The 288,358-nt window shown below is 41.8% G+C and overlaps 5 protein-coding genes and 3 long non-coding RNA genes across 30 annotated transcripts; 1 reads left to right on the top strand and 7 right to left on the bottom strand.

The window, feature by feature from the left end:
• Positions 1-40,997: 40,997 nt before the first annotated feature.
• Positions 40,998-72,891, bottom strand: LOC129636669 (uncharacterized). The gene is made up of 4 exons (XR_008707070.1): positions 72,661-72,891; positions 70,165-70,438; positions 60,585-61,130; positions 40,998-41,413 (listed from the first exon to the last, which is right to left on the bottom strand). It is a non-coding gene; the product is annotated as an uncharacterized LOC129636669 (long non-coding RNA).
• A 28,564-nt stretch (positions 72,892-101,455) lies between these two features.
• LOC129636636 (uncharacterized) lies at positions 101,456-106,982 on the bottom strand. Its single transcript, XR_008707047.1, has 5 exons — positions 106,743-106,982; positions 106,458-106,513; positions 105,555-105,702; positions 103,798-103,916; positions 101,456-103,209 (listed from the first exon to the last, which is right to left on the bottom strand). It is a non-coding gene; the product is annotated as an uncharacterized LOC129636636 (long non-coding RNA).
• A 146-nt stretch (positions 106,983-107,128) lies between these two features.
• Positions 107,129-124,802, bottom strand: LOC129636543 (uncharacterized). 5 transcript variants are annotated; one of them, XR_008706990.1, is made up of 5 exons: positions 124,138-124,802; positions 112,894-113,245; positions 112,389-112,549; positions 111,693-111,985; positions 107,129-107,307 (listed from the first exon to the last, which is right to left on the bottom strand). It is a non-coding gene; the product is annotated as an uncharacterized LOC129636543 (long non-coding RNA). The 5 variants fall into 5 exon arrangements; XR_008706991.1 differs by lacking the exon at positions 107,129-107,307 and adding an exon at positions 112,231-112,277 and having other exon boundaries at positions 111,593-111,985; positions 124,138-124,800; XR_008706993.1 differs by lacking the exon at positions 107,129-107,307 and adding an exon at positions 112,231-112,277 and having other exon boundaries at positions 111,593-111,951; positions 124,138-124,800.
• A 6,580-nt stretch (positions 124,803-131,382) lies between these two features.
• On the bottom strand, positions 131,383-137,018 carry LOC129637124 (proline-rich protein HaeIII subfamily 1-like). The gene is made up of 3 exons (XM_055561095.1): positions 136,818-137,018; positions 135,901-136,458; positions 131,383-131,613 (listed from the first exon to the last, which is right to left on the bottom strand). Exons 1-3 carry the CDS (start codon positions 137,016-137,018, stop codon positions 131,482-131,484), a joined length of 891 nt encoding a protein of 296 aa, XP_055417070.1. The 3' UTR covers positions 131,383-131,481.
• ADRA2A (adrenoceptor alpha 2A) lies at positions 133,870-135,906 on the bottom strand. The gene has a single exon (XM_055559953.1). It carries the CDS (start codon positions 135,465-135,467, stop codon positions 134,061-134,063), a length of 1,407 nt encoding a protein of 468 aa, XP_055415928.1. The 5' UTR covers positions 135,468-135,906; the 3' UTR covers positions 133,870-134,060.
• An 18,712-nt stretch (positions 137,019-155,730) lies between the features above and the next one.
• On the bottom strand, positions 155,731-243,790 carry SHOC2 (SHOC2 leucine rich repeat scaffold protein). Of its 6 annotated transcripts, none has more exons than XM_055560149.1 (9): positions 243,657-243,790; positions 209,574-210,498; positions 181,796-181,933; positions 168,738-168,868; positions 165,589-165,777; positions 162,359-162,481; positions 159,978-160,115; positions 159,327-159,444; positions 155,731-157,855 (listed from the first exon to the last, which is right to left on the bottom strand). In XM_055560149.1, the coding sequence occupies exons 2-9, from the start codon at positions 210,274-210,276 to the stop codon at positions 157,647-157,649; spliced, it is 1,749 nt and encodes a 582-aa protein (XP_055416124.1). In that variant the 5' UTR covers positions 210,277-210,498; positions 243,657-243,790; the 3' UTR covers positions 155,731-157,646. The 6 variants fall into 6 exon arrangements, with proteins under 6 accessions (XP_055416124.1, XP_055416123.1, XP_055416126.1 ...); XM_055560148.1 differs by having other exon boundaries at positions 243,569-243,713; XM_055560151.1 differs by lacking the exon at positions 243,657-243,790 and adding an exon at positions 243,004-243,132.
• On the top strand, positions 242,036-259,995 carry BBIP1 (BBSome interacting protein 1). Of its 14 annotated transcripts, none has more exons than XM_055560162.1 (5): positions 242,229-242,372; positions 243,319-243,416; positions 253,705-253,784; positions 255,257-255,329; positions 258,789-259,338. In XM_055560162.1, exons 4-5 carry the CDS (start codon positions 255,284-255,286, stop codon positions 258,950-258,952), a joined length of 210 nt encoding a protein of 69 aa, XP_055416137.1. In that variant the 5' UTR covers positions 242,229-242,372; positions 243,319-243,416; positions 253,705-253,784; positions 255,257-255,283; the 3' UTR covers positions 258,953-259,338. The 14 variants fall into 14 exon arrangements, with proteins under 14 accessions (XP_055416131.1, XP_055416137.1, XP_055416130.1 ...); XM_055560166.1 differs by lacking the exon at positions 253,705-253,784 and adding an exon at positions 254,656-254,760 and having other exon boundaries at positions 242,335-242,372; XM_055560160.1 differs by lacking the exon at positions 242,229-242,372 and adding an exon at positions 242,527-242,670.
• A 1-nt stretch (position 259,996) lies between these two features.
• PDCD4 (programmed cell death 4) lies at positions 259,997-286,676 on the bottom strand. The gene is made up of 12 exons (XM_055560152.1): positions 286,537-286,676; positions 282,069-282,175; positions 275,078-275,380; positions 273,413-273,507; positions 272,266-272,379; positions 270,464-270,685; positions 268,801-268,898; positions 267,728-267,842; positions 265,079-265,186; positions 264,746-264,856; positions 263,791-263,930; positions 259,997-260,717 (listed from the first exon to the last, which is right to left on the bottom strand). Exons 2-12 carry the CDS (start codon positions 282,109-282,111, stop codon positions 260,657-260,659), a joined length of 1,410 nt encoding a protein of 469 aa, XP_055416127.1. The 5' UTR covers positions 282,112-282,175; positions 286,537-286,676; the 3' UTR covers positions 259,997-260,656.
• Between the last annotated feature and the right edge of the window lie 1,682 nt (positions 286,677-288,358).

Below are 288,358 nucleotides of genomic sequence, written 5' to 3'. Positions count from 1 at the left end.
AAAAATGAAGAAGAATAAGAGTGAATGAACTATCTGGGGATTCATACGTATCCTACTGCTGAGCATCAACTTAAAACTGTGGAACTTTCACAACCTCGTCCCTTTCTAACAATCACTTTACTTGACAAATGATACTGTCTCTAAACACAAAATCCCCAAATCATCAAGGTAGGAAGAAACCCAATGGGTCATCCCCATTTTCCCATGCCTTGGCAAAGGGATGGCTTGCTCCATGGCACACAAGTTCCGGACCCAGGCTCTGAGGCCTCTGGGGTTTGCACTGGCCTCTCAGGGCAGTGGCAGTTTATCTGGAATTCTGACACAGCCTCCAGGAAAGAACAGCATTCAGATTCCCTTCGACTGATTTTTTTTTTCCCAAGCATAGACAGTGGTTAGGTTTAAAAGCCACCAAACAAACAGAATGGTGAAAACTAAGAAGCTGCAAGCAGGAAATGATAGCAAAACCCATGCCTAGGGTCTGACCCATGCAAGCTTCAACTTCCAGCCAATTGTTAGTTGTAAATCTGAATGGAGTTTTTTCCAGATTTTTTTCAGGGGATCATGGAGTTTAGTTTTTCTATCAGAGCACTCGCTAAAGGGATTTTTGGCTAAGCCTGGCTCTCCCCTTTCTTCCCTGGAATAGGAGGCAGCCAACTTTCTCTCACCTTCAGTCTTAAGTGTAACTTGAGTGGTTCACTTGTTCATTCTGGGTGCCTTTCAAGGGCCTGCAATTACTGTGTGTTTGGAGGCCACAGCTGACACTGCTCTACCATGCCAGCCCTGCTCATGTCAGGAAGGGATCACTTGCCATACAGCCTGTCCACCTGCAGTGATTCCTGCTGGGGTCAGGCTTTTTCTTCTGCCTCACATTTCTTTGCAGGCTTCCCCTCCCAGGAAGCACAGGGCCCGAAGTAAACACTCAGCTTCAGCATCACCAGCTTCCTAGTGCTGCAGCTGTTGATTCTTCCAAGCCCTGGACTCCAGAATTGTTTTTGTACATCTGGGATACCTATGGCTTCCTCTGCCTTAGCCAACTCTTTGGGACCTGACTTCATCCATTCCCATTTGTCCAGTGCTGTGCCATCTGCCAGGCAGGTCAGACTCCTGAGCAAGGCCTTGGGTTGTACCTGAGGGAACCTGGACTTTAATATCAGGTAAGTTTGGGTTCCACTCACAGCCACCCCATTACTAGCTGAACTCCACTTTCTGCAGCAGCAAAATACAGAGTTCCATAAAGTTAAAAAACAGCAAAAAAAATATTTTATCATTTTGCAGATTGAATGACATATGACATAATGTATATTGACATTATGTATATTCACCTGGACTTCCAGGCTTAATGGACATCCTATAGTAATGATAATACCAGTCCCGTGGGACTCCCTTGAGGATTAAAAGGCTTAATATGTGCAAAGGGTCTGAATTCCTGCCAGACCCTTATAAAAGACTGAATAAATATTTTTCCTCTCCCACTTTTGCTCAAACTGGTCCTTTTCCCACTTATACTATTCTAATACGTCACAACTGCTTATTACGTGCCCCCAGCCCCATGCTGGATGGTCTTAATTATAGTACTCTCCACCTTTCTACGCAGCTGTCGATCAGAAACAACCACTTGCTCGGAAGGGAACAAAACCAGGACTGGCTGTTGTTATTTTCACCTGGGTTTTTGGAGTCCCATGGAGCTTAAAATTTTTACAGAAGTGTATCTTGGCAGCTGCAGCTGTCTCATGCTAAAATTAAGAAGTCAAGATGTTTATTTCACAGAATCCAAAATTTCTGGCAATAACCTGTACCTTGTCTATTAGGAGAAATGAGTGGGTCTGTATATGACTTAGAGCCTCTGCAGAGGTTTGGTTTAGATGAAAAGGTCCATTTTTCCAAGCTCAAGAATTTATCAGCATTACTACATCTGCAAACCTGTCATTTATGTATGCTGTACATTACTTTGGGAAGAAAATTTTAAAAGTCTGTAACTAGAATTTGCCTTTTACTTGATCGTGGCTATGGGCTGAGTTAATGTGACAAAGGGGGTTACTGGAAACAACCTTTTACAAAGGTACGGTAATAATTGCTTTTCAGGGGAAGTAACTAAATACACTCCAATCTTGTTAAAAAGTACACATCTGATAAGTATACATGTGATTTCGATGGAAGAACAGTTCAAACTTACTTAGGTTTTTAAACAGCAGATACAATCTAGTTCAGCCTCTCCCCCAACCCCAAATAAGAAGCTTATAGATTGCTTCAGTGTCTTGTATCCCAGACAAGATGCATCTACACCTGTAAATAAGCTGTCTATATGAGCATGTGCCACCCACACCGTTCCATTTTAAACCTCTACTTTTCTCTGCCTGGGAACAAAATAAGCCACCAGGTGATGGCTCCTAAGCACAAGGATGGGAACTGGCACTTATTTCATAAGTATCAATAAGCCCATAGGAAACTGCCTTCCAGAGAAGACTCAGGAAACCCTTCTCCTACCATCCTATGAGTCTAGCCATTCTAGGCACAGGGAAGACACAGCAAAATAGCAAAGGCCACTCAATATTGCCCCCAGACTCACCCCAATAAATTCTTACCTCTCATCATTTGGCAACCTTGACTGGCTCCTGGTGTTTGGCTGAAGGCAGAGGCAGAGAGATTTTGATGGGCTTAAGCAAACTCTCCTGGGAATTCAAATTCTCTAGAAAGTAACTACAAGACCCAATGGCTAGCCAGAAATAGAGGCTGGAACACTCCCTCATTTGTGGTTCCCATAGCTAGGTCACACCAAGCTCGCTCCGCTTGCCACACGATAGGCCGGCAAATCTGAGATGAGGTGTTGAGACAAGGAAGGGACTTTATTCAGGGAGCCGACTGACTGAGAAGATGACAGACGAGCGCCTCAAAATAACCATCTTGTCAAGGCCTGGATGCCAGGTTCTTCTACGGATCAGAAATGGGGGGAGGTGAGGAAACAAAGTAAAAAGACCATTTAATTCTTGCAAATGTCTCCTGGAGCGGCAAGCCTCAGGCAGGGGGGTGTATTAGTTTCACTTCCTTAACAGCTCTTCACAGGCAGGCAGGGTCAGGCTAGCTCCCTGAGGCAGGCCATTAGGTATGTCCAGAATAACAAAGGCAGCAAGATAAGGATTAAAGACACATAAGCAAATCCAGTATGAACTCAAAATTAACCCTTCCTGGTTACAACTATGGGGCTTCCCTCATAGCTCAGTTGGGAAAGAATCCGCCTGCAATGCAGGAGACCCTGGTTCGATTTCTGGGTTGGGAAGATCCGCTGGAGAAGGGATACAACTATGGGTTACAACTATAGTCATGGATGCCCAAGCATGTACTGGATTCCTTGATAGGAGAAAATTCATTTATATGAGAGGAAACCCGTCAGCCACCTTCCCCCTCCAGCAGGGCTCCCCACCGGGCAGCATCTCTGGCCTGAAGCATGAGATCTAACTTCCTTTTGAGCCCCAAACGTGATGCAGGGCAGGCCAAGGGGAACCACAAAACCTGCGCTTCTGGGCATTCCTAGAAGGACAGCTTTGACAGTGAGAGAAAGCTTATTAGGATGCCTGTGATGAAATTTAACACCTTTGTTAAGAGGTGGTGGCATCCGACTCTTTCAACCCCATGCACTGCTGCCCACCAGGCTACTCAGTCCATGGGGATTTCCCAGGCAAGAATACTGGAGTGGGTTGCCATTTCCTTCTCCACAGGATCTTCCCAACCCAGCGATTGAACCTGTGTCTCTTGCATTGCAGGTGGATTCTTTACCACGTGAACCACCATGGACACCTTTCTTACCTTTGGGGAATTAAGTGGTAAAGTGCCAAAAAGGAGCTTGCCTTCTTTCCACTAGGCTCTCCCAGACCAGCTACAGCGTGCTCCAACTGCTCTGTCTTTTACACTAGTTTTCAGGTTAACTTAAATTCTGATTCCACACCTCTCTGGACCCAAAATCCCAGGAGTAATAAAGATTAAGACTACAGGTTAACACTTCTCAAGGCCAATACCAGTTGAAGGTATTCGTACCTTCCTCACCCCTTCAGGGGCAGGCTCAGTGCTAAATGTAAAGATTAGAGAATTACCATTCAATTAGAAGCTATACTAATTGGTAAAGCCAGCTGATTCACCCAGATACAACTAGCTGGGTTAACAAAGGTACCTAACAAAAGAAAACTTTGCCAAGTTTGAAGTCTAAATAATGTAATGAGATTTAAAATAAAAGGAAAAATATCAGCCTGGGAGTGGGGTGATATGTACAGCTTCATCATAGTTTCCCTCTTTCTGGGAGACTGAGGTAACCCATGGCAGAACCAAACCACTGAGATGGTAATTACAAAAAGACAATATGAAAAAGTTTAATTTGAGAACACTTTGGGCAAAACAGTCTGCAAAGCTTTCTTAATGGACTGTTTGATTCTAACAAGGATTCAGTGATGTGCAGGTTTATCCTCTTCAACACATGAAAAGCTGAGACTTATGGAGGTTAGTATTAATCACTCAGTTGTGTCTGACTCTTTGCAACCCCATGGACTGTAGCCCACCAGGCTTCTCTGTCCATGGAATTCTCCAGGCAAGAATACTGGAGTGGGTAGCTATTTCCTTCTCCAGGGCATCTTATCCAGCTACTAAATAATGAAGCTGGGATTTGAACACAAATACATTTGAATCCAGAGTCAAAGCTCCCAACTAATATATTCAACAAGACATAGGCTGTCACATCCTCCTGGGGCCGTGGCATTTAGGAGGGATCCAGTCAAAATCCCAACCTCCTTTTAACAGTGAGTACCATGTGCCTGCCATGTTCCAAGCACTGCCTTGGGTGTTCTACATCCATCATCACTGAATCTTTACAGTAGCGCTTTGATGTGGACCATCCCTCCATTTTACATACAGATAACGGGCTTAGAGAGGTTAAGTGTCCCATGTCACCCTGTTAGGAAGAAGCAAAACCAAGCCATGTTTCATTCCAAAGTCTGTAACTTTCACCTCCAGACCTATACCTCCGTATCAGGAGTTTCCATTTACAAATTTGGAAAAAACGAGATGCGTGGAATTATTAGAGTCCATGGAGAATCATGACTAACTTCCCTCATAAATTTCCAGAATGATCTCTTGATATCCCGAAAACCAAGCAACCAGTTCCAACACTCAACACAGTCCATCAAGCTGGAATTTTGTAAGGGAATACTGGTGACAAATGTTTCTCAAGTTACAACAATTAAAAAAAAAAAAACCAATTCCGCTTAGTAGCATCACAGATCATGGAAGCTTTTATGTGAGTCTGGGCCTCCCTCCAGCTCTTCCTAGGGTTTCTGCTTGGATTCCTTCACTTATGAATTGTTAGCTTTTAGAACAGGGTTAGTGGAGCTCTGCAGAGAGCTGTGATATCATGGGCCAGTTGTCTTAGCAACTAATGGATATGTGGCCTCCCCACTTCCCTCTACCATCCAAAGCAGGATGGGTTTTAAACCCTTTTCTGGTTCCCACCTTTGCTAGCACAGGATATTCTCAGGACCCAAACTTGAGTCCCAAGTGGATACCCTGCAAAGACTTTGGCAAGTTTTCTAAGAATTTCTTCTCCTCCTCTCCCAGGCTGGCTTCATCTGCCTGCTGGAGAAGTATCAGCAGCTCTCACCACAGCCTTGGGCTGTCATCTCAGAGCACAGCTTCATGATGAAGTTGAATCTAGCCCACTTTCCATCCTGGGCACTTGCCACTATCAAATATTCAAGTGGAACTAATGAATGCCTTTTACTTCCCTTGAACATAAAGAGTCTTGAAGAAATCGAACCCCAAGAGCCTGCCAACTTCAGGGAATTAGTCTGGTCTTTGAGAAAATGTATTTGCCACTCCCACCCCCTCAAAATAGTTCTGTTTCCCATGCCCACCTAAAAGGATAATAATATCTTCACCATTACTATGCCAGCAAGAAAAATGTTTCTTTCCCCAGGAGGCAGAAACACATTTTCTGACTGAGCCTAGGAGACCAAAATGTTAAAATTTGAATTCACTTTCTTTATAATGTCTTTAAAATATCTGGGACCTGCCCCTGAGTTCCGTGCAGTCAGCAGTTTCTCCAATAAGCTCGTTTATTTTTCATACTGACTAGAAATAGAGCTTGATTTTCCCCAGTCGCATTTCTGTCTGCTCCTGGAAACTTCCAGAGAAAAGACCTTGATATCTAGGAAAAGAGCAGCTTGGAAGAGAAGTATGGAAGGGCCGGCCACTGAACAGAGCCCACAGTGGTTTCCAGAGGAAGGCAGCTCTGGAGAGCGCACCTCAGTGATTTTCCTCCATTTCCTCTCCTGCAGTTCTCCAGATAGACAATGTCCCTGAGAGGACTTTGGGGCGAGAGCTCTGAGTCTCTGCTGTAACGTTTCATCACACCATTTCACAGCTATAAGAGGAAGAAAACCCAGCTGGTGCATATGATACTGACACGCTTTCTACAGTCAGCAGCAGGGGAATCTGCGAATGCGGAGAACAAAAAGGGGAGCCATACCAAGGCTCTAATCAAAGCTCTGAAATTATCAGTGTCCTGAATCAAAAAACATTCTCAAGGACGAGCCCAACCATTCGCCATATTCCCTGACCTGAGTCCCAAACCACACACCCAGAACTATGGGTTTGCCTTCTCTCAAATTCTGGAGTGTTCTGAAAGGATAAGGATGCAGCCTACTTGAAGATCAGAATTCAACCTACTAGTCAGTCTGTCCTCTTAGCATCAAAGAGTCCAAACAGGATAATAAAGTATGAAGTGCTCTCAAATTTTAAAAAGGGTGGCAGTCGCTGCAACTGGACCAGGGCACTGGAGCTGTCCCTGGTGCTGCCTCCAATGGCTATAAGAGCCTGGGGCACCCAGTCTTGCCTTTTGATCTGCCCACGGCATCTGCCCATGTCCAGCTCCTTATCACTGTCCTTCTAGCTATACAGTCCCAATTTATACCTTTACAACCACACCCATTCTGAATCTCTGCATGTTCTGCAACACTCCCCAACCTCACTGGACTTAACTCCACCACCTACTGATTGAGATCTTCAGCCAAAAACCCAGCCCACCACCACCTCAGATCACTGAACACAAACATATTTGAACTTCATCGCAAAAGCAACATGGGTGACTGAAGAATTTTAAGTAGAGGAATAATGCCAACACATTTGATGTTTGGGAAGGTCATTCTGACCTCAGTGCAAGGAATGGAAGAGGAAATGGGAAATTAGTTATAGGCTGGTGCATTAACCTAGACAAAATATAATAGACAAGATAAGGAAAGTGACAGAGGAGTTAGAGAGAAGATTGTGGTTTCAAGAAATATTTAGGCATTAAGATAAGCAAGATGTGGCTGAAGAAGATGCAGTCTATGTGGAGAAAAAAGAAGCCAATGTCAAAGATAACCCCAAAGTTTCCGATTGGACAATAGGTGGGATGGTGCTACCAAATATGGAGTTGAAAGCACGAGAGAAGACACAAATTTGAAGGAAAAAAATGTAAATTCAATTTTCTATGTGTAGAGTTTAGGGAATTTGTGCCATATACATCCGGAAATGCTAAGTGAACAGCTGACTGCAGATCTGGAACTCAAGAGACACATCTGAACTTAACATAGAGATGTTGGAATTATCAGATACAGGTGGTGATCAAAGGCATGTGACTAAGTATGAATGATCCAAGTCAAAAGAGATCCAAGGAAATGACTCCAGTGAACTCAATACTCACTTCTTTGGAGTATGGATTTTCAAATTGGTGAATAAGCAGTGAGGAGTCAGATAGAAGGGGGCACACTGAGGGATGTGTGTCAGGAAAACAAGAAGAAGGGAGTGTTTCCTTGAAGAATGGTCCACAGTGTCGTAGAAGACAGAGACCACATAAAATTAGACTTGCAAAGTGTCTACAGAATTTAATGACAAAGATCTTAGGCAACCTCCAACTGGCTAGCCTTTCACTGCAGACAGGGTGAGACTGAGGCCAATTTAAAGTGGGTTGAAGAGAAACTGGAAAGTGAGAGATTGGCAGAGTACATGGATATAACTCTTTCAAGTTTGGCTGTGCAGGGAAGGAAACACCAGAAGGGTGGGCTGAGGACACTGTGAAGACTTTTGTCGTTAAGGTGAAAAAACTTACATATATTTAAATGCTGGCTGCATTGAGCCAATTGAAAAGGAGAAGTTAAAGATGAAAAAAGAGATAACTGGTAGATAAAGATTCCTGAGGAACTAAGGGGAGGGAATATGGGATCCAAGACACCAGCATTCCTCTCCTGGATGGAGGGGAGAGCTACAAGAGGTCAGAACCCACAGATGTGTGAGGAAGTGAGTCAGATGAGTGGCTGACAGTTAGGAGTTCCTGCCAAACCTGCATCAGATGCCAACAGTGCACACTTTCTCCCCACCACTTCGTCATCCAAGAGGAGAAATAAATTTGTTCTATCAGGAAAACTGGAACATATTGGTGAGTGTTAGGAGGAGGCAGATTTTGATTTAAGAGAAGAAGAAATCTGCTAACGACTGGAGCTGTCCAGTGACAGAATGGAACCCGTGGTGAGCTGTCTATCAGAGGCCATGTTCAAGTAGAGAACCCAATGCCATACCTTCCTGGCCAATCTCAGTGAGTCCTGTACTGCAAAGAAGCTTGAGCGAGATAGTGTCTAATGACCCTTTCAGCTATAAACTGCTCCTGCTTTCAAGGCAGTCCCTGACTCCTTCCCAGGAGTCCTTGAATTGGCTACTGTTCTTGCCTACGAGGGGTCATGGGGGTTCTTAGACCACCGGTGCTAGAGATGTCATTTGCAGAGGGGCCCATAGTGGGCATTCAGGAGACAAATTTGCCCACTAATAAATAACTTCGTATCATGTCATTTTACTGTTGGAAGTTTATTCTGTGGAGCCTTGCTTACCCTCAAGAACTCCCTGTGCAAATACAGAGATTCTTAGGAGGGTTTCCATTTTACAGTGACATCGGCCAACGTCTGGAAGCAGACCTCCATGAGAACGGGCAGTCTGCTGTCGTGACCGAGAGCTGCTCTAGCATCTTACTTCCAGGTTTGCACCCAGCTCCATCAGTGTCAACTAGTTGCCTGTTGGTGAGTCACTTAACCTTTCTCTACCCTGTTGTGGAGGATCACAAATCTAATACTTAGAAAAGCACCCAGCACATAGTAATTTCTCAATAAACATTTATTAAATGTATGAATGAGGCAATAATGCCAGAAGCCTGGGACAGAATAGTCATGGTTGGTGAGAGGATGCTAAAGAAATAGTATTTACTTCATTATCTTCCATCAAATGTTATCATTTGACATTTGCCCAAATATCAGCCTTTTAGAAGATATTCTTTCAATGGTATAATTATCAGCTGACCATGAAGCACAAATGTGTTTGTCTTTCCAATGAAAAAATGCTCTGAGCTATAAAGCTTGACTGAGAAAGCAGGTTCAGGTTACTCTTCATTATGCTCTAGAGGGATCATTTCAGCCCAGCTAAGGATGCTCTACTGATTTCCCACCCAAATCATGCTGGTGACGGACAGTTATTCGGTACTTACCATGAGCCAGGAAGCTTAATTGCATATGTTGGCTGTAATCCTCACAAAACCCTGCAGGACAGATGTTAGTCCCACTTAATAGATTAAAAAAAAAAAAAAAAGGAAAGAAAACCTTGGTTTAGGGAAGTTTTAGCAGCTTTTCCAAGGTCACACAGGTAGTAATTAACAGGATCAGGATTCAAAGTCAGGTCTGTCTGACCACCAAGCCCACGTTTGCTATTATGCCCCATTTTTTCTCCCTTAAAGACTCTAGCAGATGGTAAGTTTCTTGCAGGCCAGCGGGGTGATTCCTGAGTTTCCCCTGCACTGCCTGATCCTGTTACATAGGAAGGGCTTAGTAAATGGGTATTCAATTAAAATCTAATTACTTGGTAATTTCCATATTGTTAGTCACTGTTACTATGTCTTGTGCCTTACCTAACTTCCAACAAACAACAATCTACTAATAAACTTGAGTCCCAAAGCCTCTTCACTTCTCTTTTGCCCATGAGAGACCCTTAGGGGATTTCCCTTAGAAACAGACCCTGGACAGCCCAGAGCCCATAGGAAGTCCTTCTACTGCCTGGCCTTTAACCTCATAGAGGAACTACACTTCCCATGCTCTGTAGTAACCAGCACTGGAAATTCACTTACTATTCAACCCAAATGAAATCAAGGAAAACCAGGACTGAAGGCATGCAGAACAAAGACCAAGCCTCTAGGGTGGCTGAGTCAGGAAGGCATCTTAGACTTTGGGCTGAGACCAGCACATTCTGTGCTCTTTATCACCCAGTCTTCTCTGCACCTTGCCTCTACGCCTCCCAGCAGGAAGCTTTCCAACCTGGCCCCTACACATCCAGTTCTTCCTCTGTGGTGTGACAGAGCACTGGCTTCTCTGGCATGCCTCTTCCCACCACTTTGTCAATTCCTTTTCATGCTGCAAAGGTCACAACCAGAAATCCCTTCCTGACTGTTCCATCCCTCTATACCTTTGTCTCTTCATTTCTAATGCAAAGCGTAGCTTAGACATAGCCATGTGTAGCCTCTTATCCGTCACTGATGCTTCCTGCTGATGCTCCAAGTCCCAACAAGTAGACTGAACATCCTTTACAAGTAAGAACGATGCATCCTATTCCCTGCCCCCTGCTGGTGACCAGGTCAAAGACACAGGATATCTCCCAGCCAAGTTTCTCACGCTGCAATATTCAGCATGCACCACCCTGGAGGGCCTGGGAAGTGCCCTTCCCATCAAACCCAAGAGTCATCCCCATCCCATCGGCTTTCCTCAATTATCTCTAACCAGATTATCCTTCTCCCACAGAACACAGAATCCTCCAAGGAGGCCCAGATGGATGCTGGCCCCAGGTCTTCAACTAATTGCTCTCATCCTCTTCCGATACAAGTAAAGAATTATCCCTTCCAAAGCAGTATAGTTCTGGAAAAACATTAATGGTGACTCATGCCAGGGTTGGGGGTGGGAGCAGAGAGGAATGGGAGAAAGAAAAGAGAGAGGGTGCAGGCTGCTTATGGAGCCACAGAATGAGGCACATTAACCAATTTTGCCAATTATGCAGCTGAAGCAATTAAATAGTATCACAGTGATAGGAGGAAGTGTAAACAGAACCCACAACATTGTCCTGTGGGCCAGAAGAAGACCAAACTTGGCTGCCGTGGTGGAAAGTCACTGCCTTCATGGCTCCAGCTTCACTTTCTCCTTTTACATCTGGTCATAGAACTCTCCCCTCAGGAAACCTCTCCTCTGCATCTGGGCTTGGGCTCGCCTCTAGGTGAGGGGGACATTGTACCTAGGTCTGGGGAGTGTGCCTTCCCCCAGCCTCAGTGGGTAGCAGAGCTGATTAGAATCAAGCTTGAAAATGGAAACATCAACACTGAAAGAACTATCAGATTGTGAATGTGGAAGGTACTTGCTTGGGACTGCCAGTAGCCACCTCTCCTTCCAGATGGAGAAGCTTGCCTGAAAATAAAGGCAATCAGCGAAGGAGGGCAGTATTAAGAGGTGGAGAAAATGTGGAGCTTTGATACCTCATTTGAGCCCTAGATCTGACCATGCCTTAGCACCTGGACAGAAATCTCCTCTATCCCCCGGTTAGATATGGGTTTCTAGATGTTTCATTCTATTGTTTGAGTGAAACAGACACCCAGCCAATATAGCCACTGAGACTAGAGGCCATGTTCTGTGGAGAAAAGCTGCCAGTCACCAGAGAGAGATCTATAAAACAGCATCACCTCCACATTTTACTGAAGCAATTCAGCAGGACTTTCAGCCTCCTGCACTGGAGAAGCAACCTATCGCACTGTACTTAAACCAACAACAGAGAACCCTTAAGTATAAGGCATGGATAATACTGGTGGGAGTCATCTCAGTTTTCCCCTAAAATCTCATCTAATCTATGCTTCAGGGGGCAGGAAGCACAGTTCTAATTTGACCAGAGGCTTATCACCAGCTCCTGTGCACTCTAGCCCTGAACCTGAACAGCTTCTGAAAGACCCCCACTTAACCCCCAGCTCAGCTTTTCCAGTGTCCTGCCCAGACACTGACTGCCACATGAGAATGCCCACGACTGCCTTCCAAAAATGAGGAGTGGGGTACAGAGCCAGAGATGGCATCAAGTCACTCTCTTGATGGCCTCCCGATGCATCACTCAGCTCTCATTTCCCTGGAAAGAATGCCAGTGAGGCAACCACAGCTCCCTGGAGGACGAGAAGCAACTTCTTAATTAAAGGAAAGATCTAAACCTTCAAAGTGATTTATGCAGAGACCTAACGCCCCCAGTGGTGGACACTCACACAGACCCTCGTCCTAGCAGAGGATTTCAGGGCAGACCTGGCATCAATGCAGAACTGCTCCAGCCCCCTAAACTGCCTTACACACCCTGCATTAGAAGATCCTCAAAAACTGGACATAGAGTACGATTCATGCGTTGACGCCACCGATACACGGTGGCAGTAGAAAGCAGATGCCACATGAGAGTTCATGTGAAGTCAGACAATAAAGGAGCAAGAGACTGACAAAAAAACAAGCCATTTTTCTCTGGGAGCTGACCCTTGGAGCTCACCCTGGCATTTCTAACTCTCTTTCACAATCACAAACCAGAGCCAAGATGTTGTTGTTCAGCTGCTAAGTCGTGTCCAACTCTGCGACACCATGGACTGTAGCCCACCAGGCTTTTCTGTCCATGAGGTTTTTCAGGCAAGAATCCTGGAGTGGACTGCCTTTCCTTCTCCAGGGGATCTTCCCCACCCAAGGATCAAACCCATGTCAACCCATGTCTCCTGCATTAGCAGGCAGATTCCTTACTACTGAGCCACCAAGGAAGCCCAAGATAGACGTTCCCAATCCTGGATACACACTAGAATCACCAGAGTGGTACTAAAATTCTGTGATGCCTGAACCCCAGCTCCACCAAAACAAGCCAGCATTTTCAGAGAAATCATTTTCAGAGGAATTTTCAGGCATGATTGAGAAGCACTGAGCCAAGAGAGCACCATTTTCCCATCCACTTCTTGTCACTTCCAGGATGCCCTCAGCACATGTGGTCCAGAGGAACCAAAGATGACATGAGGGTCCCCCTTCCTCAGTCCTCTCTCCGCTTCCTGGAGCACACAGGCTCCCATTTGGTGTTAAGCAGGACTTCACCTAGACTGAGGACCCCAAAAACTGGAAGCAAAAGCCAGTAGGAAAAAGAAAACAGTAGAAGCCAGCTGGGTGACACCTTCTCCAGATCCTGCCTCAGCACGGTGACCATTGAATGGCGATCTTAGAAGCAGGGATGGGCAGATATACTGACGGAGTGGAGAGTGGGCTTAGTGCTCAGTCACCCCACCTCAGGTAGACTGGATGGGGGTGCACCAGTCGGACTTCCTCCCCCGGGACTGGAACACAGCTCCCATGGCCGGTCTCAGTTGGTGTTTAAAGGGCAAAAATATGCTGATGTGTGTGTAGAGAGAATGAAGCTGCTGGGAGAGATAAGAGGGGAGCAGACATGGTGAAAAGCAGAATAAAGCAGGGTAAGGCAAGTCGCTCCAGCTCTTGTGCCTTTCAGCCTCTTGCTGTAGGCTGTGTAGAAGCCCAGCAGCCACCCCTGCCTTGGGCTCCAAGAAAACCCCCGCAATGGTGAGCAAGGTAACTCTCCTGACTGAACATACACCCCCCACTTCCCTGCCCTCCTCACCATGGAGCCGTGCCCACAGTGGAAAGAAAGAATCTGGCCCCAAGGTCCAGATAAGAGCTTTCCCATGAGAGGCTTGGGCACATTGCTTAACTTGCCTATGCCTCAGTTTTCACATCTATAAAATGGGAATGTGATGAACAGTAAAGGAGTTAATACAGATCACAGTCTCACATGGTGCCTGACATGTTAACTCTTAAACACATTCCCATAAAAGTCATATTTTGCTTCTCTCTAGAATCAAGTGCTGCTTCCTTCCAGTCCCAGGAAGGAAAACATACTGCCCAGTGACCCAGTGGACAAGCATGCTGGCCCCCCCCAGGAGCCCACGGTGGTGCTTTATGGTGGGTGACTCTGCAGTGTTCACACTGCCAGCAGCTCAGAGGTCTCAGCGTGGAGGGTGGACTTGTGTAGGTCATGACTCTGGTGCTCAGGAGCCTTGCCTCCTTGTTGGGAAAATCAGGTATGCACAAGAAAAGAAAAGAAAAAACAAGTTCCCAGGGACACCGTAGGTGGTTAGTGGCGACACAGGGGTTGGTAGAGAACAGTCACTGACCAGACAGCCTGGTCGTGGAGGCCTCACAGAGGAGCTGCGACGTGCATCACCACGCGATGCCAGGCCTGGCAAGGTAGCCATGGTGCTCTCCACCACACTCCACACCATGCCTCCTGGGAAAAACCATAAGCGCATTTTCCATAAAAGAGGAGAGTGAAAAACCTGGCTTAAAACTCAACATTCAAAAAACTAAGATCATGGCATCTGGTCCCAACACTTCATGGCAAATAATAGATGGGGAAACAATGGAAACAGCGACAGACTTTATTTCCTTGGGCTCCAAAATCATTGTGAACGGTGAATGCAGACCTGGCATGCTGCAGTCCACGAGGTTGCAAAGAGCCGGGCATGACTTGTTTTAGTTGCTAAGTCGTGTCCAACTCTTTGTGACCCCATGGACTGTAGCCTGTCCTCTGTCCATGGGATTTCCCAGGCAAGAATACTGGAATGGGTTGCCATTTCCTTCAGGTTTCTAATGATCCCATTTCCCCCTGAGGCTCATCAGATCTTATTTTTAGATGAGGAGGTTTGGGTTTGCTGTTAACCAGAAACCACAGTCCCTTTTGCAGCTAGAGTTGGAGCAGACCCGGCCACACCCATGCACCAGACCCCGGGCCACCTGAAGACATTCCCATAGCTGCTGGCTTCCTGTGTCTCTACCTAGGGACACAGTCTGCCTTGAGACCTTGCTCAGCCAGGCTCAGGGAAGCTGCAAGGGCCAGGGAGTCAACATCCCAGGGGCAGCTGTTAACCAGTGAAGGACAGGAGTTTGTGACAAATATCCTCTTTCTCTCTCCCCGCAGTGTAAACGGCAAGACCAAGTCTAAGGCGTATTCCACACAGTCTCTCAGCATCTCCAACAGGAATGAGCCCCAGCAGCCCACTGCAGCTCCTGCTTAATGGCTCACCCCTTGTTGGGTCTCTTCCATCTCCCTAGCTCACTTCCCCAGATCCTTCATGGTGGCTTCTGAGATTACCTCCCAGATGAACTGCTGGCACCAAATCCTCATCTCAGGGTCTGCTTTCAGAGGAAACCCGACCTGAGCCCAGAGTGTGGCGGACCCTCATGAAAAGGAGGGGCGTGGGCCACTGAGAAGACATCTCCCAGCCTGCCCTCAGCCTGTTCAACCTGGCACAGTCTGGAACGCTTGCTCCTGCCTCCTCCTGGGTGGTTTCTCATCCTGTTTGTTCCTGCCTCTACTAACCAACACCATTTGGTGCTGCTCAATAGGTCTCTGCTTCTGCAAGTGAATTAGCAATATCGCTTGGATGTTTTCCTAATAAGCATCTTTAGGGGGCTGTTTACGGTGCTCAGCAGCTACATTTGAACCTAAAGAGCTATCAGACATAGAGAAGGTAGCTGAAGCCCTGGACGGGCCCCTCCTACTAGCCCCACTCAGTGACTCATCAGGGTGAAAGTGGGGCCCAAGTCAGACACTTACGTGGATTAAATCTCCTTGCAGGTAAATAAACCAGACAACTCCCATGCTTAGCATGTCAGCTGGGTGTTGGCGAACAGGAGCACGGCTTTAGCCTGGCTGGTGCAACAGCACAGCTCCCTAATGAACGGAGCCCCCTCAACTCAGGCCACCTGGATGGGGAAGGTCAGGATATTGGCTCGAGGGAGATGACACAGGTGACAACATCATGGGGCTGCACGTGACCCTTCAGCCGGACTCTGTTGGTTGATTTCAGTCTTGCATCCATAAATGTCATCCTCCTTTGAAGACTGGAATGAGATGGACACAGAAGAAGTCATGTGGAGATCAAAAATAAGCTGCCCTTCCTGCCTCCCAGATATACTGAGGGCTGGATCACTCTGCCGTGTTCAGTGGCAGGATCATTGAACAGATGTATTCTGGCTCCCAGGATAAGAAAAGAGGAGGACATTGTCAATCTAGGGGTGCAGTGTTCGCAGGTGACCCAGCGACTCAGCCTGAGAAACTGGGTCTGTCTCCTTCCTCAGGTTGCATCAGAGTCTGTGCAGAAGAAGGTTGAAACTAGGAGGGTTCAAGGTGGGCAGTAAGGACACCCCCAATTCATGCCAGGCTCTCCAGCCCTGTCACACTTACAAGGAAGTTGAGAAGGAGGAGAGAAGGAAGAAAAGGGGGAAGAGAGAGGCAGCTGAGGAGACAGGAGAGCTCAAGCCTCCCAAAGGACAGAATCCACCGGGAGCAGACCTACCAACACGAATCCCTTCACTCAGCACTTACGGCTGCTAGGTGCACATCTCTGAGCCAGGTGCTGGGAAGACGGGGTAGGCGTAGCCCTTCAGGAATTTCCCTCCAAGAGGAAAAGAAAATTTTGAGAAAAAATGCCCATGAATGGCAGAGGAGTGTCACCTAAATGAAATCAGAGGGGACTTGAACAAGTGAAGTAGGAAGCATCTCACCCAGCTAGTTTCCCAGAGTCTCAGGGTAAGGTCGCTGAGAACGAGGAATGAACAGGAAGCAGCAGCCAGAAGGAGGCTGGGCGACAGGGACCTGCCAGGCAGAGCTAACAGCACATACAAAGGCCTCAGGGCAGAAAGCCCAGCTTCTCTGGAGAAGCTGAGGAGAAAATGCAAGTAAGAGGCTGGTGGAGAGAGTGTGGAGAGGCAGAGAGAGACGGAGATGGGAGTGACTGGCTAAACTGCAGACAGATCAACCGAAGAGGGAATTGGTGAGTGGACATTTTATCTGGAAAACTTAGGATGCCACAGAGAGAGAGACCCAAGATGGGGACCACGCATGAGACGTTAGAGGGTGTGGAAGACAGAGCGAGAAGGAAGGAAAAGAAATGAGAGAGACACTGTATCCAAAGACACGACAGTAGGAAATTCTCCAGGATTAAAGAGTTTCCTCAGATTGAAAAATCATGAGTCATGAGCAGGATAAATTTAAGTAGGTTCAGAATTGCTAACCCAATACCCCTGTGAGAAACAAATTTCCCAATTAGAATATCATGTTTGTGTGCAATTCTTTTTTGCCTTTTCTCTAAACTGAAGTAGACACAATATTTCCTAGGTAACTTCTGTCAGCTCAGACCCTCCAGTGTGATTGTGTGAATCATTTTAAATACAGTTAGATTCATTTGTTCCAGGCCATATTCCTACTCTCGCCTCAACACACACACACACACACACACACACACACGTTGATTTCTTTTCATTTATGTACAATAAAATATATTCTTTGTAGACTATAGCTCTGTGATTTTGATCACTGTCGTGTACCCACACAGAAAACATCAACATGTGATTTAGGGATTCTAATAATGGTCCCCACTTTACACAGGACAAAAGGAAAAGTAACCTTGCCTGAGGTCATCCAACCAGTTCACAAAGGGCTGTGCTTTCACCTGGGTGGTTCCTGGCTCCAGAACAGCAGCTAAAAACCCCTATGCCATCCCGTCTTAGATGTCCACACCCAGCCCAAGTCTACATAAACCTCTGATTACCATCTACTCAGTCACCCAGATGTGCATCTGCTTGAATCCTCAGTCACTGTCCTGACTGGGGCATGTGAAAAGCCTGACCTAACTTTCTGAGGAAAAAAAAAAAAAAAGAGTCAGGAGGACAAAAATAACACCCCTTTCCAAACTGTGGAATCAGTTGGGATTGGGTAGAAAGAAGAGGGAAGATGTAAACCTCAAGCTCAAGACTGACTGAGGGTTATTTAATCCTCCAGCCTGTGACCCTTTGACGGCACCGTCACTTATCCATCTCTACATTCGTGGTATTTAGCACATGGCAGGTGTTTAATCAACACTTGTCGGAAGAATGTGTGTATGAGTGAATAAAAGATCATAAATTTAAATGTCAAGAGGTACCAGAGAAGACTTAGGAGCCACAGGAGATGTTCCTCTTGCAATCGACATTCTGTATCCTTTCCATCAGAAGAGAAGCCTTACTCTCCCAATCTTACTAACAACATCTCCACACCTGCATTGCAGCAGAGGCCATAGATATGCCAGAGCTATCAGCTAAATTATGAGTAATGACATACAGCTCAGTGTCTCTCTGTAGCCCTGGAAGTCAGGTGGGACTGTGAGGTGACACAAGGCAATATGAAGCAAAGCCATGGATGGATAATGGGTACAAGATGGACGGATGGACAGACGGACCAAAAGACTGCACTAAATTTAAGTTCAGAGCTACACTTACATATACTCCTTGAGGACAGAAGTTATTGTCCTCCTTCATAGCCATGAATTAGGCAGTGCCTAATGCATTGCCTCGCACACAATAGTTTCTCAAGAAATACCTGTTGGGTAAAAGAGGAATGAAAAGAAAGTATCTGACAAGCAGTCTCCCTGTGCCAAATGCTATAAAGTACAGGCATTCAGAGTTTATCCAGATACTTATCTAAGTTTGGGCTTCCCTGGTGGCTCAGACGGTAAAGAATCTGCCTGCAGTGCAGGAGACCTGGGTTCGATCCCTGGGATGGGAAGATCCCCTGGAGAAGAGAATGGCTACCCTCTCTAGTATTCTTGCCTGGAGAATCCCATGGACAGAGGAGCCTGGCAGGCTACACTTCATGGGGTCATAAGGAGTTGGACATGACTGAGTGATTCACCCTAAGTTTGACTCCTGTGTCACAGCTTCTCTGCCAGATTTTACTAGTAATGAGGAAAATTAGAAGACCAGCTCCTTCTGGGCTGATTTTTGTTCACACAGCCTACATAAGTTGAGAATGCCTGGAAGTTAACCAGGCTTTCTAAAGACCCAGTAGGAGAGCTCAGAACAGACAGGACAGGACTCTCGCAAGGGTCCCTGAGATAATTTGCTTGAAGACCATTAACTGTCTTCACTTTGCCCACAGAATCTGAAGGCAATGACGTTCAGAGGCACAGCATTCCTTACCCCACAGTCAGGAAAGAAAACGTTGCTAATGACATCCAGGGAGACCCTCAACAAAGGAAGCTGGCCTGAGAGAGCGTGGAGAGGCAAGCAGCCAACAGTCTGTGGTGGCATATGTTCTGGCATGACCATAGGAAACAGAGAATCACATATTTAATGTACATCACTTTGCTTTTGTCATGTTGGGTTCTGGGGACAGGTGAAGAGCACGTTCCTCGTCCCACCTTGCAGCCCAGCTTTCTAGTCAATCATTGCCTATTCAGGATCATGCTTGCTGAGCAAACAAGAGCATCACACTGTCCTTGAAATCAGTGTGAATATGCTGGACTTAATAATAACTGGAGTGTTGCTTGGTCCCCTGGGCACTCCCTGAAGAGATCATGCCAAGGAAAGACTCTGCTCCTTGGGGCTAAGAATTTATAAGAAAAGACTGCATTTTATACATCGTAAAATTATTCCTGCAGAAGCGAGCTTTTCTCTCTGGGACACACAAGACCACAACAAAGAGCCCAGCTTTGAGGCAGGTTCTTCACAGAGATAGTGTGTAAATGCTGAGCCTCAGAATCTGCAAATTAGGATTTGAGGCACCCTGCCTGTCATGGTGGGGTAGGGCTTTGTCAGCAAAACCCAGTGTCAAGTTTTGTCCAAACCCTTCAGGTGCACACCCACAAATCACTGATGCCAACTCTGCGGGGACTGTTCACTCCAAAGCCTGGAATTGTCCGGAGAAGTCTCCATCCCATCACTCAATTCTCCAGTCTGCCACCAGAGGAAACTTTGCATCCCTGGCCCCTCAAAAAGACAAGTGCCTCTCAGAACAGTGGACAGCTTTGGGGCTCAAGGAACCCTGAGCAGGTTCACGAGTACTAAACTCACCGCCACACACGCAAAGGGCCAGGAAGCCTGACTTGAAATGTACCGAGGTCTGGTCCCGTCACTGTTCATCCGCTCCTCTGGGCAGATGGCCTGACAGTGTAGTTAGGTTGTGCGGGTCCCTCTCTGTCTCCTCAGTGCCATTCTCCACCAGGAACTGCATCACCAGGCTTGCTGGGGCCTTCCAATGTGCTCCCCCGATGGAGGCACTGCCAGATTAGCCTTCCCCTCCCACTCCCTGCCTTGGGCCACACTGTGGGCAGGAATGCCTCCCTCCACACTCCAGCCACTGCCATGCAGCCACGCCTCCACCCTCAGCTCTCTTCTGGTTTCAAGAAGACCGCCCTCTCCCCCTGATATTTCAAGCCCAGTGATGGAGGCAGCTTCCTGCTCCTGACTGACTCTGGGTACCTCAGCATCCCTTGTTGATTTTCAGAACCCCACCCTTTGCTCTATAAGTCTCCCCTCATCAAACCATCCAAGAGGAATTCTGTTTCCTAGCAGGGCTCTGGCAGGTAAAGACATGCAATGGAAAGGGTGTTGATCTTGGATTAAGGAACCTGGGTTCGAGATGCTGCTCTGCTTCTGACTAGCCGTGTGACCTTGACCAAATGCTTCATCTCTGAACTGCAGCTCCCGACCACATCATCAGAGTAAGAAGCTGGGTCTGTGCAGGGAAGACGTCCCTTTTCTTCACACCAGCACCAGCATTCCCTGGGGCTTCCCTCCAGGATCCTGGAGCTCTGAAGAGCAAGCCAGACATACCAGTCACTAGTTCCTGTAGTGACTTTGATACTTGATATATACAAATTACATGGTCTTCTCTGGAGAATGAACAAAATGATTAGGATAGCAATTTGCTTAAAAGAGGTTGTCTGGGCTTCTCTGAAATCAAGATTGTCAGGAGAAATATCAACAATCTCAGATATGCAGATGATACCACCCTAATGGCAGAAAATGAAAAGGAACTAAAGAACCTCTTGATGAGAGTGAAAGAGGAGAGTGAAAAAGCTGGCTTGAAACTCAACATTAAAAAAAAACTAAGATCCTGGCATCTGGTCCCAGCATCTCAAAGCAAATAGAAGGGGAAAAAATGGAAGCAGTGACAGATTTTATTTTCTTCGTCTCCAAAATCACTATGGGCAGTGACTGCAGCCACGAAATTAAAAGATGCTTGCTCCTTGGAAGGAAAGCTGTGACAAACCTAGACAGCATATTAAAAAACAGAGGCATCACTTTGTCAACAAAGGTCCGTAGAATCGCAGCTGTGGTTTTTCCACTAGTCATGTATGGATGTAAGAGTTGGACCATAAAGAGAGTGAGCGCTAAAGAACTGATGCTTTTGAACACAGAAGACTCTTGAGAGTCCCTTGGACTATGAGATCAAACCAGTCAATCCTAAAGGAAATCAGTCCTGAATTTTCATTGAAAGGACTGATGCAGAAGCGGAAGCTCCAATACATTGGCCACCTGATATGAAGAACTGACTCACTGGAAAAGACCCTGATGCTGAGAAAAACTAAAGGCAGGAGGAGAAGGGGATAACAGAGGACAAGATGGTTGCATGGTATCACTGACTCAAAGGACATGAGTTTGAGCAAGCTCTGGGAGATGGTGAAGGACAGGGAAGCCTGGTGTGCTGCAGTCCATGGGGTCACAAAGAGACGGACACGACTGAGAGACTGAACAATAACAATGGTTTAGACATAAGGGTTGGAACACAAAGAAGGCTGCCCACCAAAGAATTGATGCTTTCAAACTGTGGTGCTGGAGAAGACTCTTGAGAGTCCCTTGGACTGCAAGGAGATCAGACCCATCAATCCTAAAGGAAGTCAACCCCTAAAGGCAGCTCCCTCCTCCCTTAGTACAGCAGCGCGGTACCGGCAGTGCGTGCCCTTCCTGACAGCTTGTCTGTGTATGTGTCTCCCCAGGAGGGACAGCAAGCCTAAGTATTCATTGGAAGGACTAATGCTGAAACTGAAGCTCCAATACTTTGGCCACTTGATGGGAAGAGCCAACTCATTGGAAAAGACCCTGATGCTGGGAAAGATTGAGGGCAGGAGGAGAAGGGGACAGCAGAGCATGAGATGGTTAGATAGCATCACTGACTCCATGGACATGAATTTGAGCAAACTCCAGGAGATAGTGGGCTGCAGTCCATGGGTTTGTGAAAAGTCAGACATGACGGAGTGACTGAACAACAATATTGGGGTTCTCAAGGCACTCAGGAAGGGAAGCCAGGTACTGATTGTACTAGACACTGGCCCTTCCTGACACGAGGAGGCTGACCTTTCTTCTGTAGCCTCATGTAGTCTGCCAGGTGTGTGGGCTGCAGGAGCCCAGGGGAATGCTTGGCTCTTTGCAGGTAGGCACCCATTCCTCCAAGGGCAAGTCTCAGGAAGGGCACAGCAGTGCCCCCTCGTGGCCAACACTCACAGCCATGATGAGTTCCAGGGGGGACCTGTGTGGGGTGCCAGCAGCCTCCCCCACCTGACCTCCTGCCTCTACAGCCCCTCACCACACCCCAGGTGCCGCCCCTGGGAAGATCACCACTTCACTTGGTCCTCGCAGCCTCCTCCTGATGCCAGCAGGGCAAGAGCTTTTGACATTTACATTTCACAAGTAATAGACAAGTGCATTCAAGGAAAACGAGTCCCAGAGGCATTTCCCAAAGTTGCACAGCTCACGACCAAAATCCAGGCCTTGGTGTCTTTTACAGAACCCGATATTTGATTTATGTAGATGATTAAACTAAATTACTGGCTTGAAGGACTTTGTGTCTGGAACGAGGCCAATTTTGGCATGTTTTTAATTCAGGATTAGAAGCATGTCCCCTGGCTGATCTCCATAATGTCATAGGCTTACCGGGAAATAAAGACAGCTCTCTGTGAACTTTGGCTTCTTATCTGTACTTTCCCACGTGCTTCGGTGAATGTTGTCTCACACAGGTGGGGCCATTTGGGCCAAGGTCACACAACTACTCAGCTCCCCAAGTCAGCGCTGGAGCCCCCATGTCTCTCGATTCTAAGTCTGGTACTGTCTTTGCCTCTTCACAATCCTTCAGTCAGTCAACAAACGTGCTGAGTCAGCAAGGGCCAGGCCTGCGCCCGAACAGCGGCAAACGAGGCCCAGCTCCTGCCCGTAGGAATGTTGAGAGTCTGGGGCAAAAATGGCTGTATGGACAATAGAGGTCCAGGGGATGGCTGTGAGGAAGGGATGTGCTAGGAGCATAGGAGGAGCCCCCCTGTCTTCCTTGGAGGCACCGCACAGAGGAGCAGGGGAAGAGCCGAGACTCGAACGACCTGAAGATGACCTGGATCCAGCAGGCAGGGCACTGCCGGAGGAAGCAGCATACTGGGCCCAGCGGGAGCTACGTGGGCCAAGGTGTAAGCAGGTCTGGCCAGGTTGTTCAACGGGGCAGGAGCCTCAGGAGCAAGGATACGACAGACTGACCGGGACACCAGGACAGGTCAACAGGAGGGTCTCCCTGAGTCCATATGGAGACAGAGATTTACAGGGGAGAGGACCACCATGACATTTGGGAGTCATCCAAGAGTTTCAAAGGGAGCCACACAGTAGGTGATTCTTGGCAAGCCCTGTGTGACGGTTACTGCACCTGGGAGCGTGGTGTCTGATGACTTTCAAGAGCCTCTCTCCAGGAAGGATGAAAAGCACCACCAACAATAACAGTACTCACTGCTGCAGCTGCCTAGCTCACCTGGCGCCAGAAGGAGCCCTGCTGGTGTTCAGAGAATACAGTCAGCATTTTATTACAGCATCTGGTGGACTCATCTCACTCTGACATGAGATGCAAATGTGCTTTTAAAAAAAAAAAAATGCTTAGCAAAAAAACAGAAGCGGCCCACCCTCAGGTCCAGCCAGGCACAGCTCCTGAAAGAAGCTGCTCTGAGTCTCGGGGGGCGAACTCATCCCTGTGGGTGTCCTGCACCCTGGCGGGCACCCACCCCCACTCATGTCTGGTGCTGTTGAATGTTTCCTGAGTTCTGGGTCTGGCCTCCTCAGCCAGCCTGGGGCTTCCAGGGCCAGAGACCACAGCTGCACCTTCACAAAACCTCGGTCCACAGCACACATGTGAAGGATGTGAAATAAATGAACGTGGATAAAGGCAGCTCCCTCCTCCCTTAGTACAGCAGCGCGGTACCGGCAGTGCGTGCCCTTCCTGACAGCTTGTCTGTGTATGTGTCTCCCCAGGAGGGACAGCAATTGACTCCCTGGCATCTTACCTTCCCCGTGATCAATTTCTCCTGGCATTTGTCAGACTCCCGTACCTCCGCTGCGGCCCTCTGAGGGCGGGTTCTGTTCATGGAATCTCAGCACAGCCCATCTGAAGGGAGGTGCCTTTCTTACCACCACTTTTCAGAGCAGAAACATCAAGACAAGGGAAACCAGAGAGAAGAGAGGCTAGGCTGCAGCAGAGACCCAAGAACACTGGCGCAGGGTTCCAAGTGACAGGTGTTTCCAGAGGGTCACAGAAGCTGGCCCAGGAAGGGGCCACAGTTACAGCTTCCTACCTGGTGTCTCTCTGTTGATTAAAAAGCTGTGGCTTTCTCCCCTACCCCTGACAGAGCCCAGTTCCACGTCAGGGAGTCAGATCCATGGATCCTGAACGTTTTTTCACCTCCAAGAGTCTCCTGTCCTCTGCCAATAGCCAAGAAAGGGCTTATTAAGCCATAAACTCTTAGTAGCTGAGATCTCAGAAATAAATTAATTTAGCAGATACTCCTGATAATCTGGCCCTGGGAAAGCAGAACCAACAATAAGCCCTGCAGGAAGGGTGAGACTCCAGTTGAATAGAAAGATCACAAGAAGGGGGAGATATTCAACTCCCCATGTCTAAGCCCTGTCCTGCACCAAATACATAACACACACGGTCTATTTTCACTGCGGTCTTCAGGAGAGCAGGTGCTATTATCCGCACTGACAGATGAGGTACCAGCAGCACAACAAAGCCAACGTACTCGGTCAAGGTCACATTGCTAGGCTAGGGCAGGTCTGGACTTGATCCCTGCTACTGAGCAGAGAGTCCTATGAGGAGACTGTTTAAAAACAGATCTCCCGGTCTCCCGTTAGAGACCCTGATGCATCCATGTGGGAAGAAAAGTCCAGGAATCTGCATATTTAACCAGCACCTCAAAGTGACTCCAGGGCTTTGGATGTCAGGTGGGGGTTTATAACATGAGCTTTTGAAAGACACTTGAGTTAGAAACCTAGCTCTGTGACCTTGAACAAGTCACTTAAGCTACCTAAGCCCCAGCTTCTCCATCTGTAGGTGATGGTATGCACACCACACGGGCTTGTGGTGAGATTTACAGGGAATAATGCAGGAAAGTGCCTGGCATGGGCTCACCTCCAACATTTCAGGGGCCTGGGGCAACAGCACAAGCAGGGGCACCCCGGCCTGCGGCTCACTGCCCTTCACTTCTCACCCGAGTTCTATTCTGCACCCTTAGGATCTTGTCCTGTCGAGTGCAGACAACTCAGGACATAATCAAAGCTTTGTCCACACTCACTGAAAACAGCGCTCCCCACCCCTACACCCTGTGGACCTAGGGCTGTACAAACTAGGAGCATGGTCTGACCCAGGGAATGCGGATTCAGGGAAGATGACTACCCAAGTGGGCAGGAAATTCTAGGCCTCCTGGTACTCGAGGGGATGAAGGCTTCTGATGGGCATGTTCCACTGGTCCACAGACACCTCACCTCCTGAGGAAGGCACGGCGGGGGGCCAGCCAGGCAGGGCCCTCCAAAGTCAGGGCCCAGGGAAGGGGCCCTGGTAGCCTAGGTCCAAAGACAGGGGGTCAAGTGCATAGACGGAGAAGGCGATGGCACCCCACTCCAGTGCTCTTGCCTGGAAAACCCCACGGATGGAGGAGCCTGGGAGGCTGCAGTCCATGGGGTCGCGAAGAGTTGGACATGACTGAGCGACTTCACTTTCACTTTTCACTTTCATGCATTGGAGAAGGCAATGGCAACCCACTCCAGTGTTCTTGCCTGGAGAATCCCAGGGACGGGGGAACATGATGGGCTGCTGTCTATGGCGTCGCACAGAGTCGGACACGACCGGAGCGGCTTAGCAGCAGCAGCAGCAAGTGCACAGAGTTGACAATACTATGTTACACCCTTGAAAGTTGCTAAGAGAATAGATCTTTAAAGTTCTCACTTAAAAAAAGAAATAGTAATTATGTGGTGTGCTGGAGGTGTCAGCTAAGCTAAGGTGCTAATATTATTGCAGTATGCGTGTGTGCTCAGTGGCTCAGTCACGTGTGACTCTTTGCAACTCTATGGACTGTAGCCCGCCAGGCTCCTCTGTCCATGGGATTAGCCAGGCAAGAGTACTGGAGTGGGTTGTCATTGCCTCCTCCAGGGGATCTTCCTGACCCTTGTACACCTGTATCAAATTAATGCATGGTACACTTTAAACTTATACAATATTACATGTCAATTATATCTCAGTAAAATGGGGTGGGGGGACCATCCTACTTGGCAGAGGGTTAACACATTCCAAGGGCCCCAGAGACACATTGCTACTGCCAGCCCTGACTGTGGCCTTGGTCTTGGTGCCACCATTGTTGAGCTCACGCTTTTTGATGCCCCAAATTGGAAGCCACAGGCAGAGGCCCATGACATCACCCACAGTCACCCAGGGCTGGTCATGGGGGAATCCAGAGAAGCTAATGCCTGTTCTCCAAGGCAGCTGCAGAAAGAACACACATAGAGACCGCCTGGTCCACGTGGCTCTCAGAATACTTGAGCGCATTTCCTCACGTGCACTCTTATCAACAGGCCTGAGGGGAGGAGTTGACAATAGCAGGGAAACGATCCCCAGTTTATGGATGAGAAACCGAGAAATGAGAGAACTCTCACTCATTTATTATAGTGTTTATCGCTTTCTGTCTGTTAAGGTTTGGAGCTGCATGGGTCTGAGTTCAAATTCTGCCTCTGGCACTAGGACCTGGGGCAGCTGTTCACTTCTTCTAGCCTCAGCTTCCTCATCTGTGAGATGGGGAAATACATGCTCTAAGTATTATAGACATTGAAGGCAATAATATACGAAAATCAATTAACACAGAATCTAGCAAATTCTGAGAGCTCAGGAAGTGTCACCTGTTATTATTTACCCTATATTATTTACCTTATTAGGCTTCCCTGGTGGCTCAGTGGTAAAGAATCCACCTGCTAATGCAGGAGATGCAGGTTTGATCCCTGAGTCAGGAAGATCCCCTGGAAGAGGAAATGGCAACCCACTCCAATATTCTTGCCTGGAAAACCCCATGGACAGAGGAACCTGGCACCTTATAGTCCATGAAGAGTAGGACACGACTTAGCAACTGAAAACCACAACATTTACCTTATTGGGGAACATGGTTTATCTGTCTGAGTAGGCTGCAAAGCCCTGCAAAGGGGCCAAGATCCATATTCCATTTCAGATTCCTCTTCCCTTGACAGCTGAGCGCAATGTTTGGGACATACCAACCAACTGATAAATGTTGGCAGAATAAGTAAAATAATTTAAAATGAATGAGAAGGGGAGAAGAGAATGATCCACAAAATCCACAATACCTTGATCCAAGCAAAGTCCAAGCAGCTTAGGAGCCTGGTGAGAGGGAGGCAAAAATGCGCCCTTCACCCAGAGCACTAATTGCTTCCAAGACAGACATACTGTATGCCAGGCCCAACTCAGGCTCCAGCAAGGCTGGAGAGATGGTGGGAGAAGGTTTCAGAAGGATCTGGGAACACAGCTAACATTAAATGACTTATTTTAAAAAAAAAAAAACCACGAAGCTAAACTGGAACCATATAGTGGGATCACATGATAATATAAAAGTTGAACATGCATATGTATATATTTATTTAGTTTCCTTGGACAGTCTGACAAACCCCTTGGGACCTGCTTTATGACAGGAAAGCTATTTTCAGACCAATATGTTAAGAAACCAAGTCTCTACTCAGGACCTTAACGTGCACCCCTGGGGCTCAGTGGACTGGGTGGGTCTTCCCCTTGGCTCCTCCAAAGTGATCTGGGCACAGACCCCTTTGCCTCATTCAGAGCAACGCTAGGATTCTAAGCCAAGAAAAAGTTCCCAGAAAAGAGATGGGTCATGAAGGATGAGAGCCAGAAAACTAGAGGAAACATCAAGTGTTTGAAGGAATCTGGAGAATGAAGTGATTTTGTTTTCACAACAAATTAATTTAGGCAGCACACGCTTTCATTCTCTTTCAAGCCTACTTTGGAAAAATATCCATATTAGCCCTGGAAAAGAGCAATCAGGACAAGGCTCAAGTGATTCTAATGAGATCCACATTTCCAGGGCATTTTCCAGATCTGAAGCAAGGCCGAGCAAATGTGAGATGTCAGAACTGAAAGCTTAGGGGAAAGAGACAGGAGAAGTCCCACCAAATCAAAGAGGGCCTTGTCCTAACTCACTCAAGTGCCCCCAAGGGATCGTCTTCAATGTGAGCCTGCTGGGACTTACTATGGATCTACACCTCCCCAGTCCACTTGTAGAGCACCCCCTACTCTGAGCATCTATTGCAATCACCAACAATAAAAGCCATCTGAAGTTCCTGATTGTGACCCACATCAGGTATATAATGTCTTCTAGGAGGCACCTGTCTCTCTGTTAACAAGAAGTGGGGTACACGAGTAGGCCTTCTGCCTTTGGTAGGCTGCAGACCTTCAAACCTGGCACTAATCCTTTCTATCGGGACACCCCTGTCTGTCAGCCCTTCCCATGCACAGAGCAATACCCCCCCGAGCAACCCCATCCATGAGCTCGGTTCTGTACTTCTCCTCCAATCAAGTTTCTGAATCCTTCCCAAAAAACATATGAAGGTGCAGTGCGGGAAAGCAGTAGAACCTGAAGGAAGGATGGAAGAAGAGAAAGGAGGGGAGGGAAGAAAGAAGAAGGAGCAGAACATTTCTTGAGCATCCTTCAAACTGCTCCCTGAAGCAGTCCATTTTATGCCCTGTTTTGTAGACCAGGAAGTTAAAGGCCAGAGAGTTTAAGTAACTTTTAAGATCACACAGCTGATTAGTGCAAGAGCTAAGAGTTTTATTCATGACTTCCTGGCTCCAAAGTCCCATCCTATATGTTTTCCTGAATATTAAAATCATCAAACCATACAGAGTGATTCCACACTCGCACATGCTAACTGTCACACTTACTCCCAGCTGGACCCAAACTGAGGACCCAGTGTCGCAACGAGTGACAAGAAGTTCCAAACTGCTTGTTACTTCACCCTGAACCTTCCAGTGCATCTGAAAAAGACCAAAACTTCCCAGAAAAATTCATTTTCCCCTCCTCATTCAGTAATTCCAGGAAAAAGGAGGCCACAAGTAGTCTTGATACATACCCCAGGGTTTGGATTTAATAAAAGTAGTCAAAGTCCCAACCTCTTCAAGGTCTAATTAAACCTCTGCAGCCCTATATATATCTAGACAAAACTCTAATTCTAAAATACACAGGTTCATAGCAGCACTGTTCACCATAGCCAAGACACGAAAGCAACCTAAGTGTCCATCAACAGATGAATGGATAAAATGTGGCACATATATACAATGGGATACTACCCAGCCGTTAAAAAGAATAATGCCATTTGCAACAACATGGGTGGACCTAGAGATTATCATACTAAGCAAAGTCATAAAGAGAAAGACAATAGCATATGATATCACTTACATGCAGAATCTAAAATATGGCACAAATGAACCTATCTACAAAACAGAAACAGACTCACAGACACAGAAACAGACCTGTGGTCGCCAAGGGAAGGAGGACGAGGAGGAGTGGATCGGGGGTCTGGGATTAGCAGATATAAACTATTGCATACGGAACAGAGAAACAACAGGGTTCTACTGTAGCGCACAGAGAACTATATTCAATATCCTACGATAACCCATAATGGAAAATATAATAATATATATACACACATAACTGCTATTACTTCTGTATAGCAGAAACTAACACAACACTATGCATCAACTATATGTCCATTAAAAAAAAAACTCTGGGACCATAACTGCCACCCCACGTTACTCTAATATATGAATGTGTGTAGATAAATATTCATGTGCATTTTGTTTCATTTTATCTGTATCATATACACGCACATTTTGTTTTAACATCTATCTGTATCATATATATGTTTGTGGGTATTGATATACATATAAAACAAAATACACATGAAGATCTCATTGGGATGTCTCTGTCTGGCTGACACCTTGAGTGTTTTTATCTGCAACTGGACTAAGTCAACACCACGCTATATAAAGCTTCCTTCCAAGGAAAATAACATAACAAGAGGGGCTGGAAGACGGATGGAAGAAAGCTGCTTCATCATCACATAGAAGAATGTGCATTCTTGATCCTTCCTTTCCCTTCTTGATCCTTCCTTTCCCTTCTGGGTGTGCCCAGGAAGTTCTATCGATGTTTAAATCAAGACAAGGTACTCCTGGGTTTTCCCTCAGAAACACTTTCATCCTGGCTCACTTTCTGAGCACAAAACACCCAGAGCCTGGGCAGGAAAAGGCACAGACACCAAGTGACATGGGGTCTCGGTTGGTGTCTCTGCGCCTCCCATGGGGGACCTGGGACTCATGAACTCGGGCATAGTGCCTCTAACTGTGACTCCCACTTGTTTTCATCATTGAAAAACAAATCATCTGTGATGTTCCAGGCCCCTGAGAGGCACACACATACAAATGTGGCGTCCCTACAGTAAGACTCCTGTGTTATGACTTTAGCATGAACTGAAGAGCCATCATAAAAAACACTGGGTTGGAAGAAGCACAAGCTGGAATCAAGATTGCCGGGAGAAATATCAATAACCTCAGATATGCAGATGACACCACCCTTATGGCAGAAAGCGAAGAACTAAAAAGCCTCTTGATGAAAGTGAAAGAGGAGAGTGAAAAAAGTTGGCTTAAAGCTCAACATTCAGAAAACTAAGATCATGGCATCTGGTCCCATCACTTCATGGGAAATAGATGGGGAAACAGTGGAAACAGAGGCTGACTTTATTTTTTGGGCTCCAAAATCACTGCAGATGGTGACTGAAGCCATGAAATTAAAAGACGCAAAAAAAAAAAGAAAAAGAAAAGACGCTTACTTCTTGGAAGGAAAGTTATGACCAACCTAGACAGCATATTCAAAAGCAGAGACATTACTTTGCCAACAAAGATCCATCTAGTCAAGGCTATGGTTTTTCCCGTGGTCATGTATGGATGTGAGAGTTGGACTGTGAAGAAAGCTGAGTGCCTAGGAATTGATGCTTTTGAACTGTGTGTTGGAGAAGACTCTTGCAAGTCCCTTGGACTGCAGGGAGATCCAACCAGTGCATTCTGAAGGAGATCAGCCCCAGGATTTCTTTGGAAGGAATGATGCTAAAGCTGAAACTCCAGTACTTTGGCCACCTCATGTGAAGAGATGACTCATTGGAAAAGACCCTGATGCTGGGAGGGATTGGGACAGGAGGAGAAGGGGACGACAGAGGATGAGATGGCTGGATGGCATTACCGACTCGATGGACATGAGTTTGAGTAAACTCCGGGAGTTGGTGATGGACAGGGAGGCCTGGCGTGCTGCGATTCATGGGGTCACAAAGAGTTGGACATGACTGAGCAACTGAACTGAACTAAACTGAAGAGCCATCATTAAGACAGGTAGAGCAAGGTGACTTTATAGACCTCTGATAATCTTGGGACTTCTTTCCCAGGATGTTCATTTTTAATTCAGAGTATTTGAATACAATGCTCTGTATTGCTTGAGTATGTCACTTTCTCTGTAATAAAAACCTCCCTCCCCATCACTCACTTTTCTAGTGTGGATTCAAAGCCAACCAATTCACCTCCTTGGAGGCTCCCCTCTGCTCATCTCTACATCCCCTTGCACACTCACAACCACCTGGTAACTTAAAGAAATACATATGTGGAAGGACGACTGGAAAGAGCCAATATGAAAAAGCAGGTGTGTGGCGGGTGTATCTAATACAGAAGGGATGGAATGGTTTACCAGCAGTCCCCAGCCTTTTGGGGACCAGTGACTGTTTTCATGGAAGACAGTTCTTCCACAAACTGAGGGACACTTTCGGGATGAGTCCAGCACATCACATTTATTGTGTTGTTGTTGATCAGTTGTTTAGTTGTGTTTTACACTTTGCGACCCCAGAATGCCAGGCTTCCCTGTCCTTCACTATCTCCCTGGGTTTGCTCAAACTCATGTCCATTGAGTCAGTGATGCCATCCAACCATCTCATCCTCTGTCACCCCCTTCTCCTCCTGCCCTCAATCTTTCCCAGCATCAGGGTCTTTTCTACTTTATTTCTATTATTATTACATCAGCTCCACCTCAGATCGCCAGGTATTAGATCCCAGAGTTTGAGGACCCCTGTTTTACATCACTCTGATAAAGAGGAATCTGAGAAGTGACAGAGGTAGGAAGACGACCCTCACCCCAGGCTGGTGATGGGTGGGGATAAAAGACTGGAAAAGTCAACAGGAGCCGAGGTGGAAAGAGGAGAATTCAAGGACTGTTTGATCTAAGGCTGGCTGGATATAAGAGGGTGCAAGCCAAAGACTTTGTTCTTAAGCCTCTGCCACTCTCTAGGTGAGCCCAGAAGGCAGCAAAGAGCTGACCTGGGAGACCATCCAGATGGACACTAGATAATGCAGGACTAAACTCACAGTGTCTCCAGATTTAAATATTGCCCGTCTGAAACATTCTCAACCTCCAATCGAGTTGTATAGCAAATGGACGGTCTTGGTATTCCCACTGTATGATGGCCTCTGAGATGGCCAAGATGCCCTCTGGGGGAGCATAAAGAAAGGCTCTAGGCTCAGAGTACAGCCTTGCTCACCTTGACCTCCTGCCAAACATGAGACTTCCTTAGACTTGGCAACTTTCTTGTCCTACATGAAAGGACATGGCTGCAGGATTCTCCCTCAAAACTGGACTCCTCAGCCTAAAGGGAAACCACAGGTTGTATGTGTATATGTGTTTCCTCTAATCTAGACTCTGGCAAAACAGTGAGACTGCTAAGAGAGTGAATTCCTGAGAGAATAAGGCAGGAAAAAGGAACAGACCGATCTTTCAGAGGGAGCAGCCACAGTGGGAGAGCTGTTCTCCCTACTTTTTACCCTCAAGCAATGGCGTCTGCATGAGAAATCAGGTCTGTTAGGCAGGGCGCAAGGGAGCCTACTTCTCTCTCCAGCCTGAAAACTTCTAAGCAGCTCTGGAAGGATGCCTCTCAGAGAAGGTGCACATCCAACTGAGCCAAATAAAGAGAGAACTGCAGAGCAGACAGCCCCCACCGTCAACAACATGCTGCTTTTCTTCTTGAGGGGCTCCAAGGAGAGACAACCAACATGAAAATGAACCTTGTAATTTTCTAGAGCCACCGAAATGGATGACAGGTGTGAATAATGAGCCATTAGGATGAGTAGGAAAGGCCAGGACAGTTCATTCAACAGAGAAAGAGATAAAATGAAGGTGCCTCTTTCAAAGGGACATGAGCAAGAAATAGCTTCTAGTTCCCATGAGAGTAAGAGGTGGAGAGTGACATCTTTTTCTAGTCCCTACTAGACTCCCAAACATATGCTTGGATATACAGTAAGAACCATGTCAAAGTTCATATCCTTTACCCAGAAATACTATACCAAGGATTTCTCTAAAGGAGATCAGTAAACTAAAGCAAAAAAAGGATATTATATGGAAAAAACAAAAATGAAAAAACATTAACTATAGTATTATCCAGAATGGCCCCAAACTGGAAATAACCTGTCAAACCAGTCAGAAGTGAGTTAGTCATAGCGGTTTGTATTTGCATTATAGCCTATCATCCAGCCATCAAAATGACAGTTACAAAGATTGCATAAAGCATGAAATCATGTTTGTGATGTAATTTAAGGTCAAAAATGGTTTCTGTATATTTGAGTACTTACTACAGCTTCACCCTCTTACACAATTTGCATGCATTACCTCTTTTCATCCTCAAAGAACCTATGGGTGGGGAGAGGTCTATTACTGTCCTCCTTGTAGTGATGAGAAAATTGAGACAAAGTTGCTTAGTAATTTTCCCAAATTCACAGTAACGCCAGGATTCAAACATAGGGTGACTGACACTGAAGCCATTTCTCCTCATTCAACATGCCATAAAAGCCCTAGACCTCAAGGATAATAAGCAAAGGTTATTTTGCATATTAATATACATGAAATAGCCTAAAATATATATTTATATTTCTATATTTATTAAAATATGAGAAATAACAGATGGAACAAATAGAAAACAAATAGCAATGTAGTAGATTTAAACCCAGTCATATCAATAATAGCAGCAAGTGTAAATAGTAATGTACTATTACATATAAATTAAATGTAAATAGTCTAAACAGTCCAATTATAAGATTGTCAAACTGGATTAAAAAAGGAAGACCTAACTATAAACTGCAAAATTCATTTTATTTTTTTGAGGAACTCATTTTAAAAGGAAAGGCCTGCATAATCTAAAAGTAAGGATGGCCCCCAAAAAAAGGTTTATTTCTACATATTAACAACAAACAATGAGAAATTGAAATTTTTAAATAGCATTACAACAGCATTAAAGAAAAAAGAATTCTGGAATAAACTTAACAAAATATTTGAAATATCTGTATGCTGAGAACTATAAGATTTACTAAGATAAAGAAGCCTGAATTACATGGATTAGAAGATCAATACTGTTAGATGTCCTTTCTCAACAAATTAACCTGTGGGTGAAAAGTTATGGCAGTCAAAATGGGATTTTGTTTAGAAATTGGCAAGCTAATTCCATATGGAAATGCAAGGACTTAGAATAGCCCAAACAATTTTGAAAAAGAATAAAGTTGGGGGACACACATTAACAGATTTCAAGACTTACTGTGGAGCCACAGAAAGCAGAAATTGGTAAATGCATAAGAATAAGTATATAGATGAATAAAGGAAGGAGAATCAACTGATTCTTAACAAAGATTCCACAAGAAAGGAATTCAGTAGAGAAAGAAGAGTCTTTTCAACAAATGGTGTTTGAACAGTTGGATATCAATAAGCAGACAGACAGAAAAAATGAGACATTCCCAACTCTTATCTCATACCATATATATAGATGATACAAGAGCTAAAACAACAACATTTCTTGAAGAAAGCAAGACAAAATTTTATGACTTTGGATTACTCAAGACTGTAGATAGGACAAAAAAGCATGAACCATGAAAGAAAAACATGATAAACTGGACTTCACCAAAATTAAAAACCTCTGTTTTCAAAAGACTTATGAAAATTAAAAGAATAGAAACATACTGGGTGAAAATGCTTGAAAACCACATATCTGACCCCCCTCCAAAAAATGAATATGGAATGTATAAAAAATTCAAAAGAAAAAAAGCAGTAAAAATGGCCATATAATGTAAAAAGTTTGCAAAAATTGTTTATAAATAGTCAATAAGCACATGAAAAAATGTTCATATCACTCACTTATAATCAAAATTGGAAGGATTGACCATACCAATCGTTAACAAGAGTGTGGAGCAAATGGAATTCTCATATACTGCTAGTGGAGATGCAAAATGATACAACCACTTTAGAAAATAATATGGCAATTTCTTATAATGTTTAACATATACTTTACTATACTACCCAGAAATCACGGTACTAATTATTTACCCAAGAGAAATAAAAGTCCATTCAGAAACCATTCAGGTTTTAGAATATCATGACAGTGGACTACAAGTCAGCCACTTAAAAAGAGAAGTACTGATAACAACAGGGATGAGTCTCCAAAGCCAGACATGAAAACTTCCATTCCGTATGATCCATGTACATCACATTCCACAAAAGATAAAACAATAAGAACAGAAAACAAATCCATGGTTATTGGGCTCGGAATGTGGACAGGGGACTGACTGCCAAAAGGACACAGGAAACTCCAGGAAAATAATAAAAAATGTTCTATATCTTTATTGTTTTGCTGGCTACACGATTGTACATATTTGTCAAAACTCACATTCACAAGGGTGAATTTTGCTATATGTAAATTATGCCTCACTAAACCTACATATAAAAGAAGTGATGGGATTTGTCAGGCATATTAAATATAAATACCACTTTACTTAAGAGCAAATAAAGATGAGAAGCCTTTCTCTTTTTTTGCTTGGCTTGGAGCTCCGTTGAACCTCTTGAATTATTAGCCTCTGGGCCAAACACTGACCACTGGGGAAAGCAGTCTGCTGCCTGCAGAAACCTCTCTGCTCTGCCCTCCTTAAAGAGGCTCAGAATACCTTTTTGTTGTTGTTGTTGTTAAATGCCACTTACTAATCTACTGAGGAGTGCATTAACAGTAAATAAATCACAGTCATGTAGACTGAATGTTTCTTGAAACAGAGACCAACATTTAAAAGGAAGAAAAGGAAACACTTTAAAGCCTGTGTGATAACCAACCATGAAATTATAATACCAGAGAACAATCAGATTGGTCCACAGACCCGTCCTCACCCTGGCTCTCTTAGCTCACCTGGGATGAGCAGTGACCCACCATCAACAGCTTTTTGTTGAGGGATGATGACATTGGTAATGATGATGAGAGTTTCAGCAGTATCACAGTGCCAGGTGTACGCTAAGCACTCAGTAAACTTTCATTCTGAATTTGTTACATATTCTCATTCAGACCACCCTTCACAGGCTTGTCTTAGCTTTGGAGTAAGCACATTAATTATCCTACTTTACAGAGAAGGGCAATAAAACACAAAGACGTCAGGTAACTTGCTCAAGATCACACCGCTCTTAAGTAATAGAGTTGTTACAATTGTTCATTTTATGTGTCAAACTGACTGGACCACAGTCAAGCCCTGAAATTTGGCCAAACATCAGCTGGATGCATCTGTGAGGGAGTTCCTGAGTGAGAGTAACACCTGAGTCATAGACTGAGTGAAGCAGACCGTCCTCTTAATGTGGGTGACCTCAGCCTATCACTGAAGACCTGGATAGAAGAAAGGTGGATAAGAGAAAACTCCTCCTTCCTTCCGGATTGACCTGGGACACTTGGTCTTTTCCAGCTTTTGGACTCAGACTGAAACCCTGGCTCTTCTTGGGTCTCAATCCTATTGGCCTTCATTGGAACTTAAACCATTGGCTCTCCTAGATCTCTAGCTTGCTGACTACAGATCTCAAGAGTCTTTGTCTCCAAAATTATGGGAGTCAACTCCCATAATTTAGATATATATTATGTCCCAAGACCAACAGAGATGAGAGGAAGCAGGGAAGCAGGGGAAAGGAAGGAGGAGGAGAGAGATAACCTATTGGATCTGATTCTCTGGAGAACTCTGACTCTTACAGCTGGGCCTTCAACCATCTATCTCTGACTGCAAAGCAAGAACTCTTAACAGTGCTGCAATTCTTGAGATACCTTATGTCAACGAAAAATCAACTTGTTTTCATGAAAGTTGAACATCTTCTCCAAGTTCTAGGATGTCTAGAGTTTTTTGTTCTTGTTGTTATTTTACATCCATCTTTTACTTGCCACAGCTTCTGAAATTCTAAAACAGGAAACACTTTTACCATACATGGCTGTCCTAAATCTCATGTTCAGATTCAGTTTCTCACTCACTTATAATAATTTCCAAGTTCTCCCTAAGCACCGAGTCCTGATAAAATGAGGGCCTCCAGTTTAATTTGAACTTTTTGTCCAAAGCAATCACATAATAGGGAATCAAACACGGAGGCAGGAGGCAAGGTGGCTAAGGGGTAAGATTAAGAACTAGGACAACGTAGAATTAAGGGAGAGCTAGAAAAACAACTTTATTCAGCCACCTCTAAGCTCTGTAATGTATAATTATACCCACAATCTCCATCTTTACCATCAAGATTTACATGGAGGCATGAGAAGAATAGGGAAAATGGCCAGGGCCTTCCCTGGTGGTTCAGTGGTTAAGAATCCACCTGCTAATGCAGGGAACATGGGTTCAATCCCTGGGTCTGGAAAAAAGTCCACATGCCATAGGGCAGCTAAGCCTGTAAGCCATGACTATTGAGCCCAGGCACCCTAGAGACCATGCTCTGTAACAAGAGAAGCCACTACAATGAGAAGTTTGTTCACCATAACTAGAGAAAGCCAACGTGCAGCAATGAAGACCCAGAACAGCCAAAAATTAAATAAATTATTTTTTTTAATGAATCATGTTTTTAAAAAAAGAAAGAAAGAAAAATGCCCAGGCAATGAACCAAGAAGAAATTCCATTTTACCACCGGGATCTCTGATACAATGAGAGAAACCAACGTGAAGTGCTTTCATCTCAGCCAGATCCTCCCAGAGTGGCTCCTCCAGCCTTCAGTGGTGGGGAGCTATTACCCATGAATATATCTAGTCTTCTAAGGTAGCCTATTTCTGGTCTCTCCCACTCCTTAGGTTAGATGCTTATGCTCTACTGGATAATGTGGTACCTTCTTTAAAATACCTCAAAATAGTGATGGAATTTGCAGTGCACTTAACAGTCCTCATTTTTGTATGATCTTATTGTCTCTGTTCTATGGCCTGGCCACGTGACTAGCCAAAGAACTGTGAGCAGAAATGATGCGCCATTTCCAGGCCAGACCACTTTTTGCTGTGTAGGATGTTCCCTCTGCTGGAAAATCATAGTGTTGAGGATGGGCTGTTCCATCAGCCTGAATCTCAAAAAGAAGAGACAAGAAGCCAAGTTCCCCAAAGATGTGCAATGGACCTGTACTGTAAGTTGTTACAGCCACTAAGATTTTGGGGTTGTTTATTATTGCAGTGAAACAGAGACTATCTTAAATGAAACAAGTTGTTAAAACTACCTCTTTGGGGCCTTAAAAGGTATATTCAAATTAGATGAGTTAGTCTTTGCTGACCCTTCTGAACCATTCATGAATTGTAGGGCTTGATTCACATCTCTCATCAGGCTTGGTATTGCTAGTCTGAAATACCCTAGCCCTTAAAGTCTACCCTGATTAATTTCCTCCACCACCATCACCACCTAGTCGGCTCATGCATACACTCCCACCCACGTACACATGAGGACTCACACTCACTCATACACATTCCCACATATATACATCTTTCTCCATTTAATGGTGCCGCTTGTTATGGACCCGGCAATCTGGAACCTTCCTTGTTACATTAGTTGGAAGTGACTTTACAGAGCTGCAGAAAGGATTCAACCTAAAAGGAGTGTCCAGAGAGAGTGGCCTCTTCCATTTCACGGCTGTGTGACTGAAGATGGGAAAACACAGCAGATGGAGCTCAGACCGCTGAGTCAGATAAAGACAAATTACAGGAAGAATGAAATGAGCCCTGGAGTCAGGGACAGAAAAGGGAATAATACTGTGGAGACTTGAACAAAATCCTAATCAGGAAAATCACTGGATACTCCCAAACCGGGCAGCCCCTCAGAGTCCCCAGCTAACACTTGGGAAAATGTAGTTGCCCAAGCCTCATCCTGATTGTTCTGCATCTGGATCTCTAGGGACAGAAACAGGGAACATCACAGTTTTACAATCCTGAGGGGCATTCTGATGATGAACCAGGTTGGTGACTCGTTGTAGGTGTGTGTTTGTGTGTGTGTGTAATAAATCATTTTAGTCATGTCTGACTCTTTGTGATTCTATGGACTATAGCCCACCAGGCGCCTCTGTCCATGGGATTCTCCAGGCAAGAATACTGGAGTGGGTAGGCATTTCCAGAGGATCTTCCTGACCCAGGGACCAAACCTATATCTCTTCATCTTCTGCATTGGCAGGCATGTTCTTTTACCACTAGTGCTACCTGGGAAGCCCCAGGGGAGCTATACAGCCCCTTCTACTTGCGAAATCCCTTGGTCTCTATGTAGAGCCAGGCATATAAGAAGTCAGTGTCCCCAGATGTGAAAACAGGTGCTAGTTTGTGCTCAGGTGAATCCTTGTCCATGTTCATCTTTCCAAGCCAGGGATCAAACCCAGATCTCCCGCATTGCAGCTGGATTCTTTACCATCTGAGCCACCAGGGAAGCCCAAGAATACTGGAATGGGTAGCCTATCCCTTAGCAGGTCTTCCCCACCCAGGAATTGAACCGGGGTCTCCGGCATTGCAGGCGGATTCTTTACCAGCTGAGCTACTAGGGAAGCCCTTTGTCCATTAGGTGTACTAGGGAAGCCCTTTGTCCATTAGGTGAACTAATGAGAGGCTTTGATAAATGTAATTGATAAGACATTTGGAGAAAGTATTTTTTTTAATAGCTGTGTTGAGGTCCAGGTTAGAATGAAGGAGAACTTGCTAGAGTTTCGATATTCCTGGACTGTGAAGATAAGTCTGCCAGAAACTAACCTAGGCTTCATGCGGTCAGTAACCTGCGTTCTATCCACTGGCCACATTCTCTAGTCCAGGAAGCACTGGCTTCACGTGTATATGACCGGTCGCCTCACAGAGGCACTCAATCCCAGAAGAGACCCATACTTAGTGTATGCTCTACAGTTACTTTCTTAAAGTTATTAGTAATTTTATTGCTGAATATGGGGGTTTTTTTCAGTGAAGTCTTGAACTGAACTGAACTACGTGACAGTGAAGGATGCTAACGAGCAGAAAAGGTGTATACCAGGCAGCAATACAGGCTGAAGGCAGTCCAGGATGTCATGGGACCCTGTGGGGGAAGCCAGGGCTGGGACTGAGCCAAGGTAGGTGGCGGCAAAGGCAGTAACAGCAGCTGTACGAGCCCCAGCAATAGGAGGCCCCTCGCCGGTCATTCCTCAGAGCTCAGCCCCGTGACATCTGCATAAACATGAACTCTCTGTCCTGAACGCCAGGATAGGAACTGCTGGTGCTCAGGCAATAAACTGTCAGTAAATTATCACAAAATAAAAATGTGCACATGGACATTGCAATAAAGCCTATCCATGAGTTATTGGGAGTCTTCAAAGAATCCAGTTTTAAAAACTGTTGCAACATTTACAACATTGCAAAGCAAATAGCCACAGACTTAAAAATAGAAATTTAATGTTAAGGTTGTCACATTCCATGGAAAAGAACATTTTCATAAGAAACTTTAAAATAACCAATTTTAAAAGAAGGATAGTTTTAAAATTAATGCATCCTGTATGAAGAAAGACAACAGATGACCTAAAAAAGCATTTTGAAAAGTGAAATTGTTAGTCGCTCTGTCGTGTCCAAGTCTTTGAGAACCCCATGAACTGTAGCCCGCCAGGCTCCTCTGTCCATAGAATTCTCCAGACAAGAATAGTGGAGTGGGTAGCCATCCCCTTCTCCAGGGGATCTTCACAACCCAGGAATTGAACCCTGGTCTCCTGCATAGCAGGCAGATTCTTCACCCTCTGAGCCACCAGGGGAGCATTTTGAAATATACATACACAAATTGTGAAGCCACTTTCAGTTGCTCCTGGAATCTTTGCAAGCTACAGGAAATGTCAGAGAAAACATTAAAATGCCATTCTGAAAATTTACATTTAAAATTAAATTCAACTTTATACAAAACGAATTTGTATGGAGAGTTAGATCTTTTTAGAGAACCTGTTAGGCCAGAAACATTGGCTCTAGATATACTGTCTATATATCAAAATGATTCTTTAGAAATTTATCCTAATGCTATTATAGCCAATAAGATACTCTTAGCTGCCAGTAACAGTTACATCAGTAGAAAGATCCTTCTCAAAATTTAAAATTATCCAAAATTATTTGTGATCTTGCACATGCAAACAGCAACTCATGCTGCTGTGAATTATATCAATCGAAAATGAAATTGTGAAAAGTATAAATTTTCATAAATCTGATAAATAGATTCCCAGAAAAGAGAGCCAGAAAAATGTTATGGTCAATCAGGATATCACAGTTTGATAAAGTATTATTTTTTTAACTGTAGTATATAAAATTATGGCAACAAACCTTTTTTTAACTATAATTTTTGGTACTCATGTATCACAACTTACACCATTATGCTTTACAATAAAATATTTTTAAAGGAAAAGGTTTATGTTTAAACCCCTTTAACTATACTTAAAAAAAAAAAAAAAAAAAACAAAGGGCCCACATTTTCATTTTGTATTTAGCCAATCATGTCACCACCCTCCTTGAAGGGTAACTATTCTGAGACTTTGCTGGAAACTTCAAGATGTGCCCAAGATCCGCATCTTGCCAAAGGTTTTCACAGTGATTTCATCAAGTACAAGAGAGTACAGTGCATCCTGTAATGCAAAAACCAGGAACATTACAGCAGTTACGTTCTCAGGGTCTACATCCCTAGGCATTCTAGGGCATCCTTGACGTTGGGTTCTCTTTTTACAATAAGGCCCCCATCTTCTGAAACAGAAGGAGCTGTATTTCAAATTTTCACCAATGATTCATGAGTCCAGCACCTTTAAATAAAAACAGGGCTGAGAGGGAAGAAAGCATCACACTTCTTTGAATTTGGGCCAGTGTTTCCAAATGCAAAGTACTCAACAGCCAATTTCCCCTGGCTTCATAGATAAACAACAAGATGACCTTTTATGTCAGAAAGGAATAGTGAAATTTCCATTTCCTTGTGGAATGTTGGGTTTGAAACCAAGTTTTTCTTTGTTTCTTCTCAAGATAACAATCCACAAAAAATGCCCCCAACAAATGCAAATTATGGGATTCCTGTAGCCAAATCAGATGTTCAAGCAAATGATCTTGCCTCTTTTCTAAACAAAATATTACAATTACTTCCTTAGGAATGTATCCCTGCAGAAACGGAAGTTACCCCTTTCTCTATAATGTTGTGTCCTGGGGCTCCTGAGAAATGTTGCTCTATCCAGCAACTGATATTGTGAAAGCAGGGGATTCCCGCACTCTCTTTACAGACAGTTCAGAACAAACTGAGGCCATATCCCTGAATCTTTTCTGGGAAGGGAGGGACAGGGAATAAAATTTTCCCAGTGGAGAAAAATGAAGCCATTGTCCATACTCCACATATCTTTTGATCCATTCTCTCTTCTTTCCTTATTCCCACAGTTTCTTAAAATTATGGTTCTCAGGCCATACCAGTCTGGGGCTAAACCAAGACGGCCGTAAGAGTCATGTTCCCACCCTCCTTAAAAAAAAAAAAGCAGAATCTGCTGCCTCCACCAAGTCTAACTTTCAGGGGCTTCTGGTTATTCTTTTTTTACAGGATTTCTTTAAATAACAACTCTTCAGGGTGGACTTAAAATAGATTTTGAGTTACAAATTTGGGGTTTACATGCAACCTTCCAAGACTAGGTCAAGTAACATGCAATGAGGTCCACACATGATTCTTTTTTTTTTTTTTTTAAAGGAACTCTTTTTTTTTTTTTTTTTTTTTTAATACTTTTTTGGCCGCATATCAGGGCATGTGGGATGTTAGTTCCCTGACCAGGGATTGAACCTCTGCCCCTTGCATTGGAAGCACAGTCTCAACCACTGGGCCACCAGGGAAGTCCCCACACATGATTCTTTTGCTTTTAATCTCTCACAAAATTTTTTGTTTCACAATAAAATGTTGAGAGAACACTTTTTTAAAACTCTGTTGGGTTCTGTTAAATTTACTTTTAAAAAGCCTTGATATAAGAGCTCTTTGTCAGAGTTCAAAATGTGAGGGCGCTCTCTGCCAAACCATCTAATATTAGAGAAAGAGAACATGATCTCAACCTTGAGGATATGAGAAGGAATGAATAAAAGTAGATTAAGTGACCATGTGCCTTTCTCTGATGCTTGACACCCATCCCATCTCCATTGGCATTATCAATATCAACCTTCATTGCAAGCCCACTGGACCAAAAAGCTTTGTGTTCCTGCCAGCATCAGCACGTTAGCAAAGAATCAGGCAGGGTTGGAGGTACAATGTCCATCTGTGAAACTGCCAGAGGTTAGTGGGCTCTAGATTGATAACAAGCACTGCCGTGACCATGCAAATTCATACAGCCAGACACCATCACGGTGCTTGGCCCAGAACAGCCATAGATATGTATTCATTGGCTGAATGAGTAAGTGGCCTTTATCTAGTGAAAGGTATCACAAACATGGACGAATTCCATCCAAAATCTGGACTGGAAAAGCAACAGATGAGTGGGTCAGACAAGGGCTATGTCAACTCCAAGGAAAGAGAGAGCTCAGAAGATGCTTTAGGAGGAGGGAGAGGCTAACAACTTCACCCAGAGGTAATTCCAGGGAGACTTTCATCTGTTCCCTTGTCACACTGAGAGAAGGGATGAAGATGACACCTATAAGATTGCAGTGCAGATGATTTCAAAGTGGCAGGACTTGATAGATACCAAACAAACAGCTCTGCTGGTGGAGTTACCCTGAGCAATGTAACTCCCTATTCACTTCCAGTGCCTAAGTGGGGAACTGCCTATACCTCCCAAGGTTTAAAAACCACAACAAAATCACTATGAAACTGCCTCCACTGTGAAGAGCTGGGAAATGTACACTGCATAGGAAACTGTCTTCAGAACCAGCATTCCTGCTGACTCATTGATGGTAAAAAGAGGAGGACAAAAAAAGGGTTTTCCCTCCCATCTCCAGCTGAGCAAAGTTGGCTGCACATGAAGTCCAAGCAGCACCAATAGCTGGGTTGGTGATGGTGGTTCAGTAAGACCCTTGAATGGCTGGATGATGAACCTTCTGCACCGACTCTGTTGAGGACTGGCTCCTTGTTCAAGCCAGAAAATTACTCTGTCCATGAATTATATGTTCTCTTTTATTTTTTCCCTTTTTGCTTTAGTAACTCTTGAATCATTATGAATAATTTAAAAATTATAGGCAGTTGTCACGTTATATACTAGTAAGCAAACAATCCATTCAATAAAAATATCTCCAGTAGAAGCCATACTGCCAACGTTATCTTTGCCATATTAAATGCACTCACCACACCAAACAGGACCTTTCCATGTGCTCAGTCGTATCTGACTCATTGCAACCTCATGGACTGTTGCCCGCTGGGCACCTCTGTCCATGGGATTTCCCAGGCAAGAATACTGGAGAGGGTTGCCATTTCCTACTCGAAGGGATCTTCCCAACCCAGGAATCAAACCCATGTCTCTTGCATGTCCTACATTGGCAGGCGGATTCTTTACCACTAATGCCACCTGAGAGATACGTAAAAATATTCACACATCAGCCCTTCCTCCACAAGCATGCATGTATACACAAACACTCTGCATGATTCACTTTATGCCTCATTTCATTTGTTTGTTTACAATAACCAAGATGATTTGGGGAAACTGAAAAAAATTTGGAACTGGACCATTCTTACTTGCTCCTATAATAACACAGCCCACTCAAACTGAAATTCAAAAGGAGATCCTTCCCTTAAGAGAAGAATCGTGGGCTTGCTCTTTTAAATAGAGTTTAGGAAACAGCTACTTTGAAGTCTTTTTTCCTAGTCATCTGACTTCTAATGTCTACTTCCTTTCTGCCCAGAGTTGCCATTTTTAAAGGTAACAGGGGAAGTAAGGTAGAGATTGATAAACCCTATATTGCATGGGGGAAAAAAACTATTTCAATCTCTTCCAGTGAAATTTTACCTGCTTGACTAACTGCTGGCTGCCACTTATATGTATTTAGTGTTGTGTTGAATTCTGAAAGAGATGGGAATACCAGACCCCCTGATCTGCCTCTTGAGAAATTTGTATGCAGGTCAGGAAGCAACAGTTAGAACTGGACATGGAACAACAGACTGGTTCCAAGGAGAAGGAGTACGTCAAGGCTGTATATTGTCACCCTGTTTATTTAACTTATATGCAGAGTACATCATGAGAAACGCTGGGCTGGAAGAAGCACAAGCTGGAATCAAGATTGCCAGGAGAAATATCAATAACCTCAGATATGCAGATGACACCACCCTTATGGCAGAAAGTGAAGAGGAACTAAAAAGCCTCTTGATGAAAGTGAAAGTGGAGAGTGAAAAAGTTGGCTTAAAGCTCAACATTCAGAAAACGAAGATCATGGCATCCGGTCCCACCACTTCATGGGAAATAGATGGGGAAACAGTGTCAGACTTTATTTTTCTGGGCTCCAAAATCACTGCAGATGGTGACTGCAGCCATGAAATTAAAAGACGCTTCCTCCTTGGAAGGAAAGTTATGACCAACCTAGATAGCATATTCAAAAGCAGAGACATTACTTCGCCAACAAAGGTTTGTCTAGTCAAGGCTATGGTTTTTCCCGTGGTCATGTATGGATGTGAGAGTTGGACTGTGAAGAAGGCTGAGCGCTGAAGAATTGATGCTTTGGAACTGTGGTGTTGGAGAAGACTCTTGAGAGTTCCTTGGACTGCAAGGAGATCCAACCAGTCCATCCTAATGGAGATCAGCCCTGGGATTTCTTTGGAAGGAATGATGCTAAAGCTGAAACTCCAGTACTTTGGCCACCTCATGCGAAGAGTTGACTCATTGGAAAAGACTCTGATGCTGGGAGGGATTGGGGGCAAGAGGAGAAGGGGACAACAGAGGATGAGATGGCTGGATGGCATCACTGACTCGATGGACATGAGTCTGGGTGAACTCCGGGAGTTGGTGATAGACAGGGACGCCTGGCATGCTGCGATTCATGGGGTCGCAAAGAGTCGGACACGACTGAGTAACTGAACTGAACTGAGTGTTGTGTTTTCTCCACCTTCATGAAAATATACAGAAGCTGAGCCTCTGTAGAGACATAAAAGCATAGGATTTTGAAATGATAAGAAACTAAGGGATGGAATGGGGAGGGAGGAGGGAGGAGGGTTCAGGATGGGGAACACATGTAAACCTGTGGCGGATTCATTTTGATATTTGGCAAATCTAATACAGTTATGTAAAGTTTAAAAATAAAATAAAATTAAAAAAAAATAATAATAAAAAAATAAAAAATAAAAAAATAGAAAAAAAAAAAAAAGAAATAAATTATTATAGGCACAAAAAAAAAAAAAAAAAAAAAAAAAAAAAAAGAAACTAAGGGATCTTCTAAGGCTGACTATTCACTCTACTAAAATAATTAGCTGTGGAGTCCCTTAAAAGGACAAGCTCCTGTGTGCCTTTAAAATGGAATTGAATTACAAAAAATAAATTCACATAGATACACTCGCTTCTATATTCCAGGAATATGTTCACTATACATAGTAAAGTGTTAATGTTATTCACTCAGTTGTGTCCAACTCTTTGCAACCCCGTGGATTATAGCCCTCCAGGCTCCTGTCCATGGAATTCTCCAGGCAAGAATACTAGAATGGGTAGCCATTCCCTTCTCCAGGGGATCTTCCCAACCTAGGAATTGAGCCCAGGTCTCCTGCATTGCAGGTGGATTCTTTACCATCTGAACCACAAATTAAAAGGGGACCTGTAACATTATTTGGTTTATCTGGTGAAAGCTATAATGCAAAAGGGCAAAATGAAGGTTCTGTGATCATCTTACCTCTGAGAAAAAAGTGGTGGTTACAGCTATCAGGCCTGCTCCCACCCCAAGGCCTTCCCGTTGTTCCTCCTTCTACTTAGAACACAGCTTTTCACAGATTATGGATGCCTGAATCCCTGCTTCATCCAGGTCTCTATTCAAATGTTCTTAGAGAAAGTTTCCCCCTGGTTATTCCAGCTAAAGTAGTGCCCCCCCCCCACTCCAATGCTGCCTTAATTCTCTTCATCAGGCCGATCCCTACCTGGCTTATTAGATCCTTTCATAATCAGCTGCCCCTGACTAAAGCATAAGCTCCATGAAGAGAGGGTTGTTGTTGGTTTTTTATGGTTTTTGTTTTTTTTTTTTTCAGTTTTGTTCACTAGTGATATTTCCAGCAGCATCTAGAACTGTGCTTGGCACACATACATTAATAAATATTGCAGAAGTGAATGAAGGAACAGCCAAGCGAAGGAGTACTTGGAATACCTCAAGCATTTCTCACGTGGCCGGGTGCCTGTCACTATTGCAAACATGACGTTCCTACCCCGTGAGGGAGCGCTCTGCTTTGACAGTTCTTTCCAAATGACAGTGGGTATGAAACACGTTTTGTAATTCCTCTGACCTCTGACCTCTATTCTTTTTTTTTTTCTTTTTTGGAGTATTAATGCTTTACAATGATACATTAGTTTCTGCTGTACAATGATTAGATGATTGATTATCTTTTCTCCCTATTTCCTCAGCTACTCAAAAAAAAAAAAAAAAAAAAGCCTGCTAGGTACCAGACAATATATATGAACAAAGAGGGAATGACTGAATAGTATAGTGAGAGACAGGATGAGCCTGAGTGTCAAAGAGGGAAATGTGAGCCAATCAGGGGACATGTTCTGAAGGACAGATGAGGGTAGCCAGACAAGCATGGAGAAACAGGCATCCTAGAAGGAGGAAACAAAAGACACACGTATCAGAACAGCAGAAATGAAAGGAAAGGAGCTAGCTAAAAGGCAAAGAAGAAGAACAGATGAAATTTGAGTTCTTGCTTTGGGTGAATGAAAAGCCTTTTGTAAAGGTCCAGCTCCTAATTGCCTAGAACCCAAACACAGACTGTTCTGTAATGATCCTTACTGGTCTCATGGGTAGCAGCCACCACAGTCTGTCCTGATCACAGCTGCGGGCAGACCCCACGAAAGGCAGGACAGCTGGTGTCCCAGGCTATGTGTGGGACAGAAACTGTTGCCTGAGCAGGCAGTTCTGCAAACTGTCAGATAAAGCCAAGCCTCACCTGGCTAGACTTTCACAACCAGGAATTTGATGATAACCTTGGTAGAGATCATCTGCCTGATTTCATTTTCTGGTCTGTGAACAAAGAGAGGCAAGAAATGATACACATAGTTGTTCAGGTCCTCAAGTTCCCTGTAGCTCACCTTAGCCCCAAATACATCCAGTTCACAGTTTTACACCTGATTTTATGAAGAAACCCTATAGGCAACTACAGAAAACCTAGCCTGTATCGGACATGATACCCAGTGCTCTTGGGTTATGATCTCAATAGACCTGATAACAGCCCAGTGAGGTCACAACACTCATTCCCTTACGGATGAGCAAATGGAGGATTTGAAGAGGTATCATGGCTTTCCCTAGAGCCATTAACTACTGAGTAAAGAAGCTGAGAGCCTCAAGGCTAAATCTGTCTGACATCTAAGTCTAGCGGCCATGCTCTACCCCCTTACATCCAGCTACCTGGTCAGCAAGGTACTCATAAAGCCAGAGGTATTTATTTGGCAGGATGCAAAGTCAGGACACGATTTGAGAGAACGGATGACAGGGCAGTGGCGAGGAAGGACACTGCACTTGTCCTCGTGGAGCCCCAGGGCCCCAGTGTTCTACTTCCCACAGCCCGGTGTCCCTTTTGCCAGCGCCTCATCAGGGCCAGGGCCAAGTCCCAGGATCTGACTCTGTCCCTGGATCTGGTCTTCAGTCCAAGCACACAGCATCCAATTAACACAGCATCCTAAGGAGTTTTTAATGAGGTATAAAGGTTTTAATAAAGGTTTTAAGACAAAAGATGTGAAACAAAGCATATACAAAATCTAGACACCATAGGGTTGCTTTTTTCTTTTTAACATTTTCTGCTTCTTCCATAGGTCTTAAATATATGAGAATAAAGAAATACACCTTGATAGAGTAACTAGCTATATAGCTCCTTTTCCTCTGAACAACTAGGTAACTGGGAAGATATACAAACAATGGTTTCCAAATATGGAACAACAGTCATTGCAAAGCTCTAATCTTGGGGGGGGGGGGAGAAAATAAGAGCAGCCCTGTTTTCGCCCTAGTTCTTGACCAGAGGAACTTTACAGACTGTAGACGGAGGAGAATCTCAAGCAGGTGGACAGTCTTGCTGCACTGTGGATACAGACACTTGGGTCTGAGTGTGCTGGGACAGCTGGACTTCGTGGAGGCAAAATTCCAGAGAAGAGAGAACTGGGCAGAGAAAGAGCTTCAGGAAACTCTTTAATGCACAAGTATGAAGGTGTGCATTAACAGGGCGAAACTCCACAGAACCAGGGACAAAATGACCAGGGATCTGTAAGCTGAACACTTGGACAGCTGAAAAGACTGAAAGAAATGTAAGTCCTAACCAGCCAGGGCAGTGACTCATCACTGATCAGCACTCAGTAGAGAGTCCAGAGGACCATGTCCTCACAGTGGGGCTATACCAGATCTAGAATAAAGGCTTCTATGGTATTGCCCTAACAGAGCTGAAAACAAGCCCTGAAAGAGGGAGGCTGTTTCCCAAGCAACTTAACTCCCTGCCAGAACACAGCCTCATTAAAGGACACTCATTAAGGGAAACAAAACAAAACAACAACACTCTTATGGGCTGAACTGTATCCCCCCAAATTCATAGGCTGAAGCACTAACCCCTCTCCATGTGACTATATTTGGAGATAAGGCCTCTTAAGAGGTAATTAAGCTTTAAATGAGGTCATAAGCCCTAATCCAATATGACAAGTGTCTTCATAAGAAAAGGAAGAGATCTCATGGAAGCAGGCACACAAAAGGAAGGCCATTGTGACTGTACTGGAAAAAATCAATCACATGAAACATCCAGAAATAGTGGGTAAGATTTTTTTAAACATCTATTATAAACATGCTAAAGAATAAAGAAAGGCTTCCCAGGCAGTTCAGTGGGTAAAGAATCCACCTGAAATGAAGGAGTCATAGGAGACGTGAGTTCAATCCCTGGGTCGGGAAGATCCCCTGGAGAAGGAAATAACCCACTCCAGTATTCTTGCCTGGAGAATCCCACGGACAGAGGAGCCTGGTGGGCTAGAGTCCATAGGGTCACAAAGAGTCAAAAACTACTGAAGTGAGTGAGTTACATAAAGAATTACATGACTATAATGCAGATATAAAAAACATGAAAAAAGAACTGAATGAAACTTCTAGACATGAAATACAGACCAAAGTGAAAATTTTACTTAATGTAGTTGTATTAGCCAGGGTTCTCCAAAGAAACAGAGACAATCTGAGATAGGAATTACTTTAAGGAACTGCCTTGCATAATTATGGGATTCCCTGATAGCTCAGTTGGTAAAGAATCTATCTGCAATGCAGGAGACCCCAATTCAATTCCTAGGTTGGGAAGATTCGCTGGAGAAGGGATAGGCTACCTACCCCAGTATTCTTGGGCTTCCCTTGGGGCTCAGCTGACAAAGAATCCGACTGCAGTGCAGGAGACCTGGGTTTGATCCCTGGATCGGGAGGATCTCCTGGAGAAGTGAAAGGATACCCATCCCAGTATTCTGGCCTGGAGAATTCCATGGACTGTATAGTCCATGGGGTCGCAAAGAGTCGGACACAACGAGCAACTTTCAACTAATTTGCATAATTATGGAGGCTGGAAAACCCAAGATCTGCAAGGTGGGCTGGCATCCTAGAGACCCAGGGAAGAGTCAGTGTTGCAGTTCAAGTTTAAAGCCATCTCCTATGAGGCTTCCTTCTTGCTCAGGGGAGGTCAGTCTTTGTTCTGTTAAGTCTTTCAACTGATGGGATGAGGCTCCCCCATATCATAAAGGGCAATCTGCTTTCCTCAAACTCAAGAATGATGTCTTTAATCAAGAACACATAATCCTAAATGCCTTTGTACTAAATAAGAAAGCTTCAAATTACACAAAACTTCAAATAACAACCCAAAAGGAAAAATGGACAAGTCTAAAATTAGAGATAATAAAATCCTTCTTATTAATTAAAGTAGCAAAATAAAAATCAATTAAGTACATAGAAGATTTGAACAACACTTTGCAACAACTTAACCTGATAGACATTTGTAGACACCACACTCAAAAACAATAAAATACACATTGCTCTCAAGTGCTCATGGAAATGTCACTGTGATATGTAATCTGGGCCATAAAATAAATTTCAATAAGTTTGAAAGGACTGAAACATGTCAAGTATGTTTTCTGACCACCTTGAAGTTCAGTTAGTCATAAACAAGAGAAAATACGGTAAATCTTCAAATATTTAGAAAATAAGCAAACAGACTTGTAAATAACCGATGGGCCAAAGAAGACATTACCAAGGAAACTAGAAAATATTTGGAACAGGATGAAAGGGAAAAACCAGTGTATCAAAAGCTGTGTCATACAGCAAAGCAGTCCTTGGAGGGAAATGTATAAGTTTAAAGATGTATATGAGTAAAGAAAAACAATCTAAAATAAAGGGCCTAAATTTACATGTTAAAAGCTAGAAAAAAGCAAATATAAGTCTAAAATAAGTAGAAGTAATGAGATAATGAACAAAAATTAATGAAACAGAGCTGACCAAAAAAAAAAATGGAGAATAGCAACAGAACAAAAAGTAAGTTTTTTGAAAAAAAAAAGAGTTAAAAAAAAAAAAACAAAAAAGAATACCACAAAATGTTAACATTTCTTTTTCTTGGATATTTAGATTATAGTCATTTGATTGTATTCTTTATATTTCATATCGTCTAAATTTTTAAATGAACACCAGTTACAGTCATCATCAGAACATCAACTCTATTTTTAAAATGACCATTTCTGTGTTTATTTCAGAAGAATTTCAAAGCCTTGCTCTGAACTGTCTTTCAGAATTGTCTTTCCTAAAGACAGAATTGTCTTTCCTAAAATCTGTTGACCAGGTAAAGTAACTCAGAGAGGGGACACCTCCTACCCAAGTTTACCGCTTTAGGACAGAGGTCCCCACTCCACTCCTGACAGCTCCAGTCCTGGAATAAACACTCCTGTTTCTGTCCACTACACCCTGTCATGTCCCAGAGAGTGTGATATACCATGAATCCTTGGAACCCACCAGCACTTCAAAGTAGAACTGACCCCCTTCTCTGCGTTTCCCTCTCCTGCTCTCTCACTCTCCAAATAAAGTCTGACCCCTTGTCTTCCTCACCTAGACAGGCCCCTCCCCTCTCCCTCTCATCCTCCCCGCTGCAGGTCAGACCTACCGTTCTCTCTCTCTGCCCCAGAACAGCTGTTACTTCCATGTGGTAGGAGGAAGTAATATGTGACATGTCCCACTGTATTCTGCAGCACATCTTCTCAGTATCAAATGTGATACTAGACCTGATTCCCATTTGGCAACTTGTGTGTATGTCCAGTTGGTCAGAATCCTGAGAAAAGGGGAGGCCTTGCCTAACCTCCTGTCCAATATACTACTGAATTCATAACCTGCTCCCCCAAGATGACACATGCTTTTTCCTGATTGAATTGTACATGTGTGACAAATGAAGCTAATTTATGACACAATCTCTAGAAAAACTGGGTTTATCTAGATACTGTGATGCCAAAGACATAAAGCCTGAGTATTACAGTTGGTAAATCTGTTTTTCACAGGGGCACAGGTTAACAAGTCTAAAATTACTTATATGCTAAGACTGAACAATAGATAAATACATTACACATAATGAAAATCATATTTTTCACTATAAAAGAAAAAAGACACAAACAAGGGAGGGGAAGTCTAAAGTGAACCCTGCTGGATTCGAGTCACAGAAATCAGTAGAAACTCATGATTTATTCAAACACATATACAAATGAATACAGAAACAAATGTCGATATGGAATATTACATATGTGTATATGTGTATACTGTATATATCATTTTTCTAGCTCTGTACACTCAGAAAACCTAGAATCAATGATATCCCAGTGGCAATGAGCACAGCTAATACCCAGATCTTGGGTTTTTAAATATCATTTTCCAATAAAAGGAAGTGACTGATTCTAAGTCTGGGGACTGAAGCATCTCATAGTTCTAGGAGGTAAGAGACTGCTTAAAAAAGAAAAATATATAAGCCAGTAACAGAAAGACAAATACTGCACAATTCCACTTATAAGATGCAAGTAAAATAGTCAAATTCATAGGCTCAAAGAGTGAAATGGCAGTTGCTAGAGGCTTGGGGCAGAGGAAACAGTTACTAGTCATTGGGCAAAAAGTCTCAGTCAAACAAGATGAATTAGCTCTAGAGATCTGCTAGACAATATTGTACCTATAGTCAACAATAATCTATTACAGAAAAACTCCAGTTTTAAAAAGCAAGGAACAAGAGAAACAGAAAAAAAAACACACTATTAGCACACTACAGCAACAGCGCTGCAGGCAATATCCTTTGGCTGCTGATTAGTCACTAAGCAGTTTCAACTCTTGCAACCCCATGGACTGTGTAGCCCACCAGGCTCCTCTGCCCATGGGATTTCAAATTGATCGGTAAAATTTTAAGGAGAAACAGGATATTTGCATAGCCTCAAAGTGTAACTACTGAAATATTTACTACCTACTGTGGAACTTTGCATATGTCCACAAATTCTTTGATACACATCCCTCTAGAAGGTGGAGTTTACTTTCCCTCAGCTTGAGTGATGGCTGGACTTAGTGGCTCACCTCTAATGGACAGAGTACTGAAAGGGGAAAAAAGGCAATTTTACAGTTGTAAAAGCCTGGCAGACACTGCTTTTACTAACTGAACAAAGTTAATAACACCAACATTTGGTCATACTGACATCATATAACCCATGATATGAGGTAGTGAATTATCATCTGAGATATTCTTCCCCAATATCCATAACCTTAGTCTAATTATGAGAAAATAGACAAAACCAAATTGAATGCTTATAAAACCAGCTTGAACATCAAAAAAAAAAATTTTTTTTAAGCCAAATTGAAGAACACTCTACAAAATATCCCAACAGCATTCATCAAGGGTGTCAAGGTCACGAAAGACAAGGAAATCCCACCCCCCCCAAAAAAAACTGTCACAGGCTAGAGGAGACTAGAGAGATAAGACAGAGTAAGGCGGTATCTTGGACTGAATTCAGAAACAAGAGAAAAGGATACTCATGGAAAAACTTGAGATATGAAAAAAAGCCTACAGTATAGTATATAGTACTGCACCAACATTAATTTTTTAGTTGTAAAAATGTACCATGGTTACATAAGAGTTACCATTAGAGGAAGCAGAGGGAAAAGTATGTGAGATCTCTCTGTACTATCTTCACAATTTTTCTTATAAATCTAGAGTTACTGCAAAAGGGAAAAGGGGGTAAATACGGCCTCAGTCAGCAAAGCCAAAAGTTCAGCTTTGAAAGATTAATAAAACGGATGAACTCCTAGGACAACGGGTCAATAAAAGGGAAATGCAATGAATAATGAAACAAATCAAAAGAAGATCTCTACATAGAACACAACAATGCATTGTGAAATAGGTAAAGAAAATTCAAATAAATGGAGGGATATATCATGTTTGTGAGCTGAAAAAGTTGATGTCAAAAAGATATCAAATTCCAAATTGATCTACCAGTTGTGAGGACTCTCACTCAAAATTTCAGTAGGTTTTGCTTTGGAAATGGAAAAGTGATTCTAAAATCAATACAGAAATGTGCAGAGAAAGGGAAAAGTCTTGAAGAATAACAACAAAGGACTTATGTTACCCAAAGTTAAAGCTTCGGTTATTAAAACGGTGTGCGACTGGCATAGAGACAAACTGGCAAATGACACAGAGGATAGTCCAGGGACATAAACACACAGAGACACAGTCCTCGGGGCCATAATGAAAGTGAACGTGCAGCGCAGAAGGGAAGGCCACTGTTCTAAACTATGGGTGCTGACTCGATTGAATATCCATGTGGGGAAATATATAAGTCTTGATTCCTATCACATACTACCCACAAACATCAGTTTCAGATGAACTGTTGGCATAAATGCTGAAGCTAAAAACATAAGACTTTTATAAGAAAATACAGAGAATATGTTTATTACACTGGCCTAGACAAACATGTCTTAAATAGATCACAAAAAGCTCTAGCCAGAAAGTAAAAAAAATCGATAAATCATGCTACATTAAAATTGAGAACATCCACTCATCAAAGACATCATTAGATTTTTTTAAAGCCACGGATATATGTATTTGCAATGCATTTTCTAACAAAAGACTCATCCAAAACATATAAAGAAACCCTATAATCATTAAGTAGAAGACAGCCCAATAAAATAGGCCAAAGACTTGAAAAGGTGTTTCACAAAACAGAATATCCAGATTAGCTAAAGTAGATGAAAAGGTGATTGGGTTCATTTAGTCATCATGGAAAAGCAAAGTTAAACAGTTACAATAAAAAAAAAAAAGTTACAATCAGATACCACCATGCCCCCACTAGAATTGACTTGAGTTCAGTCGCTCAGTTGTGTCCGACTCTTTGCGACCCCATGAATCGCAGCACGCCAGGCCTCCCTGTCCATCACCAACTCCTGAAGTTCACTCAAACTCATGTCCATCGAGTCAGTGATGCCATCCAGCCATCTCATCCTCTGTCATCCCCTTCTCCTCCTGCCCCCAATCCCTCCCAGCATCAGAGTCTTTTCCAATAGTCATAATGAAAAAGGCAAGTCATGCAAAATGTAGGAGAAGATGTAAATCAACTGAGACTTTTATACACTGCTGCTGGTAAGGGTATAAATTAGTATAACTATGTTGAAAAACCATTTAGCAGTAGCTGCTAAAAGGGAACATGTGCATTCCTACAATCCAGCAATTTTACTAATAACATACTCAGCAGATATGTACACATATGTTCACCTAAACACACGTACAAAGATATTCACAGCATCATTACTAGTAATACCCCAAAATTGAAATAACCTGGATGTCCATCAATAGTAAGATGAGTCTTCATAAAAATACAATTGTATGATATGGAGTCAAATAAATCAGAGACACACAAATATATAATTTGAAGTTCAAAATCAGGTAAAACTGATCTACGGAATAAGTCAGGATAGTGGGTATTCTGTGTCAGGAGGGTGACTGGGGGGAGACATATTAACTGGAAGAGAGCATGAGGGTGGCATGCTGATAATGTTCTATGTTTTGATCTGGAGCTGATTCAACAAGTGTGTTCAGTTTGTGAATACATATCATGTGATACACTTATGACTTGTGCATCTTTCTAAATGTATGTTATAGTCATTAATAAGGTTTACTGAGAGACAAAAGGTTATATCTATGCCCCTAGAAGGCATGTTATTATATATATGTTAACAGAGAGATATGATCCCTGTCCAACACACATTTTATTGACCAAATGGCATCCAAGAGACTGAATATGGAACCAGGCAGTGGAAACAAACTGGGAGGAAATAAAGATCCCCAATCAGCCGGGATGAAAATCTCTAATTTGTACAACTCCTTTTGGTGAGCAGCCTCAGTTGTCCCACCTTTTCCATTTCTCTCTCTTTTTCCATCTCTAGTTCTTTCCTGTGGGTATAGGGTTGGATAGAGACAGCGCACATTAGACTCACTCCATCCTGAACTGTGTTTCCTAGCCACCTCACCAAGTCAGGATGCCAAATCTAACAAGAAGCTTTCTGGGAAAGCAGTGCCAGGAAGACTGCCTCTAAAGACCAGAGAAAAACAGAGGCAGATGACCCATGTGTCCGCCAAAGCCCTTTGTGAGATAAACAAATAGGAAGACATTGGGAAAACATGTTCTTTTTGTCAGTAAGAAACTTGAGGCCCTGTCCTTCACCCTGCTATCAATCAAAGTATCTCAGTGATTTCATCTCCAAATAAATATCGCTCTGATGACACTTGTGTCTTGCCTCTGAACCATAAAGTCAAGATTTAAGAACAATGTGGTGCAGGAAGCTTGGGGATTCATTAGGATCATCTGAATGTGTCCTTAGAGCACCAACTAAGCTCTGATTTAATGCCAAGTTCTTTCTAATGAGGGAATGTGCAGAACCACATGACTGGCCTGTAGAAACTGGCCTTGAGTTGACCCTCTGTGACTCCCTTCGACCATCTGTCTTTAAAGTGTCCCCTCCATCGTCTGACCTCCTGTGGCACTTGGTGAGTCAGAATGTTCCAGGAATGGAACTACTTCCTGAGTGACCACTATGCTGCTGACCATTTTGAATCCTCATTTGGCATTTGTTGATGTAACTTCCTGGTCATGGCCACTCTGGGTATTTTTCCAGACCATGTTCAGGGTCAACTTCCCTGCAATGCCCTTCCAAGCATCCCTTCCCCCACCCTGTACCTCCCCACAACACCTGTGCCCCCTGGACACAGTTCTATCACTGCTCACATGATGGCATCCCTCCTTTAGTGGCTTTCTCCCCTACTAGACTTTGACCTTTACAAGGGTGGGGACAGTAACTTATACATCATGTTATCCACAGCTCCCTGCACAGTACTTAGCATCTTTATTGCTCTGATAACACATGTAATACAAGGCAATATAAAATTCACATCTTAGAGAAATACAGAATGTAGACAACGAAACTTCCCCCAGAATCTTTCTGTCACAAGATAACCACTGCATATTTTGTCCACAGTGTATCAAAACAACAAATTATTAATAATTATATTTTTTCCAGAAGATGAAATCATTGCATACATGCTGTTTTGCAAATTGCTTTTACTACTAAGTAGTGTAAGACAGGAGCACACTTCCTTGATGAAGCACATGGCTCTACCTCACTGATTTTAACAGCTGCATAGTATTCCATCATAGAGAAGTCCTATAATTTACTTACAGTCCTCTTTGGAAGGACTTTTACATTATATCCCATTTTCCTTGTTATACAAACAATAAGACTTTAAACTTTTTTGTGCATCTCTCTTTGTGTTCATGCTATGCTAAGTGCTAAGTCACTTCAGTCATGTCCGACTCTGTGTGACCCCATAGATGGCAGCCCACCAGGCTCCCCGGTCCCTGGGATTCTCCAGGCAGGACCACTGGAGTGGGTTGCCATTTCCTTCTCCAATGCATGAAAGAGAAAAGTGGAAATGAAGTCGCTCAGTCGTGTCCGACTCTTTGCGACCCCATGGACTGCAGCCCACCAGGCTCCTCCATCCATGGGATTTTCCAGGCAAGAGTACTGGAGTGGGGTGTCAACTGCTAGTGACTCTATAACATCCATCTGAAGACTAGCGGGGGGTCCTCTTTCTGCCCCCTTCTGATGTCTATGTCAGAAGCTTTCTCTATCTCCTTTATACTTAAATAAAACTTTATTACACAAAAGTTCTGAGCAATCAAGCCTCGTCTCTGGCCCCTGATTGAATTCTTCTCCTCCAGGGGCCAAGAATCCCGGCGTCTTTTCATTCAACAACAACCTTTCAGATCCTTACAGTTTTCATTTCCTTCTGCAGAGACCTGGTGTGGTGTCTGCAGCCAACAGTGCCCAGAAATGATTGCTGACTGACCAAACAATGGAAGTCAATAAAAGAAATGGTCCTAAAAATATAATTTCTGTTCCATTGCTAATGCGGCTTTAGGAAACTGGCCCCTTGTGTTGGATATGATCCCTTAATACAAGCATACACGTGAAAAACTCCTCCCCATTAGGCTAAAGACAAAGATGAGGTCTTAATTTAATTTGTTCATTCAGCAAATATTCCAAGCCTACCCTAAGCTAGAAGCAGGGGATGGAATTGCCAGCAGTAATTTCTATAAAAAGTTGATGACTCCAGCAGAAATACTGAGCATCATTTACTAGCTAATTTCCCTTTATGCCTCGTTTGCCAGGAAGTTCAACACTCAGTGCTGATAAGAACTCTCTCTGGCTTCAGATTTCTGCTATATGGAATTGCCCTTTTTAGTTTTCACTGCATTGCTTTACTACATTTTTTAACCCATATTTCTATCATTCTACAGAAACTGAATTCAAATTCATATCAAGGGTCATAATAACTAATTGCTTTATAAAGAATTTACATGTGTCATTTAATTTAATCCCCAATTTTCAAAAGTTGCTATGAAGGTCGGACAGAGATCATCACTGTCATCTCAAATTTTCAGTAAACTGAGGATCAGGAAGATTAAGCAACTCACCCAAGACATTGCAGCCAGGAAAACACAGCTTTGAGAACCTAACTAGGGTCTCATAATTTTGTAACTGAAAAAACAAAAATGAACTTATACATTGAGTCATATAAATGCCTGAATCCTTCTTTCCCCTTTATAGGTAAGTACACTCACCTTCTCTCACCTGGGCATCCAGTCCTCTAAATAATCAAGAATTTCTTAGCAGAGAGGCAGAGGGAGCAGAAAGTTGCCTTAGTTTCTAACGAGATAAACACTGCCCTGCCCGCCCACCACAGCCACACATCACAGTCTTCAACTGTGATTTCTCACTTTGCACCGTAACACAGCTATTTCTCTATCTCCTATGGCTCCTTCTAATTATTCCAGAATCTTCCAGAAATGTTAAATCACATGACAGAAGGAGTGAAGAGGGAGGTTGAGGGAGGGGTTATGTAGGAAGGATGGGACTGGGGGTGAGGGTGGAGAGAGAAAGTAAAAGAAAATGTGACTGATGTCCCAATGTCCACACTAAAGCCCTTCCTTTTCTTCTTTGCTTTGCTATTTTGATGGAGTGGGAGGAGGATGGTTTTTACGCTGTGGCAAAACAAATAGAACTTTGAGCTAACATTTCACAATTTATGTAGCGATTTCCTGTCATTTTGAAAATCTACTAGAGTGGCAACGGTTAAAATTTTTTCCTCCCAGGAGAGTTTAAGAAGCATACACCTGTCACCCTCCCTGCATCGTGTATTTATGACCCAGATCCTGGGCATTTCACAGGCTGGTTTCTATTGATCTTCCCTACCAGCCTCTCTGAATACTTGACTCAGGGCTTTTCCCTGCTCACCCCTGGTATCGTTCATCTATTTCCCTGGAGCTTGCTTACCTGACTCTCCAGTGACTTTTGGAACCGCCGATCATTCTCTAGATGAGACCTTCAGGCGCATTGTCTTCATCTGCTCCCCAGCTGATGATAATCCCTGGTACCACAGTGCCCTGTGACCACTGCCTGCTGCCCCAGCTCTGTAGACACTGGTACCCAATGGTGGTGGTGAATTTTATGTGTCAGCTTCTCTCTCATTCTCTCTCGTCCACTTTGAAGGGGTTTCAGACCACCTGTTATTCAGAGTCCAAGCTGGCGGAACAAGTGCTTGAACTTTTGTGAATCTTGCATTGCAGCTGAAATAGTAACGTTCTTTAGTAGGGATGCTCAGAGTCGAGAAAAACTTGTGCTAGCAGTTGGTGAAATTTCCAAACTGTATCTCTCTGGGACAGACCTGTGCTCTGAGTACCAGTCTCACACATCACCTGCCTTCTCGACAACTCCACCTGGATGACCAAGAGCAGCTTCAGCATCACAGGTGCAAAAGTGAACCAGCCTTCTTCTCCATCTTCCACCGTCTTCAGTTCCCCATCTCAGGAAATGGCATTTCTGTGCATTCAAAGAAAGGCTGGAGTCATTCTGACACCTCCTTCTCCCTCAGTCGTGGATTTTACCTGCTGGATATTTCTCCAACTTATTCACCCCTCTCCCACCTCACTGCTGTCACGCCTTTCACATCACCATGATCTCATGACTCAGATACTCTTGCGGCCTCCTGGCTGGTCTTCCTCCTCCTCACTCCTGACTCTCTTCCATTAGCTTCAATAATACAGTGAGCTTTTCAAAAACACAAACCATTGCATAGACACTCCGATGGCTTCCTACTGCTTTTAGAATTAAGTGCACAGATTTGGCTTTGCCTTACAAAGGCCCACATAGGTCGGACTCCTGCAAATCTCTCCAATACCATCTATGCCTTCATTCGTTCAAATGCACTGTGCATTTCCTGCCCCAGAGACTTTGCACGTGCTGCTTGACCATATCTGCCTGGAACGCTCGGCTCCTGTTCCACTTCACTCAGTCAACTCTTTATTTGTCAGGTCTCAGCTTAAATGGCACTTACTCCAAGAAACCTTCCTGACCCTCTATAACAAGCTGTCACAGCATCTTGTATCTTTTCATTGTATTTATTAAAATGTAATTAATCATTCTTGTCATTATTTATTAAGTGCCTATCTCTCCTCCCTCACCCTAATTCCCAAACTGTAAGGTCAGTGAGGGCAGAGACTACAGGTGCTCCCCTACATTCTACACATGCAACCATGAACAAGACAGATGCAGAGTAAATGCTCAGTAAAGGTCTTGGGGAGGACAGATGGGAAATGAAACAGGAAGAACAGGAGGGAAGGACAATTTGGTTCTTTTCTGAACCAATTTCTCCTTTATCTTTGGAATGCAGGAAATAAGAGTTTCCTAAGTGACTTGAAGGAAAGCTGTTTTTGAAGAAGTATATGCATTGGCATATATATTTTTTCTTTCTTCCTCATTAATAAGGAAATCCAAAAAAATCCAAGCTTAGGCTTACACCTAAAATTTGATTAAAGTGGGACCATTTAAACGAAAACCATCAATTAATAAAAGGCCGTGTACAGAAAACTTGCCTCACTCTGGCAAAACCACCACTTTCCTGCATTCCAAACAACGGGAATAAGCAAAGCACCGAAGAAATTCCTGGTGTCTATTTCACTTTTCGTGTGATAATCTTCTTTTAAGAACCTTTTCTTCCCTCTTTCCAAAAATTGCACAGGTCTTTCAGGGATATTAAAAATGTTCCAAATCTCTGGCAGCATCAGTGCAGTTCTACAATTCATTGCTGTCAACTGAAAATGAGAAATGTCCAAACCCAGCTGCCAAGCCAGAGAGTCAGTGCAGCGGGGTTCACGCCAGTCCACTGTCTCCTGAGCTCAGGGCTGCTGAAGGTAATGAGACCGCATGACAAACGTCCAGACGCATCCATTCCACAACCAGCATCCAAGCCACAGCTATCGCCTGGACAGATCCAACACCAATACCAAGCTGTGACCCAAGCTACCTTTATAACTACCTTTATGTACCCACAGCGTGGCTACTTCTAACTGCTGAGATTCAAAGAAGGATATAAAAGACAGTTGGGGGCAAGCCTGGTGCCCACCTGGAAGGTCATTTGAGTAACATCATTGTTTGGTTTCTACAACACCTCCTGCATATTATCAAGGACACAGAAAGTCTTGTACCTCATTTGGCTTCTCTGTAGCCATTGCCCACAGAGGACTCCTTTTCTGCAGGCATTTCTCAAAGAATTGTCTTGAGCTGTAGCTGCATAGAAGAAAACTGCCCTTATGTTTTCCATCCAAGTATAGGCCAAAGAATTGACGCTTTTGAACTGTGGTGTTGGAGAAAACTCTTGAGAGTCCCTTGGACTGCAAGGAATCAAACCAGTCCATCCTAAAGGAGATCAGTCCCGGGTGTTCACTGGAAGGACTGATATTAAAGCTGAAACTCCAATACTTTGGCCACCTGATGCGAAGAGCTGACTCACTGGAAAAGACCCTGATGCTGGGAAAGATGAGGACAGGAGGAGTAGGGGATGACAGAGGATGAGATGGTTGGACAGCATCACCAACTCAATGGACATGAGTTTGGGTGGATTCCGGGAGTTGGTGATGGACAGGGAGGCCTGGTGTGCTGTGGTTCATGGGGTCGCAAAGAGTCAGACACGATTGAGTGACTGAACTGAACTGAACTGATAGACCATCAGCATTAGAATCATGGGGTGGAGGGAACTTGTGAAAATGTAGATTTCCCAGCCCCATTCTGAACCTCTGAGGAAATTAAAATAAATCCACTGATGGAGAGTAACAGGGACCAAGAGTGTAAGAGCCAGGGATGTGGGAGAGGGGAGAGGCAGAGTGCTCAAGGCAAAGGAAAGAACACAGGAGATTCTACATGTGGACATGCTTCCGAGACTAGAAGGGGGCCTGTGTAATGGGAGGTGGGTGAGAAGGAGACCAGAAATGATGGGGAGGGAAGGCACGGGCTGGCCAAGGTCGAGTATCATGGGTAGTGTTTGTTTTGCCAAGATTGCTCTGATGCTGAGTGAACCTCTGAAGGGCAAGAGAACTCAGAAGACCATGCAGATTTGTATGAGGTTGGTAAAAGTAGAAAGAGAGAGATGGACAAATCCCAGGTATGAGGCAGAACTGACACAGCCCAGTGGGCTGACGTTAAGGGTAAGAGGGAGAGAATCTGGGCCCACAGCCAGAAGGTTTGCAGCGTCCAAGCAGGAAGGTGGCAACTTCAGCTCATATGGGCAAGACTGGGAAAAGACGTGGGCAGCAAGACATCCCCATGAACCTGTTTAATGAGCTGTCTTACCTGGAAGGTAGAGATAATTCCACCAGCATAAATAGCTTTTGTAATGATTAGAGATAATATACACAAGGTTCTTTAACAATAGGAACTCAATTAATAAAAATATTTTCTATTTTTTAATCAAGCATCAGAAGATTTGGTGGTACACTGGACACATTTAGGCTAATATTTCTTCCTTTTTTCTTTCTAAAAACACCGTATCTTGAAGCTAAACTGAACGATGCCCACCACTCAAGTCCAACCTCAGAGATGTTGCATACAGGTCATCTCTGCCTCCACCTAACTCCAGTGCCCAATATCTGACACCACACACTTGGTTCACTTTGCCCCACTTTATTGGAAGGAAACATCCAGAGCCATAAGAATTCTGTTCCAAAGACGTGTGTGTGGAGGAAGCTTGTCAACGGTCAATGTCACATGCCAATGGCTTTTCCAACTCTCCGGTCTCACCTCTACATGTCTCAAGCCCACAAGTCTTCTCCAGGTTTCCCAGTTCAGAGCCAACAACCACAATTTCGCCTCTCCTGAGACGTAAAGGTGCTGCAAAGAAAATTAACCTCACACTTCAAAGGGGAGCAGAGGAGACCCCCGCCCCTGGTGACGAGAGGAAGTGAGTACTCACTGGGAAATCCCTGAAGTCCATTTTAAATGATTTAATGTGACGAGGAAGAACACAGCCCTGTTCGCACCAGAAGAACCTGCATGGGCTCTAAGGAATTAAGTGATCCTGAAAATGTTTGCTGGAGGAACAAGAAGAGTCACGGGGGAGCAAGCAAAATGTCACCCAGAGTAAACTGTTCCCTGACATCAGGTGACAGCTCAGCCCCTGTGCCTTTCATCAGGTTTCAGGAAGGCAGGCTTGACATCAAAATCCTCTGGCTGCCAGAAGAGGAGGAAAGTAATGACTGCGACTACAGGGACAAGTAAGGCCAGAAAAAGAAAACTGCCCAATAACTCCAAAGCACCTAGAAAGTGTCATGACTGGGGACAGAGACTGGGAGTTTATCACATCAGCCTTAGTAAAGGAAGAGTCAAGTTATCTGTTCCAGGACCACAAGCTGCTGCTGCTGCTGCTGCTAAGGCGTTTCGGTCGTGTCCGACTCTGTGCGATCCCATAGACGGCAGCCCACCAGACTCCTCTGTCCCTGGGATTCTCCAGGCAAGAACACTGGAGTGGGTTGCCATTCCCTTCCCCAATGCATGCAAGTGAAAAGTGAAAGTGCAGTCGCTCAGTCGTGTCCGACTCTTAGTGCCCCCATGGACTGTAGCCTACCAGGCTGCTCCATCCATGGGGGTTTTCCACGCAAGAGTACTGCAGTGGGATGCCATTGCCTTCTCCAGGGACCACAAGCAGAGGGAAGTAAAGCCTTTGGGACACTCAGGAGCTGGAGAGTTCAGTCCAGAGGAGGGAGCAGTACTCAACAAGGGACCAAGCCATTTGCCCTCCTGCCGTAACAACCAGAAACAGACAGAGAGGTGACCAAGGGCAAGAGCAGGCTGGCTGAGAGGGTGCTGAAGTGGCTACCAGCCCCTCCTCATCTCTCCTAACAGAGTGGACGTCCCAGCTCTCCAGGTGGATTGCCTGCATGCCAGTCTCTCTAATCAAGAAGAAGGCAATCTCCAGAGGCTCAAAAATATGTTCAGCATCACTTGTTCATCCAACTCTTTTCAACCCCATGGACTGCAGCATGCCAGACTTCCTTGTCCTTCGCTATCTCCCAGAGTTTGCTCAAACTCAGCATCACTGGGACTGGGACAGATGTCATTACACAGCTGTAGTCACTGGTCAAAGGCGTGTGAGACCATTCCATTGTCCTCTCACCAAAGCTTCTGCCACAGAGCATTTAACCCAGGTCCTGGGGACAATGTTGCATCACCAGCATCATGCTAAACAGAAGGGTGTCAACCCATTTATAAATTATCTTCCAGCCCCAAGTCATTCAAACATTCAATAAGCTTGAATATCCCGTCAGGACTGCAGCTGAGGGGGGAGAGCAACACCCAGCAGAGTAACTGTAGAGACACGCCTTTCCATTGGGCAGCTGCTAGCCGAGGAGGATGACTCGTGTCTGGTCCAGTGAAGTCTAAGAGGCAGGGGTGGAGGAGCTTTTCAGTTTAATTTTGGAGACGCAGCAGGATGTAATCAGTTTACGAGTTAAACAGAGACATCTGCCTGGTTCTACCTGAGACCTCCCAGCTTGCTGTGCTTAGCCCAGAGTGCTTTTTAATAACACAGTAGGATCAAGATTGAGAAATGTACATAAACACCAAAAGATGGAGAGCAGAGCTGCTCCCTTTCTATCACCCTCCCCTCATCCACAGATTCCCCACCTCCCAGAACAGATACCCTGCTCTCTCCAACAGGTGAGAACTCTCACTAAATGTTATGGCACTCAGAGGGGCATCACTAACTCAATGCACATGAGTTTGAGCAAACTTCAGAGACAGTGAAGGACAGGGAAGCCTGGTGTGCTGCAGTTCATGGGGTCGCAGAGAGTCAGACACGACTGAGCAACTGGAGGGGCAAGAGGGGCAGCTTTCAGAAAAAGAAAATAATGTCCTTCAAGATGGGGCTCTTCCCTGTACTGCCCCTAGTTACAGATCCCCAGTATTGCTGCCATTGGTGGATACCAAGGGCCTGGAAGAAGCATCCAATTGGCCATTCAATGGGCATTTATTGAGCACATGCTCTGGGCCAGGCCCTTGGCTAGATGCTAAGGAGACAAAACATGATAGATACACAAGCGACATGCAAGTGAGAAGAGAGAACAAAAACGAACCAGCACGCACATGAGCAAGGTTACATGGAGAAAAAGTTAGGACTCCAGGGGAGACAGAGATGAAAGAGACGGTCACTGGAGCCTGAGTGCTTGCTTGAAATCAGGGAGGACTGCTCAGAGGACAGAAAACCTGGGGCAAAACCTGGAGGCCATGGAGAAGGCAGCTCGCAGCAAAGGGAGCAGAAAACATTTCACAGGCACCCAGTGGGCACTGCCATGGAGCCGTTCCCAGGCGTGCAAGGTAAAGAGAGACAATTGACAGATGTAAGGAATTATGCACAAAGCAGTTCCGCCTCATCCACGGGTCTGGCAGTGTGCATCAGGTACATGCACATTTGCATATAAGATGTCCCATGTTCCTTCCATGGCTGGAGCGCCCAACTGGCTTTATTTAGCAATTCCAAGGCAGATCCAGGGCACATAAATAAATGGCCAGATCACAGGTCAAAGGCCACAGAAAACCTCCTGCACTGACATCAGGGTTTCCTGCTCTTCATTCTGAAGGTAGCATCACGTGTTTTATGAGGGAACCCTCTTGGACACCACAGGGAGCACGGCACCCTTCCCTCCAAAAGATCTGGAGCAGAGACAGAGCTCCCTTTCATTTTACAGTGAGCTTGGGGCTGGATTGATGCTGGGTCATTGCGCCCCATTAAAGTTGCCATGGTTACACCAGGCCTGTGGTACCTGGACTTTTGATGTGCTGGATGCAGGGGCAATAGCTGCTCTGCTTCTCCTATAATTTGCCAGGGGAGTGGCAGAGAGGCTCAAGGTAGAAATGCTAGATGGGACCCCAGGGTATGGAGAGACTACAGGTGAGTAGGGCACATCCCTTATCACTGAAAAAGTAAGACCCTTCCCTAAATCCACTAGCCTGTGAGCGGCCAGGAGGGCAGGGACCCAGGCTGCTAAATTGTGGTCTCCTCCAGCATGTAAAACAGACCTGGCACAAAACAAACTCAATCAACGTGACTGATTCATTTTGTGACACAGAAAAATATTTGCGAAAGCATTCAAACGAAGAATCCACCTTGGGCTCCACCTTCTATAGAAGCCAAGGGGGTAATGAGGAAGTTGCAAGGGAAACTATGTGCCTCCCATTGCAAACTGGAGATGAAAGAGAGTGAAGCTTCTCCAGATAAAAGGAAGGCTCTGAGCATGTGGGCAGGGAAGCAAGTCAGTGTCAGCCCTCCAAGTGGCAGACATTAAGATAGTGTTAGATGCACAAGAGGCTTTTTTTTGTGGGGGGTGCGGGGAATGGCTGTAAAGGATAAGAGGAGAGGAAGCAGGAGAGGGAGAGGACAGCTTTCAGAGCACGATGCAGACCTAACAACCAGGAGATGAGGCAGGGCAAAGCCTTGGCCAGGCTAGTGGAGAGGCTCCAAAAAAAGGCTGTCTATTAGAAGGGTCCCATGCTGAGGAGGAGTGGCCAACTCCAGTGATCCCACAGCATGCAGTCATGAGCTGGATGGACCCAGGGGAGATGTGGTCTCACCATGAATATGGTGTGGAATCCAAAGTGAGACAGCTGTCTGCCCCCTGCAAGGACATCTGAGCCTCCATGACTACCCAGGATGAGGGGATATTTGAGATGGGTCAGGAGTCTGGAACCAGTATAGCTGGAGGTGTGGGGAATGTCTTCAGGCCACAAAAGGAAGATGAGGAGGTGACTGGGAGGCTGTGCCTCTCCAGGCTGGTTGCCTACCCAGTGTCTGCTCTGCCCTTACTGCTTAAACCCAGAAACACCTCAGACTCCTTTGCAGCTAGAAGTGGCCATGTGACCCAATTCTGGCTGGTGAGATGGAGGCAGAAATCTACTGGAGGTTGACAAAAAGGGACCAGCTCAACTGGCATGTCTGTGACGGATGCTCTCCTTCCTCCTCCTGGAACAGAAGACCTGAGGCCCGCAGGGGAACAGTCCTCTTATTACCACAAGGTGATAAGCCTGAGGATGAAAACCACAGGCTTGAAATGGCAGAGCACAAAGACAGAGGAAGTCTGGAAAACTGACACCAAGATGGAGCTGCTGCATGTGAGAAGCTCACTTTCAGAATTCTTGTTAAGAGAGAAAAATAAACTCCCATGCAGTTTAGGCATAAGAGTCAAGCCAGCACTCCATGCAGCCAAGCCAGAGTCATGAATAATCCAGAGAAGATTCAGATGGAGGGTAAGCAATGGAACTCTTTGTGTTTAGACAAGACATTCAGTAAAATTCCTTCCGCAGTGTGGTTGGATAGTCTTGGGTGATGGGGGTTTCTGAAGGGAAATGGGTGTGACAAAGCTGCTTTTTTTTTTTTTTTTTAACTTTTTATTTGGTATTGGAGTATAACCAGTTGGGAGCTTCCCAGGTGTCTCAGTGGTAAACAATCCACGGAAATGTAGAAGATGCAGGTTCAATCCCTGAGTCAGGAAGATGCCCTGGAGAAGGAAGTGGCAATACACTCCAGTATTCTTGCCCGGGAAATATAGACAGAGGAGCCTGGCAGGCTAGAGTCCATGGAGTCACAAAGAGTCAGACATGGCTTAGCGTCTAAACAATAACAATAGCCCATTAACAATGTTGTGGCAGTTTCAGGTGAACAGGGAAGGGATTCAGCCACACATATCCAGGGATCATTCTCCTCCAAACTCCCCTCCCATCCAGGCTGCCACATAACATTGAGCAGAGTTCCCTGTGCTATAAAGTAGGTCTTTGTTGGTTATTCATTTTAAACCTGCTCTGTTTTTAAAGCACACATTAAAAAAAAAAAATTTGTTTTTAAAGGGCAAGAGAAGAGGTTGTCCCAAAGAACCAACGACCTGCTCTGTAAATGAACGACTTCCAAAGCATGCCCTCAGTTTGCAATCTAAGTGCAGAAACGAAGCACAGAAACTTGACCATAACCTACACGTTAATCTTAACATTGTATGATTTCGTCCCCAGGCCACTCTTGTGCCCACACCCATCACACATGAGGATGGACATTAGTAACACTCTCAGGACTCTTTCCCCTTTGGGCCCAAGGAAGGTTTGGCATCCTCCCTGCCCTCAGGCAGCCCCTGCCACTCTGCTGAGGTTGGCCCTTGAAGTGAGATCTATTTACCTGGCTGGAAGTCATCTGCAAACTTGAGGATTTTAGGCCACAAAACAAAGTTGAAAGATATCATATCTCAGACTTATGACAAATTTCCCCTAGGGACCTCTGGAATAGCCTTTCAGATATCAGTGGACATGAAACAGGTGCCCAAAGCCACCCACTCACTCTGTCCAACATTAGAAAGTGGTCCATGTGACTCAGCCCTTCACCTGGTCGCAGCAGCAACTCCTACTTCTGAAACTCTGGGAGAAGAACTACCCAAAACCGCCACCCTGACAAACGCTGCACATTCGCGGTGATGGAAGAGAGATTTCCAGGCCACACTTCACTTGTCAGCACGTCAATTTCAGAATGTCAGCAGAAACGTTCGCTTACCATCACTGCTCTGAGGGTCAAGCGCTAGCAATCTGATCCGTCCTCCATGTTCTTTGAAGGCACGGCTCATGGTCCAGAAAATTAATTAAGGCCTCCAAAGGATAAAGAAAATTCTGATCTTTCCAAAATGAAACCAACTGCCCTCTGCTCTCCTCACATCCCCAGGAGGCTTACATGGAGTCAACCTTCTCATCAAAGAGCAAGTTCCACATCCTTTTCCAGTTGCCATAACAGGAAGAAGCTCCCCACGGACCATTTCAGTTGTTTCTTCAGTCTGGAGAAAATAGATTTGATTAACAATCATGTAATTACATTTCCAATTCAATGACAATTATCATTGGATGGGGTGACCTTGGAGCTTCAAAGGTGAAGTCCAAATGACAGTGAAGAGTTTGGTAAAAGGCACGTCACTGGTGATGGAGGGAGGGCACGTCACTGGTGATGGAGGGAGGCTTCATGAGCATCACAGTCACCGTCTGCTTGTATGATGGAGTCCTATCCTTTGGCAGACTTTTTTTTTTCCTTTTTATGGGGTCGGGGAGGGCAGGGTAGATAAAAGACAGAATATTTATTTGGAAAACAATAGTTTCAAAATTATCTCCTGCATTCAGAATCTACGGGCCAGAATATACACCCTAAGCAAACAAGTGTTGTTCTTTTAGTCACTCAGTTGTGTGCATGTAGCCTGCCAGGCTCCTCTGTCCATGGAATTTCCCATGCAAGAATACTGGGTTGCTATTTCCTTGTCTAGGGGATCTTTCCGCCCAGGGATCAGACCCCTGTCTCCACACTGGCAGGCATATTCTTCACCACTGAGCCACCTGGGAAGCCCAAGCAAACAAGTGAGGTCTTGATTAATTGCTCACTTATGAAATAAAACTTTTAATTAACTGACTAGGTGGAGTAGTACATCTCCCACACTTTCATGATAAGAATCCCTTAGAGTGCTAGAGATTAATTCCATTAATTAACACGCTGGGCCTGAGATGGGCCAGTAATTTTAAATTTTTAATTTTACAAATTCCTCTAGATGATTTTAATGATCAAAGAAATTTGGGGAGCACTGAAGAAACGTGCTTTTCTGCTTCCTTTGCAGATTTTAAGACTTGAACACCTGGTCCCAGAATGACCCAGTCTAGTTCTAGGAAAGGAAAGTAAGTCTTCCAAACATTTGGTTTGGTGTTTCCTAGAATACACTGCTTCTCATTTCCATTTCTGGCCCACTTTTTCTAGATCAGGTCTTTTTTGGAGGGTCCATCTTCCTTGAGTTGATGCATAGCAATCCAATCACATTTAATTAAATCATCTTTGCTTGCTTTTGTCTTGTTCCCTTTTCCCCTGAAACTTGTGTTAAGAAGTTAGGGTGCTTTGCATAGATTCAATATTCTCGCTTTTCCACCTTACATCTCCTACTGATGACCCCATGTGGACCAGCCCAGATCTCACTGTTTTCTTCAAAGGGTCCCATTCCCTTTGACCTTCCAGTCAAGATAATGTCTCCTTCATCCAAGGTCATTATCTTAGAAATGTAGTAGATGAAGAAGTGAAAGTTGCTCAGTCATGTCTGACTCTGTAACCTCATGGTCCATGGAATTCTCCAGGCCAGAATACTGCAGTGGGTAGCCTTTCCCTTCTCCAGGGGATCTTCCCAACACAGGGATCGAACCCAGGTCTCCCACATTGCAGGCCGATTCTTTACCAGCTGAGCCACCAGGGAAGCCCAGATGAAGAAAAGGGATGGAGAAAATCATGGAGGATGTTTCACCCTCTTGTCTGAGTTCACCTTGGCCTTGAGCCCCAGCTTCACGATGGGAGGGTCAGGGAGCTTCTCTTTAGGTACAAAGGCACTGATGAGGCAGGAGGCCATGAAGCTCGTGGCCAGGCTCCAGGCAGGTCTTGCGCTCACCCTGCATGTCGCTGGAGGTCACATCCAAGCACAGAAATAGCCGGCTGTGTAGTCCATGCTTGTGTCCTCCATGCCGATGCTTGCCCATCACCATGTCTGACTGGAGCTCAAGGTGTAGGCTGCACCTGTAGGCCGCACAAGGACCAGCAAGCCCTCGGGATGCAGCTGGTGGAGGCTCCAGGAAGAGCTCCGGCTCACTGAGCATCTCCTCAACATGGCCTCAAGGTCCCTGCCCACGCATACAATGCTCACCCCCAACTCCCAGGAGCTGGACAGCAGCCTGGTGGCATCCACGCTTCTGCCCGTGGCCCCCAAAGACACTGGGACACTGCCTGATAGGCCACCGGATGCTGCTTGCTGCCCAGAGAGGACCAGCTACCTCGGAGCACTGTCCCAATGACTCTGCTGGGTGCACAGCTCCCATCCCCCTGGGAACTGCTGTCCAGAGACTCCCTCGGGGCTGCCTGGCCTCAGGACATGGCCTGGTCCCTGGAGAGATGTGCAGGTTCTGGCCACAGCCTCTCAGGTCACCATCAGGCCCGCAGCAGCCCCGAGCAGGGCCTACAGACTTTGCCTAAAAACAAACTTACCTCTAGTAAGTTGAACAGATGAAATTAGGAAGAGAGAGGCAAACAGAAGCTGGTCCCATAGAAAAGGGGCTTAAAAGCAGGCGGCACATAAGGCAGATTGCTGTGTTCTGCTCTCTCCTCACCATCTCCCACTCCTCCTGCCAATGCCCAGATGGCTAAGATAGCCATCACCAAGCACGGGAAGCCTCAATTCCAGCTGGAACTCCCAGCTCCCTCCTCAGGACTTAATATCCTAGCCATTTGCCTCAGCTGCTTGGTTCCAGCACTAACTGCCCATCACTGACTTAATTACCTCCTTCACAACTTGAACTAGGCTGTTTCACCTGTGCTGTTATCTAGTGGGGAATCCTTCCTGTGTGTTAACCTGGCAAAGCAACGGCCCCAGTTACTCAAACTCTAATCTAGGTGAAATCTGTGCTTGCTGTTTAGTCGCTAAGTCGTGTCCAATTCTGCTACCCCATGGACTGTAGCCACCAGTCTCCTTTGCCCTTGGGATTTTTCCAGGCAATACTGGAGTAGGTTGCCATCTCCTTCTCCAGGGGATCTTCCCTGACCCAGGAATCAAACCTGCTTCTCCTGTTTGGCAGGAGGATTCTTTACCACTGAGCCACCAGAGAAGCCCAAAAGCTTCTGTCAGTTCAGTTCAGTCGCTCAGTCATATCCGACTCCTTGCGACCCCATGAATCGCAGCACTCCAGGCCTCCCTGTCCATCACCAACTCCCGGAGTTCACCCAAACTCATGTGCATCGAGGTGGTGATGCCATCTAGCCATCTCATCCTCTGTCATCCCCTTCTCCTCCTGCCCCCAATCCCTCCCAGCATCAGGGACTTTTCCAATGAGTCAACTCTTCGCATGAGGTGGTCAAAGTACTGGAGTTTCAGCTTCAGCATCAGTCCTTCCAAAGAACACCCAGGACTGATCCCCTTTAGAATGGACTGGTTGGATCTCCCTGCAGTCCAAGGGACTTGCAAGAGTCTTCTCCGACACCACAGTTCAAAAGCATCAATTCTTCGGCACTCAGCTTTCTTCACAGTCCAACTCTCACATCCATACATGACCACTGGAAAAACCATAGCCTTGACTAGATGGACCTTTGTTGGCAAAGTAATATCTCTGCTTTTTAATATGCTATCTGCTGCTGCTGCTGCTAAGTCGCTTCAGTCGTGTCCAACCCTGTGTGACCCCAAAGACGGCAGCCCACCAGGCTCCCCTGTCCCTGGGATTCTCCAGGCAAGAACACTGGAGTGGGTTGCCATTTCCTTCTCCAATGCGTGAAGTGAAAAGTGAAAGTGAAGTTGCTCAGTTGTGTCTGACTCCTAGCGACACCATGGACTGCAGCCTACCAGGCTCCTCCGTCCATGGGATTTTCCAGGCAAAAGTACTGAAGCAGGGTGCCATTGCCTTCTCCGTTAATATGCTATCTAGGTTGGTCATAAGTTTCCTTCCAAGGAGTAAGCATCTTTTAATTTCATGGCTGCAGTCACCATCTGCAGTGATTTTGGAGCCCAAAAAAATAAAGTCTGACACTGTTTCCACTGTTTCCCCATCTATTTCCCATGAAGTGATGGAACCAGATGCTGCCATGATCTTAGTTTTCTGAATGTTGAGCTTTAAGCCAACTTTTTCACTCTCCTCTTTCATCAAGAGGCTGTTTAGTTCTTCTTCACTTTCTGCCATAAGGATGGTGTCATCTGCGTATCTGAGGTTATTGATATTTCTCCCCGCAATCTTGATTCCAGCTTGTGCTTCTTCTAGCCCAGTGTGTCTCATGATATACTCTGCATATAAGTTAAATAAGCAGGATAACAATATACAGCCTTGACGTACTCCTTTTCCTGTTGTTCCATGTCCAGTTCTAACTGTTGCTTCCTGACGGGCATATAGGTTTCTCAAGAGGCAGGTCAGGTGGTCTGGTATTCCCATCTCTTTCAGAATTTTCCACAGTTTATTGTGATCCACACAGTCAAAGGCTTTGGCATGGGTGAATTTAATTCAGATGACCATTATATCTACTACTGTGGGCAGGAATCCCTTAGAAGAAATGGAGTAGCCATCATGGTCAACAAAAGAGTTCAAAATGCAGTACTTGGATGCAATCTCAAAAATGACAGAATGATCTCTGTTCATTTCCATGGCAAACCATTCAATATCATGGATATCCAAGCCTATGCCCCAACCAATAACACTGAAGAAGCTGAAGTTAAACGGTTCTATGAAGACCTACAAGATCTTTTAGGACTAACACCAAAAAAAGATGTCCTTTTCATTATAGGGGACTGGAGTGCAAAAGTAGGAAGTCAAGAAACACCTGGAATAACAGGCAAATTTGGCCTTGGAGTACAGAATGAAGCAGAGCAAAGGCTAATAAGAGTTTTGCCAAGAGAACGCACTGGTCATAGCAAACACCCTCTTCCAACAACACAAGAGAAGACTCTACACATGGACCTCACCAGATGGTAAACACTGAAATCAGATTGATTATATTCTTTGCAGCCAAAGATGGAAAAGCTCTATACAGTCAGCAAAAACAAGACTGGGAGCTGACTGTGGCTCAGATCATGAACTTCTTATCGCCAAATCCAGACTTAAATTGAAGAAAGTGGGGAAAACCACTAGATCATTCAGGTATGACCTAAATCAAATCCCTTATGATTATACAGTGGAAGTGAGAAATAAATTTAAGCAACTAGATCTGATAGACAGAATGCCTGATGAACTATGGATGGAGGTTCGTGACGTCGTATAGGAGACAGGGATCAAGACCATCCCCATGGAAAAGAAATGCAAAAAAGCAAAGTGGCTGTCTGAGGAGGCCTTACAAATAGCTGTGAAAAGAAGAGAAACAAAAAGCAAAGGAGAAAAGGAAAGATATAAGCATCTAAATGCAGAGTTCCAAAGAATAGCAAGAAGAGATAAGAAAGCCTTCCTCAGCAATCAATGCAAAGAAATAGAGGAAAATAACAGAATGGGAAAGACTAGAGATCTCTTCAAGAAAATTAGAGATACCAAGGGAACATTTCATGCAAAGATGGGCTCAATGAAGGACAGAAATGGTAGGGACCTAACAGAAGCAGAAGCTATTAAGAAGAGGTGGCAAGAATACACAGAAGAACTGTACAAAAAAGATCTTCACAACCCAGATAATCACGATGATGTGATCACTCACCTAGAGACAGACATCATGGAATGTGAAGTCAAATGGGCCTTAGAAAGCATCACTACGAACAAAGTTAGTGGAAGTGATGGAATTCCAGTTAAGCTATATCAAATCCTGGAAGATGATGCTGTGAAAGTGCTGCACTCAATATGTCAGCAAATTTGGAAAACTCAGCAGTGGACACTGGAATGGAAAAGGTCAGCTTTCATTCCAATCCCAAAGAAAGGCAATGCCAAAGAATGTTCAAACTACCACACAATTGCACTCATATCACACGCTAGTAAAGTAATGCTTAAAATCCTCCAAGCCAGACTTCAGCAATACATGAACCGTGAACTTCCAGATGTTCAAGCTGGTTTTAGGAAAGGCAGAGGAACCAGAGATCAAATTGCCAACATCTGCTGAATTATCAAAAAAGCAAAAGAATTCCAGAAAAACATCTATTTCTGCTTTATTGACTATGCCAAAGCCTTTGACTATGTAGATCACAATAAACTGTGGAAAAGCTTCTGTAGATATGATTAAAATCTGTAATCAGTTGACTTTAAGTAAGGGAGATTATTCCAGATGATCTGGGTAGATCAATTCAATCAGTTGAAATACTTGAGAGCAGAGCTGAGGTTTCCCAGAAGCAGAAGGAATTCACTCTGCAGGAGCAGGTTCAGCCCAGCCCACCCTCCCTGACCACCCACCTATGGATTTCAAACTCACCTAGCCAGAGCCACACTTATGTGAGCCCCTTGCAGCGAATCTCAATACTGATTTCCTACTGCCTCTGTTTATTTGGTTGAACCCTGACTGATAAATATGATACATCTAATTAAGAATGTTTTCTTTTAACCCACTCACTTTCTTTTGCTAAAAGAATTTTATTTTGTACACAACATATATATGCCTACCATAAGTAAAAAACCAGGGCCACCTGCCAAAATGGAAAGAAACCATAAAGATAAATACAATAAAAACAAAAGCAATGCCATGGAATTCCAGCTGGATGCTATCGCCTGCCAAAGGCTCTAAGCGTGAGGCCCATCCTGCTAGCATCAGAAAGAAGATGAGAGAGTGATGATTTGGTGCTGGGATGTGCCTACCTCAAGGACAAAGTCTCAGAAAGATGCCGATCAGACAGACTCAGAAGGGAATACACTTCTGACCACGTGCTTCCTGTCATTTAATCCTACATCTGTGTACATCCCATCTCTCTTGTGCAGTCAGAAGTCTCCATCCAGCACTGCGGATATACACTGCCGGTTGTGGAAGGGCGACCTGGGAGCACACAGATCTTCCTGGTGATCACAGAGTGTCCACAGCAACTGGTCTTGGTTTAACTGCAGGGAGTTGCCAACCCCAACCACGGGACAGTGGACTCAAACCACCTGCCTCATCTTTCCTATGCACCTGAAGAACAGAGACCCATAGGAGTCTCCCTAGTGACCTATTAGGGTGGCAAGTTCATGTACCTCCCCCACTTCCTAAGGAACTCTCTCTGCACCTGACTGCTTTGCCAGGGTTCTTTGGGACACACTCACTGTGTACAGTAGTCAGATTCACAGCACACAGCAGAGCTCTTTTCCAATCCCCCACCTGTGTCACTGGATTCCTTCATGTTTGACGACTGACTCTAGTTGCTTACCAGTAACCTATAGGAAGCCAAGCCAATGAAAAGACACAAGAGATGCTCCTGAGTCCGGGACAGTGATATATTTGGTCAGGCCTGAAATAGGCCAAATAATGGAAAGAAACTGGAGTTAGGTTCAAATTCCAGTTCTGGACCTCCCAGTGGAGAGATCTTGAATCAAATTACACAAATTCTCTGACCCTTAGTCTCTTCATCTACAGAATGGACCAGATAATAAAATTGTGGTTGATACCTGATATTTTGTCTTCTTTGGATTAAAGGGCCCCGATTTTCTTTGGGAACACCGTCCCTTCTCAGTCTCAGTCCATATGCTATGGATGGGGTAAACTTAACTCCTCCCCCTAAAGTACCTGGTATACACACATGATCCAGCTCCAGCCACTCAATCTAGTCTACCTCCCTGGTTCAGGTTTACAAACTGGAGCACACAACCAAAGGTAGTCCACTCAGAGTGACTGCTGGAGCCACACAGCCAAAGCACCTTCTTTCTTCTACTTGGCTTTCTAGGCTGGGAAGATATAAGGAAGATATAAGCCACTGGTGGCCATTCACCTCATGGAGAATTTCTGCTGAGAACAAAGTCAATATAAAGGAAGGCAAAGCAGTATGAGGAGGAGGAGGTCCAATCATATTATTTGAGCACCTGGATCCAGCCAGACCTAAAGGTATCCAGATTTATTGCAAAAAAAAATTTTTTTTAGCATCATTAGGGCAATAAAATTAGGTTAAAGAGAGCTGAGTTGAGTTACTCTCACTTGCATCCTGACTAGGCAACTACCCCTCCTAAGAGGATATGAAGATCACATCAGATGCTATAAAATCACTGAGCACAACTTGATGCACAATAAGCATTCGATAAACACTAGCTGTGGTTTTGTAGGGTCTCAGTGGAAATAAGGCACCTAAAGTACTTCTCTAATTGCTCACATTTATTCGGTAATGATGATTGTTGTTTCTCCATAGTAACCTCCTTAAGCACCAGTTCATTCAACGAGCAGCCCTACCAGCCAGCAGGCTCACAGGAGCATACTGCTGAAGCCCCATATTTTAGGCTCCAGAGATAAAAAGTTAGTAAGCCAAAACACAATTATTGTAAGTGACAAAGCTCACTGTAGACACCACTCAGCTCTGTGTGACTTGGTGGACCTCGGCAGAGCTGCTGCAAATGGGAAAGTCATTTTGCTGCTGATTAAATCTAGACAAGCTCTGAAAAGTAACCATGGAACTCCTGAAGAAGCTAAACTTTTTCAAAAGGAAAAAAAGGGGGGCCAAGGAAAAATTCATCTTGTTTCTAAAATCTAGATTTAGACACTGCCAAGAGTTATGCATGACACACAACCCCACTACATCTTGATGACATCTTGAGGACAAGAAAGATTTAATAATTACTCTTTTTTTTTAAAAGGTTGATGTACTTAACCATTCTTCCAAAAATACCAGTTAAGCAGGGAGAGGGAGGAGCAGAAGGAAAGTGACAAAAATGCATCAACTGGCCCACATCATTTCACAACAGCAGCAGTCAGGAGCAGCAGCCAGTCTCCCAGCGGTGGGACTGCCATCTTTAGACCCAACCACCATGGGCAGGTTTCACCAGTAGCTGCAGATAAGTCCCATGCTTTAAAATACAAGAAAATCTGATAAGAGAAAACATTATGGAATGAATGTTGCTGGATAAAATCTTTTCAAATAATTTTTTGAAGGCTTCTGAATTCTTCCAAGGTCTATGTTATCGGCAGGCGATTAGTGACCTTGACTTCATCTTGGGGGGATAAAGGGAGGAGAGAGGTAAGAAATTAGTACTATTGAGTAGCTACCATATAAGTTCTCTCCTCTGATCTTCACCCCCATCTCATAAGATATGTAGATAGTAGCCCCACTGTAAAGATCTTGAGTTCTAAATAGCAAAGCAATTCAGGTCACAATGCCTGAAGCTAAGCAATTAGAAATAACAAGGACAGTCTTTGTCAGACTCCAAAATTTGTACACCTGCCCTATGGACCCCCTTTTCTTTCCCATTCTCCCAATTACTTTCTCTCTTCTTTTATTCCTTTTCTATAAGAACTGGAGCTTAGAGAGAATATGAAGCAGGTCTATTTACTGTCCAAAAAAATATTCGAGGAAGGACACAGGAACGCAGGAAAGAAAGTTGGGGGGGCTTCCCTGGTAGTCTAGTAGCTAAGACTCTGCACTCCCAATGCTGGAGTCCTGGTCTCAAACCTCAGTCAGAAACTAGATCCCACATGCCACAGCTAAAGATCCTGCATGCTTCAACAAAGATTGAAGATCCTGGCACAGCCAAATAAACAAAAACAAATAAATATAAAAAAGAAGGAAAGTTGGTCTACCAAGCCATTGGTCCACAAAAGGAGCCCCAAACCTGGGTATATCAGCACTATCTGAATGACCTTCCTCTGTTTTTGTCATTGAACTCTTTGACGTTCACGAGGAGTCTATGATGATTAGAACTTTCCAATCAAGCAAAATCTAAAAAACAGGAGAATGAGCTTGAAGGTACCATAATAATTGCTAATGTTTTTCTTATCTAAATGCTTACTATCTGCTTCTTTTTTAACCATTTCATTTACGTTAACTCAGAGAACCTTCATAGCAATGCTATGCTGCTGCTGCTGCTGCTACTGCTAAGTCGCTTTAGTCGTGTCTGACTCTGTGCGACCCCAGAGACAGCAGCCCACCAGGCTCCTCCGTCCCTGGGATTCTCCAGGCAAGAACACTGGAGTGGGTTGCCATTTCCTTCTCCAATGCATGAAAGTGAAAAGTGAAAGTGAAGTCACTCAGTCGTGTCCGACTCTTAGTGACCCCATGGACTGCAGCCCACCAGGCTCCTCCGTCCATGGGATTTTCCAGGCAATGCTATGAGGTAAGTGCTATTAACACCTCCACATTACAGATGAGTAACAAGGCCCAAAGAGGTGAAGCCATGTGACCAGGGTTGCCCAGCTGATAAATGGTCCAAACCAAAGCAGCTGGCTCTGGAGCTCATGTGGAAATCCACCATTTGAGTCCTCAGTGGGTAAGTGTGTCTCATAAACTATGTTCATCCTAGACTTTAGGGGCATCTGGACTAGAAGACTTCATCTGAAGAAACAAGGAGTCCAGGAAAGGAGAAGAGATATAGAGTTTCCCACAACCCCTCCAAACAGAATAAACCAGTGTCAGGATGGAGAAGGGGCTTCCCCTACACCCACCCTTTAAAACATCCCCTTTGCCCACTCCCCAGTGATTCATGTGAATTTTGGCAATGGAATGTAAAATTAAAGAGCCATTATCATGAAAACTGCTGGAGCCCTGGACAGACTCAGACACTACCAAAGGCAGCACCTGGATGCAGGCATCATCCTCCACCTCCTGGGTGTTGTTCAGCTGAGCATAGACGGCAGACAGCAGGGGCAGCCAGAAAATGGGAGGCAGAGCCGCCACTCTTGGCATCCCCTAAGATGGGAAAACCAGAGTGGCAGAGGTGGAAAGATGCCTTGGGTTACCAAGAGGCAAGCAGACATGTTAGGAGTCTTTTGGGCGGGGGGAGAGAGGGGGTGGCTGGCATCTCTATGGAAAAAATGAGATAGAGACACAGAAATCCTTCTTTGTGGCTATCATCAAGACCCTGCTGCTGCTGCTGCTGCTGCTAAGTCACTTCAGTTGTGTCCGACTCTGTGCGACCCCATAGACGGCAGCCCACCAGGCTCCCCCGTCCCTGGGATTCTCCAGGCAAGAACACTGGAGTGGGGTATAATCCAGAAAGAACAGCCATCTTTACCCAGAAAAAAATTCACAACAAATCAAAATCACACAGGCACATATGCACATGTACAAGCACACGGGTTTGGTATGTGAGTATGTGAATACGCATACATGTACTCATGTTTCATTTATCATTTTAACAAGCACGTACATTTTCTTCCTCCCTGAGTCACTGAGTTGTTTGAAAAAATAGACAAGAAACTCAACTCTTGGGATTTCTTCAGATTTCTGAACAGAGAGCTTCTTAGAAGAGTCATTCAGGAGAGAAACACTTGGAGCAAGCCTCTGGGACAGACTCATAAAATGCATCTTGCCTGTTTCCAAGATCCTGCAGCATCTACCCCCGCCCCCATTCCTATCACTCTCTTCCTCACCACCACACATGCTGCTCCTTCATCCTCAGGGGTACCTGCTTCAGCTCCCCAGGAAAGTGTTAGTCACTCACACTGTCAGACTCTGTGGCCCACAGTCTGTAAGCTGCCAAGCTCCTATGTCCTTGGAATTCTCCAGGCAAGAATACTGGAGTGGGTTTCCATTTCCTTCTCCAGAGGATCTTCCCAACCCACAGACTGAACCCAGGTCTCCTGCATTGCAGGCAAGTTCTTTGCCAACTGAACCACCAGGGATGCCCTGAGTGAACCACCAGGGAAGTCCCAGTGCAGTTCAGTTCAGTTCAGTCGCTCGTCGTGTCCGACTCTTTGTGACCCCATGAATCGCAGCACACCAGTCTTCCCTGTCCATCACCAACTCCCGGAGTTTACTCAAACTCATGTCCATCGAGTTGGTGATGCCATCCAGCCATCTCATTCTCTGTCATTCCCTTCTCCTCCTGCCCCCAATCCCTCCCAGCATCAGGGCCTTTTCCAATGAGTCAACTCTTCGCATGAGGTGGCCAAAGTATTGGAGTTTCAGCTTTAACATCAGACCTTCCAATGAACACCCAGGACTGGTCTCCTTTAGGATGGACTGGTTGGATCTCCTTGCAGTCCAAGGGACTCTCAAGAGTCTTCTCCAACACCACAGTCCAAAAGCATCAATTCTTTGGTATTCAGCTTTCTTCACAGTCCAACTCTCACATCCATACATGACCATTGGAAAAACAGCCTTGACTAGATGGACCTTTGTTGGCAAAGTAATGTCTCTGCTTTTGAATATGCTGTCTAGGTTGGCCATAACTTTCCTTCCAAGGAGTAAGCATCTTTTAATTCCATGGCTGCAGTCACCATCTGCAGTGATTTTGGAGCCCCCAAAAATACAGTCAGTCACCGTTTCCATTGTTTCCCCATCTATTTCCCATGAAGTGATGGGACCAGATGCCATGATCTTCGTTTTCTGAATGTTGAGCTTTAAGCCAACTTTTTCACTCTCCTCTTTCACTTTCATCAAGAGGCTTTTTAGTTCCTCTTCACTTTCTGCCATAAGGGTGGTGTCATCTGCATATCTGAGGTTATTGATATTTTTCCTGGCAATCTTGATTCCAGCTTGTGCTTCTTCCAGCCCAGCGTTTCTCATGATGTACTCTGCATATAAGTTAAATAAGCAGGGTGACAATATATAGCCTTGATGTATTCCTTTTCCTATTTGGAACCAGTCTGTTGTTCTATGTCCAGTTCTAACTGTTGCTTCCTGACCTGCATATAGGTTTCTCAAGAGGCAGGTCAGGTGGTCTGGTATTCCCATCTCTCAGAATTTTCCACAGTTCATTGTGATCCACACAGTCAAAGGCTTTGGCATAGTCAATAAAGCAGAAATAGATGTTTTTCTGGAACTCTCTTGCTTTTTCCATGATCCAGCAGATGTTGGCAATTTGATCTCTGGTTCCTCTGCCTTTTCTAAAACCAGCTTGAACATCTGGAAGTTCACAGTTCACGTACTGCTGAAGCCTGGCTTGGAGAATTTTGAGTATTACTTTACTAACATGTGAGATGAGTACAAATGTGCAGTAGTTTGAGCATTCTTTGGCATTGCCTTTCTTTGGGATTAGAATGAAAACTGACCTTTTCCAGTCCTGTGTCCACTGCTGAGTTTTCCAAATTTGCTGGCATATTGAGTGCAGCATTTTCACAGCATCATCTTTCAGATTTTAAATAGCTCAACAAGCTACTTGTACATCCCTTTGGCTAAGACTGGCTTATTTACTTATATCACCCCCATCCTAGTGCCCAGGAACAGAGATGAAGCCCCAAATCTTTACTCAACATGTGGAGGGTGAGATTTGAGAAGCAGACCCCTGATATCAGCTATCTCTGTGTCATGCAGTCCTCTTGCCTGCCTCACCCTTGAGAGCACAGTCTCCAATTCTGGAAGGATCTGTGGAGATGGCATGAGCTGGAAACCAAACCAAGTCACAGAAGCAGTGTTGAAAGGCACTAGGAAGGTCTCTTGTACCTTCGTTCATTCAGCAAATGTTAATTGAGCACTTAGAGAATGCCAGGTAATTCTTAAAACCCGGTGGAAGGTGAAGCAATGAGATTAGTTTACTTCCACAGTGGTCAATCTCTTCTTTTATTGTCCACGTTTAAATCATTAGAAGTTTCATTCATGCAATGAATCAAAATCTTCCCCCTGATAACTTGTATCTTTTGATTTGGATATTAGCTTAAACTGCATTTAATTAAACCATAGGAATTTAGTGTAAAAAATTAGGGAAAATATATAGGTGAACATACAATCTTAGGTCAGGAGAGATTTTTCTAAATTTGACATAAAAGGAAAAATTGAATGAAAATGTTGATGGATTAAAAATTAAATAAAAATTTATGGATTTGGCAATATAAAAATTAGAAATATGCATATACTAACTTAAAGGCAAGAAGCAAAATGAAAAGAAATATTTGCAACCTGGATAACAGATAAAGAGCTAACAGTCAACATTAAAAATGTTTACAGTCAATAAACAAAGAATAATACTGATGGAGAAAAATGGGCAAAAGACACAAATAGGCAATTCACAAAAAGAGATTTAAAAAGCCAAATATGGAAGAAAATATATTTAACTTCACTATTAATCCAAAACAAACAAATTAAAACAAAATACCACATTTCAGTTACCAATCTGACAAGCCATTTTAAAGTCATAGTACCCAGTACTAGGGAGAATGTGGGAAAACACGGGTACATTGGTGGCACAGTCTAGGGAGCCATTTGGTCACACACATCAAAAACAACAAAATAAAGCCCTTTAAAATGTTCATAATCCTTTAAATCCTAGAACTTCCACTTCTAGGACTTTATATTAAAGAAATCCTCAAGAGTGTGCACAAAAATTTATGTGCAAGGCTGCTTTTCCCAGCATTCACTGTACTAGAGAAAAACTGAGAGGAAAAACGTACAAAATAAAATTTCATAAATAAATTATGGTTAATCCTTAGAATTCTGAATTCAAGTTTAGAATTCTTGAAAATGGTGTTGCAACTATCGTATATAGGATGGATAAACAAGGTCTGACTATACAGCACAGAGAACTATATTCAGTATCCTCTGATAAACCCTAATGGAAAAGAATGTATGTAACTGAGTCACTTTGCTGTACAACAGAAATTAACGCAACACTGTAAATCAACTATACTTCCGTAAAATAAAATTTCTTTAAAAGTAAAAGGAAATGATGTGGAAAAATATGACTGTGAAAGTTGTTCATAATAGTGAGCCATTAAGCCAGTTTTCAGGCTATGTTCTCTCAAAAATTTTATATTTATATATACACGTGTGTGTATTTGCTAGGGGAAAAAAATAGGTTATAACTCAATGGGTTAATAGATAATTGTAAGAGATAGAATTAGTGATAATTACTCACCACTACCATCATTTCTATCTCTCTCTCTCCTCTGTAATTTTCTAATTTTTTTTGCAATGAATACAAGTTTTTTTTTCCTAATCATAATGTTTTTATATTTAAGCTAAGATTACATTCAGTGTTTTTTTAAGGAACTCCACCACACAATTAGTCTATGTTAAGACTTTCACAAAAAATAAAGCCCAAGGAATTACCCCCTGGTCTTCTATAGCTGACTTTTGGGACCTAAATGCCATCTTTTGCATTACCTACAGAATGTCATTCATTTCTGACTTAGAGCCTCCTGGGGTCCTTTCAACCCCATGCTGCTGTGGACACCTTAGCTTTCTGATTCTGTACGTTTGGGAAATTTGATAAGCATGCTTTCTCTTCCCTCCTCTCTTCCCCAAGGGCACAGAATTGAGGACGGGCCACTGTAGGGTCATTTCCCTTCTCTGATCCTGCCTGGGCAGTGTGGGTCTGGAAGGATGAGAGACAGAGCAATTTACCAAGTCAACCTCAAGACCAACTGGGAGCAGGATGGCAGGGGAAGGGAAACGGAATCAAAACAGGGAGATTATATGGAGGAGCCACAGAAAAACATTCTGCCTCCAATCTGATTACAGAGAGGGAGAAGTCAAACCTCTGGGGCCAGCTCTCCTGGCTGCCTGCCCCATCCACAGGCCCAGGCACCGTGGGGACCCACTCTGCATCACTCACTTAAATGGCAACAACATCTGACAGACAGAGCACCAAGCCATGGCCCCGTGTGTCCCTAATGTGGTTAGAGTCGGAGAAATGATTCATCAGAGGGTATACTAAAACGCTTAGTGTCCCCTGGGTGCATTAGGGGCAGGTTCTGTCAGCCTCCGTGAAGCACCTCTGTGTGTTTATCCTGAAAACTCCTGAGCTGGCTCCACACTGATGCTCCATTACTCATCTCCATGACTCACAGTCACGTGGCCTCATCACGGCCCCTCTTCTCTCTTCATGCCCTCCAGGACTTTTTGGGGCTGCTTACCACCCTCTTCCTAGGTGCCACAGTCTCTAGCGAAGATGCAAAGGGCCCCCACTTGCTGTCCTCACCCACATCCTCCCACACACATCTTTCCATGCCCACTGCCTGCCCAATCAGTCCCTGTTCCCCAGCATCACCACCTGTCCTTCCTGTCCTTCTGGGCTTGGCTACCTTAACCTTAACCCTTCTCTTGATGTCTGCCCAGTTCTCTCTGCCCAGTTTTCATCAGTGGAAAATGGGCCCCTCTCAAGGGCTCTCCCAGAACTGTTTTTTATTGAGTTATAGTTGATGTACAATATAAGTTATAATATAGTGATTCACAATTGTTAAAGGTTATACTCCATTTATGGGCTTCCCTGGTAGCTCAGCTGATAAAGAATCTGCCTGCAATACAGGAGACCCCAGTTCAATTCCTGAGTTGGAAGATCCCCTGGAGAAGGGATAGGCTAGCCACTCCAGTATTCTTGGGCTTCCCTGGTAGCTCAGACGGTAAAGAATCTGCCCGCAATGCAGGAAACCTAGGTTCCATCCCTGGGTTGGGAAGATCCCCTGGAGGAGAGCATGGCAACCCACTCCAGTATTCTTGCCTGGAGAATCCCCCTGGACAGAGGAGCCTGGAGGGCTTCAGTCCATGGGGTTGCAAAGAGTTGGACACAACTGAGCGACTAAGCAAGCACACATACACACATACTCCTTTTATTGTTTTGAAATACTAGCTATATTCCCTCTGTTGTAGAGTGTATCCTTGTAGCTTATTTCATACCTAAGTTTGTATCTCCCACGCCTCTACCTCCATATTGTCCCTCCCCCTTCATCTCCCCACTGACAACCACTAGTTTGTTCTCTGTATCTGTGAGTCTGCAATTTTTGTTATATGCACTAGTTTGTTGTATTTTTTATATTCCACATATAAGTGTTATCATACAGTATTTGTCTTTCTTTGTCTGACTTATTTCACTTAATATAATACCTTCCAAGTCCATTCATGTTGTTGCAAATGACAAGATCTCATTCTTTTTTATGACCAAGTAAGAGTTGGACTGTGAAGAAAGCTGAGTGCCAAAGAATAGATGCTTTTGAACTGTGGTGTTGGAGAAGCCTCTTGAGAGTCCCTTGGACTGCAAGGAGGTCCAACCAGTCCATTCTGAAGGAGACCAGTCCTGGGTGTTCATTGGAACGACTGATGCTGAGGCTGAAACTCCAGTACTTTGGCCACCTCATGCGAAGAGTTGACTCATTGGAAAAGACCCTGATGCTGGGAGGGATTGGGGGCAGGAGGAGAAGGGGACAACAGAGGACGAGATGGCTGGATGGCATCACCGACTTGATGCACATGAGTTTGGGTGAACTCTGGGAGTTGGTGATGGACAGGGAGGCCTGGCGTGCTGCGATTCATGGGGTTGCAGAGTCAGACACAACTGAGCGACTGAACTGAACTGAACTGAATATTCCATCGTGTATATGTACACCACATCTTTTTCATCTGTTGATGGACACTTAGGTTGCTTCCATACCTTGTATTGTAAATGGTGCTGCTAGGACTATTGGGGTGCTTGCATCTTTTCAAATTAGGGGGTTTTTTGGATATATACCCAGGAGTGGAATTGCTGGGTCATATGATAGTTCTATTTTTAGTTTTTTGAGAAATCTCCATACTGTTTCCATAGGGCTTCACCAATTTACATTCCCACCACAGGGCATTTTCTTTTTCTTTTTCTCCAGCACTTTCCAAACAAGCATGTAAGGGTAGAGAGGTGGGAAAGGCAGGGTGGTGGCGGGTGGAGGGCTGTCATGAGGGAGATTATCAGCTCCTACAGAAAGCAAAGACCACCGCCTCCTGCTCCTTCATGCTTTGCATACAGCATAAAACCAAGTACATGGCCCGGGTGTGCGTTGGCTTGGGTTTCCTGTACTCTGATTCCTTATGAAAAGAATAATTTTAATATTATTTCTAATAACCACTATTAAACACTTAGCTACCTAATATTTTGAAGGCCTGAGATTAGGAAAAGATCTCTACCAAAGAAACTCATTATAATTATATTATTAGCATCAGTAGTAGTTTAGTGATCACCTTCATTTACTATGTATCTGCTATGAACCAGGTCCATTCTATCCATTCTATGTATACTGTTTCTAATATTACAATAATACCTCAAGGTAAGTCCTAACTCTGTGTGATAAATGGGAAAATTAAGACAAAGAGAGATACAGTGATTTACCTAAGGTCTAATTACTCCAGATTGTGAAGTTAGGATTTAAACCTGAGATCTAACTCCATATTCCCATTCTCTCCACTCTTCAGTGTTTTCTGGTAAACTTTAAGATGTTTCCTGCAGATTGTGAATTTCTGGGCTCTACTTAAGTATTTTTATTGGGGGAGAGCAGTGTCATGGGTAGGAACAGGATCCTGTAGCTAGGTACACTGGGTTTAAATCCTGGCTCAAGGATGACTAGCTGTGAGCCCTTGTTCAGGGCACTCATCCTCTTCATGGCTGAGTTTCCTCACCTGTGAAAAGGCAAATTAGCTCAGTGACATCCCAGCTATTGCACTTCTGTGTGCTATGCATATTAAGGCAATGAGCTCATTAATCCCCAAGAACAGCCAGACAAGAAAGGCATAATCAACTTGGCAGGGAGACTTTTGAGGTGAAGAGTTGGAAAGAGTTTTGAAACCACCACAACTTGGAAGATCCCTCAGAATTTTTTTTTAATTCAAAAGTAGTTTGTAGATTGTTTGTAAACTGTTTTATGGTTTATAGAATGCTTATGATGAGCACATGTTCAGAAACATTGGGTTTACCAGTTGTCCTAGCAACCTGAGAACTATTTGTCAGGGCATAGCAGGCAGAAGGGAGCCCTGTGATTTTAGTAGCTCATTTAAAATCCTTCCTTCAACGGGTCCTTAATGCCAGTAGGTCAAAGTTCAATGCCTGAGCTTGCCCTATAGGAATCCTATCAAGCTAGCCTCAGGCCAAATTACCAGTCATCGTCTCAAACACTAACCTTCCACTCGTGCATACCACAAGCTTCTATTTATACCCAACTCTAATGTCCCCTGCCTAGTAGAGCCTTCACTCATTTCTGTGAAAGAAGGTCATTGTTACTCCACCCTTGTACCAAGGTCCTTATGAACACCTCTCTACTACAGTGCCTCTTAACATCGTGTGCTAATTAAAGGTTTATGTGTCTGTCTCCTCTCTTAGTCAGGGATAGTGAGCTGCTTAAGGGTTGGGGCCACATCCTAGTCATTTTCCAACCTGTACATGTCAAGTATTGAGTAAATAAATCAGTAAATAACTTTCAATGTTAGAGAAAAAAATCACTCAGGCAAACCAAAATTTTGTTTGATCTTAATAAACAGTAGCTCCCTCAACCTCATCATCCTCAGGATCATGAAGATTTCACCAATAGAGCCTGTGTATATGAGAAAACTTAAGACCCTTGATGGAAGATTTTCTTGCAATGTTCTCCTAAATAATCAGTGTCATTCAAAAGGCTTTCTTAGAGATCTCCAATATAACTATCTTCCTCATACAGTCAATCTGCTATGAGATGGCAAAAGCACAAGGACATTCAAAGGTTGATTTATGGCTCTCCCAGGAACATGGACACCTGTGTTCACAGGGACAGCACATGGTGGGCACCCTGGTAAATATTTGCAGCATGATGAATATTTATGGTGTAAGGCAGCTCTCCCATGTTGCCAGCTTGGAAGTCAACTGTCCACACACCTCTGGTTCAACCGCTTCAGTTATGAAGGAGTAAGTGGCATTGCAAGAAAAAAAACCATTGTCAGAAGACTCAGGTTTAAGTCCTAGCCCTGCTACTTAGCAGCTGGGTGACCTCAGGCAGATTACTCGCTTCTCTGGGAAAGTGTCCTCATCTGTAAAGTGGAGTTAATTTCCCTTGTCTTGTGGGGACACCACAAAATCAGTACATCAAAAGGTATCTAGCATAGGCCTGACAGGGTGGTCTGTGAACATCTGTACAGTATGAACTTGGTTCTGTGGCTTTGCTCAAGTTCTTTCATGATGCTCAGCTTCAGGACCGAGAACTGTATTCATATCCATCTTGCTGTTGCTGCTGTTTAGTCTCTGAGTCACGTCCAACTCTTTCACAACCCCCTAGACTGTAGCCTGCCAGGTTTTCCGTCTGTAGGATTTCCAAGGCAAGAATACTGGAGTGGGGTGCCATTTCCTTCTCAGGAGGTCTTTCCAACCCAAAGATCAAACCTGTATCTCTTGCATTTGCAGGTGGGTTCTTTACCACTGAACCACCTGGGAAGCCCCCATAACCATATACCAGCATCCAAAACAAGAGGATGAAGGGAAAGTAAAGAACAGAAAGGAAATACTGATTCCTTGGAAGAAAGATGCTTTATCCAATTGGACTAGAGGTGGAACTAAGAGAAAATCTCAGGGAAAACCATCACATACACACATACCTCAGACACCGAGTGTGACACTGGGGATAAATTCAGAGACACATCCGGTTTATTTTGGCTCTATAAAATCTGACAAAGTACTTCCCTTATGGGAACCACTTACCATGTGTGCCCAATTTTATGCCATTCACATCATTAAATAAAATGTTGCCTTCTGTTGGTTATAGGTCAGTATGCATGCTGCACCTCATACATTGCCTATTTGTTGCAGTCAAACAGTTGCTATTCTTTAAAATGAAAGAGGAGTATGTTGGCTCTGGCTTTTGTTCATATTTGTGATCAAAGAAAGGACAACTTAAAAAATATTTGGATGTACCCTTTCATATGACAATTAATCAACAAAAAATGTAAAATAACAAATGTTGGTGAGGATATGGAGAAACTGGAATCCTTGTGCATTGCTAGTGGGACTTTAGACTGGTACAGCCAATATGGAAAACATCATAACAGTTCCTCCAAAAGTTAAACATAAAAATAGTATATAGGGACTTCCCTGGTGGTCCAGTGGCTAAGACTCCACACTTCCAATGCAGTGGGCCTGGGTTCAATGCCTGGTCAGGGAACCAGATCCCACATGGTCAAACTAAAACCTGGCACAGCCAAAGAAATAAATATGTTTTTAAAATACTATATAATCCAGCCATTCCACCTCTGGATATACATCCTAAGGATTAAAGGCAGAAACTGAAACAGATACTTATACACCAGTGTTCATAGTAGCATCATTCATAGTAGCCAAAAGTTGGATACAACAACCCAAATGCCCTACAAAAGATGAACTAATAAACAATATGTAGTATATACATAAAGCGGAATATTAACCTTAAAAAGGAAGGAAATTCTGATACAATGCTACAACATAGATGAATCTTGATGACATCATGCTAAGTGAAATAAGCCAGACATACAAGGACAATTACTGCAAGATTCTACTTGTACGAGGCAAGTAGAACAGCCAAATTCATACAGACAGAAAGTAGAATGGTGGCTACGAGGGGCAAAGAGGAAGAGGCAATGGAGGATTATTGTGAATGGGTACAGAATTTCTGTTTGGGGTGATGCAAAGCTCTGGAGCTAAACAATGATGATGACTATTCAACCTTGTGAATATACTTGACATCACTGAATTCTACCAAACATGGTTAAAACAGTAAACTTTATGCTTTGTTTACTGTACCACAATTTTTAAAAACTTTAAAATACAGATGGAATATGTTTCTATAATGCAGTGATTGGGATGGCTCTTAATTTCTCCTCGTTTCAATATAATTGCTGGCAAACTGGCAATGAGCGAAACATCTCAATGTCAGTGCATTTCTGGAGACCTGCATTTGGAGGGATCCTGAATGGACAGTCTTTTCAATTCCTCCTCATGAATGCCCCAAATCCTGCCAACAGGGTTGGCAAAAGGTCGAAGGAGGCCATTCCTTCTGGAGCCTGGGACTCCCTGGCAGGTCCTTAATGGAAAACAAACCCACCATCATCCTGTTCTGAGCTTCTATATCCAGTCACCAAATGACCAGCCGGGGCTCCTCAGAATCCAGTTAGGTAGCCAGAACTAATTCAACAGACTGGTGATATAGACCTAATAGTTTAACAGGCTACCTCTCCCAGAAATCATATTTGCAATCTCATTGAGTTTTCTGGAAACAATAGTTTAAATCGAAATGGCAAATACAAATCTGCTCTCTCAACAAATATTTATTGCTATGGGACACACAGCAACATAGCAATAGAATACTTTTCCTTTCAAGGATGTTTGGGTCACATGCTGCAGGTAGCTGCAGATCAGGCCTGAGTCCATCAACTATAAAGGAAAGAACAGAATGTGGAACATGGCAGAGAACCAAGGGCACCTCTGTTTCATGTCAGTCTCAGCCTATAGATCAAACCAGTCAGTCCTAAAAGAAACTGACCCAGAATATTCATTGGAAGGACTGATGCTAAAGCTGAAACTCCAATATTTTGGCCACATGATTTGAAGAGCCGACTCATTGGAAAAGACTCTGATGCTGGGAAGGATTGAGGGCAGAAGGCAAGGGGGACAACAGATGATGAGATGATTGGATGGCATCACCAACTCAATGGACATGAGTTTGAACAAACTCTGGGAGATAGTGAAGGACAGGGAAGCCCGGTGTGCTGCAGTCCATGGGATCACAAAGAGTCAGACAGGACTGAGAAACTAAACAACAACAGCCTATAGGTAGTGAGGCTAGAAATGCCAGGAGGCACTCACCTGGACCCAGGTTCCGTTCAGAACCTATGTTGTGACTGGACCACCCCTTGTGGTACAAATTGTGACTGCAGGACACCCTCAGCAATAACTATCAGGAAATTTTGAAAGACAGTGTTTGTTACTCACAAGTCCTAGAAGGTACACAGCACTCCTGAGGCCACACAGCTAGGTTCCCTGGGCAGGGGTGGGGGAGAAAGAGCCTGGGGTTTTGCTTTTATTGGGGCTGAGGGTGAGGCCTAGGGTTTCATAGGCTTACTCTTTATCAGTGAATTTAAAACATAAGAGTGGGAATTAAAGCTCAAAGAGAAAAGAACTGCACCACCAGGCAGTCATCAAAACCAACCGAAGGTCTCTGAAACAAAGAAACTGGCCTGGGGAGCGGGGAGGCGGCCTGGGTCTACATCCAGTCGTGTGGCTGGCAGTGTGTTTACTCAACATGTTTACTGGAGGGCGCCGTCTTTCAAGTGGAAGCCTGAACAATCCAAGCTTAAATCAGGCACTCACCTTACAAAAGGCAAAACCAACTGTGAAGGCTCAGTGCTTCACTCTCTAAGCCTCTTAGCGCAGGTCCCCCAGCCTGTAACGGAGACTCTTGGGCGGCGTTCTCTCTGGGGGCTTTTCAGATCTAAATTGCACTGATTATGCTCTACTATGATATTCAACAGCTCAGCTCCAGCCACACAAGCCTCTCAAGTTTCTCACCTGAGCCACATTTCAAACAGAGGGCTTGGTGAGTAAATAACACTGCCTTCCCACCCAGTTAATCCCATAGGTTTCCTGAACAAGGGCAAGGCCAGTGTTGTGGTTATTGGATCACCACCAGGTTCCAGCCAAATTCCATTAACTCAAAGCTGGTCTTTTAAAACAGATTGAAACTCATTTCCAGATGAGCCGGGACAGAGCCCTAGAGGAACCTTGTTTTTGCTGGCCAAAAGCAGAAAGGATGAGCGCCCCAAAATGGCTTTGGCCCAAGAGGGTAAGGTGTCGATCCTTGAAGGAGGCAGAAAAGAACTGGGAGAGGGGGTGGATGGTTCTATGAAGAGAAGGCGCCACGGCAAGGTGTTCCTCCTCTCTCAGCCCTCCCGGGCAGCTCAGGACACAGCCCTCTCTGACAAGCAATCAGGCAGAAGCATGGAAGGAAGGACTGAAGGGGAACCTTGGGCTCAGGGCAAGGTGCCCAGGACCCACTCAACTGACTGAATAAGCCCGCCCAAGAGCATCAGAGAAGCTGCCAGCCCTCAAGCACTTAGAGCGGGTCCAGCCTGTGCTATAGGCTGGGCAGCCATTATCTCCTTTAATTTTCAAGCTGAAATAGAAACTCTTATCCTTTCTTTGTGATAGGACTGAGATATGAAGATATAAGCTGACCATGCAAGAAAGCAAATGTGTAGCTCCTTTTAGCGCCCCTGAAAAGTGACATTTTTAGACTCAATTCATGCCATGCATTTCACTCACTTTTGATGGAGCCTTCCTCATTTTCCTTATTAGAGGTAGAGACCTCTGCATAATCCCCACTTTTCCCTGCCTCTGTCCTTAGAACAGATGGGAACACAACTGAGGCCTCTCCAGATTGGACTTGAGTGCGAGGCTCGTGTGTCTTGTCCATCCTGGATACCAAGTGAGCTGAGCCAACAAGGCCACGTGGGTGACACAAGAGAAAACCATCCGAACATGGGATGTTTTGCAAAAGGTTCCTTCCCAGGGATGCTGACATTGAAAGGACCACCAGATACCCTATCTCCAACCTCCAGGCCTGGGGGCCAGCAGGGCTGACGCTTGCCTATTGTCTGTGACTAACACTGGGGCCAGACCTTGCAGTGTATAAGCCCCGTGTATTTTCTTGCTCTTATGGAGTCAGTTGCCTTGAAAATACCCAACAGCTGTGCATTCCACAGTCGACTGTACATTAATCATGCATCACAGGGGAAGTGCCATCGTTGCTTCCAAATCTGCTAACACACAGGCATGCACCCAGCTTCTGAGCTGCTAGGATGTAAAGACAGGCCTCCCAACTCCAGCTGGTCCCTTTCTGTACGCTGTAAAGCCTCAGACATCCGGCTGGAAAGATTGGCAAGGATGCAGTCCCTTGGCTGTGATGTGTGTCATAAGGGTTGGGGCGCCTCTGACAAAACCCGGCTCACCCTCCCCAGACCTGAGATGGTCCAGGGCACCCACCTCATCCCTTTTCTTTCTCCCTCTATTCTCTTTCAGTCTGTCTCATAGTCAGTCTCTCTCTCGTCTATGACTCTCTCCTTCCAACAGTTCAGGACAGGACATGTTACAAAGAATTAGACTCACAATATTCATTTAAGAACAACACAACGGTTTCTATCTGAAGAAGGCCTACCATGTGCTTGGCCCTGCTCTGAGCCTCAGAAACACCCTGTAAGCTGTGCTTCTCTACCAAGGAAGAAGCAAAATCAACTGGGAAGGAAAGGACCTTCCCAAGTCACAGAGCTGGGAAGTGGCAGAGCTGTGATTCAAACCCTGATCTGGTTGATTCCCTCATCACACTTTTTTTTCATTCCCACAATTCCATCAGGTCCTCCAGCCATTACTGTTTCCTGGTCAGGATCCTGAAGCCCGGAAATAAAAATGACTCACCAGAGAGGCCAGGCTAGAAGGGGTAGAGGCGGGGCCAGAGGCCAAGCCAGGAGGGGCAGAGGCGGGGCCAGGAGGGGAGCGGGTGTAGGCGGGGCCAGAAGGGGCAGAGGCGAGGCCAGAGGCCAGGCCAGAAAGGTTAGAGGCAGGGCCAGGAGGGGCAGAGGCGGGGCCAGGAGGGGGCGGCTGGAGGCGGGGCCAGAAGGTGCAGAGGCGGGGCCAGAGGGGGCGGGGTGGGACGGGGCCATGAGGGCGGGGCAAGGAGGAGGCGTGTCAGAGCGGGAGGAGCCTGTGAGGAAGCTTATTGCAGAAGGAAACTATTTGTTGTGAAACGTTTAATTGTTGCACTTGGGGGTAATTTATTATCAGGGAAATTAAGTGATGCCATTAGCCTCCTGTCGCTTTCCAAAATAAATCTGTCAGAGTGGGGTGAGGGGGGGAAAGGGAGATGAGAGCCTCTCTGTTTTAATTTGTTTTTCTGCTGATTGCCAAATGGAGGTTCGGGCTGCATTTATCTATGGGAAGGGAGTTGGCCACGGTCCTGGGTGCGCCTCTCTGCTACATTCAGCCCCTCTACAGCCACATTTCCATATCAGAACAAAAACGAGCCCAGCTTGAGAAAATGGGGCAAGTGCCCAGTCAACGCGGAAAGAGACCAGAGGCCTGGGAGCTGGAGCCAACTCTGCCACCAACTGGCTCTGGGGCCTCTGGCAACTCAGGCCCCAACTCACAGATGAGTCTCAGATGGCCTTGCCCTCCCCACCAACATCCCCTAAGTCTGATCCAAACTTTCAATAATGCTTGTGCCTAACTCCAACATTTGGCTCATAAGCAGAGTTCAGTCACTGGCAGTGGTCTTCTTCCCTCCCGACTGCCCGGTACACTGCTATCTGGGTCTAACAGATGTGGTCCTGAGGGAGCCATGGTGACCAGAACTGGGACCCAGATCTGAGTCCTCAGCCAGTGCTCAAAGCCCCTGCCCGGCCCTGTCATCTCCTCCTGTATGGGCCCAAGGCCCACTCCACAGGCTCCTCAATCACTCACATCCCCGCAAAGTGAAGTCCTGTCCCTGTCTATTACTTCCTCCTTTGCATCTGAACTGGTCCAGAGCCTGCTGCTGCTACTAAGTCACTTCAGTTGTGTCCAACTCTGTGAGACCCCATAGACAGCAGCCCACCAGGCTCCCCCGTCCCTGGGATTCTCCAGGCAAGAACACTGGAGTGGGTTGCCATTTCCTTCTCCAATGCATGAAAGTGAAAAGTGAAAGTGAAGTCGCTCAGTCATGTCCAACCCTCAGCGACCCCACGGACTGCAGCCTTCCAGGCTCCTCTGTCCATGGGACTTTCCAAGCAAGAATACTGGAGTGGGGTGCCATTGCCTTCTCCGAGTCCAGAGTCTAACCAAAGGCAAAAGTGCTTTTTTGTATTCCCAGTCCTTAACACTCAGCAGGTACCCAATATATATTTGTTGCCTTAATTGATCGCTCTGTAACATGAAATTTCTCACTTAGCTGAGCAGATAACCAGGTCATAACGAAAAGACAGAGATCTGCCTTTTTCACAGAAACTCTAAATATCTGGAGAAAAGCTGATGATCGCATAATTTCAGTAAAGAGAAGCCAAATTATACTCCTCTACCCAAGAGCTCCAGTTTCCTCAGCAACTCCATGGGAGCTCCAAAGAGATGAATGCCACCAACTGACAAGGCTGCCAGAGGCCACAGGCCACAGAAATCGGCCTTCCACAGATGCCCAGCCCTGGCCATGGACCCAGGGAGCGGCAATCTCTCTCCTGGCATGGTTTCCTGGTCATTTCCTCATCTATAATGCGATAACAGAGCAGTTCCTGCAAGCAGAGCCCAAGCCCAGGCACCATATGAGATCTTCTGAAGGATTCAGTCCCAGAGAATCAGGACACTTCATGGTCCAAACAGGCACCAAGCTCAAAGCCAAGGGATCCCAACTCTGTCACATACAGAGATTTAAGACATGTGCCTGCCATCATCAAGGAATTATCTTGGGTCCCCAGTCACGGTTTGTGTGCTAAGGGTGAGCCTTCCCCACCATGGACAATGTGTCTGACAATGTCTCCCCCAGTCCACCACCAGCCTTTACTCAGTAATTCACAGCTAGAAGAAACATACACCCTAAACAGCGTCTGGGTAGTTTTGTAAATCAATAAATAGCTTTGTTTACCATCAACCACTCAAACTATTTGAAGATGTGCCTGCCAGGGGAGCCAGTGAATACCAGCTGGGATTCAGATGCCTGACCCAAGCTCTGCACATCCTGGTTCCCATTCTCCTAACATGGGGGTGGAGGGTAAAGCCACCCCCAACTCTTGAATGATGGCTGCCTGGATCCCTTATCTATATCTGCTGTTAGCTAGAGGATATCAAGCAAGTCCCCCAAATCTATGTGATAAATTTGTCTCAAATTCTAAAATGCACTCAAGTCACCTGTTAAGCTATTATTAAAACACAGATTTTGATATAGTGGGACTGGAGAGGGACCTGAAATTCTGCATCTCTAACAAGCTCTACTACTTGTTAGAAAGGTAGACGCTACTGGTCTGCAGACCACACTTTGAGTACCAATGCCCTAAACTCTCTGAGCCCCAGTTTGGTCTATAGAATGGGACTCACACTAGCTACCTCCCAAGATTGTTGGAAATTAAGCACCACGATACATGTGAAGGACTCAGCAAAGCATCTGGCACATAATGGGGTATGTAGTAAATGTGCGTTTAACCTTCCCTGCACGCCATACCCTTCCAGCTGACCCCTGAGCCAGTGATTCTGGACCTTGCTTGGCTAATAGACCCCTCTGAGAACCTGATGAAAACTAAAGGCTCTTCAGCAGTTAGGAGGGGCAAGGCTGTGCTGTGCTAACACAGTCTCTGTGGTTTAACATAAACAAAGTAAACTTCCTGCTCCTCCTCTATGTCCAGTGTGGGTCAGCAGAGCTCTTCTTGTTGTGGTCATTCAGAGTCTCAGCCTGATAGAGACGCCATCTCAATGTACAAATCCATGACCATCCTGGTGGAGGAAAGGCACAGGCTAACTCACACCTGGCACTTCCAGTACCTGCCCAGAAGTGACCTACAGCATCTCCATTCACATTCCAAAGGCCACAACAAGTCCCAAGGCAACGCCTCCCCTTCAAAGGGGCCAAAGAAGTATTTGGTGAAGAACCCTAAGGATTACCATCGACCTACTTCCCAGGGAAAAGAAAGCAATATAAGCTTTCCCATAATTCCAAGAGGTCCACAGGACACCCCACCCCACCCCCCACCAAGGCAGGTCCACCCTTTACACTTTCTTATCAGGTCAAAGCAGATTGGAAAGAAGTCATCAATTCCATAAATATCAACTGAGTATCTACCATGTCAGGCATATTCTGGGAGGTCCATGCCCTCACAGATCTTACAGAGGGGGTAAACAGATAATAAATGAGGAAGTTGCAGAGGGTAGGAAGTACTGTGAAGGTCATGAACAACAATCTGATGTCACAGAGTAACCAGGAGGTGGAGAGAGACCTCCTTTAGATGGAGTGCTCAGGGAAGGCCACTTTGAGAGGAGATACTTGAAATCAGAACTGAAGGATCAGAAGGAGCCAGGCTAAAAGAAGAACATTCCAGGCAGAAGGAACAGCAAGGGCCAAGGCCATGTGGCACAAAGAGATCCGTGTGCTGGATGGATGGACAGAAGGCCAGTGTGCCAAGGGCTAAGTCAGTCAAGTGGGCAGTGGCAGGAGCTGTGCTGGGAGGTGGAGTCAGAGGGGTCAGCAGGGGCTCGACTGCACAGACTCTGGGTGTGTGTTTATGCCACCTGACCCAGCTCCTGGGTGTCCTTCCCCACTGCCAGGGGAGTCAGAGATATCCTGAAGACCATGGAACCAACTGGAATCTTAGGACAGCACAGCCTGATGCTGAAGTCAAGACTTTGAAAGCAGATGACACTAGTGATAAACCCAGCAGTCTCGAGAACAAGATCCTCCACGAACACCCGCTTTCCTGATCTCATCTCTCCCTGCTACAACAGCCACTTGAGTGCTTTCTTCTATAACTCAACATCTCTCTCTTTTCTCTTGTAGGAAGACCCATGGTACTCTCCTCTCCTCCCCAGGGCTTCATCAGACTGGCCTCTGTGTCTCCAGAACAAGTTCCCTGCTTTCCTACCACCACAGCTATGATGTTCCTCCTTAAAATTCTGTTCCCTATCTCCCTCGCTGAACATGGACCATTCTTCCCACAGAAAACAGCTGAAATCCCACCTCCTTTCTGACACGTCTATGGATCACCCCCCACACACACAGCTGGAGCCAGCAGACCTCTTCTTGAATTTTTACATCCTCTCCAGCACCATTGACTTGGCTAACGGCATTGGTTAGTTTCCACACACACTTCTCATCTCTTCAAGAAAACTGTAAGCTCCTGGAGGGCAGGAATGATAACGACAAGCAAGCCCACCATGGGGACCCACCAGAGTGGTACTCAGAAAATGCTTTGACTTGGTAAGACAGAGGCAACAAATTGGGAAACATGCCAACATTTGCCATCTGTGCCCAGACCCCCTGGATGACAAGCTTGGGCTCATCTCTGCACCCCTACCCCCTCACACAGGGCCTGGAGTTGGCCAGCACTCAATAAATGCTTGTGAAATAAACTTCCAGAGTCATCTTAGGCTGCTGTTGTGAAATAAACTTCTGGAGTCATCTTAGGCTGCTGATTTTGGATAAGTGACTTAACATCTCTGAACCTGGCTTCCTTATCTCTAAACCATGAATAACAAGTTCCTTCCACGGGAGGTTGTTTTGAAGACCATACAAAACATGAAAGGTTTTGGCAAATGTGAGTTCTCATATATTATGAGTGGTTGAATGGATCGCTTGTCATTTCCCAGTGGACACCACACCCGGTGGAGAAGGGTGTGAAGCAGAGAGTTGACTGAAGCACATCCTGCTTCCAGCCAGAACAGGCCAGACCAAAGCAAAGAACAACAGGATCGTGTTTCAGAGGAGAGTGTCTGTGCTTTGAAGGATGAGTGCCTTCTCACCTCGGGAGGCCTAACTCCATGAACTGCATCAACAAGGTTTCCTTGATGTCTGGTTTCCAGGTGGTCTGAGCCCATAGAAGATCAGAAGTTGGGAGGAGAGAGAGGCTGGGGGATTTATCTCCCCAACAACTTCCCTGATGGTCTTAGCTTGGCAGTGGCTGTGTTCCTCCACCCAAGGCCACAGCTGCTGGCTGGCAGCCCTCTCCTCTGTGTAGCTTGCTACAGCTTCCATCACTGCACTCTCCCTGGAACCCTTCAGACACAGGTGTGGTGACAGTTTTCTGCTGATACTAATCCTGGGGTCTTTCATCACCCTGTTCAGTGTGCTTGAACCCTGCCCATACATTTGTAAATAGTCCACTCCATGAATTCTCCTTAATATCCAGCTTGATTATGATATCTGCTTCCTGAAATTCAACAGACAGACCTGGAAATCTAAAGAGCTGGGTTCTCATCCTGGCAATGTGACAGCTATGTGCTTTTGGGAAGCCCCCTCCCCTCTGGGCTTCAGTCTTTTCCTATGTACGGTGGTGACTTGACTAAGTGTCTCTAAGGCCCCTTTTATGCCACAACATTGTTCTCACAGATCTCCCAGGATCCCTAGGACAGCACTGTACAGAGAGACGGTGCTGGAAACTCCTTGGCCAAAGGCTGCTGGGGTTGAAAAAGGAGAGAGTGCCTGGGGAGCCCAAAGATTTGGAGGGAGGGTGTTGGGATCCTTAATTATTGGTTCAACTTAGGGACTAGACAGTGAAAGAATAAAATTACCTGGTGAGTCCTTAGCTATCTGTATCAACCAGATTTCACCAAGAAATAGAACCAGTAGGGTATTGGGCGGGAGGAGAGAGATTAAGCCAGAGAAATAGAGATTGCATGGAACTGGCTCGCATAGCCATGGAGGCTGGCAAGTCCAAAATCTACAGGCCAGGCCGCGTCTAGAGATCCAGGGAAGGATTGAAGCTGCAGTTTGAGTCTGAAGGCAGTCTGCTGGCAGAAATTCCTCTTCTTCAGGCTTTTTCTATTAAGGAGGTCCTTGCTCTATTTTATTGAGGCCTTCCACTGAAAGGATGAGGCTCACCCATATTATTGAGGCGAATCTGCTTTACTCAAAGCCTATTGATTTAAATTATAACTTCATTCCTATAAAAATCATCATAGAAACAGCTAGAATAATGTCAAATATCTGGGTCCCAAGGCCTAGCTAAGTTGACACATAATATTAACCATAATATCTTCATTCTGACAAATCGTGTTTCCTGAGAGAAGGACCTGGACAGGACAGAGATGAGCCTGAGGACAATGTCAACTGGAGTAGAGGGGCTCTGTGAGCACCAACTCCAGTGTGGTCTCAGGCAGCATCAGTAGAAGCCAAGGGATCCATGTGCTTTCAGACCAGACTGTTCCAATTCAAATGTGCATGTGAATTACCTGGGATCCTGGTTGAGGGCCTCAGACCCAGCATTTCTCACAAGGCCCCAGGAACTTCCCACAGTGGTTGGAGGGTCACAATTTGAGAAACAGGGTGGAGGGGTTAAGAGCTCAGGTCCTGGGGTTAGACTTGTCAGGTCCAGTCCCAGCTCTATCCTCTTACTGACTACATTACTAAGGGAGGTACTTACCCAGCCTGAGTCTCAGTATGCATGTGTGCTAGGTCACATCAGTCATGTCGGACTCTTTGCCACCCCACGGATTGTAGCCCACCAGGCTCCTCTGTCCATGGGATTCTCCAGACAAGAATACTGGAGTGGGTTGCTACGCCCTTCTCCAGGGGTTCTTCCTGACCCAGGGATCGGACCAGTGTCTCTTAGCCTTGTCCTGCAATTGGTAGGTGGGTTCTTTATCACTAGTACCACCTGGGAAGCCCAGATCTCAGTATCCTCATCTATAAAGTAGGGGGTAATATTATCAGGTTAGCCAAAAAGTTCATTTGGGTTTTTCTGTAAGATGTTATGAAAAATCCAAACAAACTTTTTGGCTAGCCCAATAGTATCAATTTTAAAAGGTCATTGCACCATGGACAGAGGAGCCTGGCAGGCTACAGTCCATAGGGTCTCAAAGAGTCAGACAGGACTGAAGCAACTTAGCACACACACACACACACACACACATAATTAAAGAGAAAATGAACACGCAGTATTAGTGGCACAGAGCTCAAGCCCATTAAAAGCTCTTGGCTACCATCATCTATATGAGTACAAGATTTCTAAGGAGTCCATGTCAAGCAAGATATAAATATTAATAAATCTCATATCCATTGATCCAGATGGTAAAGGCACCTAACAATAAAACCACCAGAAGAACAGTCAATAAAATTGAGAATATTCTCCCTGGAGAAGAATAGATGTGGTAAGGAGGCAGAAGGGGAGTGGAGGCAGAAAAAGAAATGCTTAAGGGCTCCCTGAACACACGTGAGTGTCGGTGGAAATGAAATGAGAATGAGCCTACAAGGCTCCAGAAGCTTAAACAAAGAGCAAGACACAGATCTGGGAGGTCAAGATGGGATCAGTAAAAGAACTAGAGAGTAATTGAAACTGCCCAGAAGTGAAGCAGGCTGCATGCACTGGGAGATCCCTCCACCACCAGAGCTGGACTAGCGAGCTGCATCACGACCCCCCAGTCCCACGCTGAGAGCCTGGTGCCACAAATCCACTGGACAATTCCTCAAACCCTCCAAGAGCTTCTAGAACTCAGAGCCACTGATGTCGGTGGCTCTCTCTGGGAATGGTCTCCAACGCGTAATTGTGGTGCTCCGGTCTGTTATCCAAGGGCCTCTCCTGGGGGACACTTGGCACATTGCAGGCTTAGTCATGACACATCAGACGATTCATTCAGATTTCTTCAATTCCATTATCGGGCCCTTTGGGAGCCAAACAGGAAAAAGAAACCAGTCCAAGTGCCAGCCAGAGAAGCCGCCGTGCCCGAAGAGCCCTCCCCAACCCATGAAACTACAGGCTCTCCTCCTGAGCCTCCCAGACCAAGGGTGCCATGCTGACAGGATGTTCGGGCAGCCATGCTGCTTGGCTGGATGTTGGAACACCCTGTATACCAGTTGAAACAGTTCCCTCAGTACCCTCTGCCCCAGCCCCTTAGGCTTCCCTGGAGGGCCGAATGTCTAGCAACCAAAGGGTTAATGGCAGGCACATCAGAGATCTGGTCTGCCCAACAGGCAGTCACCAGCTGTGGAATAGTTTTCCCATCAGTCTATACCTTCTGGTTATGCCCCAGGACTCACGGGTCACAGTGCTGCTTGCCTCTTGCACAGGGGCTGAGAATTCTCCACATGCCGAGCACAGCCTCCTGAGAGAGAAACCAATGCTTCCCCAAAGACAGGTGGCTCCATTCAGCCTTACATTTTATCTCCTGCCACCCTTCTCCCCATACAAGAGAAGACAGCCTAGAAGAGAAAGAGGATGAAGAGGACAGAACCAGGATGGGGTGGGAATACCTGGGCTCAGCTGCTGGGTTGGGTGTTGGACCATCTAGAGAGACTCTTTGCCCCAACACAGGAAGGAACAAAACTCCACGTCCTCCTTCCTCTTGGAGATAGGCACTCATAAGTTCTTCCTATGGGGATAGTGAACCCCTCAAGGCCAAGGACAGATTTAGGAGTCAAGTAGATAGGCCTAACCTCAAGTCCTGACCCTGCTTCTCACTACCTGTGTACTTGTGAGGTTAACTAAACCTCTCAGAACCTCATTTTTTTCATCTGTAAAATGGGAATGGGCTTCCCAGGTGGCATTAGGGGTAAAGAATCCATCTGCCAATGCAGGTGGTGTGAGAGACACAGGTTTGATCCCAGGGTGGAGAAGTTCTCCTGGAGTAGGAAATGGCAACCTGCTCCAGTATTCTTGCCTGGAAAATTCCATGGGCAGGGGAGTCCATGGGGCTGCAGAGAGTCCAACACGACTGAGCAAAGCGACTAAGCAAAATGGGAATAAGGATAATACCTGCCTCACAGGGATGCTATGAGGTTAAAAAGACATTAAAGCACATAAAACACTTAGCCTGATCCTTGACATGCTGTACTGAATAAATGGGGGAGTTACACCTCCCTGGAGATACCCTGGCCCTGAAGCCTGGAACAGTGCGGGCTCTGACTAAATGCCCATCAAACTGAATCAAGTTAGATACTGTCAGGAATACTCAGCAGCTCCCAGGTCTGTCCTACAGTGGATTCCAGGGGTAGAGGCAACTGACTCCTAGTACCCCCTCTCTTAGGTCAGCAGGAAGCAAGGCCAGGGAGATGGGGGCATCCCCATCCCCCCACTTCCCAGGGAAGATAAGGCCTCTGCATTTTATGGCTCATGCAGCTGAAGCTGCTTCAGAGTCACAGCTCCTTCGGCCGAGGGGTTGGGGGTGCAGGAAGGGGCATGGGGCCAGCGGGCGGAGACCTCCCAGGAGGACTTGCTCCCATCTCTATCAGGCCCAAGCAGCTTTCGCCTGAATGTTTTGGCATCTCTCTGTCTGATGCCCTCCCTGTCCTCTGTTAAAGGGCCTCCTCAGCAGGGGCTTGTCGCAGTGAATCCAGAAGGGAGTTGGACATGCCTGTCACATCAGGCCCCAGCAGGTTCCACTGACTGCTTGACCAACCCACAGATACAGGCCCACAGGCCCCTGTGGTCTTGAACACTAACCCCCAGCCGGTCGGGGCTCATGGAGCTGGACCAACTCAGACATCTCAGTTAACAGTCAGGCATCTGTTGTGTGCCAGGCTCTCTCCGCTGTAAGGGGAGAATGGGCACTCAGTCTGTGGAGGGAAGGAGGCAGCGGGATGGCTACTCCAGTGCCCATCATCTGAGGCCATGGTGGACAGGGCCACAGGACCCCTCACAGATTTTCAGGTCTCCTGGGATGATTCAGGGGGATCCAGGACTAGCACCCCATCTGTCAGAGAGGTGCTCACAGACCACTGAGGTGCTCCCAGGGGAGAGGACAGAGACTGCAGGAGAACACAGGTCGTTCCTGGTGAAGTGGGGGTAACAGGAAAAGCAGGCATGAGCCCCTGAAACTCAGGGACACAGGTTTGCCCCTGGGATCCCGGGGTGCTCAGGGGAACACTGACATGGAGAGAAGGACACCCACCGACAGAGGTCAAGAGCTGGAGGAGACAGCCCTGGAAGCTCTGACATGCTGTCCCACTTCCATGGAGCTGGGGGTGACATCAGACCCTGCAGAACCCCAAGTACTCCTGCAGGTACCCACCTCTGTGAGAGGCTTCTGGAGAGGCCACGCCCTAAGAACCAGGTCTGATTGCTTTCAGCCAATCATGGTGGTCCTTTGGGCTTAGATGGGTGATTCTGGCCAATGAGATGCAAGCCTGCCGGAGGGCCACTGGGCAAGGTTTCCTTGCCTGTAAGCGATAGCCACCAGTTGGCAACCACATGGATGTAGCACCTGGAGATACTGTATTCATCCAGTGATCCTGAGGAGTACCATTCTGGAGGCAGAGCTGACAGAAACTCAGAGCAAGTGGAGCTGGAGTTCAGGGGCCACAGGGGACTCCTCCCTCCTCTGGACTCCTCTTTATGGGCAGTAATAAATGTCTTTATGCCCAAGTCCATCCACTCACAATTTTGTTACTGGCAGCTATGGACCTCCTAAGAGATTTAAGGACCCCTTGTCCTCTCCTATCCCCACATCCTGCTTGAGGAACATCCAGCGCCTACCCAAACTACGGTTGCCAAATAAAATGAAGTGCTTTTTAGCAAGTAAAAATACATGACACCCAGTTAAATTTAAACTTCAGGTAAACAATGATTAATTTTTCTAGTATAAGTATGTCCTGTACTGTAGTGGGCACATAGTTATCCTTAAAAATTATTCATTTTTTATCTGAAATTCAAATTTAACTGGGCATCTTATATTTTACCTGCAGTTCAGTTCAGTTCAGTTCAGCCGCTCAGTCGTGTCCGACTCTTTGCGACCCCATGAATCGCAGCACGCCAGGCCTCCCTGTCCATCACCAACTCCCGGAGTTCACCCAGACTCACGTCCATCGAGTCAGTGATGCCATCCAGCCATCTCATCCTCTGTTGTCCCCTTCTCCTCCTGCGCCCAATCCCTCCCAGCATCAGAGTCTTTTCCAAATCCATCATCTTCTCTTACCTAGATGTGGACTATGCTCCAAAATGGTCCCACTGTCCTGGGGGGCTTCTGGATGGCTGAGAAAGCAATTTGGGGGAATATTGGCTGAGAACTTCAAGCACCTGGGCCTCCTAATATGGAACTCCAGAATTAGACAAATCACCTCCCCAGCCCCAGGCAGCCTGGGACCCTCCCGTCCTACTGTGGGTGGGGGAGGGGAGCTGCCATTTCCCTAACTCTTAGCAGGACCAAGAAAACTGAAGATTCAGCCAAGAGGAAATGATGAAGGTAATTTCCCAAACTTACTCATCAGCTCAATCCTGTCTGCTTTCCTCCCACTCTCTTTACACCTGCCTCCTTGGGAGGAGAGGGGTTTGGAGTATTGGACTGACAGGTGCGCTTCCACTGGAAGGATCAACTGTGTGGCTGGAGCCTGCCCACTTCAGCAGCTCTAGGGAGCCCCGTCGCCTCCACCAGCAGCAGGCCGCTCACACGAGTTCCCCTTAATGACAGGGCCTGGGTCATGGTGATACCAATCAAATGAGCCTTGACTGACAGGGCTCACTGCCAACCTCTCTGTGATTGTTTTCTCTTCTGTGAAATGGGGAGAAGAAAAGCCCTTAGGTCACGACCACAGTTCACCACAGGCAATTAGCACAGCAGACAGAGTATTCCTAGATGCCCACCTGTGAGGTCACAGTGTAGAGAGGCTTCCTGGAGAAACCTCACAGAAGGTGGGGGTTGTCCAAAAATGAAAACAACAGAAAATAGGAGTGAGCCCCGGCTGTCTGTGGGGCAGAGAAGAAACCTTGGTGCCTGGGTCCACCAAAGGGTAGCAGGGATGTCACAGAGGGAGCTCTCCTTATACTTGCTGGGGTGGAGGGAAAGGAAAAGAAAAACCATTAAGAGTGTTTATTCGTTGCCCACTCATCTCCCAGCCCTCTTTTCCAACCAGACCCAGATTGACACTGGATAGCCACCCTATATATATAAATACCATGTGCTTTGGAAGAATTGAAACCTATAGCCCCAAGAGTAGGTCTGAGTTGGGCTCAGCCATTCAGAACATTCCATCCCCTGGCCAAAGTCATCGGTCCCATGTGACCAAAGCCCATATGACCAAAGCCCGTCCAATCAGAGGAATCCCTGAGACTCTCGCTTGGGGCTATGAGCCCCTCAGGCAGCCAGCAGTCACTGTGCATCAGGCATACATGGAAAGAACCTGGGTCCCTGGTGACATCATCGAGGCCCTGGATCAACCTGTCCTGTGACCAGCCCACCTCCAGACTTTCTGGTTACATGAGCCAAACATCACCTTTCACGATTAAACCTTTCAAGCTGGGTGGGTGTTGCATTCCTTACAATGATGGCAAAAGTTGTTACACCTATAGTTAAGTGCTGGGCCCTGAATTAAGCTCTCCTTACACACTGTGCAATGTTGGAATTATCACTCACACCGCCCAGAAGGGAAACCTGAGGCTCAGGAAGTGCAGTCACCAGCCCAAGGTCACACAGCTGGAAGTGGCAGAGCTGACTCCAGGGTCTGGCTCCTGGTGCCTTCCCGCCAGTTCCAAGCCAGCACCCTCACTGAACACTGTTGAGGCTGTTCCAGAGAGAGGATCCTGAGAACTTTGAGTCTTTTCCCAGAAAAGTTGGATGGGGCAGAGGCCTAGACTCTGGGCTGGTGGAGCACTGAGTTCCAATCCTGGCATCCAAATTAGTGGCTGTGTGGCCTTGGGCAAGGTGCTCCCACCTCCTGAGGCTCAGTTTCCCCATGTGGGAAGTCAGGGTTGAACTACGACCCCATTATATCACCTGTTTTGTTGTTGTTCAGTCGCTAAGTTGTGTCCAACTCTGCAATCCCATGAACTGCAGCACCCCAGGCTTCCCTGTCCTTCACTCTCTCCCGGAGTTTGCTCAGACTCATGTCCATTGAGTTGGTGATGCCATCCAACCATCTATTACTTAAAAATACTTAGGTATGAATTGTTGTTGTTCAGTTGCCAAATTGTGTCCAACTCTTTGCGACCTCATGGACTGTAGCCCACCAAGTTCCTCTCTCCATGGGATTTCCCAGGCAAGAATACTGGAGTGGGTAGCCATTCCCTTCTCCAGGGATCTTCTAGACCCAGGGATGAAACCCCTATCTCCTGCATTGCAGGTGAATTCTTTGCTGTTTGAGCCACCAAGGAAGGCTGGTGTGTACCATGTCACTTCCTTCCTTCCTGTCCAGAGTCTGGGTCTCTTTCAGGCTCAGCACCCTGAACATACCTCAAATAGACCAGTGATAATCCAATGAATGAACAAGTACTGAAAGCTTTCTGAATTCAGGGCTATTCTAAGCCCTTTGTATGTATTAACTCCAGGTAGCATTACCATCCCCATTTGTCAGATGAGGAAACTGAGACACAGAGGCTAAAAGACTTGCTGAAGCCTTTGAGGGAGAGACTGCCATTCAATCCAATAGCTACTATTGGATGCACAGCTGTTGAGCACTAGAATATGCCAGTTTGAATCAGGATACACTATGAGTCCAAAATGCACTGTGGTGCAAAGTATTAAAATTTATAAAATAGCTCATTAACAATTTTGTATTGATTATATGTTAAAATGATAATATTTTTGGTACATTGGACTAAATGAAACATTATTAAAATTAATTTCAATTGTTTCTATTTACTTTTTTAATGTGGCTACTAGAATATGTTAAATCATGTTTGTAGCTCACACTATTTCTACTGGACAGCACCGCTTTGAGGCATAAATTGGGGGAACAGGGCATGTAAACATTTGAGTCAGGCCCAACACTGTTTATAGGCTTCCCTAGTGGCTCAGCTATAAAGAATCTGCCTGCCAATGCAGGAGATGTGGGTTCAGTCCCTAGGAAAATCCTCTGGAGAAGAAAATGGCAACCTATTCCAGTGCTCTTGCCTGGGAAATCCCATGGATGGAGCAGCCTGTGGGCTACAGTCACAGAGTCAGATGCAACTAAGCGACTGAACAACAACACTGTTATGATGAAACTCATTTTGTATGACTTTCTGAGGGTGTATCTGCTTCCCAGACCCTTGGGTGGTGGTATTAAAACTGTGCATTGGTTGACTAGCTCTGTTGGTCCCATCTCTTTCCTGAGCCCTGAGAACTTGGAGGAGAGGCTTGAGGGTAAAAGCCAAGGCATGGTGCCAGGTGCCCAGCAGAGCTTCCGTTGAAATCAGTAGAGGATGATGGTGACCATGACATAAGTGAAATTCTCACTGCGTCTCTTTGGGGGAGAAGCCATGAGGGCCAGACCAGGCCCTGTGAGGTGTCAGCCAGCCCAGTCGTATGGAGGCAGGTGAAGGAGGGCTCCAGAAACACTCATGGTGCCTCAGCTCCGAGGGGCCTGTGGACCCCCTCCCTTGCTAGCTGCAGTCCTCCAAGTCCGCCTGCCGTGCTCCAAGATGGGATGGGACTGTAGCTTTGGGGGAGTTGCTCTCTCTCCCTGTCATTCCAAGAAGTAGGAAAAGCTGGGTATGAGAATGAAATGGGCCCAGAGTCCACTCAGCTCCAAAAGACACCACATGTCGCACAGACACACGTTAAGTGTAGAAGCTCCCCAAGAAAGGAGAAAGAGTGCATCGGCACACTTCCCACGTTGCTTCCCCGATGGTGGCCAAGCCCTGCGCAGGCTGGGGCTCAGCCTCACAGAGCTGGCGTCTGGCTGAGGAGGGACGCAGTGGAGCACTCCCAACCCTGTGTGGAGCTCCAGGTGTCCTGGCCTTTAGCACACACAGCCCCGGCCCCCACACATGCTGTTCCTCACCTGGAACTGCAGCCCCACCTGATAAGCCTACCTTTCTTCCCTCAAGCCTCAGCTGGGTTCAGGCTCCCCAGCCCCTAGGATGCCATCTTCCCTGTCCCCCAGTGGCAATGGCCCCTCAGCCTCAATCACACGGCCACACCCCGTGCCCCCCTCCATCCATGCCATCTTGCCAGCCCCGGGCTCACCAAGGGAGGACTAGAGACATGGCCCTGCCCAGCAGGCTACCTCAGCTGTGATGTGAAGGCGGGAAACCAGCCCTGTTTTATCTCAGCCATCCCTCTTTTCTTCCAAACCCGAACTAGAGGGCGTCTTATCAAGCACATTTAATCACTGCTGTTCCCCCTTTCTCTCATTACAACAAAGGTGATTTAAGGCCTGTCCTTGGCAGGTTGGAACCAATGGGACTAGAAACTCAAGTCACTTTGCAACACAGCCTGGAGTTCCTTCATCATCATGTCAGAATTCACCCCCATAAACCTTCACCCAGACTTTTCCGTGAGCCAGGGACCCGGCCACACTGCAGAGTCACATAACCATCCCCACTCTGTGGAGCCTGACGGACTCATAAGGGAACAGCTGCTGTATCCTGAGCTGTCTGTAACAGGGAACTGAACACCAGGCTGTGGGGAGCAGATGATGGAGAAGCTGAGTCTGTCTGGAGGAATCAGGGAAGACTTCACAGAGGAGGTGACTAGGAGCCGTGCTGGGTCAACCCTCCCATCCATGGTCACCCCACAGACCCATAAAGTGATGAGCAGATCATGTAGGACTGGGACTGGGGGCAGCTGGGTCAGTCTCCCTCCAGCCTTGGCCTCTGGGTCAGTGGGCTTCATTGCACATGCTCACTGCCCAACACTCCCTTCCTGGGTCCCCTGAATGTCTGCTGGGGTCCCTCTTCCTCTCAGTGTGACTGGATCAGACCCTGCAGCTGGGCATACAGTTGGGAAATTCCTGTACCATCTGCCTGATACAGGCTGGGACTGGCCACGCTCACGAACAACACAAAAGCAGGAGAGTCGCATGCCCAATGCCTCCCACTTTTCTCTCTTTCCAGCCTTCCTGCTCCTGCCCAGACTCATGACAGAAAGGCCACTGTACCCCGTGGAGAGGGGGTCCCCAGGTTTCCATGGAGAGCCCTCTATGACGCCCACAGCAGCTGTACCTTGAAGCCCAAGGCCTGCGCTGCCCTGACAGGTACCAAACAGAGCTGACCCCAGGTTGGCAAATCATTAGGTACTCTTTAAAACCTAGTTCTTCCTGAATTCAGAGGAAATTAGAGAGGACCTGGGATGGTGATCCTCAGCCTTTCCTCCAATGCCCTGAATCATTCAGTTCTGGACCCAAACCTACCCAGCAAACTGAAAGCTCATCAGAGAGGTGTCTCCACCCTGTCTAGGGACCATTTGTGTTCTCGGCACGCACCGAGAGGCCATCCGCCATCCCAAACAACCTACCCCAAATCTCCCAAAAATCATAGGACTTGTCCTGAAAGTAACTCCATTAAATGTTCTCCATCACATTAAATTTCCAGTGGGATTCTTGTATTTCCTACAGATGGGGCTCCAGGCAGCTTCCTGGCTGGTCACATATCAATACTGGTAAGGTCCCAGGAGAATTCCCTTGGCACCACAGATCCACAGATGACAGTAATTATCTTGACGACACCAGGTCAGACCCTGGTCCATTGCAGCCACTTTTCTTCATTGCCGTTCACTGCCAAAAGGACAAACGATGTCTCTTGGCTCATCTAGAACAAACCAGAGACGTCTACAGCAGGGCTATGTCTGTCCATGTCATGACTATTTAAAGAATTAGTAGTTCCCAGCCAGCCTCCTTGACAGCATGTTGAAAGACAGAAAAGATGGGGATGCTAAGGTAAAGAGGAGGGTGGAAGATGGGGAAATATATAGAGAGATGGTATATTAGCTATGAGAAATAATAGTATTATTAATATTTCTGATAGTTACCATTCACTGTGCACTCAATACATACCTGGTGCTGAACTCACACACAGCATTCATTATCCCATTCCACCCAGCCTGTGAAGGGAGAGTATGATGCCCAGCTTACAGATGAGGAAACTGAGGCTCAGAGAAGATTAGTGACAATGCAGACATTCGAGCAACAAATGGAAAAACCTGGATACACACCCGTGCTTGTCTGAACCTCAAGCTCGCCGCATCTGTCTGGTTGCCGACCCCAGGCTTGGCTCCATTGCTTCCTAATTTGGTGGGTCCTGGGTCCACATTTCCATCCCTTTCTGTTTCTTCGGTTGTAGCATGAGGATGATGCTGTGGTTGATTAGCAATGCCTGTGATGGCCACAGACAATGGCATGAAGAGAGGAATGATGGCATTTGTGCTAGCCCCTATTTGAAGGATTAACTTAAATTCCCCACTCTCACCTGTCCAGGCTGTAGCCATTAAACCTTTAAAATAAAAGGTCAGTTGTCTCACACAGGGGTCCAATAGGCTGTGCCCAGCACAGCCCCCTATACACTCCAGAACGGCTCAATCTCTATTCAGATTCCAGAGTGAGCTTCCTGCAAAATATACGCCAACAGCTCCCCACTCCCTCCAGCAACACACATGACTGTTCAAATTTTGGACCCCACTTCCCCCCTAGTCTCCTCAGCACACGACCTTTCTTTCATACCTCCTTGAGTCTGTACATGCTGTTCCCTTTGCCTGGATCATGTCTTCCTTTCTTCTTAGGCTTTAAGACACAGCAATATGTCACCTCCTCTGTGAAGTCTTCCCTGATCCCTCCAGACTGACTCAGCCCCTCCATCTGTTTTCCCACAGCTTTGTGTATAGCTCCTTGTTGAAGAAGCACACGTGTGAACAGACAACTCAAGAAAAGCATTTTGTAAACTGCAGAGGACCGACTACTGGGCAGCTCCTGGTTCCTGATGAATTAGCGAACTCCTCCAGTGGAGAAAATCACCCTCTTTGCTCTTCTCGGTCTAGAAGGCACTGGTTCCTCCTCTCCTCCTCAGAAATGTTTTCTGAAATAGACAAGCTCTGTGTTGAGCCCCAGTCGTACCATCTTCAGGCACCTCGAACCCTAAGTCCTGATGTTCTTTCATTCACGGCTGCCCCCAAGTGATTCAGAACAATCACGTGTCTCCTCGAGAAAGAAGGTTACAACGGGGCCCCAACGTGGGAGATGGCTGGATTTTTCCCATGTGAACAAGTGACACAAGATAGGAAAATAGAAATGGACAGAGGACTCCACCCCACGGCTGACTGGCCTCACTGAGCTAAAAAGGAGAACGGGGTTTTACGACCCAGGCAAGAACAACAATGAATTGGCTTGTGGGGAGGAAAACAGATGGAATTTTCTTGAGCTAAAGGGACTAAAAATAGTGTGACGTTTTCCAAGAGGCTGTCGTGGTACTACAGGATGTGGCTACAAAGCATTTATTTCAACAGCAATTGGCGAGCTCAAAGCCAAGGCCATTCCCTGGGACAGTCACAGTGCCGGTGACAGGATGCTCACCCAGCTCCAGGGACCAGCAAGAGCTACAACCGCTCCCATCTCCCCATCTTTCTCATGGATACTCCCCCTGGAATTCCCTCCCTTCTTCCCTACACTTAATCTCATCACCCCAAGCCCTGAGTTCCAGCCACTCCTCTGAGCAGCACTTCTCCAACATTTTCCACCAAAGCACCCCCAGAGCAGAGTAGAAATTGTAATGGAAAGTTGGAGGGGGGAGAGGAGGGAAAGCTGAGAATTGCCTGTCAAGGCCTCCACAAGCATGAAATTCCCTCCAAATCTGTTTTATCCTAAGAATTTACAAAAGAACTGACTCTTCCAAAAAAAAAAAATCACTAAGTGTTTAAATATCAATTTGTTCTCTGATCTCACAGTTATAGCATCACCCCAGAAAGGAGAGCTGTGTTTACCTGTGACATCAAGAGCTCAGGGTGGCCAGTGTGGGTGCCCCACAGCAACAGAACAAGGGCATTCATGGAGGACCTCAGCCTCAGCGCTCCTTCAGCCATTGAAGTAAATCATCCATCCATCTGTCCATTCATCCATCCCTCCATCTGTCCGTTCATCCATCCCTCCATCTGTCCATTCATCCATCCATCCATCTGTCCACTCATCCATCCATCCATCTGTCCACTCATCCACCCGTCCATTCTTCCATCCATCCATCCATCCATTCATTCAACAGGCCTTTACTAAGTTCTTTTTAAATGCCCAGAACTAGTGATGAAGCCAGGAGGGTCACAGGCCTCCAGGAACTGTCTCATGGAAGAAACATGAGATGAGGCATTTCACAGCTCTGTGACAAGTGTCCTACCAGGGGAAAACCAGAGGTTTGAGGAACAGGGGGGTAGGGATTGGTAAAGCCTTTGTTCCAGGGAAAACACAAACCAGTCTGTACCCCAGGCTAACAGCTGAGATCCACTTGTCCTCAGGCAGTCAGTGAACCACTCGGTTTCCTGGCCTGTGAACTGGGTATAATAGCTTCGCACGGTTTTCATTGGGACTAAATGAGTTGTTCAGTGCAAAGCGCTTCCTACCAAGTGTTCAATAAATATGATATATTAAGCTGAAGCCAGAAGAATGGATGGAATTGGGCTGCAGGGATGGGGCCGAGATAAAGGAGGAGGGAGAAAAAGAGTGTGTTCCAGACAGAGGGAACAACATGTTTAAGAACAAATATTCAATAAATATTTGAACTCATAAATTCTTTAAGGGAAGTGAGAGTAATACAATCTCCATAAGCTGCATTCTTTATCTACTGTTCCCCGGAATGAGTGTTTATATGTGTGCGTGAGTGTGTGTGCGTGAGTGTGTGTGTGTGTGTGTGTGTGTGTGTGTGTGTGTAGCTGGGTGGCACCACAGCCAGGCAGCCACAGGCCACCCCGCTGCATTTTTCTAACCAGGTCGTCAGATTCTTAGGGACAGAGATTGAGTCTTCTCCTCTTGAAGTCTCATAGCCCAGAGCCTTTAACTCCCCTGGTTTCTCAGTGTCCCCCTCTAACCCTGTTGGCCCCCCCCCCCCGATTTCCCTAGTGACTGTTTAGAGGCCAGAGGCCTATTACAGTGGGGAAGGGAGTATGGAAGCAAATAATGTGTTTGATCACCACCTGCCCTCCTGCAAAAACAGATGAAGTTTGAACGTTCAGTAGGCAACCTGAACTTAAATCCTGGGAAGTCTCTCCTCTGCCCCCTCTTTCTGCTCTATCACCACCACTTCCATCCTGGGGAAAGGCCTTGGCCAAGAACACTAGAGAGAGCTCATGGATGACATGAGAAATACAGGCAGGGGGGCACAGAGCCTTGAACTTTCGGTCGGAAGGCCTGGACTCAAGTCCCCGCTCTGTCAGCTGACAGCCCTGTGACCTGGGGTGGGTCTTCTGGGACTCCAGTCCAGAGAGCACGCTGCGGTCCCACAACAAACTGGTTTAGGGGACCAGGGGTATGCAACAGGGAAACCAACCATTCTGGCTTTCCCGGGACCGAGGGATTCCCTGGGATTCAGGACTTGCATGCCAAGGCCAGGGAAGTCTCAGACGCACAGGGATGAAATGGTCGCTCACAGCCTTGGTTCTCCCTCTTGGTTCTGGCTCCTCCCCTCCCCAGACCCAAGTCACACGTCAGCACAGAGCAGCCTCTGAGCCCTTTGGCCCCACGGCTGACCCACGGGACCCCATCTATGCGGGAGGGAGACAGAGGAGGAACAAGACTTCCGAGTTGCCACCATCGGGTTTCCACAGGTTGGCGTCAGTCCATTGTTTGAGACGGGAGGGTGGGGTAGATTCTCTTAGAGACTCAACGCATGGCCAATCCAGTCTAGCCAGGTGACCACAGCCCTGACAGCAGGGAAGGCTTGTCCATGTCGCTCTCCAGAGTCTTGGGGAGATGGGATTCATGACAACACCAGTTGGCACTGAGCCCTCTACTCCTCCCCACAAGAGCTTATTGGGCTCATCAACCTGATGCTGGCAAGAGGCTGCAGGGTGGTCTCAGCTGGGCCCCCACCCCACTACACCAGGAGCTCCACGAGAGCCCCCTGGGCCTCTGCTCAGACCTGCCCAGGCTGCCCTGCCATGGAGATCACCGCAGGCACCCTGCCACCCTATCGGAGAGACATGCTGTGTTTTCAATTACAGTTCCCGTTTCTTTCCTGGTTCGGGCTTGAATGCCAGGCTATATTAGGTCATACCGAGCCGGCCCTGTTGTGCTTTCTCATTAGCCGCATCACATCGTATTTTTAGGGGCAGCCAAGACCAAGACAATGCCAGAGGGCTGCTTTTCTTCCTGAGTCCCCAAACACCACCTCCGTAAAAAGATTATGCTGAGAGGTCCAAGGGCCCCCGTAGCTGCTGCTGCAGACAGGCACCGGCTCTGAGAGGAGGAGCAAGTGATTGGACGGACCAGAGGCAATGAGGGAAGTGGTCCCTCTGCCTGTCTTTTTGTCCACTTCAGACACCTACCATTACCACCCCGAAGCCACATGGAGTTCCTGGTTTCTCGTGCCCTGGGACAAAAAGACAGAGATCCAAGACTCTTGTGAGGACCAGACTGCCTTCCCCAGAGCAGCCTCTCCTGTTCCTCCCATCTTTTTGCAGACCCAGAGCACTGCAATGTGAGGTTCCCATACTCCGGGGTCTTCCCTGTCCCTCATCACTACAGCAGGAACATTAAAGCTTGCAAAGCGCTGCTTCCTCCATGGTCTCATCTGACTTACCGGTGAGGGTGGTGTTAGGATACCTATTTTATAGATGGGGAAACTGAGGCAGTGAAAAGGGAGGTGATGTGTCCAAGCCACAGAGGAGTAAGTAAAAGGATCGGCCTCCAAATGGCCCCAGGGGCTCGGCCTGGCTCAGAGCTGGACCCGGATGCCCATTCTTGTCCACACACTGGAAACCAGGGAGGGGCCATTGTTCCTCGGTTTCCTCTCCCTGAAGCTCACTGCCCACCTGCGGAGCGTGGGGGGTCCCACAGGTGCCAGCACTCTCTACACCTCACTCCCAGCCCAGCTTCCTCAAGCCAGGACAGTCACCTGCCAGAGGGCTGAGGACCAGGGAAGCAGAGAGAGAGCAAGTCCCGCCTGTGAATTTCCACTTGTCTCTGCCCTCTGTCCCTGTCCAGGCTTAGATCAGTCTCTCTCCCTCCTTACACACAGACACACACACACACACACACACACACACGTGTGTACACAGATGAGTCTGGGGTCCAGCATCCGAGAGACCCCCATGCCATCTCAGGTTGGAGGGGGAGGGGTAAGCCTGTTCCTCCAGGGAACTTTGCATGGAGCCAATTCGCAAGGGCAGAGGGTGAGGGGTGGCTCCCAGGAAGGGTACAGTGGTCATCATGGGACTGAGGTAATAGGAATGAAGGCCCATTTCAATGCAGCCATTTTGAGAACAGGCTTCCCTGATGGCTCAGATGGTAAAGAATCCACCTGCAATGCAGGAGACCCAGGTTCCATGCCTGAGTTGGGAAGATCCCTTGAAGGAAGACATGGCAACCACTCCAGTTTTCTTGCCACGGACAGAGGAGCCTGCTGGGCTATAGTCCATGGGGCTGCAAAGAGTTGGACACATTGAGAGACCAAGCACAGCACACACAGCTTTGAGAACAGGGCTGGTACCTTCCAGATGCCTTCATCCATGAGATCCTTAGGGTAAGACTGCAGACGGAGAGCAGCAGGACCCCCTCCAGATGTGTTCCATGCTCTCTGAGCAAGCGGGGCCAAGGCAAACCATTTGCCCGCAGCTCTTTGGCCTCCACCCCTTCCCATCAATCACAGGTCCTGGGTCAGGACAGAGACCACCCAGCAGGGCTGGGTGCCCAGAGAAGGGCACCAGAGCAGCAGGTCAGTCCACCTCGTGTAAGTGGCTGCAGTCACTTTGGCTTCCACCTCAAGCCACGAATCCAGGCTGACTCTTTCGAGGCGCAGTGCAGCCCTGGGGCACTGAACACAGACTGGACAATAGAGCAGGCATTCAGCCTCCCTCTCACTGGCCACTACTTCCTCCCTCTTCTGGCTACTCCCCTCCACACCCAACTTCTGCCCTCAGACTCTTCCTTCACATTCAGTGGCCACTCCCACCCCTCAGAGAGCACAGGCCCAGGACCAAAAGGCCACACTAAACACCCTCGACATGCCGGGTGCTGTGATAGATGCTGGTCGGGGAAGAAGGAGAAGTGGATTTGCAGACAACTGAAGCACAGTCTTAAGCCTGCCCAGTGGTTTCAGGCTAGTTTGAGAGAAAGAAAAGGCTCAGAGACCCACTCCCTATGAAACCAAATAACAGGGCAAAACAAATATCCAGAATTCATCCCTGTACCTGGTGGAAGCAACACAGAAAAAGATTCCAAATGAGAAAAAAACATGGAGGAATTTTAAGAGTTGGTGAGACCCCAGGTTATCTAGGAAAGATGAGAGAACTGTGGTTCCCAGACACTCCACTCCCTCTGGAATCGGCGTGTAGGGAACACGGGTCTGCAGACCCCACTGTACGTGCTCTTGATCACAAGGCTTCCTCATTTTTCACTGGACTCACCTTCACACATTATTGGCACTTACAGGATTCATGCCCAATCACCGTTGCACAGTTTTGAAGGCTGATCATCAAAAAAATGTGAAAAGAGGCAGAACGTAAGGGCAGAAAGTTGGAAACCCAAATGGCCCATGCTCTCAGCTCATATTGTTTCATTTTGCCAACTAGACCAAAGAAGAATATCCCCAAAACTCAACACACAAAAATACACACACATTCCAACAACTTCGAAATCCTTTTCCTGGAAGGCTTACCCATGAAATAAAGCACTGGGTGGCTACAGCTCCGTTTAGAAACAGTCAGGATGTAGGTCATGAACTCAATTGCCTTCAGTGCTGATGACTGGGTTGCAGCATTTGCTCAGCCAGGGAACTGTTATGAGAACAACTGCTCTGTCCTCTTTTAGCAACACATGAAGAATAAGCTGGATCCTGGAAGCCCAGATGACCAGGAATCTTCCACCTCCTACCCATAGCATAGAAGAATTCCAGGAATCAATGGATGATTGAAAGTTCCTCTCCACTCATCCAAGGAGCTGTACCAACTGCTCCTTGGATGTATTCAACCTGTTGGCTCCCATAAAACAACAAACAACAAGTGGGTTATGGGTTTCCAACTTTCAGACAAGTTCAAAGAACTGATTAAGGCTATTGAAAACCAAAAGCAATGTTATTAACGCAGTTTGGATTAGATCAGTTCAGTTCAGTCGTTCAGTCCTGTCTGACTCTTTGCGACCCCATGAATCGCAGCACGTCAGGCCTCCCTGTCCATCACCAACTCCTGGAGTTCACCCAGACTCACGTCCATCGAGTCAGTGATGCCATTCAGCCATCTCATCCTCTGCCGTCCCCTTCTCCTCCTGCCCCCAATCCCTCCCAGCATCAGAGTCTTTTCCAATGAGTCAACTCTTCGCATGAGGTGGCCAAAGTACTGGAGTTTCAGCTTTAGCATCATTCCTTCCAAAGAATGATATACGCATCTGAATGCAGAGTTCCAAAGAATTGGATTAGATAGCTGATCCTAACACAAGGACCAAGTGATGCCCAATTAAAGAAGCAAAACAACTAAATGCCCTTCAAAGTCAGGCAGCCTTCGAAGACGCAGACATAGAGAACATACTTGTGGACACAGTGGGGGAAGGAGAGGGTGGGGCGAACTGAGAGAGCAGCAGGAAACATACATATTACCATATGCAAAATAGAGAGCCCATGGGAATTTGCTGTGTGACACAGGGAGCTCAGCCCAGTGCTCCGTGACCACCTAGAGCTGGGGGATGGGAGGAAAGTTCAAGAGGGAGGAGACACATGTATTCCTGTGGCTGATTCATGTTGTTGCATGGCAGAAACCAGCACGATATTGTAAAGCAATTATCCTCCAATAAAGTTTTTTTAAAAAATCACATAGCTTTTAAGAATATTGATGAGGTGACTTTGACCCAAAGGTCACAGGGCTGGCTCCATTAGGATTTTCTTGGTGGCAGGTGACAGAAAACCCAGTTGAGATTGGCTTAAATAAAAGCAAGGGAATTTAATTGCTTATGAAAATTTTTTTTAAGTCTGGAGGCAGATCTTACTTCATATTCACCTGGATTGAGGGCTAAACTGATGTCACCAAGATTCCATCCCTCTCAGACTCTGCCATCTACCACAGTGAACCCAGGTGATAAGTGAACTCAGCCGGTCCCAAAAATACTAGCAAAAGTCTTCTGTCTCTGATGGGTTCAGAGGTGGGACCATGACTACTGTGTTCTGAATGTTTGCATCCACTCAAAATTTGTAAGTTCAAATTCTAACCCCCAATATGATGATATTAAGAGGTGGGGCATTTAGGAGGTGCTCAGGGCATGAGAGCAGAGCTCTAATAAATGGCATTAGTGTTTCTCTAAAAAGGACCCTGAAGAGTTCTCTTGTCCCTTCTGCCCCAGGAAGATACAAGCCTTAAGCCCAGAAGAGGGTCCTCACCCAACCACGTTGGCCCCTGGATCTTGGGCCCTCTGGCCTCCAGGTCTATGAGAAATAAGTTTTTGTTGTTTACAAACCACTCAGTCTGTGGCGTCGTAGTCCATGTCACAGCAATGTGAAGGGACTAGGGCAACGATAGTGATGTGCAGAAGGTCCAACAAATGGTCTGACCCCAGGAACAGCTCGGACTTGGAGTCTCACAAAAGGTACCCTACATCTCCTGCCGCTCTCCACCTTGCTCCCATGGTCCTACACCCTTCACTCCCCCACCATGGGAACTGCCCAGGTTCAGCCGTGTACATGAGCCCCGCAGAGAGTGAGTCACCCCTGTCAGCATCCTAGTAAGGCCCCAGGGACTGGGTCGGGGAGGTATGCCCAAGACATTCTGCACGTGTTTCTGGGACAGAGAGCAGACATCACTGCCACTGAGCAAGTATCAACAAGAGAAGCCAAGACCCAGAGGACAACAGCATGTGCCCAAACCAAAACAAAATGAATTGAGAGTCAGTGACCACGGTGGCTGCCAGGACAGCCAGCAGTCAGACACGAGGGCATAGGCAAGTGAGCTGCAGTGAGTGGTTCAGGACCAAGACTGTGAACAGTGAACACAGCCAGAGCTGCTTGTGGGTGAGCAAGTGTGATGATAGGGAGGCCCAGATCCTGCCAGGTGCAGACTGCATGACAGAGAACCCAGAGCGGCTACTAATGCGGGCCCAGCGTGACCCTGACTTTGAGGCTTCCTCTTGCAGTCTCCATGGAGAGTGGCAGGGAGCAGCTGAGTCACCCAGAGAGCAAAGCAAAGGCTGGTGTCTCTGCTGCACACACAAAAGACCATTGGGATGTGATTGGGAAGCACTGAACCATGTGAGCTGATCAGTTCTGAGCATTTTCTGGTCCTTCCCTGCGAGGTCAGGGCCAGTCTTAATGAGCCGAGACCACCTTTTGTGTTTGGGCTAAAAGCTGGGGCAGGAAAACCTACCCCCACTAACTCCACTGTCCTGAGTACAGACAAACGTCTAGATCACCATTCTGTTTTAACCTGTCTAAAATGGGTAGTTAGGCTTCCCTGGTAGCTCAGCTAGTAAAGAATCCACATGTAATGCAGGAGACCCCAGTTCGATTCCTTGGTTGGGAAGACCCCCGAAGAAGGGATAGGCTACCCACTCCAGTATTCTTGGGCTTCCCTAGTGGCTCAGGCAGTAAAGAATCCACCTGCAATGAGGGAGACCTGGGTTCGATCCCTGAGTTGAGAAAATCCCCTGGAGGAGAGCATGGCAACCCACTCCAGTATTCTTGCCTGGAGAATCCCCATGGGCAGAGGATCCTGATGGCCTACAGTCCATGGGGTTGCAAATAGTCAGACACAACTGAGCAACCATGCATGTAATGGTTATATATATACACACACACATACACATATATATTTGCAGAATGAAATGGCTAGGCCACAGTACCCAGATATCTGATTCAACATTATCCAAGATGTCTCTGAAAAGGTGTTTGTATTTTTTTAAAGATAAGATTAACATTTAAATCAGTAGACTTTGAGTAAAGCAGCCTGCCATCCATAATGTGGGTGGGTCTCACCCGTCTGCTAGAGCCTTAAGGGAAAAAGACTGACCTCCCCCAAGCAAGAGGGTACTTGGCCGGCAGACCACCTGTGAACTGCAGCTCTTCGATGGGCCTCCAGCCTACCCTATAGATATTGATCTTGCCAGCTTCCACAATTGTGTGAGTCAGTTCTCTAAATTAATCTCCATAGATAGGCAGCTGTACTGTGCTTAGTCACTTCAGTCATGTCCGACTCTTTGCCACCCCATGGTCCATAGCCTGCCAGGCTCCTCTGTCCATGAGATTCTCCATAGGTTGGAGTGGGTTGCCATGCCCTCCTCCAGGGGACTGTCCCAACCCAGGGATCAAACCCAGGTCTCCCGCATTGCAGGCAGATTCTTTACCGTCTGAGCCACCAGGGAAGACTGAGAATACTGGAATACGTAGCCTATCCCTTCTCCAGGGGATCTTCCTGACCCACAAATTGAACCAGTATCTCCTGCATTGCAGGTGGATTCTTTACCCATTGAGCTTCCAGAAACCCATAGATAGGCAGATATATAGGTAAATTCATAGATACAGAGACACACACATACAAACATCATACCAGTTCTGTGTCCGGAGAACCCTGACTCATACACCATCTCTCTGGGTTTAAAAGCTGAAACCCTTTTCCATATTCCCAAGCACTCATCCCACTGCCAAACGAGAAGTATATAGATATATTAAGACAAATGGATAGACAGACAGACAGACAGATAGATGGATATTGGGTTGGCCAAAAAGTTCATTTGGGGTTTTTTGTAAGATGTTATGGAAAAACCCCAACGAACTTTTTGGCCAATTGGTAGGTAGGTAGGTGGGTAGATAATAGATAGAAGATAGATAATATTAATAGAGAGAGATACAGTACTGCCCTCTGTGTCCTCCATCACATCACACATCATTCACTCACTGTATCTGACAAGTGTTTACTGGTACCTACTAGGGGTTTCAGGTGCCAAAGATTCAGCAGATAACATAGCTCCTCCCCCTTTGGAACTTAAACTCTCAAACATATAAAACATGATAAACATGTAGAAATGAAATGATAGCCAGGCTGTGACATTGTGGGGAAAGGTAATATTTTACCCATTTTTCAGAGGACTGTGAGGTTCTGGAAAATGAAACATGTCCAAATTTATATAGACAGCCAGAGATGGAGCCACCATGAAACTCCATGTCTAACACCAATGTCCAAGCCCCTTATCCAGGTGCTGGAGAGGTTGGGAGAACTTTAGGTGAGGGGATGCTGAAAGGGGAGAGATCATTCCAAAAGCAAAATATCCACATTTCTCATGCTTTCCTCTTGGTTTATGTCTGAAACTCTTCTGACAAAAGTTCCCCCATAAAGTGGGTACAGTAGAGTTGGTGAAGACACCAGTCTTTGGACCCAAGCCATTTGAGCAAGAAGAAAGAGTGGTAGAAAGATGCTCCCTCAGAGCCTTGGAGGATGGGCTGGGCTGAAGGCAAGCCCAGGAGCAGCCCCTCTGATTGGCAGCATGGTACCCTCCCCACACATCCCTACTAGCCACCTTCATGAATAGGGAGGGATGTCAAAAAGGAGTCAGACCCGAGGTTTAAGCCCTGAAATAACTGTTGTCAAATCCCAGGTTCCTCCCATTACTAACACTAAAGAGTCCTGGGGTTGTAGCTTGGCTTTAATGTTTAGATGTGATTTTGCTAGGCAGCCAGGGAAGGATGGTGTGGTTTTCCACTTGTAGGAGAAGCAAAGTCATAGAGACAAGCACAAGAGTGCTATCATCAGAACACAGTAAACCAGCCTGGGGTGCAGCAAGGCAGGAAGGAGCACTAACCTGGCCACCAGGAGACTTCGGTTTCAGGGCTGCTTCAGGAGAAACCATCGTGGTCACTATGGATCTGGTCTGGGTCTTGAAGTTCGTTCAGTCCTACCCTCTTGCTTTAATAAAGAACACAAGGTCTTCCTTTCATCCAACTGGAAAGAGAGAAAGCTAAGAGCCTGACACGTCAAATTACCATCACAAATCTCCCTAAAACAGCAGTTCAGAAGCCATGATGCTGGCACCACCCAAACCAGCCAGCCGAGCCCAGCTCAGCTTAGAGCAGCTTCTCAAGCAAAAACAAGCCTCCAGCTTCCAAGCTGGAGCAGAAAGGACTGGCAGTATTGGTTGCTATGGGCTTCCCAGGTGGTGCTAGTGGTAAAGAACCCACTTGTCAATGTAGAAGACATAAGAGACAAGGGCGCAGTCCCTGGGTCAGGAAGATCCCCTGGAAGAGGGCATGACAACCCACTCTAGTATTCTTGCCTGGAGAATCCCATGGACAGAGGAGACTGGTAGGTTACAGTCCATAGGGTTGCAAAGAGTCAGACATGACTGAAGCAATTTAGCACACACACATTTGTCTCAGCCCTACATGAGCACTGGCCTGGGCAATTGACTAAAATGCTAGCAACCATCATCTCCAAGTTACAGGTGGGGAAAATGAGGTTGGTCATCTGTTGAAGGTTAAAATCAAGGGGAGGTGCTGGAACCAGGATTATAATCAGATCTTCTGACTCCCAAGTCTTAAAGTGTCCTTCTCAGAAATCCCAGCCATCCTCTCTAAGACCCAAACTCGTTCTCTGGGAACTTCTGGGAGAGACAGGTCAATGGCAAATAATAAGCACATGTTGAAAGCGTAGGGACTAGATTTCAAGCAAACGATCAGGTATGAAGTGTCAGAGGGAGGGGTGCACAGGCGCTGTGAGTCTGCAGCTGAAAGTGCCTCATGGCAGGCAGAGTAGACAGGTGTGCCAAGTTACAGGTTTCCTGAACTTGCAAACAGAGGGCTTTTCCCCTGGAGGGGTCTGGTTAAGCCTAGTGCAGGAATAGGGGGGGCGAGTCCCAGATTTCTGGATTATCAAATCTTCTGGTCCCAAGCAGAATGCACGGGGTGCTGAGGGCCTCCAACTCTCATGATCTCGCACTGCCAACAAGCCTTTGAGGGGCTCAGGGGACACACCTCTATTCTCATGGCCTCCACTAATCCTCCCTGCTTGTGGTTAAGATAAGGCGTGTGCATGCATGCAGTCGCTCAGTCCTGACTCTTTGCAAGCCTATCATTGACTGTAGCCAACTAAGCTCCTCTGTCTATGGGATTCTCCAGGCAAGAATACTGGAGTGGGTTGCCATGCCCTCCTCCTCCAGTGGATCTTCCTGACCCAGGGATCAAACCTGCCTCTCTCATGTCTCCTGCATTGGCAGGCAGGTTCTTTACCACTAGTGCCACCTGGGAAGCCCCAGAGATAAGGCTGCTGAGGTTCAAATCATGCAGGGAGTCAGACCAAGTCACATGACCAGATCTACAGCCCACCAAGATAGACTGAATTAGGGTTAGGGTTAGGTTAGGGTTGAATTAACCTTTCAAGATGGTTTCACGTAACCAGAAACAGGAAGCTCTGAGCCTGGGACTCACCCTCTAGAGATGGAAATCCACAGAGGGTGGGGCGGTGGTGTACAGTATTTTGCCAGCAAAGACTTCTCTGAATTCCCAGTGTCTGGTCTGCACCAAGTCTGGCACTGCCTTTGGGTGACCTCAGGGGAGGCAGGGGCCCTGGACTTTCCAAGCTCCTATCATCTCTTCGCTACTGGTCCTGAGATGCCTCACCCCTTCAGTGCCCACCCAGCAGCCAGAAAATTGTTCCAAACAAAAACCCTCTGATCACTTTCATCCTCCGCTCCAAATCCCTCCAGTGGCTCTGCATTGCCCTCGAGATGAATCTTTCCAAATGGCTGTGTGGCCTGGTCCCAACCATCTCCAGCCTCTTTGCCCTTCTGTCAGTCTCTCAGGACATACGGTCCAAGCAGGGTGGACTTCATTTAGTGACTGGAACAAATGGCGCTCCTCTCTCACCCCCAGCCCCTTTGCCAGACCTACCTGCCCATCCCTCTGTCCTCACCCAGCGGTCACTCCTCTAAGCCCCTCCCCTGACACCTTAGCCCATGCCAGGTTCCCCCTCAGTGAACCCGTCTCCCACCTTTGTCAACCTGCTTACCACTCCCCTGTACCCACTTAATATCTGTCTCCCCCTCAAAAGACCAAGCTCTGCAAGGTCAAGATCCTGATTATCTTACCCCTCTATCCCCAGCAGCAAGCACGAATGGAACGCTATCAGTGATGTTAGCTTGGGAACAGCTCCAAAAACTCGTTGTTGAGTGAATGAACGGATGGAGAAAGGAACCTGTCCTGCATTAAACTCTCAGGCCTCCGCTGAGGTTCGTCATTTGTTGTTGCTTAGTCACGAAGTCGTGTCCGACTCTGCGACCCCATGGACTATAACCTGCCGGGCTCCTCTGTCCATGGACTTCTCCAGACAACAATACTGGAGTGGGTTGCTGTTTTCTCTTCCTGGATCCTCCCGACCCAGGGATTGAACCTGTGTCTTCTACATGGGCAGACAGAGTCTTTACCTCGGAGCCACCGGGGAAGCCTCCTCTGGGGCTAATGGCGTGAAGAAGCATCCTGATGGTGTGTATCTGTGAGCAGGAAGGCCAAGGGGTGCCCTCAGGTGCTGGGTAAGGAGCAGCCGTGTCCCTAGTGAACCCAGGGCACAGATGGGGGTCACTGACCTGGGCCAGTGCCCACGCCTCCCCACCGAGGCCCCAGTCTGCTGGTCATCGCTGCCAGGCAGCCCAGTGTCTGCTTCTCGGCTGCCTAAGCTGGACCTCACAGGCATGAGGCCAGTCTTGAGAGCTTTGGTCACAGGGTGCCTGGGGCTCTCTCTCACCGGATGGGCCAGCTGGCAGGTGTGTGGGTCTGTGGGTCGGTGTGTGTGCCCAGTCTGATCTGCTCATAACAAGCCCAACATACACCCTCCCACCCATGAGGTCTGCCCCGCGGCCCACAGAGCTGGCCGCAGACACGCTGAAGAAACGAGGTGCTGGCCTCCCGCCAGCCTGTCTCTCCCAGACTGGCATCGCTCAGCCTTTCTCAAGCGGTGGGTTCTGTGCTGGATGGTGCCCGCCTACCCCGTGCCTACCACCTCTGCCGTTGCCCTCCTGCTCTGAGCCCAGGCCGGTGGCCGGTGCGAGTGCCTGAGTTGAGGGCAGAGGAGGTGTTATCCCCCAGGCTCTCTCCATGCCCACTGGCTACAGCGACCTTGACCAAAGGCACCTTCCAGACATCCTCCCTGCAAACTGCAACTCTAATATTTGAGTTACAGCCCTCTCCCCTCAGCCCCCTGACCCCTGGCAGCTCCAGGGTGTCACTGCCCCTTGGTGCTTTAACCCTGATGCACCTTGTACTAAGAGTGCCCTCTTAATCCCTCATCACTTACCTTCTCAGCTAACCATCTTGTTTTTCTCAGATGCAAATTTCAAAGAGGCCCAAGTTCCTGCCCTTGAGCAGAACTGAAAGAACCTGACAGGCCACTCCCAACTGGCCTTCCACACCCTCCTGAGCTCCCTGGGGTCAGACTCCCCTTCCACGGGACAGCAGCTGCTAAGGAAACTGCAAAGAACCAGTGCCGCCTCTCCAGAACGGTCCACCCCTCCTCCCAGCCTCCTCCTCTGGCTCAGCTCCACTGCCTGGTAGGGGAGAGGGACTGCAGCCTGGGGGTTGGGGTGGGGGGACGCCTCACATCTAAGGCAAGGACAGGAAAGAGCAAACACTTAAAACCCATCAACAGAAAAGTCTGGTGAGACCACTCGGCCCAGCAAGATCCAACAAGTATTTCTGCAAACACCATTCACTGAGATGCTCCATAAAAAAAAAATGAAATTCTGCAGTCCAGGGAGTTTTGGAAAACTAACACACCATATCATCCCCTCTCGGAGAATCACAATCCACACTGGCATAGTCAAGACTGAGAAGACCTAAAGAAAAAGTACCTGTTAAAGATTGTTTGTTGTTTTTGCTTTCTTTCTGGCCACACTGCACGTGGGATCTTAGTTCCCTGACCAGGAATCAAAACCTTGCCGTTTGCAAGGAAGCGTGGAGCCTTAACCACTGAACCCCCAGGGAAGTCTCGAAAAGGTACCTATTAAAGGTCACTGAACCAGCATTTCATCAGCTATTAATAGATGATGTGGTTGGATAGACAGGCTGAGGATAGATGGGAGATAGAGATTGAGATTAATTTTTATAGTTATATAAGTACAATGAAACACAGTTTTAAATAGCAGGGATCCAGACCAACCATTTTCATTTTATAAATGAAGTCATGGGGGCTCAGAAAAGCTTTTACCCAAGGTCACACCACAGCACTAGAATCCAGGCCTCCTGATGCCTAGTCCAGGCTTTTTCCAACAGGCCCTGTTTCTTTTTTTGCTTGACTCTAAACCCCAGGACTTCTGGTAATCAAAGAGATCAATGCTATTTTCAAGACAGACTCTGGTGTTTGTGATTAATCTCAGTGACTTCACAGGGCTTCCCTTGCAGGCATGCCCTTTGCTGAGGAAGGTGCCCTTTCCCGCATCCCAGACTCCAGGTCGACCGTGGAGGGTGGCAGGGCCCAGGGCAGAGGCCTGCAGGTGAGGGTGACATCGAGCCCTCACTCTGGATACTGGGTCCTGCCACCCTGGTGGCTCAGACAGTAAAGAATCCGCCTGCAGTGCGGGAGACCTGGATTCAATCCCTGGGTTGAGAAGATCCCCTGGAAAAGGGCATGGCAACCCAACTCCAGTACTCTTGCCTGAAGAATCCCCACGGACAGAGGAGCCTGGTGGGCTACAGCCCATGGGGTTGCAAAGTGTCAGACACAACTGAGCGACTAAACAAAATACAAAAACAAAAAACAATCTTTAACAGGTACTTTTTCTTTAGGTCTTCTCAGAGTCTTGGCTAGGCCAGTGTGGATTGTGATTCTCCGATTCACACACTCAGCTTGAGTTTGGGAAGTGGGCTTCCTGACAGGTGTCCCCAAATGGGAACAGACATTTAACAGGACATCCTCAGTGATGAAGTTGGAGACACAAAATCTGGGGACTGACTTAGGCCTTGGTGCATTATATAGGCCTGGCACTGTTCCACAGGGCTCAGCTGCTAGAACCAGAGTTGCCTTCCCACCCGTTCCTCCCTAAGCCTAAGTCTTGGCATCTCTGAGCTCCTGCATCTTACTCCCTGAGCCCCCAGCCACAGCCATCTCTCCCACACTGCACACTCACAGCACAGAGATGTGTGTGTGTGTGTGTGTGTGTGTGTGTGTGTGCGCGCGCGCACACGTGCTCACTCAGTTGTCAGATTCTTTGCAACCCTATAGACTATATAGCCTGCCAAACTTTTCTGTTTATGGGATTTTTCTGGCAAGAATATTGGAGTGGGTAGCCATTTCCTCCTCGAGGAGCTTCCTGACCCAGGGATTGAACCCACATCTCCTGCATTGGTAGGTACATTCTTTACCACTGAGTCACCAAGGAAGGGGCTGCTAATGCCAGAGACCCAGGTTCAATCCTGGTCTGGGAAGATCCCCTGGAGAAGGAAATGGCAACCCACTCCAGTATCCTTGCTGTGGAGAATTCCATGGACAGAGGAGCCTGGTAGGCTATAGTCCATGACGTCATAAAGAGTCAGACATGACTTAGTGACTAAATACACACACACCAGGGAAAACCCTCCTCCAGCCCTTTAGCAGAGAAGAAATTGAACTGAGACTTTCAGGAAAGACAGACCCTTGGGGCTTAGGCTCAAAGAAGGCTGCCCGCCCCCAACTCCAGGCACTGGGTAGGAGTGAGCCTGGCAAGACATGCTTCAGAGCCCAAAGCCAGTGGCTTTTGGTGCCCCAACCAAAATCACGTAAAATAGAAGACTTCACCACAAAAACAGACCCAGGTAATCAGGATCAGATATAGACCAGAAGCCCTAGACTGACAGGCTTATCTCCTCATCTTTAGACTGAGATCCTCAAATCCCCTCCCCCACCCCAGACCTACTGGACTGCGGCTTGAGGCCTCTGCAGTGAACAGTGGTGCCCCCAGCATCCTAGCCTCAGCTCCAGCCCTCTCTCCCTTCCATTCCCCAGGCCTCATCCATCTCTGGGGCTTCTCTGCTGCTGGGGTGGGGCAGGGAGGGCCTGCCCTCTGTGGCTCTAGTGCCCACACTTCCCCTTTCTCAGAGAGCAGGGCCACTTCCCTGAAGACAGCAGTTAACATCAAGCAGTGTTTGTATCTGCACCTGTGTCTGGGACGCACAACCCAGTCTGGGGGCCTGTCGGGCTGGCCTATTGTCTGGCACTGTTTGCCTTTGGGGCAATAGGTGCCTTGAGCAAGCTGGGAGAGAGGAGGCTGCTGTAGGGGTAGGGAGCAGGGCACAGCCCCAGACCGGGCAGCTTTGATGCCAAAGGCTGTGGCTTCTGAAGCTCCAGGCAAGGGTCGCTGGAGCCAAATGCCTGTCCACTGGCCTGTCTTCAGAGTCAGAGCATCTGATGCTAGAGGACACTCCCTCCCACCTCTAATAAAACCCCTCAGAAACATGGTCTTCCTTCTTCCAGGCCCCTCAAAGCCCAGATCCCTTCTAAGGGCTCTGCACCCTCCCACCCCTGCATACCTACCCTAACCCCTGTGCTGTGCTATGCTTAGTCACTCAGTCATGTCCGACTCTTTGCGACCTTGTGGACTGTAGCTCGCTAGGCTCATCTGTCCATGGGGGATTCTCCAGGCAAGAATACTGGAGTGGGTTGTGCCATGCTCTCCTCCAGGGGATCTTCGCAACTCAGGGATCAAACCCCAGGTCTCCCGTATTGCAGGCAGATTCTTAATCGCTTGAGCCACCAGGGAAGCCCAAGAATACTAGAGTGGGTAGCCTATCCCTTCTCCAGGGGATTTTCCTGACCCAGGAATCGAACTGGGGTCTCCTGCATTGCAGGCAGATTCTTTACCAGCTGAGCTATGAAGGAAGCCCACCCTCACCCCACCCCCATCCCAAAAAAGTTAATAAGGAGATGTTGCAGGTGCTGCCCCAGGGGGAACACCTGGAGGTGAACTGATGATCTGCTTCTGGGGCATCCAGAGCTGGGCTGCATGCGTGTTGTAAGTGGCTGGTCTTACAAACCCGTCTCCCCCCAGACTTGGACCTGTGGCTTGGGATTGCCCTTCAAACCCAGCTCCTGGGACGGTGACTCTCCTTCACCAGCACAGCCTTTTATAATACACACATGAGAACTATTAATATTCCACTCTTGGTCAGTTGCTTCCAATAGAAGGTCACCCAGAGCTGGGGGACCCTGAGCAGCTCACTTCCTCTAAGAAGATGAGGGGCTGAATTCCTGGATTTCCAGACCCTTCCAGCTTCAAAGTGCCATCACCATAACCACAGGGCAAGGGTCTTAAGCCCTCCTAGACATAGGGAGAGAAGTCAATATTACAGGAATGCAACAGGAAGGATCCCAGCCTTTGGCCAGAGACAACTCAACTGATCAAATATGTGGTTCTGTTTAGGTTTATACCACAATTGCTTCATATACCATGCTTGCGTGCTAAGCTGCTTCAGTAGTGTCTGACTCTGTGACCCTATGGATTGTAGCCCACCAGGCTCCTCTGTCCATGGGATTCTCCAGGCAAGAATCCTGGAGTGGATTGCCATGCCCTCTTCCAGGGGATCTTCCCAAATCAGGGATTGAACCCTTGTCCCAGGCATCTCCTGCATTGGCAAGCAGGTTATTTACCACTAGCATCACCTGGGAAGCCTATACCATACTACGGGCTATGTACCACATGTTGTATATCATTACATTGTTAGGTCTGGTACACATTTGGAGTATATGGCATAATTTGTGCATCTACCACACTTGGGCAATGTATACATTTTGAGGAATAACACATGTAGGGGCATAAAGACACTGCAGCACGCACACACTTTGTGTATACCTGCACACTCGGAATATATCCAGTGCTCTGGAGATATAGCACACCTTGTGTAGAGACTCCACTGCTCGGAGCATTCTACGAAGTCTTAGTGATATAACTCCGGCAAGACTCTGGGGTGAACAGTATAGACCCTAAGACCTGATCACCCTGCATGCAGTACACTCCCCCCACTGTGGTTAACCTTGAATAAATCCCTTGCCCTCTGAGCCTCAGTTTTTTTCACCTGTTAAATGGGGATCATAACAGTACCTACCCTCATAGGCTTTGGGGGACAATTAAATGAAACAGAGCTTATAACAGACTCACCATTGCTTCTGGCAAAGAAGAAACAGATGATAAATGGCAGCTTTGTTACTGCTTGGCCTTTTAAAAGTGTTTTATAATGCATAAGTATTTTTTAATTTCAAATATACATAAATTCAGATGTTTCCAGAGTCTTAATGCTTTTGAAAACTCAGATAACAGACAGACCATTTAATTCATATTTATTTCACATTTGATCTGTAAACTTTTTGTTAAAAAAAATCCACTGTCATTAGCAACATGTGCTGACATTAATTTTTCTTTAGTGAAATATGAGCGCAGGCCTTAAAGAGTCTCTGTCTAAAACATAGGGCAACTTGGATGTAAACAAGGTCGCCGCCCTTCTCCCTTGACTTTGGGAGTTTATCAGTGACTTGATCTCAACCAGAAAAACACGGAGGAAAAATGGACATTTTGATACTTAAGAGCTCTTGGGGCAGGAACTGTACAGTTGGGCAGGCCCATTTGTCTCTTCAAACTGTTTACTTTGGGCAAATTGTATCAGGTTTGCTTCTTCCACATAATTTCCACTTCTCCGTGTCTAAAAACAGCAGGTAAAAGATTTCCCACAGTCAGCACTCTGAAGGAGGGAGTGGTAACACATACATCCAAGATGGAAACACATATTTTTCAAGCAGTGGCCCCAGAGGAAGGGAGGAAGGGGATACTGGAAAGAGAAGGTTTTAAAGTGCAGTACTGGAGTGAAAAAGGGTGCATCCGAGAATAATGGCTTTATACACAGGGCTGCTGCAAGGCAGAAAGGTTCATTTACTTCTGTCTTGATCCATCCTTGTAATATTTACATAGGACAAGGCAATTATGCTGTTAGGCACAGGGGTGGGGAAATGGACAGAAATCTTTTCCCCCTCAGGAAATCTCAACGCAAGTCCAGTCCCAAGGGACAGTCACCAGTTGCTGGTGAAAAGAACACAGAGAGGGTAATGACACCAGAAAAGGGCTCACTTTGCAAAGAGGCTTGCCCTGAACTAGACACAATGTGTCTGCCTGGAGAGCATCTCCAGCAGCCAGGATTCAAACGTCAAAAGCCAAGAGACATTTAGGACCCCACCCCCATCCCCAAGTACTATCAAAAATAGTGTATATTTACAAGTGGGGGGCAGGGGGGATGGGAGGGCCGGCAGGGCTGCCCTGAGCATTTGTTTAAAAATAGAGTTGGGGAAGGGGGAGAGCAATTAGCCAGGGCTGGGTAACCCCCACCCCCACCCCATCTGTTAACCCTTTGGGAGCGCTCCATCCCCTCTGGGCTCTCGTGCTTGCTCTGAACGACTGTGACAGCTGGGTCCAGGTGAGGTGAAAATACTTTTAGGAAACAATACTGATTTGGGGCTGCCCAAGAACCCAGGAAGATGGCTCTGAGTGAGGAGCTGCCCTAACAATAATGAGGGGGTTGGAGTTGGGGGTATGGCCCTCCCAGCCAGTACTTTTCTCAAGTAGGAGAGCGCAGATGCCCGCAAGAAGCGGCAGAGCCATCCTGGGGCCAAGAAACTAGGAACAGGCAGGACCCGGGTTTTGGCAGGACACGTAGACGCGCCCCCTGGATCCCAGCTGCCTGCAGTCAGCGCAAGTCTGTTCTCCGGGCGCGGACTCCGCACTCACACGATCCGCTTCCTGTCCCCCCGGCAGAGGATCTTCTTGAAGGCGCGGCGGAAGTCGTGATTGAAGATGGTGTATATGACCGGGTTCAGCGAGCTGTTGCAGTAGCCGAACCAGAAGAAGAACTTGAAGAGCGTGGGCGGCACGGGGCAGCCGATGGCCGTGAGCGTGTAGGTGAAGAAGAAGGGGAACCAGCACACCACGAACACGCCGATGACCACCGCCAGCACGAAGGTGAAGCGCTTCTCGCGGTTCTGCCGCCCGCGCCAGCGCGACGCCTTGGCGCCCCCGCCAGAGCGCTCCTCCGCCGGCCCGGCCGCGGGTGCCCCCGGCCCCGTCGCCCCCGGCCCGCGCCTTGGCAGGCTGTCCCCGGGCTTCACCTGGCTCGCCCGGGCCTTGCCTTTGGCCCGGGGCCCGCGCTCCGACCTGCGGGACCCCGGGGGCCGCTCAGCATGCTCAGACGAGGAGCTCTCCTCTAGGTCCAGCGCGTCGGCGTCCGGCGGCCCTGCGGGCGCGGGCTCCCCCGGGGCACCATTGAGCTGGACCTGCAGCGACTCGACCTCGGCGCCCACGGGGCCCACGCCGCCGCGCTCCGGGCCCAAGCCGTTGGGCCTGCGCTCGGCGCCCCCTGGCAGCTCAGCGGCGGTGGCATCGGGACCCCGGCGACTGGGCGGCACGCGGGTGCGGCGCTTGGCGATCTGGTAGATGCGCACATAGACCAGGATCATGATCAGGCAGGGCGCGAAGAAGGAGCCGATGCTCGACGAGATGACGTACCACTTCTGGTCGTTGATCTCACAGCGCGGTTCGGAGGACGGCTGGCCACTCCTGCCTCTCTTCTTCTCGAAGGAAATGAGCGGGGGGAAGGAGATGACGGCCGAGATGACCCACACCGTGACGATGATGGCCTTGATGCGGCGTGGCGTGCGCTTCAGGTTGTACTCTATGGCCTGGGTGATGGACCAGTAACGATCCAGGCTGATGGCGCACAGGTGCACTATGGAAGACGTGCAGAAGAGCACGTCGAGCGCCAGGTAGATCTCACACCACGCCTTGCCGAAGTACCAGTAGCCCATGACCTCGTTGGCCAGCGAGAAAGGGATGACAAGCGTGGCCACCAGGATGTCAGCCGAAGCCAGAGACACCAGGAAGAGATTCTGGGGCGCCTTGAGCGCGCGGCTTGTGAACACAGCAATGATGACAAGCACGTTACCGAACACTGTGAACAGCATGAGCAGGCCAGCCAGGCACACCAGCGTCAGCGTCACCTGCAGGGAGTAGGGGGTGGCCCGGGCGCCGCCCCCCGGGGCCTCGGTCCCGTTCCAGCTCGCGTTGCCCGCGTCCGGCTGCAGGGAGCCCATGGGCGCGAAGCTGCCCTCGGCCAGCGGCTGCTCCTGGCGGAACATGAACGCGGGTGCCCACTCGCCTGGGCCTGCTGCCAGCTGCCTTCCGGCCCGGTGCCCGTGGGTCCTCCTCTTCCTTTCGCGCCCCGCTCGCCCCGCCGCACCTCACATGGAGAAGGGGCCTCAGGGAGGCCGGGCCCCGAGCTGGGGGACCGCTAGTGGCCCATGGGCCCGGCTCCCGCGAACCGCACCCGGTCCGCGCGCTTCGGGCGCTCGGGGTCGGCGCCTTCTCGCTCCCAGCTCCTAGATACAGCCAAGTTTTATTTCTAAGCGGCGGGAGAGAGTAGGTCGAACCGATGGGGAAAGAGATTTATTCTTCAAGAAGAGAGAACAAAAATCATCGGTGGCCTGATGACTTGGAAAGATAACAGGAAATTAAATATATCTGTTTCTATATCTTTGACTCTTGAGCCTGAGCGAAAGCAAGAGGTCTTACCGTGTGCGGGGCCCGCCCCCAACCCGGGAGGCAGCCGAGGGGTGCTGATGCTGGCTTGGGGTCCTGTGTCTCTCTCCTTATATCTCCGAAGCGAACACCGACTCTCTCGCTTCCCCCAGACGCGGCGGGGCCGGCGGGGCCCGGGTTGGGGCCACGGTGCGGACTCTGCCGCCTCTCGGAGCGTCGCGGGACTTCCAAAGTTGAGTGCCCTGCTGGGGCTGGGGCGCAGCGCGCGGAGCTCGGAGGCGGCGGCGGCGGTGGGATTGAGGAGTGTGGGGGCCGCATGAAGGCGCCCCCGTCCTCAGGCGGACCCGGGCGGGTAGGCGATCGGCCCTCCAGGAACCGCGACCGAGGCAGGTGGTCTCCTGGGCGTCGGCACGGCGAGCTTCGGGCGCTGAGCGCGACGGGACAGGCTGGGGTCCGAGGGCAGCGTGAGTTTGGGAAGGAGAGCAGGGCTGGGGAGAGAAGGTGCTGGGGGTGGCCGGGCGGCGGCGCGCCGGCTGCTAGGCGTCTGCACTGAAGCCCGGGCAGCTGCTTCTCCGCCGCACTAGCCGTGAACTGGTTTTATAGCCCCAGGATCAAGCCGGCGTTGCTGAGCAGCCGGCGTCAGCCCCCACGTGGGAAGCCGACCCTCCCCCGCCCCTTGCACCTCCCCTCCGCGGGTCTAGCGCCCTCGCCCAGCGCGGGACCCACTGGAACCCTGCCCCCCTGGTGAGACGGGCCCTTTGGGGAGGCGGATACCCTGAGCGAGGGATTTAAAGGGCGTGCCTGGGGAGTGCCTGCTGGGAATTGGCCAAGCATCTCTGGGCGCGCCGAGCAGAACACATTGGGCACCCGGGAGTGGCCACATCGAGCTGAGTGGGACTTGGGAGGAAAGGGTGTTGAGGTCCCCTGGATGAATCGGGAGAAGCAATTACCGGTACAGGTCGCATCCGGAGCAACCGCGCCCTGGGCCGGGCCACACTTTTCCTGCAAGTGCTCCTGGCGGCGGGGCGAGTGGGGCTGGTGAGAGGAAGGCGCACGTTCGGATCCAACCCCTTTGGCGGAAAGGGAGGCACCCCCCACGCGGAATGGGCTCCGCCAGAGTTAGGAGTTCCACTGTGGGGAGAGGCGGCCATTTGTGGTTCCAGCTGCAGAGCTGCTGCGAGACCCGAGCAGCCTGGGTCTGAACCGGCGCCCCCTAGACCACAGTGAGGAGGGGTCCTAGAGCGGAGGCGGCGCGCGGCGGCAGCGCGAGGGCGCACTGACACCTGCCGGCCGCACGCCGGCACCGCTGCAGGTCTGCGCGGACGCCCGGAGCCTACTCTCGTCCCTGAGACTGCCTTCTCTCATCTCAGGGCAAGTTTGGGTCCAAGCTCGGGGACAGAGAACCCAGATTTTTTATTGCACTTTGTTATGTTGCAGAAATCTTCCTAACGCATACACTCCTGTGTGGCTACTCTCTCCCCGGCGAGAGTGAGGCTTGGGCTGATGAAGACACATCAGGAAGAGGGCTCTGCAGGTATCAGAGCCCAGAGCTGGCAGCCCACCCTGCCAGTACAGGGCAACCCACGCTTCCCGCAGATCCCGGAGGCCTGGATCCTGCCTGACTGGTTGCTGTGCTCTGGTCTTCTCTGAACCATTGTGTCTTTGTTGAGGCCGAAAGGTAGACTTCGCCCCCCACCACATCCGCATTTCAGATGCACGCACACCAGTCTTTCAATAAGACGAGGATGCTGACCAAAAGAAGAGAGAATGTTTTCCAGGTTCCATCTGATAGAAACAGAATGGAAAGGGGGTGAGTGCAGTGTTCCTCTGCATGCTCGGTGTCCTGAGATAGATTTTAACGGTTGCTAGAGTACCGGCTTGTACTGTGTTATCTGCACTTTTCAAATAAACAGTAGGCAGTTTAAGGGCAAGGCCCAGGAGGATGGGAACTGTCAGCAGGAGAGAGATTAGACCTAAAGAAAAGTTATCTTATTTAAGGGCCTACTAAACCAAAATACCTTATGTAGTCAATCAAGCTGGAAGTTCTAAGGATGGAACAGATTGCTTCTCTGCCCAGCAGGGTTCAGGCTAGGGCTGAGGACTAAATTAAGGACCTTGAGCATCAAGGCGGAGCATCACCTTCAACACCAGCTGATATCTACAGCCTCTGCCAGTGATACAGGCCAGTGATACAGTAATCAATGTGGTTGCTCTTCATGTAGATAGTCCTGAAGTCTGTGCTTTTCAAAGTATTTCACAGGTGTCTCCTGCAATCATTCCTCCAATCGGATGACCTCTCTTTCCAGATTGATTTCTGAAGAGCCTTTCTAATCCCCTTTTCTGGAGCACCTGAAGAAAGTTAAGGCACTCTTTCCTCCCTCTGTTAAGTCCATTTTCCATCTTCTAACCAAGTCTCAGCTCTGTATCTCCTGAGAGAAGAGATTCGGAGAGATGGCATGAGACTCAGTTGGAAATGTGGTCATGCTCACCTTTGCACAGAAACTAAGAGCCCCAGACCTCAAGTATGAATGCTAAGAGAGACGAACATCAAAGCCCATGGCATCTGGGCTTCACTGTGTTGTTCACAGACCTTAGGGCCCTAGTTTTCATAGACAATCACTGCCTATCTCCACACCAGCTGCTGACACACATCTCTCCTTCCCATCTCATTTCAGAAGCAAAAAGGGAAATGAAAATAGAGGCCACAGGGCTTTCTTTTCTTGGAATCTCTGCTGCTAGCCTGTGTATAACATCTCATGTCACATTTTCTTAAATGCTTCCCAAACAGCCAGTCAGCAGCCAGTCAGCTTCTTAATTCCTGGGTTTGGAGTCTTTTCTCCTAAAATGGAAACGGGTTTTTCAAGGAGCTAGGGTCTTGGAGGCCAATTCAGGACAATTATTAATAATAATGATAGCTGTCTTTTGTTGAGTTCCTAGTACACAACATGTCTAAGGCTAGCTACAGAGCCTCTTTATATGCAGAGTTCTTCCTCTTAACATATGTTTGTCTCTCCATTGTGTCCGACTCTTTGTGACCCCATGAGCTGTAGCCTGCCAGGCTCCTCTGTCCATGGAATTCTCCAGGCAAGAATACTGGAATGGGTTGCCATTCCCTTCTCCAGGGGATCTTCCTAACCCAGGGATCAAACCTGGGTCTCCTACATTGCAGGCAGATTCTTTACTGTCTGAGCCACCAGGGTATCTATCACTAAAGGCTCTGGCTCCTTAGTTTGACACTCAGTGTCAGTATCTGTGAGCTTTAAAAGGCTATGTGGATGCTATTAGTTTTTTGATAGAAGATTTAGTGCTGTGCTTGCTGAGTGAGACAGCACTGAGCAGAGAGATATCCACAAAGACAATAATTTCTATCCAGGCCTGTATATCTGCATTGCTTGGGAAGGTGAAATAGACTTACTAGTGCTCCACCAAGGTAATTTTGATTCATCAGGGCTGTGATGGAATGCAGACTGTGTATTTTAACAAACCTCCTTGGGAGATGCTAACATGCACACTCAGTGAAGATTCACTGCTCTAAGTAATACATAATAAATCTCATTGGGGGCAGGAGTGATGAGCAATTGCCTTGGTGGGGGCATAAAGGTGGTGTCTAAGGAAGGCGAGCTGCTAAGGATGGGCTCCAGATTGAGAATAACTGTCCTAGTTCTTCTGGGTCAGCTAGGAGGGTGTCATATTCTTCCAGGAACCAGAGGCATCAGGAAGTTAGCATTTCTGGCCTAAGGAGAAGTCACTCTAGGGCACACAAATGGAGGTCCACTATTATTTCTACTATTAATAAAAACACATACTACAGAGGATCTGAATAGACAATTTTCCAAAGACGGCATACAAAATGGGCAACAGACACATGAAAAGATGCTCAGCATCACTAATCATCAGAGAAATGCAAATCAAAACTACATTGACTATCACCTCACACTTGTCAGAATGCCATTCTCAAAGTCTACAAACAACAAATGCTAGAGAAAATATCTAAAAAAGGGGATCTTCCTACACTGTTGGCAGGAATGGAAATTGATACAACCACTATGGAGAACAGCAAGGAGGCTCCTTAAAAAGTTAAAATAGGACTACCATATGACCTTGCAATCCCACTCCTGAGCATATATCTGGAAAAAAAAAAACATAATTTGAAAAGATAATGTACCCCAGTGTTCATTGCAGTGCTATTTACAATAGCCAGGACATGGAAGCAACCTAAATGTCCATCAGCAGAGGAATGGATGAAGATGTGGTGCATAAATACAGTGGACTATTACTCAGACATAGAAAAGAATGAAATAATGCCATTCGCAGAAACATGGATGGACCTAGAGATTATCATACTAAGTGCAGTAAGTCAGGCAAAGGAAACAAACATCATTTGATATCACATATCACTTACATATGGAATCTAATTTTTTAAATCATATAAATGAACTTATTTACAAAACAGAAACAGAAAAAAAAAAAAAAGCTTGTGGTTACCAAAGGGGAAATGTGGGTGGGGAGGGGATAAATTATGTGTATTAACATACACATATTACCAGTTAACTAGTGTGAAATAAAAAACATAGATGCTCTCATTTTGTATCTCTAGCTCTACCTCCCTTTCTATCTATATTTTCTTCTGAAAAGGAACACATAAGTACTGGAAGATGGTCTATTTATGACTACCAGCCAGGCAAATTACCAATACATGTAATTTAGCTTATACTAAATTATCTGTTTGTCCTGGAATTACATCTGTAATTAAAGTGCCAGGTAACATTAAAATTCTTGTGTGTGTGCATGTGTGTTCAGTCATTCAGTCGCATCTGACTCTCTGAAACCCCGTGGACTGTAGCCCACCAGGCTCCTCTGTCCATGGAATTCTCCAGGCACGAATACTGGAGTGGGTTGCCATTTCCTCCTCCAGGGGATCTTTCCAACCCAGGGATCAAACCTGCATCTCCCATGCCTCTTGTATTGCAGACAGATTCTTTACCACTGAGCCATGGGGGACTACATCTAAAAAGAGCCAGAAAACTGGATTGGAGATGATATTAATAGCTTATTACTATTTTTTGAAGACTAAGCAAAAACTACATCTTCATTAGCTTGGACTCCTAGGCTCTCACAAATCAAAGTTCAGACACACAAACACAAGCCACACACCCATGCATATGGACCATATGGCACACATACTCACCTATCTGAACATGACGAGCAGGTGGGGAACACAGTGTTCCCATTGCCACCCGTGCCCCACACACAACTGGAACCAAATGCTGCGATCAGTTACTAACATCTGTCAAGTCACTGCATTGCTGACATGGTGGCGGGGAGGAGGGGCTGGCAGTCACTAGAAAAAAATCTATTGCTTCCTCTGAGCTATTATTTAATTCTTCCACTTTCTTGCTGCCAGTGCTGGAGCTCTTTGCAAGCACATTGTTCCTGAAGGTGAATGGAAGCCAAAAGAAAAGCATCACCTCCAACAGTGTTGTTGGAAGGAGTGGCCTTATTTACCACCTTCCGTGTTTCTCACCACTGACTGTTAGATCCATCCTGCTATTCCCATGGAAACAAGTGTGAAGTCTGAGCATCACCTTCATCTTTTTTTTTTTTTCCCCCTAAGGTGCTAGCCCATCCTGCTTCCACCTGGAAGATGAAGCCAAGTGATTTCTGCCCCTACTGGGCCCTCTGGCCAAGACCCAAGATAATAGTCTGTGCCAGGGTCACCTCTATCTTAAGAATGCCCAGAAAGGTTGGGCTCTCATCTGGATCTTTGCTGCTGCCGACCTTGCAAGATAAATGTGTGCGTTTCCACTAAAACTTGACTGCTGAGGGTTGTGCACACACATGAAACTTACATTACCTCCTGAGTTTTCCAGGTCAGTCCTCGCAAATAAGGGCTCTTTCCCACCACATTCAGGTGAGTTGTCTTGCCTGCTTTGTCCAGAAGCATAAGAAAAAGCATGCTTGAATCAGTTATGGCCAGTGATGGTTATTTATGGCACATGGCTATTTATGGCACAACAGGTGAGCTAGAGCCCCTCTGGCCCTTGGGGATAATGGAGATATTTATGACCAAACTTAATAACTTTTAAACTAACATTCATTAACCTAATTAAGTAAAGTGAATCACCTTTCACATTTTCACAAAGAAACCATGGAAACCCCATGAACACACACATACACCACATACACACACACACACACACACACACACACACACAGTTTAAAAGGTAATCTGGTCATTCTGCTCCCTGGAAATGATTTCTTTTTTCCATTCTCCCTAGTTAATGATACCAGGAAAGCACAGGCTTTTCCCTCCTAAAGGGGCCCCTGCCTGCCAGCTCCGGGAGTGCAGTCATTAGCAGTTCAGGCTTTGGAGTAAGATAAACCTGCACTCTGGTCCTGCTTCTGTCACTTAATAACTGCATTAACTTACTTAACTTCCTGGACCTTGGCTTTCTCATACAGAAATGGGGAAAATAGTAATAAGCATCTCAGGCATGCTCTTAAGTGAATGTTTAATAAATGAATACCTGGAAAATATATAACACAATGTTCAGCATTTAATAGCTGCTTTGTTGTTGTTCAGTCACTAAGTCGTGTCTGACTCTTTGTGACCCCATGGACTGCAGCACACCAAGCTTCCCTAGATGCTTGACATACATTAAGTGTATTGTTTATTTGGCAAAACTTTCTCCTTTATTAACCTGATTCTTCCTCAGACAAATACAAAGATATTTGAAGATCTGCCCCTTAAAGTTTGATAAATTGGTATGAAAAATAAGAATTAAAAACTAAATAAAAGTAGGAAAATGTGACTTCACATTTTAACAGGTATTTATTCCTTTTTGTGTATGTAAACAGCCAGGAATGGGGAGAAAGTCCCTTGCCTTAACTGAACTGAACTTAACCCAACTGAAAAGCTTCTGCACAGCAAAGAAAGCCATCAACAAAATGAAAAGGCAACCTACAGAATGGGAGAATATATTTGCAAATCATGTATCTGATGAGGGGCTAATATGCAAAATATACAAAGAATCCATACAACTCAATCACAAAAATTTAAATAAACAATCCAATTTTTTTTAATGTACAAAGGGGATAAATAGACATCTTCCCAAAGACATGCAGATGACCAACAAGTATGAGGAAAGGTGCTCAAAACCACTAGTCATCAGGGAAATGCAAGTCAAAGCTACAATGAGGTATCACCCCACACCTGTTACAATGACTGTTATCAAAAAGAAAAGAAAGGGAACCCTTGTGCACTGCTGATGGGAATGTAAATTGGTGCAGCCACTATGGAGAAAAGTATGACGGTTCCTCAAAATATGAAAAATCGAACTGCATACGATTCAACAGTGCTGCTTCTGAGTAAAACACTAACTCAAAAAGACAGGTGCACCCTCACATTCACTGCAGCATTATTTACAGAAGCAAGATATGGAAACAATCTGTGTCCATCAATAAATCAATGGATAAAAAAAGAAGTGGTATGTATATACAATGGAATACTACTCAGTCATTAAAAAATGAAAGAAATCTTGCCATTTGTGACAACATGGATGGACCCTTACACCATTACACTAAGTAAAATATGTCAGGCAGAGAAAGACAAGTACCATATGATCTCACATATTCATGTGGAATCTAAAGGAAATTCAAGCAAACAAACAAAAACCAAGTGCATGGATACAGAGAACAGATTGGTGGTTGCCAGATGTGATGAATAAGGGGTGAACAAAACGGGTGAATGGCAAAGGGTACAAACTTGCAGTTAGAAAGTCAGTCAGTCATTATATGGAACTGGCACAAAAACAGAAATGTAGACCAATGGAGCAGGATAGAAAACCCAGAAAAAAACTATGGATTAACTATGGTCAGTTAATCCGTGACAAAGGCAAGACTACACAATGTTGAAAAGACAGTCTTTTCACACAAACGATGCTGGGAAAACTGGACAGCTACATGTAAAAAAAAAAAAAAAAAAAAAGAAATTAGATCATTCTTTAACATCATACATAAAAACAAGTTCAAAATGGATGAAAGACCTAAAGGTGACACTGGACACTATAAAATTCCTAGAGGAAAACATAGGCAGAACACTCTCTGATATAAATCAGAACAATATTTTTTTCAATCTGTCTCCCAGAAAGATGGAAATAAAAATAAACAAACGGGGCCTACTTAAACTCAAAAGCTTTTGCACAGCAAAGAAATAATAAACAAAATGAAAAGACAACTCACAGGTTGGGAGAAAATGATGTGACATACAAGGAATTAGTCTCCAAAATTTACAAACAGCTCAGGATGCTTAGCTCATTTCAGATGGGAGAAAGGTAATGTTCAAAATCCTTCAACCCAGGTTTCAGCCATATGTGGTGAACTGAGAACTTCCAGATGGTCAAGCTGGATTTAGAAAAGGCAGAGGAACCAGAGATCAAATTGCCAGTATCTGTTGGATCATAGAAAAAGCAAGGGAATTCCAGAAAAGCATCTACTCTGTTTCATTGACTACGCTAAAGCCTTTTGACTTTTCCAACAAACTGTGAAACATTCTTAGAGATGGGAATACCAGACCATCTTACCTGCCTAAGAGACCTGTATGCAGATCAAGAAGCAACAGTCAGAACCAGACATGGAACAGACTGGTTGAAAACTGGTAAAGGAGTACGTCAAGGCTGTATATTGTCACCCTGCTTATTTAACTTATATGCAGAGTACATCATGTGACATGCCTGGCTAGATGAAGCACAAGCTGGAATCAAGATTGCCAGGAGAAATGTCAATTAACCTCAGATATGTGGATGACACAACCCTAATGACAGAAACTGAAGAGGAACTAAAGAGTTTCCTGATGAAGGTCAAAGAGGAGAGTGAGAGTTGGCTTAAAATTCAACATTCAAAAAACTAAGATCATGGCATCTGGTCCCATCACTTCATGGCAAATAAAAATGGAAACAGTGGCAGATTTTATTATCTTAGGCTCCAAGATCACTGTAGATGATGATTGCAGCCATGAAATTAAAAGATGTTTGCTCCTTGGAAGAAAACCTATGACAAATCTAGACAATGTATTAAAAAGCAGAGACATCGCTTTGCCAACAAAGGTCCATACAGTCAAAGCTATGGATTTTCTAGTGGTCATGGATAGATGTGAGTTCCTGCTGCTGCTGCGTCGCTTCAGTCGTGTCCAACTCTGTGTGGCTCTATAGACGGCAGCCCACCAGGCTCCTCTGTCCTTGGCATTCTCCAGGCAAGAATACTGGAGTGGGTTGCCATTTCCTTCTCCAATGGATGTGAGAGTTGGACCATAAAGAAGGCTGAGTACCGAAGAATCGATGCTGGAGAAGACTCTTGAGAGTCCCTTGGACAGCAAGGAGATCAAACCAGTCAATCCTAAAGGAAAACAGTCCTGAATATTCATTGGAAGGACTGATGCTGAAGCTCCAATACTTTGGCCACCTGATGAGAAGATATGACTCATTGGAAAAGACCCTGATGCTGGGAAAGACTGAGGGCAGGAGAAGAGGGCTACAGAAGATGAGATATTTGGATGGCATCACCAACTCAATGGACATGAGTTTGAGTAAACTCTGGGAGATAGTGAAGGACAGGGAGGCCTGGCATGCTGTAGTCCATGGGATTGCAAAAGAGTCACATGACTTGGCAACTCAACAATGCCTTTTTACCTCTGATAATTTTCCTTGCTCTCGTTTGTTTTGTCTGAAATTAATACAGCTACTCCAACTTTGATTAGTATTAGCATGGTGTATCTTTCTCCATCTTTTGCCTTTAATCTTTATGTATCTTGATATTTAGAGTGTGTTTCTCATAGGCAACATATATTTGGTCTTTTTTAAATCTACTGTGACAATTGCTTTTCACTGGCAGCTGAAGTGATCACTGATATAGTTGAATTAATATCTAACTTCACTACCTTTTTTGTCTTCCATGCCTTTTATGCTATGAATGGACCATTTTATGATTCCATATTCTCTTAATATATTAAGCATATATTTGACTTTTTTAGCTGTTCACCTACTGTTTGCAATGTTTATTTACAACTAATCCAAGTTCCCTTTCAAATAACACATGTCACTTAATGGGTAAGGCAACTGCTTTATAATAGAGTATTTCCAATTCCTCTCTCTCACCCCTTATATATAATATTGCTGCCATTCCTCTTATCCATAATCTAGTCTCCAAATATATTATTATTGGAACAATTATGTTAAATCAGTGAAGAAAAATGAAAGATTTTACCTTCATTTATTCCTTAATGCTCTTCCTTTGTGTAGATTGTTTCTGACCTATATTACTTTTCTTCTCCCTTAAGAATTTCTTTTAGTAATTCTTGCAAGGGAAGTACATTGGTGGCAAATTCCCTAAATTTTAGTTTGTATAAAATTATTTCTTTTGAAGGATAATTTCAGATACTACATAACTTTTTTTTTTCTTCCTCTCAACACAGAAAAGTATTTTATTCTACTCTTTTGAGAAATGCAAAAAAGCAAAATGGCTGTCTGAGGAGGCCTTACAAATAGCTGTGAAAAGAAGAGAAACAAAAAGCAAAGGAGAAAAGGAAAGATATAAGCATCTGAATGCAGAATTCCAAAGAACAGCAAAGAGAGCTAAGAAAGCCTTCCTCAGCGATCAATGCAAAGAAATAGAGGAAAACAACAGAATGGGAAAGACTACAGATCTCTTCAAGAAAATCAGAGATACCAAGGGAACATTTTATGCAAAGATGGGCTCAATAAAGGACAGAAATGGTATGGACCTAACAAAAGCATAAGATATTAAGAACAGGTGCCAAGAATACACAGAAGTGTACAAAAAAGATCTTCATGACCAAGATAATCACGATGGTGTGATCACTCACCTAGAGCCAGACATCCTGGAATGTGAAGTCAAGTGGGCCTTAGGAAACATCACCACCAACAAAGCTAGTGGAGGTGATGGAATTCCAGTGGAGCTATTCCAAATCCTGAAAGATGATGCTGTGAAAGTGCTGCACTCAATATGCCAGCAAATTTGGAAAACTCAGCAGTGGCCACAGGACTGGAAAAGGTCAATTTTCATTCCAATCCCAAAGAAAGGCAATGCCAAAGAATGCTCAAACTACCGTACAACTGCACTCATCTCACACACTGGTAAAGTAATGCTCAAATTTCTCCAATCAGGCTTCAGCAATACGTGAACCATGAACTTCCAGATGTTCAAGCTTGTTTTAGAAAAGGCAGAGGAACCAGAGATCAAATTGCCAACATCTGCTGCATCATGGAAAAAGAAACATCTATTTCTGCTTTATTGACTATGCCTAAGCCTTTGACTGTGTGGATCACAATAAACTGTGGAAAATTCTGAAAGAGATGGGGATACCAGACCACCTGACCTGCCTCTTGAGAAACCTGTATGCAGGTCAGAAAGCAACAGTTAGACTGGACATGGAACAGACTGGTTCCAAATAGGAAAAGGAGTACATCAAGGCTGTATAGTCACCCTGCTTATTTAACTTATATGCAGAGTACATCATGAGAAACGCTGGGCTGGAAGAAGTACAAGCTGGAATCAAGATTGCTGGGAGAAATATCAAAACCTCAGATATGCAGATGACACCACCCTTATGGCAGAAAGTCAAGAGGAACTAAAAAGCCTCTTGATGAAAGAGGAGAATGAAAAAGTTGGCTTAAAGCTCAACATTCAGAAAACTAAGATCATGGCATCTGGTCCCATCACTTCATAGGAAATAGATGGGGAAACAGTAGAAACAGTGGCAGACTTTATTTTTTGGGGCTCCAAAATCACTGCAGATGGTGACTGCAGCCATGAAATTAAAAGACGCTTACTCCTTGGAAGGAAGTTATGACCAACCTAGATAGCATATTCAAACGCAGAGACATTCCTTTGCCAACAAAGGTCCGTCTAGTCAAGGCTATGGTTTTTCCAGTGGTCATGTATGGATGTGAGAGTTGGACTGTGAAGAAAGCTGAGCGCCGAAAAATTGATACTTTTGAACTGTGGTGTTGGAGAAGACACTTGGGAGTCCCTTGGACTGCAGGGAGATCCAACCAGTCCTTTCTAAAGGAGATCAGTCCTGGGTGTTCTTTGGAAGGAATGATGCTAAAGCTAAAACTCCAATACTTTGGCCACCTCATGTGAAGAGTTGGCTCACTGGAAAAGACTCTGATGCTGGGAGGGATTGGGGGCAGGAAGAGAAGAGGATGACAGAGGATGAGATGGCTGGATGGCATCACCAACTCAATGGACATGAGTTCAAGTGAACTCCGGGAGTTAGTGATAGACAGGGAGGCCTGGCGTGCTGCGATTCATGGGGTCGCAAAGAGTTGGACACGACTGAGCAAATGAACTGACTGAAACTTCCCTGTGATCTCAATACTCTGAGACAAATCTAGTAAGAATTGTTTCGCTTTGCATTTGTTGTTAGGACATAATGAAAACTTCCAAGTTCCTTACATGCAGGACCAGAAAACAGAATTTTGGTTGTTTTGTGTGTGTTTGTGTTTTATGGCATATATCAACCTCTAACAGAAGTTTTACTATGTTCACCACTTGCCTTACTCCACTAGAACATGTTTCATTTACTGTGGGTTTTTTGTTTTTTTTTTTCACTAATACACCCTGCACTTACATCAGTGACTAGCATGTTAGTGAGTACTCAAACATTTGTTGACCGAATGCCCACCATTTCTTCAAATCCAAGTCTAGGGTATAGGAAAACAAAGGAACTTGAATGCAGAATCCTCCATCAAACACACCACAAAAAATAACTATAAGAACTTTAATTTTGATTTATACCTTGCAGGTTACCTGGATTCCAAGTGGTCTTGGAAGCAAATGAAATGTGGTTGCAACACCTGTCACTCCATTATTGCCTTGGATTCAATTAAACTTATCAGCATGGCTAGCCAGGAAGCCACCTTTCTTAGTTATTACTCACAGAGCTCCAAGCATTCACCTCTCAGAAAGCTAAATCTAGAAAGGGTAATGTGTTCACAGATAAGCATACAACATCACAAAGTCAACATGATTAAATCAAAAGAACACTGTATTAGTAGAGGTAGTCCCTAGTTCCACTGCAGTACATATTAGTTGACTTAACAACCTCTTTGGGTTTGGTTTATCTTTAAAATAGGTAATGTCTTACCTACCTGAAAGGGAATGATCCATATAACTTCTCTGAACCCCCAACTCTAAAGCCATTAATCCTTTACTTTGTCCCAAACAAATATCTTGTAATAGTCACCTAAGGTCAATATGAAAGATTACCTATACAGAAACAGTATCCGTTAAGTATAAATTACACATTACAGACTTAAGTCTGGTACTTGGCTTGTGGTTTGTATCCTACATTTGGTTTAAAATGATGAGAAGTGTGGGACTCAATCTAAATTGTTCAAAATTCTGACTTACAATATATGATTTTTCACATTAGTAGATTCTAATGGAGGGAAAAAAAAATGTTTGATTTGGCTTTCTTACACATTATAGACTTAAAGTCTGGCACTCTGTGGCTTGTATCCTGCATTTGGTTTAAAAAGATAAGAAAAGGAACTCAATCTAAACTGTTCAAAATTCTGTTATAATGTATGATTTTTCAAATTAGCAAATCCTTAGTGGAGGAAAGAAAATGTTTGCTTTGGCTTTCACCTGCTTAACCTGTGTAAATCAAGCCCTCACTTTACCAGCTTTCACTTGAGTAACCGATTTCAACTGGGACGGTGCAGATGATGTGGTTAATGGGGAGCTGAGTAGGAAAAATACCAAGAAGTTAGAAGACCCGGGCCCTAATCAATGTTGACCTGACACTCACAATGTATAAGTCATTTAATTAATTACCTTGGATATTCCTTCATCTTGAAAATAAAGATAATGGAGTCCGATTTACATAAAAGCTGAAGAGCAGCAAGCGAATAATGAAATTAGCTTACTTAAAGTGACAACAAACTGATCCTTACACCCAAGTATAACCACAACCAAAAGTGGGAAACATGACTACCAATGTTATTAAGATACAGAAGCTGAATCCTTAATAAAATTGAATCCTCAATAAAATTCATAGCCCATGGAATTGTAGCAATTCAAATTATTTCAAGATTCACTGCTGGATAAATAATAGCAGAGAAAAGTTATAAAATAACGGCCATGGCAGTTTGATGTAAGCAAAATCTTTTTGATGTTAAAACTTGTTTTCAAGATTTCCCTTGAAAGAATTATTTGTATGTTTTAAAATATTTTTAAAAGCTGGTGTTTGCTAACCTGGTATTCAAGCTGGAGAAATGTAATCTTGACGAAGAGTGAGTGGGCTGTGTGTATGTGTAAGTGCACGTGTGGTATGCATATAAAATTTAAAAAGTAAACCCTAATATTCCTATATCTCACCTATGACAGCATCTAATGAATGTAGTACAATGAATTATGTCTTTCATAAGACATAATTCGGAAAAGTAACGTAGGCTGTTAATGCAGAAAACCACAAAAGTAGAAAAGTTTTGCTTTTTGTTTTCATCTGCAATCCAAATTAGGGGTTACTTAAGAGTTCTTGACTGTACAGGGTTCAAGTTGACATCAAAAATCAAAATGTGTAGATTTATTACTTACATCTACACTGATGTTCATGGAAGGAAAAAGAAATCATCGAATATTTTGGGGGGAAATGGTAATCATTCCAAACCTAGGTTCATTCATAACTCTTTATGTTAATATTTTATTCTCTCTAAAGCAGCCTATCAGTACTTTTTAAAAATGCAATTCGTGTTCTCAATTGCCTCAGGATAGCCTTTATTTAAGCAGTAACAGGAGGTGCTCTGGAGGTTGGAAAAATTGAACTCTCAATGAAATCAACTATTAATTTTTTTTAAGTAGATTACTCAAATAGGTGTGAAATTCATTAGACTGCAATCACAAAGGCAAAAATTTGTGTCTGTAGTGTGTGTTTGACAAGATATATGATAAACATTGCTTGGTGTCAATAAATAGTGCTAATTAAAAGGCATGGAACCTATAATAAAAACGTAACAGGGTTGAGTAAAACATAACAACCTTCCAAATCAAGAAAAACCAGAGAACTTCTTTACAAATCAGTCACCTGCCCGAGTTAAAAGTGAACATAAAGTTCACTTTATGTTTTCACCATTGTGCTCTTTCTCATATTCATAAATATGTGCTCACATACACATATGATATGTGACAAGTGTGACTGAGGAGTTAAATTTGTATTTTAATGTAAATAACCACATGCGGTTTGTTAGTGGCACCTATTTTGGACAGTGCAGGGTCCTAGAAAAATAAGCATAGTAAGTAAAATGACACTGAAACAGAATACACTGAGAGGTTAGAAAAACTAAACTGAGTGAAACTGACTATTGTATTTCAAAAATACCATATTCTTTGTTTCCTTAACACTTTTTACTATAGCTACTTCTCAGTTTCTGCAAGTTCCTTCCTATCTGTGCAAAAGTAATTACCACTTATGTACTGGATCATCTGTTTCCAGGCCTGACTTCTAAGCACTAGATGTATCTACTTGCTTACTTGACATCTCCACTTAACATCCCACAGGTACTAAAACACATCTTCCCCTTACATCCAAACAAACTAAAAGAAAGTAGCCCTCCTGCGAAGTTCCATAGTTTAGTAAATACAAGCAGGTACTTAAGTCAAAATCCTGGAAGTAACCTGTGATTCTCTAACCCACTTTTTCCAACCAATCATCAAGTCTTCCTAACCTTTCTTCCTTAGATTCCCTTAAAACGTTTTTCTTTCCATCCCCAATGCTACATCCCCAATCAAAGCCACTGTCATCTCACCCAGATTACTCCACCAGCCTCCCATATGGCCACTTGGCTCCTAGTTTTGATTCCCTCCAAAACCATTCTTCTCAAGGTAGTCAGTGATGTTTTAAAAACATGTATCAGAGAATGTTAAAAGATGAGTTAATCACATGGTACACAGGACTAATATTTATTGCCTTCCCTGATTAAGTTTTCTTCAGCCAATTAAACAGTTCCCACTGGGTAAGGTCTCTTTTACCCTTAGCATTTTCATTTTCATGAACAGTTGAAAACATAATTTCATGTTCTTTAATAGCCAATGTTAAAACTTCTTCTAGGAATCCTATACTGTTCTACCTTTTAATTACCAAGATATCTTAAACAGCACAGTTTTTTATGAAAGGTTACAAAACAGAACAAAAAGTATTTTCTTCACAAAGGCTCAGGCAATGGGGGAATTACCTCCAGTCAGTCAATGTCTTCACCACAAGCCAGTCTTCTTTACACGATATATTCATTATATACTCTAATTGTTTTGTTTTTAAAAAAATTCCCCAAATCCTGTAGTTTGGGATTTTATAAATAGTAAATATGAACAATTAAATAACTATATTGAAGGTCACTATTACCATACAAAATAATTTGTTGCATTTTTGTGCAGCTATTTTTGTGTATCTTATGCATGCCATATGCTTTACTAAAGTTTTCCAGAAGATTCAATGGTAGTGAAGAGTCATTTCTCTTAGTTGCACATTTTTGTGGTTCAATGACATTGCAAACGCTGATTTCATGTCCAACTTCAGTTAAACACAGGATTGGAACTTAAAAGATTCAACAGCAAAACACTTAAAAGTACATTATTTATATTGAATACCTTACTACATAATGACTAAAAAGTCAGAATTTTTATGTAGTCAAAATAAACAATATAATTCAGGTTGAAAAGTACATTTTCTGAAGACTGTTTATGCCTTTTAGCCTAGAATCATAACTCAGAATAGCTATGTATTTATCACAGCATAAGCCATGTTAAATATCAGTGAAAGCCTGACCTTTACTAAGAGAAAAGTCAAAATGGTTAAATATTGTTTTCAGGTATCATTTTTGTGGTGTTCTGTCTATTCCTTGTAAACTATGTACTATGCAAATTATCATGTATCTAATTAAAAACAAGTTCTGATGTACAGATTCAAATAGAATCAAAAGAGACCATCATCATATAAAATACTTTGTTTCATAACTTTTTCTGAACTCTGTTAAAAATGAGTTTTGAGGTGAGATATGAGGAAAACTATAAAGACAAATATTAAATGTTTTGAGCCATATATGAAACATTCCCTTTGGTATTGGAATGAGGTTTTACGTGCTAGCTAGCTAGCTAGACTTACTGAAAAATAATTCCTACAAAATCGTGAAAAAAAATGATATAGATGACTAGAGCAAATGTTATTTGTATATTAAGCCTGATCAGACTAATGGAAGGTTAAATTCACCATATATATATATATATATATATATATATATATATATAATGCCAGAATGACAAAAGGTAAATAATACATGGAATCTAAATAATAATGGTAGCTGATGAAGCACCTACAGATGCTGATTAATTTTTAGAGTAAGATCCTTTTTAGTAGTACCTATAACAAACTGATTTTATTGTCATTAAAACATCATTTGTTAGGATTGTTAGGATGGGGCTCTAATAATTTGCATGAAGAGATCAAATCTCTCCACTCTCCCAACCTAGTGCCTTGTACAAATGGGGGAGGGGGGGCGGAATGCCCCTTCCTCAAGACTCTTTACTTCCATCTGTCAGAAATTTGACATAGTATCATGATTGTTAGAACAAGACACTTTACTGCCATCTGCTGAAAAACTGTCTTAATAAATATACAAATCTATGACCTGAATAAATTCCCCCTAACACGCAGCAGTGTTGTATGCTGCAAAACATGCAAAATTCATACTACTTTCAATAGTGGACACTATTCCTCCTACCAAACTTTAAAGAACCCCCAGTCTGAAACACTAGGAACTACTAGCCAGTTGAAGTCTTGACCACAAACAGGTATTTATATTCAAAACAGTTTATATTCAGAATGTATACTATCAACAGGATAATACCAAGTGTGTAAAGAAAAAGTGTTTTAAAAGGTACTAAGGACCAACTACAGTTCAAACCTTTTTTATATTTTAACTTATATTTCAAAGTTAAAAATTAAACTCACAAATGTTTCCTTAAATTACTGTTGGCAGGTTTAAGAAGGCATTCTATTCAGTAACAAGTACTGATATCTGTTTTATAAAATTCTCATAATACTTTAATAGCATTCAAGATACTCTCTTAGATATCAAATCAGTATCACAACTCTTACATATTTAAATTCTCAGAGATTTGATAATTAACCAAAGATTGTCAAGTGTATTCCAGTTACCCAAATTGACTCTTAAAGGTTAAACTAATCAAAAGAATAAGACAAAAGTTTTAGCTAAAGATATCTTCCCTAATGGCTCAGCAGGTAAAGAACTTGCCTGTCAATGCAGGAGATACAAGAGATGTGGGCTCAAATCCCTGGGTTGTGAAGATTCTCTGGAGGAGAAAATGGCAACCCACTCCAGTATTCTTGCCCGGAAAACCTCATGGGCAGAGCCTTTGTTCTACATCCAAAGGGTCAAAAGAGTCGGACACAACTGAGTGATAATACATGGACTGGATGTGGTATATCATCTTATACCATCTTCTGGTATAAGCAAAAGGAAATCTTTCTTCACAAGTTATTTAGTTAAATTTGAAGTCTGTAGGAATGTATTCTTCTGCTTTTATGGGTTATGTCATTTGCTTTCATCTAATTTTTAATCATGCAAGAATAATCATATACCCTGGTTTTCCAGAGACATTTCTGATGTATGGTTATTAATAGTGCCCCCTTTCCATTTCAAAGTGTCCCACTTTATACCCTTTAACCATGACCCCTTCTTACTCATGCAAAATGACAAATTCTGCAAGCTGAAATCTAAACTCAATGTGTATGAATGGCTTAGCAATAACTGAGATGAAAAGCAAAAGTTACCACAAAAGTTATCAGAGAATGATTCATTCATCTGAAACTGTCACAACATTGTTAACTAGCTATACCTCAATACAAAATTAAAAGTTTTAAATCCAGGCTTTATAATGAGATAAATTATAAATATGCAAATATATTTACAGAGCTCATTCCAATTGCATCATCCACCTTTCAGTAAAAGTACAAATAAATATTTTATGTGTTTTTCCTCCTGCAAGAATTTCTATCATCTATTGTTTTCATTTGTATCCATCAAATCCATAAATTACTTAGCATCTCTCCCTTCTTTCTGTATGAAATAATCATTTGGGATTTTAAAAGTACTAAATACCACAAAGGAATTTTTGACATTGTCACTGTCAATTTGCTACTATATGTATTAACAAAAAGCAAAGTTTAGAGCAATATTTTTAAAAATGTAACATTCTATGACATTCTTTTTTTATTTACTGAGCCTCACAGAGAGATTAAACCTAATTTCTTTAAAAGAAAGGACCACTGTTGGACATGGCAATTAGTCCCACTGCAGTTTAGGAAATTATCAGCTCATATGTAGTCATTCAATAATATCCTTTACTATATTCAAACTATTTAAATATTAAATATCCTGACTGCACAAGGATAATTGGGAAATTAAGAGTCCATTTAGCTTCATGTTAGAAGTAATGAAATCCATAAGCTCTCTAAGGTGACAGCCATACATGTGACATATTTTATGCACCTTTAAAAAATTGTAATTCCTTAGCTATAGATAGTTTGTCTGTAACTTCTACATGTAGGGTTGTGATCACCTTGCATTTCTATTATAAACTAACATAAATGAATGTAGGGGAACAAAAATATTTCAAAAACTGTATCTATTTTCATTTTTAAGAAACAATACCCATAAAAAAAAAAAAGACATTAGGTTACTGCCTTTAAAGTTCAAGTTCCATTATCTTAAGATATAAACACACTTTGATATGAGATTTTTATAAAAACCACACATACACACAAGCTTCAGGTAGAGCTGTAATAAACAAATTCCTTTTATAAACACAATTTTAACTGAAAAGCCACAGTAGATGGAAAAAAAAAAGAAGAAAGGATATTACCTGGTAAAATCCAGTGACATCTACAATAGTTTTACAGCACATTTAAGCATTCTACGGTTTTATATCTTTACCTGCCTTCCATTTCTTAGTTGCTCCTTAAAAAATTGCCAATTACGACTATAGGTTCAACTTCAAACTTAGTCCTGATTTTGAGTGCCAGGAAAAGCAAAACAACATTCCAAATTTCCATCTTAATGTTATAACCTCACTTCAAAAATGGTTTTATTTAAATTACAATGCCCATCTAAATAGAAAAAAAAAAAAAGAAAACCAAGCAGCAACATGTAATTATACATAATAGTTATTCATTATATGGGAAGTGTTTTTTAGGATGGTATATCTAGAATGCACTTGCTCTGTGAGTCTCTTCAGTAATTAAATTGACTTAGACCAACACTATCAAAAGTAAGAGTACTGTAATAAGGGGCACACATTTACAATACTGCTAGCCTTAAAAGCAGTAAAGCAAAAGAAAATATACCAAATAGCACATGCGTATCTCACAGAACTTCCACTGAACTATCAATGACTTTTATGCAATGTGCTCTTTTCTGTAACTTTATTAACAACTACCAAAAAAGGAAAGATGAGATTGAAATCAATGGTACGGAACTGAACTGTTTGAAGCCAGTGCCCCATTTGTGGGGAAAAGTGCATTTAATTCAGCAGCAATATAGCACAGTGTGAAGATATTGTGCTTAGACGCAGATATTCCAGAACTGAAAGATGTACAAGGCAAGTCAAGATATAAAACCATAGTACACTGTTAAATAACCTTGAAACATACATATATTGCAGTGTTCAAAGAAAAACATTCATTTCATTGTACAAGGCTAGGGAGAAATCCTTAAAGTTACCTATCGTAGTTTATGATATAATAAATACATATCTATATAGCATTGTATATACATATATAGAAAGTGTTTGTGTGTGTTTATGTGTATCTTTTTCTTTTTTTGCCAAATTATTCTGTTAGTTTCTGTGGATCTGCAACTTTCAGGAATGAAAACTCCTTTGCACTACAAGTTTCTGTTCCCCTAAACTTCAGAAAAGATATTTATACTAGAAAAGGTATCAATACTTTCCCCCAACCCAAAGACTTACTTCAAATATTTTGCTTCACAATTGATCAGAGAAACACAATTAAAGGAATTCAAAATTTTTTGACTGTATCTTTTCACTTTGCCAGTTGTTTCAACAAGCAGATATCTTTTAATATTAAATCAGCTGATGCAAATTCTTTAGCAGAGGATATAAATGAGATTTTGCTGATCAATACAGAGCAAATCAAAACCAAAAAAAATAAAAAAATAAAATCCAGTGATTTACTCTGACTGTAAACAATATATAAAATTCAAATCTCAAATTTCAAAATAAGTTAAAAGAAAAATTCTACCTTCAGGGCCTATAATACTAAAAAGATCTGACAATTGGTAAGGGGAAAATATATATGAAAAGTTGCAACAAAATTGCTTACCCAGAATTTTTGCTAAGAAAAAGTGTATCTAACTATACTACCTCTGGCCCTTAAGTTTAATAATTTCATAATTTGTTGGCAAATGTTTTAAGCAAACTGGCATATCATATTACACAACAGAAAAAACATCCATCAAGTTCAGCAAAGAAAACTTATATAAGCTTTTTGTACAGAATTTAAAAAAATCTAAATGGCTATGATTCCTCTATTAGCAGAAACACATAAACATAGTCTTTATAAATCTGCCAAATATATCAATATCTACATAAATAGATACAGATATAGATATGAAACATTAACGGCAGTCTATTTTTGAACAGTGTGTGGGACCAGCAGATTTGTATCAGACCATGGCACGATATGGACCCTGCATCTTTAGGAACTGAATGATGAAAGAAGGACCCCCAGCAACAATCTGAGGTGGAAGATGGCTGAGTGGACAGTTCTCAATACTCATGATTGAAAGCTTGCTGCAAAGAGCCAGCTCAAAGGGAAGGCTATGCAGGTTGGGGTTGTCATTCAAATACAGTTCTTCTAGATTCTCCAGTGTACCTGTTATAAAAAATAATTTTAAAAAAATTAGTTATTATTTAAAAAGCTCAACTGAGCATGATCCTTATCCTGGGTATCACGCATACTGAACACACAGTGCCTTTTACTCTCTTCTCTTAGTTTTAAAACTCTCTACAACCATGGATCTCAAACTTTCCTGCTTATTCAAATAAACAAGGGAGATTTTTAAAAAGGGATGTCCAGGTCACGTGCTATACCAATAAAAATCTCTTCCTTTATGTTTGGTTTTCAAGCTCAGTTTCTTTGAAAAAATATATACTGTATCTCCAGAGACTCTGTTTGGGATAGCTTGGCATTCATGTGTATTTTAAATTTCAAAAATTATATAATCAACTTACATAGTAAGTGCCTATAATTACTTTCATGTTGAAGAAAATGTGATAATCTCTCTTAGTAATAAATTTCTCAAGTGAAAGGTTAAGAGAGTTATTATGTATTTGCCAGTAAGGCAAAAGTCAATTTATGTAATCTTTTAAAATTTTTCCTTAGACCATCTTAGGATACTCATACTTTCTGGGCAAATAGTCTCAAGCAATTGCATGTGGCCAACTGGATAAACACACTAGAAATAAGTATATAAAGTTGCTTTATGAGTTTCCAATTTTTAAAGTTCAAAATCTGTAATATTTGATAGTGGTATGTAATAGAACTAATTTAAAAAGTTACTAGATATTGGATTTGTTTACATTTAAGATTTTATGTATTATTCAGAGCAACCTTACGGAAAGTTACTAGAATCCATATTTTATAGATAGGAACTTGAAGTTCTGTACCTTATTCAATGCCACAAAACCAGAAGCAGTAGAGCCAGATTTTGAATTGTCTATTGTACTCCAAAACCATCCTTAACCACTCATCTATAGTGCCTCTGAAACAGCATGGTATAGATGAGAGAATAACAAATGGGATTACTAATTTTAGTACTATGTGACTGTAATTGATTAAAACACTGTAACATGAAGCAACTTGCACTGTGTAAAATTCAAGATGTTCATATTGACAGTATGAAATAATGGGTATGAAAACACTTGGAAAATTCTAAAGTAACTCAAATATTAACATTAATCAAATATTAGTATCAATCCTAAAACCTCACAAGGGAAAATTCTTTTGGCATAAGAAACTAATTTAATTCATGCTTGTGTAATTTTTAAATCTGGAAGAAAAAGAACTCCTCCAAATTAACGTTAAATCTACTGAAATACAAGTATGCTAAAACATTCTCAAATATTATGTTAAACTCAATTCCCCATGAGGAAACCTAATAAAAACTAACCAACTACTACTACTACTACTAGTGCTCTATAAAAAAAATCTTGAGCTTGATGTAATTTGAGTAAGTTGACAAAAATAGATTTGTTTTATTTATCTGAAACACTGCTTGAACACATGTTCTAATAACTAATGAAAGCATGTTATTAGTACAGTCAAATACCCAAAGGGTTCATACCAATTTCCTCAGGAAGATGAGTAAGTAGGTTCTCTCCAAGGCCTAGATGTGTAAGATTGGTAAGGTGACCAATGCCTCTGGGAAGAGTGGTCAGTTGGTTGTTTGTCAAGACTAATTTCTAAAAGGTTAACAAAATAAAAGACGGTTACATGTATGTTTCCTGTAACTGATGTAAATTTTTTAAAAACTTCATCTACTAAACAGCAAGATAAATTTATAGGGAAATTAGATTGACTAATATTATATAGTAGTAATGTAGTATTAGTCACTCAGTCGTGTTTGACTCTCTGCGACCCCACAGACTGTAGCCCTCCAGGAATCTCTGTCCATGGGGTTCTCCAGGCAAGAATACTGGAGTGGGTTGTATTCCTTTCTCCAGAGGATGTTCCCAACCCAGCTATTGAACCTGGGTCTCCTGCATAGCAGGCAGATTCTTTACCGTCTGAGCTACATATTATATAAAAATCACTAAATAACTTTTTCTTTCAAACACTATCATTTGTTAGGAAGACAAAAGCAGCTAGGTTACATGAACATAAAATTCAGCTCTAAGAGGAAAATCTATTTGGTCCAAGAATAAAAAAATGTACAATTTGGAATGCATCCCAAAAACTTTAATTATATACCTATAAAATCATCAGAATGTTTTACCTGCAAATCCTTAAGATAAGCAATTTCATTTGGCAAGGATTCCAATTTGTTCTCCTCTAGATCCAATTCTCTTAACTTCCTAAGGTTTCCAAGGCCATGAGGAAGCTTCTTTAGAAGATTGTTTGATAATATTAAAACCTAAAGAGAAATTATTGATAATATTTGACAACCCACAAAACAGAAATATATTATCATCGTGTGCCTTAAAATTAAGCAATGTTAATTTTCTAAGCAGTGAATATTAAGGGCAATATCTAATTATATAACAAGATATTAAACTTACTATTCTAAAAAAAAAAATTACCATAGTTACTGGAAACAAAATAGTTTGATGAAGTCAAAACTAATGAAAGCAAAAGGAAAGAATTTAAACTAAATTACAAAAAATATGAAAATTATTAACTACTTGCACTAAGATTCATACAGGTAATGGTATTTTGATACTGAATGGTTACAAATATCTATCTAATAGGAAACCAATTATTTATTCAAAACTCCTTACAAGCAAGCCATCATTTAAGGTAGGTAACAATTGACTTCTAAACTGCCTATATCAATCCACTAGTTATTATTTGTAGTAAATTTATTACATTGCAGGGCATCCTGCAGTATCTTAAATAAAAAGGGGAAAAAAGGTTGAAAAAGATACAAGTTTTCATTCTCAGAGAAGTTATAGTGGAGGGGGGTTAGGTAAGGAAACAATACTGAGTATGGGGATAGTGAGAAGAGCACTAAATGGAAAGATCTATGTAAGGTTCTAGCTAAATTTTTATGCCCACTTATTTCTTCCAAAGTTATACTACATACAATGAAGTAAACATATTCAATAAGACCAAGAAAATGACAATAGGTAGCTATCACTGAATTTACTACTATTTGTATGCATGCTAAGTTGCTTCAGTTGTATCTGATTCTTTGTGACCCACTGGACTGCAACCCCCCAAGCTCCTCTGTCCATGGGAGTCTCCAGGCAAGAATACTGGAATGGGTTGCCATACCCTCCTCCAGGGGATCTTCCCAATCCAGGGATTGAACCCATGTCCCCTGTGTCTCTTGCACTGGCAGGTGGATTCTTTACCACTAACACCACATACTAAATGAAAAATGTGCATTATTGCATTTAGTCCTAATTACAATTCTATATGGAGAAGGAAATGGCAACCCACTCCAATATTCTTGCCTGGAAAATCCCATGGATGGAGGAACATGCCAGGCTACAGTCCATGGGGTCACAAAGAGTCAGACACAACTGAGCGACTTCATTAGCACTAGCACAACTCTATGAGGAATATATTACTATCCCCATTACTTTCCCCAGCTGAGGAAACTGAAGCTTGGGTACATTAAATCCATAAATAGTTAAAAGGGGAATTGTACCCAGATCTATTTGGCTTCAAAGTTCCTGCTGTTAGCCATTACACCATACTTTTTCACCTTATTAAATACAATAATAAAAGAATAGAAAAATTAGAATTTTTTAAAAAACATGAGGACAATTTTAGAAATATTTACTATTAGTAAGTTTTTTCATCAAAAGAGTGAAAATGCTAGGGATTCAGAGGCAGGAGAAATCTTTGAGGAAGTAACAGGAAGGTAGATCTTTGTTAACTACTTTAACAACAAAGTAGTTGCTAAATTGTGTCTGAGTCTTTGCAACTCCATGGACTGCACGGATCTTTAATTGTGAGAAATAATTTTAAAAGAAAAATTTTAAGGGGATGAGAAAAGAGCATTCTAGATATTGGGAACAATAAAGGTACAGAGCTAGAAATATGCACACGTTGCCAACAAAGAAACTAATCAATTCAGTGAGTAAATAAAAGAGGAGGTGGGTATTTAGGATGAAAAAGTAGGTCAGAATTATATGAAGGGTGCTGAATGCCAATATGAGGAACCCAGAATTACTTTAGAGGACAATGGTATAGCATTCTTAGAAAGAATTAAGAAAAAAAATACAAAAGATGCTACGCTTTAGAGACCCTTTCTTTCAAAGATAGTTTATAGTATTCAAACCGACCGACTTTTAGTGGGCAAGAGTGATTCAAAAGCATTGAGCCCAGATTAAGTCAACACTTCATCATCCTAATACAGCTGCATGTTTAAGAGAGCACTACATTTCTTTTTTTAATTGACAGAATCTGGACTATTTATTTATGACCACTTCACGTGGCATACAGGACCTTAGTTCTCCAACCAGGGATCAAATCCACACCCTCTGCATTGGGAGCGAGGAGTTTGAACCACTGGACTGCTAGGGAAGTCCTGAGAGCACTAACATTTCTAATTATGATCTTCAATTATGAAACTGATTAATTGTAAACTTCATGAGTGAGGTAACTGTGGAAAAGTCTAATGAGTTCTAAATGCTCTTTTATACTCACCTCAAGAGAAACAAGACCAGACACATCCTCAGGGATCTTTGTGAGCTGATTGGTAGCTAAATTCAATTCTACCATACTGGTCCAAGTTCCAAAATCCAAGGGAAGTGATGTCAATTGATTGTCCTGACAGAGATAAAACAAAGCATTCAAGGTAAAACCACAAAAACAAAGCTCCATATGTAACTCCCTATAGAAAGAGAATTCTTAAACAGAAAAAGACATTCCCTTTTTTTAATATCTAAATATAGAAAGAAAGAAAAAAAAAAGGAACAAAAACACTCAGTCTCCAAAGTTTTCCATACAGTTAAGTTCAGTCACTAAGTCGTGTCCGATTTTCATGACACCATGGGCTATAGCACGTCAGGATTCCCTGTCCATCACCAACCCCAGAGCTTGCTCAAAATGATGTCCATCGAGTAGGTGATGCCATCCAACCATTTCATTATCTGTAGTCTCCTCCTCCTGCCTTCAGTCGTTCCCAGCATCAGGGTCCTTTCCATGGAGTCAGTTCTTCACATCAGGTGGTCAAAGTACTGGAGTTTCAGCTTCAACATCAGTCCTTCCAATGAACACCCAGGACTGATCTCCTTTAGGATGGACTGGTTAGATCTCCTTGCTGTCCAAGGGACTCTAGAGAGCCTTCTCCAACACCACGGTTCAAAAGCATCAATTCTTCAGTGCTCAGCTTTCTTTATAATCCCACTCTCATATCCATACATGACCACTGGAAAAACTATAACCTTGACTAGACGGACCTTTGTTGACAAAGTAAGGTCTCTGCTGTTTAATATGCTGTCTAGGTTGGTCGTAACTTTCCTTCCAAGGAGTGTCTTTTAATTTCATGGCTACAATCACCATCTGCAGTGATTCTGGAGCCCAAAAAAATAGTCAGCCACTGTTTCTACTGTTTCCCCATCTATTTGCCATGAAGTGACGGGACCAGATGCCATGATCTTAGTTTTCTGAATGTTGAGCTTTAAGCTAACTTTTTTCACTCTACTCTTTCACTTTCATCAAGAGGCTCTTTAGTTCTTCACTTTCTGCCATAAGGGTGGTTATCATCTGCATATCTGAGGTTATCGATATTTCTCCTAGCAATCTTGATTCCAGCTTGTGCTTCCTCCAGCCCAGCGTTTCTCATTGACGCACTCTGCATATAAGTTAAATAAGCTTATATATATTGACACCCTAATATACAGCCTTGACAAACTCCTTTTCCTATTTGGAACCAGTCTGTTGTTTCATGTCCAGTTCTAACTGTTGCTTCCTGACCTGCATACAGGTTTCTCAAGAGGCAGGTCAGGTGGTGTGGTATTTCCATCTCTTTCAGAATTTTCCACAGTTTGCTGTGATCCACACAGTCAAAGGCTTTGGCATAGTCAAGAAAGCAGAAATAGATGTTTTTCTGGAACTCTCTTGCTTTTCCATGATTCAGCAGATGTTGGCCATTTGATCTCTGGTTCACCTGCCTTTTCTAAAACCAGCTTGAACATCTGGAAGTTCACGGTTCACGTATTGCTGAAGCCTGATTGGAGAATTTTGAGCATTACCTTACTAGCGTGTGAGATGACTGCAATTGTGTGGTGGTTTGAGCATTCTTTGGCATTGCCTTTCTTTGGGACTGGAGTGAAAACTGATCTTTTCCAGTCCTGTGGCCACTGCTGAGTTTTCCAAATCTGCTGACATATAGAGTGCAGCACTTTCACAGCAACATCTTTCGGGATTTGAAATAGCTCAACTGGAATTCCATCACCTCCACTAGCTTTGTTCGTAGTGATGCTTCCTAAGGCCCACTTGACTTCACATTCCTGGATGTCTGGCTATAGCTGAGTGAGAGTGATCACACCATCGTGATAATCTTGGTTGTGAAGATCTTTTTTGTACAGTTCTTCTGTGTATTCTTGCCACCTCTTCTTAATAGCTTCTGCTTCTGTTAGGTCCCTACCATTTCTGCCCTTTATTGAGCCCATCTTTGCATGAAATGTTCCCTTGGTATCTCTAATTTTCTTGAAGAGATCTCTAGTCTTTCCCATTCTATTGTTTTCCTCTATTTCTTTGCATTGGTTGGTGAGGAAGGCTTTCTTATCTCTCCTTGCTGTTCTTTGGAACCCTGCATTCAAATGGGTATATCTTTCCTTTTCTCCTTTGCTTTTCACTTCTCTTCTTCTTACAGCTATTTGTACAGCCTCCCCAGACAGCCATCTTGCTTCTTTACATTTCTTTTTCTTGGGAATGGTCTTGATCCCTGTCTCCTGTACAATGTCACGAACCTCCATCCATAGTTCATCAGGCACTCTATCAGATCTAGTTCCTTAAATCTATTTCTCACTTCCACTGTATAATCATAAGGGATTTGATTTAGCTCATACCTGAATGATCTAGTGGTTTTCCCCACTTTCTTCAATTTAAGTCTGAATTTGGCAATAAGGAGTTCATGATCTGAGCCACAGTCAGCTCCCAGTCTTGTTTTTGGTGACTGTATAGAGCTTCTCCATCTTTGGCTGCAAAGAATATAATCAATCTGATATCGGTGTTGACCATCTGGTGATGCCCATGTGTAGAGTCTTCTCTTGTGTTGTTGGAAGAGGGTGTTTGCTATAACCAGTGTGTTCTCTTGGCAAAACTCTTATTAGCCTTTGCTCTGCTTCATTCTGTACTCCAAGGGCAAATCTGCCTGTTACTCCAGGTGTTTCCTGACTTCCTACTTTTGCATTCCAAGTCTATGCCCCAACCAGTAATCTGAAGAAGCTGAAGTTGAACGGTTTTATGAAGACCTACAAGGCCTTTTAGAACTAACACCCCAAAAAAGATGTCCTTTTCATTATACGGGACTGGAATGCAAAAGTAGGAAGTCAAGAAAAATAAGTTTGTTCACTACAAATTAAATCGCTGGACAAACCATTTTTCATTTCTTCCTTCCTTCTGCAATAAAATTTCTTTTCCTTACTACAAATGTGATTCATTCATGGTAGAGAATATAGACAAGCAACAAGAAACTAAAAATCACCTACTGGGAGAAAATATTTGCAAATCATTTAACTGACAAAGCATTAACATCCAAAATACATAAAGAACTGCAACTCAACAGTAAAAAAAGAAAAACCCAAACAATCCAATTAAAAAATGAGTACAGCATAAGGAAGAAACAATTGTCCATTCTGATAAATCATAAATACACTAAAAGTACTAGTTAAAGTAGTGATTTTCCCCTAACACAAATAGAGGCTTACCTTCATATTCAGCTTACTTAATACTTTTGCTCTGGAGAAAATTCCAAATGGGATTTTGTTGATTCGATTGTGTTCCATGTTGAGGGAATAGATAGTGGAAAATTGAGATGGACCACCTACTGGATATAACTGGAAGCAATTTCTAGCTAATGTCAAACTATTCAGTTTCACAAGACTTGATAAAAGACTCTGTTAAAAACAAAAAATGAAATAAGCATAATAATTAGAACTGTAACAAGACTTATTCTGTAGAACATAGAGCAGCAGTACCAAACAAATGCCTGGGAGAGTCTTGCAGGTAACAAATGACAGAGACTGGTTAGGCCGGTTCTATAATGCCTCATCCAGAAGGAAAGTCATTCACTACTCAGCTCTAGCTAATTGTTACCTTGCAGGGATGTGCAGCCAATGTAGTCAGATTTTCAGAATTTAGGAAGAAACAGGAAATTCATTTACTTATATTAAATCTCCTTTTATTCTTTGGCTTTATTTAAAATACTCTACAGGGTAAAGATAATATATCTGTGGGTAAGTGTTTCATGAGTGGCCAGTTTGAGACCTCTCATACAGGATCTTACAGAGGACTGGTATCAGACAGTCCTGGGTCTGAGTCCTGACTCCATCACCTGCTGTGTATTCAGTGCTATCCAAGTCTTGGTTAAGTATCTATCTCTAAATTATTATTAAGATTAATATAATACCTGACACAGAATAAGGTATCATTCAGTAATTTAAATGTTCCTTTTAGGAATATTAAATTCAGAAGGTAACAATACTTTTTGATATTATATAATACATTGCTTTTCCATACTGTACATTTCTGAGGGAATATGCATCTATCAAATAAGTATTCACTTAGCACATAACCCCATATTCCCTCTTACTTCAGTCCCCTACCGTGTAACCAGAGTACTAGGTGTTTAGTATTATAAAAGGATCTCTACCATCAGGAAGACTAAATTTCATTTAGAGAAATAAAGCACACAGATAGGAAAAAGAAAATAATACACAACTCTATATAATCAATAATAAATTATACAGAATAGGCTCTTGCTATTCAAAGTCTGGTTTAAGGAAGAGCAGCATCCGTATCCCCAGAGAGCTTGTTAGAAATGTGGACTCTTAGGCCCCACCTCCACAGAATCATAATATAAATCTTAAGATTTCCAGGTGATTTGTATGCTCATTAAGGTTTGAGAAACACTGGTTCAGGCTATAAAATAGTTTTAAATCCTGGTCCCATCTTTTAGTAGTTCGTGACTTTGAGCAAGTTATCTCTCTGAACCTTTGTTCTATTCATTTGTAAGAGGATGATGTCTTGTTTTATAGGTTGTAGTAAAGATGTTTTAAATAAATAAATATATATATATAAGTAACTTTATAAGTCACTTCTTTATTTAAATTCAAAGAAAAGGAGAAATACTGGAATAACTGGAAAAGCAGAAGACAATTCAAAGTGTGTGAAATCTTAAAGGATGAAAAACCATTTTAAATACTCAGAGAAGCAGAAGAAAACATTCTGGATTGCTGTAAGGCAGCTCTCCAACCTTTCCATTCTAAGGTCATACTGTGAAGCTTTGAGGTTGCTGACCATGCTGCAGTCAAACACATCTGGGTTCCCATCTCAGATCTTCTACTTACCAGCCCTGTAAGCTTCAGTGAATTAATCAATCAATATATCTCTCACTATATTCCCAGAAAAAAATATTTCAGGGTGACACATTTGGCCAAAAACATGACTTCTCAAGTCTTATTTCTCTATTTGATGAGACCACTCCAATAATCAGTAGGATTACAGTGAAGATATAAATGAAATAATACATGTAAAACTTCCAGCCTTATGCCTTGAGTATATGGGCTTAAATTAAGTTCCTTCTCCTTTAGTCTTTAGGTATCCATTAAAACTAGTCCATTTGCAGACAGTCTTCAAATGGAAAAGTATATAGTGATTTTGCCAGCTCCGATTTCAGCAATATAATGAGCCCCCTTTGAAAACCACTTTCCCGATTTTTCTTGCCAGCTTGAATATCTAAGTGCTGTTTAATGATTTTTATTGTTTTTCTTGTTATTATAAATGCAGATAATTACACATTTGCATTAAGAATATGCTACTTCCAAAGCACATAGACTACTTTTAAATAAAAATGCTTTCCAATGTTTGAACAAGGCCTATCAAGGATTTCATCCGTACTTCTCTATCTGAAAATGGGTATGTTTAAATATACACACACCCCCCCTTCTTCCATAAACAGACTGAAGAGAGCTGTCTTCTTTATAATTCTATCAAAAATAAATCCTGACTTATTTCAGTCACAAAGTTATATGAAAGTACTCAGCACATGTCTTTATCCTAAGATACCCAATAATTATGTTTCCCTTCAGTGACAATATGACTGGATATATAAATAAATATTAAAATTTCTCACTAGGTGAAACTTGGTATATACCTAGTCTTTACATTTAGACATTAATGACACTGTAAAAGAGGTCAGTCTTACTTAAACTCATAAATCACACCCTAAAAGAATGCCAACAAGATCTAATTAATGTGTTAATTATTTGCCTTATTACGGGATATGAATCACTGTTAGAAAAGAGGATGACATTAAACAGTAGAACTTCACCCATTTTCAAGTTAAGAATTACCATTATCACAGAAATTTAAAAATCCAAACAGTCTAGCTGTCAGGGCTATACCTACAATCTGTGGATTCTATTCCTAATCCCAAACTACTACTTACTACTAACAATAGTGCTCTTCTGCCACAGGTGAGATACTGTCACAGTAGTTTTAGTGAACTGGTCCAGACTAGAAACTACACAAGGTATTTTTAATTATTAGAAAAAAAAACTTTGCAAAGTTCAGTCAATCCAGTAAGTCCACAATTCTTCTCATGTTAGAATACTAGAGTAAAATATGCTTGAATAACTACAAGCAAACTTACTAGTTGCTGGGTATGCTAAAACATACCTACTCTTTCTTTTTTGGAATTTTTTTATCTCAGCAATGGGATATGTATCACAGCATACCCATTATTCAAGCAAACTCAATCATCATCAAATTATTTACCACGCTGTAAAGACTGATTAATCTTCCCTTCATTATGTTACAGACTCCTTTCAAGAGTTGACCATAATTCACTTCTTACCTCTGGTAAAGTAGAAATGTTATTGTTCTCTAAATTTAATTCTTCAAGTGCACTGCATTTTGCCAATGATCTGGGTATTGCTGACAGTCTGTTATATCTCAGACCAAGACGACTTAAACTGGACAGATTTCCTGTGAACATAAAAAAAAAAAAAAAAGAATTTTTTTTTTAATCTGATAGGCCTGTCACTCTCCCAGGCTATCAAGCAATATTTATAAATTACTTTTCAAGTACTATTTCAGCAAGAGCCTTAACTTTTTGTACCAAAAAACTACACACTACACTCTACCAATTAGGATGAAACTGAAGCCACTTTTGTGTCCACCATCTTAGAGAAATAATGAAATACACAGCTACAAGTCAATTTTTAAAATCAGTTATTGGAAAGTATTGGCACACTTAAATAAAATATTAACCTTTAGACAAGGCCCAGTTGAATAACATCAAAGTAATAAATGATAGAAGTTTACTCCTTGGAAGAAAAGTTATGACCAACCTAGATAGCATGTTCAAAAGCAGAGACATTACTTTGCCAACAAAGGTCCTTCTAGTCAAGGCTATGGTTTTTCCAGTGGTCATGTATAGATGTGCGAGTTGGACTGTGAAGAAAGCTGAGCACCAAAGAATTGATGCTTCTGAACTGTAGTGTTGGAGAAGACTCTTGGGAGTCCCTTGGACTACAGGGAGATCCAACCAGTCCATTCTAAAGGAGATCAGTCCTGGGTGTTCTTTGGAAGGAGTGATGCTAAAGCTGAAACTCCAGTACTTTGGCAACCTCATGCGAAGAGTTGACTCATTGGAAAAGACTCTGATGCTGGGAGGGATTAGGGGCAGGAAGAGAAGGGGATGACAGAGGATGAGATGGCTGGATGGCATCACTGACTCGATGGACATGAGTTTGAGTGAATTCCGGGAGATGGTGATGGACAGGGAGGCCTGGCGTGCTGCAATTCATGGGGTCGCAAAGAGTCGGACACTACTGAGCGACTGAAATGAATAAATGATAATTACTTAAAATACAAGATGCACAATTACTTTGTGAGATCAGAAAGTTCAATATTTTTCATGAGTTTAAATATAAACAATCCAAAATTTCTGTAAAAAGTTGACTTGATGGTTAAAAATTTCTCAAAATAATTTTTTATGAACAAAAGTGAAAGCTACAGTCTCTCATTATCTAAGCATATCCAGCTTGAGCATATTAGTCACTACTGAATACCTAAAATACACAGAGCAGAAAAACAGACATTTTATACTTCTATAGCCAAGACCCATGGTAAGCTACATATAAGCTACATGGATGAATATGATGATATCTGCTATCACAGGTTTAAATCAAATTTAATTTTCAAAATAGTATAAACTCATTTTGATACCAAAAAAGATGAGTAATGAGAATTTAGTTCAATGTATTTTTTTTTTGTCATGGCTGGTTAATTTCTGATTCAACAATGCAATTGTTGCTACAACCTTTTTAGTTGGGCTAGGTTAAATGTTAGCCTCTAGTTTTAAATTCAACAGTATTACCAGTATTAGAAATTAAAAGGATACCTCATTTTATTATACTTTTCTTTATTGTGCTTCACTGATATTGCGTGTTTATATATCAAATGTTTGTGGCAACCATACTTTGAACAAATCTACTTGTGCCATTTTTCACAAAAGCATTTGTTCACTTAATGTCTCTGTGTCACATTTTAGTAATTCTCGCTACATTTCAAACTTGTATGTTATTATTATACTTGTTTTGGAGATCTATGATCAGTGATCTTGGATGTTACTAGTATAATTGTTTTGGGGTGCCATGAACTGCACTTATTTAAGATGGTGAACTTAATTGATAAATGCTATGTATATTCTTTATGCTCCACCAAACAGTTGCTTCCCTGTCTCTCTCCCTCTCCCCTGAAATACAACAATATTGAAATTAAGCCAATAATGACCCTACAGTGACTTCTAACCAAGTCAAAGTCAGAATTGCATGTCTTTCACTTTAAATCAAAAGCCAGAAATAACTGAAGGAAATCAAAAGAGCTCTCTATAATCTGAATGATACTTTTTCAATAAAGTATTTTTAATTAAGGCATATATAGTTTTTAGACAAAATGGTACCACACACTTAATAGACTACAGTACTGTGTAACAGAACTTTTATATACACTGGCAAACAAAAAAATTTGTGTGACACTTTATTGTGATAGTTGCTCTGTTGAAGTGCTCTGAGATGGAATCGACAATATCTCCAAAGTAGGTCTGTATAGAAGTGGATGCCTGTGTCACACAACATTTTGGAGAAAAGTATTTTGGTGCCTTTCAACTTTCAGCAACTGTCTGATGTTTGTCAATTTCTTTTGAATTTCTGCTTTGACTATTTTTCAGAAAGTCATTGTATGAATAACTTTCTTAGATACAACAGTACTCCAATATGTACAGAAAACATGTATTAGCCTACAGAATAAATTAAGCCTTAAACCTAGCAGAGCAGTCACCTTGTCTCATATTCCTCATCTAGTTATATTCATTTGCATCTTTCCAGCCTGGTAGGCTGCAGTCCATGGAGTCGCTAGGAGTCGGACATGACTGAGCGACTTCATTTTCACTTTTCACTTTAATGCATTGGAGAAGGAAATGGCAACCCACTCCAGTGTTCTTGCCTGGAGAATCCCAGGGACGGGGGAGCCTGGTGGGCTGCAGTCTACGGGGTCGCACAGAGTCGGAAGCAACTGAAGCAACTTAGCAGCAGCAGCAGCTCTTGCTGAAGAAAATAGTGATCAAAATTTTAAGAAATGCCCAAATGGAGCTAATTTTTACCCTTTACATTTTTAAGAGTTAGTTACTGGTATCAAAAATACTCTGATAAGTCTATATACCATAAGTCTAGCCAACTACAGTGCAAAAAAACCTTAGCAATCATTTCAATTCCTGCAATTAGAACTATTCCAGAGGTATGGTATACTCATTTTCATTACGTTCTTACAACAGTGTTTGGAAACTGGGTCAAGAGTTCACTAGTTATGATTAATTAAGATTTCCAACAGGCAGAAAACTGAATTAAAAAGCAACAGTAAAAACAACCACTTAGAAAAGACAAGTTAACTTTGTCTTTACAGTGCTTCCTAAATTAAATAAGGATGCTTCACTAGTGTCTTTCTAATGACACTCCAGGGATTTGTGTCAATTTTGGAGGTGGGGGTGAAACAAGCAGAGAACTGGATCACTTTCCAAAGTTCCAGAGAATTCAGAGATTAAAAATAAGTGCAAGAACATTATTATTTCTATCAGTGAACTATGACATTGTAGTGTTAGTTGCTCAGTCGTGTCCGACTCTGCAACCCCATGCTTTGTAGCCCACAGGCTCCTCTGTCCATGGAATTCTCCAGGCAAGAATACTGGAGTGGGCAGCCATTCCTTTCTCCACTATGACATTAAATATGATACAAATATTACTTGGAAGTTGGGCTGGCAAAAAATAATCTGCTTTATGATGAAATTATAGTCAAGTTTCTAATAGCAAAAAATGGGGACAACCTTTATGTTTAAGAATTGATGCATAATTATTTAGATTGAAGGCATCACAGTGTAATAGCAAAAACAAAGGATATTCTATATCTACGTGTCCCTGGGTAAGTTACTTAACTTAGTCTATCTCCTCATCCATAAAGTGAGGATAATGTCTAATATCTGACAGGGTTGCTCTAATGATTAAATATAATGTGTGTAAGATACTTAGTACAATGACTGATGTGAAATAGATACTCAAAAGATAATCCTATTCGATGGTACTACTATAGTCTGCTATATTCTGTACCTATTAAAATTATTCTACAAAAAATCTTGTAAGATATGAAAGACTGTTATGACATTAAATGAAAAAAGTCAGATAACAAAATCATGTGTTTTGTATGATCTGTATGATTACATACACATGCAAAGAGTTTAAGTTATCTCTACATGATAGAAATACAGATTAAAATTTTTTCTTTGAACTTGTCTAGAATTTCCCTAATTTTCTATAATTTTTTAATCTTAAAATGTCCTTTTGATAAAGAAAAATTCTGTAATTCTGAAGTCAGTTTAATTTTAAAAACTGTGATATCTTTATACCATCCTTTTATTGAATGAATAGTTTACATTATGGAGAAGCTTTATATTAACACAGAGAGGTAAGATGTTTGGACACTTTACACTGTGAGGCTCATTTTCTCCATACAGTGAGGATATGAGCTAAGCTGTGGAAAAACAGAGCATGGTGGTTTCAAGTTTCAGATAGTCAACCCCCCCCCCCCCAAAAAAGACAAGAGATTAAAAAGATACCCAAGCAGCACCAGTAAGAACCATCTGAGAGTACTCAGCATGGACTTTAGCATAAGACATGTGAAGAGTGACTTGACGGCAGAGCTAGAATCAAACTCAATTGGCTCCTTATCAAGTAATCGTTTTTTGTGAATTTTATCGACCCTGATCCAGTGAACTAGTTTCCTCCTGACACAGAAGCATGATATGCTCATTCTTGCCTCCATGCTGTTTGACTGTCCTTGCTGTTCAGCTCATGGAATGCATTTTTATTCCATACTAAGTCCAGCATATTTCTTCATGAAGTTTTCTCTGGCCATTCTATCAAGATCTTACTGATCTCCCTCTAAACCGGACACATGGCTACATGCTGTTTTCATTATACATTTAGCATTTTACTTACAGTCTACGTTGCTGGTTGTTTCATGTATTAGTTACTTCCCCCAATAGACTGAAAATCCTTTAAGTAACGGAGCTTGCTATGCATTTCTACTGAAATTTGCACAGAATTTCAGTGCAAAGCACACACCAGGCTTTCATTCATGCTTTCTTATTTATTAAAGACGCTAAAATATTTCACAATATGGCCTCCTTTCCATCAGGAACAAGATGCAAAAACTCAAAATTATATGAGAGATTCATTAAAAGCTTTTTTTCTTTGACCCATTCTCAACTTATAAAATAGCATGTCTCCAAAACACAGATGTGAACTGGACATGATTTTAAAGTACATAACAGATTTTCCTGGTCTACCTGACTAAAAATTAGTTCTTTTAAAAATATTCACTTTAATTTTTCCTGGGATACCCAATGACTAAGCAGCCCATTTTTAGATATCAGAGAATGAACTAACCATTGCACTCCTCTTATCCCACTAAATAGATTTTCAATTACAAAATATATAACTTACTTTATTGCCCAGAAAACCATGGTGTGTAATCCAATATGTACCTATTGAGATCCTTCTCTTAAGCTTTTACTTCAGTTCAGTTCAGTCGCTCAGTCGTGTCCGACTCTTTGCGACCCCATGAATCGCAGCACGCCAGGCCTCCCTGTCCATCACCAACTCCCGGAGTTCACCCAGACTCACGTCCATCGAGTCAGTGATGCCATTCAGCCATCTCATCCTCTGTCGTCCCCTTCTCCTCCTGCCCCCAATCCCTCCCAGCATCAGAGTCTTTTCCAATGAGTCAACACTTCGCATGAGGTGGCCAAAGTACTGGAGTTTCAGCTTTAGCATCATTCCCTCAAAGAAATCCCAGGGCTGATCTCCTTCAGAATGGACTGGTTGGATCTCCTTGCAGTCCAAGGGACTCTCAAGAGTCTTCTCCAACACCACAGTTCAAAAGCATCAATTCTTCGGCGCTCAGCCTTCTTCACAGTCCAACTCTCAAATCCATACATGACCACTGGAAAAACCATAGCCTTGACTAGACGGACCTTTGTTGGCAAAGTAATGTCTCTGCTTTTGAACATGCTATCTAGGTTGGTCATAACTTTCCTTCCAAGGAGTAAGCGTCTTTTAATTTCATGGCTGCAGTCACCATCTGCAGTGTTTTTGGAGCCCAAAAAAATAAAGTCTGACACTGTTTCCCCATCTATTTCCCATGAAGTGATGGGACTGGATAAGCTTTTACTTATACATATACAAATACAGGCTTTTTAAAAATGTTTCTCTATTTGTCTTTATATAAATGGGATCATTTTGCACACTTTTCCTCCTAAATAACAGGTCACAGAAATATTTTCTTGTTGAGTAAATACTGATATACTTCATTTTATTTAACCACTGTATCCTATGATATGTGTAATTATACCATTATCTAATCATCCCCAATGGACAGCATTTGTTCCTAATATTTAAAAAGGAATTCTATAATGAACATCCTAATAGATACTTGTGTGTACATGTGAAAATATTTCAGATGTATCAAAAGATAGCAATATCTTAAATCTTAACAGACAGTGCCATTAGGCTGTATCAATTTCATTCCCACCAAAACTGAAGGGCAGTCCCCATTAACTCACCTTCATTCAAAATGGGGAAGGAGGGAGGGTATCAATAGTTTATTCCTTGCCTATCGCATGCCCATGGCCACTACAAGACTGGTAAAGAGATGGAAATTTTCCCATAAGCAGTGATAATGTCTGACTACAAAGAATTTCAAAAATCTTCTGATAAAATTTTAATTTGCTATACCAAGTTGAAGATAAAAAAGGCACTCAATCTTAAAAAATAAAAAGAAGAAGCTCATCCTCTGTCTCTCCTTCATACCACCGCTTTCCCTATGTAATAAAGCTGTTCCATGGTAATAAAATGGCTGAAGCATTCACCAAAAGATCTATGAAATGCCTAAACTTTTTTCCCCCCCCAGTGGGATTGAAGAGGATGAACTTTAAAAAGTGTACTCTATGAGAATATGCTATTCTGATGAAGCAATTAACATCTGCAAAGGACTTGTCACTTTCTTGAGAGCATGGTATGCTCAGAGTCATCCACATTTTGTCAAAATGTACTACTCTCAGCAAAATAAAAAAGGTGAAAAAAAGTTAACGATGAAATATCAACACTGTCTTATGCCAGGGAAAAAAAAAAAAAAAACTTGACATCAGAAGTCTGGCATTTACTGTGATTCACCCCCTGCAGTGGTTTCAACTCTAGCCTCTTTCAGTAAGTGGTTTTAACCACAAAGTAAACTGCAACCTAGAAATCAAGCCACAGCTTGCTTTAATATTGAGCCACTGTGACTAAGAAATAAAATCAATGTTGCCAACGCTTATAAATGTAGGCTGATCACTGTCAATCACTGGCATTTAGCTTTCTAAGTGCTTAACTTTGACAGTAAGTTGCTCTGTGTTCTGAATCTGACAGCTTGTTTTCTTATGCTGTCAGATTTTTAAAATATGGAAACATTAAATGGCTATGAATTAAAATTAATGCTTTCAATTTCAGCAAAAGAAATCAGCATTTTTAGGTTAATTTAGTGCAACTTTTGAGTTAAGACTCTAACTCAAACAGTCTTTATCTTAACAAAGTAGCAAAAAATCACTAGAAAAGGCATACAAGTTCTAACAATGAAATATTGTTAAAGGTACAATTTTTTTCCAGAAACATTAAACTGATAAATTGAAAATAAACTTAAAAGTTAAATAAAATGTAAGGCCAGGATCTCTAAAACTCTTAGAGGAAAACAGAGACAAGACACTCTGATATAAATATCTGCAATATTCTCTTTGACCACCTCTTAGAGAAATGGAAATAAAACAAAAACAAGTGGGACCTAGTTAAACTTAAAAGCTTTTGCATAACAAAAGAAAGTATAACCAAGATGAAAAGACAACCCTCAGAATGGGAGAAAATAATCATAAATGAAACTAACAAAGGATTAATCTCCAAAATATACAAGCAGTTCATGCAGCCCTATGCCAGAAAAGCAAACAACCCAATCAAAAAGCAGGCAGAAGATCTAAGCACACATTTCTCCAACGAAGATATACAGATGGCCAACCAACACATGAAAAGATGCTCTACATTGCTCATTATTAAAGAAATTCAAATCAAAACTACAATGAGGTATTACCTTACACTGGTCAGAATGGTCATCAAAACAATCTACAAACAATAAATGCTGGAGAAGGTGTGGAGAAAAGGGAACTCTCTTGCACTGTTGGTGGGAATGTAAATTGATAGTCACTATGGAGAAACAGTGTGGCTATTTCTTTAAATACCAGGAATAAAACTACCATATGACCCAGCAATCCCAACTGGGCATATACACTGAGAAAATCATAACTGAAAAAGACACATATGCCTCAATGTTCACTGCAGCACTATTTATAATAACCAGGACATGGAAGCAACCTAGATATCACTGACAAATGAATGGATAAATGACAAATGAATGGATAAATGACAAATGAAATGGAATATTACTTAGCCATAAAAAGAAAAGCATTTGAGTCAGTTCTAGTGAGGTGGATGAACCTAGAGCCTATTATGCAGAGTGAAGTAAGTCAAAAAAGAAAAACAAATTCTTGTATATTAACACATACATATATGGACTCTAGAAAAATAGTACCAATAAACATTTGTAGGGCAGTAATGGAGACACAGATATAGAGAACAGACTTTGGACACAATGGAGTAAGGAGAAGGTGGGCTGAACTGAGAGAGTAGCACTGAAACATATACACTAGCATATGTAAAACAGATAACTAATGGGAAATTGTTGTATAACACAGGGAGCTCAACATAGTACTCTGTGACAACCTAGAGGGGTGGGATGGGGTGGAAGTTCAACAGGGAAGGGACATATGCATATTTATGGCTAACTCATGTTGTGTGGCGGAGAAGGCAATGGCACCCCACTCCAATACTTTTGCCTAGAAAATCCTATGGACGGAAGAGCCTGGTAGGCTGCAGACCATGGGGTCGCTAGAGTCGGACACGACTGAGCGACTTCACTTTCACTTTTCACTTTCATGCATTGGAGAAGGAAATGGCAACCCACTCCAGTGTTCTTGCCTGGAGAATCCCAGGGACGGGGGAGCCTGGTGGGCTGCCATCTATGGGGTCGCACAGAGTTGGACACGACTAAAGCAATGCAGCAGCAGCAGCAGCATGTTGTGTGGTAAAAGACAACACAATGGTGTAATCAATGAGATGGATAAGGCCATAACTTTCTAACATTTCAACCATCTTTAATTTCAGTTGCCCTGATTTGCTAGAATAAACAACCTTTACTTTTCTAAGACTGAGAAGCCTTTATGTTTATAAAAAGTCTCTTTTTAAAGTGCTTTTATGTGTCCTTCACTGAAAAGTGATCATGTTAAAATGCATTATTCTTTCTTTTCTCCTTTACTATCAAAATCAGTTTCTTGTTTAAAATAAGCAAACTTACATATTTCAACATAAGAACATACAACAAAGTAAATACATCAATAGGTGATTTATACTGAAGTAAAAATTAAACCTTTATTACTGAACTGGTTCAGAGTATCCCAAGGAAATGGGAACCTGAAAGATTAACACTTAGAAATATAATAGAGTTCTTGAACTTTAGAAATAAAGAAATAACCCTTTGGGTGGCCAGAGACAAAGATTAAGTCATTATAATGAGAAAAAAACAATTAGACAAGCCTCATACTGTTGCATATTCAGTTCTAGAAGACAAAAGAGCTACCTTTTAGGTCTCCTGAGATGTTCAAGGAAAGGAAGTTGAACCCAATGATATTTATATCCATCAAAGAGTTCTTTAAATTTAAAGCTTACAAACATACAAAAACTAGAAAACTACTGTTAATAAGTCTTCCCTGGTGGCTCAGATGGTAAAGCGTCTGCCTACAATGTGGGAGACCCTGGTTTGATACCTGGGTCCGGAAGATCCCCTGGAGAAGGAAATGGCAACCCACTCCAGTACTCTTGCCTGGAAAATCCCATGGATGGAGGAGCCTGGTAGGCTACAGTCCATGGAGTTACAAAGAGTCGGACAGGACTGAGCGACTTCACTTTCACTGTTTACGAACGATTTCAGAGAAAATTACTGTAAGACTGACTTTAACCAACCAAGAAATAACTTGAACAACTATGGCCTTTAATTTTATAGCAGCAAGCACTGTTAGTGAACAATTAAGACTAAACTAGAGACTGGCTTAACAAGATATACCATAAATGTTGCATGTCCTAACAATATAACTAATAAAAATTGGGAGGAAAAAATGACCAAAAAGGGCTAGCAGTACAATAAATTCACTGACTGCCTCATCCACATTACTCTACTCAACAAAAATAGAATATATATTCAATTGCACATGGAATACTTATCAAGATAGACCATACACTGAGCCATAAAATAAGTCTCAATATATTTAAATGATTCAAGTCACACAAAGTATGTTCTCAACCAAAATGAAATTAGAAATCAGTAACAGAAAGACCCCTGGGAAACTGTTAGATGTTGGGAACTAAATAACAAACTTTTCAGTAACATATAGATCATAGAAAACAAAAGGGAAAATTAGAAAGCATTTTGGACAAAACAAAAAATAAAACACAACATGTCAATTTGTGGGATGTTGTCAGTGGTACGTAAGAGGAAATTTTATAGCACTAAATGGCTGGGAAAGATTGAGGATGAGAGGAGAAGGGGACAACAGAGGATGAGATGATTGGATGGCATCACTGACTCAATGGACATGAATCTGAGTAAACTCCGGGAGTTGGTAATGGACAGGGAGGCCTGCCGTGGTGCAGTCCATGGGGTCTCAAAGGGTCATACGTGACTGAGTGACTGAACTGAATTGAACTGACTCTATGAGAAGAGAAGAAAGGTCTTAAATCAATAATCTCAATCTTCCACTGTAAGAAACTAGAAAAGGGGCAAATAAAATCAAAGTAAGCAGACAAACAGGAATGAGAAAGGTCAAAGTGGAAATCAATGAAATAAAAACCAAGGGAAAAATAAAGTAAAATCAATACTTTGAGACAATCAATGAACTGATAAAATAAACCTTTAGCCAGACTGATTAGGAAAGAGAGAAGATATAAATTGCCAATATGAGAAAAGAGAAAAATGGCAATACCACAGATTCTATAGACATTGAAATAATAAGCAAATGTTATGAACAATTTTATCCCCATTAAATGTGACAACGTAAATGAACACATTCTATGAAAGACACAAATGATCAAGTTTTCTCAAGAAGAAACTGATAACCTAAATAGCTCTACGTCTATCAAAAAAACTGAAATTGCTTTAAAAAAAATTCCAACAAACAAAAATTCTGACTAGGTGGCTGCATCAATGAACTTTATCAAATAAGAAATATGCCAGTTTATACAAATTTTTCCAAAAATTGAAGAGTAGGGAAAACTTCCCAACTTACTATATATAGTCAGCATTACTCTGAAACTGAAACTAGACAAAGGTTTTATAACATTACACATGAACATATTGTTTATTCTTGTTGTTGTTTAGTTGCTAAGTAGTGATCAACTCTTTTGCAGCCCCATGGACTGCAGTTCTCCAGGCTTCCCTGCCCATGGGACTTCCCATGTAAGAACACTGGAGTAGGTTGCCACTTCCTTCTCCAGGGGATCTTCCCAACCCAAGGATCAAACCTGGGTCTCCTACACTGGCAGGCAGATTCTTTACTGCTGAGTCACCAGGGAAGCCCATGTCGTTTATTAAAAATTAGCAAACTTAATTTTTAAAACTCCTACCAGAATGTATCTTTTTTCATTATTTCATCTTGGTAAGAAATTTCAATCTTATTATCTGGGTTTTTGTCAAATTCAGGGAAACAGTATTAAATTATATTTTATAGCTTCATTGTCTTACCTCTATTCTCTTTCTAGAACTTCTAGTCCTGTCTCCCATGACTTTTTTCATTTATTTTGTGTTTTTCTGTCTTTTTGTTCTAGACTCTAGGGGACAAGAATCAGAAAGATACAGGTTCTAATGGCTAGCTATTATAATCTGAAGAAGTCTCAGATTAACTTTTCTGTGAATAGTTGTTATGTTACCAGAGACAGTCTACTGTAACGTTAAAAAAAATTCTGCTACAATTGCTTCTGCTTCAAATAATGAAGCAGAAAGTAATTCAAGCTAACCCTCCCATTGCAGAAAACTAAGAACACTTCTAAAACAAAAATCAGAAAACGAATATGATAATGACTAGCAGTAACCAGGCTGGAAACCAGCTGGGAACCCAGAAACAAGCAAAGCACGGGAGATTTTGTCCTAAGAGTGGTCTCCTAAACAGAAGATGTAACTGAAAGGCGAAGGCATGTTTTGCCAAGAGTCAAAATCTAGAGCCTGCCAAGGGTGAGGAGTCTAGTAATCAGCATCAATTAGGACCCTACAGGGCTGCACCCTAGTATGAGGGGTCAATCAGAATTAAAACGGCCCTCCAATTACTCTGCAGTTTGCCTCTGAATCACTTGAGAGGACCAGAAAAATCACAACTCTTAGAACATGGATGGATTAAAGTGGTTACTCTAGGTACCTGAGAGAAGCAAATAAAAATTCTTCTGGAGAAAGATAACATCATAGACCTCATGCAATTTAGTAATAGAACCTTATAAATATTCATTACTAAAATTATATAAACTAAGTACAGAGTAATTTTTTAAAATAAACCTAATAGTTTCCTCATACCACAGTGATAACTAAAAGCATCCAAAGATTTTTAAATTCCCTCTATTGTTTGTATAAATTTTGGGGCATTCAGAAATATAAACAAGAATTTATAAATATGGAACACATCAACTTTCTGTAGTTTGACTATGTCTTCAAAACACATTATGCATTTTGAGACATCTTTTCTTTTAATCCCTTGATATTATAGATGAGCAAACTTTAAAATGTACTTGCCATGTTTTAAAAACTAAACAGCAATGATCTTATTTTTCAGTGTGGTCTACGTTAGCACAGAAGGGACCACGCCCTATACAAGAGCACGCAACATTTCTGAAATAAGCAAAAACAGAGAATGCACCCATTCTGCAATTTAAGCACAGAGTTATAGAACATATAGACGTTACTCAATATTCTACCTTCTTTACAATTTAACTGAGCTCATTTCCTAAAACTTATTTTCCTTTCCTAGAAATGGAAATAAAAAATTATTTTAAAATACTATCTTTTAGAAGTTTTACCACTTCAACAATGCTGAATTTTAATCTTTTAACTTTATTATTGAAATAGATTTTAATGTCCAAGTAACTATAAATGATTAACAGTATCTTCTTTCTCTTTTCATACCAATAGTATCTGGGAGGTCTAACAATTCATTGTGCTGCAAGTCAAGGTTGGTTATCTGTGTGCAGTTTCCAATCTCCTTTGGAAGGTGTTCAAGTTGATTGTGAGCTACATCCAGCGTAATGAGGTTACATAATTCACCTGTAAATTGACCAACATAAAAATGTAAGAATTTCTGGGAGATAAAACATTTTATATCATAACTATACTTTTTCTCACAAAGTAGAAGTTAAACAAAATCTGAAACTCTTATTTGAACATGACATCTTACAAATACTGAACTATGTTGTACACCTGAAGCTAATATATGGTTTTATGTCAATTATACCTAAAGAAAAAAAGAAAATGACATCTGATAACATTAACATGTTGACTGTAAATCATTATCAACCAATATTATATATTTTTAATTAACCAATTTAACCACATTTACATTTGTACATTCTATACTTCAAAAAGAGCTTAATAATTTTTAAATCAAATTCAACACAATAATATCAGATAGATCTTGAGGGTCACCTTACCTCAAAATGTAAAGTGAGAGTTAGAAATCAAAAACTGCTTCTCAATTTAATATTACTCCAAAAGGATACAAAATAAGGTATTTTTCTCCTCATTCTGTTTGAAAGGACTGTACTGGCAATTTAGATTATTCTTAGTGTTTTTCTGTCTTCAAAAACTTATTTATAAAAGCTCGATCGGCTCTCTCATGATTTTTCCTTTTTTGCGGGGAGGGGCGAAGTTGGCAATTAAAAGACACTTACTCCTTGGAAGGAAAGTTATGACCAACCTAGATAGCATATTCAAAAGCAGAGACAACTTTGCCAACAAAGGTCCGTCTAGTCAAGGCTATGGTTTTTCCAGTGGTCATGTATGGATTTGAGAGTTGGACTGTGAAGAAGGCTGAGCGCCAAAGAATTGATGCTTTTGAACTGTGGTGTTGGAGAAGACTCTTGAGAGTCCCTTGGACTGCAAGGAGATCAGCCCTGGGATTTCTTTGGAGGGAATGATGCTAAAGCTGAAACTCCAGTACTCTGGCCACCTCATGTGAAGAGTTGATTCATTGGAAAAGACTCTGATGCTGGGAGGGATTGGGGGAAAGAGGAGAAGGGGACGACAGAGGATGAGATGGCTGGATGGCATCACTGACTCGATGGACGTGAGTCTGAGTGAACTCCGGGAGTGTGTGATGGACAGGGAGGCCTGGTGTGCTGCAATTCATGGGGTCACAAAGAGTTGGACACGACTGAGTGACTGGACTGAACTGAAGTTGGAAATACTGAGCAAGTAAGAGAAGTAAAAGTGCATAAAACTAAAAAATGGGTGTAGGGCATATTTCTGTCACATCCTAAGCAACAAAGAAAAACAGATTAACTGGATTTCAAAATTGAAAACTTATGTGTATAAAGGACACTATCAAGAGAATGAAAAGGCAACCCATAGAATAGGGGTAAATATTGACAAATCATGTATCTGGGAAGGGATTAACAGCCCAAATGTATAATGAGCTCCCATAATTCAACAGCAACCAAAAAAACCAATTTAAAAGTGGGTAAAGAAACTGAATATTTTTCCAAAGATATGCAAATAAAACAATAAACACATGAAAGCTGCTCAACATCACTAATCATTAAAAAACGCAAATCAATTAGATGAGATACTACTTTATACCCCTGAAGATGGCTGTAAACAAAAGCAAACAACAAAACAAAACAAATGTTGGCAAGGATATGGAAAAACTGGGATCCTTGTGCTTTACCTCCAGGAGCCCCACCGCAGGTTCTCAGAGTGAAGATAAAAGTCCCCTCCTATTCTCACCCTGCACACCATATTCAAAATCATATACAGAAAATCAAAGATAAAATTTTGAAGGAAGACAGAGGTGGGGAAAAAACTTTACCTATATAGGAACAAGGTAAATACATTGGACTTCTTTTCAGTAATGATGCAGGCAAGAAAAGAATGGAATAGAATACTTACAAAGTGTTGAGAGAAAAAAAAAAATCACCAACCTAAAAGTTTGTACCCAATGAAATTATCCTTCAAAGTAAAGGAGAAATAAAGACCTTCTCAGATAAACAGAAATGAGGGAATCTGTCACCAGTAGACCTGTCTTTAAAGAAATATTAAAATTAGTAAGTTCTTCAGAATGAAGGAAAATTATGTAAGTCAGAAACTTAGCTCTACATAGAGAAAAGAACAATAGAGAAGGAATAAGATAAAATCTTTTATATTCTTAAACTCTTAATTGATCTAACAGATAACAGTTTGTTAAAAGTATGAAGAGCAGCAATATACTGGGTAACTATAGATTAAGGGCAAATGAAATGAATGACAGCAGTGTTATAAGGGACAGGAGAGAAGAACTGGGAATATTCTGTTATAAGCTACCACATTGAGTGGTATAGTGTTATTTGAAGGTGGACTTATATTAGCTGTAAATTTATGCCGCAAACTCCAGGGCAATCACAAACATACATACAAGTAAAAAAAAAAAAAGTAATACAAGTATAAATGATATGCTAAGGAGAGAAAAAATGAAATAATACAAAATGCTCAATTAAACCCAGATAATGCAGAAAAATGATGTAAGACAAAAAAAATAAAAAGAGAACAAGTTATAGAAAACAGTTCCAAATATGGTTGATATCAATCCAACTAAATCAACAAATACTTTAAATATGAAAGTGAATGCAAGAAGACAGAGACTATCAGAAGGAACTTAAGAAATAAGACCCTGCCCCCAACCCCCACTAAATAGTACAGTCTTTTAAAAACCTACTTTACAGACACAGGTGGATTAAGAATAAAGGGATGGAGAAATACAATGTTAATGTTAATCAAAACAAAGCTGAAATATTTACACAGATTTCAGACAAAGCCAACTTCAAAGCAAGGAAAATTATCAGAGATACACAAAGTATTACATAATAATAAACAGAACAATTCTCTAATAAAAGCCTCAAAGTGTAAGCAGCTGTTTATCTCCTCTGCATATTGTGTAGTATCTAGTACACAGCACTATGTTAACTGAAAGAATAAATGATAACTGGGGAAAATAAAATTTGGATGCTAATACTCTTCATGCCAGAAGTAACACATGTTTTGTGTATTTGCCACAACTGTTCTAATAATACTCAAAGTTGTTTCAATTCCTATGAAAGTAACTCCCACTACTTTAAAGGAAGATGCACAAATTCAAGTATATAAGAGTCCCAGCACATAAATAAAGCAAGTTGAGAGGAGACTATGGCTAACTATAGCCTATATGAAACTGATATGATACAACTCAGCTCAATTACTGCTATATTACAGGACTCCTCAAACTCAATACTGAAATATTTTAGACCAGATAATTCTTTGCTGTAGAAAGGTGTTCTGTGCATAAGCAGCCATGCCTGGTCTTTTTAGCCAAAAGATGCCAAGAGCACCTCCCCACCAAGTCATGACAATCATCTAGACATTAACAAATGTCCTTGGTTGTTTAACATTGCCAAAACTGCCCCAGGTTATCACTGCAATGTTGGGATGAGAAAGCTCAAATACTGTCCAATCCTTACACTTTTCAAAAAAAACCTAGAAATTTATATTTTCATATAAAATCTAATGTTCAAATACTAACAACTAATTTTTAGGTTAAAATAGAACAAAACACTGCGTTATCAAACACATCTGTGGACTTTTTTTTTTTTTTTTTTTTACAGTATTCAGGACACCAGTTTGATACCCATGAACACAGAAACAGATGAATTACCAGTATCTTAGGACAGGAACTTACATATGACTATCTAACATTAAACTAAAAAATTAGTGTTTTTAAAATGCAGAATACAATTACTTTGATTCAAATTAAGTTAAATCCTTTTTGATTTATGTAAATCACCATCCATATGATAACTGAATTATTTTGAGCCTATATGCTCTCCAGAAAATCATCCTCTAACAATACAACATTCTACAACATCAGGAAATCATGTTAACACTGATACATTAAGGAGAGTGTCATCTACTAATATTTCTTTCTCACAATCTAGTAATTATGGTTTTGAAAATGCTTAAAACTCAGGAAATGTGATTTAATTTTTTAACAGCATCAGCACACAAAAATAACCTGATTTTTAAGTTTGATCAGTCAGTCCTTGAACTACAATAAACTCATGAGTAAATTATATATATTGCGGAGTTAAATTTGAAACTTATTTTTAGATTTCCCCCAAAACCCATATATATATTTTAAGACATGAAAAACATTTTCTCTTAGGAACTGAATTTTCTTCAGTCCAACGAAAAAGATCTAAAAAACTTCAGGGGCGTTTATAATTAATAAAAGATAGCTTCCAGGAAAATCTAAAATATTTTCAAAACTAATCCAAAATGTCCTATTAAATGTACAAAACATTTTTAGTGCGGGGAAAAAAGTTTAGATCTCTCTTCTTTAGAGCAATGCTCATAACTGCTCAAGCTTTTTTTCTTCATATCCAAATAGTCAGAAACATCTGACAATTCTGAATATATGATAAACTCTGCACTAGTCAATACTGTGCCAGGATAAGACCTTGTGTTACCATTCAGAAAAGACAGGATATTAAATATTGAACGAGTTCATAAAATACTTTCACACTATTTATTATTTCTATACTTTGTCCAATTATCTAGTACTTCTAAACATTTATTTCACTATATATGATCCAAATATTACTTTAAAAACATAAGTTCATTTCAGATGGTTCTAAAGAACAATAATCAATATCTTAACAGTGACTTGTCTCTGGCTAGGTTTAAGGGTGGTTTTTCTTTTCTACTTCATGTATTTGTATTTTGTGATTTTTCAATGTTTTTGTACATCTTTTAATCTAAAGAGGAAAGGGGGGGACAGATTCAAGACATAAACATAAGCAGTCTCTCCTACACTGTACATGAAGAGCAGTTTTCAAACCATAAAGAGAAGCTTCCTGGCTGTGGAGCAGATGTACCTTTTAGTGAAAATGAATGCACCATGTTATCATATTGATGACACCAGCCATTAATATGAAGCGTTTTATGACTCACATTCCATACTTACTAAGCAATTTTTTTAAGTTTGACTTCCTACAGAGAGAACATAGACTTCATTGATCCACGCTACACATGTTTATTAAGCACCTACTGTGTGCTAGACACTATTACAGGGACTGAAGACACGATAGGGAAAAAGAGGGACAAGGCAAGAAAAAAGTTTGCTGCCCTCAGCAAACTTGTATTTTAATAAGGAAAAATAAACAGTATATAACCAAGGTGAGGCTGTAAGGAGAAAAGGAAAGATATACCCATTTGAATGCAGAGTTCCAAAGAATAGCAAGGAGAGATAAGAAAGCTTTCCTCAGCAATCAATGCAAAGAAACAGAGGAGAACAATAGAATGTGAAAGACTAGAGATCTCTTCAAGAACATTAGAGATACCAAGGGAACATTTCATGCAAAGATGGGCTCAATATAGGGCAGAAATGGTAGGGACCTAACAGAAGCAGAAGATATTAAGAAGAGGTGGCAAGAATACAAAGAAGAACTGTACAAAAAAGATCTTCATGACCCAGATAATCACAATAGTGTAATCACTCACACTCAGCAAGAGCCAGATATCCTGGAATGTGAAGTCAAGTGGGCCTTAGAAAGCATCACTACGAACAAAGCTAGTGGAGGTGATGGAATTCCAGTGGAGCTATTTCAAATCCTCAGAGATGATGCTGTGAAAGTGCTGCACTCAATATGCCAGCAAATTTGGAAAACTCAGCAGTGGCCACAGGACTGGAAAAGGTCAATTTTCATTCCAATCCCAAAGAAAGGCAATGCCAAAGAATGCTCAAACTACCGCACAATTGCACTCATCTCACACACTAGTAAAATAATGCTCAAAATTCTCCAGGCTAGGCTTCAGCAATACGTGAACCGTGAACTTCCAAATGTTCAAGCTGGTTTTAGAAAAGGGAGAGGAATCAGAAATCAAATTGCCAACATCCGCTGGATCATCAAAAGAGCAAGAGAGTTCCAGAAAAACATCTGTTTCTGCTTTATTGACTATGCCAAAGCCTTTGACTGTGGATCACAACAAACTGTGGAAAATTCTGAAAGAGATGGGAATACCAGACCACCTGACCTGCCTCTTGAGAAGCCTATATGTAGGTCAGGAAGGAACAGTTAGAACTGGATATGGAACAACCGACTGGTTCCAAACAGGAAAAGGAGTACATCAAGGCTGTATATTGTCACCCCGCTTATTTAACTTATATGTAGAGTGCATCATGAGAAACGCTGGGCTGGAGGAAGCCCAAGCTGGAATCAAGATTGCCAGGAGAAATATCAATAAAATCAGATATGCAGATGACACCACCCTTATGGCAGAAAGTGAAGAACTAAAGAGCCTCTTGATGAAAGTGAAAGGGGAGAGTGAAAAAGTTGGCTTAAAGCTCAACATTCAGAAAACGAAGATCATGGCATCTGGTCCCATCTCCTCATGGCAAATAGATGGGGAAACAGTGGAAACAGTGGCTGACTTTATTTTTGGGGGACTCAAATCACTGCAGATGGTGACTGCAGCCATGAAATTAAAAGTAAAATTAAATTACTCCTTGGAAGTTATGACCAACCTAGACAGCATATTAAAAAGCAGAGACATTACTTTGTCCACAAAGGTCCATCTAGTCAAGGCTATGGTTTTTCCAGTGGTCATGTATGGATGTGAGAGTTGGACTGTGAAGAAAGCTGAGCACCGAAGAATTGATGCTTTTGAACTGTGGTGTTGGAGAAGACTCTTGAGAGTCCCTTGGACTGCAAGGAGATCCAACCAGTCCATCCTAAAGGAGATCAGTCCTGGGTGTTCTTTGGAAGGACATATGTTGAAGTTGAAACTCCAATACTTTGGCCACCTGATGAGAAGAGCTGACTCACTGGAAAGACCCTGATGCTGGGAAAGATTGAGGGCAGGAGGAGAAGGGGATGCAGAGGATGAGATGGTTGGATGGCATCACCGACTCAATGGACACGGGTTTCGGTGGACTCCGGGAATTGGTGATGAACAGGGAGGCCTCGCGTGCTGCGGTTCATGGGGTCACAAAGAGTCGGACATGACTGAATGACTGAACTGAACTGAGGATGTATAAAAGCTATAAAAGAAAAAAAAACAAGGTAAAAGAGTCTGATGGTGGGAAGCAGAGATCAGAGGTATTGATAGTAAGCAGAAAAGGAAAATAACCCCAATGGAGTAGCATTTTAATATACACAGCTGAATAATGGAATAGGAAAGAAACAATGGAAACATCTGGGGGAAGCTGAGTGAACAGCAAATACAAAGACTCTGAGGCAAGAAAGCAGTTCAAAACACAACAGAAAGCCAATGTGGCTGGAATAATGAGTAATGAAGAAAGTGATAGATGAAGTAGCCAGGAGTCAGATTTATTTAGAGTCTTGTGGGCTAAGGTAGCAACTTCAACTTTAACTAAGGAAATAGTAGTGTGGGTATTAAGAGTAGGGTTTTCTTTGTTTGTTGGAGCAATTTCAGGTTTACAGAAAAACTGCAAATTAAGTACAGAGTTCTTATATACCACCCTCCCCATAATTTCCACTATTACTAACATCCAACATTGTGCATTACAGTTGATGAACCAACATTTATACATTATCATTATTAACTAAAAGTCCATATTTTACACTGACATCCATCCACTCTTTGTGTTTTCCAGTTCTGTAGATTTTGGTAAATGCGTAATAGCTGGTACCCATGATTACAGTATCATATGTAAGTTTTACTGATCTAAAAATCTTCAGTGTTTCACTACTCATTGATCTGAGTCTCCTGTACTAGGGCCCCTGGCAACTACTGATCTTTTACTTTTGCCTTTTCCAGAATATTGTATAGTTAGAATCACACAATACACAGCTTTTCCAGATTAATTTCTTTCATTTAGAAATATGCATTTCTTTTTTACCACGAAACAATATTCCATTGTAAGGGATATTTTAGCAATTTTTAGCAATTATGAATAGAATTTTTAGCAATTATGAATAGAACAACTAAAAATATTTTCTGTACAGTTTTTTGCATGGACATAAGAGAAGGCAATGGCAACCCACTCCAGTACTCTTGCCTGGAAAATCCCATGGACGGAGGAGCCTGGTAGGCTGCAGTCCATGGGGTCGCTAAGAGTCGGGCACGACTAAGCAACTTCACTTTCACTTTTCACTTTCATGCGTTGGACAAGGCAATGGCAACCCACTCCAGTGTTCTTGCCTGGAGAATCCCAGGGATGGCAGAGCCTGGTGGGCTGCCATCTATGGGGTCGCATAGAGTCGGACACGACTGAAGTGACTTAGCAGCAAGTTTAACTCATTTGGGTAAAGAGAAGCATGACTGATAGCTTTTATGTAAGACTGTGTTCAGCTTTGCAAGAAACTGCCACTGTCTTCCAAAGTGGCTGTACTCATTTGCATTCCAACAGTAATAAATGAAGTTTGCACAAGTATTTGGTATTGTCCAGCCAAAAACAACAGAATAAATAAAACTGTGGTATATTCACACTATGGAATATTATATAGTAGTGAAAAATAATAACCTCTAACTATGTATACCAATATGACAGCTTAGTGAAGAACTGTAAACCTGTTTCTGTTGTTGTTGTTGTTCAGTTGGTCAGTTGTGTCCGACTCTTCATGACCCCATGGACTACAGCATGCAGGCTTCCCTGTCCTTCACTATCTCCCAGAGTTTGTTCAAACTGTCCATTGCGTCCATGATGCGATTCAACCATCTCATCCTCTCTCACCCCTTCTGCTCCTGTCCTCGATCTTTCCCAGCATCAGGGTTTTTACCAATGAGTTGGCTCTTCACATCAGATGGCCAAAATATTGGAGTTTCACGTCAGCATCAGTCCTTCCAATGAATATTCAGGGTTGATTTCCTTTAGGATTGACAGGTTGAACTTCTTGCATTCCAAGGGACTCTCAAAAATCTTCTCCAGCATCACAATTTGAAAGCATCGATTCTTCGGTACTCAGCCTTCTTTATGGTCCAACTCGTACATCCATACATGACTACTGGCAAAACCATAGCTCTGACTCAGTTCAGTCGTGTCCAACTCTTTACGACTCCATGGACTAAAGCACTCCAGGCTTCCCTGTCCATCACCAACTCCTGGAGCTTGCTCAAACTCATGTCCATCGAGTCTGTGATGCCATCCAACCATCTCATCCTCTGTTGTCCCCTTCCCCTGCTGCCCTCAGTCTTTCTCAGGATCAAGGTCTTTTCCAATGAGTCAGTTCTTTGCATCGGGTGGCCAGAGTACTATAGCTTCAGCTTCAGTATTATCCTTCCAATGAATATTCACGGTTGATTTTCTTTAGGATGGACTGGTTTGATCTCCTTGCAGTCCAAGGGACTCTCAAGAGTCTTCTCCAACACCACAGTTCAAAACCATCAATTCTTGGGCGCTCAGCTTTCTATACCATCCAACTCTCACATCTGTACATGACTAGCTGAAAAACCATAGCTTTGACAATACAGACCTTTGTTGGGAAAGTAATCTCTCTGCTTTTTAATATGCTGTCTAGGTTGGTCATAACTTTTCTTTCAAGGAGCAAGCGTCTTTTAATTTCATGGCTGCAGTCACCATCTGCAGTGACTTTGGAGCCGCAAAATATAAAGTCTGTCACTGTTTCCATTGTTTCCCCATCTATTTGCCATGAAGTGGTGGGACCAGATGCCATGATCTTACTTTTCTGAATGCTGAGTTTTAAGCCAACTTTTTCACTTTCCTCTTTCACTTTCATCAAGAGCCTCTTTAGTTCCTCTTCATTTTCTGCCATAAGGGTGGTGTCTTCTGCATATCTGAGGTTACTGATATTTCTCCCAGCAATCTTGATTCCAGCTTGTGCTTCAACCAGCCTTGCATTCACATGATGTACTCTGCATGTAAGTTAAATAAGCAGGGTGACAATATACAGTCTTGATGTACTCCTTTCCCAATTTGAAACCAGTGTGTTGTTCCATGTCTAGTTCTAACTGTTGCTTCTTGATCTGCATACAGATTACTCAGAAGGCAGGTCAGGTGGTCTGGTGTTCCCATCTCTTTTAGAATTTTCCACAGTTTGTTGTGATCCACATAGTCAAAGGCTTTAGTGTAGTCAATGAAGCAGAAGTAGATGTTTTTCTGGAATTCTTTTGCTTTTTCTATGATCCAGGAGATGTTGGTAATTTGATCTCCGATTCCTCTGCCTTTTCTAAACCCAGCTTGAACATCTACAAGTTCTCGGTTCACGCACTGTTGAAGCCTAGCATGGAGAATTTTGAGCATTATACTGTGTGAGATGAGTGTAATTGTGCAGTAGTTTGAACATTCTTTGGTATTGACTTTCTTTGGGATTGGAATGAAAACTGATCTTTTCCAGTCTTGTGGCCACTGCTGAGTTTTCCAAATTTGCTGGCATATTGACTGCAGCATTTTAACAGCATCATCTTTTAGGACTTGACATAGCTCAACTGGAATTCTATCACCTCCACTAGCTTTGTCTGTAGTGATGCTTCCTAAGGCTCACTTGACTTCACACTCCAGGATTTCTGGCTTTAGGATGAGTGATCACACCATCATGGTTACTGGCATCATGAAGATCTTTTTTGTATAGTTCTTCTGTGTATTCTTGCCACCTCTTAATATCTTCTGCTTCTGTTAGGTCCATGCTGCTGCTGCTGCTGCTAAGTGGCTTCAGTCGTGTCCGACTCTGTGCGACCCCATAGACGGCAGCCCATCAGGCTCCCCCATCCCTGGGATTCTCCAGGCAAGAACACTGGAGTGGGTTGCCATTTCCTTCTCCAATGCATGAAAGTGAAGAGTGAAAGTGAAGTTGCTCAGTCGTGTCCAACTCTTAGCAACCCCATGGACTGCAGCCCACCGAGCTCCTCTGTCCATGGGATTTTCCAGGCAAGAGTACTGGAGTGGGGTGCCATTGTACTGTTTTTATCCTTTTTTGTGCCCATCTTTGCATGAAATGTTCCCTTAGTATCTCTGATTTTCTTGATGAGATCTCTAGACTTTCCCATTCTTTTGTTTTCCTCTATTTCTTTGCACTGTTCACTTAAGAAGGCTTTCTTTTCTCTCCTTGCTGTTCTTTGGAACTCTGCATTCAGATGGGTATATCTTTCCTCTTCAACTTGCCTTTTGCTTCTCTTCCTTTCTCAGCTATTTGTAAGGCCTCCTCAGACAGCCATTTTGCCTTTTGGCATTTCCTCTTCTTGGGGATGGTTTTGATCACTGTGTCCTGTACTATGTCACAAACCTCCATCCATAGTTCTTCAGGCACTCTATCAAATCTAATCCCTTGAATCTATTTGTCACTTCCACTGTATAATCATAAGGGATTTGATTTACGTCATACCTGAATGGCCTTGTGGTTTTCCTTACTTTCTTCAATTTAAGCCTGTTTTTTGCAAGGAGTTTATGATCTGAGCCACAGTCTGCTCGTGGTCTTTTTTTGTGCTGTCTGTATGGAGCTTCTCCATCTTCAGCAGCAAAGAATATAATCCATCTGATTTTGGTGTTGACCATCTGGTGATGTCCATGTGTAGAGTCATCTCTTGTGTTGATGGTAAAGGGTGTTTGCTATGACCAGTGCATTCTCTTGGCAAAACTCTGTTAGCCTTTGCCCTGCTTCATTTTGTACTCCAAAGCCAAACTTGCCTGTTACTCCAGGTATCTCTTGACTTCTTGACTTCCTACTTTTGCATTCCAGTCCCCAGTGATGAAAAGGACATTTTTTTTTTTTTTTTTTTTTGGTTTTAGTTCTAGAAGGTGTTGAAGGTCTTCATCAGATCAGATCAGATCAGATCAGTCGCTCAGTCGTGTCCGACTCCTTGAGACCCCATGAATCACCTTCTTCAGCATAGTGGTTGGGGCATAGACTTGGATTGCTATGATATTTAATGATTTGCCTTGGAAACAAACAGAGATCATTCTGTTGTCTTTGAGATTGTACCCAAGTACTACATTTAGGACTCTTGCTGACTATGAAGGCTACTCCACTTCTTCTAAGGGATTCTTGCCCACAGTAGTACACATAATGATCTGAATTAAATTTGCCCATTCCAGTCAATTTTAGTTCACTAATTCCTAAAATGTCAGTGTTCACTCTTGCCATCTCCTGTTTGACCACTTCCAATTTACTGTGAATCATTCATGCATTGGAGAAGGAAATGGCAACCCACTCCAGTGTTCTTGCCTGGAGAATCCCAGGGACAGGGGAGCCTGGTGGGCTGCCGTCTCTGGGGTCGCACAGAGTCGGACACGACTGAAGCCACTTAGCAGCAGCAGCAGCAGCATGGCCTAACAGTCCAGATTCCTATGCAATATTGTTCTTTACAGCATTGGACTTTACTTCCATCACCAGCCACATACACAATTGGGTTTTGTTTTCACTTTGGCTCAGCCTCTTCATTCTTTCTGGAGCTATTTCTCCACTCTTCTCCAGTACTAGTATGCCAGATGCAAAAAGCAGTGGGACACATTGCCCCTCATTTCCAGAATTCAGACAGTTAAAATATTCATCAAACAGACAGGCAATTTTTGGAGGAAAAAGGTTTTCCCTCCCTTCTCGAGACTGCAAGTATTGATAATTAAAATGCTTAAATAAGAAATTCCTGACCATTATTGAGAAAATTAAATTTGTGGGGTTTAACCAGTAACAAAGAAACATTATTATACAAACATGTGAATACACTATTTTCTGTTGTGTTTTAGGCTCATAAACTATTACTACAAGAGCATTAAGTCAGTCAATCAGACAAGATTCTTGTGTGCACATTCTCTTTTCCAGACATAAAACTAGACATTAAAGGCACAAAGACACTACAGTACACTAAATGCTTGTTTTCATGATATTAAAAATTAGTAGGAGACTACATGTGATTTGAGGAAGGCTACAGAGGGTCCTGTTTATTAAATTTCAACATTAAAGAGTCTTTCTTTTGGATCTTCAAGACCAAGGGAAAATACAAGGCAAGATGAGAGAGGAGACCTGGAACCTTCAATACCAAACTAAGGAATCTGGATCTTTTTGATCAAATAATAAAACAAAATTTAAAGCTTCTGAATAATGCATGATAATCAGAATGCTATTCTAAAATGACTATTTACTCACAGATTTGAAAGGATGGATAGCCTGGGAAGCATAGTCTATTAGGAAACTACTGTAACTAGCTCACATGAAATAATATGAGGGTCTACACAAAATCAATAGAAGAATGAACAGGAGGGCTATCTCCCACTAGGAGACCTATTAAGAGAGATGGCAAAAGCAGTATGAATGAAATAAGACAAGTAATTCTCAAAGTACATATGGTAAAGCCCATATACAAATTGTTGGAAACCAGAAATAAAAATATTAAAACTATACAGAGAAAAAAATACTTTACAAACACACAAATATAACAGCAAAACTCTTGTCAGAAACTAGGCAAGCCAAGAAAAAAACAAACAAAAACATAGGGAAAAGAGAGCTATCTTAAAAATAATGAATAAACAAGAAAAGATGCCAAACTAGAATTTTGTAACAGGAAAAACCACCATTAAAAATGAAAACAAAATAAAGGCTTTCAGACCTACAGAAAGCATAAAAAATTCAATCAGAGGAGACCTGGGCTGCAATACATTAAAAGAAGCTCTTTGGGCAAAAAAGAAAATACCAAATAGAGATTCGGATCTACTCAAAGAATGAAAAGCACTAGAGGGAATAAATACATGAGCAAATATCAAAATTTGGGGGCATTTTTAGTCTCTTTAAAAGATAAAAAAAGATGATGACACATCAAAAGGCACAGGAACCAACTAACATAGAGTTCACAGTAAGCAAAGCTGGAATAATTTGAGCAACAAAATGGTAAAGAATAATCTTGGATTGAAACCCACAGAATAAAAGAGTCCAGACTGATATAATTAACTGAATAAATAAATGGGGGAGAAAGGACAGCTCTTCCTTATAGAAGAATTTCAATTAATAAATACAAAAGAAACAAGGAAAATTTTTAAAAATCATCATTCAGTTCAGTTCAGTCGCTCACTCGTGTCCGACTCTTTGTGACCCCATGAACCGCAGCACGCCAGGCCTCCCTGTCCAACATCAACTCCTGGAGTTTAGAGAACATAGTAATAATTGCTTCAGGGAAAATCTACCAACGAAAGTTACAATTCATAAACAAGAGGTGAAAGAGAAACAAGATACTGGCATAGTCTAAAATCAGTACTTCCCAAGGTAGTTATTAATTTAAAAGAAAAAATGATTAACTTCAAAGTGGAGCAGCATAGCAGAAACCACCGTAACCAAGTGGTCTAGGTGAAAATCACCAGTAATGAGACATATCAACATCATGTATCTCTTGATACGATTCAATGGGAAAGGTTTACAATCACTTCTATGGTATTCTTGCCAAAATCTCATAACCTTAAACTAGTTATGACAAAATATACAAACAAAAAATGAGTTATATAAAGTATCCCAGCTGTATACTTCAAATGTAGCCCGTATTAAGTTATGGATATGTACTGTAAATGCTAGACCAGTGAAGAAGGCACGAAATGAGGGGAAAAGGAAAAGTAACAAATGGCACATAAAGAACATAGACAGCGAGCTGACAGATTTTAACCAACTATATTGATAACTATATTAAATACAATGGTCTCAGTTCCATTCAGTCACTCAGTCATGTCCGACTCTTTGCAACCCCATGAATCGAAGCACGCCAGGCCTCCCTGTCCATCACCAACTCCCGGAATTCACCCAAACTCATGTCCATCGAGTCAGTGATGCCATCCAGCCATCTCATCCTCTGTCGTCCCCTTCTCCTCCTGTCCCCAATCCCTCCCAGCATCAGAGTCTTTTCCAGTGAGTCAACTCTTCGTATGAGGTGGTCAAAGTACTGGAGTTTCAGCTTTAGCATCAGTCCTTCCAAAGAACACCCAGGACTGATCTCCTTTAGAATGGACTGGTTGGATCTCCTTGCAGTCCAAGGGACTCTCAAGAGTCTTCTCCAACACCACAGTTCCAAAGCATCAATTCTTCAGCGCTCAGCTTTCTTCACAATCCAACTCTCACATCCATACATGACCACAGGAAAAACCATAGCCTTGACTAGACAGACTTTGTTGGCAAAGTAATATCTCTGCTTTTGAATATGCTATCTAGGTTGGTCATAACTTTCCTCCCAAAGAGTAAGCGTCTTTTAATTTCATGGCTGCAATCACCATCTGCAGTGATTTTGGAGCCCAAAATAATAAAGTCTGACACTGTTTCCACTGTTTCCCCATCTATTTCCCATGAAGTGATGGGACTGTATGCCATGATCTTAGTTTTCTGAATGTTGAGCTTTAAGCCAACTTTTTCACTCTCCTCTTTCACTTTCATCAAGAGGCTTTATAGTTCCTCTTCACTTTCTGCCATAAGGGTGGTGTCATCTGCATATCTGTGGTTAGTGATATTTCTCCCGGCAATCTTGATTCCAGCTTGTGCTTCTTCCAGCCCAGCTTTTCTCATGATGTATTCCGCATATAAGTTAAATAAGCAGGGTGACAATATACAGCCTTGACGTACTCCTTTTCCTATTTGGAACCAGTCTGTTGTTCCATGTCCAGTTCGAACTGTTGCTTCCTGACCTGCATATAGGTTTCTCAAGAGGCAGATCAGGTGGTCTGGTATTCCCATCTCTTTCAGAATTTTCCACAGTTTATCGTGATCCACACAGTCAAAGGCTTTGGCATAGTCAATAAAGCAGAAATAGATGTTTTTCTGGAACTCTCTTCCTTTCTAAACCCTTCAATTAAGGCAAAAACCGCGAGACAGGATAGAACAAAGACCTAGCCATATGCTGCCTACAAGAAACCATTTTAAATATATATAAAGACAAAAAGTTAAAATGCAAGAAGGGATATGGCTATATCAATATCAAATAAAAATAGAATTCAGAAACAGAGATACTACTAGAAATATTACCAGCGATAAATAAAAATGTTTCAAAACGCATAAATTGCTCATTAGAAAAAACAATCTTAAGCATATAAACAACTAATAAAGTTTCCAAGTACAGAAGCAAACAACAGCACTAATGGGAGAAAAAAATTCTACTATTACACAGTTGGGTATTTCAATACTCATTTCTTACTAATTGAAGAAAAAAGTAGAGAGAAAATTGATAACAGTATGGAAGAAATGAATAACATCATCAATCAATTTGACCTTGCTCCAAAATAACAGCAAAATGCATCTTCTTTTCAACTACACATAGAACACTTACCAAGACAGACTATATTTTATAAATCAATAACAAAAAATAGGGAAGTCCCCACTGGTCCTAGTGGTTAGGACTCGATATTTTCATTGCTGAGAGTGCAAGTTAGATCCCTGCTCAGGGAACTAGGATCCCACAAGCTGCATGGTATAGCCAGAAAGTTAAATGGAAACGTCTCTGAAATATTGAAAACTGAACAATGCACTGCTAAATAATCCATGGGTTAGAGAATAGTAAGAGATATTTGGAAAATATTTTGAATTAAATAATAAGGAAAATACAACATATCAAAATTTATGTGATGCTGCTAAAATATCACTTGGAGGGGAGGTTCACAGCTATCAACACTTACATAATGAAAGGAAGAAAGGAATGAAATCAATCTAACAATTTAAGAGAAAGGATATATTAAACCTACAGTAATAGGAAACAAGATAATTAAGCGTCAGTTCAGTTCAGTCGCTCAGTCATGTCCGACTCTTTGCGACCCCATGAATCGCAGCACGCTAGGCCTCCCTGTCCATCACAAACACCCAGAGTTCACTCAGACTCACGTCCATCGAGTCAGTGATGCCATCCAGCCATCTCATCCTCTGTTGTCCCCTTCTCCTCCTGCCCCCAATCCCTCCCAGCTTCAGAGTCTTTTCCAATGAGTCAGCTCTTCGCATGAGGCGGCCCAAGTACTGGAGTTTCAGCTTCAGTTTCAGCTTCAGCATCATTCCCTCCAAAGAATGATGGGCTGATCCTCCTTCAGAATGGACTGGATGGATCTCCTTGCAGTCCAGGGGACTCTCAAGAGTCTTCTCCAACACCACAGTTCAAAAGCATCAATTCTTCGGCGCTCAGCTTTCTTCACTGTCCAACTCTCACATCCATACACGACCACAGGAAAAACCATAGCCTTGACTAGACGGACCTTTGTTGGCAAAGTAATGTCTCTGCTTTTGAATACGCTATCTAGGTTGGTCATAACTTTCCTTCCAAGGAGTAAGCATCTTTTAATTTCATGGCTGCAGTCACCATCTGCAGTGATTTTGGAGCCCCCAAAAATACAGTCTGACACTGTTTCCAGTGTTTCACCATCTATTTCCCATGAAGTGATGGGACCAGATGCCATGATCTTTGTTTTCTGAATGTTCAGCTTTAAGCCAACTTTTTCACTCTCCTCTTTCACTTTCATCAAGAGGCTTTTGAGTTCCTCTTCACTTTCTGCCATAAGGGTGGTGTCATCTGCATATCTGAGGTTATTGATATTTCTCCCGCCAATCTTGATTCCAGCCTTTCTCATGATGTACTCGGCATAGAAGTTAAATAAGCAGGCTGACAATATACAGCCTTGACGAACTCCTTTTCCTATCTGCAACAGTCTTGTTCCATGTCCGGTTCGAACTGTTGCTTCCTGACCTGCATACAGATTTCTCAAGAGGCAGGTCAGGTGGTCTGGTATGCCCATCTCTTTCAGAATTTTCCACAGTTGATTGTGATCCACACAGTCAAAGGCTTTGGCATAGTCAATAAAGCAGAAATAGATGTTTCTCTGGAACTCTCTTGCTTTTTCCATGATCCAGCGGATGCTGGCAATTTGATCTCTGGTTCCTCTGTCTTTTCTAAAACCAGCTTGAACATCTGGAAGTTCACGGTTCATGTATTGCTGAAGCCTGGCTTGGAGAATTTTGAGCATTACTTTATTAGCATGTGAGATGAGTGCAATTGTGCAGTAGTTTGAGCATTCTTTGGCATTGCCTTTCTTTGGGATTGGAATGAAAATTGACCTTTTCCAGTCCTGTGGTCACTGCTGAGTTTTCCAAATTTGCTGGCATATTGAGTGCAGCACTTTCACAGCATCATCTTTCAGGATTTGGAATAGCTCAACTGGAATTCCATCACCTCCACTAGCTTTGTTCGTAGTGATGCTTCCTAAGGCCCACTTGACTTCACATTCCAGGATGTCTGGCTCTAGGTGAATGATCACACCATCGTGATTACCTGGGTCGTGAAGATCTTTTTTGTACAGTTCTTTTGTGTATTCTTGCCATCTCTTCTTAATATCTTCTGCTTCTGATAGGTCCATACCATTTCTGTCCTTTATTGAGCCCATCTTTGCATGAAATGTTCCCTTGGTATCTCTAATTTTCTTGAAGAGGTCTCTAGTCTTTCCCATTCCGTTGTTTTCCTCTATTTCTTTGCACTGATCACTAAGGAAGGCTTTCTTCTCTCTTCTTGCTATTCTTTGGAACTCTGCATTCAGATGCTTATATTTTTCCTTTTCTCCTTTGCTTTTTACTTCTCTTCTTTTCACAGCTATTTGTAAGGCCTCCCCAGACAGCCATTTTGCTTTTCTGCATTTCTTTTTCTTGGGGATGGTCTTGATCCCTGTCTCCTGTACAATGTCATGAACCTCATTCCATAGTTCATCAGGCACTCTATCTATCAGATCTAGGCCCTTAAATCTATTTCTCACTTCCACTGTATAATCATAAGGGATTTGATCTAGGTCATACCTGAATGGTCTAGTGATTTTCCCTACTTTCTTCAATTTAAGTCTGAATTTGGTAATAAGGAGTTCATAATCTGAGCCATAGTCAGCTCCCGATCTTGTTTTTATTGACTGTACAGAGCTTCTCCATCTTTGGCTGCAAAGAACATAATCAATCTGATTTCGGTGTTGACCATCTGGTGATGTCCATGTGTAGAGTCTTCTCTTGTGCTGTTGAAAGAGGGTGTTTGCTATGACCAGTGCATTTTCTTGGCAAAACTATTAATTATGCGTAGACAACAACAACAACAAAAAAAGGGAATATAATAGAAAAAATAAAGACATCAAAAGCAGTTTTTTTTAAAAAAATAGACCAATAAAAGCAGTATCAGGAATGAATGAGAGACATAATAATACATATTTCAAATTTCAAAAGTATAATAAGGAACTAAATGAACTTTAATTCAAAAACTTTAATGCCAAAAAATTTAACAAATCAAAAGACAAATGCTCTGACAGATTTAAAACTACCAAAATTCAACTAAGAAGAAACAAAAAACCCAAATAACTTTCCATTAACTTGCCATTTAAAACCTTTCTACAAAGAAAACCGTCCCAGATTACAAGACTCTTAAATTCTTCTAAACATTTCAAAGAAGTAAAAGTTTGTCGCTCAGTAATGTCTGACTCTTTGCAACTCCATGGACTACAGCCTGCCAGGCTCCTCTGTCCATGGGATTCTCCAGGCAAGAATACTGGAGTGGGTAGCCATTTCCTTCTCCAGGGGATCTTTCCAACCCAGGGATCAAACCTGGGTCTCCTGCATTGCAGTTGGATTATTTACCATCTGAATCATTTGAAAACATAATACTAATTCTACACAAACTCCTCCAGAACATAAAAGAGGAACTCCTCCCAACTCATTCCACAGTAAGAAGCCAGAGTTGCCCTGATAGCAAACCATTACAAAAAAGAGAAAGGGAAAAAAGGAAATTACAGATAATATCCATGAGGAGTACAGATGCAAAAATCTTCAAGATTTAGTAAATTAAATCTAGCAACATACAAAAAGACCCTATTAAAATGTATCTAACAGGCACTCAAATATTAGTAAATAAATAATTTAGGTTTATTTCATAAGTTGTGGCTTACCCTATATTATCATTTGACTCATATTAAGGACACGACTGAGCGACTCAACTGAACTAAAGGACATTTACATTTTTAAATTAACTCTTGTTCCTGAACTTATAGGGTCATTTTTCAAGCATTCAGAGCAATAAAAACCAAATCAAATCTTACTAAAATACATTTGCAAAACAACACAATTAACAAGGGCTGGAAATTTTTATTACACAAGCTTGAACAGATTTAGGGACTTATATCAGAATACACATTATTTTATTTGTATAAATTTCTATTATAGGCCTAATTCTCCCTTTCACTCTAAAGAAAACTTTAGTAATTCTTCTAAGCAAGTGCTTCTGTAACTAAGCAACATAGACAACACTGTCTGTATTCTTTGAATGGCTAGCATGCTATCATTAGAGCACAAAGACTGCCCTCTTCCCTACACCACGGCAGAGTGGGAAGTCAAATGTATCCTCTGGTTCAGTCCGATCTTTCCAAGATGGTTCAAATGCTGTTTTTTCCCCTCTGTTATCTCCTCCTTTAGCAATAATAACAACTTTTCCAGGTTTCTGTTGTTTTAGTGAAACACCTGACTATTTGACAATGGCACCCCACTCCAGTATTCTTGCCTGGGAAATCCCATGGACAGCGGAGCCTGGTAGGCTACAGTCCATGGGGTCGCGAAGAGTCGGACCCAACTGAGCAACTTCACTTTCACTTTTCACTTTCATGCACTGGAGAAGGAAATGGCAACCCACTCCAGTATTCTTGCCTGGAGAATCCCAGGGACGGAGGAGCCCGGTGGGCTGCCGTCTATGGGGTTGCAGAGAGTCAGACATGACTGACGTGACTTAGCAGCAGCAGCAACTAAATTAACAGTTCATTTCTAGGTCTGTAAGGTTTCTTGCTGATTTCCAGTGAAAAAAAGTTATTTATTAACAACTATGAATTCCCTTTCCTGATTTCTCTTGCCTGCCAAACTAAGTTACTCATTAGCACTTGTACAAAACAGTCAAATGAGATCATTAAATAATGTTACCCGGACCATGAAAGCAACTGCAGCACCCCTGACAGTCCTGAGAGAATTTCAAGAATTTTAGGAACTAAGGGTTACAATCTGAGTTAATATTAAAAATTGGGTAATAGTGTTGGGCTTCATTAAATTCACTTCAAGCCACATTTATTCAAAGTATTTGTCACTCGGTCATGTCCAACTCTTTGCAACCCCATGGACTGTAGCCCGCCAGGGACCTCTGTCCATGGAATTCTCCAGGCAAGAATACTGGAGGGGATAACCATTCCCTTCTTCAGGGTATCTTCCCAACCCAGGGATCGAAACTGAGTCTCCTGCACTGCAGGTAGACTCTACCATCTGAGCTACCAAGGAAGTCCTTCAACATTTATTGAAAGCCTACCATTTATTATCTACAAAAATTTACAGAAAATTACATAATAGGGAATTAAAATCTCTAAGGTCTCTTCAATTTTTTAAAAAACTGATTCTTAGTATTTTTTTATATATTGATTATACACATATATACTTTTATTATATATTACTTGACATAAAATATAACTGCAGTACTGTAGTATAAACAGTAGAAAACTGACTTTGTTTTCAGTAAGTGTTAATGAGTCATATGGGTTAAAAAATTGCTATTTCTAATTTCTCATATATCTGAATGCTGTGAGAGTTTTTTAAATGGGTAAAAATGATCTGGGTTCTCAAAAAGCATGTATAACATAGCCGATCATTCTCTAAGACAATTTACCCACCCAAAATTGTGTACAATATAAATGATCTAGCACTTCACTCAACAGAAAATATAGGATGAATATTTAAAAAAAAAAAAAAAGATTCCCTCTAACTTAGCTATTTTATAAAGAATAATGAATAGGAGGAAACTTTAAAGAGAAGAAATTTTAAAACTAGCCTTTTAATTCACTGAAGGAAAAGTTCTAGAAATATTGAATGAATGTCTAGTGCGTGCTTAGTCATGTCCAACTCTCTGTGACCCTCTGGACTGTGGCCCACCGGGCTCCTCTATCAAAGGGATTTTTCAGACAAGAATACTGGAATAGGTTGCCATTTCTTTCTCCAAGGGATATTCCCGACCAAGGGATCCAACCTGGGTCTCCTGCATTGCAGGCAGATTCTTTACCCACTGAGCCATCGGGGAAGTCCTACAGTATTACTAGTAAGAGACAAAGATGGAGTTTATTTCTGGTTTCAAAGAGTAATCATTTCCTTTCTAGAAGAATAAAACCCTTTAAAAACTTCATTGTTCAGAATTTCCTGAACTAAAGTGACCGATTATTCAAAATGAAAATCTGATAACCTTTACTCTAATTTACTGAAGCAAAAAAAAAATTTTACAAACGCACATCTCTAACATGAAACTCAAAGGAACCAGGCAGGGAAGAGGATGGGGTAAGAGAGTGGTTATTTATTGTTTTCCCTCTGAAAATATGACTTCTTGAGTGTCCTGGTGTTCAGTGAGGAGTCTTTTTCAAGATTAAAAATGGTGAAAGGAGATGTGGGCAGGAAGAATGATATACTGGTCTAAAAGAAAAAGCAATGCCTAAGGTTTCCATCTATCTATTTAACACAAAAAGATAGTACATTTACTTTATCTGTCCATGCCTTATCATACAAAAGGAAAAAAATAAATTCAGTATCACCAAATGAAGAGTTTTCCTGACTATTCTCTAATATATTATGATCTTCATATGTCTTTCAGTATCCTTTCACTGTTTTATGCCAATGTTCACCCACGTGAATATGCATCATTGGTATCAAATCACATGGCATTAATAAAGATATCATTAATACTTAAACAGGTATTCAGTTTTTAATATAATTTCCCTATAAACACAACAGAGCTGCTAAATTCCAAATATGCTATTTAAACTAAATACTACTACGCTATGTTTCACAAATTTCAAATTTCTCATATTTATCAAATATACTGCTGAACAAACCAGATAGCATGAATCAAGGTTTTTATACTCATAAAAACAACAAAGAATAAGTACCATATGTGTATATATATATATATATAAAATAATGTAGAGCTAAACTTCTAAAAATGTAAGTTTAACAAATGGTAATTAGTATATATAATGAATATAATGAAGTGTACATTCTCTTGTTATGATCCTCAACAGTAAGTCAAATTACATTAAAGATGTAGAACTTTTCAAAATGTCAAATTCCATTTCATTTGATCTTGGTGCATGAGTCTTTTTAATAAGCATTCTTAAAAGAGCTCAGGATTTGTGGGAGGGTGGGGGGGTGCTGTAATTTAAAAATCAGAAAAGCAAGATCTGCATCACAGAAAACAGTTATTAACTTTCAAAAATTAAAAACAAATCAATAATCACAGAACTATAAATAAAAAACATATGAGATACCACTTCACACTCATGGAATGGCTACATTAAAATAGCTAACACAAGTGTTGAGGATGTAGAGGAATTGCAACCCTCATGCACTGCTGATGGAAATGTAAGATGGTGCAGTAACTTAAGAAAATAGTCTAGTAGTTCCTCAAAAGATTAAATATAGAGTTACTGTATGACTCAGTAATTCCTCTTCTAGGTATACACCCAAGAGAAATGAAAACAAATGTCTATACAAAAACTTATACACAAATGTTCATAGTAATTTTATTCCTAACAGTCAAAAGGTGAAAGCAACCCAAATGTTCAACAATTGATGAGTAGATAAATAAAATGTGGTACAATATACAATGGAATATTATTCAGCAATAAAAAGGAACAATATATTGATAGATGCTACAATCTGGATGAATTTTGAAAACATTTTGCTAAGTGAAAGAAACCACTCACCAAAGACTATATATTTTATTATTCCAATTATTAGAACTGGAGAATTCCATGGACAGAGGAGCCTGGTAGGCTACAGTCCACAGGATCACAAAGAGTCGGACATGACTGAAGCGACTTAGCATGCACACACCACAATAGGCAAATCTACAGAAACAGAAAGTAGATTAATGCTTGAATAGGTCTAAGGGGTTGGAAGAAAATGGGGCGGGGGTGGGGTGATTGCCAAAGAGTACAGAGTTTCTCTCTGGAGTAATGAAAATGTCCTGTAATTGTTTGTGATAGTGAACAACTTTGTGAACATGCTAAAAAACCACTAAATTGTATTCTTCAAATGCATTAATCATATGGCATGTGAATTATATCTGAATTAAGCTATTAATCTGTCAACATGTCAGCAAATTTGGAAAACAGCAGTGGCCACAGGATTGGAGAAGGTCAGTTTTCATTCCAATCGAAAAGAAGGGTAATGCCAAAGAATGTTCAAACCACCATACAATTGCACTCATTTCACATGCTAGTAAGATTATGCTCAAAATCCTTCAAGCTAAGCTTCTGCAGTACATGAACTGAGAACTTCCAGATGTACAAGCTGGATTTAGAAAAGGTAGAGGAACCAGAGATCAAATTACCAGCATCTGTTGGATCATAGAAAAAGCAAGGAATTCCAGAAAAACATCCACTTCTGCTTCACAAACTAAAGCTTTCAATGTGTGGATCACAACTATAAAAAATTCTTAAAGACATGTGAATACCAGACCACCATATATGTCTCCTGAGAAACCTATATGAAGGTCAAGAAGCAACAGAACCAGAGATGGAACTATGGACTGGTCCAAATTGGGAAAGGAGTGTGTCAAGGCTGTATATTGTCACCCTGCTTATTTAACTTATATGCAGAGTACATTATGGGAAATGCTGGGCTGGATGTATCCCAAGCTAGAATCAAGACTGCCAGGAGAAATATCAACAACCTCAGATATGCAGATGATACCACTCTCATGGAAGAAAGCAAAGAGTTACCAAAAAGCCTCTTGAGGGTGAAAGAGTAGTGAAAAGGCTGCCTTAAACATTCAAAAAACTGAGATCATGTCATCCGGTTCCAACACTTCATGGCAAATAGAAGGGGGAAAAGTGGAAAGCAGTGACAGATTTTATTTTCTTGGGCTACAAAATCACTGCAGATGGTGACTGCAGCCACAAAATTAAAAGATGCTTGCTCCTTGGCAGAAAAGCTATGACAAAGCTAGACAGCACCCTAAAAGCAGAGACATCACTTTGCTGACAAATATCCATATAATCAATGGTATGATTTTTCCACAGTCATGTATGGATGTGAGTACTGGACCATAAAGAAGGCTAAGCGCTGAAGAACTAATGCTTTCCAATTGTGGTGCTAGAGAAGATTCCTGAGTCCCTTGGACTGCAAGAGGATCAAACCAGCTAATCCTAAAGGAAATCAACCCTGAATATTCATTGGAAGGTCTGATGCTGAAGCTGAAGCTCCAATACTTTGGCCACCTGACATGAAGAGCTGACTCAACTGGGAAAGACTCTGATGCTGGGAAAGACTGAGGGCAGGAGAAGAAGGGCACAACAGAGGATGAGGTTGTTGGATGGCATCACCAACTCAATGGACATAACTCCAGGAGATAGTGAAGGACAGGGAAGCCTGGTGTGCTGCAGTCCATGAGGTTGCAAAGTCAGATGGCATCCACTTCTAGACACTGGAAGCAGTACAGTGAGACCTAGAGTCAAACTGTGACTTTGCCAACTTCTTACCATATGACCTTTAGTAAATTATCTAATCTCACTCAATTTTCAGTTCCTTTCTCAGCATAGAGAAAAGTACTTATTTCACTGGATTACTATAAGAATTTAATGAGATAACAAAGTTACATGTAAAAAACAGTGTATGTTATACGACATACCATGCTCAAACAACAGCTATTCTTATTATTTCAACTATTTTATTTTTACTAGACCTTTATTTTCTTGTTCCCATAAGGAAATACATAATGCGGACTTCTGCAAGGTTTGTCCCAAATCCATGCATCCAAATTAAACCTTATAAATTTTAATTCCTTATAAGAAATATTATTTTATTTTTTAAAGCAATTTACTTTCTATCTGATGCCTTGCCTGGAATATAAATGACATTTATGAAGTTACTCTTTTCATAGAAATACAGAAATTAAAAGAACACAAAATTCAATGTCACTAATGGTTGGGGGGGTACTCATTAAAAAACAAATTCAGTGTTTATTTTTAAAATTGCAAATTTAGAAATTAAGGTCCAAAGATTAGGCAGCCACAAAAATCAACCTAATTAAATAAAATTTGCCAATAAATGCATTACTTTATACTAAAAATATTTTATCCATATGCTTAAAAACACAGTGAAGTAAATTTAAAGTCCTATGAAATAATCTCCTGTTTAAGAAATGAATGTTCTTAATTCCCAAGTAATTTGATAACATTTCTACAGAAAGTCCTTAATGAAAAACTCTCATATGAATGAAAGTCAACATTTTAGAATGAAGTGTAACATGCACAAAACAACATTAAGTACAAAGACAGCAAATAACATTTTATATGTCTACCTAAAAATTCAGCATTACATTCCCCCAAAACTTATAATTCTATTCTACAATGAATCACATAAACAGGTCAAATTTTGATGGAATCAAGTACAGAATCAAAACTCATTCAACAATCACATTCCTATCTGAAAACATGGAAAAGAGCCTTTCCACTCAAATTTTCAGGAATATTTTAATATCTCATAAGTGTGTCACACTTTATAAATCATTGTTTGAGAAAAATCAATCATGGATTTCTAAATATATTTAATTAAACCAAAATTAAATTAAGATTTTAAGTTTCTGGCTAGAGCTAAATATAATAGAACACCATACCTAAAATATAAATTACATTTTTTTCAAAGCTAAACAAAAATTTTTTAAATGCCCACAGGGTATTGTATCTCTACAAAGCTGCACAGCCTAAAAACAAAGTTTCTTTTATCACTCCTAAGACCAACACTTAAGGCAACAATATATTTAACTAACCTGTTTTATTCAGAATAAATCTTTCACCCACAAAAAAAGAAACTTATATTTAAAAGTTACATAATCAATTTTTATGTCAAGTTTTTGAACTCTCATAAAAAGGGCCTACAAAGACAACACCTTTATCAATTTCTCAAATCTGGTAAATCAACAGTTTACTATATTCCAAAAGTTGCTGAAAAAAATTTTTTAATTAAAAATATCAAACAAGTAACTTTTTACTGACTTGTTTACACATGTATATTTCCTATTTTTTATCCGTCTATCCATTCTTTTAAAAACATTCCCCCTTTTTTTAGTACATATAGCTTTAGGTGTAAAAATAACAATGAAAGCTATCAAAATACTAAGTGTTGACATTAACTATAGCTGCCTCTGTACTTTTCTGCATCCTTAGATTGTTTTTAATGAACATATAAGTATTTTCAAAATGAAAAAAATTTTTCAACTTGCTTACCACCCAGCTTCTTCACAAGACTCTTATATGCCAATCTTTTGTGGTAAATTAGGTAGAAAAGAGATGTGAATTTAAACAAACATTTTCAGGTAAAAAGGAGAATGTCAGAAAATGGGAAAACATAGCCTTAAAGCATCTTACATAATGCTATCTGTAAATACTTTAAAAGCAGATGGTTAACAACTAAAAACTTTGGCAAGAATTTTTTTCTGCTTCAAATTTACTATTTCCCAATGAAAATGAAAGTAGATTAGTTTTGTGTGAAAAAGGCCCAATTGCATTTACGTTCTAAGTCATTTTCTAGGTCTATAAAATGATCTCAAACCATGTACTATTAATATCATAAAACCGATTAAAGCAAGCTAAAGACAGATCTTAGAAACTAGTTTTTTTTTTTTTTTTTAAGGCAAGTTATTAGACACTTTCTGATATGGAAAAGAACTCAACAAAACTATTTAGCATAATAAATACTATAAATAATAAAAGTAATGCAAGGCCTCTTACCAATTTCAGCAGGTAGTTGTTTGATTTTGTTCTCTCGAATGCTAAGCATGCTGAGTTTTGACAGGTTTTTGATGTCTTTTTCCACAGTAGTTATACGATTAAAGCGAAGGTAAAGAGTGGTGAGAGAATCTAGCCTATACACCACTGAAGGAATTTCTCTCAGTTTATTATGCCTTAAATCAAGCATCCGCAGCTTCTTCAAGTTATCGAGAGAGTCAGGCAAACTGGTAAGTGAATTTTCACTTAGAGCCAGTGTCATGAGATTTACTAGACAGCCCACTTCCGCTGGGAGGGACTGTAATTTGTTGCTATATAAATAAAGTTCTGTTAATTGAGTCAACTCCTTGATTGATGATGGCAATATGTGTATAGACCTCTTGGATAAGTCCAAACGCATTGAGTTCTCTTCTCGGCATTTGTTGAGCTCTTTAATCACCTCTGCATTGCTAGACTTTTTTCTAGTCCCAGGTGCTGGATTTGGCCGTTTGATCGTATTATCAACCGAAAAAGCCACCCCTGGCTGGGCAGCACTGGAGTCCTTCTTTCCATCTTTGGCATCTTTCCCTTTGGTCTTAGGTTCTTTTTCTTTGCTCTCTTTCCCAAAACCTCCAGAGGCTTTTGCCTCCTTTTCTCTTTCCTTGGCTGATGGTGCTTTGGGATCTTTCTCTTTAGAGTCTTTTTCTTTTCCTAAACTACTACTCATGGTGACTCAAGCTAGGGCAAAAACTACATGAACTCCTTTTATTTACCAACAAAAGAAATTCAAAGATGAAGAGACAAAGATCCTACACAGTCAAAAAAGGTGTTGGCTTGAAGAAGTAATCTCCATCTGTTACATGCTGGATCTAAAACCACTATGCCCATTTCTGATTACTCATTCCAACTGGTAAAATGGTGCTGGTCAATCAATGATTCATTAGAATTCCTGAAATATAATACAGAGAGAGTATTAAATTACTTTAGGTTATAATTTATATTAAGTAAATTGGTGCTGCAAACAATCTTACTGACAATTTTGCTATTTTCCTATGATTTGAAACAGTAAATATTGAACACCTTCTACTTTACAAAACCCATTAAAAAACTAAAAATTAATAAAACAGATTCTAACTTTGAGGAATTTACAATCTAACAGGAAGTGGTAAGATAAGAACAAGTAATCAAAATGCAAAATTCTAAAGTGATGAAACATGGAGAAATCACCACAGCAGCTAATGTCTAAGTACTTTCTATGAACAAACACCACTGCAAGGAATTTACAAACATTAATTCTATATCAGCCCTGAGATAAATCCTTATCCCTATCTTACACACAGGGACAACTGAGGCACAGAAATATCTTTAAATAACCAGCTTTGTGATCTTGGCAAAGTAATGAAACTAAGATTCCAAAATGGTGGTACATTGCCTACATGCCTAACTCCTACAGTAAAACTGCTATATCTGCAGCTAATTAACAAACAGTTTCAAGCAAAAGGAAAGACTTGAAAGGCAATCATGACAGAATGGAGAGCAGTGGAGTAAAGGAACAAAATTGAGATACATATGGAAAACAGCAAATACATCAGGACAGGGGCTCTAAGTACCCCTTTTGAGAAACAGTAACAGAGCAATATACATGAAACCTATATTCTAGGAACTGAAAAGGTAACTTTTTCAGTTGACAGTAAGAAGGATTAAGGGTTCTTAGAAATAGGAACAGTTCACTGGTAAAAATGACTGACCAAAATGACCCACAAAGGTTGAAAATACAAGGGGGAGATGGAAGTAAGACAACACTAGGCTAATATGATCTATTCTTGGTATAAGACTAGAATGTTGATCATCACATTTAATAATTATTTACTCAGAAAAACACATCAATAAGCCATATATACTAAATATATTCCCTAATCTTACCTTAAATGCATATGTGAAAGCTTTACAATACTGAATCTTAAATTACAATAGAAGACTTCTGATTCCATACAAGTTAGAATAATAATAATTCCATACAAGTTAGAAAAATATTCTGTTTTTCACATTAATTGTAACTTAAAACCCTGACAAAACACATGAAGCAACTAGCAGAATATTCTGAAAGGTAGATACAAGAAGACAGACTGGTTAATAAAGGACAGGGAAACCTGGAGGGCTGCAGTCCATGGAGTCCCAAAGAGTTAGACATGACTTGGTGACTGAACAAGAAGAACTAAAGAACAAACGGAGATAAATACAATAACTGAAATGAAAAATACACTCGAAGGAATCTACAGCTGAATAACTGAAGTAGAAGAACAGATAAGTGACATGGAAGACAGAATGGTGGAAATCACTGCCATGGAAAAGAAAAAATAAGAATAAAAAGAAATGAAGACAGTCTGAGAGACCTCTGGACAACATTAAATGCATCAACATTTGCATTATAGGGGTCCCAGAAGGAGAATAGAGAGAGAATGAACCTGAGAAAATATCTGAAGAGATAATAGCTAAAAACATCCCTAACATGGGAAAGGAAACAGTCACCCAAGTCCAGGAAGCTCAGAGAGTCTCAGGCAGAATAAACCCAAGGAAGAACATGCCAAGACACATAGTAATTAAAGGGAAAAAAAAAAATTTAAAGCAACAAAGGAAAAATGATAAATAACATACAAGTGAATTCCCATATAGTTATCAGCTGATTGATTTCTCAGCAAAACTCTGCAGGCCCAAGGGGAGTGGTATGACATATTTAAACTGATGAAAGGGAAAAACCTACAACCAAGAATATGCTAGGAGTTCCCTGGTGGTCCAGTGGCTAAGACTCTGCAATCCCAGTGCAAGGACCCAGGTTCAATCCCTGGTCAAGGATCTAGACCCCACATGTCACAACTAAAGATCTTGCACGCCACAAACTAAGATGTGATGCAGCCAAACAAATTAAAAAAAAAAAAAAAAAAAAAAAAAGAATACTGTACCCATCAAGGCTCTCAGTCAGATGTGACAGAGACATCAAATGTTTTACAGACAAGCAAAAGCTAACCAGCACCACCAGACCAGCTCTGCAACAAATGGTAAGGGAACTTTTCTAGGTGGGAAACAGACCAGCGAACTTAAAACAACCTTGCACATATATTAGACTGCTATATCAAAATCTCATGGGAACAACAAATCCCAAAACTATGATAAACAGACAAAAAAGAAAAAGCAGTCCAGACACACTAAAAATGGTCATCAAACTGAAAGAGAACAGAACAGAAGAGGAAGGGAAGAAAAAAGGCCTATTAAAAACAAACCCAAAAGAAGTGAGAAAATGGTAATAAGAACATATATATTGATAATTATTTTAAATGTAAATGGATAGCTATTCAATAGATGTAAAAAAATGAAATCAGAACATTCTCTAACATACACAAAAATAAGCACAAAATGAATGAAAGACCTAAATATGAGACCAGACACTATAAAACTCTTACAGGAACACTTAGGCACTTTCTGACATAAATCGCAGTGATATCTTTTTCAGTCCATCCCCCAAGAGTAATGGAAATAAAAACAAAAATGAACAAATGGGACCTAATTAAATGTAAAAGCTTTTGCATAACAAAGGAAACCATACAAAACAAAAAGACAACCCACAGAATTGGAGAAAATATTTGCAAATGACATGACCAACAAGGGATTAGTTTCCAAAATTTACAAATAGTTCATGGGGCTTAATATCATCAAAACAACTCAATCAAAAAAGGGTATAAGACCTAAATAGACATTTCTCCAAAGAAGATATGCAGATGGCCATGAGGCACATGAAAAGATGTTCAACATCACTAATTATTAGAGAACTGCAAATCAAAATTACAGTGAGATATCACCTCACATCAGTCAGAATGGCTATCATCCAAAAATTCACAAACAATAAATGCTAGAGAGAGTGCGGAGAGAAGGGAACTCTCCTACATGGTTGGTGGGAATGTAAACTGGTATAGCCACTGTAGAGAACAGTATGGAGGTTCCTTAAAAAAATTAAAAATAGAGCTATCATAAGATCCTACAACCCCACTCTTGGGCATGCATATTAGAATCCGAAAGGATTTCTGTACTGTTTACAACAGCCAAAACATGGAAAAAACCTAAGTGTTCAACGACAGAGGACTGGATAAAGAAGATGTGGTATATATAACACAATGGAATAATACTCAGCCATTAAAAAGAATGAAGTAATGCCACTTGCAGCAGCAAACATGGATGGACCCAGAAACTGAGTGAATTGTTAGAAGGAGAAAGTGAAATATGATACCACTTCTATGCAGAATCTAAAAAAAATGATACAAATGAACTTATTTACAAAACAGAAACAGGCTCATAGAGAACTTACGGTTACCAGGGCAGCGAGGTGGAAAGAGACAGGTAGGGAGTTTAGGACTGACAGGTACACACAGTTATATTTAAAATGGATAACCAACAAGAATCTACTCTGCTCAATATTATGTAACAACCTAAACAGGAAAGAGTAGCTATATATATATATGTATAACTGAATCACTTTGCTGTACTCCTGAAACTAACACAACATTTTCACCCACTATATTCCAATATAAAATAAAAAGTTTTAAAAAGACAGAAAACATATAAATTGCAGAATGATAAAGAATGGTTCCATCTGTATAATGTTTCAATACATCCAAATTAATATATATGGTTTGTGAACACATTTATCATACCATAGACAGTCCTTTTTTTTTCTTTTTAAAAATATTTTTGACTTTGAACCAATATTGTACTTCTCATGGTTTTAATTTGTATTTCTTGACATTCATTTTCAAATGTTTGTTAGGCCTTTGTATTTCTACTTGTGTAAATTTTTTAATTCTTTGCCAAAAAAAAAAAACCAAAACATACATTTAGACACACAAAGGATTGAGAAACATCAAATTCAGGATGGTGGTTTCTAAGCTGTGGTTCCAAGGTGGCTTCTAAGTTGCAGTTGTAAAGACAAGTAAGTAGAACGCTAACCCAATGTTTGACAAGTGGATTTCAGTAGAGTCCAAAGTTATGTTTTCATTTTGAAGCAAATGGGCAAATGAACTCTGAGTCCTCTTCTGGCTGTATGAAAGATTTAGAACGCCATCTTCTTCTAGTTATTAGAAGAATATTTATTTAACAAACTATGAGAAATAATACCTATCAAACTGATTAAAAACTAAAAAAAGAATTGTGCTGGTGAGGACACAGAGACACTTATACTCTCATAGACTGCTGATGGGCATATAATCCAGTAAAGACTTTTTGAAAATGTCGCTTCTTCATAATATGATTAATTTGGCATTTTTTGTTTGAATAAAAATATAAATGTATGTGAGAGTTACAAATCTGTGTAATAACACAGAAAAAAATAAAAGAATACATCCTCTAACTGTTCATTTAACTGCTTACCTCTCTCTCTGGAAAAAGATACTGGGTGATGAGAGAGAGAGAGAGAGAGAGAGAGAGAGAGAGAGAGAGAGAGAGAGAGAGACAAGAAAAGGAAATGCCAGGGCATGAGGTAAAGAAATTGAAGTTGAGACCAAATCATAAAGGGCCATGGACACTGAGCTTGAGTTTGGACTTTGCCACAAACTCTTCATCTAGGATCTTACACATACCACATGGAGAACACTGATGAAACAGATATGTACTTTGAGCCTGACTTATCAGGAAAGGAACTTATGTATCTACATCTGCCTCAGTCTAGCAAATCTGTTATCAAGTCTTCAGTTAAACCCTTTCCCAAAAAAGCAGATCTCCATTGCCTCTGCTTTTACCTGCCCAATCCTAATGGTACAAGACTTGCTCCCTCTTTTCAGATAGGCTGAGAAATTTATAAACTACTATCACACGATTATATTTGATTTCCAAAGTGACCATCTGTTAAGCAGGGCACCCCAGGAGTGTTACTCTCATTAACAGATGAGACTTTACTGACCTCTCTCCCCTTCTCTCTCTCTCTCTCTCTCCCCTTCTCTCTCTCTCTCTCCCCTTCTCTCTCTCTCTCTCTCCCCCCCCCCCCCCTCCTCTCCTTAACCCTTTCTATCCTTCCCTGTTTTTCTAGTCCCCCGGTCCTAGACACAGGAATCTGGTTGAAGGGCCCTCAGCCTGAGCTGAGGATTGGAGACTGATCACCTCCTCTTGGCAGAGAACTCAAATTCTGGTCCTGGTCTTGTCTGATTTCTGGTAGGGCCGAGTTTCCAGTCCTCCCTTCTCTGGAGGCCCAGGGAAAAGTCCCATAATGCCTGGGTATCTGTAGGTGGCAGGGGACATCTGTAAGGCCACCCCTTTCGCCACCCACCCCGCCTCCTCCCCCTTCTTCTTTCAACCTGGCTTCCTTTCCTCCCTTGAAATCTCTGATGTTAGTACTTGGATCTGAAGTTCTGTGTCTCTATAGGAGGTTTTCTGAGAGACTGATTCTTGTATTTAAGGGCTTCCCTGGTGGTGCAAAGGTTAAAGCGTCTGCCTGCAATGTGGGAGACCTGGGTTTGATCCCTGGGTCGGGAAGATCCCCTGGAGAAGGAAATGGCAACCCACTCCAGTATTCTTGCCTGGAGAATCCCATGGACGGAGGAGCTTGGTGGGCTACAGTCCACTGGTCGCAAAGAGTCAGACACGACTGAGCGACTTCACTTTCACTTTCACCTTAACTAAGGTTTATGGAAGTTAAATTATCTGCCCAACAGCATGGTGGGAGTCTGACAATAATAACACTAGAGGTAGCAGCAGATAATGTTTATTTAGTACTTACTACTTGTCAGGCACAGTGCTAAATGCTTTTAGCTCTTATCTCATGAAGTCCTTGCAACAATTTTGAGCCAGATTAACATCCATTTATAGATAAGAAAACTAAGGCTCAAGAGTAATCAAACAACTTGTCAAAGATCACACAGACCATAATTGACTAAGTCACAAGGCTAACACAGTTCCAACTCCAAAACCCATGTCATAACCACTATACTATTTCAGAATACATTAAAGGGTTATACATAACCATGTAAATAATCAGGATTGACACAGGAATCAAGGAAAATTTTTAACAGGGCAAGACTGAAAAAGGTAGGATTGCTTTCTATAGTCTTAAGAAATGCTAAATTAAAAAACCCAATACAGAAAATCTAAATATCTTTACAAAATTATTCTCCCTCCATATAGATCACACTAGTAGTTTATTACGGAGAAGGCAATGGCACCCCACTCCAGTACTCTTGCCTGGAAAATCCCATGGACGGAGGAGCCTAGTAGGCTGCAGTCCATGGGGTCATGAAGAGTCGGACACGACTGAGTGACTTCACTTTCACTTTTATACATTGGAGAAGGAAATGGCAACCCACTCCAGCGTTCTTGCCTGGAGAATCCCAGGGACAGGGGAGCCTGGTGGGCTGCCGTCTATGGGGTCGCACCGAGTCGGACATGACTGAAGTGAATTAGCAGCAGCAGTAGTTTATTAACAAATCTGAGAAATTAAGAAATTTCTGAGCAAATGAGAAATTTCTTCCACATATTATTATATGCCTAAATGCACAATTCATATAACTTTCAATTCAACAAGTTCAATTATTTTCTACTGAGTTGTATCTTCCTGAAAAGTATGATAAAAAGAATATATTTTATAAATTAATTTTAATTCAGTACCTTACAGTTTAACTCTACCACCAATTAGCTCTACTTTTCCATTAATAGAATATATCAATGTTTCAATAACTGACCACTAGAAAGTGATAACACAGCTCAATTTAGAAAAGAGCCTGACTCATACATCTGTGGCCCATGCACTAATTATTAAAAACTAGTACTGACTAGTCCCTTCTAGTAATAGTGTCATAGGATCCCGCAATCCCACTCCTGGACATGTATCAAGAGAAAACCATAATTCAAAAAGATACACATACCCCGATGTTCATTGCAGCACTATTCACCCTAGTCAGGTCATGAAAACAATTTAAATGTCCATCAACAGAGATGTAATATATATTACACAATGGAATATTACTCAGTCATAGAAAAGAATGAAAAATGCCATTTGCAGTGACATGGATAGAACTAGATAGGGAGTGAAGTAAATCAAACAGCGTATGATACTGTCTATATGTGGAACCTTAAAAAAAAAATGTACAAATGAACCTATTTAGAAAACAGAAAGAGTCACAGATATAGAAAGCAAACTTATTTTTACCAAGAGGGAAGTGGGGGAGGGATAAATTGGGAGGTTGGGAGACATACACACACTACTATATATAAAACAGATAACTAAAAAGAGTCTACTGCATAGCACAGTGACCTCTACTCAATACTCTGATGATCTATAAGGGAATAGAATCTTAAGAGTGAATATATATGTACATATAATTGATTCACTTTGCTGTACAGCAGAAATTTATAGAATATTTTAAAGCAACTATACTCCAATACAAAATTTAAAAAGAGTACATGCTTATTTTCTAACTATTTTTCTCTTGCCTAGGATAAAGAGAATTATTCCCATAAGTGAGGGGGGGGACTGGATGTTCAGAGACTTGAGGAGTTCTAGCTATATTAAATTAGACTTGCCTTGTAACCTAATTCAGTCTCTATCCTGTATTCTAATGTTAAATGTACATATCTGCTAGCTAATTTCTGATCTAAAGGAATTTGGTTAAAAGTACTATTGAAAAACATAGATTTTTGCATGATACAGGATGGTCGGGGCTGGTGCACAGGGATGACCCAGAGGGATGGTATGGGGAGGGATGTGAGAGGGGGGTTTGGGATGGAGAACACGTGTACACCCGTGGCAGATTCATGCTGATGTGTGGCAAAACCAATACAATACTGTAAAGTAAAAAAAAAAAAAAAAAAAAAAAGAAAAACATAAATTTTAAAGGGGGAAACTACTGTACTTCAAGGATTCAAAGAGAATTCTTGGGGAATCTATACAAACTCACTGCTACCTAAAAACAAACAGGAGGAGGGACTCAGTGGCAAAAACAGTAGATCAACTGCAAAGAGTCTTCAAGGACAAAAAAATATGACCAAGAATTAATACTGAGTTCTAACAATACAGTTCAGTATAAAAACAGGTAAATATTATTAAACATGTAAGAACTGAAGGAATATTGTTCCTATTAATTGCTCTTGAAGAAAACACTAGTTAATATAATTCAAACATCCAAAAGATAAACAGAAAAACTATGACCTCCTGGGCCTCAGTGCCACCCACCAGTGGGCTAACACCAAGTCTGGGACCCTGAGGCCCCACAGTCAGAGACTCCAGGATCCAGCTCTACCTACCAGTAGGCTGACAGGGCTTACCCACTATTGGACAGCACAAGCCCCAGGATCCCCTGGGCCTCAGCCCCACTCACCAGTGGGCCAACATCAGTTCCAGAACTATTGTGGCCCCACAGCCAGTCTTTAAAGATTCAGCCCACCCACTGGCAGGCCAGCACCACCACAGGACTCCTCTGTCCATGGAGCCAAATGTGCCAGGACCCAGCCTTACCTACCAGCTGCCAGTAGCCTCCACAAAAGGTGGGGCCTGGCAACCAACCAGGCCAGCCACATCTCAGTGTACCCACAGAAGGTAGCCCACCACAACACAAAGGCCAAAAGAACTCACACAGAGGACATTTTTGGAACTTAAATCTCTGGTGACTACAGAGGAGTGTGCTATGAGGACCTCTAAGACATTTTCTATATAAGGCCACTATTCCAAGATCAGGAAATGTAACCAACCTTTTGAATAAATAGAAATGAAAGCAGGAACCTGGGATTCCCTGGTGGCTCAGTGGTAAAGAGTCTGCCTGCAATGCAGGAGATACAGGAGAAACAGGCTCAATCCCCCAGTCAGGAAGATCCCCTGGAGAAGGAAATGGCAACTCACTCCAGTATTCTTGCCAGGACAATCCCATGGACAGAGGAGCCTGACAGACTACACTCCATAGGGTCACAAAGAGTCAGAGGTGACTGAGCACAAAAACAGGCAAAATAAGGGGGAACAAGTTAAAACCCCAGAAAAAGAACTAAGTGGAGATAAGGAATCTACCCAATAAAGAGTACAAGGTAATGGTCTTAGAGATGCTCAAAGAACTTGGGAGAAGAAGGAATAAACACAGTAAGATTTAACAAAGAGTTAGAAAATATGAAGAGCAACCAAATAGAGATGAAGAATACCATAAATGAAGTAAATACATTAGAAGGAAACAACAGCAGATTAGATGATGAAAAGGAATAAAGGAGTGAGCTAAAAACAACAATGGAAATCACTAGAGCTGAAAAGAAAAAAGAATAAAAAGAAATACGGACAGTCTAAGAAACCTCTAGGACAACATCAGCATACTAACATTCACATACAGAGATCCCAGAAATGTGTGTGGGGTGGGGGGCGGGATGGGGGCGGAACAGAACATATCTGAGTACAAAACAGTTGGAAACGTCCCTAACCTAGGGAAGGAAACAAGACACCCAGGTCCAGAAAGCACAGAATTCCAAACAGAATCAATCAAAAGAGGACCACATCAAAGATACATGGTAATTAAAACAGCAGAAGTAAGAGATAAAGGGAGAATATTAAAAGTAGCAAGGGGAAAGCAGTAAGTTATATACATAAAACTACCAGCTGTTTTTCAGCAGAAACTCCACAGACCAGAAGAGAAAGAAAGGCATGATATATTTTAAAAAATGAAAGACAAAAATCTACAATTAAGAATACTCTCCTGAGCAAAGCTTTCATTCAGATTTGGAGGAAAGAGCAAAAGTTTTACGGACCAGCAAAACCTAAAAGAGTTCAACATCACAATCAGTTTTGTAAGAAATGTTAAAGAAAAGGCCACAACTAGAAATATGAAAATTACAAAAGGAAAAGTCTCATTGGTAAAGGAAAATATATAACAGACTGATAAACCTTGTCAGTTCACTTCAGTTCAGTCGCTCAGTCGTGTCCGACTCTTTGCGACCCCATGAATCACAGTACACCAGGCCTCCCTGTCCATCACCAACTCCCCGAGTTTACTCAAACTCATGTCCATCGAGTCAGTGATGCCATCCAGCCATCTCATCCTCTGTCGTCCCCTTCTCCTCCTACCCCCAATCCCTCCCTGCAGTCAAATCTTCGCATGAGGTAGCCAAAGTATTGGAGTTTCAGCTTTAGCATCAGTCCCTCCAATGAACACCCAGGACTGGTTGGATCTCCTTGCAGTCCAAGGGACTCTCAAGAGTCTTCTCCAACACCACAGTTCAAAAGCATCAATTCTTCGGCACTCAGCTTTCTTCACAGTCCAACTCTCACATCCATACATGACCACAGGAAAAACCATAGCCTTGACTAGATGAACCTTGGTTGGCAAAGTAATGTCTCTGCTTTTGAATGTTATTTAGGTTAGTCATAACTTTCCTTCCAAGGAGTAAGCATCTTTTAATTTCATGGCTGCAGTCACCATCTGCAGTGATTTTGGAGCCCAAAAAAATAAAGTCTGACACTGTTTCCACTCTTTCCCCATCTATTTCCCATGAAGTGATGGGACTGTATGCCATGATCTTAGTTTTCTGAATGTTGAGCTTTAAGCCAACTTTTTCACTCTCCTCTTTCACTTTCATCAAGAGGCTCTTTAGTTTCTCTTCACTTTCTGCCATAAGGGTGGTGTCATCTGCATATCTGAGGTTATTGATATTTCTCCCGGAAATCTTGATTCCAGCTTGTGCTTCTTCCAGCCCAGCGTTTCTCATGATGTACTCTACACAGAAGTTAAATAAGCAGGGTGCCAATATACAGCCTTGACATACTCCTTTTCCTATTTGGAACCAGTCTGTTGTTCCATGTCCACTTTTAACTGTTGCTCTCTGACCTGCATATAGGTTTCTCAAGAGGCAGGTCAGGTAGTCTGGTATGCCCATCTCTTTCAGAATTTTCCACAGTTTAAAAGACAAAAGTAGTAAATATCATCTGCTACAGTTTGGCTGGGAAGTTCTGATTCATCCACCATAGTCACTAGACATTGCTCCTTTGGATTTCTATTAATTTTGGCCTTTACAAATTCTCTTAATGGAAAAAACTTCAATTTCCTGGAAGACTGTAAAAGACACCTGGAATAGTTCTTTGTTCAAAAAGATAAAAAGTTTTGGGAAGATGGAATTATGAAGTTGCCTGAAAAAAGGCAGAAGGTAGGGGAACAAAATGGTGAATATGTTGTTCTATAAAGTTCTTGGTGAAAATGAAAAATATATCACTTACTTAAAAACTAAAAGAACTTTTTAGCCAACCCAATATACAGAGAACATTCCATCCATAAGTAGCAGAATAAGCATTCTTTTCAAGCACATATGGAACATTCTCCAGGATAGACTATAAGCTAGGCCACAAAAAAAAGTCAGTAAATTTAGGAAGACTAAAATTGTATCAAGCAACTTTTATAATCACAAGGCTGTGAGAAAAGAAATCAACAAGGGAAAAACACTGCAAAAAACACAAATACATGGAGGCTGAACACACTAAACATCAATGGATTACTGAAGAAATTAAGGCAAAATTAAAAAAAAAAACAGATAAATGAAAATACACTGAGCCAAAATCTATGAGACATAGCAAATGCAGTTCTAAGAGGGAAACAGTAATACAAGTGTATCTCAGGCTGCATTAAAAATCTCAAACAACCTAACCTTACACTTGAAGGAATTAGAAAAAGAAGAAATAACAAAACCCATTGTCTGGTGGCTCAAAAATGGTAAAGAATCTGCCTGCAATGCATGAGACCCAGGTTCAATCCCTGGGTCAGGAAGATCCCCTGGAGAAGGGAATGGCAACCCACTCCAGTATTCCTGCCTCGAGAATCCCATGGACAGGCAAGCCTGGCTGGCTACAGTCCATGGGGTTGCAAAGAGTCAGACATAACTGAGCAACTAATACATACTTACTTACTTAATGTCAGCAGAAGCAAAGAAATCATAAAGATCAGAGCAAAAATACATGAAACAGAGACTAAAAAGCAAAAAAAAAAAAAGGCAATGGAAAAGATCAATGAAACTAAAAGCGAGTTCTTTGAAGAGATAAACAAAGTTGCTAAACCTTTAGGCAGACTCATCAGAGAGGGCCCAAATAAATAAAATCAAAAATGGAAAAGACGTTAAAACCAACACCACAAAACAAATGATCACAAGAGATTACTATGAACAATCATATGGTAATAAAATGGACAACATAGAAAAAAAGGACAAATTCCTAGAAATGTACAATCTCTCACAACTGAATCAGGGAGAAACAGAAAATATGAACAGACTAATTATCAGGAATGATATCAAATCAGTAATCAAAAAATTCTCAACCAACCAAAGTCCAGAACCAGACAGCTTCATAGATGAATATTACCAAATATTAGAGCTTCCTTGGTGGCTCAAATGGTAAAGAACCACCTGCACTGCAGGAGACCCAGGTTCAATCCCTGGGTTGGGAAGATCTCCTGGAGAAGGGAATGGCTACCTACTCTAGTATTCTTGCCTGGAGAATTCCACTGACAGAGGAGCCTGGTGGGCTACAGTTCATGGGGTCACAAAGAGTCAGGCACGACTGAGTGACTAATACTTTCACTTTCACAATACTTTATGCTGCTTTATACCTTTAAGTACACCTTAATAGTTATAGCTTGATCTGTATCTTACTCTCTTAGGTATAAAAGATAAGGAAATAAACATAAAGCTATAATAAACACAGATGAACGAAACATACCCATTAAAGGAAAAAGTCTGATATTAGATCACAAAATAAAATATAACTGTGCATACTAGATTCACCCTCATCCTGCCCAAACGTGAAAGGATGAAAATGAAATATATGCAGATTCTGTATGTTCAAAATGACACAGGGATTATATTGGCACAAGGATATTCATTGTAGAACTATATGTAAACAATAATATATTCAAGTAACCTAAATGCCCATCACCAAGGCCATGGTTATATACATTATTTTTTATTCAGTGAAATACTTTGCAATTACTAAAAAGAATGGTCAACAACCATGTACTGGTATAACACAATTGAGACAGTAAAGCTTTCTGGGTAATAGTTAGAACTCTGTAGACAGACTGCTGGAATTCAATTTCCAGTTCCCCAACTACCTAGCATTTTAAAGTTTCTATGCCTTAGTTAATTTCTTTGTAAGAGGAGGATGAAATAATACTACCTACTTCTCAAGATGTGGCATGAAGATTGTAATGAAGATTAGTAATAAGTACTAAAATGCTTGTTAAAACAGGTTGTAGAACATACAAAGCACTGCAAAAATATATTAATTATAAATAAGTGAGAAAAACCCAGGTGTAGAACAGCATATTGTGCTATTTATGGGAAAATATATATATATAAATATATGCTTATATGTACAAAATACAGAGGTACCCACAAAACTGAGAGTGGTTTTGCAGGAAAGAAAACTAGGCAGAAGTCTCAGAATAGGAGAAATATTTGCTGCATATGTCTGTATCTTTTGGACTCTGCATCATAAGCATATATTGACCAGACAGAAATCAGTACTTAAATTACCCTTAAAAATCTTAAGGAATCTAAGATAACTAAACACAGTGCAACTTTTTTTTTATTAGTTCTCTGACCACTATGCCTAAGGTCCATTTACTCAGATCAAAGGTTACAAACAGCAAACTCTCAGAGACAATTGTATTTCTTCAAAGTATCTATGAAAGCTCAGATATTTAATATGTTACTGTATAATATACCAAAGGAATTTATCTTTGGAGACAACATTACAAATACAAATGTCAAAAAAATGTTCAAAGAAATGTGCATACAAATACCAAACATTAGAAATAACTTACATACACATCAAGTGTCAATAAATTATGGTGCCACACAATGGAGTTTCATTCAGATATTTAAAATGATAGCATACACACATAAATTTAGGTTTACAATTTTGCACATAAATGATAAACAGTAAATTATGGACTCTTCAAAGTTCCCTGGACTTCAAGATCAAACCAGTCAATCCTAAAGGAAATCAACCCTGAACATTCATTGGAAGGCCTGTTGTTGAAGCTCCAATACTTTGGACACCTGATGCAAAGAGCCAACTGCAAAAGATCTGGATGCTGGGCAAGACTGAAGGCAAAAGGAGAAGGGGGTGGCGAAGACAAGATGGTTAGATACCATCACTGACTCAAACAACCATCACTGACTCAAACAGACATGAATGTGAGCAAACTCTGGGAGACAGTGAAGAACACATGGGGTCAGAAAGAGTCAGACACAACTTAGCAACTGAACAACACCAACAACAAACTATGGACTCTTTCTACACAAGAACACAGATATCCTTCATTCCTTTTCATTGTTATAATTTGTGGTATGACTACACCATAATTTACTTAATCATTTTCTTATCAACTGACATTTAGGTTATTTCTATTTGCCTTCGGTGGGGGGATAGGTAGCACAAATAATGCTTCACTGAACATAAATCTTTATATACAGGAACCAGTATTTCCATAAGGCAGGGTCCTGAAAGCAGAACTGTTCGGTCAAAACTAAAGTGCATTTGAAATACGTATGCTAGTGTTAGTTGCTCAGTCGTATCCAACTCTTTGCAACCCTCTGGACCGTAGCCCGCCAAGCTCTTCTGTCCATAGATTTTTTTCAGCAAGAATACTAGAGTGGGTTGCTATTCCCTTCTCCAGGGGATCTTCCCAATCCAAGAACTGAACCCTGGTATCCTGCATTGCAGACAGATTCTTTACTGGCCGAGCCACCAGGGAAGCACTAAAATATGTGTAAGTATTTCTAAACCGTCTTCTTCCAAAGAGAATGCATAAATCTACACTCTTTCAATCTTGACAATCATTATTCTTTCTCATTTTTATCAATCTGATGTATGAAAAATGACATATTATCTATATTTCTTTGATTAGGGACGGTGAAGAAATCTTTCCATTCTTCCCGTTTGTGGTATTCAGGCAAAATACGGACTATAGTTACATTATGTATAATACTCATCATGGTTTTAATTTTTCTTAATTTGCCAATATTTAATCATCGGAGGAGAAGGAAATGGCAACCCACTCCAGTATTCTTGCCTGGAAAATCCCAGGGACAAAGGAGCCTGGTGGGCTGCCATCTATGGGGTCACACAGAGTCGGACACGACTGAAGCACTTAGCAGCAGTAGCAATCACTGGAAGTTTCACATACAAATTCAGACTACTACTTCTCATTTAAAAAAAAATTTTTAAATGTGAGCACCACTGGGTCAACATTTATTAATGACAAAAACCAACTAGTGGTGAACAGAAGTTGTGCCCACACAGTGCTCTCCAACTCAACAATCTCATATATAATCCCTACTGAGTTCACTCATTTATGTAACCTGCCTGATCTCTTGCAGGAATTTAAATTTAGCATTCCACTACTATTGAGTTACTTGGCTATATACTAGTTATGAGAATTCTTCCTGTGAAGGATATATGTGTGTGTGTGTGTGTGTGTGTGTGCGCGCGCGCGCGCGCGCGCGCACATATTATAAAGTATTTCTTGTCTCAATTTTTAACTTAATGATATTGTTCATATATACATATATATAGAAATTGTAGAAATTGTAAAGTCTTAATCAAATGATAGCAATGTTTATCCTTGGTTATAAGAATGGCTTTCACTTTTATTTATCTTTGTATCATTTTTTTAAATATATACAAGAATTCCCTCCTTTTACAATTAGTGAGGGGGGAAAGAAAAAGCTATGTTCATTTTGAAACAGAGAATGATAGTTCGGTTATGTTCACTTTTAAACGGACAAAGAAAACTCTAATATACAATACCAGAGGAGGGCAACATTATAATCAAACCCATTTAAATTAGTCCACAATAGTTCATGAGGAGCCAAATATAGCCAATACTTCAGATTTGAACTGCTTTACAAGCGATATTCAAAAGTGTCTGGAGTGATCTGATTCATATTGAAGTTATAAAACCAAATTTCTGAATACTGGCAGTTCAGAAACCAGCTTTTTCTTCAATTATGAATATTTCAATTTTCATAAATATAAAAACTATAGTTTCGTTTAGTCAACATTTAAAATATACTAAATGCCATGAACTGCACAATGTGCCAAGTATGCAACCATAATAAAGCATATTATCCTTACCTGTAAGCTAACAAACAAGTGTAAAGGCAAAAACAGTGTGGTAAGAGCTGTTGAAGCACAAAGGCAATTATGAGCCTTGGAAAGGCTTCTTCTTAAAGAGACAACATCTAAGAAGAGATCAACTATAGGAGTGGGAGAGGGCCAGGAATCCTAAAGTCATACTGACTCCTCTTTCTCCTTCATCTTTCATATCCTAACAATCACTAAATCCTACTCATTCTTCCCATAAAATTACTCCTGACTCTTCAACTTCTCTTTATTCTCAATGCCACTACCCTGAGCCAGGTACACTGAACATTCTCCTGTAATAGCTTTGTAACTGGTCTCAAGCATCCACTCCCCACCTTATTCTTAATCTAATCACTACATTGTAATTAAAGTAATCTTTCAAATACTCAGGGATTTCCCGGTGGTTCAGATGGTAAAGAGTCTGCCTGCAATGTGGGAGACCCAGGTTCCATCCCTGGGTCAGGAAGATTCACTGGAGAAGGAAATGGCAACCCACTCCAGTATCCTTGCCTGGAAAATCCCATGGCAAGGAACCCAGCAAGCTACAGTCCATGGGGTCGCAAAGAGTTGGACACAACTGAGCGACTTCACTTTCTTTCTTTTCAAATACTCAAATCTAATCAACCAACTATCCAAATTAAAACACCTGAATGGGAGAGGGGGTGGTCCCACAAACACAGCCCTCAAGATAAAATCCAAAATTCTTAGCAATAATTCTCAAGTCTTTCATGATCTGGCCCCTGACTTCAGCTACAACTCCAACATTCCCCACCTTATCCTCTGGTCACATACACTTCTTTCCAATCCCCCAAGTTCTGCTAGCTCTTGTCCCTAAGACTTTACATGAGCTATTTCATTTGATCAGAAAGCAGCATAAAATGATCTCAGTTCGTTTCCAAGGCAAACCATTCAATATTATAGAAATACAAGTCTATGCCCCAACCACTATGCCAAAGATGAATTGGAACAGTTCTATGAAGACCTACAAGACCTTCTAGAACTAAAACAAAAAAAAGTGTCCTTTTCATCATGGGGACTAGAATGCAAAAGTAGGAAGTCAAGAGATACCTGGAGTAACAGGCAAGTTTGGCTTTGGAGTACAAAATTGAGCAGGGCAATAGCTAACAGACTTTTGCCAAGAGAACACACTGGTCATAGCAAACACGCTCTTCCAACAACACAATAGACAACTCTACACATGGACATCACCAGATGGTCAATACCAAAATCAGATGGATTATATTCTTTGCTGCTGAAGATGGAAAAGCTCCAAACAGTCAGCACAAAAAAAGACCAGGAGCTGACTGTGGCTCAGATCATGAACTCCTTGCAAAAAACAGGCTTAAATTGAAGAAAGTAAGGAAAACCACGAGGCCATTCAGGTATGACGTAAATCAAATCCCTTATGATTATACAGTGGAAGTGACAAATAGATTCAAGGGATTAGATTTGATAGAGTGCCTGAAGAACTATGGACGGAAGTTTGTGACACTCTACAGGAGGCAGTGATCTATGGACGGAAGTTTGTGACACTCTACAGGAGGCAGTGATCAAACCATCCCCAAGAAGAAGAAATGCCAAAAAGCAAAATGGCTGTCTGAGGAGGCCTTACAAATAGCTGAGAAAGGAAGAGAAGCGAAAGCCAAGTGAAGAGGAAAGATATACCCATCTGAATGCAAAGTACCAAAGAATAGCAAGGAGAGATAAGAAAGCTTTCTTAAGTGAACCATGCAAAGAAATAGAGGAAAACAATAGAATGGGAAAGTCTAGAGATCTCATCAAGAAAATCAGAGATACCAAGGGAACATTTCATGCAAAGATGGGCACAATAAAGGATAGAAATGGTATGGACCTAATAGAAGATATTACGAAGAGGTGGCAGAACTGTACAAAAAAGACCTTAATGACCCGGATAATCATCATGGTATGGTCACTCATCTAGAGCCAGACATCCTGGAGCAGGCCTTAGGAAGCATTACTATGAACAACGCTAGTGGAGATGATGGAATTCCAGCTGAGCTATTTCAAATCCTACAAAACAATGCTGTTAAAGTGCTGCGCTCAATATGCCAGCAAATTTGGAAAACTCACCAGTGGTCACAGGACTGGAAAAGGTCACTGCAATGCCAACGAATGTTCAAACTACCTCACAATTGCACTCATTTCACATGCTAGCAAGGTCATGCTCAAAATTCTTCAAGCTAAGCTTCAACAGTACATGAACAGAGAATTTTGCAGATGTACAAGCTGGATTTAGAAAAGGCAGAGGAACCAGAGATCACACTGCCAACATCTGTTTGATCATTAAAAAAGGAAGAGAATTCCAGAAAAACACCTACTTCTGTTCCATGGACTATGCTAAAGCCTGTGTGGATCACAACAAATTGTGGAAAATTCTGAAAGAGATGGGAATACCAGACCACCTGACCTGCCTCTTGCAAAACCTGTATGCAGATCAAAAAGCAACAGTCAGAATTAGACATGGAAAAACGACTAGTTCAAAATTGGGAGAGGAGTATGTCAAGGCTGTATATTGTCACCCTGCTTATTTAACTTATATGCAGAGTACATCATGGGAAATGCTGGGCTGGAGGAAGTGCAAGCTGGAATCAAGATTGCCGGGAGAAATATCAATAACCTCAGATATGCAAATGACACCACCCTTATGGCACAAAGCAAAGAAGAACTAAAGAGCCTCTTGATGAAAGCAAAAGAGGAGAGTGAAAAAGCTGGCTTACAACTCAACATTCAAAAAACTAAGATCATGGCATCTGGTGCCATCAGTTCATGGCAAATAGATGGGGAAACAATGGAAACAGAGACAGACTTTATTTTCTTGGGCTCCAAAATCACTGTGGATGGTGACAGCAGCCATGAAACTAAAAGATACTTGCCCTTTGGAAGAAAAATTATGATAAACCTAGACAGTACATTTATAAAGTATAAAATATTTTAAGTATTTATATTTATCAGTATATTTATATTTATCACTTTGCTGACAAAAGTCCTTCTAGTCAAAGCTATGGTTTCTCCAGCAGTCATGTACAGATGTGAGAGCTGGACCATAAAGAACGCTGAGCGATGAAGAATTGAGGCTTTCAAACTGTGATGTTGGAGAAGACTCTTGAAGAGTCCCTTGGACAGCAAGGAGACCAAATCAGTCTATCCTAAAGGAAATCAGTCCTGAATATGCACTGCAAGGATTGATACTGAAGCTCCAATTCTTTAGCCACCTGATGCGAAGAGCTGCCTCACTGAAAAAGACCCTGATGCTGGGTAAGACTGAGGGCAGGAGAAGGGGGTGACAGAGGATGAGATGGTTGGATGGCATCATCGACTCAACAAACATGAGGTTGAGCAAACTCAGGGAGACAGCAAAGGACAGGGAAGCCTGACGTGCTATACAATCCATGGGGCTGCAAAGAGACAGACATGACTGAGCAACTGAACAACAATAGAAACAGGTTTACAGTTCTTCACTGAGCTCCATGCACCCTTCAGATCTCAGTTTAAAGATCAGGGAAGTCCTTCCTGACTACTCAAAAGCATTTCTGAATACTGTCTCCCCTCTCTGTGCTCCCACTTAAAACTTCCCCTATCAGAGTATTTTTCACACTGTATCATACTTGTCAGATTAGCTATTTCACTCCCTCATTTAAAGCAGTGGGAAAACAGGGAGCTTACTGTCTTTTTCACAGTTTTATTCTAATAGTTATAAAATAATACCTAACAGTTTAATTTATTGAAAGAATTGTTGAGTATTTGTTAACTTGGGCTTTATCTACCCTACTAAATAGCAGCCTTCCTACAGTTTTCCTCTAAAGTACTTTACAGCTTCAAAGATACTATGAACTTTTTATTAAGCACACAATAAGCATGTAGTAAACACTTGCTGAAACCAGTTGAACAATAAGCAAAGACAAAAATCTTGTCTCATTGCATACTTCCCTATACTCAAAATTAAATCACTCAGATTTTTTAATGAATAACTAAAATGGCAAGATTTCAACTATTTTCCTTTGTTTATAAAGATCTGAAATGCTCCTTATATTCTTTTACTAGTTGAAAGAAATAAACTGCTCTCCCCTCCAAATCACATAATTCTATGTATTTTTGTAATTCAAGTTAAAAAAGGAATCTTCAAAACTGGAAGACCAAAGATTGAGAAAGTACCCAAAATTAACATGTTCAAGGGAACATTACTGTTCAGAGAGAAATGGAAAAACACTGCTCTAAGCAGCATGAATGAACATGATGCGAGAGTTAATTTTCATGCAGGCTAAAGAAATAGCTGTAAATAAATAAATTGTTCTATATTAGTCCATGTTAATTAGAATCAAGGCAAGAGTGCACAACTCATAGCATCTCTAAACTCATTTCCCCCCCTTTTCTAAAGAGGCAAGATGAAATAGTTTGGACTGAAATAGTTTGGACTAACATGCACGGAAACTAAATATTATACGGTAACAAATACATGAGAGTTTTTCAAGAAATTTGGTATTCCTTCTTATGGGAAAGCACAAGATTTATTATGTAATTTTGATTCTGAGCAAACAAAAGTTTTGAGCAAAGAACTGAAAATGTGTTTACTCAACCTAAAAGTCAAGCCATAATTGAGATTACAGCTCTCTTGTTCAACACTTCACTATATACATAAATTGTAAGATTCTCCAGCAAAATAAAAGGAAGAGGTGGGATAGGGGGAATTTAAATGTCTCAAGATAACTAAGATATAATCATAAATGTCATATCTTGATTAAACTTAATCTGAAAAGTTCTTAGGCCACAAAGTCTAAAGAAAAAGATCTGTGAATATTTGCTTTAACAGCCTTTCTTTCCCAGGAACTCAAAACATGTCAAACAGAACCTAAGTATTCTCAAAGAACACTTAACTCTTTAACATGGGCTAATTGGCAATAAATCAAAAAGTTGGTTACCTAATTATCAGTGTAAAGCAAACGAGATAAAATGTAATTCCTATCTTAGGTTATATGCACTAAGGTGACTACAGTATTTTAAAAGTATTTTCAACTTAGAATTTGATTTTCAGTACTTTTAAGCTAAAAATTAATCTCATTTAATTGCTTTTTGTGTGTATAAACCCACACATTCCTTCACTAGATCTTATTTGATCATAAAGTCTGTCCATTATTCATTCTATAAACTATCAGAAACTGTCAGAAAAAAATATAAACAAAAATAAATTTACCACACAGCAAGATTAGAGGAGTGTGGTGTCAAGGCAGGTATATTACATTTAAGAGTCAGTATTTAATAAGTTGCCTTTTTTATAAAACAAAGTTTTTCTCATATTCATATAGTTCACTTTTTAGACTATTTAGATGAAGACCAGTATGCTCAGTTATTTATCTATTCATCCTAACAGCTGTTAAAACAGGATAATCTCATTATCTCTGTATTACATTTTAAAAAATGCCCCAAAGCAAAAGTCTTCCTCATACAAGATCAAAAAAAAAAAAAACATGGAACAGTCAAGCCCAATTTAACTTACGGTTAATAAAGATTCTCTCCCATCAGAACCTACTCTAAATATGGAAAGGCAGCCCATGCTTATAGATTTGAATATATATTTAAAAAAATTTTTTTTTGCAATTTAACATATTAAATCTAACCAGTTCCCAACTGGTTAGATGTACTATCTACTACTATGTGACTATAATTGCAAAATGAATCCCACATAGTTTACAGAAGCTTTAATGTAAAAAATTCTTACATCATAAAAATGTAAATCATTTAGTAATTTGCAGGTAGCAATTGATTTATTATTTAAATTATGCCAGAAAAAAAGAAAAAGCATTATTTGGCCATACTTAATTACTCTCAGAAGCAACTCAAATATTATCAAATTGTTAATTATAAAAGCTGGGTAACGGTATGGTCAAAAAAAAGATGTGTCAATTATGAAATTATTTTTATTTTTACACATGATCTACCTTTGAGGATTATTCATTTTCAAAGAATTTGAACATAATGGGCTTCCCTGATGGCTCAGCTGGTAAAGAATCTGCCTGCAATGCAGGAGACCCTGGTTTAAATCTTGGATTGGGAAGATCCCCTGGAGAAGGGATAGGTTACAACTTCAATTATATGAAACTTAATTTTAACTTTCTTTGATAAAACAAAAATCTTCAAGATCTTACTACAGGGTCATTATAAAAGTATCAATTAGCATAATATGTGTGTGTGTGTGTGTGTGTGTAAATATCAGGTATAGTGAGCTCCAAATGAAAAAAGGCCACATAAGTTTATTTTTGCATGTAGATAATTAGTTATGCGTTAAAGCATTACTCACAGAGCTAACTCTATAAAAATTACATAGCTGACTTTAAAGGCAAATTTATTAAGTCCTTCCTTTTTCATATCACAAAATCTTTAAACTGAAACATTTAACTCTAAAATCCATTTGTCTGATAATAATAATTAGCATAGATCCACTCAGTACCTTTTTTAATTAAAAGAATAAGCTGGTAAAAAGTATGTTTTATAAAATGCCTTGACAGTATACTATCCTAAACAATGGATATAAACTAGTTTCATACTTTACAGTTTCTAATCAGTTTCAGTATCTGTTTCTCACAGTCTGATACAATGCTGCAACTTCAGGGTTGCACAACATTCTGGGGGAAATGTATAAAATTATTTACATTGAAATACTTAGTCCTGTACACACGCATCATGACAATTTCACAAGAGTGGTCAAACTTTTTAAATAAAAATATTAATAAATTCTAATAGAATTAAGTGTTTGTTTCAAAAACTGTGACTCCATTTTAAAGAATCATTGTTCTCAAGTCCCAAAACAATTTTTGCTTTTCATGCCTTATTTGCAACCTAAAACATTAACTGATTTATGTCACTCACTCACCCATTGACCATCATTATATTTGATCATCTTTAGGTCTTTCCTGCCCAATCCAAAGTCCAACACAGACTCACGTTCTGGACCTTCAATACACTTTGTTCCTGTCCTAAATACGCATGTTCTGTGTGTACTACTATAAGCTATTATATAACAGGAGGTGGGATAAATTAAAGAATACTGCAGCACTATAAGCCATTGAGCATGCTGAGTTTCCACAGTTGCTTAGTGGGTGTTCTGAAACTAGGCCATATTTCTAGTATTAAGAATTTCAAATCCCTACTTCCAAAGTACAGAAATAAATGTTTTCAAAATTAAATCATAAAACCTTACTATTTTAAGCTGCCTGGTATATAAGTATCCCATTTCTATGACTTTAAAACTGTAATTAACACATGGTAGATAAACCAATATTTGTTTTAGCAACAAAATAAGAAATAACTAGCTCTTTTACCTATCCTTATATAGTCAGAAAACACAACTGATTACAAAACTAAGACAAAACAAATTTATGTGAACCAGAACTAAAGCCCTTTAAGTGAAATATCAAATTCTTTATCCCAGAAGACATAAAGAAAACAAAGTTGAATTAAAAATAATGTATTTCAGGTCATCCAAGCTGCAACATTCTACAGACTTCTAAGTATTATAACCTCCAATCTAATTTTTCCAGTCTAGGTTACCAAAAATAAACAATAAATCTTACTCTTTAAGGACTTCCCTCATAGCTCGGTTGGTAAAGAATCTGCCTGCAATGCAGGAGACCCAAGTTCAATTCCTGGGTAGGAAAGATCCTCTGGAGAAGGAAATGGCAACCCACTCCAGTATTCTCACCTGGAGAATTCCATGGACAGAGGAGCCTGGCAGGCTGCAGTCCATGGGATCACAAAAGTCGGACATGACTTAGCAACTAAACCACTACTCTCTTTAACAGTTTAAAAGTTGCTTTATGTCATTTTGTCATATCACTGCAACAGGTATGTTTTCATTCAAAACTGATAAACATGTTGTTACTCAGTTTTACATATTTCGTACCTCAGTACACAAAAGAAACACATGGTAGGTATAAAATCCAAAAGCTTTTAAGGCAGTAATAATATACTGCACTAAATCAGGACTTTCAATCATTTTCTTCAACTTAATTTTAATTAATAAATACTTATAATACCTACTATGTTTCATCTCATTAAGCAAATCTTCCCAATAACAAAAGGCTAACATTAAAACTGCAAGGAGATCCAACCAGTCCATTCTGAAGGAGATCAGCCCTGGGATTTCTTTGGAAGGAATGATGCTCAAGCTGAAACTCCAGTACTTTGGCCACCTCATGCGAAGAGTTGACTCACTGGAAAAGACTCTGATGCTGGGAGGGATTGGGGACAGGAGGAGAAGGGGACAACAGAGGATGAGATGGCTGGATGGCATCACTGACTCGATGGACGTGAGTCTGAGTGAACTCTGGGAGTTGGTGATAGACAGGGAGGCCTGGCGTGCTGCAATTCATGGGGTCGCAAAGAGTCGGACACGACTGAGCGACTGAACTGAACATTAAAACTTGTTATCATTTTAGATGGAAACCTTTCTGAAATATAATACCTGTTCCTGTGTCATTATCAAAATTTACCAACAGCAATTAATATCTTTGTCATGATCTTACATCATTTTTGCTATACTATTCTACATATAAAACAGATGGCATCTTAAAAGATTTTAAGTATTTATCACATTAATTTATTTTTTAATGTCTTATGTCTGCTTTTTAAGTACTTTACCCTTGCTCTTATTTTCAACTTTCATAAGGCCTCTAGGAGTACCCTATCCTTTCTACATTTGGCTACCAAACTTTAAAATAACTGTGCATTATGAAATTTTAACGGAGAAGGCAATGGCAACCCACTCCAGTACTCTTGCCTGGAAAATCCCATGGATGGAGGGGCCTGGTGGGCTGCAGTCCATGGGGTCGCTAGGAGTCGGATATGACTGAGCAACTTCACTTTCACTTTTCACTTTCAGGCGTTGGAGAAGGAAATGGCAACCCACTCCAGTGTTCTTGCCTGGAGAATCCCAGGGACGGAGGAGCCTGGTGGGCTGCCGTCTACGGGGTCGCACAAAGTCGGATACAACTGAAGCGACTTAGCAGCAGCAGCATAAAATTTTAAAGATCCCTCAATTAAGGCCTAGGGGGTTCTAAGAGCAGAAAATGTGTTTAAGAGCAAAAGCACTATGATATCTTTGTCCTTTTTGGCCTGTTTGTTTAGCGGCCCTAGACAAATTTTCTATTATAAGCCTTACAAGGTTAAGACATTGTGTACTGGAGAAATGGTAGTAAAGAGGACAGAAATACTTGATGCTCATCATGAAGCTTACAGTAATGCAAAAAAGACAAAGACATTAAACACATCATTACAAAAATGATGAGTATTATAAAAAGGAAATAACAGGTGGGAGACCTTAAAACAGGAGAATCTAACTCGAGATCAAAGGCTTCCCCAAGGATGTGATATTGGGGCCTGACCAGCAATTAGGAGGTTAGGCAGGTGAAGCGAGCATGGGGCTGTATCCAAGGAGATGACACCAGAAAGTTTTAGTTTCTTAAAAGATAACCTTGAGATAAGTGAGACGTTATAACATTTATATGGGAATTGCTAAAATGTGAAACATTTAAAAAGGAATTTCTCAGATTTCTATAATGAAAATAACAGGAAGGACTGCTGTGCTTAGTTGCTCAGTCATGTCCAACTCTTTTGTGATCCGCCATTCTCTTTTGTCCATGGGGATTCTCTAGGTAAGAATTCTGGAGTGGGTTGCCATGCCCTCCTCCAGAGGATCTTTCCAACTGAGAGATCAAATCCAGGCCTCCCACACTGCAGGCAGATTCTTTACTGTCTGAGCCACCAGGGAAGCTCAACCAGCAATACTGAAGTGTGTAGCCTATCCCTTCTCCAGGGGATCTTCCTGACCCAGGAACAGAACCAGGGTCTCCCATATTGAAGGCGGATTCTTTACCAGCTGAGCTATCAAGGAAGCCCCAACAGGAAGGATTGAAAAAAAGCCAAGTATGAGAATGTTTTAAAATGGGAAACTATGGCACGCTGGGAGAGCCGAAGAGCCTTCATTTCATCTTCAAAAAGTATTAAATCACACTGCATGAAAAATTACTTTTTAATAATCAAGTTCAGAGAACTTTTAAATCTTAAAAAACTTTCAAAGGCATACAAAGACTTCTAGCAGGCTACCAGAATATAACTACTGATCATACAGTCTGACTTTTAAGCAAAGAGGGGCACTCTGAAGTAAGTATGGAAAGAGGCTATTTTTAATGTTCTCAGAAGAGTGCATTTTAAATATCTGCAAAATAACTCACCATGAGTTCTAAGGAAGGAAATTCATAAATGTTACTCTTAACATGATACATAAAAGCTGAGAAAAATATATTTAAGTATGATATGAAAAATATATATTTAAATACGATTTTGAAACATTTTATTACTATCCAAGTTCCATGCTTCAGAATTATTTCACGTTAGGCTGATATGTTCTTCTTCTATTTAACTATGAAAATATACTTAGTTAAAAATTTTAAATAATAATTTGAAGCAGATTCCTAACATTAGTGCAGATCCATAGTTCAAGCCCCAAATTAAATGAGGCACAAAAGGCATACAATCTCTAAAGATAATAACTTTAATGAAAGCCTACTGTATCACTTAAAATATTAACATTAGGTCATAGACGGACTCCAAATTGTTATTCCCTGCAATTCTCCAAATGGACCTTAACATCTCTAACTTCTATGCTTTTTCTACCCTCCATCCAACTTATTCCTCAAGAGTTAGTTCAGGTTGTATCCTTCAGTAAGCACTGATGATTATACATGCAGTCTGAATTAATTCATCTGAGTTCTTCAGTGTATACTGCTACCAAAGCACTTGTCACACTGCAAAACAATTAACTACTGTTTGTCCCCTTCATGCAACAAACCATGAACTTACTAAATGCAGGAAACAGTATATTTATCTCTGTGCCTTTACAGACCGTGAAACACACAGCACTCAGGAGAAGGTCTGTGACATGATTGAGTATGAAACTAGTGAGAAACACTTACATAACAAAACTTAAAGGTTAACTCAAAAACTATCTGCAAAATGGTAAAAGTCCTGAAGGCAGTGTTGTACAACACAAAACCGGAAACAGAGAAAGCCCAAATTTTACTGATGAAATTAACTCCAAATTCTAGACATCACCCATGTCAGAACACATCATTTCTACCTACAAGGCATTAGAAAAACTGAAAGAAAAAATATTTATCTGTCAACGGTCAAATTACTTAACTAAACTTGCAAGATTTATAAAGTATTTGAGGGCAAATAAGATGCTTAAATTGTGTGTTCACAGTGCTATGAACATTAAAAGATAGACATTCCAAAATATTTCATAGTAGTCTTTCACATAGGGACAAATCATACCCTCTTTTAAGGTCACCTATAATGTTTTAGCTTCAAGCAATATGTTCATTATTTCCAATAAAAGAAACTTTAACCTTTTCTAGCATGAACTACTTTCTGTGACCAGTTATGACATTTACAAAAGTTGGAATGAGATACATAGTGTGAAATAATCTAATTAGTTCTTTAAATCTTGATAATGGGAACATCATACTTTCTCAAAGAGCACATATGTTAGCAACATCTCAAAAGCTGAAGAGCCCTCTGCAATTAGAATATGCTTTTCATACACTAGAACTTTGATTTGCTGAGTTAAAGATGATGTGCTACAAAACTGGGAACCAGAAAATGCCAAAGACAGAAGAAACATTATGTTAAAATAATGCAACTACATATTTTAGAACATAAATTAGTTTCTTAGACTTACGCATGTTCTTTTCTACCTGCGCTGGTTGACAATTACATTTCAGAGCACTCCAATACTTGAAGCACACTATAGGTCAACTTGTGACAGAAATTTTTAATATTTTAAAAGTCAGAGTTGATAGTAAAATACAAAATTTAACTACTGTGTTAACAGAAAAAAATATTTCCAAAAAGATATATAGTACATAGCCTTGATACAACGTAAAAGTCAGAAGACAGGAATAGTAAACCTGACCTATATATTCTTTAGTCAGTAAAAGATTTAGCCTTAAATTATAATATGCCTAATGCTTAATGTGAAATATGTAATGCAGGAAATATAAGTCAAATAATAAGCAAAAATAGCAACAAATTTATTTGCAGTACTCCTTTTTCAAGTATCACATAGAAGTACTTTATTATTCTGCTGCTAAATTACAGCCCATTTCTAATTCATCTATAACAAAGTATTTACTAATTCCCCACGGATCTTATTAGGAAATATCAAAGTTTTATATCTAAGTTTCCTCTCCTAATTGGTATCTTATAATCCAGTTCAAGAACACCTTCACTAAGCCCAAGTTACAGAACGTCAGAATTCACCGAAGGACAGGAGTCAGCTTGTTTTTCTGTTGTTTTTTATTGTTTTGAGAGTGTTTTGGTCTTGTGATTTTTTTAATTACTATAAGCATATATTCTATGCTTTTTCATTCATGAAAAATACATAAACGATACAGTGAACTGAATCCTATGAAGATATAGTCTTTCATTTAATCTTCAACCTCCAAAGAAATTCATTCTTATATCTGCATGCCCAGGTTAGTGTATATTTTTCAGTTAAAAAAAAAAAAAAACACAACAGATTCTGGTATTCTTTTCTCATATGATATTTAAAATCTAAAAAGTATTTAAACTGTTTAAAGAATACAAGTCTTACAGAAATATTAAATTACACAACAAATATTGATAATCCAGAATATTTTTAAAACAAATATGACTGCAATTTAACTGCCTGGATAACAAGGAATTTCAATTTTCACGCTTGCCCTCAAAATCCATACAGGTAAAGCAAGGCAAAAAAAAAATATACCAGCAGTTATTCAGAAGCCATCTTTGGGAGCATTCCACCTAGAATTCCAGTTTATTATCTCTCTTGAATATGGGAGAAGCCCTCTCCCAAGTCACTGAAGAAACAAAAAAAAATTCAAAAAGTATAATTCCAGCCAGCATAACAAAAGAATTTATGATTTTAGTGTTCCGTTTGAAAAGTGAAATGTTTCAAATTTCTGACTGGTTTCTAGTTCACAAGTTGCTGTGTCTTGTTACCATTATCAAAACAGTTCTGATCAACTTTCTGAATATGGTAGCTTAAAAACTCAAAAAAAAAAAAAAAAAAACCAGCTGCAAGTTATTAATGTATTTCTTAACATCACTCTTTAATCCATTACCATTCATAACAAATAAAAGAGAAAAATCTTAAAAACAGCTGAAAAATTGTATTAACAATCAGAAATCAGAAAACAAATGCCAACCTGAGATCAATGTGTTTTTCAAAAACTGAACAAACGCCGGGAAAACGTAGTAACCTTAGAGATAGGCCATGTCCGTTATTTCCAAACTGGCATTTCAAGAATATAGTTTTATATGTCAGCTTTATGTTACATTTAAACCATTAGACAAAGCCTTTATTTCTCTGTGGTCTACTTTAAAATGCATATGCATAATTAAAACTTTTACAGTGTGCCTGAGGTGCAAATTAGTATTTAAAAGATTATCATGTTCAGTCTAAGATCCTTATGTAGGTAGGGAATGGTCATTTACATAATTATTCCTAATAATTCTTGTCACTGTCACACAGAAAACAAACACTTAAATTCAAACTATGAACTTTAAGTTTGCTGAATGTCACAAATTGTACTCAATAGCTAAATCTCAAATACATAGTAAGAGACAGTTACAAGGGCTATAACATGTAAAGGTGAGAGTAGAGATTAGCAACTAATAAACTGAGGTCTTTAAGACAATCTTTCTTAAAGGGTTGATGATGTAAAAAATGGTGACACAAGTGTACTCTAAGATTCTGAAAACCTAACAAAAAATAGTTTTAGATACAACTATCCATTACTCCTGAGTACTGAGCAAGGAGAAAGTGCTGACATTCACGAAGAAGTGTATAATACTGCACAGGTGTAAGCTTAGATATAGACTGGTGGTACTTATCGTGAGGGAAGCAAATACTATACAGTCCACATCTGCAACCCAATTTTGCTTCAGCATCCCTAGAGACTTAGAAAACATTTTTTGGGTAGATTGCAAAATATTGCTTCCTCTTTTATTCTCATCACCCCCATTATGATACAAAGCAACAAAAAAGAAAATCAAATCACCAACTGAAAGGGCTGAAAGCTTAAAACACACGCACAGACACACACACACACAAAAGCATCTTCTTTTCAACTATTGAAACGGTATTCATTTCACCTGTTTGTAGATCCACACTAACACAATTACACAAACCCTCTGCTGATTTTTGAGGGAAAAAAAAGGAAGGCAATTAATGGCTTGGAGTCATTCTTCTTCTACCTAGGAAAGGAGGGGAGGGAGGTGGTACAAAACAATGGATACTGAGGGGCTGGGGGAAAATCGTTTTGTCCCGAAGCCTCTAGCACTGGGGGGGGGGGGGGGGGGGGGGAGGAAGGCGGGGAGAAGAGTACTTTTCCTCTACCCCTAAAAAGCCTCCGCGGAAAAAGGTTGCCATTAGGCATGTCCAACAGAGCACTCTTGGATGCCTACAACTCGCTTCACCAAGCAACACACCCAAAGCCGACTCACCACTCTTCACGGAACCGAGAGGAGACGGTGAGCGCGGTGGGCTTTGGGGAAGGGGCGAGGAAAGACTCCACCCCGTATCACTACCGCTGCGCCAAGGCCCCCGCCAACGATTCGCACACCCACGGGGCGCCCCGCAGCCTGGGCCCGGTGACCCCAAGAGCCTAGTGGAGCGAGACTATCCTCCGGGCGCCCCCGGCCCCGGCCCTTGCGCCGGTTAGTCCTCGTCCGGGCGCTGTCCCGGCCGGCCGCCCGCCCGCCGCCACCGCAGGCCCGGCCCCCGGGCACTGTCAGCCGGCCGGCTTGCTCTTGGTGCTCGGCTGCGGGCCCCACAGGAGAGTCAGCTCCCAGGGCCCGGGCCTCCCGGCGACAGCACCCAGAAAAACGGCGGCGGCGGCGCCTCCTAGGGCCCCGGCACCTCGGGCCTCGCCCCGGCCCCGCCGGCTCGCGCCTGTCAGGACGCGCGGGGCCTCCCCCTACCGACCGACCGCCCGACGGACAGGAAGGAAGGCAAGAAGAACCGGCCAACAGGCACCCTCCCGCCTCGGCGGCCCCTGGTTACCGTCAGGAGCCCGGACTTCGCCATCCTCCTCGCTCGCCCTCCTTCCTCCTCCTCCTTGGAAGCGACGCTGCCCAACCGCCGCCCCCCGCCCGCCCCTCCCCCACTCGCCCCGCCCCGCCCCGCCCGCCCCTCCACACTCTCTCGCTTCTACCTCCCCGCCCCGCCTCTCGAGTGCAGGCCCGTCAATCGCCGGGGAAGAGAAACAGGCGGGGCCGGAGCCGCCAACGCTGCCCAATCAGACAGACGTACTGTCGCCAGCGACGCTACCCAATCAGAGTGAGGTATTGCGCCAGCTTCCCTCTCTGCGCCCTTTTCCTTTCCTCTGCTCCTGGACGCCCTCTCTCCCGCCCACTGGGCGCCGCTGGCTAGCTGGGCCACAGAGAGAGCCTCCAGCAGGGTAGAGTGACAACTCTCAAGCGGAAGTTACTGTTGACGCTAAGGCAGCCATAACTGATAATGGCAACGGGAGTTTCCTGGCCTCCCGTCTCCTGTGTGACGTAGTTTTCCCTTCGCCCAGACTCACAGTTGCCCTGGGCAACAGTTGAGCAGTCTGGGAAGAGAAGCATCTGTAAGTAGGCCCAAAAAAGGACCAAAGGTGACCAGACATCCCATGTAAAACAAGTTAATTCCTATTCCGGACTACCTTCCCGTTTGCGGGATTAGAGAGAGCAGGTTTCCCGTCCCTTATTTTGCTGGGACGTCTGGTCACTTACCTAGGTGGACAGGAGTTTAGAGCTCCGAAAATCCCTGTTCTGCCCGAAAGTTGCATTTGACACTTCTGAATGGGGTCATGGCAGAAGGATGGGAATAGCTTGCGCCCCCCTTGCCCCAGGGAGTACCCATTCTGACAGGAGTCGAGAAGCGAGGTGAGTGTCCCGTGGTTCCGAACCGTGGGTCAGATCCGAGCGGGCCCCAGGGCCTTGGGAGACCGAGACTCCCGGAGGAGAACAAGGCTCAGAGTAGCTTCCGCTGGAAGAAGGTTTTCTTTCCGGGCTGGCCAGGCGGCAGCCCTCCCTCCCTCCGCCCCTTTGAGGCTCCCTGTGGGGCGAGGCCGCTCAACCGGCTCCCCTCGCCTAGCTGCAGCAAGTCGAGACGGGAGGGGCCTGGGTGCGGGCCGCCGGGCGGAGCCCCTAACTCTAGCAAAGTGAAGCTCCTGACCACGCCCCCGCAAATTCTGTTAAGTACTTTCACCCCCTGACCTTTGAGAATGGAGAATTCTGGAACTTGAGGAAATCGTTTTACGTTCCCAGCTACAAAGGAAAAAGATGGTTACCCACCACCGCGGCAACACCTCTAAGTCTTATTTCCCCACTGTCCGTCTTCAGATTCTGAATTTTCTCCCTTTGTTTCTCTGGTGAGAGTTTGTAAGCACTGACTGCCATTCTGAAAGAAAGTATACTGTCCTAATCCTGCAAGTCAACGGTATATTAAACAATTTAATGTTTGTGAATATTCGTTTCGTGTTAGTTTTACATGACTCTTTACCACAAGTGTCTCACATTTATCTCATACAGTTCCTTCTGTAGGTTTGAGTCAACACCTGTCAGTCATCTTCGTAATACCGGCTTGGATACCTAAAGCTGCGGGGAAAAAGAATCAGGAGAACTTTCAGGTAAACTGAAAATTGTTTATATCCACGCTAGTCCACAACAAGGGTGCACACCTACATTCTTTGCTGAATTTCTTTTTATATTCTTAGTATTCATTCTCTAGCCAAAATGGACTTTTCTTGTTTCTAACAAGATTAATCACTGAAGCACCAACCTTTTGTGATTCTGTATCCATGTCCTAGTAACCTTGGAGATTTGTGTCCAGATTTTCCCCAGCAGGAAGTAATTTCCTCTGAACTTACCTAGCATTTTTCTGAACCTCTTTTATGACAACCATTGTTTTATATAACAGCTGCTTGTGTTCTTAGCTTCTCTGCCTTGCATGTGTGCTAAGTTGCTTCAGTTGTGTCCAATTCTTTGTGACTGTATGGACTACAGCCGGCCAGGCTCTTCTGTCCAGGCAAAAATACTGGAGTGGATTGCCATGCCCTCCTCCAGGGGATCTTCCCAACCTAGGGATCAGACTCAGATGTCCTGCATTAGCAGGTGAGTTCTTGACCACCAGTTCCACCTGGAAAGCCCAGTTTACTCCTCAATAGAATGGTTTGTATCAGATTTATCAGCCTATTATTTTACCCTACACATTATTTTGATAAATACTGAAAGATTGAATATCGGGTGTCTCCTGGATGCCCAGTATGCTTGCCAGCAACTTCAGTTTTAGGGAATTTCGGTTTATCAGAATTTCAGCATAGTTCCTGCTACTCAACACAATTTCTTCCCCCAATATTTTATCAAAGAAATATTCATACATTAAAAGTTTAAAGAATGCACCAAACATTCATATACCTATCACCTAGATCCAACAGTTGTTAACATTGTGCCATATTTATTTCATTTCTTCTCGCACACTTTTTGTCATTGAGACATTTGGAAATAGGTTGCAGACGCCTGTTGTTAAGTAGACATCTCTAAAATTCCCAACATGTATTTCCTAAGAATTCTAAAGTTCTCCTGGAAAACATAATATTATTATCACAATTAAGGAAGTTAACAATTCTATAGTCTTTAGAATCCAGTCTGTATGTACATATGTTTTCCCATTTGACCCAAAAATGTCTTCTATACCTTCTCCTCCTTGCAAAAAAACAAAACTCAAGATCCAGTCATGGTTTACGTACTGTATTTCAGTATTATAACTATTTACCCTTAATCTAGAACAGTCACCCCATTTTTTCTTCACATGTAACATTGTCATTTTGAAAAGTTCAGGCCAGGGGTCTTTTTGACCATCTCCTTTTTCTTATTTCCCGTACATCAGAAGTTGGTCTGGAGGCGTGCTTACATCCAATTTAATGGTTTTTGCCAGACTACTTCAAAGTAAGAAAACTAAAAGTTTTCATCCTTTTCCAATCATGATTGCTGCTGCTGCTAAGTCGCTTCAGTCGTGTCTGACTCTGTGCGACCCCATAGATGGCTCCCCTCCAGGCTCCCCCATCCCTGGGATTCTCCGGGAAAGAATACTGCAGTGGGTTGCCATTTCCTTCTCCAATGCGTGAAAGTGAAGTCACTCAGTCGTGTCCGACTCCTAGTGACCCCATGGACTGCAGCCTATCAGGCTCCTCTGTCCAAGGGATTTTCCAGGCAAGAGTACGAGTGGGTTGCCATTGCCTTCTCCACCAATCATGATTAAGTCTTCCCCAATGCAGCTACTCTTACCCATACCATGAGCTGCTCATTAAATCCATGCCAGTTCTCAGCATACCACTTTCTATCATGTCCTACAAAGAACAGTTTAGCATTTAATCCTCTTGTCTATGGAGACTGTATTAGTACCATGCACTGGCAGCATAGACTATCTCAGTTCAGTTCAGTCGCTCAGTTGTGTACAACTGTTTGCAACCCCATGGACTGCAGCACACCAGGCTTCCCTGTCCATCACCAACTCCTGGAGCTCACTCAAACTCATGTCCATTGAGTCAGTGATGCCATGCAATGTAGAGTGTGTTAGTAACCTGCACTGGCAACATAGACTGTCTACCTTTTAATAAATTGTTGCTGCTACTTTGCCTTCACTTGGAGTTGATGCAATGTCATCTACAGCAGAGTGTACTGATGTCAGCATAGTTTCTTGAGTTTCATCTCCTGGCACCCCAAAGACTGTTGATGAAAGGTGTGTGGGCCTTGCAATTCAAATACAGATGAATCTTGATGTTATCAAAGCAGATACTGAGGCAAGTACTGGCCATATGGCTGCATTCCAATTTTGGCAGTATTTTTCTCCCTGAAATTCTCCTGCAAGTCTTAATTGGTCCTGGTGTTTCTGTGATAGCTTGTTGGTACCATTCATCAGAGCCTTTAAAAATTGCAAAATCAAGATTATACTTAGCACTGAGTACACGAAGAACATTCTATGTTCAGTGGATATACAGATGTCTGTAGAATTTAATTCATGATCACAAGAGGAAAACTCCCAGGACAGCCAAGCTTTTGTACTCCTCCTATCCTAGACTTACAGTTGATCATGAAAGATAAGCAGAAGGAAGAAAATTCTCTGAGAGGGCAGACACTCTTAGATTGATACAGAATATTTTTAGTCTTCGCATTGGAATTTAAGTAATGCACTCCATCAATCACTTTTTTTTGTATTCTAGATTCAAGTAAAGCTAAATAATACACTAATTAAGACCACAGATTTTAGAATCAGACCTGGGTTTCAGAACAGGGATATTCATTAGCTGATGGCTTTGAACAGTTTACTCATTCTGTTTATCATCTATTACATAGAAGTGTAAAACCTCAGGGTTGTTGAACAGAGTGAGTCAAACACACATAAAATGCATCAGCATATTGTGTAGCACATGGTGTGTAGTCAGTGTATGATAGTTGTTACTGGTAACTTCTAAAGCAGTCCAGTCTGAATATATTGTTGGCATTAAATATTTATTTATTGAATGAATGAATCTAAGACAATGGTTCTCCAACTTTAATGTGGGGAACTTAAAAATTAGAGATTCTAATTCAGTGAATCTGGGGAAGGCTCCAGAAAAATCTGTATTGTTAATAATCATCCAGGGGATTTTGATAAGGTGATCCAAGGGTCAGGCTTTCAGAAACACTGAGTAAAGTATCAAACAATTCTTTATTTCCCTTTCTTTGCATTCTATTGAAGTAACTACATATCTCTGATGCTGAGAATATAAAAGATACCTTTTTTTAAAAAAGGCTTAACCCTTTTTTAAAGTGTTAATAGCTAATGTTTTTAGGACCACTTTTAGTACTGGATTTTGAAAAAGCAAAAATTATTAGTAAAAGGCATTTTGCATGAGTAGGACATGTTATTTTCTACTAACTTAACAGTAGTGTCTGCTACTGGAGAGTAACAGAACCAATGGCATCATCCAAGTTCACTCATGAAGAGCAGTTCCTGTTCTTAGGCCTAGGCACGTTCCAGAAGGTAGACTCTGCACATATTATTCACATGAGTCTGGGTTAATTAGCCAAACTGAACATGTTGCAACATTTTTCTACTAGCAGATGCCAGATAGCAAAACAGAATAGAATCTACTGTAGTTTCCAACTACATGACATATAATGTTATTTGGCATTGCCACTTGAACATTATCAATCCAGGTTAAGCACTCTGCCAGCACGTGGTCAATCACTTGAGTGAGAGAGAACATTACTACTTTGTATCTGCTGAAAAACACCTTATTTGGGGGCTCCCTCTCACGTTTTTCTCATGCTGGTTTACATTCAGAAATCTAATATGTGTTTGAAAATTTATCTATCAGTCAACCACACAAGTCTTGCATCAGACAAAAGACAAATTTTTTCATTTTTATTCCTACCGTTCCTCCCATCCCCATCAACAACCTGCAGTAAGCATTCAGACACTGAGCTCTTCCTGTGTGCTAGAGCTGGTTAATGGCTTTGTGTGAATTATGTCATTTAATAAGGCATCTAAAGTCGGTGCTATTATAAACTGTATTTTAGAAAACCGAAGTTTAGAAAATTAAATAATTTGTTTAAATGACTAATTTGACTCCAGACCCTTCTCTCAACTGCTACACTGTCTTTATCTCTTTTTACCACCACCCTACCACTATTTACCATCTTTCCATATCCCTGTTAGGTCATTATATCCACTCCCATAGCTTATACTACTGTGCAGCCACCTGTCTAGGCCTCCCATCTTTTTTACCTTCCAAACTCATTGGGTCAGAACCTAATTCATAGTCTTTACCCTTCCCTCCTAGCTTGTCCCTCTTATCTGTCCTCAACTTGAATTGATACCTGCACCATCTACTCAGGCATGTTAGCTTAAAATCTCAGTCATCCTTGATCATTTTCTTACCACCCAAAGTGGTACTGGGGAATGGCAGAGGAGACTTGAATCTCAACTTCTTTTTTTTCTTTAATTAGTTTTATTTTTTAAATATAAATTTATTTATTTTAATTGGAGGCTAATTACTTTACAATACTGTATTGGTTTTGCCATACATCAACATGAATCCGCCATGGGTGTACATGTGTTCCCCATCCTGAATCCCCCTCCCACCTCCCTCGTCGAATCTCAACTTCTTATATCTTTGAATACCTCAAGTATCTTCTCCTCATACTGATCAGTATTGCTGATTTTGTTCATATCCTCATCATCCTACCTAAACAATAGCTTCCTTACTAATCGTCTTGCCTCTAGTGTCTCTTCTGTTTTTCCTTTTTGTCTAGAATGTGTGTCTCCAAAAAAAAAAAAAAAAAATCATATGTCGTATTTCTACTCAAAGCCATCCAGTAGCTCCCTCCTGTTTATAAAGTTCAAACTCCAAGGCATGCCATTCAAGGCTGAACATGAACTGGCCTCCACCTGGTTGATCCTACCATGATATGTGCACTGTATTTACATTGTAATCTAGCCATTCCTCCAAGTTTTTTTTTCAAATGCTTCTTTCTTTGAGCACATTATTAACTTTATCTGGAACACCCTCCCTTTGCTACACAGCCACTTCTTTGGATAGTAAATCCCCATGCATCCTGGAACTAGTTCCAATGTCATGTGTAATAATTATTCCTGAGAGATCACCACTTTCACCTGTACAGAGCCAAGTTATTCATGGTTTGGGTTTCTTAAGGCACAACAGATATGCTTTTATTAAAATATGTTGCATTGAATTGTAATTGTTTATTTACATGTCTCTTCCCCGATCTCACCTCCTCCAGATTCCTCAAGGAGAAGAACAGGTTCTTATCTACTGTATCTCCCACGTTTAGCTGTGATTGGTACATTATAGACAATTAGTATGTTGAAAGAAAAAAATCTGGATAGGCTAGGTACATAGGATCTAAAACTTCTTAATTTTACATTTATTTTCCACTCTAAAGGAATAATTTCCTTGTCATCAAATAGAGCATACTTTCCTACTCCAATCTTTTTCAAAATTTATTTTATTGAAGTATAGTTGATTTACCGTGTTAATTTCTGCTGTACAGCAAAGTGACTCACTTATATATGTATATACATTCTTTTTCATATTCTTTACCATTTTGGTTTATCACAGGACACTGAATATAGTTCCCTGTGCTACACAGTAGGACCTTGTTGTTTATCCATTCTTTATATAATAGTTTGCATCTGGTAGCCCCAAACTCCCAGTCTGTCCTTCCCCCATCCCACTTCCCCCTTGGCAAGCACAAGTATGTTGTGTGTGTGTGTCTGTTTCATAAATAAGTTCATTTGTGTTGTATTTTAAATTCCACATATAAGTGATATCATATGGTACTTGTCTTTCTCTTTCTGACTTCACTTAGTATGATCATCTCTAGTTGTGTTCATGTTGATGCAGATAACATTATTTCATTCTTTTTTATGACTGAGTAGTTGTCAGTTACGTACACATACCACAACTTCTTTATCCATTCATCTGTTGATGGTCATTTAGATTGTTTCCATGTCTTGGCTATTGTGAATAGTGCTACTATGGACATAGGGGTAAATATGCTAAAAATTTTGTCCTTTGCAACTTATCATAAGTTTAAACTTACGATAACAGTTTATATGTCTATCTGGAAATGTGTAAGAGAGTACCTAATTTTTCTGCTAGTTTTTCAAAATCTCTTTGGGGGTTATGCAAGGATAAAATTTGAGGACCACAAATATACATTCTTAAGTTTCAAAAGGACACTCTAGTGCTCTTGTCCAGTCCTACTCCCATAATTTAGTTTGGTTGTCATAGTAAATCTAGGTTGGTCCTCAGACTAAATCACTCTAGAGATTTTTAACTTGTTTAAGTTCTATGACTAATTTATGCTATCAATATGTGTATGATTGACTTAACTAATCCTGCCTAGACCTACTGCTGCTGCTGCTGCTAAGTCGCTTCAGTCGTGTCCGACTCTGTGCGACCCCATAGACAGCAGCCCACCAGGCTCCCCCGTCCCTGGGATTCTCCAAGCAAGAAGACTGGAGTGGGTTGCCATTTCCTTCTCCAGTGCATGAAAGTGAAAAGTGAAAGTGAAGTCGCTCAGTCATGTCCGACTCCTGGCGACCCCATGGACTGCAGCCTACCAGGCTCCTCCGTCCATGGGATGTTCCAGGCAAGAGTACTGGACTGGGGTGCCACTGCCTAGACCTAAGTGCCTTTCGATTTTCACTCAACTTAGTAAAACAACTTAGTAAAATTTTTCATGACAAAGATTTGGTTTCCCTCTGAGTTCTGCATTAATTTTAGACATCTAACTCAAATGGCTACAACAGGTTAGCTTCTTTTATCATAATTTGAAATGTATTATCCATCAAAATCATTATTTGTGGGGAAAATTACAAAGTGAAGAAACTGGGGGAGAAGGAAGCAACAGATTCTTTTCTAATTACCCGGACCAAAAACTTCAAAAATTGAGTGACACTGTATTCTCTCAGCATTAAAAGTTTGCATTCTGTTAGTGTAAGAATTTTAACTTTTGCAATTTAATGTTTTGTCTAAAAAACATGCCTTGACAGTCTGTATCATTTTGAAATCTGTCAGAGTACTCCATTGTATGGTTTTTCCATAATTTATTTGACCTATGACATATGCCTGAACGCAGTGTCCTAATGAACATTCATACTCTTTTATGCAAAGAAATAGAGGAAAATAATAGAATGGGAAAGTCTAGAGATCTCTTCAAGAAAATTAGAGATACCAAGGGAATGTTTCATGCAAAGTTGGGCACAATAAAGGACAGAAATGGTATGGACCTAACAGAAGCAGAAGATATGAAGAAGAGGTGGCAAGAATACACAGAAGAACTATACAAAAAAGGTCTTCATGACCCAGATTATCACGATGGTGTGATCACTCACCTAGAGCCAGACATCCTGGAATGCGAAGTCAAGTGGGCCTTAGGAAGCATCACTAGAAACAAAGCTGGTGGAGGTGATGGAATTCCAGCTGAGCTATTTCAAGTCCTAAAAGATGATGCTGTGAAACAGCTGCACTCAATATGCCAGCAAATTTGGAAAACTCAGCAGTGACCACAGGACTGGAAAAGGTCAGTTTTCATTCCAATCCCAAAGAAAGGCAGTGCCAAAGAATGCTCAAACTACTGCACATTTGCACTCATCTCACATGCTAACAAAGTAATGCTCAAAATTCTCCAAGCCAGGCTTCAACAGTATGTGAACCATGAACTTCCAGATGTTCAAGCTGGATTTAGAAAAGGCAGAGGAGCCAGAGATCAAATTGCCAACATCCGTTGGATCATCAAATGAGCAAGAGAGTTCCAGAAAAACATCTGCTTTATGGACTATGCCAAAGCCTTTGACTGTGTGGATCACAACAAACTGTGGAAAATTCTTAAAGAGATGGAAATACCAGACCACCTTACCTGCCTCCTGAGAAATCTATATGCAGGTCAAGAAGCAACAGTTAGAACTGGACATGGAACAACAGGCTGGTTCCAAATCGGGAAAGGAGTATGTCAAGGCTGTATATTGTCACCCTGCTTATTTATATGCAGAGTACATCATGAGAAATGCTGGACTGGATGAAGCACAAGCTGAAATCAAGATTGCTGGGAGAAATATCAATAACCTCAGATATGCAGATAACAGCACACTTATGGCAGAAAGCAAAGAACTAAAGAACCTCTTATTGAAAGGGGAGAGTGAAAAAGTTGGCTTAAAGCTCAACATTCAGAAAACAAAGATCATGGCATCTGGTCCCATCACTTCATGGCAAATAGATGGGGAAACAATGGGAACAGTGACACTTTATTTTGGGGGCTCCAAAATCATTGCAGATGGTGACTGAAGCCATGAAATTAAAATATGCTTGCTTCTTGGAAGAAAAGTTATGACCAACCTAGACAGCATATTAAAAAGTAGAGACATTACTTTGCCAACAAAGTCTGTCTAGTCAAAGCTATGGTTTGCCCAGTAGTCATGTATGGATGTGAGAATTGGACCATAAAGAAAGCTGAGTGCCGAAGAATTGATGCTTTTGAACTGTGGTGTTGGAGAAGACTCTTGAGAGTCCTTGGACAGCAAGGAGATCCAACCAGTCCATCCTAAAGGAAATCAGTGCTGAATATTCATTGGAAGGACTGATGCTGAAGCTGTAACTCCAGTCCTTTGGCCACCTGATGTGAAGAACTGACTCATTTGAAAAGACCCTGATGTTGGGAAAGATTGAAGGCAGGAGGAGAAGAGGACGACAGAGGATAAGATGGTTGGATGGCATCACTGACTCAATGGACATGAGTTTGAGCAAGCTCCGGGAGTTGGTGATGGACAGGGAAGCCTCGTGTGCTATAGTCCACAGGATCACCAAGAGTCAGACATGACTGAGCGGCTAAACTGAACGCTTTTATCTTTACACACTCATGCTTTGTTTCTTTAGGGATCACTACTAGTAGTAGAATGTTTGGGTCAAAGAAAATATACATATTTGGTTTTCGTAGTAGATACTACAAAATATTTAAGGATACTACAAATTATCCCTCTAAAAATGCTGTACTGACAAACCTGCTCACCAATAGGGAGTGCCCATTTCCCTATATGTTCCCTAACTGTGGATACTATCAGGCATTTAGATTTTTTTGCAATCTCAAAAAACATAACACACACACCCTAAAATAAGACCACAATGATTTTCACTTTATGAGGCCATAACGATTTTCCTATTTAAAGTATAACCACCACAACCCCCAGCACTCCTAAATCCCCTTAAACTATTTTAGTTTCTGTAACACTACCTTCTAATAGCATTTTTATTTTTCTCCCTATACACTAGGCCGTAAGCTCCAAAAGAGCAAAGGTTTTTTTCCGCTTTTATTCACTAATGAATGGTTCCTGGCACATGGTGGACACTCACATATTTATTGAATTGAATGATGTGACACTTGTATAACATACATGAATTTTATCCATAGCTGGTATGTTTCCTTCTTGTCCCTGGTATTAAACACATCTTACCTTACCAATTAGAAAGTACCCTTAAGGGTAGCCACCCTCCATAGGGTGCATTACACCAGGCAAAACACCCATGTTTGGCTATTAGCAGGCCACCTGGGGAAGGATAAAAATGCTCCTTCCTACTCTGGGCTCCCTGGGCAGTTGATTATCAAGACACTGTAGGCTTGGCAGTGCCAGCCAACCAACCAATACCTTGCTTATTTTAGCCCTTCCCTTCCTGTTTCTGTCCTGCCAATGCCTAGGGGAACCTCGGAACAAGAATCAGCCCCAGCAAAGTAGACACTCCACCCAGGCAAGTGAAGGCACTGATCTTCCTTACACCAGGTCCAACCCACTCCCTACTGGGCCTTTAGCTCCACACCCTTTCCAGTAACAATGGCAGCTTAATCAGAGAACTAAGGTTTCATAGAGCACCAAGCTTCATTGTTTTCTTCAAGCTAGATTTTGGGTATAGAGAAGAGAAAGCAAAAGAGTATGAGTATCTAGAGTTAAATTATGAGTATCTAGAGTTGCTATTTAAATCAGCTAAGATTTAAGTATTTGTTCATCCACCATTTTAGCATTTTGGTGATTAAAAAAATTGGTAATATAAAAACTCTTAGATGCTAGGCACCTTCACATTTGTCAACATTTATAATGTCTGTCCTCCCTTTCAGTAGCATATCGTGTCAGATTTGCACCAAATAAAGGCTTAAGGAATATTTTCATTGTTCTATCTTTGAGAGGTAAAGTGTTTCTTATATTCATGCTAATCAGAGATCTGCAATGTTTTTGCCCTTCAACATAACCTGGAAAAAGAAATGATCACTAGTTACCACTGGCAGGCTTAAGTAACAGGAAGGAAAGAATGTGTCAGAAGGAGAAGCAGCCATGCATTGAGTAAATTGCATTTATCTCAGATTCTAGGTAGTGTGATGCATTGCTTTATTCCTGGTCCATTCCCTACTTCATCTTCCTTCCCAGACAGAGCAGAATAGGGGTAAGTTTTGATGACCGTTCTGGAAAGCAGATAGAGCTTTCTCAGGAACTTTAGGTCTTTCAGAATAGAAATTTGAACAAGAAGGGGAAAAGGCTTGGTGGATGGAGAGTAGGAAACTTTTATTAGGAATGTCAAAATAGTGGTAATGGGACTAAGACCAGCAGCAGCTTCACTTTATTATAACTAATTTGCAGTGGGTGGTAAAGGCAGGCACCAAGCCAGCATCATCACATTATAGATAATAAATCTTTCTTCTGTGGTGGTGTTGTGAAAGATATACAGTAAGTTGCATCAGTGTGGCAAAATATCACAAAATGGGTGGGACTGTCTAGAGAAGCTTCTGTATTTGGAAGGGGATCATGCTAAAAATTACAGTCCAGAACACCTTGAATATACTAATACATAGCATGGCATAAACTGGGATGTAACACTGGAAACATGTCACTAGCCAGAGATGACATATACACTGGGATCTGCATAATAAAATACTCACATGAGGGTATTCACTGGCACTTCAGCATATAGTATTAATATATGTGTATTAGAGGAAAATAGTAAACTGAAAGCACACCTCACTTCTGGTATTCAGAAGCCAGTTTCACCTGTGTGTGTTGCTTCCTTAACAAATTGCAGCTGTGTAGCCAGTAATTGATCCTTAAGTTGCTTTTTGTCATTAAAGCAAAGGAATTAAAGCAGAAATTGGTTGTTAGCTACTGAAAGAAGTGTGAATGTTAGGCAGTATTTGCATAGTACTGCCTCCTTTCCCTAACAGCCTGGCATAGGCCACCTCCCAAACTGTCTTGTCTTTTAACATCATCTACCACTCAGGAGATGCTATCAGCTGCACATAAATCCTTTTTTTTTCCCTCAGCTACACAGATACCTGCTAACTGCTAAGTTGCTTCAGTTGTGTCCGACTCTGTGTGACCCCATAGACGGCAGCCCACTAGGCTCCCCCGTCCCTGGGATTCTCCAGGCAAGAACACTGGAGTGGGTTGCCATTTCCTTCTCCAATGCGTGCAAGTGAAAGGTGAAAGTCAAGTCGCTCAGTCGTATCCGACTCTTCGCGACCCCATAGACTGCAGCCTACCAGGCTCCTCCGCCCATGGGATTTTCCAGGCAAGAGTACTGGAGTGGGGTGACACAGATACCTACTAGATAATTAATTATCTTTGCCTGAAAAACTTAAGCCCTACCAATTTTCACTAAGAGGGGAAAAATTTGGAACATGCAGCCTTCCAGTTAACACCACCACTGATGAACAAAAGTTGACAAAGTCTGCATGCTTACATGAACTATCTCAACCTTGTTTCAATAGAAAGACTCAGGTAATTAAAGGAAAAATTATGCAAGGATAGGATAGTTCATTTTCTATACACATTGTGATTTTACTTCTTAAACTACAATGGAAATATCTCAAGTAATATGCTTTGGGAATTCATTCTTGAATAATATTTGTTTTCTCATTGAAGGACGAGACTGTATCCAACATTTCAGATATGGCAGAAACGAAGTCGATGTTCCGGGAAGTTCTTCCAAAACAAGGTATCTAAATCACAGATGCTTTGGTCATAGAATATTATTGTTTGCTGCTTTAGTCGTTCAGTTGTGTCTGAGTCTCTTGCGACGCCATGGACTGTAGCCTTCCAAGCTTCTCTGTCCATGGGATTTTCCAAGCAAGAATACTAGAGTGGGTTGCCATTTCCTTCTCCAATATTATACATATAATAGTGTCATAAAGCAGACTCAATAACTAGACATCTTGTAACCATTTTGTGTTATATAGATGCCACAGATACTCTCCACTTTTGCTATGCTTTTGTCATGAGTAGTTTGTAAAGGAGTAATCCATTGCTTTTTTGCCCCCAGTAAAAGGATGTAAGATGATGGTTTGTTTCTTAAATGTAGAAATCCTATTATTCTCAAGATTGGTGATAACAAGAAGAAATTTAGTGACAAAAATAGCACCATAATTTACCATAACACTAAGGTCCGAAAGTGAGGGAAAAGAAACCTGTATCAAACAATGTAACAAAAGCTGAAGGTTTAAGGTAAACATTCAGTAATTTGAATATTCATGTTAATACCATATCTTACTAGGTACTTGAGTTTCCATTTAATTGAAGTATATAGTTGGTTTACAACAAGTGTATAGCAAGTTTTATATACAAGTTATACATACATATTTAATTACCTTGTTTTTTTTCAGATTCTTTTCTCTTATAGGTTATTACAAAATACTGACTATAGTTCCAGGTTGTATATAGTAGATTCCTGTAGGTCCTTTTTGTTTATATGTTCTATATATAGTGGTGTGTGTATGTTGATCCCAAACTCCTGTTATCCCTTCTCCACCTTTTCCTTTTGGTAACTGTAAGTTTGTTTTCTATGTCTTTTTGGTCTGTTTCTGTTCTATATTTAAAAGTTCATTCATTTTTTTTTTTTTAGATTCCACATATAAACGATATCTTTGTCTGACTTACTCCTCTTAGTATGGTCCATCCATGTTGCTGCAAACGGCATTATTTCAGTCTTCTTCATGTTAATATTCCACATACACACAGTCTTGTTTATCCATCTGTAAGTGGACATTAGAGTGCCTGCATGTGTTCATTAGAGAAGGAAATGGCAACCCACTTCAGTGTTCTTGCCTGGTGAATCCCAGGGACGGGGGAGCCTGGTGGGCTGCCATCTATGGGGTCACACGGAGTCGGACACAACTGAAGCGACGCAGCAGCAGCATGTGTTAGCTATTGTAAATAGTGCTGCAATGAACACTGGGGTGCCTTTCTTTTTTCAAATTGCAGTTTGCTTCAGACACATGCCTAGGAGTGGGATTGCAGAACCATGTGGTTCTCTCTCTTTTTAGTTCCTTAAGGAACCTCCATACTGTCCTCCATAGTGGCTGCACAAATTTGCATTCCCACCAACAGTGTAGGTGGGAATGTATGTATAACTTGTATATAAAATTTGCTGTATACTTGTATAGTTGCTTCCATGGTGGCTCAGCTGGTAAAGAATCCGCCTGCAATGTGGGAGACCTGGGTTCCATCCCTGGATTGGAACGATCCCCTGGAGAAGGGAAAGGCTACGCACTACAGTATTCTGGCCTGGAGAATTCCATGGACTGTGTAGTCCATGGGGTTACAGAGTCGGACACTACTGAGCAACTTTCAACAGTGTAAGAGGGTTCTCTTTTCTCCACACCCTCTCCAGCTTTTATTATTTGTAGATTTTTTGATGGTGGCCATTCTGATTGGTGTGAGGGGATACCTCATTGTAGTTTTATGGTTCTAGAATTAGCTTCTTGTGTCTTTTGGCCATCTTTTTAGAGAAATGTTTATTTAGATCTTCTGCCCATTTTTTGATTGGGTTTTTATATTGAGCTGTATTAGCTATTGGTATATTGAAAATTAATCGCTTGTTAGTCACATTTGCAAACATTTTCTCCCATTCTATAGGTTGTTCGTTTTATGGTTTCCTTTGCTGTGCAAAAGCTTTTGAGTTTAATTAGGTCCCATTTGTGTATTTTTGTTATTTCCATTACTCTAGGAAATGTATTCCTCTGCTGTCTCATTTTCTTTTAATTTCTATTTTTATGTATATGGAAGGTTATTTATGTTCCTTGACCTTGGAGAAGTGACCCTCTGTAGGGGATGTCCTGTGTGTCCCACCCAGCCTTACGCTCTCATCACCCAACAGTCCAGGGACCAGCTAGTCCAGGGAAGGTTCTGATCTGTTTGTGAACTCAGTTCCCAGGCTGCTGGATGCTAGTTTTCTTGCTTCTGGAGTCTACCCCCTGGTGGTTGAGCCTGGTCCAGAGGCTTGAGCAGGCTTCCTGGTGGAAAGGGCCTATGCTTGGCAACACTGTTGGGTAGAGCTCAGTCTTGGTGGAAAGGGCCTATGCTTGGCAACACTGTTGGGTAGAGCTCAGTCTTGGTTCTCTGATGGGCAGTGGTAGTGCCGTATCAAGGGACGTGACCAGAGGTGGCTGTGGGCTCAGGAAGTCTTTAAGCAGTCTGATGGCAGGAAGGGGATGTTCCTGCTTTGTTGTTTGGCCTCGGGGTCCCAGCACTGGAGCCTACGGGCTGTTGGGTGGCATCAGGTCTTGGTGCCAAATGGCAGCCTCTAGGAGAGCTCATGCCAGTGAGCGTTCCCTGATGTCTCCACTACCAGGGTCCTTGTCCTCACAGTGAGCCAGTCACCCCACACCTCCCCAGCAGACCCTCTTAAGACCAGCAGGTATGACCCATGGTCCTATGAAGTCAGTGCACTTTTGCCCTGGGTCCCAGTGCACGCACACCCGTGTGTGTCCTCCAGGAGTGGAGCTGCTGTTTCCCCCAGTCCTGTGGCACTCCTGCACTCAAGCCCCACTGGACTACAAAGCCAAGTGCTCTGGGGGCTCTTCCTCCTGATGCCAGACCCCCAGGCTGGGGAGCCTGATGTGGGACTCAGTCCTACGGGAGAACTTCTGTGATATAATTGTTCTCCAGTTTGTGGGTCACCCACCTGGGGGGTATGGGATTTGATTATATTGAGTGTGCGCCCTTCCTACCATCTCGTTGGGTTTCTTCATGTCTTTGGATGTATCAACAGAATATCTTTTTTGGTAGGTTTGCGTCTTTTTTATTGATGGTTGGTCAGCATTCAGTTGTGACTCTGGTGGGCTTCTACCCTGCCATCTTGTCCCCCTAAGTATTTTTATGTATGTTGTATTTCCTTCCTTTTTTTTGTTTGTTTGTTTGTTTGTTTGAAATTCAACATCTGACACAAGAAGTTGTGTCCCACGGCAACTTATAATTTTAGGTTGAAAATTCAAAACCTTTCTCATGAACTTCCTAGTATTAAATGATGCTTTTATATTTTTATATTAAAGATATGTTACAAGGATAACTATAAGAACAAGATTTTAAATGACAATGTATTAAATTTTTAAGCTGCAAATCCAAACTACCAAACAGCTGTATTTATCTCACTCTGATTTTTATTTCTTTTTAAACTTAGGGCAGCTGTATGTAGAAGATATAACCACAATGGTGCTATGTAAACCCAAACTTTTACCATTAAAATCTCTGACTCTTGAAAAACTGGAGAAAATGCAACAAGCAGCACAGGATACAATTCGCCAACAGGAAATGACAGAAAAGGAACAGAAAATAACTCACTGAACAATGGCAAGTAACTCACTGAATGATAACTAGCACTTCTACAGAACACCCTACACCTTTCTATTAACAAGAGCTGAAAATAATCTGCATCTGTATGCTGAAAACAGTATGTATTAATAAAACAGATAGTATCCCTATAAAAAAAACCGGATTACTAAAATTTGGATTGTGAATTTAAACACTGGTTTGTATTGAATATAAGCAATTTTAAAACTTTGAACCCAGATTTTGTTTTATTTTTAACCCAAGCTTTTCAAACTACAAATTACTGTTCACCATTCCTATCAGTTTTCTAGATAACATTCTTAGTTAGGCACAGTGAGTAAATGCAACTTTTACAGTCATCCTGTACATGGTTTTAAAAACTGAACTAAGCTTTTTAATTATACTGACTTTAAGGACTTACCTTGCCACCTTTGTCTTCCAGGTATCAAAACATAAAACCCTAAAATGGAAATTAATAAGGACTTGAAAGAGCCCATGGAGTAAAATGAACATAAATTTGGAAGTTTTATTTCTAAAAGACTGTAGCTAGACCTGTAATGGGTATATATTCCTAGGAAAACCTTTGTAAATTCTGAATATAATTTCTTGGTTGGTTTGCTGCAGTTGGTAATAGACAATTTAAATTAGTATGGACCTTTAGGCCTTGCTGAGTAATTAGGCTCTGCAAAAGAGGTTAGAAATGTGATCTTCCCTTAGATTACTGTTATCAGTAACTACTGTTTTCTCATACACTGACTAAATGTAAAACTTTTGAGTCTTTGAAGAATAATTTTTGTAACTACAAACACTACTTGGTAATAGAACTTAATGATGAAAGGTATATACATTTAGAAATTTCATTAAGTTCTAGATAAGATAAAAAACAAGGAAGTGTGCAAGTATTTCCCAAGTATAATATCAAAATAATTTATTTACTACTGTCTTGTTTTAAAAGTTTGCCAGGAGCAAAGTTTAACTAGGTTCAAATATGATTTAAAATTTGCTGTGGGAAATAAGTTTTTTAAAAGATCTAAAATAAATGCACTCCAAATAATCAACACTGCTTCACATGTTTTATTTTGTCATACATTCTTCTAGAACTGGGTTCATTTTTCCAGTTTTGTAGAAAAATAGATGTTCCAGCCACCATTTACTTAACTGTCTAGTCTTTAAGACCAAGCAATATGTTTTCTGGAAAGATGAATAAGTCTCACAACTAGCTCATTTTTTAAAAATTCTTTAAAACAAAGAAATAACTTTTCTTTTTTTTTTTTTTAACTCCCAAAGCACAGTATTTCAACAGCAGCAGCCAACATGGGGTTTTAGCAGCTTAACTTGACCCCCTAAATAAAGCTTTGTATAAACCAGTGATTTTACTACAAAAACACTGTCCTTGAAAGAAAGGAGTGGCAGTCAGACATCAATGCAAAACTTGGAATGATTAGGTCATAAACATGGCACTTACAAAAGGTAGCTTATGAGAATATCCCACTTAAGAAGTGGTTGCTTTTCTGTCCCTCCTTTACACCCTCAAATTAAAAAAAAAAAACAGAAAAGAAAGAAAAAGAAAAAAAACACTTCCTTTAAAAATTTGAGACATGCCTTGTACCCAAAACAAGTGCTTTAAAAAAAAAAAAAAGAAAAAAACCTGTGCTAACAACTCTTACAATTCAGATATATATATTTTTTATAACATCCAAGACTGCAAGAGTTCTTTATTCAGTAGCTCTCTGGTTTAAGACGACCTCCATCTCCTTCACTTACAAAACGTTTTCTACCCCTGTAATGAAAAGAACAAAAACATGTAAACAGATACAAATTTTGACTACAGCCAATTAAAATAATTAAAAACTTCATCTTTTTTTGTCATTAACTTTTGAATAGTTTGTCATTTAAATTTTAAAAAGTCAGCATGCCTAAGTCTTTTGAAAAGACCTTACTGGTTACATACCCTAGAACATACCAAATGAACTACTTAATCTGAGCATTTTTTAGTTAAACAAAAGCTCAATTATTGAAATAAGTTCACTGTTCAAATGAAGTCATGTAAGGAAAAAAAATACAAATATGGCAAACATTTTGCTGTTTGGAAATTTAATACAAACACACGTCAAAATTATTGCAGGTTCGGTTCCAGACTGCCTCAATAAAGCGAATCACATTAGTTTTTTGGTTTCCCACTGCATATAATGTTTACATAAATCTGTGGCCTAGTAAGTGTGCAATATCATTATGTCTAAAACCCCAATGTACATATAATAATTTAAAAATACTTTATTGAGGAAAAATGCTAACCATCATCCAAACTTTTAACAAGTCTAATCTTTTTGCAAGTTGAGGGTTAGAAATACTCTGAGAACTACCAAACTGTGACACACAGACATCAAGTGAGCAAATGCTGTTTGGGAAAATGGCACCAACAGACTTGTCAATGCAGGGTTGTCACAAACCTTCAGTTTGTTAAAAAACAGTATCTGTAAAGCACAATAAAATGAGACATGCCTGTATTTATTTCTACTATGTTATTAATATTATTTGAAAGCTAAACATTGAACCAAATAGGAAACACCAACATGATTGGGAACTATGGAAACTAAAGCTACAGAACCTATTAAAATATCTATGTTTTAAAATGGTTTTTAATTTTTTCTCAGATACAGAAAAGCCATAACCTGAATGTGGAAAAACAGAGTCAATTTAATTCCTGTATATACCCCATTTTGAACTTTATGCCATTTCAAACTCAAGATGCCTTCCTCTACAGCTACATGTAGTAACAACAGCTCAAGAGGAACAGTCACAGCAGCTGAAAGCAGTAAGTGCTCAACAGAGCTTGGGCAGAATTGGTCCTTATTTCTTCTCTGACCCTAGACCAATATGCACAGGCATTCAAGGTCACACACAAATGTGCACTTTGCCCAAATAAGCAAAAAAAGAGAGGATAAAAAGTTAAAGTTGTATGGAATTCACAGAAAGTTTAGACATCTCTCCAAATGATCCTTGAAAGTAAGGCAATAATATAAATCACTAGTTAAGACTTTTGAAGAGAGGCTGAAAAACTTTTTTAAAAAGTGAAAGTGAAGTTGCTCAGTTGTGTCCAACTCTTTGCAACCCCATGGATTGCAGCCTACCAGGCTCCTCTGTCCATGGGATTTTCCAGGCAAGAATACTGGAATGGGTTGCCATTTTCCTCTCCAGGGGATGTTCCCAACCCAGGGATCGAACCCGGGCCTCCTGCATTGCAGGCAGACACTTTCCCGTCTGAGCTATCAAAGGACAGTGCCAAAGTGTTGACTCCTTTTCATATTAAGGGGTATTTATGAAAGGGGTATGTATTGCAGCTATATTTTCCTGAACATAAAGGCTTCATACTATAATATTAGGAGATCAAGGGTGGAAATGAAGCAGCAAGTAGCAAAAAGCCTTGCCAAAGTTGACCGTTTATACTGATGTACACCACTTTGCACATTAGTACATAAAGGATGCCATCACCAAGTAGAAATATACATTTTCAGACATTTTTATCAAAGCCATTAAAATGTATCTCCACCATTATCTTGTCCTTCTCTCTTAATGGCTTCTGAACTTTGTAAGCAAAGGACAGCCTTAAGTATTTTTTGAGATTTCTCACAATGCACTTACATAAAAGTATGCCAAGTTTGAAATTTCTTCAGAAAAAAATTACAAAAACTTAAAATATACATAAAGGAGACCACACAGTAAGTTTCTTCTTTGTTTTAGTCGCTTCATGTCCAACTTGCAACCCCATGGACTGTAGCCTCCCAGATTCCTCTGTCCATGGGATATTCCAGGCAAGAATACTGGAGTGGGTGGCCATTCCCTTCTCCAGGGGATGTTCCTGACCAAGGATCGAACCTGCATCTCCTGCATTGCAGGAGATTCTTTACCACTGAGCCACCTGGGAAGCCCAAACAAGAAGTTTAGCTGTTACTAAACTTTTATATCTATTACAATATAAACTTAAGCTTTAACAATAACAAAAAATCCATCAACTCCTAAAGAGTGTGATCCTAGTAGCACATATACCTCCAAAGAATCACACACACACACACACACACTTTCTAGAGAAGTAAAATGCAATCAGCCCCAATTCTCCATTCTGTGAAGGATCAAAAGGAACCTACATACAGAATAGGAATGAGCTGCTGCTGCTGCTGCTGCTAAGTCACTTCAGTCATGTCCGACTCGGTGTGATCCCACAGACGGCAGCCACCAGGCTCCCCCCTCCCTGGGATTCTCCAGGCAAGAACACTGGAGTGGGTTGCCATTTCCTTCTCCAACGCATGAAAGTGAAAAGTGAAAGTGAAGTCGCTCAGTCGTGTCCAACTCTTCGCGACCCCGTGGACTGCAGCCTACCAGGCTCCTCCGCCCATGGGATTTTCCAGGCAAAGTACTGGAGTGGGGTGCCATTGCCTTCTCCGATAGGAATGAGCATAGACCTTTAAAGCCGGAAAAAGTCTGGATCCATCCTTGGCTTCTACTATGTGTAACCTTAGAAAAGGTGCATTACACTGTCATAAGCCTCAATTTTTTCATCTTACTGATTAATATCTACTCTGAAATAATATTTAAACTACTCAGAACAGAGTAAGACACATTTTGTTCCACAAAATTAGCTTCTTTCCAGTGAACTGGGGCGTCATGAGATAGTCCTGTACAGATTTACAAGAGAACAAAAAGCTTCATGCTTGCTTTTCCATAGACTCAGATGATTTTCCACTAATGAGTAACTAAAGGGAAGATACTATTATTTTTCAGACAGAAAAACAGAAAATTAGCTTAACCTTAAGTACCTCAGTCAGTATTTGATGTTGAGAAAGTAAATAAAGTACCTTGAAGGACAAAGATCTCTGAGTTGTTTGGAAATTATTCCAGCCTGAAAACAATCTTCTACAAATCGCTCAAGCACAGAGTATGAATGTGGGACATCCAGATTAATGTCCGGAATTTCATTGTAAATTCTCTCATAACCCTAGAACAATGAAGTTATATACAGAAGTGTTAGCCCATATAAAATACATAATGCATGTAACCCATCACTGTTATCAAGCTATATTTAGGTCCAAGTGGTCATATTAATTAGACTGAAGTCAGATCTGAACCTTGAAAAGTACAAAGAGTTAAGTACATTTGTTACAGAATATTTAAAACTGTTCTCTCAAAAGAGCTTCCAGCAGACAATGGACACTGGATACATTTCTCCATCTACTGTAATACATTTACTACATTTTAAAAAAATAAAAGGCAAATAAGAACCTTACCAACATTTTAATAACAATGCATACAATAAAATAGAAATAAATCAAGTACTTTTGTTAAAAATTTGTTTCTCTCTGCTGCTGCTGCTAAGTCGCTTCAGTCGTGTCCGACTCTTGTGCGACCCCATAGACGGCAGCCCACCAGGCTCCCCCGTCCCTGGGATTCTCCAGGCAAGAACACTGGAGTGGGTTTCCTTCTCCAATGCATGAAAGTGAAAAGTGAAAGTGAAGTCGCTCAGTCGTGTCTGACTCTTAGATATAACCAAATTATCATATCTTAGAACTCTTGAGGAAGAACATACACACACACATTTTTTAAATTTAGATTAAAAAAAAGCTGACATATTTACAACTTCCCAGGAAATGCTGTAAGAAGTTCAAAACTAAACAGTACCATTAAAAAATATAGAAAAAGGCATAACATTACTAAATAAACCAGAAAGAAAGTTTCATTGACACCTTCAGTCTGTATTCAGGCATACAAAATTTAAGATATCAGCCTAAACATGGTTCAAAATGTTATACTTACTCTTTTCATTTGGTCTAGAGTAATGGTGGAAGATTTCCAAAGAGATTTTAATAAATCCAAAATCATCTTAAATGTACTTTCTCCAGTTGACTCTAAAACCATTACAATGGCCTAAAAATTGAATAAATGATTGAATTATTGCTCATTTTCATATAAGAAACTGCTCCTAAAATCTATCAGATCTCTTTTCTCTAATATGTAACCATTAAAAATTATAGAACTCTCCCTTAATATTGTAATTTTTTAAAAATGTGTATTATTAAAGAAGCATTAAGTCTCTGTGGTGCAAAAAGGAACACAATAATTCTCTTTGGAATGCCAAAGTAATCTTACTTCATATACAAGCTCGTGGTGAAAATGAGGTACTTCCAGTTCCTTAAGGCAATGTTCAGCTTCAGACATGTCTCCAGAGAGTAAATACTCTTTCAGCAGCATATCAATCTATCAGATTTAAGAATTGAGATGTGTTAGTTCTTGATTTTTGAAAAATTCTGCTTTGCCTGAAGATTTACCCTCATCTCAATATATTACATAGTAAATAAGTAAGTCACAAACAGTTGTCTAGTAGTCTTGACATAACAGAATTTTTTCACAACTGAAAAGCAAATCATAAAGGGAATAATGCAGTGTTCTGGTGTGCTTTGATAATCACTGAGACTGACGTGTAGACGTGTGTATGGCCTGAGCTGTGGTCATGCTTCAATGCTCCCTGTGAAAAAAGAAGTCACTTTAAATACCACTAGAGGGCACTAACTGAAGTCTCAAAATGACTTTTTAAAGTGGCACAAACTTATCTCCACCAGGATAACCTTAATACTGCAGTGGGAGCCAAAAAATGAGAGATAATAGGGCTTTACTAGACAGAGCAAAGATTCTCTAAATACTAGTCTCTTTCCTCTAAAACTGAAGTTTTGAGGCCCATTTAAAATGTTTGTTAGCAATTCTACTTCAGTTACGGCTAAGGAGGTCAAGTCCTGACTCTGTTTAAAGTCACACAAGAATATCTATGGCTCCAGAAAAAAAGAAAGAGGATAAAGTTTTTCGGCACAAGAACTTCAACTAGGAATGTTCTCCCCTATACACTGCCTGTTAAAATCATCTGCACTTAGCAGACACTCAAATGAATGTTAGCTGACTGAATAAAATAATCTTATTTACATATCTTCTACTTCCAAATTCTACAACATATTTCCATAAAAAATAAAATCTGATCAACAGAATACAGATTGATGAATAATTCCTATTATGCTCTAGGAAAATAAATATTTAAAGCATGGAACTTTTAACTTTGTTATATAAAGTATTTAAATGTTTCCCATTTGGTTCCATGCATTTTTGAGAATGATAAATACACATATATATTTCTAAAAGTCCTCTCTGTCCAACTCATCCTTCCATATAAAATAAATGAATATCCAAATACTGTCAACCTCAAACTCATATATTGGTAGTTTTATTTCAGCTTTTATGTTGACTAATTTTTGTTGAGATAATTCACGTACCATTAAATAGTTTGGCAGTTTCTCAAAATATTAACTTTGACAAGCATTATCATCCGAGCAATGTTGTCTTTCAGTCCATAAACATGGGATATTTTTCTACTTATTTAAACCTTAGTTCTTTCAACAGTGTTTTATCATTTTTAGTTCAGAAGACTTGCACTTCTTTTGTTAAATTTATTCCTTTATATTTAATTTTTATGCTATTATCAATGTAATTGTTTAATTTCATTTCAAATCATTCACTCATTGCTAGCATACAGATGATCTACAATTAAATTCTGTATGCATATCTTATATCCTGCAACCACAGTGAATTCTTTTATAACAGTTTGGTATTTTTGTTTTCTTGAGGATTCACTTGGATTTTCTGTATACAGATGATGTCATCTCGGAATATAGAAAGTTTTATTTCTTTCACATGAAAAGACTACAGTCAAAAATAAAAAGCACATGTACTATATAAATCTTCTAATTTTCTTTAAAATCCTCAAAGAAGAGTAAAACATTTTTGGTTTCTTAATATAGAATATCATTTTGCTGCCAAGAAAAAAATCCATAGAGAGTAATCTGGTATTAATGCAAAAATCAATTACTTTTTCTTTTAAAGTATGTATTTGTTGCTGTTCAGTCGCTCAGTCATGTCTTGACGCTTTGCAACTCCATGGATTGCAGCACGCCAAGCTTCCCTGTCCTTCACCATCTCCCAGAGCTTTCTCAAACTCATGTCCATTGAGTTGGTGATGCCATCCAACCATCTTGTCCTCTCTCGTTCCTTTCTGTTCCTGCCTTCGGTCTTTCCCAGCATCAGGGTCTTTTTCAATGAGTCAGCTCTTCACATCAGGTGACTTCACATCAAGTATTGGAGCTTCAGCATCAGTACTTCCAATGAATATTCAGGACTGATTTCCTTTAGGATGGACTGGTTTGAACTCCTTGCAGTCCAAGGGACTCTCAAGAGTCTTCTCCAACACCACAGTTCAAAAGCATCAATTCTTCAGCGCTCAGCTTTCTTTATGGTCCAACTCTCACAGTAGTGAACTTCCTTACAAAAATTCTACCACTCTGATCTACTCTAGTGTTCATAATGCATAACAAAATCTGAGACCATCCAGTTTCAAACTGGTTATAAAAATGGACATCTAGTAGATAACTACAAAATAGAAACTCTTACTTCAACAGTTTGAATTTTAAATACCAAGAAAAAGACTAGGTATTCCGCTAAGGTTCCCACATAGCTTTCTTCATGAAAGCCACTTTAACTTAACACAATCTTATTTTTAAGTCAGGGAAACAGTAAAAATTTAATAATGATTATATGGTCATGGTATAATTTATAGCAAAAGGGCATAAAGCCATATATATAAGGATTATTCAATTTTTCACTTGCAAGACTGAACTTAATTTTTGTCCATAAAAGCTAGAGGGCATGTTTATTTTCCTAAAGAACACATATAAATTAAAGACAATACCCCATAGTTACCTCTTTAACAAGGTGGTTAACAGACTGCTGCCCACCTCCAGAGCCCCAAACACTGTCTTTGCGCTTTCCACCTTTAGACATACTCAACAGCACAGTAGCCTTGTCCAGAGCAGCTCTACAAAAACAAACAAAAACAGTTAATTTTGACATATGAACACTGTTGAGATTGACCAAATTATGGATAAAGTCCGGGGAAAAGGTAGGGCTATATACACTAAAAGCTTTTGCATTATAACATAAAAGCAACCTAAAGTTAAGAATTCTCTTAAACTATTTTTCAAAATTAAAAGCTGGAGGAAAAAGGTTGCTTTTCATATTAATATTCTCTCACACACTTATTTCCATTTCCCAGTCAACAGAACCCTAATGTTATTACAAAATAATTGATCTACAATGAGAAGGAACATTTCACCTAAAATGAATTTCTGTATATATTCATACTTTCCCACCAAGGCAACCATTATACTATGACCTGAAATAGTTCCAGAAAATTAGTATCTATACCTATGAAAACCTAAGACATGGCTAAGTCCAAATCTAAGTTCTAGGAAGTTACGAAAAATTATAGAGCATAATTCCCAAATAACACATTTAGCTTATAGTTATGCTAAAGAACAAAAGTAAGAAACATTATTTCCTAAGATTTCCATAGCAAATAAATATAAAATTGAAAATACAGCTCTTTTGTTAATGTTGTCCATCTTATTAGAAGATTAAATAATTACAGAATATTAAAACCTGAAGGGACCTTAAAGAACATTCTAAGTCCCATCCTTTCATTTTATAAATATGGAAACTGAGGCAGAAAGAAAAGTAGCTTGACATAAAGGTAGGTAATAGTTTAGCTAAAACTCTGCATATAATATATATGCAGAAATATATAATGCAGAACTTCTACATTATAATACTATCTTCTTTCTGTTCTATTGTATCAAGAAACTCTCAATTTTAATTACACATAAATGACAAATAGATATCCACAATGTCTGATTAATTCCAGTGGCATTTCAACAGAATCCTGCAGAACTTTCCCCTATTTTGAAAGTTCTAAGTAGAAAAATTAATTTACTTACCTAGCCTGTACACAATCTACAGTTCCTTTGTAACTATCAATATAGGTATTACATAATATTCCATCTCCAACAGCTCTAGCAATAAACTGGCCCACCAACTATAATAAGGGGGAAAAAAAGAGCCATATAAAAAATCTAAAACCTTTATAGGACACAATTTCTAAATACATAAATGATGAAGACTGGTTGAACTACACAGTCAATACCTAAGACATGCTGGAATATTCAGAAAACATCATTTAGCACCTACTAGTTATGCTTGGCATACACTCCCCACATCTTAACCTTCAATTTAAGTGCCATGAGGCATAAAACATCTGTTTTCCTCACTACTGAATCCCCAACCTTGCACACTGCCTGAAGCATAGCATACATGATCAAAAATATTTGCCAAGTCAATGACTTAACAGTCAAGAGAAACCACTCTTCTGGGGGGAAAAAAAACTTGGACTATGGTCTCTCAAAAACCTGTTTGAATAAAAGAGTTTATCTGAGGGGGTAAAAGTGTGTAGAAATATTTACATGAACGCATGTTCACAGCATTATTTCTTATAACGCTGGAAACAACTGAGTGTCTAAAAGTAATTGTGGGTTAAACGGTATATATGTAAGATGGGTACACTATATGGACAAATATGTTTACCGCATTTTTATGAGTGTAAGAAAAATCAAGTTTACAAAGTAGCATATGCACCATGATTCCACTTTTTATTAAAACCAAAAGGTAAGGATATATAAAAATTATACATTGACATATATCCACAAAAAGTAGAATGGAAGATTTAATACCAAAATGCTAACAGTTAACAGTGGCTATTTTTGCTCGCCTTTCTTTCTTTTGGCTTTTCCTTATTTTCCAAAATTTCTATAATGACTATTGTGTACAGTTTCTTTTTTTAAGTATTGGTACTGGTATTAAAAAAAAAGTTCATGTTTGAATCACAGTTCAATACTAGCACAGACTACTTACTGTCTGTCACAGGAAAGAAAACAGAAACAGCATTTAAGTTAACCTACCTATACTCTATTCCTAAATTAATGTTTAAGTAAAGTGCTCCTACCTTGCTTTAAAACTTTGGTCAGGTAAATAGCAACGATTTCACACGTTTTCAATTTCAAACCAGAAAGTCATATTATAGTGTCAGCATGTATTAAATCTAATAAAAGTAAAAGGCTTTGAGGACAGAATCTAAACAAAAGCATACATAAGTCATGAATTTTCTAATTATCTCCCTACAAAGCTATAAAAGGGAACAATCTTATTTATGATTATTTTCATAACATTAGTGAAGCAAACTCAATCCTCAATTACAACAATCTACATTTTTAAAAGATCCTAGGTCATGAAACAGCTCAACTACATGTAATAAAGAATATAGAGACAGCAAAAAAAAAATAATGACCAAAAAACTAGAGACCATAGTGGAGAAAGTAGGATATAAAATTACAGTGATGAGAACTACACTGGGGGAGTGGAAAGAGCTAAGGAAAAATACATTAAAATATTAGAGCACTATTGTTGTGTGATAGGGAATATGGGCCAGTTTTTCCCTCTTTCATCTAATAAAACTTCCTAGGAGCAGGTATTAGTTCTATAAATCCAAGCAAAGCAGACGGAGAATGAACAAAAAGAAGAATGAACACAAAGAAGAATTTTACAAACCTGCGGTGCTCTAGGAGTATCCAGTGCTAATTCAGGTAGGTCTTTCAACAATTTATCAAATGATTTTTCTACATCATTTGTGCTCATTACTGTCCCACAAAGATCGGAAAGAAGCTTAGATGTCATTTCTCTGTGACTGGCTTTTCCCTCCAACGCCAAGGACACTGCCAACACTGGTACTCCACTTTTCATTTCTCCAAGATTTAAATCTCTTAGCATTTCCTACTCAAAAAAAAAAAAAAGAAGTATGTCACTGCCTATAGTTTAATTTTATTTTGGAAAAAAAAATCAAAACTTTATCCATGTATCCTCTCTCCTTGTTTCGAAATAATCAGAGAAGCAGTCATATTTTGAGGAATAAGTTTTTATTACTTAATTCAAAAAACCAACTCTTTTGAGGAGGTATTATCATCATATTCACCCTATCCAAAGCACAGAAAAATGAAGTATTTGCTGAAGAGTCCCAGAGGAGTGACCAAGTATGAAGCAGAATATAGGCAGTATGACCAAAGAAGCTACGTTGTAACTCAGTTACATACAGTGATGACTAATAACAAGGATACCAGTTAGGTGACTCAGAGTAACCAGTTAGTTACTGATACTTACTCTGAGTGACCTAACTGGTGTCCTTGTTAATCGTCTCTCCCCACTCCATTTCATCTTTCTGGGCTGCACTTGAACAACTCATTGACTTTAAACATGATACTACTTCCTGGAAAACTCCTTCCAGGACTACTCCTTCCCGGAAAACCCGCTTCAACCATCTTAGCCTGGCAAACGCCTAACCATCCTCAGATGGTTCCAGATAATCTATCACCCTCCATCTTATGCTTCCATAACACTCACCTCACAGTACTACTCAGTTAATAAACTGAGTATACCGCTGGTCCCATGCTAGGTAGGTAACAAGATTTCAAGTCCCTACCCTCATGGGACTTTGGTAAACTTTTCCTCTATAACATTCTAATAATCCGTGCATGTATCATTTCCTTCACTTGACTGAGCTTCAAAAAGGCAGGAATCACCATTATAAATACCTCCACATGGTATCCACTGATCAAATATTTGTTTTATATTCAAATCCTACAAAAATGCAAAGCTATCAAACCTCATATTATGAGACAAACCAAGAAAGCCCAGTCTGAATTAAAAGAATCTAAATTATAAGTCTTCTACAGAGATACAATTTTATTACTTTAAGTCAATAATACTAAACTACTAAACGAGAGCAATAATTTTATTTTACCCTTCTAGATTTACTTTATGAACAATTCATAATAGGGCAAATGTCCTCATGCAAATTATGCTTCAAAATAACATTTGTTCTCTTGATTTCTGTATGCATTCTTTTCTAAATCTTTATTTACATTTGTGTTCATTTTTGGACAGAGTACAAGGATAAATTTTATTCTAGTCTTAAGTATTGAAATGAATATCAAAGAAAGTGGAACTGAAGTATTTTTAACTGAGATCCCTGAGGTTTTAGGTCCATAAACGCCTTGAAATTGTTAAAATTATATTTTAAATACTATCAATTATGGGAATGTTATAATTACAATTATTAAAATATTGTGTTGTGCCATTTTTCAGAGAAGGAAATGGCACATAGTCCTCATCAGATTGCAAACAGGTTAAGAATGGTAAATAAAATTTTATTCCATTTCTTAGTTAAAACTTCATTTACATATTAAAAAATGCTTAGTCTTTTCCAGTGATCCAAAATCCTCCTGGATATGATGTTTTGCTTTAACAGTGTGTGTTCTCCCATATTAAACAAGTTACACTTGCAACTTTAAACCTACCGCAACTTCATTAGTATCTCCATGCTCAAAATATTCCTGTATAATTGGTGTCAGAGTCTTTTCAAATGCCATTTCATCCAAAGGCAAAACTACAGTTTCATAAACACAGTTCTCCTGGCAAGGGAAGAGGCAGAGTGTTATAAATTAAAGAACACAATCTTCAGATAAATTGAAATTATTTCATAGTTTTGTACTCCAACTGCTTAGTAATACCTACTTGGAACAAGAAAAAAACATGCTACATGCTCTGATCACTTACATAATATAAAAACAGAAATCTATGTCACTGTTCTTTTATAAAATCTGAATATAATAAAAATATAGATCAGAACCACTAACCACAGCAAATATACGACTTGCTCCTGATCCACCATAGATTGTTTATTTTTTCTCTCTCCCAAAAAACCAATAATACTTCAGTGACCAAAAAACTTTATGATGGCTTTCTATTATATCCAGTATTTTCATTAAAATGTCATTAAAAAAAAAACAAACAAACAGCAGGAACCAAAGACTTTATGATTAGTACTACAAAATAAAAGCCTTCATGAGTCCAGAAAATCTCTATGAAAAAGCACTATTCAACTGAAATTTCAAAACAAATAAGAAGTCCAATAATCTTCTAACCCTGTCCTCTGCAAAAAAAAGTCCTGAAGTGTTTGCCTGCAACATGTGACTGGCTTCATCTAACAACAAATACCTTCAAGTTTATACATTAAAATTAGAATATTTAGCAAACATTTTATAGTACTTGAATCCTACTGGTTTTAAAACATTTTTTTCATGTTCTCTTAGAAATATTTCCATATCCAAATATTAAATTAAAAAACCAAGTGAAAATTACACATACATTACTCAGTTAACTTGGTTTTCTCATCCAAAATTAACCTAATAGTCTGAAAGTACTGAATATACCTACAATTTAGATACATATACGAATGGGTGTAACGTGTATACACATATATACACACTCATATACATATTATATAATCATGCAGATAATCACATATAAATAAAATTATATGTATATGAATACTACAAATATAGAATACATGATTTGACCAATATATGAGTATGTTACAAACATGAGGTCAAAAAAGTCTGTAAGTCTTTTAAATACGTATCACAAGAAGTATCAGCCTTATACCTGGTCGTCGTCATAGTTGGGATCTCTCACATCTACCTCCTCCACATCATACACCTGTCCAGGTGTGCCCCAGACACCTTTGCCTCCAGCACCACCTGAAAAGTTTAGAATTGAGAAAGGAAACAGCATAATGTCCACAGTTCATAAATTTTAACTGAAATCTGAAATAGTTCTAGACATTCAGGTGTTAATTAAGGAGCAGTTAAAAAACTGTATTTTAATTTTTATGCCAGGGTTTTTTTTTTTGCCAGTTAAGAATTATACGGTAAACTTTTTATTCAGATTATTGCTTTTTCAGTTATGATTAGATATATTTATAACCTAGTTCCAAAAAGCAAGTTGAAACAGCTCACAAAGTTAAAACTAAAAAGCAGACGCTTTAAAATAAAAGTAAAAAAACAAAACAAACAAACAAACAAAAATAGCTGTAGCGGTAACCTCAAGGCAGCTGATAACAACTGGGCTCTAAATTCTGACATTTCTTGGGAACAACAAAAAGAAATACGCTAATTCAGTTAAGGAATGACATAGAAAACTCAACAACAGAGAAATTATTCAACAAAGTATGGTGACCACCATCAAATGTTTTAAAGTCAAATTCTCTTTAGATATTCATGTGTGTGTGCTCAGTCGTGTCCGACTGCAACCCTCTAAGCCCACCAGAAACAAATACTTTACAGCCAGAAATATATTACAAATAACTGATTTCTATTGAAGCATTAACCAAACTAATCATTTCTATTTTTCTACCAACAAATAGATCAGCAGAAGTTAAACAATTCCAACTTTCAAAGTTGCTTTACTAAATAAATGTATTGAAATGTTTTTATAAGGCTCAATATATTGCAATATTTTAAAAGAACTTTATCACCCATGGGGAAGGGGGGCGTTATTTACACATTGAGTATAATTCTTACCACCAGAGCAAAACCAAATCTGGTAGTTAGGTTTCATTCTGATCCAGGCAATGGTTGCAGAGTCATTCAACAACAATTTTTGACAAGGCACAAAAACTTTACAAGAATCCTAGGCCATAATTTGATGCTTTCACCATTTAGATGCAAGTGAAATCTCCAAACTGCATCAAAATTCTACCATAGAGGCTAACAAGACCCCTCAATTCAACAATTATGTAAGTACCTACCTTGCGAGTCACTACTCCAGGCCCTGGAGATACAGCAGTAAAACAATACCAGTACCCAAAATAAATAGAACTAAAAAGAACTTAGAACCAGATCTACAAAATTATTAAAATTCTGACCCTGATATTACCAGTCAAATTGTATTTATCATGTATTCTTAACAAGACATAATTAATTAGATTCATTAGATAATAGGTATGATGAATTTCTGACCCTACTTCTTTCAAGCAGAATTAGAGAATACATGCACAAGTCATAACTGTGAAAAGCACTGGTGTATATTTTGCTGGAAATAATGAGACCAAGTTCTGCTTAAGAGAGCTAAACCTAAACAAACAAGCAAAAAGGCTCAATTTAAAGAGTGGGGTAATCCTTGGATTATTTCTATGTAAAAATACATACAAACCATAAAGCCTTACATTATCATTGTTTAAATTCCTCTCATTCTTAGAACAAGAAATTGCAGTACAAGAATCAGAAAGCATCTCTTCCTTTTATTTCTTTGCGTAAGATATATACCAACCTTTCTTTGGTAATCCCCGTCCTTTCCCAGATCTGGATCGCCTATCCAGCAACCTTCCCTTTGGACTGGTTGGTGCAGATACTCCACATCTAAGGCCTTCACTTCCATTATCACTGACGGAATCGCCTCTGCCGGAGTCCCGGGATGAGTTTTTCCGCAGCCGCCTTTTTGCCCTGGCATTAATCCTAGCTTCATTAATGGAAGACGCCGAAATCCAATTTCCATTTATCTCATTCTTTATTTCCTCAGTCCCAGCATTTTCTTCATCACCAGAAAAGAGAGAGTCACTTAAATTATCTGGGTCTTAAAAACAAAATGAAGGAAAAAAAGAAATCTAAGTAAGCATTTTAACTGTCTATTGCTATACCAGCTATAGTCATGTTAGATTAGGTTGAATCATATGAAATTATCATTTTTATATGTAGCAGTCACATATTTCCAATTTCATAGGCTCAATCTAATAAATGACAACTAACCAACAGTTAGAACCGGACATGTAAAATGGACTGGCTCAAAACTGGAGGAGTACATCAAGGGTGTATATTGTCACCCTGCTTATTTAACATCATGCGAAATGCCAGGCACAAGCTGGAATCAAGACTGCACGGAGAAATTATCAATAACCTCAGATATGCAGATGATGCCACCCTTATGGCAAAAATCAAGAGGAACTAAATAGCTGGCTTAAAACTCAACATTCAAAAAAACTAATTTCATGGCATCCAGTTTCATCACTTCATGGCAAATACATGGGGAAACAATGGAAACAGTGACAGACTTTATTTTCTTGGGCTCCAAAATCACTGTGGACACTGACTACAGCCATAAAAGATGCTTGCTCCTTCGAAGAAAAGCTTCTTGACAAACCAAGACAGTGTATTAAAAAGCAGAGACATTGCTGACAAAGGTCTTCTAGTCAAAGGTATGCCTTTTCCAGTGGTCACATATGGATGTGAGAGTCTGACCATAAAGAAAGCTGAGCGCCGAAGAATTGATGCTTTTGAACTATGGTATTGGAAAAGACTCTTGAGAGCCCTTGGACTGCAAGCAGGTCAAACCAGTCAATACTAAAGGAAATCAGTCCTGGATATTCATTGGAAGGACTAGATGCTGAAGCTGAAGCTCCAATACTCTAGCCACCTGATGAGAAGAGCCTACTCACTGGAAAAGACCCCGATGCTGGGAAAGACTGAAGGCAGGAGGAGAAGGGGACAACAGAGGATGAGATGGTTAGATGGCACCACCGACTTGATGGACATGAGTTTGAGTAAACTCCGGGAGTCGGTGATGGAAAGGGAAGCCTGGCGTGCTGCAGTCCATGGGGCTGCAAAGAGTTGGACACAACTGACTGACTGAGCTGAACTGAACTGAACCAGGATTTTCTTCACAGTATCATGGAAAGTAAACTAAGGCATTGAATGTTAATGAACAATGTTTACAGAAAGTGTGTTATCTCATGTGTTTATATCATAAAACCTGTGTTAATATAAATACAAACATAAAACCTTTGAAACTTGTATGAGCTAAGACAGTCAAGCAGCTGGAGACAGAAACAAAAGACTAAGGCTCTTGAGAGAAGGGAGATAAACTTTTACAGAATGCCTATTATTTACCAAGCTCTAGGCTGGGCATTTTGTCACTTACCCATAAGTTAGAGAGCTATTTATTGCATCATTTATACAGACAAGGAAACTAAGGATAAGAGTCTTTAAATAAATTGCCAAACATCTCATGATTAATTATGGACACTTAGAAAATGCTACTAATCCAAAGAGGTTGAAAGGCATTTGGCAAATAAGTGATCATTTGTGATTACTGAGCCAAACTGCTGATTCATCACTGCTTTCAAAGCCATTATCTCAAAGTTCTAATTCATTTCTCCAAATCTGACTCACATTTACTTACCACTCTCTGAATATCTTCTAGCCTATATAAAAGTTGCACATTATTCCCTGAAAGACAGCAATGCATCCACAGTTCCCAATGGTCTTCTGTTTAAAATGTCATCCTCTCTGCTTTTTCCAGTTACCAAAGTCCTTTAGGACATACTTTAGGTCTTACTTCCTCCATGAAAACTTTTCCAACAATTTTAGGCACAGTAACAGTCACATACTGCTCATTTACCACCTCACAAAATCACTTGTATTTTTATACACCAGTCGTGCTTTTCCAAATAAGTCATAAGGCTCAAAAGAGGAACCATGTCTATACTGTATATTTTTGTAACTGCAGCACCTAGCAGAGTATCTTTCACGCTATCTACTCTAATGTCAATGGGGATCAAATGACATGGAAACAATTGGCTTTACTTTACTCTGAAAACTTTTCAAGGCTCAGAAAGCTAGTGAATTAGTTACCCCTGGGCCTGAGTTTTGCTCATTATGGCTAACTCAACTCAGAGCTGAATCCCTTTTCAAAGGTCTTGCTAGGTTGCCTCAGTCATGTCCAACTCTTTGTGACCCTAGGGACTGTAGCCTGCCAGACTCCTCTGTCCATGGGATTCTCCAGGCAAGAATACTGGAGTGGGTTGCCACAGGAGATCTTCCCAAGCCAAGGATTGAACCTGTGTCTCTTATGTCTTCCTGCATTGTCTCCTGTATTGACAGGCAGGTTCTTTACCACTAGTGCCACCTGGAAAGCCTTTCAAATGTCTTCAGTTGCATCCAACTCTTTGCGACCCCATGGACTGCAGCACGCCAGGCCTCCCTGTCCATCACCAACTCCTGAAGCTTGCTTAAATGTCTTAGGAAATTCCAAAGTGTAACTAAGATGTGTCAAATCTATATGCACGGTCTTTCAAATGTTTAAGGTAGAAACTAAAGATTTTTTAAATCAACCTATAAAGAACCATAGATGTGTTAAAATCTTTACAATTCTTGAAAAAAAGTATAACAGGCACAAATCCTGTAGTAATCACAAAACAAAAACATTAAGAAGCACCAAACCACTTGAGCAGTCTCATAAATAGTCTCCTGCCCTGAATCTTCAAACCATTCTCCAAACTGCATGGAGACTGATCTTCTTCCACTGATAATCCTTTGAAGGTATTCCTATTGGGGTCAGTGTAAACTCATTACCTTGTAATGTTAGGTCCTTTTTGATCCTGTTCCAATCACTGGAATAGCTGCTGACCACTCCCACATTCAAATGGTCAGAGCTCAGATTTGATATCATAGGTAGATATGGCATAATTTGTTTGCAGAGGAATACTGAATATATTATAAAAAATAGAAAGTGTCAAGACACCAGCTAAGAAAATGTTGCTGTATTCAGTCATGAACTAACTGAAATAACTCTGAGATAAATAAAAAGGTTAACCCTTTTAAAGACAAAATAAAGGGCTTTCAAACAGAATTTAAAAAATAAACAGTATTCAAAAGTTTAGACTAGGAAAGGAAGCCAGTGCTAGGAGGGTCACTTTGGGACACCATCATAACCACCAGACCTAAACTACTATTAGTAGTAAAAGGAGCAGTAGCCATAGTAGTTGTATACTTCTTCTATCATTACCATCAGTATTGTACCTACTACATAGCAGGTCACAAGTACTTTACCTACATGGTCTATAATTCAAACAAAGTTCTACAATGAAGCTGTTTATCCTCATTTTCCAGAAAGATGTTTCATAGAAAAGTTACAAACTTAACAAGGACTGCGGATAAGATTCAAACTCACATTGAATCTTAGATGACTGTTAACTATAGAAAATATAAAGCTAGAGTGCAACAAAGTGGTGACAGCTAAAGAAACAGGGAATGAGGGAATACAAAGAAGAAAAAAGAATAAGAGGAAGAAGGAAAGATCATAGATTAGACAAGCTAGATGGTGTTTCACATAAAAATGGATGATCAAAGCAAACATTAAACACCTATCTCTAACGTATTGCTTTCATTATTCAACAATTAAGGTGAGCCACCAAACTCAACCGGAAGATAAAGGCCTCTCTTAGAAGTATAACAATGCATTAAAATGTCCCTCAGAGTACTAAAGTATTCAATTTAATCATATTTTCTACACTTGAGTTTCTTCAACTATTTTAATATCCTTTCAAATATACATTTATGTATCTTGAGCAGTAGATATATCTAGGTATATTTTATATATTAGGTATTATAATTTTAACCCATTTTTACATCAATTGCTCTTTTATATTTTGCTATATACTTAACCTATTCCCCGGTGGCTCAGAAGTTAAAGCGTCTGCCTCCAATGCGGGAGACCCGGGTTCAATCCCTGGGTTGGGAAGATCCCCTGGAGAAGGAAATGGTAACCCACTCCAGTACTCTTGCCTGGAGAATCCCATGGAGGGAGGAGCCTGGTAGGCTACAGCCTACCTACAGTAGGCTACCATGGGGTCACAAAGAGTCAGACACGAATGAGAGACTTCACTTCACTACCTAAGTTTTGGGGTTCTATAACCAAGAAAAAGAAATGCAAAAAAGCAAAATAGCTGTCTGAAGAGGCCTTACAAATAGCTATGAAAAGAAGAGAAGCAAAAAGCAAAGGAGAAAAGGAAAGATATACCCATTTGAATGCAGAGTTCCAAAGAATAGCAAGGAGAGATAAGAAAGCCTTCCTCAGCAATCAATGAAAAGAAATAGAGGAAAACAAAAGAATGGGAAAGACTAGAGATCTCAAGAAAATTAGAGATACCAAGGGAACATTTCATGCAAAGATGGGCTCAATAAAGGGCAGAAATGGTAGGGACCTAACAGAAGCAGAGGATATTAAGAAGAGGTGGCAAGAATACACAGAAGAACTGTACAAAAAAGATCTTCACGACCCAGATAATCACGATGGTGTGATCACTCACCTAGAGCCAGACATCCTGGAATGTGAAGTCAAGTGGGCCTTAGGAAGTATCACTACGAACTAAGCTAGTGGAGGTGATGGAATTCCAGTTGAGCTATTTCAAATCCCGAAAGATGATGCTGTAAAAGTGCTGCACTCAATATGCCAGCAAATTTGGAAAACTCAGCAGTGGCCACAGGACTGGAAAAGGTCAGTTTTCATTCCAATCCCAAAAAAAGGCAATGCCAAAGAACGCTCAAACTACCGCACAATTGTACTCATCTCACATGCTAGTAAAGTAATGCTCAAAATTCTCCAAGCCAGGCTTCAGCAATATGTGAACCGTGAACTTTCAGATGTTCAAGCTGGTTTTAGAAATGGGGTCACAAAGAGTCAGACACGAATGAACGACTGAACTGAACCACTACTGATCTGACTTTAAGAAAACCCAAGTTTAAAAGATAAAAAAAACCTTGAGTACAGAATGTGGTGACTTCAAAGTCATTTTCTACTGTGTACTAAATTCTTCTTTCTGAATTCTCTAACATCTCAATAACCAACCCAAATACATTACACCACAGTACCAGACAATCACACTTTCAATTACTAGTCCACTGAATTATGTTATTATATTTAACAATATAAGCACATTTTCATTTGTGATACGCATAATACATGCTATGGGCATGACACACATGCACAGTATCTCACTTAATCCCAGTAACAAACCTTTAAAGTAGGTTATTTACAATTCCAGCTTTACATATGAATAAACTGAAGGTCAAAGCATATAACCTACTTCCCCAAAGTAACACAGCTGGTAAAAGTAGAAGCTGGAATTAATACACTAGTTTAACATGGACTGTTACAGGTTAAATTGAATGCCAAAGCCTGTCTAAGGCTCATCCAAGTAGTAAAGTATTTAAGAAGTACTGAGCAGAGACATCAAGAACAAAGTTAGAAATAGAACTTGTTACAATTAGAAAACAGTATAAAACTTAGAGCTGTGCTATCTAATAAATAATGCAAGTCAAAGATGTAATTTTAAGTTTCCTAATATTCCTATTAAAAACTAAAAAGGAACAATTGAAATTTATTTTAATATATTTTATTCAATGTAATAGATCCATTTTATCATTTCAACATGTAACCAATAGAAAAAGTTTTACACCTACAATACATCTGAATTCAGATACATCACAGTTTAAGAGCTAAGTAGTCGTATGTGGCTACTGGCTATCATACTAGACAGTACAGAGAAGAAACAATTATCCATCTGTGAAATATATTATTAAATTTTATCATTACTATTCCCGCCTCAACGAAGCAGGGACATAAGACCCATTTATAATGCTAAAAAACAAGTATTCATAGAGCCATTATATATAGCAGCATCAAAATAATCATTAATTATTGTAGTAATTTTTTTCAACAATAATTTTCTAGCACACTTAAAATAGCAAAGAAGCTTCAACTTCAAAGTGTGAATTCAGATCACTATATAACTGGACAGAACAGCGAATCAAAATCATTGAAAAACGAAGCTATAATATTAAAAACTGAAATATGCTAAACATTCAATTCCATGGAGATTTTTTCAGTGTTAATCATAAAGCAAAGAATTACCTAAAATGTACCAACATGAAAAGTTCTTGCTACTGAGAATATTTCATAATCCTAATCAGCTCTCTACAAAGATTATCCTGAAAGGTATATACACATTTTAAGTGATCTAAAGTTATTTAGATCTAAAGTTATTTTGGACATCTATTCTACAAAATCATTTTTACAATAATGTACTACTGAAGCATCATGGAAAATTGGGGAAAATACAGTTAATTTATAATAAATTATTAGTTAGGAAAGATAGCAATGATACCAAGAATAGTTTATAGTATAGAAACCACTAACTAGCACATATGAAAATAGTAATGATCAGGTTCACTATTCTGCTCCCATCCACACCATAGTGTTTATTATAAATACTGGAGAATAAATGTATGAAATGTGAAAGGACACACAGAAAAATACATACAATAAATTTCATAAAAGTAAGAATCACCAACCTGATTTTTAAAATAATATGACCTGATTTCTTATAGCATGAGTTAAGATGGTTTTTAAAGTAAAGATGTTTTCATAAAATTTGGAATGGCCTAAAACTTGCTCACAATAGTCAAGATTCAAGATAATTACTTACCTGTAGGGTTTACATTCAGTATCTGCTCATTTTCTACATCCATTGTTCCTTAATTTCACTTGCACTGATTAAATTACCAAATGGAACTCTTCCTTTGGGATGTATTTCTTTAAAAAGAAAAAAAAAAGAAAAACTTCAACATCTTCCAAACTCACATAATTAAGGTCCATTTAATTTACTTACTCAGACTGTTTAAAAAAAAAAAAATCACCACATAATTCCATTTTTTTTTAAGAGTTCACTTTACTTCCCCTAATTAACATTTGGTTTCAATCTTCTCGATAAGTTTACCTGTGTCCAAAAAGATTAAAAAAAGTCCAAATTTCCGGATGTGGCAAAGCACCCCTGTAACTTGGAATTAAAAGATATATTTGCTAAACATGCTTATTTCAAGTTAAAGTAGATACACATTCCAAATTTTTTAAAAATACCAGGCCTCATAATTAATCTGCTACATCTAGATATTGAATAGTTTGTTGCCAATTAACTGTAAGAACTAATACTTTAAAATGCAAATAACACAGTTTTGGTTAAAAAAAAAAAAAGACAGGATTATCTTATTTTTCACACTAAAACATATCTGAAAGCAAATAAATCTGCCATTTCATCACCGAGGCACCTATAATTACTGCTACAAAGAAATTTTTTAAATTAGTATTTTCTATGACAGCATTATTTTTATAATCTGAAAAACTCATTCCTTTTAAAAATCTTACCTATTTAAGAAAAGAGTAAGTACAATGACATTAGCACCTCAATATTTTAGATCTTGATTTCAAAATGGTTTGAATATTACTAATGCTGGAAGGTCCTAGTTGATGAAATCAGTTACCTTTTATTTAGACAATTAACTTAGCAATAAAAATCCACTGTTTGAAAAAAGACTATCAAAATACATTCTCATGAAAATTATCACCAGAAGGTGCAACCAAATACAATTTTATAATCTCTCTGGAAATATTTTTTAAATAGTGATTTAGAGTACTTAGAAGTAACGTAAGTTAGATATGTCATTCAGGTCATTTATAATCATTTCACCAGCAGTGTGCCCTTTTTTAAAGATATGTGTGTTAGTCACTCAGTTGTGTCCAACTCTTTACGACCCCATAGACTGGGGCCCACCAGGCTCCTCTGTCCATGGGATTTTCCAGGCAAGGATACCAGAGTGGGTTGCCATTTCCTTCTCCAGGGGAGCTTCCTGACCCACGGATCAAACCAGGTCTCCCGCACTGCAGGCAGACTCTTTACCATCTGGGTCACTAGCAAAGTCTAGTGACTTTTTAAAAGATATAAAATGCACAAATTAAAGAGAATGACTAATAAATTACAACAAAGCATTTAGTTTTCATGTAACATAACCTACTGTTAGTTGTCATTTTAGAAAAATGATATGCCTCCTGCCACTCAAAGAAAAAACTGACTTTTACATTTCTTAACATACACCATTTTAACATCTTGTAAGTTGTACAGCCCTTTCCTTCAGAAAAGGGTATTATTTTGTGAAACAAAAATGAACACATACCTTATGCTAAAATTTTAAGTTTCTTAATGTGGCATAATCCTTAGGCTACTGAGATGCTACCATATTGTTTCAGAAGTTAAGAAAATGGTGAAATCACTCTCTATTCAGAAGAAACAAAAATATGGATTGTACATAAATATCTTTCAGTATCGTAACTCCTACCAACTTCAGATTTAGGGGGAAAATATGAACCTTAGAAATACGTAAAGATAAATGAACAAAGAGTTCGTAAACCTAAACATTAGTGTCCTCCATGGCTGAAAATGCCAAACCTATTTCATTTTAGTAGATGAATCACATGTTTTGGAAAGAGAAAAATGTCACATGATAGGCGTGTGAGATTTTTTAACAAGTTACATTTTAAAAATCTTCTTCAATCTTGATACAAGCATAATCTTCAAGAGGACACTTTCCACAGAACTTAGCTAATAAAGTATAACTGATGTGTAAAAAGCCCCTTACAATTCAAACACAATTTTACATGTGTTATTTCATGTACAACTCAGAACAATCTTGAGGTAGGAACTCCACTGTTCACATAACTAAACAGAATCAGAGAAAGTGCTCATTGGAAGAACCAGGATTAGAACCCTGACCTTCTAAATCCAGTTCCGTGTGCACAAGCTCAATATAAGATTTTAATAACCCACAGGAAGATTCTTCTTTAGAGTTACCAGAGAGAAGCTTATTAGAACACAGACTTCTGCTGTCATATCAAAATTTTAAATACTGCTTTTCTAACACTAAAAATAATATCTAAATTATTACACAAAAGACACTCAGTTGGACAAAGAACATTATCAGGTAATGACTATAGTTTATCAAGTTTGTTTTTATTAAATAATTATAACAACAACAACAAAAAGCCCTGTCTGGGTCTTCTGGCAATGATTAACACATTCAAGAACTCAGGGACACTTGATAACAACACAGATGTTTTAGAATTTACAGAAGGATAAAGGTAAGTCCCATGTTTGTACTGTCTTCAAAGTAATGAGCTTCCAGTTACTTAACAATCCATAAGATTTTTGCCACAAACTTAAGAAAAATGTAAAGCAAAAAAAAAAAAAAATTCTAAACTCCACATTCTTCACACGAAACTAGTAAATTTTCAATAAAGCTGTAAGTCAGACAAAATTAAAGGCTGAAATTAAACAGTTTTCATTTATCCATTGTGTTTCACAGAAACATACAGGCAGAAGCATCAATTTCCAAGGCATTCCCAAAAAGACCCTCACTTTCCCATCCTACCTCCCCTAAAAAAATCTATTTCCTGAAATATACCTCATAAACCACTTTGACTGTTTTTTGAAGTTTAGGCCATATGTTAACTAGAAAAGTACTTGTATTCACTCCAGGGCTACAGTCACTGCCAACTAGCCACTTAAAATCAGCTAAAAGCACTCAACCACAATGATGCAAAAATGAGGGGAAATAGCAAAATGTCATTTTTACACTTTTAGCAATTACTTTTCCTTTCTCTTTATTACAACAGAAAAACCAACCAAAATAAAATTCAAAGACGCCTGCTAAGATATTAAGGAGTTTAATAAACCTATAAAAAAGGGAAGTTAAGAGCAGAAATGGTGGTGGCAGTTTAGTCGCTAAGTTGTGTCCAACTCTTGCAACCCCATCAACTGTAGACTTCCAGACTCCTCTGTCCACAGGATTTCCCAGGCAAGAATACTGGAGTGGGTTGCCATTTCCTTCTCCAAGGGATCTTCCGGAGCCAGGAATCGAACCAGCATCTCCTGCACTGGCAGGCGGATTCTTCACCACTGAGCCGCCAGGAAAGCTCAAAGGCATAAATACCAATAAGTAAATTTACAACATATCTGTAGTGGTCCTTTAAAAAGTGAGTGGTGAGTTCCTAAAAAGCCTTACGTTAGCAAGAATACCAAAAGTCTAATTTAACAGTGAAAAATCCAGGGAAAAACAGGCGGTGACATTCCCGCCCCCCGCCCCCCGCCCGAGAAAGGTGCATTTTTAGTCATTTTACTCCTCTGTCAGTATCTCACAACTGCTGGCTACGCAGTCAGTTCTCACTAGGGCCAGGGGAGACAGGCGATTTTGACTTCCGAAGGCAGTTCTGAAGCTCTTGTAAAGCAAACAAACCAAAAAAGCCTCCCCGCATACACCGCAGTATCAAATAGACAAATGCAGCAGACAGAGCACACGCTGCACAGAAAGGGGGGCTCCGTCCCTGTCTTTGTTTTCTCCGGGAGATTTCATTTAAACTAAACAAGCGACCCTATACCCAACCTGAGGCGCCGCGAAGTTCTCGCAGGGCCGGGGCGGCGGGCACGTGGCCGCCTCCCAGCAGCCCCTCCCGCTGCGGCCCGGCCCGCTTCCCCGCCGCGCAGGCCCGGGCTCCTGCAGACCCCAGGCCAGGCCGACCCCCGCGTGGTGCTGGACGCGGGCGGGCGGCCGGGACCGGGCTCCGGTGGGCCGGGTCTGGGAACGCCGGGCCGCATCTTCAGAGCGGGCCACCAAGGAGACCAGGAGGGCGGGGAGGGCGCAAACCTTCCTCACAGGATTTCAGTCGGGCCAGAAACCCGCCTCCCGACGCCCACCCCCAGAGGAAAATGAAAAGTCGGCCTTCTGGCGGGCGAGGAGCCCCTCGACGGCGAGAGCCCCGCGCGCCCCGCTAAGCCTGGAGGGGGTCCAAGAGGGGGCGGGCCCGCGGCGCCACACTCCCGGCCGGGTGCAGGAGGGCACCGGGGCCGGTTCTCCTCAGCCCAGGGCGTTGGGGCGGACGCGGCTGGGCCTGCCGAACTCCGAGGAGGCGGCGGACGCCGGCCCCGCCAGCGCGACCCGGACTCGGCCGCCGCCTCCACGGCCCCCCCGGCCCTCTCCCCCCGCCAACGAGCGGCTGCCTCTGAAGATAGGGGCTGTGGGAGAGGGCGCCGTCCTCCCGACCGCGCGAGCCGGGCCGCCGCTACTGACCCCTCAGGCCGCCGCCGTCGCCGCTGCTGTTGCTCGCCCAGGTCTCTGGTCAGCCGGCCCCGACCCCGCACCTCAGCGTCTGCCGCTGCCTCCGAGCGTCTCTGGCCCCTCTCGCTCTGTTTGTTTTTGTTTTGTTCTACCCAGTAACACGGGGGCGACAGGGCGCCGTTTATTGGCCAATCCGAGGAGGTCTTCTGGCCAATCGTAGCGATGGAGCTGGCGCTGCGGAGGGAAAAGGAGGGAAGTGAAACGTGGAAAGCTGGGCAAGGGCGCGGGAGGACGCATGCGCGTCAGGCTTTGGGCCTGGCTGGTGGGGGAACCGAGTAGAGTGGCCGGGGAGGTTGGGGGCGGGGAGTTGAGGGGGGCGGCGGGGAGTTGTGGGTGGGTAGCTGCTGGGAGGCCCGGCTAGAGGGAAGTGAGGACGGAAGGGCAAAGCCTCAGGCTGCGGGCACCCATCCTTCCATGCCAGTCAGCAGCCTCGGCTGAAGCAAACACTTTGGGCTTCCTGAGGGTCCCGGCCTCCATTTCCCGACGCTCCTCAGGGGAATACTCTTAACTTCTCTAATTGCTTCTCCCGCTGGCCCCTGCTCACTCCTTAGCCCCTACTGTGTGCAAACCCCATGCTAAGAATATTAGTGGATGCTCTCAATCCTTTGCCGTAAAAATCACTCACATTTCATAGATGAGAAAACAGACTCAAAAACTCTTTGAAGTCCCTTTGCTTAAATGTGACTACTCGGGTTCCTGGGATTCAAACACACGTTTCCGGCTCCAAGGTTGAGGTTTTCAACCATGGCTATAATTTCGTTATTGAAACTTCGGCCTCCTGTGGCTGTTCGTGCATCTTTTCCTCCTGTCTAGGTTCTCTTTGGCTAGTCTTTTCCTCACATCCTCCCTAGCTTCCCTGTTACCTGAGACAACAACCAGAACTTTCTGCTGTCTCGTCCTCTCGGGTGATGACTCAGCCAGGATCTGCGGCCAGACTTTCCGATTGTCTGATGTACAACACCTCAAGGGTGTCCATAGCCTCTTTGGAACCAAACTGCGTCCTCCCCTACCAGCAAGCGCCTTCTCCTAGTTTACCTCTTTCTGCCAGTCACCCTGCCTGGGAATCATTTGTAACACATACAATACAAAAACCTTTTTCACCAGCTTCCCACTACCTGCTTGGAGCATCACCTCAGCCCGGCGTTCATGGCCCTTTGGCTGTGACGTCAAGACTTTCTAGTCATGTCTCTCCACACGACTCCCAGTCCACACACACACACACACCACCGACTGGAGCCCACTTGGACCGCTCTATGTTCCATATGTTTTGATATGATCTTGCAGTCCCCTAATTCTTCAGTTTGGACTTGTTGCACCTATAGAGACACTGCTCACATTCTACCTGGCATTTTTTCTGAATCTCTCTTATTGCCCATTAGCCTTTCACCTCGTTGAGAGCAAGACCTGTGTTATTCATCTGTTATTGTTGTAGGGCTTTAAAAAATGTCTTGCACGTTTATTGTAACAGTGCAATAAATCCGACTTGATCCAGGTTCACAAAGGTTCTCAGCAGTTGGTGCTCATCCGCACCTCCTGACATGGCCAGGCTCTGAATTAGCTTTACCAGTCACTGTTTAAAAGCAAAGCTTCCTGATGAAAAGTCAATTTCATTTTGTTGTTTTCTCCCATCACCTGCAACTGTCTCCATTCCCTTCTCTGACAGAGCACCTCTGTCCTCCACTGAGCACTGACTGCTGGCTCTTTTCTTTCATCCATCCTGCTCTTTCTGCTCAGTTTCTCTTTTTCTGACTCCTGCAGATTCTTTCATTTATTC

Source organism: Bubalus kerabau, chromosome 22 (assembly GCF_029407905.1).
Source record: "Bubalus kerabau isolate K-KA32 ecotype Philippines breed swamp buffalo chromosome 22, PCC_UOA_SB_1v2, whole genome shotgun sequence".
Classification (NCBI taxonomy): domain Eukaryota; kingdom Metazoa; phylum Chordata; class Mammalia; order Artiodactyla; family Bovidae; genus Bubalus; species Bubalus kerabau.
Note: the sequence above shows the minus strand (reverse complement) of the source record. Positions and strands in the feature narration are given on the sequence as shown.

What these genes read in the sequence shown, in the direction of transcription:
- BBIP1 (XM_055560153.1), top strand. Translation starts at nt 255,284, where the DNA reads ATGGCAGAAACGAAGTCGATGTTCCGGGAAGTTCTTCCAAAACAAG. An exon ending in GGAAGTTCTTCCAAAACAAG is followed by an intron (nt 255,330 to 258,788) that starts GTATCTAAATCA and finishes TTTTAAACTTAG; the next exon opens with GGCAGCTGTATGTAGAAGAT.
- ADRA2A (XM_055559953.1), bottom strand. Translation starts at nt 135,467, where the DNA reads ATGTTCCGCCAGGAGCAGCCGCTGGCCGAGGGCAGCTTCGCGCCCATG.
- PDCD4 (XM_055560152.1), bottom strand. Translation starts at nt 282,111, where the DNA reads ATGGATGTAGAAAATGAGCAGATACTGAATGTAAACCCTACAG. An exon ending in CCAACTATGACGACGACCAG is followed by an intron (nt 272,380 to 273,412) that starts GTATAAGGCTGA and finishes TTCCCTTGCCAG; the next exon opens with GAGAACTGTGTTTATGAAAC. An exon ending in GTAGATTGTGTACAGGCTAG is followed by an intron (nt 267,843 to 268,800) that starts GTAAGTAAATTA and finishes TTGTTTTTGTAG; the next exon opens with AGCTGCTCTGGACAAGGCTA.
- LOC129637124 (XM_055561095.1), bottom strand. Translation starts at nt 137,018, where the DNA reads ATGGCCGCCTCTCCCCACAGTGGAACTCCTAACTCTGGCGGAGCCCAT. An exon ending in TCCGGATGCGACCTGTACCG is followed by an intron (nt 136,459 to 136,817) that starts GTAATTGCTTCT and finishes CTATAAAACCAG; the next exon opens with TTCACGGCTAGTGCGGCGGA. An exon ending in GGGGGCGGGCCCCGCACACG is followed by an intron (nt 131,614 to 135,900) that starts GTAAGACCTCTT and finishes CCCTATGTCTAG; the next exon opens with GAGGGCTTAAGACCCTTGCC.
- SHOC2 (XM_055560149.1), bottom strand. Translation starts at nt 210,276, where the DNA reads ATGAGTAGTAGTTTAGGAAAAGAAAAAGACTCTAAAGAGAAAGATCCC. An exon ending in AGACCTCCCAGATACTATTG is followed by an intron (nt 168,869 to 181,795) that starts GTATGAAAAGAG and finishes TTATGTTCACAG; the next exon opens with GAAATCTGTCCAGTTTAAGT. An exon ending in TCATCTTCCTGAGGAAATTG is followed by an intron (nt 157,856 to 159,326) that starts GTATGAACCCTT and finishes TTTTTATAACAG; the next exon opens with GTACACTGGAGAATCTAGAA.